Source organism: Salmo salar, chromosome 24 (assembly GCF_965601325.2).
Source record: "Salmo salar chromosome 24, fSalSal1, whole genome shotgun sequence".
NCBI lineage: Eukaryota > Metazoa > Chordata > Actinopteri > Salmoniformes > Salmonidae > Salmo > Salmo salar.
The window spans coordinates 42,736,634-42,950,000 of NC_138314.1; the positions used below are offsets into that span (position 1 = coordinate 42,736,634).

Here is a 213,367-nt window from a genome sequence, read left to right on the forward strand (position 1 = left end):
AGACATGGCTTGTGTATGTGTACCGTTCAGAGGGTGAATGGGTTAGACAAAACATGTAAGTGCCTTTAAAGAGAGTATGGTAGTAGGTGCCAGGTGCACTGGTTTGAGTGTGTCAAGGACTGCAACGCTGCTGGGTTTTTCACGCTCAACAGTTTCCTGTGTGCATCAAGAATCGTCCACCACCCAAAGGACATCCAGCCAACTTGACACTGTAGGAAACATTGGAGTCAACATGGGCCAGCATCCCTGTGGAACGCTTTGGACACCTTGTAGAGTCCATGCCCCGATGAAATGAGCCTGTTCTGGAGGGGAAAAGGGGGTGCAACTCAATATTAGGAAGGTGTTCTTAATGTTTTGTACACTGTTTGTTTCATGTAGCCAGAAAACAACGGCCTCTATAATTCTCTCTCCACGACAGTACAAAAATGTGTTTACGTAACAGATGCTTCCATAAGAGTGTCTCTCTGACACCAGTAGGTTTCAGAACAATGTGGTCTTCACTCTTCTTAACTCTTCCAAACCTGTAATTGCTGTTGAAACCACTACTCTTATTTCTCATGGTCATTTTTCTCTTCTCAATGCCTGGCATTAAAACATGTTGTTTTCTCAACGTGGATCCTCTCTGCATCTGCTGCACGTCCACGTTCAAGAGTAGACAACAGCCTTATATAAGACAGTCCACCTCCTTATGTGATCTGACTAGCTCTACTTGTGTTACTTTGAATGGTATCTCATACAGTAACTACCAGCAACTTTACCATTTCACAACCTTTTTTTTTTTTTCTCAGAAAGTGCATTTCAAAGCAACTCATTAAATATAAATGTATTCATACATCGGCAAAATCCCAATGAAACAACCCTTTTTGAGTTATTTTTTTTCTTCTTCTCCCATTTAGTAATAGTATAGAGTTAAATGATGTTATGTAGGCCACTGTACCAAATGCATCATTGGCATTATATACAGTAGCCTACAAAACATCAGGGGGCTATTTGTTTTGCTCCACAGGACTAGGAAACTTCTCCTGCTCTTTTAATCGGACAATAATGCCCTTTTGATGGTCCATTGGCCAGAAGCCTGCACGTGGTGGGAGCCACGTAAGCTACAAACAAGCAGCTGTGTGCTTCTGGAGCTAGAGGTAATGACTCAATGAATAGGGTAGCCATGTGTTCCTCTGGAGCTAGAGGTAATGACTGAATGAATACGGTAGCCATGTGTGCTTCTGGAGCAAGAGGTAATGACTCAATGAATAGGGTAGCCATGTGTTCCTCTGGAGCAAGAGGTAATGACTCAATGAATAGGGTAGCCATGTGTTCCTCTGGAGCAAGAGGTAATGACTCAATGAATAGGGTAGCCATGTGTTCCTCTGGAGCTAGAGGTAATGACTCAATGAAGAGGGTAGCCATGTGTTCCTCTGGAGCTAGAGGTAATGACTCAATGAAGAGGGTAGCCATGTGTTCCTCTGGAGCAAGAGGTAATGACTCAATAAATAGGGTAGCCATGTGTTCCCCTGGAGCTAGAGGTAATGACTCAATGAAGAGGGTAGCCATGTGTTCCTCTGGAGCTAGAGGTAATGACTCAATGAATAGGGTAGCCATGTGTTCCTCTGGAGCTAGAGGTAATGACTCAATAAAGAGGGTAGCCATGTGTTCCTCTGGAGCAAGAGGTAATGACTCAATGAATAGGGTAGCCATGTGTTCCTCTGGAGCTAGAGGTAATGACTCAATGAATAGGGTAGCCATGTGTTCCTCTGGAGCTAGAGGTAATGACTCAATGAAGAGGGTAGCCATGTGTTCCTCTGGAGCTAGAGGTAATGACTCAATGAAGAGGGTAGCCATGTGTTCCTCTGGAGCTAGAGGTAATGACTCAATGAATAGGGTAGCCATGTGTTCCTCTGGAGCAAGAGGTAATGACTCAATGAAGAGGGTAGCCATGTGTTCCTCTGGAGCAAGAGGTAATGACTCAATGAAGAGGGTAGCCATGTGTTCCTCTGGAGCTAGAGGTAATGACTCAATGAAGAGGGTAGCCATGTGTTCCTCTGGAGCTAGAGGTAATGACTCAATGAATAGGGTAGCCATGTGTTCCTCTGGAGCAAGAGGTAATGACTCAATGAATAGGGTAGCCATGTGTTCCTCTGGAGCAAGAGGTAATGACTCAATGAAGAGGGTAGCCATGTGTTCCTCTGGAGCTAGAGGTAATGACTCAATGAAGAGGGTAGCCATGTGTTCCTCTGGAGCAAGAGGTAATGACTCAATGAAGAGGGTAGCCATGTGTTCCTCTGGAGCTAGAGGTAATGACTCAATGAAGAGGGTAGCCATGTGTTCCTCTGGAGCAAGAGGTAATGACTCAATGAAGAGGGTAGCTATGTGTTCCTCTGGAGCTAGAGGTAATGACTCAATGAAGAGGGTAGCCATGTGTTCCTCTGGAGCTAGAGGTAATGACTCAATGAAGAGGGTAGCCATGTGTTCCTCTGGAGCTAGAGGTAATGACTCAATGAATACAGTTGCCATGTGTTCCTCTGGAGCTAGAGGTAATGAATAGGGTAGCCATGTGTTCCTCTGGAGCAAGAGGTAATGAATAGGGTCGTCAATACACACTTATTGTATCCGGGTTTCACCTCAATACCTATATCCCAATCTGATACATTCATCTAAACTGTATGGCTCCCCATGTTAATGAGGATTGGTCTGACTCTGAACCAGCACAGCGCAATGAAAGACCAGAATGTTCTCTTGGTTGTCGTTGTATGGTGTGTGTTCTGTTGTGTTTGTGCTCTGGTGTGTGTTCTCCCATCTTGGATATTTTCCTTGTCCTTAGTTCCCCCATTCTCTATTTTTTTTTTTTTTTTTACAAAAAGACTTAGGGCAAGAAAGCCAACGGCGTCCATGACCAGGGAATAGTGAACTACAGTATATTCTGATACCACAGTGTGTCCACAGTACACCTCTTACCTTAAAACGCGTGTTTGATCTACATTATGGATGCTGGTGGGTTCTGTTTCTCAACGTCTATAATCATAAGGCACCGAAGTGGATGGGGTTTCACTGGGTTAGCCTGGAAATACCTCCCACTGGGCACACACTGGTTGAATCATTGTTGTTTCCACCAGGGGCGCATCATTCACTGGGTACAGGGGGGGACATGTTCCCCCTCCACATTCTGAAATTGCATTTTTGTCCCCCCCAGTTGTATCATTAGAATGTGATACAAAAAAGTAGTTAGACACACCCACTAGCCTAAAAATGGACCAACCCATCTGGCATTTTAGCAAATCTGCCCCTGGCTGATGTAGTCACATCAGCCAGTATAAAAATATAAAAACTACATTAATGTCAGAAAAATAGCCCTTTGTTTTTACAGTTATGACTTTGGCAGTAGCCTTGAGACAGGACAGGGAAGACAGGTACTATCAACACTCCTCCAGACAGAGATGCTGATCATAATAAACATCAATACTTCTCCAGACGGTATTATAGTAGTATAGTATTATAGTATTATAGTAGTATAGTATTACAGTATTAAATGCATTATGTGGGTTGAATGCTGTAACAACAGAGAATGAAACAATTAATAAAAGCCCCAATATGGTAGTGACTGCCTATTACTGCTGATCACTTATTAACCATCATTAATTCACATTACTTTAATAAAATATTTGTTATTATTACATTCATTTTATTTGAGGACATTATTTAATTCCAAGTCATCATCTCATCTCTAGAGCTGCTGTCTGACAAAATCACTATTTTAGTAGTTCTTCAAAGTAAATAAGTTATACTTTTGTGGCTGCTGAATACCAACTATCAATCACTTAGAACATGTATTTTCAGGTAGAGATACGCTGAGAAGCAACTGCTCTCTGTCCCACTACCGTCATTCTTCTGTCTCTCACTGTATCCCTCTCTACCGTCATCCTTCTGTCTCTCACTGTATCCCTCTCTACCGTCATCCTTCTGTCTTCTACTGTATCCCTCTCTACCGTCATCCTTCTGTCTTCCACTGTATCCCTCTCTACCGTCATCCTTCTGTCTTCCACTGTATCCCTCTCTACCGTCATCCTTCTGTCTTCCACTGTATCCCTCTCTACCGTCATCCTTCTGTCTCTCACTGTATCCCTCTCTACCGTCATCCTTCTGTCTCTTACTGTATCCCTCTCTACCGTCATCCTTCTGTCTTCCACTGTATCCCTCTCTACCGTCATCCTTCTGTCTCTCACTGTATCCCTCTCTACCGTCATCCTTCTGTCTTCCACTGTACCCCTCTCTACCGTCATCCTTCTGTCTTCCACTGTATCCCTCTCTACCGTCATCCTTCTGTCTTCCACTGTATCCCTCTCTACCGTCATCCTTCTGTCTTCCACTGTATCCCTCTCTACCGTCATCCTTCTGTCTTCCACTGTATCCCTCTCTACCGTCATCCTTCTGTCTTCCACTGTATCCCTCTCTACCGTCATCCTTCTGTCTCTTACTGTATCCCTCTCTACCGTCATCCTTCTGTCTTCCACTGTATCCCTCTCTACCGTCATCCTTCTGTCTCTCACTGTATCCCTCTCTACCGTCATCCTTCTGTCTTCCACTCTATCCCTCTCTACCGTCATCCTTCTGTCTCTTACTGTATCCCTCTCTACCGTCATCCTTCTGTCTTTTACTGTATCCCTCTCTACCGTCATCCTTCTGTCTCTCACTGTATCCCTCTCTACCGTCATCCTTCTGTCTCTTACTGTATCCCTCTCTACCGTCATCCTTCTGTCTTCCACTGTATCCCTCTCTACCGTCATCCTTCTGTCTTCCACTGTATCCCTCTCTACCGTCATCCTTCTGTCTTCCACTGTATCCCTCTCTACCGTCATCCTTCTGTCTTCCACTGTATCCCTCTCTACCGTCATCCTTCTGTCTTCCACTGTATCCCTCTCTACCGTCATCCTTCTGTCTTCCACTGTATCCCTCTCTACCGTCATCCTTCTGTCTTCCACTGTATCCCTCTCTACCGTCATCCTTCTGTCTTCCACTGTATCCCTCTCTACCGTCATCCTTCTGTCTTCCACTGTATCCCTCTCTACCGTCATCCTTCTGTCTCTTACTGTATCCCTCTCTACCGTCATCCTTCTGTCTTCCACTGTATCCCTCTCTACCGTCATCCTTCTGTCTCTCACTGTATCCCTCTCTACCGTCATCCTTCTGTCTCTTACTGTATCCCTCTCTACCGTCATCCTTCTGTCTCTCACTGTATCCCTCTCTACCGTCATCCTTCTGTCTCTTACTGTATCCCTCTCTACCGTCATCCTTCTGTCTTCCACTGTATCCCTCTCTCCCGTCATCCTTCTGTCTTCCACTGTATCCCTCTCTACCGTCATCCTTCTGTCTCTTACTGTATCCCTCTCTACCGTCATCCTTCTGTCTCTTACTGTATCCCTCTCTACCGTCATCCTTCTGTCTTCCACTGTATCCCTCTCTACCGTCATCCTTCTGTCTTCCACTGTATCCCTCTCTACCGTCATCCTTCTGTCTCTCACTGTATCCCTCTCTACCGTCATCCTTCTGTCTTCCACTGTATCCCTCTCTACCGTCATCCTTCTGTCTTCCACTGTATCCCTCTCTACCGTCATCCTTCTGTCTTCCACTGTATCCCTCTCTACCGTCATCCTTCTGTCTTCCACTGTATCCCTCTCTACCGTCATCCTTCTGTCTTCCACTGTATCCCTCTCTACCGTCATCCTTCTGTCTCTTACTGTATCCCTCTCTACCGTCATCCTTCTGTCTCTTACTGTATCCCTCTCTACCGTCATCCTTCTGTCTTTTACTGTATCCCTCTCTACCGTCATCCTTCTGTCTCTCACTGTATCCCTCTCTACCGTCATCCTTCTGTCTCTTACTGTATCCCTCTCTACCGTCATCCTTCTGTCTTCCACTGTATCCCTCTCTACCGTCATCCTTCTGTCTTCCACTGTATCCCTCTCTACCGTCATCCTTCTGTCTTCCACTGTATCCCTCTCTACCGTCATCCTTCTGTCTTCCACTGTATCCCTCTCTACCGTCATCCTTCTGTCTTCCACTGTATCCCTCTCTACCGTCATCCTTCTGTCTTCCACTGTATCCCTCTCTACCGTCATCCTTCTGTCTCTTACTGTATCCCTCTCTACCGTCATCCTTCTGTCTTCCACTGTATCCCTCTCTACCGTCATCCTTCTGTCTCTCACTGTATCCCTCTCTACCGTCATCCTTCTGTCTCTTACTGTATCCCTCTCTACCGTCATCCTTCTGTCTCTCACTGTATCCCTCTCTACCGTCATCCTTCTGTCTCTTACTGTATCCCTCTCTACCGTCATCCTTCTGTCTTCCACTGTATCCCTCTCTCCCGTCATCCTTCTGTCTTCCACTGTATCCCTCTCTACCGTCATCCTTCTGTCTCTTACTGTATCCCTCTCTACCGTCATCCTTCTGTCTCTTACTGTATCCCTCTCTACCGTCATCCTTCTGTCTTCCACTGTATCCCTCTCTACCGTCATCCTTCTGTCTTCCACTGTATCCCTCTCTACCGTCATCCTTCTGTCTCTCACTGTATCCCTCTCTACCGTCATCCTTCTGTCTTCCACTGTATCCCTCTCTACCGTCATCCTTCTGTCTTCCACTGTATCCCTCTCTACCGTCATCCTTCTGTCTTCCACTGTATCCCTCTCTACCGTCATCCTTCTGTCTTCCACTGTATCCCTCTCTACCGTCATCCTTCTGTCTCTCACTGTATCCCTCTCTACCGTCATCCTTCTGTCTTCCACTGTATCCCTCTCTCCCGTCATCCTTCTGTCTTCCACTGTATCCCTCTCTACCGTCATCCTTCTGTCTCTCACTGTATCCCTCTCTACCGTCATCCTTCTGTCTTCCACTGTATCCCTCTCTACCGTCATCCTTCTGTCTTCCACTGTATCCCTCTCTACCGTCATCCTTCTGTCTTCCACTGTATCCCTCTCTACCGTCATCCTTCTGTCTTCCACTGTATCCCTCTCTACCGTCATCCTTCTGTCTCTTACTGTATCCCTCTCTACCGTCATCCTTCTGTCTTCCACTGTATCCCTCTCTACCGTCATCCTTCTGTCTCTCACTGTATCCCTCTCTACCGTCATCCTTCTGTCTTCCACTGTATCCCTCTCTACCGTCATCCTTCTGTCTTCCACTGTATCCCTCTCTACCGTCATCCTTCTGTCTTCCACTGTATCCCTCTCTACCGTCATCCTTCTGTCTTCCACTGTATCCCTCTCTACCGTCATCCTTCTGTCTTCCACTGTATCCCTCTCTACCGTCATCCTTCTGTCTCTTACTGTATCCCTCTCTACCGTCATCCTTCTGTCTTCCACTGTATCCCTCTCTACCGTCATCCTTCTGTCTCTCACTGTATCCCTCTCTACCGTCATCCTTCTGTCTTCCACTCTATCCCTCTCTACCGTCATCCTTCTGTCTCTTACTGTATCCCTCTCTACCGTCATCCTTCTGTCTTTTACTGTATCCCTCTCTACCGTCATCCTTCTGTCTCTCACTGTATCCCTCTCTACCGTCATCCTTCTGTCTCTTACTGTATCCCTCTCTACCGTCATCCTTCTGTCTTCCACTGTATCCCTCTCTACCGTCATCCTTCTGTCTTCCACTGTATCCCTCTCTACCGTCATCCTTCTGTCTTCCACTGTATCCCTCTCTACCGTCATCCTTCTGTCTTCCACTGTATCCCTCTCTACCGTCATCCTTCTGTCTTCCACTGTATCCCTCTCTACCGTCATCCTTCTGTCTTCCACTGTATCCCTCTCTACCGTCATCCTTCTGTCTTCCACTGTATCCCTCTCTACCGTCATCCTTCTGTCTTCCACTGTATCCCTCTCTACCGTCATCCTTCTGTCTTCCACTGTATCCCTCTCTACCGTCATCCTTCTGTCTCTTACTGTATCCCTCTCTACCGTCATCCTTCTGTCTTCCACTGTATCCCTCTCTACCGTCATCCTTCTGTCTCTCACTGTATCCCTCTCTACCGTCATCCTTCTGTCTCTTACTGTATCCCTCTCTACCGTCATCCTTCTGTCTCTCACTGTATCCCTCTCTACCGTCATCCTTCTGTCTCTTACTGTATCCCTCTCTACCGTCATCCTTCTGTCTTCCACTGTATCCCTCTCTCCCGTCATCCTTCTGTCTTCCACTGTATCCCTCTCTACCGTCATCCTTCTGTCTCTTACTGTATCCCTCTCTACCGTCATCCTTCTGTCTCTTACTGTATCCCTCTCTACCGTCATCCTTCTGTCTTCCACTGTATCCCTCTCTACCGTCATCCTTCTGTCTTCCACTGTATCCCTCTCTACCGTCATCCTTCTGTCTCTCACTGTATCCCTCTCTACCGTCATCCTTCTGTCTTCCACTGTATCCCTCTCTACCGTCATCCTTCTGTCTTCCACTGTATCCCTCTCTACCGTCATCCTTCTGTCTTCCACTGTATCCCTCTCTACCGTCATCCTTCTGTCTTCCACTGTATCCCTCTCTACCGTCATCCTTCTGTCTTCCACTGTATCCCTCTCTACCGTCATCCTTCTGTCTCTTACTGTATCCCTCTCTACCGTCATCCTTCTGTCTCTTACTGTATCCCTCTCTACCGTCATCCTTCTGTCTTTTACTGTATCCCTCTCTACCGTCATCCTTCTGTCTCTCACTGTATCCCTCTCTACCGTCATCCTTCTGTCTCTTACTGTATCCCTCTCTACCGTCATCCTTCTGTCTTCCACTGTATCCCTCTCTACCGTCATCCTTCTGTCTTCCACTGTATCCCTCTCTACCGTCATCCTTCTGTCTTCCACTGTATCCCTCTCTACCGTCATCCTTCTGTCTTCCACTGTATCCCTCTCTACCGTCATCCTTCTGTCTTCCACTGTATCCCTCTCTACCGTCATCCTTCTGTCTTCCACTGTATCCCTCTCTACCGTCATCCTTCTGTCTCTTACTGTATCCCTCTCTACCGTCATCCTTCTGTCTTCCACTGTATCCCTCTCTACCGTCATCCTTCTGTCTCTCACTGTATCCCTCTCTACCGTCATCCTTCTGTCTCTTACTGTATCCCTCTCTACCGTCATCCTTCTGTCTCTCACTGTATCCCTCTCTACCGTCATCCTTCTGTCTCTTACTGTATCCCTCTCTACCGTCATCCTTCTGTCTTCCACTGTATCCCTCTCTCCCGTCATCCTTCTGTCTTCCACTGTATCCCTCTCTACCGTCATCCTTCTGTCTCTTACTGTATCCCTCTCTACCGTCATCCTTCTGTCTCTTACTGTATCCCTCTCTACCGTCATCCTTCTGTCTTCCACTGTATCCCTCTCTACCGTCATCCTTCTGTCTTCCACTGTATCCCTCTCTACCGTCATCCTTCTGTCTCTCACTGTATCCCTCTCTACCGTCATCCTTCTGTCTTCCACTGTATCCCTCTCTACCGTCATCCTTCTGTCTTCCACTGTATCCCTCTCTACCGTCATCCTTCTGTCTTCCACTGTATCCCTCTCTACCGTCATCCTTCTGTCTTCCACTGTATCCCTCTCTACCGTCATCCTTCTGTCTCTCACTGTATCCCTCTCTACCGTCATCCTTCTGTCTTCCACTGTATCCCTCTCTCCCGTCATCCTTCTGTCTTCCACTGTATCCCTCTCTACCGTCATCCTTCTGTCTCTCACTGTATCCCTCTCTACCGTCATCCTTCTGTCTTCCACTGTATCCCTCTCTACCGTCATCCTTCTGTCTTCCACTGTATCCCTCTCTACCGTCATCCTTCTGTCTTCCACTGTATCCCTCTCTACCGTCATCCTTCTGTCTTCCACTGTATCCCTCTCTACCGTCATCCTTCTGTCTCTTACTGTATCCCTCTCTACCGTCATCCTTCTGTCTTCCACTGTATCCCTCTCTACCGTCATCCTTCTGTCTCTCACTGTATCCCTCTCTACCGTCATCCTTCTGTCTTCCACTGTATCCCTCTCTACCGTCATCCTTCTGTCTTCCACTGTATCCCTCTCTACCGTCATCCTTCTGTCTTCCACTGTATCCCTCTCTACCGTCATCCTTCTGTCTTCCACTGTATCCCTCTCTACCGTCATCCTTCTGTCTCTTACTGTATCCCTCTCTACCGTCATCCTTCTGTCTTCCACTGTATCCCTCTCTACCGTCATCCTTCTGTCTTCCACTCTATCCCTCTCTACCGTCATCCTTCTGTCTCTTACTGTATCCCTCTCTACCGTCATCCTTCTGTCTTCCACTGTATCCCTCTCTACCGTCATCCTTCTGTCTCTCACTGTATCCCTCTCTACCGTCATCCTTCTGTCTTCCACTGTATCCCTCTCTACCGTCATCCTTCTGTCTCTTACTGTATCCCTCTCTACCGTCATCCTTCTGTCTTCCACTGTATCCCTCTCTACCGTCATCCTTCTGTCTTCCACTGTATCCCTCTCTACCGTCATCCTTCTGTCTTCCACTGTATCCCTCTCTACCGTCATCCTTCTGTCTCTTACTGTATCCCTCTCTACCGTCATCCTTCTGTCTTCCACTGTATCCCTCTCTACCGTCATCCTTCTGTCTTCCACTGTATCCCTCTCTACCGTCATCCTTCTGTCTCTTACTGTATCCCTCTCTACCGTCATCCTTCTGTCTTCCACTGTATCCCTCTCTACCGTCATCCTTCTGTCTTCCACTCTATCCCTCTCTACCGTCATCCTTCTGTCTCTTACTGTATCCCTCTCTACCGTCATCCTTCTGTCTCTCACTGTATCCCTCTCTACCGTCATCCTTCTGTCTTCCACTGTATCCCTCTCTACCGTCATCCTTCTGTCTTCCACTGTATCCCTCTCTACCGTCATCCTTCTGTCTTCCACTGTATCCCTCTCTACCGTCATCCTTCTGTCTTCCACTGTATCCCTCTCTACCGTCATCCTTCTGTCTCTTACTGTATCCCTCTCTACCGTCATCCTTCTGTCTTCCACTGTATCCCTCTCTACCGTCATCCTTCTGTCTTCCACTGTATCCCTCTCTACCGTCATCCTTCTGTCTCTTACTGTATCCCTCTCTACCGTCATCCTTCTGTCTTCCACTGTATCCCTCTCTACCGTCATCCTTCTGTCTTCCACTCTATCCCTCTCTACCGTCATCCTTCTGTCTCTTACTGTATCCCTCTCTACCGTCATCCTTCTGTCTTCCACTGTATCCCTCTCTACCGTCATCCTTCTGTCTTCCACTGTATCCCTCTCTACCGTCATCCTTCTGTCTTCCACTGTATCCCTCTCTCCCGTCATCCTTCTGTCTTCCACTGTATCCCTCTCTACCGTCATCCTTCTGTCTCTCACTGTATCCCTCTCTACCGTCATCCTTCTGTCTCTTACTGTATCCCTCTCTACCGTCATCCTTCTGTCTTCCACTGTATCCCTCTCTACCGTCATCCTTCTGTCTTCCACTGTATCCCTCTCTACCGTCATCCTTCTGTCTCTTACTGTATCCCTCTCTACCGTCATCCTTCTGTCTCTCACTGTATCCCTCTCTACCGTCATCCTTCTGTCTCTCACTGTATCCCTCTCTCCCGTCATCCTTCTGTCTTCCACTGTATCCCTCTCTACCGTCATCCTTCTGTCTTCCACTGTATCCCTCTCTACCGTCATCCTTCTGTCTTCCACTGTATCCCTCTCTACCGTCATCCTTCTGTCTCTTTTATGTAGCAGGCGTAAAAAAAACACAGACAGACAAGTATACGCGCAATGGATTATGGCCATTGTAGTTAATTACCACATTTTCTGAACTATGTAGAATATCGGCCTGTTTGAAACTACAACTCCCTACTACATCGCACAGTTCAGGCTTGGTCTGACTTATCTCTACAGAAACTGTACATTGAGCTCACAGAAAGAAAAAAATTTATGAAATGGAATTCAAATAATTTAACCTACATTGGATCAATTTAGTAGTTTTAAAATAGAAACATAATTGTTTAATCGCTCAGCACTACCAGCCAGAGGTGTTGCTGATCATCATACACATGATTTAGCCGTTTCCTTAAAGCACCACTGACACATCATAACTATCATCATTATGTCCAGCGTTTACCTTTTCTTTTGAAAGGTTTTCAGTTTCATAAGTGGACGAGGGAAGTATATGCCGATTCTTTACTGTACCAAGTCCTCACACATTTTGTTTTACAGGCACTGATAATGGTAAGAGCGTTCCCATTGTGTCAGTTTTCCATTTAGTTTATGTGTCCTGTAAGATACAGGCCGCCTGTGGGCCCAGGGAGAGCTGCCTCATTATAGAAGGTGATTAAAGTGTGGCGCTGAATGTGGGACACCTGCAACTCATTGAAATGAGACCTGGCTACCTTGTATATTTAGAAGGAAATGCCTAACATACGATGAAGTGGGTTCACTTTGATCTTTACACAGATGCTATAAAACGAGTCTGGTTCAGTCGTCTCACCTTTTTTTTGTTAAGTGCAGAGGCATGGTAAAACTCTTACAACGAGCTGCTGCAGGTTCTGATTTGGGGAAGATTTATTCCATGTAGTGGTATTTCAGAGCGGTCAGTAGGTCCACTTGAACAGGAACGTGGACACTGTCGTTTAAACTGCATCCTGTCTTATATCAGCAATATACACTGAGTACAGAAAACATGAAGAATCCAGGTGACAGCTACATATGGTCTTTTATTAAGGTCACTTGTTAAATCCACTTCAATCAGTGTAGCTGAAGAGGTGGAGACAGGTTAAAGAAGGATTTTTAAGCCTACAGACATGGATTGTGTATGTGTGCCACTCAGAGGTTGAGTGGGCAAGACATAAGATTGAAGTACCTTTGAACGGGGTATGGTCGTACAGTGCATTCGGAAAGTATTCAGACCCCTTCACCTTTTCGACATTTTGTTATAATTGCAGCCGTTTTCTAAAATGGATTAAATAATTTGTTTCCCTCACCAATCTACACACAATAACCCATAATGACAAAGCGAAAAACAGGATTTTAGAAATGTTTTCAATTGTATTACAGATAAAAACAGATACCTTATTTACATAAGTATTCAGACCCTTTGCTATGAGACTCAAAATTGAGCTCAGGTGCATCCTGTTGATCATTGATCATCATTGAGATGTTTCTACAACTTGATTGGAGTCCATTTGTGGTAAATTCAATTCATTGGACATGATTTGGAAATGCACAAACCTGTCTATATAAGGTCCCACAGTTGACAGTGCATGTCAGAGCAAAAACCAAGCCATGAGGTCGACGGAATTGTCCATAAAGCTCAGAGACAGGATTGTGTCGAGGCACAGATCTGGGGAAAGGTACCAAAACATTTCTGCAGCATTGAAGGTCCCCAAGAACACAGTGGCCTCCATCATTCTTAAATGGAAGAAGTTTGGAACCACCAAGACTCTTCCTAGAGCTGGCCGCCCGGCCAAACTAAGAAATCGGGGGAAAAGGGCCTTGGTCAGGGAGGTGACCAAGAACCCGATAGTCACTCTGACAGAGCTCCAGAGTTTCTCTGTGGAGATGGGAGAACCTCCCAGAAGGACAATCATCTCTGCAGCACTCCACCAATCAGGTCTTTATGGCAGTGGCCAGACAGAGCCACTCCTCAGTAAAAGGCACGTGACAGCCCGCTTGGAGTTACCCAAAAGGCACCTAATGGATTCTCCAACCACGAGAAACAAGATTCTCTGGTCTGATGAAACCAAGATTGAACACTTTTGCCTAGAGGAAACTAGGCACCGCTCTTCATCTTGCCAATACCATCTCTACGTTGAAGCACAGTGGTGGCAGCATCATGCTGTGGGGATGTTTTTCAGCGGCAGTGAATGAGAGACTAGTCAGGATCAAGGGAAAGATGAACGGAGCAAAGTACAGAGAGATCTTTGATGAAAACGTGCTGCAGAGTGCTCAGGACCTCAGACTGGGGCGAAGGTTCACCTTCCAACGGGACAATGACCCTAAGCACACAGCCAAGACAACACAGAAGTGGCTTCGGGACAAGTCTCTGAATGTCCTTGAGTGGCCCAGCCAGAGCCCGGACTTGAACCTGATCGAACATCTCTGGGGAGACCTGGATATAGCTGCGCAGCAACGCTCCCCATCCAACCTGACAGAGCTTGAGAAGATCTGCAGAGAAGAATGGGAGAAACTCCCCAAATACAGGTGTGCCAAGCTTGTAGCGTCATACCCAAGAAGACTCGAGGCTGTAATCGCTGTCAAAGGTGCTTCAACAAAGTACTGAGTAAAGGGTCTGAATACTTATGTAAATGTGGTATTTCAGTTTTTTTTTATATATATACATTTGCAATCATTTCTACAAACCTGTTTTTGCTTTGTCATTATGGGGTATTGTGATGTCATTATGGGGTATTGCTTTGTCATTATGGGGTATTGTGATGTCATTATGGGGAATTGTGATGTCATTATGGGGTATTGCTTTGTCATTATGGGGTATTGTGATGTCATTATGGGGTATTGTGTGTAGATTGATGAAGGGAAAAAAAAATATTTAATCCATTTAGAATAAGGCTGTAACTTAACAAAATGTGGAAAAAGGGAAGTGGTCTGAATACTTTCCGAATGCTCTGTAGGTGCCAGGCTGACCGGTTTGTGTCAAGAACTGCAACACTTCTGGGTTTTTCACACTCAACCATTACCTGTGTGTATCAGTGTATGTAGATTTGTTGTGTTACCCATTTGAATGAATCAACAAGTAGCACAAATAGAGAGAACACTTCCATTCAGACCGGGTATGCAGATGCAATAATTCAAGCATTTCGCTACACTCGCAATAACATCTGCTAACCATGTGTATGTGACCAGGAAAATTTGAGCATGCAATGGTTGAGCATGCAAATAATATGGATCGATTAGTAGCTAATAGTCAAAAAATATCCACCATGTACTGAACCTGGTGGTTGTTACTGTCAGGTAACCTCTGTGACATCCAGGTTCACTTGTTACTGTCAGGTGACCTCTGTGACAGCCAGGTTCACTTGTTACTGTCAGGTGACCTCTGTGACAGCCAGGTTCACTTGTTACTGTCAGGTAACCTCTGTGACAGCCAGGTTCACTTGTTACTGTCAGGTAACCTCTGTGACAGCCAGGTTCACTTGTTACTGTCAGGTAACCTCTGTGACAGCCAGGTTCACTTGTTACTGTCAGGTTACCTCTGTGACAGCCAGGTTCACTTGTTATGGGGGGGTAACCTCTGTGACAGCCAGGTTCACTTGTTATTGGGGGGTAACCTCTGTGACAGCCAGGTTCACTTGTTACTGTCAGGTAACCTCTGTGACAGCCAGGTTCACTTGTTACTGTCAGGTAACCTCTGTGACAGCCAGGTTCACTTGTTATGGGGGGGTAACCTCTGTGACAGCCAGGTTCACTTGTTATTGGGGGGTAACCTCTGTGACAGCCAGGTTCACTTGTTACTGTCAGGTGACCTCTGTGACAGCCAGGTTCACTTGTTACTGTCAGGTTACCTCTGTGACAGCCAGGTTCACTTGTTATGGGGGGGTAACCTCTGTGACAGCCAGGTTCACTTGTTATTGGGGGGTAACCTCTGTGACAGCCAGGTTCACTTGTTACTGTCAGGTGACCTCTGTGACAGCCAGGTTCACTTGTTACTGTCAGGTGACCTCTGTGACAGCCAGGTTCACTTGTTACTGTCAGGTGACCTCTGTGACAGCCAGGTTCACTTGTTATGGGGGGGTAACCTCTGTGACAGCCAGGTTCACTTGTTATTGGGGGGTAACCTCTGTGACAGCCAGGTTCACTTGTTACTGTCAGGTGACCTCTGTGACAGCCAGGTTCACTTGTTACTGTCAGGTGACCTCTGTGACAGCCAGGTTCACTTGTTACTGTCAGGTGACCTCTGTGACAGCCAGGTTCACTTGTTACTGTCAGGTGACCTCTGTGACCGCCAGGTTCACTTGTTACTGTCAGGTAACCTCTGTGACAGCCAGGTTCACTTGTTATGGGGAGATAATCAAATCAAAGTTTATTTGTCAGGTGCGCTGAATACAACAGGTGTAGTAGACCTTACAGTGAAATGCTTACTTACAGGCTCTAACCAATAGTGCAAAAAAGGTATTAGGTGAACAATAGGTAAGTAAAGAAATAAAACAACAGTAAAAAGACAGGCTATATACAGTAGCGAGGCTATAAAAGTAGCGAGGCTACATACAGACACCGGTTAGTCAGGCTGATTGAGGTAGTATGTACATGTAGATATGGTTAAAGTGACTATGCATATATGATGAACAGAGAGTAGCAGTAGCGTAAAAGAGAGGTTGGCGGGTGGTGGGAAACAATGCAGATAGCCCGGTTAGCCAATGTGCGGGAGCACTGGTTGGTCGGGCCAATTGAGGTAGTATGTACATGAATGTATAGTTAAAGTGACTATGCATATATGATAAACAGAGAGTAGCAGCAGAGTAAAAAGAGGGGTTGGGGGGAGGGGCACACAATGCAAATAGTCCGGGTAGCCATTAGATTACCTGTTCAGGAGTCTTATGGCCTTTTTGTCCTAGACTTGGCACTCTGGTACCGCTTGCCATGCAGTAGTAGAGAGAACAGTCTACGACTGGGGTGGCTGGGGTCTTTGACAATTTTTAGGGCCTTCCTCTGACACCGCCTGGTGTAGAGGTCCTGGATGGCAGGCAGCTTAGCCCCAGTGATGTACTGGGCCGTACGCACTACCCTCTGTAGTGCCTTGTGGTCAGAGGCCAAGCAATTGCCGTACCAGGCAGTGATGCAACCAGTCAGGATGCTCTCAATGTTGCAGCTGTAGAACCTTTTGAGGATCTCAGGACCCATGCCAAATCGTTTTAGTTTTCTGAGGGAGAATAGGATTTGTCGTGCCCTCTTCACGACTGTGTTGGTGTGTTTGGACCATTCTAGTTTGTTGTTGATGTGGACACCAAGGAACTTGAAGCTCTCAACCTGCTCCACTACAGCCCCGTCGATGAGAATGGGGGCGTGCTCGTTCCTCAATTTCCTGTAGTCCACAATAATCTCCTTAGTCTTGGGGGGGGGGGAGACCTCTGTGGCAGACAAGTTCACTTGTTATGGGGGGGTAACCTCTGTGGCAGCCAGGTTCACTTGTTATGGGGGGGGGGGGGGGTAACCTCTGTGGCAGCCAGGTTCACTTGTTATGGGGGGACCTCTGTGGCAGACAAGTTCACTTGTTATGGGGGGGGGGGGGGGGGTAACCTCTGTGGCAGCCAGGTTCACTTGTTATGGGGGGGGGGGGCTCTGTGGCAGCCAGGTTCACTTGTTATGGGGGGTAACCTCTGTGGCAGCCAGGTTCACTTGTTATGGGGGGTAACCTCTGTGACAGCCAGGTTCACTGTTATGGGGGGGGGGGGGGGTAACCTCTGTGGCAGCCAGGTTCACTTGTTATGGGGGGGGCTCTGTGGCAGCCAGGTTCACTTGTTATGGGGGGTGATACTTAGCCTACTGAATCGTTTATTTAAAGGTAACCAAAATACCAAAAATGGTATCAAGGACTAAGAGAAGGTCATTTGTTGCTATAACAGCAAAAGTGTCACAGGCCTACAAAATCCGTAAAGCAAACAAAGACAATGCATAACCATCAAGGTTTGGAAACCAACTCACCGTTCCAGGGCAGCCAAGTACTACTTGGTGTGTGAGGGAACACCACAAATTACATCTCACTAAAAAGAGTGAAAGGCATTGAGAGAGAGAGAGAGAACAAAGAGACAAATCTTACACAAGTCAACAACGATTCTCAGAACTCAATTTGATTTTGATCAAACCTCTTTCACCTAAAACAGACTGTTTTTGTCTTTCAAAATGTAGCTACTACAACATCTTCTGAAATATTTGAAAAGCAAAACTACTCATTTTTCTTATAATGTAGAGAATTTTTGTTCCCTGTGAATACCAACACTAAGTATTATAAAACCGCATGTATCTTGCACCGCTGCCACCACTATTGTTATATGAATTCATGGGACGTGACGTGCCCGTGCTAGTGCCAACCACTTCCACTTCCTCGGCAGCGCGCATGCGGATGTCACTTGTGTAACTGGTCCAGAAACTTTAAAACTCACACCCCTCCTTCACACTCCACAAACTGTCTTGCGCGTTCAAGATGCGAGATTGCCTGAGCAATAGTTCCTCTCGCGACAGGCCTAAATTTGATTCTGCTCGGTTAGTGAGAGAACAATTCTCCAAATTCTGCTTCCTAACAAATTATATTTAATTTTGTAATTTTCCATGTGGATATATCATTCAGTCATTTGATAAGTATAATGAGGGGTCTTGGCTTTGAAGCCTGTTTATTGTCGTTGACACAGCTATGCATCCTCAGTTGCATATTACAAACAGTTCTTACGCAGGATGCTTCGCCATCAGCAGCTTTAAGGCAGAGAATGCCATGGCAACACAACGGGCAGGTGTTTAGTATACTTAGCCAAGGTTCTGAATATCAGCCATCGGGACGAAGAGACCGACAAACAGGTTCAGCTCAACGGAATCACATAGTTGTCGTTATCAACAAAAATGAGACGGCTGAAGAGACGAATGTGCACAGAAACCCTGCGCCAAGAGGCTCTCCAAGGCGGCCAGCGCCGGGTGTGCAATTACGCACCGCGCGTCGACGTCCTAATGGAGCGATTAGACATGAAAGACCTCAAGACAGCCGGGAGACTGCTTCAAGACCTGGCCATGATGCAGGCGATGGATCAAATCCCACCGACGACAAACCCACATCTACTAACTCTCCACCATTGACCGATTTGAGAAGAGAGGATATGATGGTTGGAGATGACCCGAACAACCCCTATAAATCCATTGGTTATAATCCCTATAACCCCTATTATAATTATTATGATGCTTACTACAGACCTAGAGCCAGAAGCAGAGAGCCGCATGGTTATGGCACAAGTTATCATCAACACGGAGGTAAGTGCAATATTTCCCTTCCAGTAATTCACTTATTAAATGCATTTGTTTTCTCTCACATTTGTAAGGCATTTTATCCCAATACATTTTTTTAACAGCTTGCTTTAGGCTACTTAATATTACATTTGTTACATGATTGACAGGTCTCCCTGACTTGGTGCCAGACCCATACTATATTCAAGTTTCCTCCTATATCCAGAGGTCACCCATGTACAATCTGAGATGTGCAGCCGAGGAAGGTTGCCTCGCAAGGTATTCTCATACTGCCGTGACCATTCCAATCTATACTGAGTGTACAAAACATTAAGAACACCTGCTCTTTCCAAGTCAGACTGACTAGGTGAATCCAGGTGAAAGCTATGATCCATTATTGATGTCACTTGTTAAATCCACTTTAATCAGTGTAGATGAAGGGGAGGAGACAAGTTAAAGAAGGATTTTTAAGCCTTCAGACCATTAAGACATGCATTGTGTATGTGTGCCATTCAGAGGGTGAATTTAAGTGCCTTTGAATGGGGTATGGTAGTAGGTGACAGGTGCACCGGTTTGAGTGTCAAGAACTGCAACGCTGTTGGGTTTTTCATGCTCAACAGTTTCTCGTGTGTATTAACAATGGTCCACCACCCAAAGGACTTGCAGCCAGCTTGACACCTTGTAGAGTCCATGCACCGATTTAATTGAGGCTGTTCTGAGGGCAAAGGGTTCTTAAATGTTGTTATTTGTATTTTTTTATTATCCAATTCTGATCTTGTCTCAATGCTGCAACTTCCCAACGGGCTCGGGAGAGGCGAAGGTGGAGTCATGCGTCTCCTGAAACATGACCCGCCAAACCGCACATCTTAACACTCGCTTAACCCGGAAGCCAGCCGCACCAATGTGTCGGAGGAAACACCGTTCAACTGACGACCAAAATCAGCCTGCAGGCGCCCGGCCGGCCACAAGGAGTCGCTAGAGCACGATGAGCCAAATAAAGCCCCTCCCCCGGCCAAACCCTCCCCTAACCTGGACAATGGTGGGCCGTCCTATGGGACTCCCGGTCACAGCCGGTTGTGACACAGCCTGGGATCAAACCCAGGTCTGTAGTGAAGCCTCAAGCACTGCGATGCAATGCCTTAGACCACTGCACCACTCGGGAGGCTTGGGTAAAGGCTTCTTAATGTTTTGTACACCCAGTGTATATAGCTAGGGGTTTTTACAAAGTCCAGACATGAAATGACTCAGCTTTAGATGTGTATGTATGCTTAACTCCAACGTAAAGAAGCCTCTGATTAGTGGTTTAAAAATGTTTTCAATTCTTTATTTAGAAATTACAAGAGAGATATAGCTATGGAGAGGAAAGTTGTTAGGGTCTACCAGGGATTGAACCCTGGTCTCTGCTGTGTACATTTGTTGAGAGAGTGGAGAGTGTTACCACTCAGTCATGATTCTGCCCGTATTCCAGTAGTTAAGCCTATAGTAGCATGTACTGTATATTCATTAACAGTAGTAACCGAGAGTGCCAGACTCCAGTTTCCTTTCAGCAGTTCAAAAGGACATTTAGCAATCAATTTAATTAATTCAATTATTTAGTTAATCATTGAGACTATGGGTCAAGAATGATTGGACTAGAGTCCCTGGAATGTCAAAAGTTGTAAAATAAATGAATTGATACATGAATAAAGTGCATTGCCATATTAACTATTTGAATGTCTAAGACCAGATGTTTTCCCCTGTGACGGGACAGTTCTGCTCGGGGCGTGGCCGACTACGACACCCGGGTGCTGCTGCGGTTCCCCCAGCGCGTGAAGAACCAGGGCACTGCTGACTTCCTGCCCAGCAAACCTCGCTATGCCTGGGAATGGCACAGCTGCCATCAGTGAGTATTGGATATTGATACATAAACATGTATAAATAGATTCAGATTCACTATCCACCAGGGGGGGAATTCATTTGGACATGTGGTTAAAAAGACAGTATATAAAACAAAACGACAGAAAATAATTCATTCAAATTTCTATAGCTACACATTTAAAGTGCAATATTGTGTATACTGGAGGGACCAACAGACTATCTATTATACAGCCTAGTGGCTGTTGGAATAAAAGAGTCCCCATATCTATCCGTTTACATTTTCTTTTGAAGAAGTCTCTTTCCCCTTGTCCGGCTGCTGCTGTGACTGACTTTTGAGTGAAGGCGATGAGTACTTTCCTGTAAAATGCTTTCAAGTTTTAGGAGGATGAGTTTTGAGTGAAGGCGATGAGTACTTTCCTGTAAAATGCTTTCAAGTTTTAGGAGGATGAGTTTTGAGTGAAGGCGATGAGTACTGTCCTGTAAAATGCTTTCAAGTTTTAGGAGGATGAGTTTTGAGTGAAGGGGATGAGTACTTTCCTGTAAAATGCTTTCAAGTTTTAGGAGGATGAGTTTTGAGTGAAGGGGATGAGTACTGTCCTGTAAAATGCTTTCAAGTTTTAGGAGGATGAGTTTTGAGTGAAGGGGATGAGTACTTTCCTGTAAAATGCTTTCAAGTTTTAGGAGGATGAGTTTTGAGTGAAGGGGATGAGTACTGTCCTGTAAAATGCTTTCAAGTTTTAGGAGGATGAGTTTTGAGTGAAGGGGATGAGTACTGTCCTGTAAAATGCTTTCAAGTTTTAGGAGGATGAGCTTCGTGTACAGGTTGGAGACTGATTCTTGATCTATAACCAATTATCCTTCCTGCCGTCTTGATCAAGCACTGAAGCTTGACTTGGCCTTGCACACGCATATCAGACCAAAGGACAGCACACTCTGCAGGACGGATTTATAGAACATTTGTAAAATATGGCGGTCGACATTATGGTTCAGTTTGCGTAAAAATGTATGTCTGTTGTCATTGCATCAGTAGACTACAGATAGTTCCACCTTTTTCAATATCTTTTGAGCAAACATCCAACTCAGATTTAAGTTCTTAAAAAGGGATATGATACAAAACGCATCCATCAGTTTTTGCTCTTTCTTGAAAACTTGGCCGCTGACATATTGGGGAATTGTATTAACAGTGGACTAATGAACAAAATACTAAAATCTATATTTTGATGTAACTACCCCTTTAAGACAGGCTTCTATAAGCCTGTACAGTTTCAGAGGCATGGAGAGGGCTCTCAACAGATCCACACAGACCAGTGTGTATAGGTTTACCATGCTTGCAATACCAACATTGAAAGCAGTGCATTAAGAGTCTGTGTGGTCTGGTCATTGATGAGAATACGTTCCATGTATTCCAGTCACTTCCATAGCATGGACGAGTTCAGTCTGTACGAGCTGCTGGAGACCGGCTCCGAGAGAAGCGTGGCCGAGGGACACAAGGCTAGCTTCTGTTTGGAGGACACGTCATGTGACCCGGGATACTACAGACGCTTCGCCTGCACGTCTCACACTCAGGTCTGTTATTACTGTATCTACATCCCACATGGCACCCTATTTCCCCATATAGTGCACTACTTTGTATCAGGGTCCATAGGGCTCTGGTCAGGAGTAGTGCACTATGTAGGGAATAGGGTGCCATGTGGGACACATCCTGTGATCATTACCTTATGCTCCACTATAATAGTAGCCCATTAAACAACATGCAACATACACAACCCACTGGGGGGAAAAATGGTGGAATCAATGGTTGTTTCCACATCATTTAAAGAAAATAAAAATCTATGTGATGACGTTGAATCAACGTGGGAAAACTGATTTGGATTTGCAAAAAAGTAATCAATTTAAGGGAATAAGTACCCAACTTTTAACCTAAATCCAATGACATTGTTAAATTTACATTAGATGACAACTCAACCAAAACTAGGTGTTGAAATGACGTACTGTATGTGCCCAGTGGGAAGAGAGGCCTGGCTATGAATATTAGTTTGCATCTGAGAGCTTTCACCATTCAATAGTAGAGACAGAACCGGAGCGGGCTCTATTCAGTATAAAGTATTGTATCTTTTTATTCACTGTGTTGTTGTGATTCCCAGATCTGCTTGTGTTGTTGTGCTAGCCTGGTCCCTGATCTGCTTGTGCTATCCTTCTAGCCTGGTCCCAGATCTGCTTGTGTTGTGCTAGCCTGGTCCCAGATCTGCTTGTGTTGTGCTAGCCTGGTCCCTGATCTGCTTGTGCTATCCTTCTAGCCTGGTCCCTGATCTGCTTGTGCTATCCTTCTAGCCTGGTCCCTGATCTGCTTGTGCTATCCTTCTAGCCTGGTCCCTGATCTGCTTGTGCTATCCTTCTAGCCTGGTCCCTGATCTGCTTGTGCTATCCTTCTAGCCTGGTCCCTGATCTGCTTGTGCTATCCTTCTAGCCTGGTCCCTGATCTGCTTGTGCTATCCTTCTAGCCTGGTCCCTGATCTGCTTGTGCTATCCTTCTAGCCTGGTCCCTGATCTGCTTGTGCTATCCTTCTAGCCTGGTCCCAGATCTGCTTGTGTTGTGCTAGCCTGGTCCCTGATCTGCTTGTGCTATCCTTCTAGCCTGGTCCCAGATCTGCTTGTGTTGTTGTGCTAGCCTGGTCCCTGATCTGCTTGTACTATCCTTCTAGCCTGGTCCCTGATCTGCTTGTGCTATCCTTCTAGCCTGGTCCCTGATCTGCTTGTGCTATCCTTCTAGCCTGGTCCCTGATCTGCTTGTGTTGTGCTAGCCTGGTCCCAGATCTGCTTGTGTTGTGCTAGCCTGGTCCCTGATCTGCTTGTGCTATCCTTCTAGCCTGGTCCCTGATCTGCTTGTGCTATCCTTCTAGCCTGGTCCCTGATCTGCTTGTGCTATCCTTCTAGCCTGGTCCCTGATCTGCTTGTGCTATCCTTCTAGCCTGGTCCCTGATCTGCTTGTGCTATCCTTCTAGCCTGGTCCCTGATCTGCTTGTGCTATCCTTCTAGCCTGGTCCCTGATCTGCTTGTGCTATCCTTCTAGCCTGGTCCCAGATCTGCTTGTGTTGTTGTGCTAGCCTGGTCCCTGATCTGCTTGTACTATCCTTCTAGCCTGGTCCCTGATCTGCTTGTGCTATCCTTCTAGCCTGGTCCCTGATCTGCTTGTGCTATCCTTCTAGCCTGGTCCCTGATCTGCTTGTGCTATCCTTCTAGCCTGGTCCCTGATCTGCTTGTGCTATCCTTCTAGCCTGGTCCCTGATCTGCTTGTACTATCCTTCTAGCCTGGTCCCTGATCTGCTTGTGCTATCCTTCTAGCCTGGTCCCTGATCTGCTTGTGCTATCCTTCTAGCCTGGTCCCAGATCTGCTTGTGTTGTTGTGCTAGCCTGGTCCCTGATCTGCTTGTACTATCCTTCTAGCCTGGTCCCTGATCTGCTTGTGCTATCCTTCTAGCCTGGTCCCTGATCTGCTTGTGCTATCCTTCTAGCCTGGTCCCTGATCTGCTTGTGCTATCCTTCTAGCCTGGTCCCTGATCTGCTTGTGCTATCCTTCTAGCCTGGTCCCTGATCTGCTTGTACTATCCTTCTAGCCTGGTCCCTGATCTGCTTGTGCTATCCTTCTAGCCTGGTCCCTGATCTGCTTGTTCTATCATGTCAAGCCATGCCAAGTGACAAGGAGTTGACATGATAGCGCAACGAGATCTGGGACCATGCTATTTTGAACCAGTTAAATCTCTTTGTCTTGGGTTGATTGTTTTAGGGATTGAGTCCTGGATGCTATGACACCTATAATGCCGATATTGACTGTCAGTGGATTGACATTACTGATGTGACACCTGGGAAGTATATTCTTAAGGTTTGTTGCCATATTTTGTTCTATATTATTAGCTAAGGAGGTTTCTATCCTGTTTTTATATTGTATGCCATTGATAAACATTTTTGATACACTGTCCAAATTCAACCTATTGTAGCATCATGATGTGAATGATTCCTAACCTAACATTATACTTTATGCCTTTAAAAAAAAATAATTACAGATCACTGTAAACCCAGGTCACCAGGTTCCAGAGTCCAACTTTGGCAATAATGTCGTTCGTTGTAGTGTTCAATACAGCGGCACCTCTGTCCAGGTTTCAGGGTGTACTGTTACATCGTGAGTGTCATCTTTTGTCCATTATGGGGGGGAAAAAAATACCACACCAAGGGATGAATCTATGTCCTTTTTTTCCCTTGTGTCCCGACTCATCCTATCCTTCTCAAAGCACATTGTAGCAGAAGATCTGGGGTTCCGCCCCTCAGGAGGAACCTCAGTGCCAAGGAGAGCGAGGACACAAGGAATCAAGATTTGCCTCTGTAAAATAAAATACTGCAAGTGATTGCTGGCATGATGCGTTTTCTTTCTGTCTATCCAGGTACTAAGAACAAAGGAAACACCACAGAAGAAGCTTTACAATGATTTGCAAAACAAGACAACAATCATCATGGACGGACAATCAAATATGAAGACATTATTGTTTACAATATGTATTGGTCTGAGTTTCCCGCAAAGCGTAACATTTATTTCTTTATTTAATTTTTTTTAAACTTTATAAATATTCTAGGTTTAAACAATATCATATTACAGTATTCACCCTTTTTTTAAGCATAATGTGCAAAGTTGATAGAGAAAGGTAATGGATGAGAAAGACATACTGTAGGAAGTATTTCACTGTTGACGAAGCATGTGACATAACATTTTATTTGATTTTAAATTTGATCTTCACAAGCATGATTTTGTTTGGAATGCTAAAAGGTTTGAATGATTTGTTGTGATACACATTATATTGTTGTTTAGGTGCTAATTTAAGATTTTTACTGTATGGAAGTTCTAGTATAATGGATATATTTAATCAAATGTTGCCATTTTAAACAATGTTTACATATACGTGAAATATTGGTGCTACATTACTTGGGTTATGTAATAAATATTGGTGCTACATTTTGAGACTGGAGGAAAGTTAAAATAGTTGTTTAATTGGGAATAGAGAGAATTATTTACTTGTTTGTGTATATACACATTTGCATTTGAGTCATTTAGCAGATGTTCTCATCAACAGTGACTTACAGTAGTGAGCGCATTTTGGATTTTTTCCATGCAGGTAACAAAACACACTTTTATTAAGCTAGTTCTACTGAAATTCTAACCATACTGTACATATTGCTGGGCTCATGTGTAAGTTTTCCATTCATGATACAACACAAAGATCTGCAAATGTATTGTGAATGCAATTTAAATAAAGTTTGGATTTGTTTTGAAATTTCATTTTTTATTGTCTCAATATTTGTAGAGAGAAATAGGCAGTGTAAACAAAATGCTTAAAGCCCTCCTAAATCATGTCACATTTTTATCATTAAGCGACGTGGGCTATACTTTGAAAAACTATGGCAGTAGCATAATTTAACATATTTTACCAAACCTGTTAATAATGAACAAAATCAGTTATTAAAATCTCACAGGAATGTCAATTACAGTTGCTTGACTATTTTCCATGTTCAAGATCACCACAGCAAAATAGCAAGAGTTCAAGACATGACAAGATTGTATAAATAGACCCCCAATAACTTTACAGTATATTATTTTTATTGAGAGGGTTTTGAAATATAGGAACTAATTTAAAAGCATATATAGGCATACACAGGAAATGCACATGTAGATTGACTGACTGCTGAGCTGACCTGGCATTTAACTCAAAGTCAATGAAATGTCCTTATTACTTAATGTATACATGGTTTAGGTAGTCTCCTCACACTGTTCCTAACCTGGCAGTCATCATGAATGCAGGTTACGGGTAAATACACATTCCACATGTTGGATATCCTATCTCAGCATAATGTGAATTGCAGGTAGGGTTAAAAAATAATTTGACATTTGCCAGGTTTTCCAGAGATCTCGTTTGGAAGATTCTTGGATACATTTTTTTCCTGTATATTTTGCAACCCTACTTGCAGGCCTGATGTGACCTGTAAACCATGAGTTTCAGGCCACTGTATTAGGGTAAAGCTAGGCCTCAAAATATGGCCTGGTGAGATATGTAATGTATTGTCATAATGAGTTGAATTATAACGATAATGTGTCACTTGGTGAAGGCATCAGGACTGAAAATGAACGAATTCAACAACCATGTATGTCTCTGTCACTAACAAATACAGTCACTGGTGGCAACTCTACCATTCACTCAAAAAGGCAAGGCATAGTTTATGATAGCTGATAGAACTCAAATCTGGAACCCCTACATGGTCACAGTGACTATCGGTTTGGATAATGACTACAAAAATCACTAAGTAACTGTACTCAGATATTTTAAGTGCAAAGGGTTTTACAGTGTGTGTGTGAAGATCAATGTCTTCCAGGGATGAATCATTGAGACTGGTCAAGTCAGAGAACAACATTGAATTTACCAATTGAGCTTTGACTTCTAGCACGACATGGCTTTTACTCCTTATGATTAAAGACTTTTGGACACAGTAATACACACTCGGAAACAATCCATTGTACGCAGTGTGTGTGTGTGTGTGTGTGTGTGTGTGTGTGTGTTCAGGGGAGAATGATCTACGCAAACCAAGGGAAACCCAGTGACCCCAGTACCTCCTACTCAACCACACCCTGGAACTGACAGGGAACATCGCCATCAACAGATATGGAGGAAAGAGATGAACAAAGAGCTCAACATTGGCTGAACAACCAATCTTATTTTTATGATGACATTTGGTTGGTCAGAGTCCCATGCTTATATTTCAACTCTTATTTTATGTGCAGACTGTACACGCACACTGTCTCTCTCTATTTAAGGACAATCGTGTAACCTACACCGGCCTGGATTGTTGTGTAGCCTAACTACACAACAAGGTGGGTTTCACGGAAGAATACTGTACCAAGTTATCTAGCTGAATAAACTAAGTTTGAGCCTATTCCTGGAAACATTGAACCACTGTAGTTTACATCAATTATAATTTCTAAGTGGTAGCTAGAAAAGTTATATTTTAGTGTTTCAGTGAATTGTTAGTGAGGGAGGCCCTGCTCTCTCGCTTCCCCAGTTGTTTAGTTAATTTTCATGCCAATCTCCTTTGCATTAGCGTAGCCTCTCCTGTAGCCTATCAACTATGTGTCGGTCTATCCCTGTTCTCTCCTCTCGGCACAGGCCATACAAACGCTTCACATCGTGTGGCCGCTGCCACTCTAACCTGGTGGTCCCAGCGCGCACGACCCACGTGGAGTTCCAGGTCTCCGGCAGCCTCTGGAACTGCCGGTCTGCGGCCAACAAGGCAGAGTTCATCTCAGCCTATGCTACCCTCCAGTTCCTCGACTTCTTGGTGCTGACGGAAACATGAATTACCACAGAAAACACTGCTACTCCTACTGCTCTCTCCTCGTCTGACCACGTGTTCTCGCACACCCCGAGAGCATCTGGTCAGCGGGGTGGTGGCACTGGAATCCTCATCTCTCCCAAGTGGACATTCTCTCTTTCTCCCCTGACCCATCTGTCCATCTCCTCCTTTGAATTCCATGCTGTCACAATCACTAGCCCATTCAAGCTTAACATCCTTACCATTTATCGCCCTCCAGGTTCCCTTGGAGAGTTCATCAATGAGCTTGACGCCTTGATAAGTTCCTTTCCTGAGGATGGCTCACCCCTCACAGTTCTGGGTGACTAACCTCCCTACGTCTACCTTTGACTCATTTCTCTCTGCCTCCTTCTTTCCACTCCTCTCCTCTTTTGACATCACCCTCTCACCATCCCCCCCTACTCACAAGGCAGGCAATACGCTTGACCTCATCTTTACTAGATGCTGTTCTTCTACTAATCTCACTGCAACTCCCCTCCAAGTCTCCGATCACTACCTTGTATCCTTTTCCCTCTCGCGCTCCTCCAACACTACTCACTCTGCCCCTACTCAGATGGTATTGCGCCGTCGCAACCTTTGCTCTCTCTCTCTCCTGCTACTCTCTCCACTTCCATCCTATCATCTCTTCCCTCTGCTCAACCCTTCTCCAACCAATCTCCTGATTCTGCCTCCTCAACACTCCTCTCCTCCCTTTCTGCATCCTTTGACTCTCTATGTCCCCTATCCTCCTGGCCGGCTCGGTCCTCCCCTCCTGCTCCGTGACTTGACGACTCATTGCGAGCTCACAGAACAGGGCTCCGGGCAGCCGAGCGGAAATGGAGGAAAACTAGCCTCCCTGCGGACCTGGCATCTTTTCACTCCCTCCTCTCTACATTTTCCTCCTCTGTTTTTGCTGCTAAAGCCACTTTCTACCACTCTAACTTCCAAGCATCTGCCTCTAACCCTAGGAAGCTCTTTGCCACCTTCTCCTCCCTCCTGAATCCTCCTCTCCCTCCCCCCCTCCTCCCTCTCTGCGGATGACTTCGTCAACCATTTTGAAAAGAAGGTCGACGACATCCGATCCTCGTTTGTTAAGTCAAACGACACCGCTGGTCCTGCTCACATTGCCCTACACTATGCTTTGACCTCTTTCTCCCCTCTCTCTCCAGATGAAATCTTGCGTCTTGTGACGGCCGGCCGCCCAACAACCTGCCTGCTTGACCCTATCCCCTCATCTCTTCTCCAGACCATTTCCGGAGACCTTCTCCCTTACCTCGCTCATCAACTCATCCTTGACCGCTGGCTACGTCCCTTCCGTCTTCAAGAGAGCGAGAGTTGCACCCCTTCTCCAAAAACCTACACTCGATCCCTCCGATGTCAACAACTACAGACCAGTATCCCTTCTTTCTTTTCTCTCCAAAACTCTTGAGCGTGCCGTCCTTGGCCAGCTCTCTTGCCATCTCTCTCAGAATGACCTTCTTGATCCAAATCAGTCAGGTTTCAAGACTGGTCATTCAACTGAGACTGCTATTCTCTGTGTCACGGAGGCTCTCCGCACTGCTAAAGCTAACTCTCTCTCCTCTGCTCTCATCCTTCTAGACCTATCTGCTGCCTTTGATACTGTGAACCATCAGATCCTCCTCTCCACCCTCTCCGAGTTGGGCATCTCCGGCACGGCTCACTCTTGGTTGCGTCCTACCTGACAGGTCGCTCCTACCAGGTGGCGTGGCGAGAATCCGTCTCCGCACCACGTGCTCTCACCGCTGGTGTCCCCCAGGGCTCAGTTCTAGGCCCTCTCCTATTCTCGCTATACACTAAGTCACTTGGCTCTGTCATATCCTCACATATCATTGCTACGCAGACGACACACAATTAATCTTCTCCTTTCCCCCTTCTGATAACCAGGTGGCGAATCGCATCTCTGCATGTCTGGCAGACATATCAGTGTGGATGACGGATCACCACCTCAAGCTGAACCTCGGCAAGACGGAGCTGCTCTTCCTCCCGGGGAAGGACTGCCCTTTCCATGATCTCGCCATCACGGTGGACAACTCCATTGTGCCCTCCTCCCAGAGTGCTAAGAGCCTTGGCGTGACCCTGGACAACACCCTGTCGTTCTCCGCTAACATCAAGGCGGTGACCCGATCCTGTAGGTTCATGCTCTACAACATTCGCAGAGTACGACCCTGCCTTACACAGGAAGCGGCGCAGGTCCTAATCCAGGCACTTGTCATCTCCCGTCTGGATTACTGCAACTCGCTGTTGGCGGGGCTCCCTGCCTGTGCCATTAAACCCCTACAACTCATCCAGAACGCCGCAGCCCGTCTGGTGTTCAACCTTCCCAAGTTCTCTCACGTCACCCCACTCCTCCGCACACTCCACTGGCTTCCAGTTGAAGCTTGTATCTGCTACAAGACCATGGTGCTTGCCTACGGAGCTGTGAGGGGAACGGCACCTCCGTACCTTCAGGCTCCGATCAGGCCCTACACCCAAACAAGGGCACTGCGTTCATCCACCTCTGGCCTGCTGGCCCCCCTACCTCTGCGGAAGCACAGTTCCCGCTCAGCCCAGTCAAAACTGTTCGCTGCTCTGGCACCCCAATGGTGGAACAAGCTCCCTCACGACGCCAGGACAGTGGAGTCAATCACCACCTTCCGGAGACACCTGAAACCCCACCTCTTTAAGGAATACCTGGGATAGGATAAAGTAATCCTTCTAACCCCCCCCCCCCAAAAAAAGATATAGATGTACTATTGTAAAGTGGTTGTTCCACTGGATATCATAAGGTGAATGCACCAATTTGTAAGTCGCTCTGGATAAGAGCGTCTGCTAAATGACGTAAATGTAAAATGTAAATGTCTAACAGCTATGCAATAGTGAAGATATAAAAACAGTCAGACTCATGCTATGAATGCACCACCATTAAACAGTGAACATTTTATCAGAAACCTTTAAATAAGTCAGGTTATGATCAGATCTATAATAAAGGATTATTTTTGTAAAAGGGCTCATGTCAATACAGGAAGTCAGTAAACCATAAAGTTTCCGTTTTGACCAGTAATGTGTACATCGGACCACTAGGGGGCTCCAGAAGCCATGCTTATAGTAAAACAAGTCAAATGTCTTACAGATGCCATGCAGTTTATATAGCAGTAGACACAGTCTGGTCTGTTCACAATATTTCCACATCCACAGTTATTCCCCTTGATAATGAATGTCCATGACTTACTGGCTCTATAGCCATGGTCTGCAATGACATGGAACTGAACTGACCCCAGCTCTGATGGGGTGAGAAATGTGTCTGTCTGTCTGTCTGTCTGTCTGTCTGTCTGTCTGTCTGTCTGTCTGTCAAAATCCATCCCATCTGCAAAACATTAAACAGTAAACTTTCTAGTGGGAATTAGGGAGGGCTTTTAAGGGCACAACGGTGGATCACAGATCAGTCCAGACATCTCATTTACACACAAGACTATGGTCTCTCACACAGAGTGCTGATGCAGGAGTCAGAACCCTATCAGAAGAACAGGAGGTTTAACTGACAGCTGATCCACAAGGTGAAGAACCTTTCATTGACCATTTGGGACCTTTTTGTCAGTGAGAGAGAAGATTCAAGTCACCAACCAAAGCAATTGAGGTTTGGTTCCTGGGGATCTCATCAAAAAGTTCTCTCTGGAGGTGGACAACATGGAGACACAGGAGAACCTCAGAGTGCATGTCTCTCATTATTGTCCCCTCCCCTGTATGTCAGGGGGGGGGGGGGGACAATAATGTGTATGCGTGTGTCCAGTCCTGGATACTCTGAGACAAAAAAACCGCCCTCCTCCCCCACAAAACTAGAAGAGAGCACAGTATCGGCCCACCACCCACCACGCAAAACCAAGCCTGTAATTGAGGGGGTATGCTATAGGCCAAACTTGTGATAAAGAAAATGGCAAAAAAAAAAAAAACACAGGCTCTTTCTTACCTTAACATTTAGAAGAAAAAAAAAACAGATCCAATTATGTAAAGTGATCTATAACAGCGCTTTGATCCATGCTAGAAACAAGATGGAAAAGACCCAGGAAATACGTGACTCCAATGCATTATGGGGAAATCATTGTTTCATTTCTTTGATATTCAGAGGCTGAGCTACAACCTTCTATAGCAGAGGAGGTCAGGAATAGACTTTGCTTGGGAAGTAATCTAAATCTGTCACTATCAATTGACGCAACTATTCACTTTCTGTACAGTAGAAGATGTGTAAACCCAGACAGCTTTTGGGGAAACACTTGTGACCTCCTCTCGTTGGGTTAAGCTACGAGAAGAAGAGTAGCCAGCAGTAAGTTAATAAAAGCTTACATTTTTCTACATCAGGCAGGGCTACTCTGTATGGGGTGGAAAGGTATGGCTAACTGTTGAAAGTGTGTGTCAAGGTGTCATAAAACAAAATACACCCGCCTCTTAAAATATATTTTCACATGACCCTCCCCTTGTATTGTCAATGAAACTGAACACCTTCCCCCCTCATACAATTAACTCTAAATAATGTTTACCACCACAAATAACAATAACTGTAGTGACCCGGTGTTTATAAACGTGAATAAGTGAAATTAGTCTGCTCTAGTTCAAGTTGACTCACACTCACAGATCCTCTCTCCTTCTTCCAGATATACTGTCTGCAGGTGATGAGGACTTGGATGAACAGGATGAAGTTCTGACCAGAGCAGCAGAGCAGCTGTATAGACCACTACACCACCAGCCCTGGACCACCACCACACCTGGACCACCACCACACCACCAGACCCAGACCACCACAACACCCCCAGCCCTGGACCACCACCACACCTGGACCACCACCACACCTGGACCACTACTACACCACCAGCCCTGGTTCACCACCACACCTGGACAACTACTACACCACCAGCCCCAGACCACCACAACACCACCAGCCCTGGACCGCCACCAGCCCTGGACCACCACCACACCTGGACCACCACCACAACACCCCCAGCCCTGGACCACCAACACACCTGGACCACCACCACAACACCCCCAGCCCTGTACCACCAACACACCTGGACCACCACAACACCCCCAGCCCTGGACCACCACCACACCTGGACCACTACTACACCACCAGCCCTGAACCACCACCACACCTGGACAACTACTACACCACCAGCCCTGGACCACCACAACAACCCCAGCCCTGGACCACCTCACCACACCACCAGCCCTGGACCACAACCTACACCACCAGCCCTGGACCACCTCACCACAACCTACACCACCAGCCCTGGACCACCTCACCACAACCTACACCACTAGCCCTGGACCACCTCACCACTACACCACCAGCCCTGGACCACCTTAACACTACATCTGAACCTAAACAGGCAAAAACAGACTAGCAACCCATCTATAGGGTTAAACACTAACCCAAGATGTCCAAGACACAGACAGACAGACAGAGAGAGAGAGAGACAGAGAATAGGAAAGACTTTGTCAGTGTTTAAGGTGGGAGGAACGTGGTTTGCTGTTTTAAAAAATAAATAAAGGAACATTTTTCTCAAGAATGTTAACTTTCACTTGAACACCATGTCAACATCACACTCATCATCAGTGTTTGACTTGGACTGATATACACTGTACACAAATATAAAACGCAACATGTAAAGTGTTCCCATGTTTCATGAGCTGAAATAAAAAGAACCCTATAATTTTCCATATTCACAAAAGCTTATTTCTCTTAAATTTGTTGCACCAATTTGTTTACATCCCTGTTAGTGAGCATTTCTCCTTTGCCAAGATAATCCATCCACCTGACAGGTGTGACATATCAAGAAGCTGATTAAACAGTGATCATTACACCTTGTGATGGAGACAATCAAAGGCCACTTTAAAATGTGCAGTTTTGTTATACAATACAATGCCACAGAGATCTCAAGTAGAGGGACTGTCAATTGGCATGCTGCCTGCAGGAATGTCCACCAGAGCTGTTGCCAGAGAATTTCTCTACCATAAGCCACCAACGTTGTTTTAGATAATTTGGCAGTACATCAAACTGGCCTCACAACCGCAGATCACGTGTAACCACGCCAGCCCAGGACCTCCACATCCGGCTTCTTAACCTGCAGAATCGTCTGAGTCCAGCTACACGGTCAACTGATGAAACTGAGTTTGCACTACCAAAGAATTTCTGCACCAACTGTCAGAAGCCGTCTCAGGGAAGCTCATCTGCGTGCTCGTCATCCTCACCAGGGTCTTGTGCTGACTGCCGTTCGGCATCGTGACCGACTTCAGTGGGATAATGCTCATCTTCGATGGCCACTGTCACGCTGGAGTGTGGTCTGCATGAATGAATCCCGGTTTCATCAGTGCAGGGAAGATGGCGTCGTGTGGGCAAGCAGTTTGCTGACATCAACATTGTGAACAGAGAGCCCCATGGTGACAGTGGGGTTGTGGTACGGGCAGGCATAAGCCACGGACAACGAAAACATTTGCATTTTAACGCTGGAAATTTGAATGCACAGAGATACCGTGACAAGATCCTGAGGCCCATTGTCATGCCATTCATCCACCGCCATCACCTCATGTTTCAGCAAGATAATGCACAGCCCCATATTTCAAAGTTCTGAACACAATTCCTGGAAGCTGAAAATGTCCCAGTTCTTCCATGGCCTGCATACTCACCAGACATGTCACCCATTGTGCATATTTGGGATGCTCTGGATCGACGTGTTAGACAGCATGTTCCAGTTCCCGCCAGTATCCAACAATAGCCATTGAAGAGGAGTAGGACAACATTCCACAGGCCACAAACAACAGCCTGATCAACTCTATGCGAAGGAGATGTCACGCTGCGTGAGGTGGTCACACAGATACTGACTGGTTTTCTGATCAACGCCCCTCCCTTTTTTATTTAAAAGGTATCAGTGACCAACAGATGCATATCTGTATTCCAAGTCATGTGAAATCCATAGATTAGATTTATTTATTTCAATTGACCGATTTCCTCATATGAACTGTAACTCAGTAAAATCTTTGAAATTGTTGCATGTTGAGTTTATATTTTTGTTCAGTGTAGGTGCCGGTACTCATTTTGGGTAATGTTACTGCTCATCACACATGTACACATTGCTTAACATTTTAATTATTCTGGTCGCTGCGTGTCTGTTTTGGAGTGAACAAATAAAGTAGGATCTCTCTGTTTCCCTGTGTCATGAAGCAGGATCTCCCTGTGTCATGAGGCAGGATCTCCCTGTGTTTCCCTGTGTCATGAGGCAGGATCTCCCTGTGTCATGAGGCAGGATCTCCCTGTGTCATGAGGCAGGATCTCCCTGTGTTTCCCTGTGTCATGAGGCAGGATCTCCCTGTGTCATGAGGCAGGATCTCCCTGTGTCATGAGGCAGGATCTCTCTGTGTTTCCCTGTGTCATGAGGCAGGATCTCCCTGTGTCATGAGGCAGGATCTCCCTGTGTCATGAGGCAGGATCTCTCTGTGTTTCCCTGTGTCATTAGGCAGGTAAAACTGAAACTTTTTTTTTTACAGCATATTATTCAAACCACTGGGCCATTCTAGTTAAGAACACATTCACTTGAACTTAGCAGACTCACATTATCCAAGTCTCTTATTGACCAGATGAAATGTCCTCTCTTTTCAAGTCTGCTAAATATTGAGATATTTGAAGCAGTGATCTGATTGATATACAGTATGATGTGTCTATTAGAATGGGGAAGAAGGCTGCTCTGGCTGTTTCTCAATACAGCCGGACAGTCCTGTAGGAACACAGCCGGACAGTCCTGTAGGAACACAGCCGGACACGCCTGTAGGAACACAGCCGGACACGCCTGTAGGAACACAGCCGGACACGCCTGAAGGAACAACTACCATATCTGGCAGTGCTCTGGTCGCTTTCAATACACAGTAAACGTAATACCTTCATCCTGTAGTCCACCACTCCAACGTCGCACAGACACAATCCGTCTCAATTGTCTTAAGCCTTAAAAGTCCTTCTTTAACCAGTCTCCTCTCCTTCATCTACACTGATTGAAGTGGATTTAACAAGTGACATCAATAAGGGATCATAGCTTTCACCTGGATTCGCCTGGTCAGTCGATATCATGGAAAGAGCAGGTGTTCTTAATGTCTTGTCCACTCAGTGTGTGTGTGTGTGACTCTGGATGTACACTACACGTACTGAACCCATGAGTCTCAGATTTACTTGACAATTCTACGTTGTGAAACTGTTGTCAGGGTGAAAAGTTGGTTGGACAGAGATAAGGTATTAACACAGTCAATACATGTTAATAACACAATAATATCAAAATCAAGACCCAGGTTTTACTCGCCAGTCGCTGAGTTTAATTTAAATACACATATACTTTTTTCATCCCACCTCTATTTTTACCCTCCATCTCAGTTCTCCTCTCCTCCACCAGAGAAAGATGGTGTCTCAAATGGCACCCTATTCCCTATATAGTGCACTACATTTGACCAGGGCCAATAGGGCTCTATAGAGCACTACATTTGACCAGGGCCTATAGGGCTCTATGTAGGGAATATGGTGACATTTTGAATGCAGCAAAAGCATATCCGGCTAAAAATAATAATAAAAAAAAAAGAACAGTCTAATTGTGCAGCTTTTTAAGACATTTGCGAACATAAATTAAATCCTACAGCTTTTTTGTTGCTCATTTTCCTTCTGCTCTCATTTCAGACTGTTTAGAACAGAAAGAGAACTAAAAACACAGTGAACCCTCCATCTGTCTATATGAAAGGAGGCATCCACCCCTTCCACCCACTACATGGTATATTCCCCGCTTACATCCTACACAGTGATCCATACCATGACGCTTGAAATGGGGAAGGTTCCCTGGAACGTCTATAGGCTTCAATCAAAATACAGTACAGTTAAGTCCTGAGTGTAGCCAATTGTTTCGGCGTTTGCAGGGTGTGTCAAACATCTGAAGTCTAATCTTTATTCTTCAATTGATTGAGATAAAGCAGTCTTTGTTTCACTACTGCTCCTCTATCGTCTTCTCTCATCTCTTCTCCAGTTAAATACAATTTGTGTTTCGTCCCGCCCCCCTTTACTTGGATGTGCTTGTTTAATGCTCTACAGTCCTCTTCTCCCAATGTGTGCTCCATTAGCGGCTTGCCGGCTTCCTATTGGCTGGCTGATTGAGGTGGCAGGGTTGTCATTGGTCCACCGCGGGGGTGAGAGGGCAGGTGCAGGCAGGCAGAGTGAAGGACAGTGTGTGTGAAACTAATGGCACTAGAGGAAAACTAGTTTTAGGTTAGTCACAAGGCATGCATGTTAACACTCAACTCTAGACAGAAGAGTGGTCATGTGTACTGTGAGTTGTGTATACACATGAGTCTGCTTAGCTTGGGTGCAAGTATTGCTTGTTGTCTGTGCATGTTTGCATGTACACTACATGACCAAAAGTATGTGGACACCTGCTCGTCAAACATCTCATTCCAAAATGATGGGCATTAATATAGAGTTGATCCCCCCTTTGCAGCTATAACAGCCTCCACTCTCCTGGGAAGGCTTTCCCCTAGATGCTGGAACATTGGAAGCAAGTCCTCGCAACATTCAGCCACAAGAGCATTAGTGAGGTCGGGCACTGGTGTTGGGCGATTAGGTCAGACTTGCAGTCGGCGTTCCAATTCATCCCAAAGGTGTTTGATGGGGTTGAGGTCAGGGCTCTGTCCAGGCAGTCAAGTTCTTCCACACCGATCTCGACAAACCATTTCTGTATGGACCTCACTTAGTGCACAGGGACATTGTCATGATGAAACAGGAAAGGGCCTTCCCCAAACTGTTGCCACAAAGTTGGAAGCACAGAATCGTCTAGAATGTCATTGTATGCTGTAGCGTGAAGATTTACCTTCACTGAAAAACAGCCCCAGACCATTATTCCTCCTCCACCAAACTTTACAGTTGGCACTATGCATTGGGAAAGATAGCGTTCTCCTAGCATCCGCCATACCCAGATTTGTCCGTCAGACTGCCAGATTGTGAAGCGTGATTCATCACACCACAGAACGCGTTTCCACTACTCCAGAAGTACAATATAGGCGAGCTTTACACCACTCCAGCCGACGCTTGGCATTGCGCGCATGTTGATCTTAGGCTTGTGTGCGGCTGCTTGGCCATGGAAACCCATTTCATGAAGCTCCCGATGAACAGTTATTGTGCTGACGTTGATTCCAGAGGCAGATTGGAACTGAGTGTTGCAACCGAGGACAGGCCAGTTTTACACACTACGCGCTTCAGCACTCGGCGGTCCCATTCTGTGAGCTTGTGAGGCCTACCACTTTGCGGCTGAGCCGTTGCTGACCGGGGAAGCTCTACCAGGGCAGAAATTTGACAAACTGACTTGTTGGAAAGGTGGCATCCTATGAAGGTGCCACGTTGAAAGTCTCTGAGCTCTTCAGTAAAACATTGGCAGTAGAATGGCCTGTCTATGGAGAATGCATGGCTGTGTGCTCGATTTTATACACCTATCAGCAACGGGTATTGCTGAAATAGCCGAATCCACAAATTTGAAGGGGTGTCCACATACATTTTTATATATAGTGTATGTATGTATGTATGCATGTATGGTCTATTCAAGTTTTCTCGTCGATGTACTGAGCAGTGTCTATGCACCATTCCGGGGCTGCGTTAGGGGTCAGGGATTAGGAGCCGTAAGGTCACAAACGGGGGGAGTATTTGGGGTTTCTTGGCACCTCGGTGAAAGATTTGAGCTCGTAAGGGATCCCTGTGTCCACCTCGATGGACTTGCGGGAGAAAAGCAGCCGGATATCGTTGTGCAGGTAAATCTTCCCAGATTTGGAGCTCTGGAATCTACAGAGTCAAATGAAAACAAAGAAGAAGCATCACTGTCAGTAGCCTGTGTAAAGCTACTCTGCTGAAACAAGGCACTGATCAGTAGCCTGTGTAAAGCTACTCTGCTGAAACAAGGCACTGATCAGTAGCCTGTGTAAAGCTACTCTACTGAAACAAGGCACTGATCAGTAGCCTGTGTAAAGCTACTCTACTGAAACAAGGCACTGATCAGTAGCCTGTGTAAAGCTACTCTGCTGAAACAAGGCACTGATCAGTAGCCTGTGTAAAGCTACTCTACTGAAACAAGGCACTGATCAGTAGCCTGTGTAAAGCTACTCTACTGAAACAAGGCACTGATCAGTAGCCTGTGTAAAGCTACTCTACTGAAACAAGGCACTGATCAGCAAACAATCCTAAAGACATTAAGTAAATTATTACATTACAAAACATTTTTAAAAGCCTGCATTTGAAATGCTATAAAATGAATCTTGGTTTCGTACCAACAAAGCAAACAACAGATGAATGGGTTGGACTGGATGGATGGATGGGACTGGACTGGATGGATGGAGATGGATGGGGTTGGACTGGATGGATGGAGATGGATGGGGTTGGACTGGATGGATGGGGTTGGACTGGATGGATGGATGGAGATGGATGGATGGGGTTGGACTGGATGGAGAGAGATGGACTGGATGGAGAGAGATGGGGTTGGATGGATGGAGAGAGATGGGGTTGGATGGATGGAGAGAGATGGGGTTGGATGGATGGAGAGAGATGGGGTTGGATGGATGGAGAGAGATGGGGTTGGACTGGATGGAGAGAGATGGGGTTGGACTGGATGGAGAGAGATGGGGTTGGACTGGATGGATGGAGAGAGATGGGGTTGGACTGGATGGATGGAGAGAGATGGGGTTGGACTGGATGGATGGAGAGAGATGAGGTTGGACTGGATGGATGGAGAGAGATGGGTTGGACTGGATGGATGGAGAGAGATGGGGTTGGACTGGATGGATGGAGAGAGATGGGGTTGGACTGGATGGATGGAGAGAGATGGGGTTGGACTGGATGGATGGAGAGAGATGGGGTTGGACTGGATGGATGGAGAGAGATGGGGTTGGACTGGATGGATGGAGATGGATGGGGTTGGACTGGATGGATGGGGTTGGACTGGATGGATGGGGTTGGACTGGATGGATGGGGTTGGACTGGATGGATGGAGATGGATGGATGGAGATGGATGGGGTTGGACTGGATGTGAAAATTGGTGTGGAAATCTATTGCAGCTCAAGTCGACTACAAAACACACAATGCAAAGCTCTCTCTCTGGGCTGGATGGCTAGTGAGCAAACGTAGCTACGCACAATAATACCAAAGTCAATATTAGCATGTGAAGTAACTAGCTAGCTGTAAAAATCGTCCAAACAAACTGCATTATTTATCTCACAGAGCTCAACTTGCAGTTCCTCTCAGCACAGAGCGAGTGCAGGGTACGTTGCTATGGCAACAACGGTCCTTTACCATGTTTCCCACAAACACACAGGGTACATTGGGAGATGGTATTTGAAGGAGAAACTAAATTGAATAATTTTGTACACTGTTTAGATTGAGTACATCTAAGGGAAATACTGTATATACACACATTGTCAAGGCGATATAAATGGATAGATGTGCTCTAGACAAGTATGCCCATACCATATACTGGCTGATTTGGCAATCTGGAGTCCAGGTAATTGTTTTAAAAGCGTTATGACAAGAACCATGCACAGTGCCTTCAGAAAGTATTCACACCCCTTGACTTGTTCCACATTTTGTTGTGTTATAAACTGAACTCCAAATGGATTAAATGGAGATTTGTCACTGGCCTATACAAATTAGCCCATAATGTCAAAATGGAATGATGTTTTTCTAAATTTGTACAAATTACTAAAACATGAAAAGCTGGAATGTATTGGGTCAATAAGTATTCAACCCCTTTGTTATGGCAAGCCTAAATGTCTTCAGGAGTAAAAATGTGCTTAACAAGTCACATAAGTTGCAAGGACTCTCTGTGTGAAATAATAGTGTTTAACATTATATTTTTATGACTACCTTATCTCTATACCCCACACATACAATTATCTATAAGGTCACTCAGTCGAGCAGGGAATTTCAAACACAGATTCAACCACAAAGACCATCAATGTTTTCCAATGCCTCGCAAAGGGCACCTATTGGTAGATGGGTAAAAATAAAAAAAGCAGACATTGAATATACCTTTGGACATGGTGAAGCTATTAACTACACTTTGGATGATGTATCAATACACCTTGTCACTAAAAAGATACAGGCATCCTTCTTAACTCAGAAACAGCTCAAGGATTTCTACCTGAGGACAATGGTGACTTTAAAAAAGTTAGAGTTTAATGGCTGTGATAGGAGAAAACTGAGGATGTAGCAACAACATTGTAGTTACTCCACAATACTTAAGTAATTGGCAGAGTGAAAATAAGGAAGCCTGTACAGAATAAAAATATTCCAAAACATGCATTATTTTTGCAACAAAAAATTGGCAAGGCAATTCATTTTTTGGGGCAAATCCCACATTACTGAGTACCACTCTCCATATTTTCAAGCATAGTGGTGGCTGCATCATGTTATGGGTATGCTTGTAACCGTTAAGGACTGGGGAGTTTTTCAGGATGAAAAATAAATGGAATGGAGCAGGATCTTAGAGGAAAACCTTGTTCAGTCTGGGAGATGAATTCACCTTTCAGCAGGAATGACCTAAAACACAAGGTCAAATCTACACTGGAGTTGCTTACCAAGAAGACATTGAATGTTCCCGAGTGGCCGACTTACAGTTTTGACTGAAATCTCCTTAAAAATCTATGGCAAGACCTGAAAATGGCTGTCTAGCCATGATCAACAACCAATTTGACAGAGCTTGAAGAATTGTCTAAAGAATACATGGGCAAATATTGTACAATCCAGGTGTGGAAGGCTCTTAGAGAGCCAGAAATACTCACAGCTGTAATCGATGCTAAAAGGTGATTCTAACATGTATTGATTTAGTGGTGTGAATATTTATGTAAAATTAGGTATTTCTGCATTACATTTTCAATACATTTGCAAAAATGTCCAAAAACATGTTTTCATTATAAATATTTCATCCATTTTGAATTCAGGCTGTAAAACAACAAAATGTGCAATAAGTCAAGGGGTATGAATACTTTCTGAAGTATGACACGTTCCTACACAATTTTCTGATTTCACAGACGGACAACTTAGAAATTAAGTCATGGGGTAAATGTTTTTCTATAACCACTGATAGAACATAGGTGTTCACCAAATTGACAGGAATTTCATGATTTGTATTTCTGGGGGTGGATTATCCCTTTAAAAACAAACAGCAAATCACCAGATAGACATACCTGAGGTGTATCAGGTAGCAGAGAATCTTCTTCCTCTCTGTGGGCATTACCCTGGGCTCTGTAGGCCCCTCCCCCTTCCCATCTGGCCCCGCCTCCTCCACGGGAACCAGGAAGATGCGGTGACGCAGGAAGGTCATGTGATTGACGGGCATGTCCCCAAAGTTATAGGTCACGAGGAACATCTTCACCACAGTTTTATTTGGGTTGAATAAGGTCTGGAGGAAGAGAGAACAGTTTCATTGGGGTTGAATAAGATCTGAGAGAGAGAGAGAGAGAGAGGGGGAGAAAGAGGACCATAAGACTCACCACTTGGATGGTCCCTGCTTTGGGTACGCTGTATCCTTTCTTTCCAAGAGGCTCCAAGGAGATCACGCCCTACAACAGAGAGATGAAATGATTTTACATCATGTCACACACGCCACACACACACACACACACACACACACACACACTAACCAAGAAGGGTGAGGGTGCGCTGTGCTCTGAGATGTCATAGTAAGTGACGTGTACAGGCAGAGTGGCGTGTTGAGGGCAGTAGGATCCGCTGGCACCGATCTCTGCTGTGAAGCCCTCGATACGACCCGACGGAGAGAAACGACCCTTCAGGATCGACTCCTGGAGAAGAAACCACAAGAGGGAAAAGTGAGGAGGATCAACACACAGATACTTCCAAAACAACAAGAGGGCACAAGGTAAGATCCACTCCAGGATTGAGATCCGGGCTCTTCGCTGGCCATGGCAGAACACTGACATTCCTGTCTTGCAGGAAATCACGCACAGAACGAGCAGTATGGCTGGTGGCATTGTCATGCTGGAGGGTCATGTCAGGATGAGCCTGCAGGAAGGGTACCGCATGAGGGAGGAGGATGTCTTCCCAGTAACGCACAGCGTTGAGATTGCCTGCAATGACAACAAGCTCAGTCCGATGATGCTGTGACACACCGCCTCAGACCATGACAGACCCTCTACCTCCAAATCGATCCCGCTCCAGAGTACAGGCCTCGGTGTAACGCTCATTCCTTCGACGATAAACGCGAATCCGACCATCACCACTGGAGAGACAAAACCGCGACTCGTCAGTGAAGAGCACTTTTTGCCAGTCCTGTCTGGTCCAGCGACGGTGGGTTTGTGCCCATAGGCGACGTTGTTGCCGGTGATGTCTGGTGAGGACCTGCCTTACAACAGGTCTACAAGCCCTCAGTCCAGCCTATCGCGGACAGTGATGGAGGGATTGTGGTTCCTGGTGTAACTCAGGCAGTTGTTGTTCCCATCCTGTACCTGTCCACATCCTGTGCAGGTGTTGTTACACGTGGTCTGCCACTGCGAGGACGATCAGCTGTCCGTCCTGTCTCCCTGTAGCGCCGTCTTAGGCGTCTCGCAGTACAGACATTGAAATGTATTGCTCTGGCCACAACTGCAGTCCTCATGCCTCCTTGCAGCATGTCTAAGGCACGTTCACGCAAATGAGCAGGGACCCTGGGCATCTTTCTTTTGGTGTTTTTCAGAGTCAGTAGAAAGGCCTCTTTAGTGTCCCAAGTTTTCATAACTGTGACCTTAATTGCCTACCGTCTGTAAGCTGTTAGTGTCTTAACGACCGTTCCACAGGTGCATGTTCATTAATTGTTTATGGTTCATTGAACAAGCATGGGAAACAGTGTTTAAACCCTTTACAATGAATATCTGTGAAGTTATTCTGATTTTTACGAATTATCTTTGAAAGACAGGGTCCTGAAAAAGGGACGTTTCTTTTTTTGCTGAGTTTATGTTGGAGCGTATTCAAAGTATGGATAAGAAACCACAAGAGGAAAGAGTGAAGAAGATCAATTACAAAGCACTGCTACTTCTATGGCCATGAGGATTTTTGAAAATATCTCTAAATATTTGGTAGAATCTCAAGTTCTGACAAAATACCTTTATACTTTAGGAAACATTTTCACATGGATGGTATGTCACACTTAATTGGCAATCGTCTCTTCAGGTGAGAATCTACTGTAATATATAATCTATGTTTGCTGGAAATACATTCCAGGCGTCCACAAGCATAGTAAAACAAACAAGTGTGTTATACCTCAAAGTTGCCCAGTAGTGACCGGCTGATTGAGGACGAGGGCCAGCCTGACCGAGCAGAACGACACAAGGTGTCTGTACGCCGCCCACTACGCAGCTGTCGACTGCACACACACGTAAACACACACAAAACAACAGTGGATGGTTTAGCTATGGTTACAGTCACATAATCAAATATGTTTTTAAATGATAAGTAGTAAGTAAATGAATCAACTAAAAGGTAGAAAGTAAACATGCCTTTTCAGTCTCCTGCTGGTTCTGCTGACTTCTGATACACTCTGAACGAGAGAGAGATACGGACAGAACCAGAGAGAGGAACAGAATGAGAGAGAGACGGACAGAAGCGGAGAGACGGACAGAACCGGAGAGAGGAACAGAATGAGAGAGAGAGAGAGAGACGGACAGAACCGGAGAGAGACGGACAGAACCGGAGAGACGGACAAAACCGGAGGGAGACGGACAGAATGAGAGAGAGAAAGAAAAAGAGAGAATGAAAACAGGAAAGAGAATACATGGTTTAGTAAAGCACAATCCATCTCCGATCGTTCCAGTGCTATAAAACATTCATACTATTGTCATGCTCAAACTGTACTGATAATCATCTTCTATGTATCCAACACTGTGTGGTAATAGAATCTACACAAATAGACATGTGATCATTTCTTTACAAATGCAACATCCTACGTAGAGCATCACTCACCAAAACAACAAAGGAATGTAATGAAGGTATACCTGCCTGTGTGTGTGTCTGTGTATCAGTGTGTGTGTGTGTGTACCAGTGTGTCTGTGTGTGCATGCATGTGTGTGTACCAGTGTGTGTGTGTCTAGCTACTGTTGACCAAAGCCCTATTCTAAAGTAAAGAACAGGCACCATCTGAGATGCAGAAAGACCAACAGGACTCTGGGAGGGGGCTGTGGGGGGGGGGGGGGGGGGCAGAAAGACCAACAGGACTCTGGGAGGGGGCTGTGTGGGGGGGGGGGGGGGCAGAAAGACCAACAGGACTCTGGGAGGGGGCGTGGGGGGGGGGGGGGCAGAAAGACCAACAGGACTCTGGGAGGGGGCTGTGTGGGGGGGGGGGGGGGCAGAAAGACCAACAGGACTCTGGGAGGGGGCGTGGGGGGGGGGGGGGCAGAAAGACCAACAGGACTCTGGGAGGGGGCTGTGGGGGGGGGGGGCAGAAAGACCAACAGGACTCTGGGGGGCAGAAAGACCTGTGTGGTTTGGTAGGGGGGTTCTATCGGGGCGATAGCAGCACAGGCAGGCAGAACACAGGTCTCTGGGGGGGGAGGGGGGGGGGGCAGAAAGACCAACATGTCTCTGAGAGGGAGGGCAGAAAGACCAACAGGTCTCTTGGGGGGGGGGGCGTGCAGAAAGACCAACAGGTCTCGGGAGGGGGGGGGGGGGGGCAGAAAGACCAACAGGTCTCTGGGGGGCAGAAAGACCTGTGTGGTTTGGTAGGGGGGGTTCTATCGGGGCGATAGCAGCACAGGCAGGCAGAACACGTAGCATAGGGAGAACAATACAGGCTCTCTCAATAGACATTCTGGAGCCACTCGGCTGTCAAATGAGTGTTACATTAAAAAGGGGGGGGGGGGGGGGCAGAAAGACCAACAGGTCTCTGGGAGGGGGGGCGTGCAGAAAGACCAACAGGTCTCTGAGAGGGAGGGCAGAAAGACCAACAGGTCTCTGGGGGGCAGAAAGACCTGTGTGGTTTGGTAGGGGGGTTCTATCGGGGCGATAGCAGCACAGGCAGGCAGAACACGTAGCATAGGGAGAACAATACAGGCTCTCTCAATAGACATTCTGGAGCCACTCGGCTGTCAAATGAGTGTTACATTAAAAAGGGAAGCTGCCTGCCACAATGACACGCCTGACAGCACAAACTACGACCAGTGTACAGTTTTCTGTGTGTGCTCGTCTGTACTCCTCACCTTGACATGGTCCCGGCCCTGTGCATTAGGCAGCAGGTGGTTCCAGAAGGGGGCAGCCTTGGCATCGGTGCCCCTGCAGGAGGCCAGCCCTAAGCCAGGGGCCAGCAGTGCAAGACGGCTCCTCTTAGAGGTAGAGGGGCCCTCATCCTCCGAACACGACTCTGCTGTGTCGCTAGAGGATAGAAGTTTCTTCTTAGCAGGGCCGGGGACCGAGGGGACCCCACGGAACCCGCTGGTGCTGGGGGTCTTCTCCAGGGAGGCCAGCTCGTTGATGGATGCTGTGGTACTGGGATGGGGCGGGGAGGATTCCAGTTCGGCCCCACACTCTTTGCCCTCCCCGGGCCCCTGGGGGTCTGTGGTGAGAAGGTAGTGGGGGGAGAGGGAGCCTGTAGGTCCGAGGGGAGGTCCAGGGGGGTTGGGGGTTTCGAAGGCTCCGAGGGCCCAATAGGAACCCTCGTCATAGCAGGAGTTGGGCTGACGCTGTCCCGATGAGGAGCCACTACTGCAGCCCTCCCCGGACCCTCCAGGATCAGAAGGAGGCTCTGTGCTGGGTAACGGGCTGCGGGGGCCAGGGGGGCTGTGGGGCTCCACCATGGGAGGTGACTTGGGAGACAGTGGAGCCCACGGGTCCGGGACGGGCCTGTCGTGGTTGTGCTGGGCGGGGCGTCGGGCGGGGGTGTGGCCGGGGGAGAGGGGTTCAGGTGGGGGGGATCTAGGTGACAGGTCCCCACCTGAGTCTCTGTGATCCACCATGATGCAGGAGAATACCTGCCCTACCCCCATCCCAACCCCTACCCCAGGTCCTGGCCCACACAGAACCCCTTCTTCCAGGGCGTCACCATCTCTGTATGTGTCCCCAGCCAGGTGGGGCCATTTGTGGCTAAGCTTGGGCTCCTCCAGGCCCCTCTTGACCCCTGGCCTGGCCATCCGAGGGTCCTGTCCCGGCTGGGCCTCACATGTCCTGGGGGGGTCGGAGGTTGAGAACCCCCCCAGCTGGGAGAAGATAGAGAGCTGGTAGACCTTCTGGAGACGCAGCTGCTCCTGACCAAAGTGCCTGGAAACCCCGACCATCACCCCAGGATCTGGGCCCTGTGAGGGGGCCACAGGAGGAGACAGGTCCCCCTCGTGGGATGGAAGCTCCACAGGAGCCAGCTCCTCCTTGCTGCCGCGCGTCAGTTCTACGTGAATGTGCCTCATGGCTGCTTGGGTTCAGAGGTTAGAGGTCAGAGCCTTAGAGCGTCTGAGAGACGTTGTGCAATTAACAGGAAGTCAAGTAGCAGCAGGAAGTTCTAGAAAGTGCAAGGAGGCTGATGTTCTACAGGAAGAGGTCCTATACTTCCTTCTGTGACATCATCAGCACACAGTAAACCAGGAAGTAGAGACGCATAGCACCTGAGAAGAGGAAAAGGTGTGATACACTCAGCAACAAGTTATCAATGATAAAACAGGACACGCCATCATAACTATCCCACTAATACAATGTAAATGTAAGCCAAGACGCTTCCTGTCTCACCTCTGTGCCCGTTGATACCCTCCTGACCCGTCAACACCTGGCACAACATCAGAAAGCTGTGCCCACAGACTCCTACCACGGTTACCTATCCATCACCATGGTTACGACATGTGGCAGCTAGCACCAGTATCCCCACACAGCCACACGGGAAGGGGCGGGGCTTCAGGAGGAAGAGGAAGTGATGGAAGAGATGGATACAGGAACTACCTACCACCTGGAGCACTGAGGTTTAATAAAGAACTGGAAACTGTGTCCAATATGTCCGCTCGTTATTTGAGAGGTAATCTACTCAAGTGCGCATACGCCGATTCGTGGACTGTCTATATCCGGGTTGCATCCGGTTTACACAGACTAACATCACATGCACACTAGCACTCAGTGCGCACAGGGAGCCGTGCGAGCAGCGACAACGTCATCACGTCATCCAAGAACATGACAATTATTTTAATAATTCAATATTGCTTTGTGCACAAAGGGGATGACTAAAGTATCTAATTGGAAATGGGTCTTTCTGGACCTGGTGTCAGTTAAACTGTAGTACCTAAGCAAAACTGTAGGAGCAGTCGAAACCGTGCTTCCAGACCGGAATCCTGGCACTTTGGCCTGGAGAGAGAAAATAGAGAGAGACAGGCAGAGCGAGAGACAGAGACATAGCGACAGAGATGGAGACAGAACAAAAGAGAGATTGAGAGAGAGACAGAGCGAAAGAGAGAGAGAAAATAAAAGATAGATTCTCTACTAACACCATCCTAAGAAGTGTTGGCTGAAAGTAGCCTACTTTGAGTGGCCTACTCACCAAGGGGGCGGGACGTCAGTGAGGCTGGAGGGTTCCGAGAGGAAGTATTGATGAACACAAACAGGAAGTGACTATCCTAAAGCACCTTCTGTGATTGGCCGACGGCCGGAGACACCCTCCCTCGTCACCTGGGTGCGGGGTGAGACTCAGCGACTGCATCATGACACGGTCATTCCACAGAGAATCCCTAGAGACACGAGAGAGAATTAGCTTAATCAATTAATAAATTAACGGATTGATCAGAGCCAACCTATGGACCATTCTATCAGGACCTTGCAGTGAGGGAACCTCTCAGTAGATAATTCAGGCCATCAGGGAATTCCTGAGAATTAGATTTTTTTATTGCAGAGATTAATCAGTCAAATAAGCTGAACCTTTGGACCAGAACATGCTCCCATGAACTCAAGTGAACAAGCTGCTTCCATGACAACCTGCAGCCTTGACAACAGGCCTTTGTGCTCCCCCACAGAGAGAGAGAGAAAGATACTGTTCCAAGAAAACATCCTAGAACGAAACAAGATGGCCGCTGCAGAAGGTCAATGTGACATGGGCACCATAAATGTGAACACTTATATTACAGTGATTCAAAAATACTACCTCTAACATCTCCTTTTGGCAGAGATGAAATTACCAGCAGACCAGATTCAACTTCAGTAATGTTGCAACAAGCAACCGATGAACCCTCCAAGTACTATCTAAAATGGAATATGGAATACGAGCAAGTTACCATGTGACCTGATGGGAGAAGAGCTGACGAGGACAAGATATTTATGAACAGCTGACATATCATATATAAATAGAGAGAGGGAGAAATGTAAAGAGAGAGGTAAAGAGAGAGAGAGAGGTAAGTAGAGAGAGAGAGGTAAGTAGAGAGAGGTAGAGAGAGAGGTAGAGAGAGAGGTAGAGAGAGAGGTAGAGAGAGAGGTAGAGAGAGAGAGAGAGAGCATGTCGTCTATAGTGTTCCTGTAGTGTACACGACAGCAGAGAGAATCAGTGGACTGAAAAGACTTGGCCCTCAGATCCTCAGTGTGTTCTACAGCTCCACCATTGAGGGCATCTTGACTGGCTGCATCACCACTTGGTATGGCAACTGCTTGGCATCTGACAATGGCACAGTACATCACTGTGCCAAGATCCCTGCCTTCCAGGACCTCTACACCAGCAGGGGTCAGAGGAAGGGCCCAAAAAATTGTCACACACACACACTATTATCTATCCTGTTGCCTAGTCACTTTACCCCTACCTATATGTACTGTATATAGCCTTGTTGTTACCTCGTACCCCTGCACATCGACTCAGTACTGGGCCTTATAGCCATGTTATTACCTCATTACCTCGTTGTACATCGACTCAGTACTGGTACTGTATATAGCCTTGTTATTACCTCGTACCCCTGCACAGCGACTCAGTACTGGTACTGTATATAGCCTCATTACCTCGTACCCCTGCACATCGACTCAGTACTGGTACATAGCCTTGTTATTACCTCGTACCCCTGTACATCGACTCAGTACTGGTACTGTATATAGCCTTGTTATTACCTCGTACCCCTGTACAACGCCTCAGTACTGGTACTGTATATAGCCTTGTTATTACCTCGTACCCCTGCACATCGACTCAGTACTGGTACTGTATATAGCCTTGTTATTACCTCGTACCCCTGTACAACGCCTTAGTACTGGTACTGTATATAGCCTTGTTATTACCTCGTACCCCTGCACAGCGACTCAGTACTGGTACTGTATATAGCCTCATTACCTCGTACCCCTGCACATCGACTCAGTACTGGTACATAGCCTTGTTATTACCTCGTACCCCTGTACATCGACTCAGTACTGGTACTGTATATAGCCTTGTTATTACCTCGTACCCCTGCACAGCGACTCAGTACTGGTACTGTATATAGCCTTGTTATTACCTCGTACCCCTGCACATCGACTCAGTACTGGTACTGTATATAGCCTCATTACCTCGTACCCCTGCACATCGACTCAGTACTGGTACTGTATATAGCCTTGTTATTACCTTGTACCCCTGCACATCGACTCAGTACTGGTACTGTATATAGCCTTGTTATTACCTCGTACCCCTGTACAACGCCTCAGTACTGGTACTGTATATAGCCTTGTTATTACCTTGTACCCCTGCACATCGACTCAGTACTGGTACTGTATATAGCCTTGTTATTACCTCATACCCCTGTACATCGACTCAGTACTGGTACTGTATATAGCCTTGTTATTACCTCGTACCCCTGCACAGCGACTCAGTACTGGTACTGTATATAGCCTCATTACCTCGTACCCCTGCACATCGACTCAGTACTGGTACATAGCCTTGTTATTACCTCGTACCCCTGTACATCGACTCAGTACTGGTACTGTATATAGCCTTGTTATTACCTCGTACCCCTGCACATCGACTCAGTACTGGTACTGTATATAGCCTCATTACCTCGTACCCCTGCACATCGACTCAGTACTGGTACTGTATATAGCCTTGTTATTACCTCGTACCCCTGTACATCGACTCAGTACTGGTACTGTATATAGCCTCATTACCTCGTACCCCTGTACATCGACTCAGTACTGGTACTGTATATAGCCTCATTACCTCGTACCCCTGTACATCGACTCAGTACTGGTACTGTATATAGCCTCATTACCTCGTACCCCTGCACATCGACTCAGTACTGGTACTGTATATAGCCTTGTTATTACCTCGTACCCCTGCACATCGACTCAGTACTGGTACTGTATATAGCCTTGTTATTACCTCGTACCCCTGCACATCGACTCAGTACTGGTACTCTATATGCCCATATTATTTACTCATCGTGTCACTATTTTTTTAATAACTTTTTTCATCTTAACTGCATTTTTGGAAAACGGCTCATTAAGTATTTCACTGTCAGTCTACACCGGTTGTTTACGAAGCGTGTGACAAATAACATTTAGTTTGACACTATCAAAGTTTGATGGGATTTACAGTGCATTCGGAAAGAATTCAGATCCCTTAACTTTTTCCACTGTTACCTTACAGCCTTATTATATAATGGACTAAAATCAATCTACACAGAAAACCCAATAATGACAAAGCAAAAACAGGTTGATAGATATTTTTTTGCAAATGTATAAATAAATAAAAAAACTGAAATATAACATTCACATAAGAATTCAGACCCTTTACTCAGTACTTTGTTGAAGCACCTTTAGCAGCAATTACAGCCTCGAGTCTTCTTGGGTATGACGCTACAAGCTTGGCACACCTGTATTTGGAGAGTTTCTCACATTCTTCTCTGCAAATCCTCTCAAGATCTGTTAGGTTGGATGGGGAGCGTCTCTCCATTTTCATTCTCACCCTCACAGAGACACAGCTAAGGCTTCTCTCTCCATTTTCATTCTCACCCACAGAGACCCAGCTAAGGCTTCTCTCTCCATTTTCATTCTCACCCTCACAGAGACACAGCTAAGGCTTCTCTCTCCATTTTCATTCTCACCCTCACAGAGACCCAGCTAAGGCTTCTCTCTCCATTTTCATCCTCACAGAGACACAGCTAAGTACCTCTGGTGAATGGTGTGTCTCTCGCTCTTTCAGCTGAGAGTTATGTATAGCAGGTCAGCTTGCCTTCACTCCATCTCTCCTCCTCTTTCTCCACTATTTATTCCTTGCTTGGCCTCCTCTGCCTGAATAGGGTGTTTAAGAGAGAAACAGTCCTGTGTGAGAAAGTTGTTCCCAAGGCCAGTGCTGATCAGGTTGCTGTAGTGTAGAGGCCGTTTCTGCTCCCCTCCCCTCCTGTGATGTCCTGGTATGCCCAACAACATTAACTCTATCCCCCTTGCTCCCTCAGTCACTCTTTAACACGTACATGCACACAAACCCCCTCCCACCTCTCTTGCTTGCTCACTCTGCTTCCCCCTCCCCCTACTCTCTTGTGCTCTCTTTCTTTCAGTCCTCCCAAATAACTTGACAACAATGAAGGCTGTTCACTGGCTCCTTCTCTTCCCCTGTAGCCTCTCTCTCTCTCTCTCTCTCGCTCTCTCTCTCTAACTTGCTCTTCCCCTGTAGCCTCTTCTCCCCTCCACACAAATTCAATTTAAGGGGCTTTATTGGTATGGGAAACATATGTTCACATTTCCAAAGCAAGTGAAGATATAAACAAAAGTGAAATAAACAATAAAAATTAACAGTCAACATTACACTCACAGAAGTTCCAAAAGAATAAAGACATTTCAAATGTCATATTATGTGTATATACACGGTGTTGTGATGTGCAGAAGGCAGATATTTTTTTTGTAACTTATTTTGTATATAATGTTGCCGTAACCGTTTCTTATGACTGAAAATAACTTCTAGACATCAGGACTGTGGTTACTCACCAAGGACTGCCAGAATCCTTTTTTTCCCCCCATTAACCCTCCTGCTGTGTTCCAGTCGAATTGGACCGATTTACAAGTTCTCTCTCTGAAAAATGTAGTTCATTTAATCTGATTGTCATAAGGTACCATGACTTTGTCCACACAGGGCAACTGAACACACAAAATACATTTTGATGAGTTTCATTACATTTTGGGTGTTTTCTTTAACTTTTGTACACTTGTGGTGTCAAAAATGACCGGTCATTAGAAATGAATGGGTGAGACTACAATTAGTGTATACAATTGAGTTCAGGCAAATGCCCATTCATCAGATGGAAAACACTTCCTTTCTCAGACCCGCACATGCATGTGTGTTTGAACACACACACACACACCTCACTCCCCTTCTTGGCTTCCATGGCAACCCCCACGGGAACCTTTCCCCAATAGAATCTTTCCCCACAGGAACCACACCTGTTGACATGCTCACAAACAATCACAACATTGTTTCAATAATATATAGAACATTTCTCGCAGCTCTGGTATATAAAGCTTTTTTGAGGTCTTGCTCACAATTCATTCTGTGGCAGCACAATGACCAAACGATATACTCTATGTGAGGCTCTTGATCATATCTTTGATCATGACACTGGTGAGGAGGAAAGAGTCCTTGTTAAACTTTGACAAAAAGTATGTAGTGAGGGCCAGCCGACTAGAGCATACAGGTCGCAGTGGTGGGTAGTATATGGGGCTTTGGTGATAAAACGGATGGCACTGTGATAGACTACATCCAGTTTGCTGAGTTGAGTGTTGGGGGCTATTTTGTAAATGACATTGCCAAGGATCGGTAGGATAGTCAGGATCGGTAGCATAATCAGTTTTACGAGGGTATGTTTGGCGGCATGAGTGAAGGAGGCTTTGTTGCGAAATAGGAAACAAATTCTAGATTGGAGATGCTTAATGTGAGTCTGGAAGGAGAGTTTACAGTCTAACCAGACACCTAGGTATCTGTCCACATATTCTAGGTCAGAACCGTCCAGAGTAGTGATGCTAGTCGGGCAGGAGGGTGCAGGTAGCAATCGGTTGAATAACATGCCCTTAGTTTTACTAGCATTTAAAAGCAGTTGGAGGCCACGGAAGAAGTGTTGTATGGCGTTGAAGCTTGTTTGGAGGTTTGTTAGCACAGTGTCCAAAGAAGGGCCAGATGTTTACAGAATGGTGTCGTCTGCATAGAGGTGGATAAGAAAATCACCAGCAGCAAGAGCGACATCATTGACGTATACAGAGAAAAGAGTCGGCCCGAGAATTGAACCATGTGGCACCCCCATAGAGACTGCCAGAGGTCCGGACAACAGGCCCTCCAATTTGACACACTGAACTCTATCGGAGAAGTAGTTGGTGAACCAGGCGAGGCAGTCATTTGAGAAGCCAAGGCTATTGAGTCTGCCGATAAGAATGCTGTGATTGACAGAGTCGAAAGCCTTGGCCAGGTCGATGAAGACGGCTGCACAGTACTGTCTTTTATCGATGGCGGTTATGATATCGTTTAAGACCTTGAGAGTGGCTGAGGTGCACCCATGACCAGTTCGGAAACCAGACTGCATAGTGGAGAAGGTACGATGGGATTCAAAATGGTCGGTGATCTGTTTATTAACTTGGCTTTCGAAGATTTTAGAAAGGTAGGGCAGGATGGATATTGGTCTGTAGCAGTTTGGGTCTAGAGTGTCTCTGGGGATCTCAGACTATACAAAATAGAGGTTGAATAGGATAGTAAAATAGGGGTTGCAACAATTTCGGTGGATAATTTTAGGAAGAGAGGGTCCAGATTGTCTAGCCCAGCTGATTTGTAGGGATCCAGATTTTGCATCAGCTCATGCTTCACAGAGATGTGGCTGAACGACGACACTATCAACATACAGCTGGCTGGTTATACGCTGAACCGGCAGGATAGAACAGCGACGTCTGGTAAGACAAGGGGCAGAGGACTACGTATTTTTGTAAATAACAGCTGGTGCACAATATCTAAGGAAGTTTCGAGCTATTGCTCACCTGAGGTAGAGTATCTTATGATAGACTGCAGACCACACTACCTACCTAGAGAGTTTTCATCTGTATTTTTCGTAGCTGTTTATATACCTCCACAGACGGAGGCTGGCACTAAGACAGCATTGAATGAGCTGTATTCTGCCATAATCAAACAAGAAAACGCTCACCCAGAGGCGGGGCTCTTAGTAGCCGGGGACTTTAATGATAAATAAAATCAGTTTTACCACATTTATATCAGCACTTTAAATGTGTAACCAGAGGGGAAAAAAACAACAACTCTGGACCACCTTTACTCCACACACAGAGACACGTACAAAGCTGTCCCTCGCCCTTCATTTGGCAAATATGACCATAATTCTATCCTCCCGATTCCTGCTTACAAGCTAAAATTAAAGCAGGAAGCACCAGTGACTAGATCAATAAAAAAGGAGTTAGATGAAGCAGATGCTAAGCTACAGTACTGTTTTGCTAGCACAGACTGGAATATGTTCCAGGATTCCTCTGATGGCATTGTGGAGTACACCACATCCGTCACTGGCTTCATCAATAAGTGCATCGATGACGTCGTCACCATAGTGACCGTACGTATATACCCCAACCAGAAGCCATGGATTACAGGCAACATCCGCACTGAGCTAAAGACTAGAGCTGCCGCTTTCAAGGAGCGGGACTCTAATCCAGAAGCTTATAAGAAATCCCGCTATGCCCTCTGACGAACCATCAAACAGTCAAAGTGTCAATACAGGACTAAGATCAAATCATACTACACCGGCTCTGACGCTTGTCGGATGTGGCAGGGCTTGCAAACCATTAAAGACTACAAAAGGGAAGCACAGCCGGTAGCTGCCCAGTGACACGAGCTATCAGACGAGCTAAACTATTTCTATGCTCGCTTCGAGGCAAATAACACAAACATGCATGAGAGCACCAGCTGTTCTAGAAGACTGTGTGATCACACTCTCCGCAGCCGATGTGAGTAAGCCAATTTAAACAGGTCAATATTCACAAGGCCGCAGGGCCAGACAAATTACCAGGATGTGTACTGTGAGCATGCGCTGACCAACTAGCAAGTATCTTCACTGACATGTTCAACCTCTCCCTGTCCGAGTCTGTAATACCAACATGTTTTAAGCAGACCACCATTGTGCCTGTGCCCAAGAACACTAAGGTAACCTGCCTAAATGACTACCAACCCATAGCACTCACATCTGTAGCCATGAAGTGCTTCGAAAGGCTGGTCATGACTGACATCAACACCATTATCCCAGAAACCCTAGACCCACTCCAATTTGCATACCGCCCCAACAGATCCACAGATGATGCAATCTCTATTGCACTCCACATTGGCCTTTCCCACCTGGACAAAAGAAACACCTATGTGAGAATACTATTCATTGACTACAGCTCAGCATTCAATGCCATAGTGCCCTCAAAGCTCATCACTAAGCTAAGGACCCTGTGAATAAACACCTCCCTCTGCAACTGGATCTTGGACTTCCTGACGGGCCACCCCCAGGTGGTAAGGGTAGGTAACAACCCATCCGCCACGCTGATCCTCAACACAGGGGCTCCTCAGGGGTGTGTGCTCAGTCCCCTCCTGTTCACCCATGACTGCACGGCCAGGCATGACTCCAACACCATCATTAAGTTTGCCGATGACACAACAGCGGTAGGCCTGATCACCGACAATGATGAGACAGCCTATAGGGAGGTGGTCAGAGACCTGGCTGTGTGGTGCAAGGACAACAATGTCTCCCTCATCGTGATCAAGACAAAGGAGATGATTGTGGACTACAGGAAAAAGAGGACAGAGCACGCCCCCATTCTCATCGATGGGGCTGCAGTGGAGCATGTTGAGAGCTTCAAGTTCCTTGGTGTCCACATCACCAACAAACTAACATGGTCCAAGCACACCAAGACAGTCATGAAGACGGTACGAAAAAACCTATTCCCCCTCAGGAGACTGAAAAGATTTGGTATGGGTCCTCAGATCCTCAAAAAGTTCTACAGCTGCACCATCGAGAGCATCCTGACTGGTTGCATCACTGCCTGGTACGGCAACTGCTCTGCCTCTGACCGCAAGGCACTACAGAGGGTAGTGCGAACGGCCCAGTACGTCACTGGGGCCAAGCTTCCTGCCATCCAGGACCTCTACACCAGGCGGTGTCAGAGGAAGGCCCTAAAAATTGTCAAAGACGCCAGCCACTCTTGTCATAGACTGTTCTCCGCACGGCAAGCGGTACCAAAGCACCAAGTCTAGGTCCAAGAGGCTTCTAAACAGCTTCTACCCCCAAGCCATAAGACTCCTGAACACCTAATCAAATGCCCCCGCCCCCCCTCTTTTACACCAGTGCTATTCTCTTGTTATCTATGCATAGTCACTTTAATAACTCTACCTACATGTACATATTACCTCAACTAACCGGTGCCCCCGCACATTGACTCTGTACCGGTACCCCCCGGTATATAGTCTCGCTATTGTTATTGTACTGCTGCTCTTTAATTACTTGTTACTTTTATTTCTTATTCTTAACCATATTTTTTTAACTGTATAGTTGGTTAGGGGCTCGTAAGTATGCATTTCACTGTAAGGTCTACACCTGTTGTATTCGGCGCATATGACTAATAACATTTGATTTGAACTAAGTGCTGCTGTTGGCCCTCCTTGGTTGGTGACAGAAGCACCATATCAATCAGCAAACATTTGACTTCAGATTCTAGTAGGGTGTCTCTCGCTCTCATTCCCTTCCCCCGTAGCCTCTCCCTCCCTCTCTCCTCATCCCCTGTAGCCTCTCTTTCTCTCCTTCTCTTCCCCCGTAGCCTCTCTTTCTCTGTCGTCAGGCCTCCTCTATCTCAGCCCCTCTGCCCTTTTCTCTGTCTCTGCTTTTCGTCTCTTCCTCCCAGCTGGTAGTTCCAGTCAGCACTAAACACATATAGAAAAGAAGGGGGGAGAGGAGCTGGCTTCTGATTCGCTGAGAGAAGGGGGGGGGGGTCAGCTGGAGTAACCGAGGCTCTGATTGGCTAGGGGAAGCCGAAGCTCCTCCCACCTGCTCGGCCTGTTTTGCAGAAACAGAGAGAGAGCAGAGAACGCTCCTAAAACAGCCTTTCTCTGTGTGTGTGTGTGTGTGTAAGGGGGATGTATATTTGAATCTTCATTCTCTTAGGCACCAGACAGCATCTATTTAGGAATGGTTATTTTTAACACACAGTTAGCTTTCCCACAACGGTGTCAATCATCTGTTACACTAAACCAGAAGCTCTAACCTGCCTCCTAGCTCATGTTTAGGGAGGTTTACAGAAGGGGGGTGTGTGAGAGAGAGTGAGTGTGTAGGAGCAGAATTAATAGAAGCTTGCAAAACAGAAGCTGTTATTTCCTGAAACAGTGTGTTAGGTCTAGGTTGTTATTTGTACATAGAAAGGATGTGATAGTGTGTGTGTGTGTGTGTGTGATAGTGTGTGTGTGTGTGATAGTGTGTGTGTGTGTGTGTGTGTGTGTGTGAGATAGTGTGTGTGTGTCTCTTGCAAAACAACAGAAGCTTCTTCAGCTATGCACCTCCAAATATAGAGAGAAGAGAGGAGAGTAGAGAGGGGGAAGAAAGAAAGAAAGACAGAAACAAAGGTATTTGTTTCCAGTAGAGGTTCAAGTGTGTCGAAAACTCATGTTGTTGTCTGCTCTGGTCTTCTGCTTGTATTTTTGCACTCAGGTCTCACTTGAGAAAGAGACCTTATATTCAATAAAACATATTTCACCTCAGCTGAGAAAACAATAAAATAGGAACTTTTGAATCTCACTAGACAACGCTGTTATTTAGGATCCAACACACACACACCTGCCCCTTTAAGAACCCTTGTTAACTTCCATATAATGAAAATGGGGTGTGGCCTCTTCTCTCAAGTCCCTCCCCTGTTCAAGGGTGTCTGAGTACAGCTGAAAAAAGCTAAGAATAGATGTCTGTTCACACACACACACACACACACACACTAGGGTTCCCCAACTGGCAATGGTTTTATTTGCCCCCCCCCCCCCCCAGGTTCTCTGAGCAAAAAACTATTCCCATGCATAATAGAGACTTACAAATGTAAGCAAGGTTCAAAATGATTGTTTTAGTCAAATATATCCGTTTGGGCTTCTTGCGGTTAATTTGCAGTCTACAAATGATTTGTAATTATGTTCTGGCCCACCCGACCATCCGCTCAAGAAAAGATCGGCCCGCGGCTGAATCTAGTTGATGATCCCTGCATTAGGACATCCGCCCACGGTGTTTAGAATGACACACTGTCTCGATGGCAACAACTAGGGCCTGTCTAGCTGTGTGTATGACAGAGAAAAAGAGAAGTGTGTGTGTGTGTGGTTAGGATTAACCGTACTGTTCCTTTGCTAGAACTTCCACAGACCATAACCTCTCCTGACTGTCCCCCAAGCTAACATGGATAAGCCCCAACGATGTGTGTGTGGTGCCTGTGTGTGGATTGATCTTTATGTTCACCTTAGTTCCTCTTTACCAGTTAATGGCTGAGTACAGTATGTATTCTAGGGGATCTGGTTCCTCAGAGTGATATAAGCACAGACCTTACTGCCACGTCATTTAACCCCTGAAAAACGTTATGTCATGTAGTTTTATCAGCGTAGAAAACTGATTGGATTTTCAAAAAGTCATCGTCTTTTCTTTATCCAACTTTTAACCTAAATCCAATGACATGGTGACATAAAAACCTAACGTGAATCAAAACCAGATGTTGAACTGACGTCTGTGCCCAGCGAGGAATAAATCAACAAGGTTTGAGATTACACTGAAAACCATACACACCGATGTTACCATGTCTCTCTCTCTCTCTCTCTCACACACACACAACGATACCAGTGTCACAATATTTTTCCAATGACAAAAATAAAAACACGAAGCAGACTAAACACTTTGGTTATTTAAAACCTGCTGTATGTAACATATTGTGTGCAATAACTTAAATAAATACATTTATTTAAATAAATAAATACATGCGATTCTAGATATCAACATAAGGATGTTTATTTCCAACATCAGGGCTGTTTTCCTGAAGAAGTTAAGTCTGCTTCATGTTTTATTCCTTGCCACGATACTAATAAGTATAGCGATACTGGTACCGTCCCGGCCCAACACACTCGTCCTGGTGTTGTCCCAGCGTTTTTTAAGTGCACTTTAAAAAAAAAAATATATGCTATCTAGAACCTAAAAGGGTTCTCCACCGGTTCCCATATGAGAACTTTTTCAAGAACCCTTCTTGATTTTAGGTAGAACCCTTTTGGTTCCAAGTAGAACTGTTTTGGTTTACATGTAGAACCCTTTTGGTTCCAAGTAGAACTGTTTTGGTTTACATGTAGAACCCTTTTGGTTCCAAGTAGAACTGTTTTGGTTTACATGTAGAACCCTTTCAACAGAGGGTACGACCTGGAACCAAAAAGCGTACTCCTATGGAGACAGCTGAATAAGTGAATAAGAGTGTTTTGTGTGTCCCCTCAAGGTGCAAGCCTTCTGCCATTCCTATTTCCTGGCTGCATCCCCTCTAACTACAAGATGGATAGAGTCGCTCCACTCCTCAAGAAACCAACACAGCTCCTCCGACGTCAAACTACAGACCTGCATCTCTTCTTTCCAAAACACTTGAGGGTGAGATAGATATCTATCTCCACTGCCTTCAACACGCTTAACCATCACATCCTCCTCTCCACCCTCTTTGTTAGGACCCCCATTAGCCGTTTTACAAAAGCTGCAGGTAATTCTCATGGGGTCCACACAAAACATGACATAATACAGAACATTAATAGACAAGAATAAAAAATAAAAAGCGGGACACAAAGCCTACATATCAATACACACACAAATAGGAGGGGCTTTATGATTTCTTTGGAAAATAATGCAACACCTTGTAGAAAGCACCTTCCAAGTCATTCAGTATTTTCCATAGAACACATAGCCCCTCATTGACTATCCCTTACCTGCACTCAAAAAGGTTTCAAAACAGATAGACATTTCAAGTGTTGTAGTACGAATAGTAGGGGATAGTGTGTGTGAGTGTATGTGTGTGGGTCTCTCTCCCCCCTTGTTTTCTTCTCTGCGTTCTCTCTCAGTCTGTCTCACAGTGGAAGGGGTTTGGTTTGGCACAGGCCTTGGTACTGTATGTTAATGAACAAGAACCACAGACAGAGAGGACTGTGTGTGTCTCCTAACATATGTTTTGTTGAGTCAAAGCAAAGGGGCATGTCAGAACCAGCCAGTGGAGAGTTAACTTTGGTAGTGTGTGATTTAAAAAAAAATGTATACTAGTCACGAGCCTGGTTCCATAATGTGTGTGTGTGTGTGGCGTTGAAGAGCTATTTAAAGAGTGAAGGAGGAAGTGGTTATTCAAGCAAGATCTCCAACCCCTCTTTTGCGCTGCTGCTACTCTCTGTTTATCATATATGCAGTCACTTTAACTATACATTCATGTACATACTACCTCAATTAGCGTGACTAACTGGTGCTCCCGCACATTGGCTAACCGGGCTATCTGCATTGTGTCCCACCACCCGCCAACCCCTCTTTTACGCTACTGCTACTCTCTGTTCATCATATATGCATAGTCACTCTAACCATATCTACATACTACTTCAAATCAGCTTGACTAACCGGTGTCTGTATATAGCCTCGCTACAGTTATTTGTCACTCTTTTTTACCGTTTTTATTTCTTTACTCATCTATTGTTCACCTAATACTTTTTTTTTTTTACTTAAATATTGCACTATTGGTTAGAGCCTGTAAGTGAGCATTTCACTGTAAGAGATCTCTATTTCTTCATGTTTGTAGTGACTTCACCTTTAAGGAACATTTCATCTGTTAGATAGATTTAATGCACTGTGGGTTAATTGTGATAAGTGGTTGGAATTCCTCTGGCTGTATTAACGTACTTGGTTAATACAACTACCTGTTGTATTCAGCATTTCACTGTAAGGTCTACACCGGTTGTATTCGGCGCACGTTACAAATAAACTTTGATTTGATCTCATTGTATTCCTTCGAAATGTAACGTATTATAGATGAACTATTTTTTATGCATTAATTCCATGTGGTGACAGAACAAATTCTGCTTGGTTACAGGGTGCAAACAGAAACAACTCAAAGGGTATTCATTCTGAGTGGTTAAGATTAGGGCTATGGTTTGGGATTAGATTTTTATTAGGATCCCCATTAGCGGACGCCAATGGAGACAGCTAGTCTTACTGGGGTCTGACATAACGAAAAGACATTAGACAAAATACTTTACAATTGACATACAGTACCAGTCAAAGGTTTGGACACATCTACTCATTCAAGTCAGTTTTTTTTTTTTTTTTTACATTGTAGAATAATAGTGAAGACATCAAAACTATAAAATAACACATGGAATCATGTAGTAACCAAAAAAAAAAAAAAAAAGTCTTAACTCTAAATATATTTTATATTTGAGATTTTTCAAATAGCCACCCTTTGCCTTGATGACAGCTTTGCACACTCTTGGCATTCTCTCAACCAGCTTCATGAGGTAGTCACCTGGAATGCCTTTCCAACAGTCTTGAAGGAGTTCACACATATGCTGACCACTTGAATTGGGTTGAGATCGGGTGATTGTGGAGGCCAGGTCATCTAACGAAGCATTCCATCACTCTCCTTCTTGGTCAAATAGCCCTTACACAGCCTGGAGATGTGTTTTGGGTCATTGTCCTGTTGAAAAACAAAACGATAGTCCCACTATGTGCAAACCAGATGGGATGGCGTATCACTGCAGAATTCTGCGGTAGCCATGCTGATTAAGTGTGCCTTGAATTCTAAATAAATCACTGAGATTGTCACCAGCAAACCACCCCCACACCATCACACCGCCTCCTCCATGCTTCACGGTGGGAACCACACACGCAGAGATCCGTTCCCATACTCTGCATTTCACAAAACCACGGCAGTTGGAACCAAAAATCGAAAATTTGGACTCTTCAGACCAAAGGACAGATTTCCACCGCTCTAATGTCCATTGCTCGTGCTTCTTGGCCCAAGCAAGTCTTTTCTTCTTATTGGTGTCCTTTAGTAGTGGTTTCTTTGCTGCATTTCAACTATGAAGGCCTGATTCACCCAGTCTCCTCTGAACAGTTGATGTTGAGTTGTGTCTGTTACTTGAACTCTGAAGCATTTATTTGGGCTGCAATCTGAGGTGCAGTAAATTGCCGATTTCTGAGTCTGGTAACTAATGAACTTATCCTCTGCAGCAGAAGTAACACTGGGTCTTCCTTTCCTGTGGCGTCCTCATAAGAGACAATTTCATCACAGCGCTTTATGGTTTTTTCAACCGCACTTGAAGAAACTTTCAAAGTTCTTAAAATGTCTTGGATTGACTGACCTTCATCTCTTAAAGTAATGATCAATTGTTTGTTACTTTTATTTCTTTACGTAACACTTATTTCTTCTAAAAAGGGCATTGTTGATTAAGGGCTTGTATTCAGTATTTCACTGTAAAGGTCTACACCTGTTGTATTCGGCTCATGTGACAAATAAAATGTGATATGACTGTCATCTCTCTTGCTTATTTGAGCTGTTCTTGCCATAATATGGACTTGGTCTTTTACCAAATAGGGCCATCTTCTGTATACCACCTCTACCTTGTCACAACACAACTGATTGGCTCAAATGAATTAAGAAGGAATGAAATTCCACATATTAAAAACTTTTAACAAGGCACACCTGATAATTGAAATGCATTCCAGGTGACACATTTTTGGTTACTACATGATTCCATATGTGCTATTTCCGAGTTTTGATGTCTTTACTATTTTCTACATTGTAGAATAATATTGAAAACAAAAGACGAACCATTGAATGTGTAGGTGTGTCCAAACTTTTGACTGGTACTGTACATTTAAAAACATGAACATGTGTGTGTGTGTGTGTGTGTATCAGTTACACATACATGTCATCTGGGGGAGAGGAGTTGTGCCGTGAGGTGTTGCTTTATCTGTTTTTTAAACCAGGTTTGCTTTTCACTTGAGCAATATGAGATGGAATGGAGTTCCATGCAGTAATGGCTCTATATAATACTGTACGCTTTCTTGAATTTGTTCTGGATTTGGGGACTGTGAAAAGACCGCTGGTGGGATAAGTGTGTGTGTGTGTGTGTGTGTGTGTAAGTTGACTATGCAACCAATTTGGAATTTCCAACATGACTGTTTCTTACAAAACAAGAAGTGAAGCAGTCAGTCTTTCCTCAACTCTTAGCCAAGAGAGACTGGCATGCAAAGTGTTGATTTCAGCCATATGATTACAATGAAGAGCAAAATGTGTTGCTCTGTTCTGGGCATTGTAGATAAGATAACACCAGAGCCTGCAGGACTTGCTTTGTGGAGTGTGATGTCAAGAAAAACTGAGAATCTGTATCACAGACAGACCGGCAGGTAGCCTAGTGGTTAGAGAGGCAGGTAGCCTAGTGGTTAGAGTGTTGGACTAGTAACCGAAAGGTTGCAAGATTGAATCCCCGAGCTGACAAGGTAAAAATCTGTCGTTCTGCCCCTGAACAAGGCAGTTAAGCTACTGTTCCTAGGCAGTCACTGTAAATAAGAATTTGTTCTTAACTGACTTGCCTAGTCAAATAAAAAAAACAGACAGACCTTTGGGAAAAGGCTTAAGGGAAAGGTTGCACAATTAATATTCCACAAGTCTAATATAACAAATCTAAAAATCATCTTTATGGAAAAATGTATACACAAATAATTACACTTCTATTTTCGCAATTTCAATCACATTAATAAAAAAACGAATTCACCAACAATACATTGCGGCTTTGGACGTCAAGAAAAGGAACGGCCTGCTGGTGACTGAGGCCAATCGGGTAAGTAAGTAGGTACTAAAGTGACCAAAAGAGTTTGTCATGTTATGTTGCTAGTAACTGATTTAAAGATTTTAAAAAACGATGAGAGCCGAACTGGCCCACTCTGATCTAGCATGATGTTTTGGGATGAAATAACCTAGCTAGCTAGCTACCTACCTACCTACCTAGCTACCTACCTAGCTACCTACCTACCTAGCTACCTACAACAACACTGCACGTTTTGCAGAACTGAATGGTCAAATACCAATCGGATTAATTATTGTGCATTTCAAGGTAGGTCTTTATTTGTGCAGAACTGCCTGATCTTTACTAGCTGACATAACTTGCAGGATATCATGGTAGCCAATGTTTGTGTTAACCATTATACCTGGATTTACTGTTACTGTTGCTAGTAATGTTAGTACTCAGGTTAGCATGTGCCTAGCATTAGCTACCATCGGCCAACAACAGAATTGTAGCCAGTTTGGTTATAGACATTCAATATCTACTATTGTGATAAAATAAACATTTCTCACAAAATACAAAATGGCATGTCGTATTGGGACTTTTAGTTTGAAGGATGAAACCAAATCAGAACATTTAAGAGCAACCTAATTCTGCAATCTTCCCTTTAAAATAAAATAATTAAAAACAAAGTGCTGTTCGCATCAACTATCATCAAGTATTTTCACGGCTCACTAGAGCATTGCGAACTGCGGTGATGCAGCAGTCTAAGCTGTGCGCTCCCGCTCCGAGCATCATGAGTTTGCGGCCAGTGCTGGTCAGACCTTTTTATTTTTTTGTGAGCACAGAGGAAGGAATACACGACATGACCAAAAGTATGTGGACACCTGCTCGTCCAACATCTCATTCCAAAATCATAGGCATTAATATGGAGTTGGTCCCCCCTTTGCTGCTGTAACAGCCTTCGCTCTTCTGGGAAGAATTTCCACTAGACGTTGGAACATTGCTGCGGGGACTTTCTTACATTAAGCCACGAGAGCATTAGTGAGGTCGGACACTGATGTTGGGCGATTAGGCCTGGCTTACAGTTGGTTGTTCCAATTCATCCCAAAGGTGTTCGATGGGGTTGAGGTCAGGGCTCTGTGGAGGCCAGTTAAGTTCTTCCACACCAATCTCAACAAACCATTTCTGTGTGGACCTCACTTTGTGCACGGGGGCATTGTCATGCTGAAACGGGAAAGGGCCTTCCCGAAACAGTTGCCACAAAGTTAGAAGCACAGAATCATCTACAATGTCATTGTATGCTGTAGCGTTAAGATTTCCCTTCACTGGAACTAAGGGGCCTAGCACGAACCATGAAAAACAGCCCCAGACCATTATTCCTCCTCCACCAAACTTTATAGTTGGCACTATACATTGAGGCAGGTAGCATTCTCCTGGCATTTGCCAAACCCAGATTAGTCCTTCAGACCGCCAGATATTAAAGCGTAATTCATCACTCCAGAGAACGCACTTCCACTGCTCCAGAGTCCAATGGCGGCAAGGTTTACACATTTGACAAACTGTTGGAAAGCTGGAATCCTATGAAGGTGCCATGTTGAAAGTCACTGAGCTTTCAGTAATGCCATTCTACTGCCAATGTTTGTCTATGGAGATTGCATGGTGGTGTACTCAATTTGATACACCTGTCAGCAACGGGTGTAGCTGAAATAGCCGAATCCTCTAATTTGAGATATATATATATATATATATATATGAGACATACAGTTGAAGTTGGAAGTTTACATACACTTAGGTTGGAGTCATTAAAACTCGTTTTTCAACCACTCCACAAATTTCTTGTTAACAAACTATAGTTTTGGCAAGTCGATTAGGACATCTACTTTGTGCATGACACAAGTCATTTTTCTAACAATTATTTACAGACAGATTATTTCACTGTATCACAATTCCAGTGGGTCAGAGGTTTACATACACTAAGTTGACTGTGCCTTTAAACAGCTTGGAAAATTCCAGAAAATAATGTCATGGCTTTAGAAGCTTCTGATAGGCTAATTGACATCATTTGAGTCAATTGAAGGTGTACCTGTGGATGCATTTCAAGGCCTATTCATACTCAGTGCCTCTTTGCTTGACATCATGGGAAAATCAAAAGAAATCAGCCAAGACCTCAGAAAAAAAATTGTAAACCTCCACAAGTCTGGTTCAACCTTGGGAGCAATTTCCAAACGCCTGAAGGTACCACGTTCATCTGTACAAACAATAGTACGCAAGTATAAACACCATGGGACCACGCAGCCGTCATACCGCTCAGGAAGGAGACGCGTTCTGTCGCCTAGAAATGAACGTACTTTGGTGCGAAAAGTGCATTTCAATTCCAGAACAACAGCAAAGGACCTTGTGAAGATGCTGGAGGAAACAGGTACAAAAAAATAGAACTGTTTGGCGATAATGACCATCATTATGTTTGGAGGGAAAAGGAGGCTTGCAAGCCGAAGAACACCATCCCAACTGAAGCACGGGGGTGGCAGCATCATGTTGTGGGGGTGCTTTGCTCCAGCATCATGTTGTGGGGGTGCTTTGCTCCTCATGATGCCATCTATTTTGCACTTCACAAAATAGATGGCATCATGAGGTAGGAAAATTATGTGGATATATTGAAGCAACATCTCAAGACATCAGTCAGGAAGTTAAAGCTTGGTCGCAAATGGGTCTTCCAAATGGACAATGACCCCAAGCATACTTCCAAAGTTGTGGCAAAATGGCTTAAGGACAACAAAGTCAAGGTATTGGAGTGGCCATCACAAAGCCCTGACCTCAATCCTCTAGAAAATTTGTGAGCAGAACTGAAAAAGCATGTGCGAGCAAGGAGGCCTACAAACCTGACTCAGTTACACCAGCTCTGTCAGGAGGAATGGGACAAAATTCACCCAACTTATTGTGGGAAGCTTGTGGAAGGCTACCCGAAAAGTTTGACCCAAGTTAAACAATTTAAAGGCAATGCTATCAAATACTAATTGAGTGTTTGTGAACTTCTGACCCACTGGGAATGTGATAAAAGAAATAAAAGCTGCAATAAATCAGTCGCTCTACTATTATTCTGACATTTCACATTCTTAAAATAAAGTGGTGATCCTAACTGACCTAAGTCAGGGAATTTTTACTAGGATTAAATGTCAGGAATTGTGAAAAACTGAGTTTAAATGTATTTGGCTAAGGTGTATGTTAACTTCAGACTTCAACTGTAGACATAGCTCCTATGTGTGTATATCGAAGTTCTTAGGACCTTTTCAAATGTTCGAAGTCGCTGTTTATTTCTTGTGATCAGGCTGGTCATTCATCGCTGAGGACAATGCCCACTGGTTTTAACATGATAAAAGAAAGAGAAGGAGAGACGGAAATTGAGAGTGGGAGAGCGAACAAGAGAGAGGGAGAGAGAGCGAGAAAGCATGCGAGAGAGGAGACAATGCAAGAAGGGCCTTCTATGCCATCAAAAGGAACATACAATTCAACATACCAATTAGGATCTGGCTAAAAATACTTGAATCAGTTAAAGAACCCATTGCCCTTTATGGTTGTGAGGTCTGGGGTCCACTCACCAACCAAGAATTCACAAAAGAGGACCAACACCAAATTGAGACTCTGCATGCAGAATTCTGTAAAAATATCCTCTGTGTACAACGTAAAACAACAAATAATATATTCAGAGCAGAATTAGGCTAACACCCACTAATTATCAAAATCCAGATAGGAGCCGTTAAAATTCTACAACCACCTAAAAGGAAGCGATTCCCAAACCTTTCATAACAAAGCCATCACCTACAGAAGAGTCCCCTAAGCAAGCTGGTCCTGAGGCTCTGTTCACAAACAGACCCCACAGAGCCCCAGGACAGCAACACAATTAGACCCAACCAAATCATGAGAAAACAGAAAGATAATTACTTGACACATTGGAAAGAATAAACAAAAAAACAGAGCAAACTAGAATGCTATTTGGCCCTAAACAGAGTACAGTGGCAGAATACCTGACCACTGTGACTGACCCAAAATTAAGGAAAGCTTTGACTATGTACAGACTCGGTGAGCATAGCCTTGCTATTGAGAAAGCCTATCTTCTCTTGAGAGCCAGGTCTGCCTATGTGCACACTGCCCACAAAATGAGGTGGAAACTGAGCTGCACTTCCTAACCTGCTGCCAAATGTATGACCATAGAGACACATACTTCCCTCAGATTACACAGAAACACAAAGAATTCAAAACAACCCAATTTTGATAAACTCCCATATCTACTGGGTGAAATACCACAGTGTGACATCACAGCAGCCAGATTTGTGACCTGTTAACACAAGAAAATGGAAACCAGTGAAGATCAAAAACCATTTTTAAATACAACCCATATTTATGTTTATTTATTTTCCCTTTTGTACTTTAACTATTTGGATATAATATGACATTTGAAATGTCTTTATTATTTTGGATCTTTTGTAAGTGTAATGTTTACTGCAAACACATTTTTGATGATCTATTTCACTTGCTTTGGCAATGTAAACATCTGTTTCCCATGCCAATAAAGCCCCTTAAATTGAATTGAAAAGGAAGAGGGAGGGAGGCGGTACTTGTCCCTGGGCTGCATGTGCAGGTCAGATAAGGAAGTGCAAGGAGGTGTTTGTGTAAAAAAAAAAGTACATTCTTTTTGCAGGGCCACCCACCAACAAATTGTTGGCTAAGCCACTGTTGTATTTGAGCATAGTTGAGTGTGTATTGTATTTGAGCATCGTTGAGTGTGCATTGTATTTGAGTATAGTTTTTACTGTGTGTGTGCCTGCATGCTGTGTCTTTGTATGTTGGTACTGTAAAGACTGTGCGTGTATATAAAATGTGTGTGTGTATACGTGTAATGTGTTTGCCAATGCTATCTTGCCCTGTTGGTGAATACAAAGAGGAGGGCCCTGCAGCTCTGCTCAAATCACACACCTCTACGTCACTGCACTTCTTATCACAGTAGCAAAGGCTGCTAGCCTACTGCAACAATGCCGTTACGCAACATAGCAGCAGTAATAACTGTGGCATTGTAGCTCGAGTCAGTACATTGGACCACAGGTGTGGTGTCCCAGTGGACAGCCTCCCTCCAATGCATTTCCATCTATCTTGCAGCATCTCCTCTTACGGAACAATGAAACCAGCGGGGGGATTCCCTTCCCTCACCTATGCTGTTAGTTAGAGCAACATTATTAAGGTTATTCCACCGCCATGATACAGTCATCAACTCAAAAAAATGTATGGCTGTATGTGTATGGTAGTGTAGTTCCACGCCCCTCCGTCGCGCACATACGCTACGACCTACAGACAGTACTACGCAAAATGCATTGCATCTGTATGTAGTTAAGGCATGCATGGATTGCAGACTGTGTGCTTCTCTCTCTCACACACACACACACACACACACACACACACACACACACACACACACACCACACACTTCATCTCCTTGTTCTTATTCTGCACACGGACGCACAAGTCTTTTTTTTGTTAAGGAAGAGGATGGCAAACAAAGCAGAGGAACGCCCCCTTGGCAGACATACAGTGTGTGTGTCATGACATTGTATTCTGGGCTTGTCTGGTATTTCAGATGGCAAGGAAAATAATGCAATACTAAAAAGTTAGAGACTACCATGTAGCCAGCTGCCTTGATGTATTGCATCATTTGTCTGTTTTTCCACAAAAGACCACTGTTCACATTTATAACCATGAAATACATAAGTGGTTATTATAAAGTCATTACAATAGTACAATATCGACAGTGTTTTTACACGATAAATCCTAAATGTATGCCGTTAAACAAGCGTTAGCCACCTAGTTTCCAGCATAGGGAAGGAATAAGAACAGAATTGACTGAACATGAAAACGCTTTGTTACTCACCAGCGCAGTAACTAGCACCTACACGAAGGGAATGACAGGCTTGACACGTACAGGGATGTTAATTAGACATTCCCTTCGTCTCAGAAACGCAGTTTTGGCCTTTTATTTTTCGCTGCAGGACAACCCTGGCCGACTTCACATCAAACGTCTCTGTTTAAATTCAAAGATCGGATTGCTATATAAACGTTAGCTAGCTTTGAAGAAAGGTTGATTGCAGCGTCGGTCATCGGAGAAGAAAAAAAAAAAAATCAGTCTTGTCGTCTCTCCTCTTCTCTCTGAACACAACTAGCTAGCTCTTTTGCTTGCTGTCTTCCTACGTCGCTCGTATTTGCTTTCCTGCGCTTCAGCTGTGCTCGTTGAAGACCTCCGCCATGAAATAGATCAGCGTCCCTTTAAAGAACGATGTTTCCGGGGTTTGCTGAAAAATCAATAGGAGAGGCGGGGTTTACGGCCAGCTGGGCACCTGTCATTTAAGCGATTGGTCAGTTGGACTTCCACGAACCAACCAGAGCTCAGTATTCAGACGGATTTTGTATTAAACAAATATATTCAAATATCTCATAATATCATTGGCTTAGGGGTTGGCAAAGTTTGGATAAGACACGCCCAGTACACGTGCTAGTACACGTCCCTTGCCTCTCCTGGTTGCAGAAAGCAAACTTGAGAGAAATAGAGTTTAAGGTCTTCTCGGGTCAAAAAAGTTGGACCTAGACGGACCCAGGACAATCAGACCCGGATCCGATTAGAGCCAATATATTTTTTTAAAGGGGTACCTGGACCCGAACGGACCCGAGAACAGGATCTAATGACAATCAAACAGGACCCGACCAGGACCCAAGGGAAAAGTTAGAATTTTGGACCCAGTCCAGCTCCAGTATTCAGGTTCAGGTGGACCTGTTGAAGACCTCTAGCTTGAGGCCTCAACCACAGAGGCCTATATCAATCCTTTCACAAAAGCCACTTTAAATCTTTAAATCCTTGAAAGTACTAACCATTATACAATTAATGTTTCAGATAGCCTTCGAACGTTTGCTGTCTCAAGCGCTCAACGACTTGACAGTTAATCGATGAAGACAGACGCCTACTGTCACTGCACAATTTAATCCTGGCTGTTTTCAACAGTGATTTTTAAAGGAGCTACTGTAGGAGGGTTCAGGAACCATTGCCATGTTCTCATACAGCTAAGAATAGATAATCAGCAGCAGCCAGTAAGCAGCCCAATACGGACTGGGCTCAGTCGGCTTAGTCATTTCCACCACGCCCTTGACTGGGCCCTGGCATAAGGGTTAGTGCTATCCGGGATTCTTAGGACGTCCTTACTCTGAACCCTAACCTTATCCCTTACCTAACCCTAACCATTTTAAATTACAACTTCAATGGGGTAGGGACGTCCCAAGGATTCCAAATAGCAGGGACCCTGGCATAAGGCCCTGGTTACCAGGCCCAAGGCGAGCAAGCCCAGCTGACCTATCTGCCTCAGGCCCCATCACGACAGACCTGCCTGGCCTGGAGCATAGGCCTAGCCTACAACATATTTCACATATTCTGGAATTGTATAGCCTGGTCCCAGATCTGCCAAGTCCATTGTTGTCATTGTCATGACAACCACGTTTCTGGCATCAACTCCAGTGGGCCTTCTGGGCCAACTCAGTTCTACTTGTCTAATAGCACAACAATAACAAATGCTGCTGACCTTGCCTGGCCTAGCCTACTTGAAAAATTGGCCTACTTGACATACTTTGTTGTGCTGTACTTGAATTTGTGTTGTACTTTTGGGACTATCCCATTGGTTCCATTGCACATAGCGTACCCTTGTTTTGATAGGGGATAGATCATTGCCTGTGTCTTTAAATTGTTTTATGGTTTATGGTGAAGGAATGGCTTTTGATTATTGTAAATTGCATGAACAACAACAAAAAAACCCTGTCCCACATTCAGTTTGGTAACTTGCCAGCAGTGTTTTTGAATTTGGGAAGGATGTGTTTGTAGCACCCTCTCCTGGATAGTAAATGTACTGTTGAGATCTCCGTTAATACTGCTACTACTGTGCACATACAGTATCTGGCTGTCATGCATCTGTGTTGGACTTCTAAGCTGTCAGAGCTTTCATGTGAATGCATTAGACATTGTTTCGACCACTAAATCTCTGTCTAATACGTTCACATGGGAGCATAATCAGTGTGCAGACTGGAGTATTGTATTCTATTGTAGCTCTGCGATCAGATTCTGTTTCCCCTTAGCTTAGAGAAGCTATTTCAATCTGATATTTCTCCTGTGGTCTAAAATAGATGTGTATAGATGACTCCGCTCTAATATAACATATCACTAAAGACCAGCAAACTGGTGTAATGTTAAGTGACTCATTGTAAAAGTCTTACATCTTTCTCTATTATTAACCATGTTTCAATACATAGAAATTATAAAACAGTTGACATAATATTACAACTGGTGTTTTTTTTTTTAATGAATGATGAACTATTGAAATAAGTGTAAAAAATACTGGCTAGCTTTGTCCGGGGGTTGAAACAGCAATGTGTCTACTGCCTCGCTGGTGATCTGCTCCCAGGTACCATTTACTGGCGTTGTGCTTTAGAGCAAGGCACTTAATGCCTAAATGTCTCTTCATCCGAGGGCCTGTCACCCCCTGACCTTAGAGAGCCGTTTTATTTATCTTTCAGTTAGGTCAGAGTGTGATGTGGGGTGGGCATTCTATGTTATCTATTTCTTTGTGTTGGCCGAGTAGGGTTCCCAATCAGAGGCAGCTGTCTATCGTTGTCTCTGATTGGGAATCATACTTAGGCAGCCTTTTCCCACCTATGTTTTGTGGGTAGTTGTTTTCTGTTTAACATTCTGTGCCTGACAGAACTGTGCGGTTTCCCCTTTGTTATTTTGTTTGAGTGTTTCGGCGACTAATAAATAATATCATGAATACTTTCCACGCTGCGCTTTGGTCCACTCCTTCCAACGAAACCCGTTACAGGGCCGCTGTGCCATGGCTGTCCCTGTGCCTCTCAACTTGTGTCATGATGTTGTATTGGGACCTACTGGTAACTACCGAAATAAAAGAAACACCAACATAAAGTGTCATAATAGGGCGTTGGGCCACCACGAGCCAGAACAGCTTCAATGAACCTTGGCATAGATTCTACAAGTGTCTAGAACTCAATTGGAGGGATGCGACAATATTCTTCCACAAGAAATTCCATAATTTGGTGTTTTGTTGATGTTTGTGGAAAACGCTGTCTCAGGCACCTCCCCAGAATCTCCCGTAAGTGTTCAATTGGGTTGAGATCTGGTGACTGAAACGGCCATGGCCTATGGTTTGCGTAGTTTTCATGCTCATCAAACCATTCAGTAACCACTCGTGCCCTGTGCATCCTATGGGGACATAGCCATGATAGCCAAAATAGCATGATGGGATGTTAATTGATTAATTTACTCAGGATCCACACCTGTGTGGAAGCACCAGCTTTCAATTAACTTTGAATCCCTCATTTACTCAAGTGTTTCCATTATTTTGGCAGTTACCTGTCGCTGGTCCAGAGGCTAATGGCTAGCATGCTAACATTGTCACAATCCCATTCAGGATCAACACTGATTTAGCTGTTGGATGAGGGCTAAATTAGTGAACAGAAGATCTATTCTATCTCCTCCATAAAAACAAATGTCTTATATCATCAAATCAAGCCCACAGGTAGGTTTTAATTGAAATGTGTATAAAAGGAATGAAAAACAGTGCTTGGTTTAAAGGACAAGAACACTCCATCATACAATCGGGATTCTACTGGAGAAGCCCTCCATCTCGACTCCCACAATCCATCTTGGCCAGACAGGATGTAGACCCATAAACATGGTTCGTGTTGGAGTGTACAGTACATCTCTTCACCTGTATGATTGCATAAGGGCATCATCACAGTGGAGGAGTAGAGGGCTGGTTGAGCATGGAAGAAACTAGCCTTGTACTAGCATCCTGATTTCGCAAGTTTACATTCCGTTTCACTACACAGATTGAATCCATGATCAGGATGGTCTTACGAGGCTAGGAATTAGGCCTGAAACCTACAACTGTGAGATGTTTGGTGTGGCCTTTGGTTTTCTCCTTCCCTATGGTGTCACAGCACTGAGTGAGTATGGTATATTCTCCTTAGACAGCCTGAGAGAATCTCACAGTCAATCTGTCCTCACACAGGGCTTCAACAGTACACAGTTGATATGTAGAGGCACATTTCCCCATGAGAAGAGACTTGATGGGACACAAGGCCAAGGAGTGGAACAGGAGACGGAGTGAGGCAGGAAAAAGGAATAACAGAGTGTTTCATATTTCTGATGGTGTGACCAACCAGACACAAGTGTCTGTCTTTGGAATGCTCAAACAATTCTGTTCCTGTAGATATTTGTACAGTTACAGTACTTGATGTGATTTATTAGGATCCCCATTAGTTGTCGCCATTAGCGACAGTCTTACTGTGGTCCGACACATAACAAAAAAGACATTAGAGACAAGACTTTACAATTGGCATACATTTAGAAACATTAACATGGAGTGTGCGTGCATCTATCAGTAACACATACGTGTCAGTACATACACACAACAAGTAGGTCACATGGGGGAGAGGCGTTGTGCCATGAGGTGTTGCTTTATTTGTTTTCTGAAACCAGGTTTGCTCCTCACTTGCGCCATATAAGATGGGAGTTCCATGCACTCATGACTCTGTATAACACTGTATGTTTACTTGAATTTGTTCTGGACCTGAGGACTGTGAAAATAGCCCTGGTGGGATGTCTGGTGAGGTAAGTCTGTGTGTCAGTGCAATGTGTCAGTGCTGTGTGGAAGTTGACTATGCAAAATATTTGGAATTTCCTAAACGTTAATAATTTGTACCAAGTACAATTCTTAGCTTTAGAGATGGTCAGGACCAGTTTATTACTGGCCACCGATTCCAAAACAGACTGCAACTCTTTGTTAAGGGTTTCAGTGACTGATGCGTATATGGTTGAATAATCAGCATACAGTGGCAAGAAAAATATGTAAACCCTTTGGAACTACTTGGATTTCTGCATAAATTGGATCTGATCTTCATCTAAGTCACAACGATAGAAAAACACAGTGTGCTTAGACTAACACACTAATTATTGCATTTTTGTCTATATTGATACATCATTTAAACATTCACAGTGTAGGTTGGAAAAAGTATGTGAACCCCTAGGCTAATGACTTCTCCCAAAGCTAATTGGAGTCAGGAGTCAGCTAACCTGGAGTCCAATCAATGAGATGAGATAGATGTTGGTTAGAGCTGCCTTGCCCTATAAAAAAAACTCACAAAATTTGAGTTTGCTATTCACAAGAAGCATTGCCTGATGTGAACCATGCCTCGAACAAAAGAGATCTCAGAAGACCTAAAATTAAGAATTGTTGACTTGCATAAAGCTGGAAAGGGTTACAAAAGTATCTCTAAAAGCCTTGATGTTCATCGGTCCACAGTAAGACAAATTGTCTATAAATGGAGAAAGTTCAGCACTGTCGCTACTCCCTAGTGGCCGTCCTGCAAAGATGACTGCAAGAGCACAGCGCAGAATGCTCAATGAGGTTAAGAAGAATCCTAGAGTGTCAGCTAAAGACTTACAGAAATCTCTGGAACATGCTAATATCTGTTGTCACGGTTGTTGTAAGAGACAGACCAAGGCGCAGCGTTTGTTGAGTTCCACATATTTATTTAAGATGAAACTTCTTCAACCAAAACAATAAACAAGCAACATAACGTGACTACGTGGTGAAACAAGCACCAACACAAACAATATCCCACAAACACAGGTGGGAAAAATGGCCACCTAAGTATGATCCCCAATTAGAGGCAACGATTACCAGCTGCCTCTAATTGGGAACCATACAAAACACCAACAAGAAATATTGAACTAGAACACCCCCTAGTCACGCCCTGACCTACTACACCATAGAGAACCAAGGACTCTTTATGGTCAGGGCGTGACATCTGTCGACGAGTCTATGATACGTAAAACACTAAACAAGAATAGTGTTCATGGGAGGACACTACGGAAGAAGCCACTGCTGTCCAAAAAAACAAAAGTCTGAAGTCTGCAAACGTGCTCCTGGACATTCCACAGTGCTACTGGCAAAATATTCTGTGGACAGATGAAACTACAGTTGAGTTGTTTGGAAGGAACACGCAACACTATGTGTGGAGAAAAAAAAGGCACAGCACACCAACATCAAAACCTCATCCCAACTGTAATGTATGGTGGAGGGAGGAGCATCATGGTTTGGGGCTGCCTCAGGGCCTGGACAGCTTGCTATCATCAACGGAAAAACTAATTTACAAGTTTATCAAGACATTTGCAGGAGAATGTTAGGCTATCTGTCCTCCAATTGAAGCTCAACAGAAATTGGGTGATGCAACAGGACAACGACCAAAACACAGAGGTAAATCAACAACAAAATGGCTTCAACAGAAGAAAATATGCCTTCTGGAGTGGCCCAGTCAAAATCCTAACCTCAACCCCATTGTGATGCTGTAGCATGACCTCAAGAGAGCAGTTCACACCAGACATCCCAAGAATATTGCTGAACTGAAACAATTTTGTAAAGAATGGTCCAAAATTCCTCCTGACCGTTGTCCAGGTCTGATCTGCAATTATAGAAAACGTTTGGTTGAGGTTATTGCTGCCAAAGGATGGTCAACCAGTTACTAAATCCAAGGTTTCACATACTTTTCCCACCCTGCCTTGTGAATGTTTGCAAGGTGTGTTCAATAAAGACATTGAAACGTATAATTGTTTGTGTGTTATTAGTTTAAGCAGACTGTATTTGTCTATTGTTGTGACTTAGGTGAAGATCTGATAACATTTTATGACCAATTTATGCAGAAACCCAGGCATTTCCAAAGGGTTCACATACTTTTTTTGCCACTGTACATGGACACATATGCTTTGTTTAATGCCAGTGGCAGGTCTTTGGTAACAATTTAAAAGAGTAGAGGCCCTAGAGAGCTGCCCTGCGGTACCACACTTTGTTTGACATGAGAAGCTTCCATTAAAGAAAATCCTCTGAGATATATTACATTGCCATATCGTGGATTCAGAGCTGAGGTTGAAAAACCATAACACATACGTTTTCCCAACAACAGGTTATGGTCAATATAACATGCTGCACTGAAATCTAACAGTACAGCTCCTACAGTCTTTTTATTATCAATTTCTTTCAACCAATCATCAGTCATTTGTTTCAGTGCATTACATGTTGACTGCCATTGTCTATTAGCATGATGAACGTCCTGTTAATTTGTTTACAAAGAAATGGCACTGTATTTGGTCAAACAATTTTTTCCCAACAGTTTGCTAAGAGCTGGCAGCAAGCTGATCGGTATGCAGTTAGAACCATCAAAGGCCACTTTACCACTCGTGGGTAGCTGTCACGCTCTGACCTAGGAGAGCTGTGTTTTTCTGTTTAGTTAGGTCAGGGTGTGATAGATGGGTGGGCATTCTATGTTTTTGTTTTCTATGTTTTGGCCAGGTATGGTTTCCAATCAGAGGCAGCTGTCTATCGTTGTCTCTGATTGGAAGCCATACTTAGGCAGCCTGTTTTTCCTGTGTTGGTGTGGGTAGTTGTTTTCCGTTTTGTAAGTAGTACCTGACGGAACTGTTGGCTGTCGTTTTGTTGTTTTCTGTTTAAGTGTCATCATTAAAGTAATTATGAGCACTCTACACGCTGCGCCTTGGTCCCCTTTATACGACCCGCGTTACAGTAGCGGAATGCCTTTGGCTTCCCTCCAGGCCTGAGGACAAAGACTTTCCTGTAGGCTCAGATTACATATTTGACCGATAGGAGTGGCTATAGAGTCAGCTACCATCCGCAGTAGTTTTCCATATACAGTGCATTCGGAACGTATTCAGACCCCTTGACTTTTTCCACATGTTGTTACATTACAGCCTTATTCTAAAATGGATAAAAAAAATGTTTTTTTTCCCTCATCAATTTACACACGATACCCCATAATGAGAAAGCAAAAACAGGTTTTTAGAATTTTTGGCAAACGTATAACAAAACAAATGAAATATCACATTCACGTAAGTATTCAGACCCTCTACTCAGTACTTTGTTGAAACACCTTTGGCAGCGATTATAGCCTCAAGTCTTATTGGGTATGACGCTACAAGTTTGACACACCTGTATTTGGGGAGTTTCTTCTCTGCAGATCATCTCAAGCTCTGTCAGGTCAGATGGGGAGCGTTGCTGCACAGCTATTTTCTGGTCTTTCCAGAGATGTTTGGGTTCAAGTCCGGGCTCTGGCTGGGCCACTCAAGGACATTCAGAGACTTGCCCTGAAGCCACTCCTGCGTTGTCTTGGCTGTGGGCTTAGGGTCCTTGTCCTGTTGGAAGGTGAACCTTCGCCCCAGTCTGAGGTCCTGAGCATTCTGGAGCAGGTTTTCATTAATTAAGGATCTCTCTGTACTTTGCTTCATTCATCTTCATATTTTGCCCATCTTAATCTTTTCTTTTTATTGGCCAGTCTAAGATATGGCTTTTTCATTGCAACTCTGCCTAGAAGGCCAGCATCCCGGAGTCGTCTCTTCACTGTTGACATTGAGACTGGTGTTTTGCGGGTACTATTTAAAGAAGCTGCCAGTTGAGGACTTGTGAGGCGTCTGTTTTTCAAACTAGACACTCTACTGTACTTGTCCTCTTGCTCAGTTGTGCACCGGGGCCTCCCACTCCTCTTTCTATTCTGGTTTGAGCCAGTTTGCGCTGTTCTGTGACGGGAGTTGTACACAGCGTTGTACAAGATCTTCAGTTTCTTGGCAATTTCTCGCATGGAATAGCCTTCATTTCTCAGAACAAGAATAGACTGACGAGTTTCAGAAGAAAGTTATTTGTTTCTAGCCATTTTGAGCCTGTAACCGAACCCACAAATGCTGATGCTCCAGACACTCAACTGGTCTAAAGAAAGCCAGTTTTATTGCTTCTTTAATCAGGACAACAGTTTTCAGCTGCACCAACATAATTGCAAAAGGCTTTTTTAATGATCAGTTAGCCTTTTAAAATGATAAACTTGGATTAGCTAACACAACGTGCCATTGGAACACAGGAGTGATTGTTGCTGATAATGGGCCTCTGTACGCCTATGTAGATATTTCATAAAAAATCTGCCGTTTCCAGCTACAATAGTCATTTACAACATTAACAATGTCTACACTGTATTTCTGATCAATTTGATGTTATTTTAATGGACAAAAAAATGTGCTTTTCTTTCAAAAACAAGAACATTTCCAAGTGACCCCAAACTTTTGAGCTGTAGTGTATGTGGATGATCTTGTTCCTGTAGTATTTGCAAACACCCTGGTAGGTTGATTAATAACCTGAACCAGATTACAGGCACTGGTTACAGTGAAAAACTTCCTCTTGAGCAGACAGCTTGATGGAAACCAGTCAATATTCAGGTCCCCAAGAAAGCAGACCTCTCTGTTTACATCACATACACTATCAAGCATTTCACACATATTATTTAGATACTGATTGTTAGCACTTGGTGGCCTATAGCAACACCCCTAAAGAAAAGGCTTTAGATGTGCCAGGTGAACCTGCAACCACAACACTTCAATAACACTTGACATAAGATCTTCTCTAAGCATTACAGGGATATGACTCTGAATATATATTGCAACACCTCCCCATAAACATTCCTGTCTCTTCTATCAATGTTATATCCTTGTATTGCTACTGCTGTATCATCAAATGAATTATCTAAGTGAGTCTCAGAAGTGGCTAGTATATGAATCTTATCTGACGTAAGGCGGGCATAGCGCGGTACATCAGAAAGCGGGGTCTCACATCCTGTGGTACATTTGCAGTGATGTCACCTCCACATCCTGTGGTCTGGAGTTCAGAGCGTTCCCAGTGGGGCTGTATCCGGCTGAGCGCCCCGTGGGGCTGAACCCTGTGGTGCGTCCCAGAGGGGTGAAAGCGGTGGTGAGTGTGACGGCGGGACGGCGCAGAAAACGGTTGGACGTCACCAGGTCCCCGTAGCCCGCCGCATGCGAGAAGGCATAGCCGGAACGGCGGGTGCTGGTGTGGCGAATCCGGACACGGCGGGCTAATGGAGGGGGCGCGGCCTTGGCCTGTCTCACCTTGAACATCACCTGGTGGAAATGGGAGGGATAGGCTTAATCTTAGATTCAGTAGATGTGCCACAAATGGCACCCTATACCCATAATGGGCCCTGGTCAAAAGTAGTGCACTATATAGGGAATAGGGTGGTATTTTGGGACTGGGATTGTAGGTCAGATTTCCACTTGTTGTTCATCATTTTGAAATAAGACCTTTTGGTCAGTGTTTCTAGAAGACAGTGTGTGATTGGTCAGTGTTCCAATAAGACAGCGTGTGATTGGTCAGTGTTCCTAGAAGACAACATGTGATTGGTCAATGGTCCCACCTTGTCGTTGATAGTGGGGCGGAGCTGTATTAACAGGAAGCGGTAGGCAACCACAGGAAGTACACAGAGGATGGAGGTAAGCAGGATGGTCAGCCACACGTTGGGCTGGTTCAGGGAGTTCCTGGCTGTGCCTGAGACACACACACACACACACACACACACACACACACACACACACACACACACACACACACAGACACAGACACACACACACACACAAACCTGTCTAGAGTTTGTCCTGGCTCAAGATAGTTTTGCAGTGATGTGTTGTGTTGTGTAGTGCGGTGGTGTGTTGTGCTGTGTTGTGTAATGGTGTGGTGTGTTGTGGTGTGTAGTGGTGTGTTGTGGTGTGTTGTGGTGTGTTGTGCTGTGTTGTGGTGTGTTGTGGTGTGTTGTGTAGTGGTGTGTAGTGCGGTGTGTTGTGGTGTGTAGTGTTGTGGTGTGTTGTGTGGTGTGTTGTGTAGTGGTGTGTTGTGTTGTGGTGTGTAGTGGTGTGTTGTATAGTGTAGTGGTGTGTTGTGTAGTGGTGTGTTGTGTTGTGAGGGCGCTGTTCACCGATGAAGGGGAAGGATGCAGGGAAGATGAGGTACGTGCCGTTGCTGTACATGGTGAAGGTGACAGTAAAGTACATGGCCAGACTCCCCCACACAAAGAAGTGGTTCACCGCTGTCCAGTAGGACATGTCCAGACACAGCTACAGTGCAGACGGGGGTGGGGGGGGGGGGTGAAATATTCATCTGATGAATAAAGACGGACACAGACTGACAAGCAATGACAGACAGGCACACGGACATGTCAATGGACTAACAGTTTTCAATCAGGGCAGGTAGTTCACCATAGAAATTAGAGTCTAGCTTTCTCAAGTCAAAGTTTAGAAATAAGAAATATTTTTTTATCTGGGTCCATTTTACATTGATTACATTTTTTCCAGTACTTGACTGTGGTCCCAATGTATTGTACCATCTGTACTGTAATGGATTGTACTCTACTGTAATGTATTATACTGTACTGTAATATATTGTACTGTAATATATTGTATTGTACTGTAATACATTGTACTGTACTGTAATACATTGTACTGTACTGTAATACATTGTACTGTAATGCATTGCACTGTGCTATAATATATTGTACTGTAATACTTTGTACTGTACAGTAATGTATTGCACTGTACTGTAATATATTGTACTCTGATGCATTGTACTGTACTGCATTGTACTGTAATGTACTGCAATGTATTTTACTGTAATGTATTTTACTGTAATGTATTTTACTGTACTGTAATGTAATTTATTGTACTGTAGTGTCATTTATTGTACCGTACTGTAATGTAATTTATTGTACTCTAATGTAATGTATTTTACTGTAATGTAATTTATTGTACTCTAATGTAATGTATTTTACTCTAACGTATTGTACTGTAATGTATTTTACTCTAATGTAATTTATTGTACTCTAATGTATTGTACTGTAATGTATTTTACTGTAATGTATTGTACTGTACTCTAATGTAATTTATTGTACTGTACTCTAATGTAATTTATTGTACTGTACTCTAATGTAATTTATTGTACTGTACTCTAATGTATTGTATTGTACTGTAATATAATGTACTGTAATGTATTTTACTGTAGTGTAATTTATTGTACTGTAATGTATTTTACTCTACTCTAATGTATTGTATTGTATTGTACTGTAATTTATTGTATTCTAATGTATTGTATTGTACTGTAATGTATTTTACTGTAATGTAATTTATTGTACTGTACTCTAATGTAATGTATTGTACTGTAATATAATGTAATGTATTGTACTGTACTCTAATGTAATTTATTGTACTGTACCTGTATACAGACAGTGATGACCAGACAGGTCTGTGCCAGCAGGGCGAAGGACTGGTAGTCAGCAATGTCTTGCCCGTCGTCTCGGACCGTGTTGTACATGGCAGCGTAGGGGATGTAGAATAGCACTACTGAGCTGTAGATACTGTGGAGGGCACACTTAAAGAAGGCTGTCTTACTGAAGTACTGATTCATCTGGCCTGGAACGTACAGCTGGGGGTGCTGGAAACTCCACATGTCATTCACATCCTAGACACCGGGGGGAGACAGTGAGGTAAGAAAAACATTCTCAATTACACAAATCTAAATGTGTGGGAGAAACACCAGAAATGCACAAGCATATTGCATAAACACATTAATTCCTGCACACACACATGAACACATTAATTCCTGCACACACACATGAACACATTAATTCCTGCACACACACAAACACATTGACATCACACACGTTTTACCTGGTCAAACAGACTCATACCCAGTACAGGAAGTGCTGTGTAGACTAGGTTATACAACGTGATGAACCACTCGTCATACACCGTCTGGCAGAAACACAATCAGATCATCACAGACAAATAACTTTATATATCTGAAAATACTGAACAGTTGTTAAAGGGAGAGTGCAGTCAAAAACGGGATTTTCTTGTAATTTTTAAAAATAGATTTCCACACTACAAGGTCGAAATAACACTCTGAAATAGTGTAAATGATGATAATGCCCTTTTAGTGTAAGAGTTTATTTATTTGAATTTTTTACACACTTTTTCTCCACAATTTCGTGATTTCGATCTTGTCTCATCGCTGCATCTTCCCAATGGGCTCGGGAGAGGCAAAGGTCGATTCATGCGTCCTCCGAAACATGACCCACCAAAATGCGCTTCTTAGCACCCGCTCCCTTAACCCGGAAGCTAGCCACACCAATGTGTTGGAGGAAACACCGTTCAACTGACGACCGAGTCATCTCGTAGGCGTCTGGCCCACCACAGGGAGTCGCTAGAGCGCGATGAGCCAAGTAAAGCCCCACCCCCCGGTCAAACCCTCCACTAACCCGGACGACGCTGGACCAATTGTGCGCCGCCCTATGGGACTCCCGGTCACGGCCGGTAATGACTCAGCCTGGGATCAAACCCCAGGCTTTAGTGACGCCGCAACACTGCGATACAGTGCCTTAGACCACTGTGCCACTTTTTTTAGAGCTTTTTGTTGTTGTTGTTGTCTGACAGCATGCCATCACAATCTGATGGGATTATTCTGACCAATGACCAGTCATCTTTTTTACATTTTTTTTTTATTTGCATGTGTTTCCTCCTACTTTGAAGGGGTAAGCGGGGTAGGCTCTCTAGAGTCTAGATGATTCTATCTGCCAATCAGGGCTGTGTATGTAAATAAATAAGCATTTGTATCAACACGCCCACACGACCAGACTGAGCAGTTCAATGGCAAAAGGAGGCTCAGGGAATTTATTTTTTAATTGTTTTATTTCACCTTTATTTAACCAGGTAGGCAAGTTGAGAACAAGTTCTCATTTACAACTGCGACCTGGCCAAGATAAAGCAAAGCAGTTCGACACATACAACAACACAGAGTTATACATGGAGTAAAACAAACATACAGTCAATAATACAGTAGAAAAATAAGTCTATATACAATGTGAGCAAATGAGGTGAGATAAGGGAGGTAAAGGCAATAAATAGGCCATGGTGGTAAAGTAAATACAATATATATTATATGAAATAAATATTAAATAAATGACTAAACATATATTTGGAGTTATTTTCATGAAACTAACACACACACAGTGATTTATTAGAAATACAGCGATGATTTAAAAATCTAATGGCTGCACGGGGCTTTAAAGAAATAGAAGTAGAGGAGTAAACGAGTTGCTTTGGAATTCAACGTTGGGTTGACTGAAGTTGAAGAAATGAAAACATGCAGGGTCTCTCTCCCCCCTCTCTCCTCTCTCTCCCCTCTTCTCCCTCCTCTCTCCCCTCTTCTCCCCCCCTCTCTCCTCCCTCTACCCTCTTCTTTCTGTCTTACCTGTGCTGAGAATCCGCAGAAGAAGGCGTACCAGAAGTGGACGAAGGTAAAGGTGAAGTTCTTGTAGAAGAAGTAACGCAGGAACTTACACATCCTCAGGTAGGACCAGCGACCGTGGACCAGGAGGAGGCGCTGTCAATTAAATGAAAAAAAACCAACTTAATTTTAAATCGTACAAACAACAGACTAATAGAACATTAAATCACTGATAAAATTCCAAGATAAAAATGTGGGTTTTGCATTGTGATTTAAAAACGTCACTGATGTGTCAGTGGCCCTCTTACCTCCAGGAAGCGGAACTGAGCAAAGGAGTAGTCTGAAGAGAGGACTGCCTGCATCCCTTCCTGACCGCTTATACCTACACCTATATGAGCAGCTGGAGAGAGCGAGGGGAGGGAGAGAAAGGGGAAGAAAGAGGGGGAAAGGAGAGAGAAGGTAAACATTGTTCAGGACCATTGGGTTCAGAGGGTTAAGCTCAAGTTCATAACTTTTCTCTCCGCCGCATAATCATACAGAGTCTGTTTTTCCCTAACACTCCACATGGTTAAGTATTTGACTGGTGTAGTTATCTGATCCTAGATCTGTAGTCAAAGGGTGCTCCTATATGGACCCTGGTCAAAAGCAGTGCACTATCTAGGTGATAGGGTGCCATTTTGGACAGTATATTGTAAGTTACCTTTAATCATGCTGACGTCGTTGGCCCCGTCTCCTATGGCCAGAGTGACGGCCTGTTTGTATTTCTTGACCAGCTCCACCACCTGGGCCTTCTGTAGTGGAGTCACTCTGCAGCAGATCACTGTCTTACACAGACAGGCTGTACGCAGGAACAGCAGCTCCATGCTACGCTCTAGGGCATAGGCCTGGTGGGGGAGGGGGAGAGAGGGTAGGTTAGAGTAGAGTCTAATCTAATGGTAACAGATCAAATATGGATGTCCAGATCCTATTAAACTGATCAGAATCAGATCAAATGTCTAAAATGTATCTAATCCTTTTAACATGTCTTATCTGTCACAAATGTGTCTTATCTGTCAAAAAAGGTGTCTCATCTGTCAAAAAATGTATCTTATCTGTCAAAAAATGTGTCTTATCTGTCGAAAATATGAGCACAATCAGATATTTCCCACAATAAGGAATCAGGGCTCATGTTAGTGCAAGATTTACAGTAAATAGGACTGTAATGTCTCACCAGACTACAGTAAATAGGACTGTAGTGTCTCACCAGACTACAGTAAATAGGACTGTAATGTCTCACCAGACTACAGTAAATAGGACTGTAGTGTCTCACCAGACTACAGTAAATAGGACTGTAGTGTCTCACCAGACTGATATACAGTAAATAGGACTGTAGTATCTCACCAGACTACAGTAAATAGGACTGTACTGTCTCACCAGACTGATATACAGTAAATAGGACTGTAGTATCTCACCAGACTGATATACAGTAAATAGGACTGTAGTGTCTCACCAGACTGATATACAGTAAATAGGACTGTAGTATCTCACCAGACTACAGTAAATAGGACTGTAGTATCTCACCAGACTACAGTAAATAGGACTGTAATGTCTCACCAGACTACAGTAAATAGGACTGTAGTGTCTCACCAGACTACAGTAAATAGGACTGTAATGTCTCACCAGACTACAGTAAATAGGACTGTAGTGTCTCACCAGACTACAGTAAATAGAACTGTAGTGTCTCACCAGACTACAGTAAATAGGACTGTAGTGTCTCACCAGACTGATATACAGTAAATAGGACTGTAGTGTCTCACCAGACTACAGTAAATAGAACTGTAGTGTCTCACCAGACTACAGTAAATAGGACTGTAATGTCTCACCAGACTACAGTAAATAGGATTGTAGTGTCTCACCAGACTACAGTAAATAGGACTGTAATGTCTCACCAGACTACAGTAAATAGGACTGTAGTGTCTCACCAGACTACAGTAAATAGAACTGTAGTGTCTCACCAGACTACAGTAAATAGGACTGTAGTGTCTCACCAGACTGATATACAGTAAATAGGACTGTAGTGTCTCACCAGACTACAGTAAATAGAACTGTAGTGTCTCACCAGACTACAGTAAATAGGACTGTAATGTCTCACCAGACTACAGTAAATAGGACTGTAGTGTCTCACCAGACTACAGTAAATAGAACTGTAGTGTCTCACCAGACTACAGTAAATAGAACTGTAGTGTCTCACCAGACTACAGTAAATAGGACTGTAATGTCTCACCAGACTACAGTAAATAGGACTGTAGTGTCTCACCAGACTACAGTAAATAGGACTGTAGTGTCTCACCAGACTGATATACAGTAAATAGGACTGTAGTGTCTCACCAGACTGATATACAGTAAATAGAACTGTAGTGTCTCACCAGACTGATATACAGTAAATAGGACTGTAGTGTCTCACCAGACTACAGTAAATAGGACTGTAGTGTCTCACCAGACTACAGTAAATAGGACTGTAGTGTCTCACCAGACTACAGTAAATAGGACTGTAGTGTCTCACCAGACTACAGTAAATAGGACTGTAGTGTCTCACCAGACTACAGTAAATAGGACTGTAGTGTCTCACCAGACTGATATACAGTAAATAGAACTGTAGTGTCTCACCAGACTGATATACAGTAAATAGGACTGTAATGTCTCACCAGACTACAGTAAATAGGACTGTAGTGTCTCACCAGACTACAGTAAATAGGACTGTAGTGTCTCACCAGACTGTGTCCGTTGATGACCAGGCCATAATCCCCGTTCACCTCCTCGTCCCTGACCACCTTCGGCTTGTTACCCAGCGTCCTCTCTGGCGTGAAGTTGGCCGCCTCCTCTGCACCTGGTTTCATGGTGCTCCATGCATTCCTGGTTCAATACAAAACAAATCCTTTCATCTCATTCTATTCCACCATGTCGATGTTATCAACCTGGGATGGGATGTTATCAATCTGGGATGGGATGTTATCAACCTGGGAAGGGATGGGATCTTATCAACCTGGGATGGGATGGGATGTTATCAACCTGGGATGGGATGTTATCAACCTGGGATAGGATGTTATCAACCTGGGATGGGATGTTATCAACCTGGGATAGGATGTTATCAACCTGGGATGGGATGTTGTCAACCTGGGATGGGATGGGATCAACCTGGGATGGGATGTTATCAACCTGGGATAGGATGGGATGTGATGGGATGTTATCAACCTGGGATGGGATGTTATCAACCTGGGATGGGATGTTATCAACCTGGGATGGGATGTTATCAACCTGGGATGGGATGTGATGGGATGTTATCAACCTGGGATGGGATGTTATCAACCTGGGATGGGATCTTATCAACCTGGGATGGGATGTTATCAACCTGGGATAGGATGTTATCATTCTGGGATGGGATGTTATCAACCTGGGATGGGATGTTATCAACCTGGGATGGGATGTTATCAACCTGGGATGGGATGTTATCAACCTGGGATTGGATGTTATCAACCTGGGATGGGATGTTATCAACCTGGGATGGGATGTTATCAACCTGGGATGGGATGTTATCAACCTGGGAAGGGATGTTATCAACCTGGGATGGGATGTTATCAACCTGGGATGGGATCTTATTAACCTGGGATGGATGTGATGGGATGTTATCAACCTGGGATGGGATGTTATCAACCTGGGATGGGATCTTATCAACCTGGGATGGGATGTTATCAACCTGGGATGGGATGTTATCAATCTGGGATGGGATGTTATCAACCTGGGATAGGATGTTATCAACCTGGGATTGGATGGGATGTTATCAACCTGGGATGTGATGTTATCAACCTGGGATGGGATGGGATGTTATCAACCTGGGATGGGATGTTATCAACCTGGGATGGGATGATATCAACCTGGGATGGGATGTTATCAACCTGGGATGGGATGTTATCAATCTGGGATGTGATGTTATCAACCTGGGATGGGATGGGATCTTATCAACCTGGGATGGGATGTGATGGGATGTTATCAACCTGGGATGGGATGTTATCAACCTGGGATGGGATGTTATCAACCTGGGATGGGATGGGATCAACCTGGGATGGGATGTTATCAACCTGGGATGGGATGTTATCAACCTGGGATGTGATGGGATCTTATCAACCTGGGATGGGATGGGATGTGATGGGATGTTATCAACCTGGGATGGGATGTTATCAACCTGGGATGGGATGTTATCAACCTGGGATATGATGTTATCAACCTGGGATGGGATGTTATCAACCTGGGATGGTATGTTATCAACCTGGGATGGGATGTTATCAACCTGGGATGGGATGTTATCAACCTGGGATGGGATGTTATCAACCTGGGATGGGATCTTATCAACCTGGGATGGGATGTGATGGGATGTTATCAACCTGGGATGGGATGTTATCAACCTGGGATGGGATCTTATCAACCTGGGATGGGATGATATCAACCTGGGATGTGATGTTATCAACCTGGGATGGGATGTTATCAATCTGGGATGTGATGTTATCAACCTGGGATGGGATGGGATCTTATCAACCTGGGATGGGATGTGATGGGATGTTATCAACCTGGGATGAGATGTTATCAACCTGGGATGGGATGTTATCAACCTGGGATGGGATGTTATCAACCTGGGATGTGATGGGATCTTATCAACCTGGGATGGGATGGGATGTGATGGGATGTTATCAACCTGGGATGGGATGTTATCAACCTGGGATGGGATGGGATGTTATCAACCTGGGATATGATGTTATCAACCTGGGATGGGATGGGATGTTATCAACCTGGGATGGGATGTTATCAACCTGGGATGGTATGTTATCAACCTGGGATGGGATGTTATCAACCTGGGATGGGATGTTATCAACCTGGGATGGGATGTTATCAACCTGGGATGGGATGTTATCAACCTGGGATGGGATGTTATCAACCTGGGATGGGATCTTATTAACCTGGGATGGATGTGATGGGATGTTATCAACCTGGGATGGGATGTTATCAACCTGGGATGGGATCTTATCAACCTGGGATGGGATGTTATCAACCTGGGATGGGATGTTATCAATCTGGGATGGGATGTTATCAACCTGGGATAGGATGTTATCAACCTGGGATTGGATGGGATGTTATCAACCTGGGATGTGATGTTATCAACCTGGGATGGGATGGGATGTTATCAACCTGGGATGGGATGTTATCAACCTGGGATGGGATGATATCAACCTGGGATGGGATGTTATCAACCTGGGATGGGATGTTATCAATCTGGGATGTGATGTTATCAACCTGGGATGGGATGGGATCTTATCAACCTGGGATGGGATGTGATGGGATGTTATCAACCTGGGATGGGATGTTATCAACCTGGGATGGGATGTTATCAACCTGGGATGGGATGGGATCAACCTGGGATGGGATGTTATCAACCTGGGATGGGATGTTATCAACCTGGGATGTGATGGGATCTTATCAACCTGGGATGGGATGGGATGTGATGGGATGTTATCAACCTGGGATGGGATGTTATCAACCTGGGATGGGATGTTATCAACCTGGGATATGATGTTATCAACCTGGGATGGGATGTTATCAACCTGGGATGGTATGTTATCAACCTGGGATGGGATGTTATCAACCTGGGATGGGATGTTATCAACCTGGGATGGGATGTTATCAACCTGGGATGGGATCTTATCAACCTGGGATGGGATGTGATGGGATGTTATCAACCTGGGATGGGATGTTATCAACCTGGGATGGGATCTTATCAACCTGGGATGGGATGATATCAACCTGGGATGTGATGTTATCAACCTGGGATGGGATGTTATCAATCTGGGATGTGATGTTATCAACCTGGGATGGGATGGGATCTTATCAACCTGGGATGGGATGTGATGGGATGTTATCAACCTGGGATGAGATGTTATCAACCTGGGATGGGATGTTATCAACCTGGGATGGGATGTTATCAACCTGGGATGTGATGGGATCTTATCAACCTGGGATGGGATGGGATGTGATGGGATGTTATCAACCTGGGATGGGATGTTATCAACCTGGGATGGGATGGGATGTTATCAACCTGGGATATGATGTTATCAACCTGGGATGGGATGGGATGTTATCAACCTGGGATGGGATGTTATCAACCTGGGATGGTATGTTATCAACCTGGGATGGGATGTTATCAACCTGGGATGGGATGTTATCAACCTGGGATGGGATGTTATCAACCTGGGATGGGATGTTATCAACCTGGGATGGGATGTTATCAACCTGGGATGGGATCTTATCAACCTGGGATGGGATGTGATGGGATGTTATCAACCTGGGATGGGATGTTATCAACCTGGGATGGGATCTTATCAACCTGGGATGGGATCTTATCAACCTGGGATGGGATGTTTTCAACCTGGGATGGGATGTTATCAACCCGGGATGGGATGTTATCAACCTGGGATGGGATGTGATGGTTCATTCTGGTTCTGAAGAACTGCAGCAATGACAGGCATTGTTCCAATCCCACTTTACAACCAGTCATCTAATCAGTCTCTATGAAATGCCATTATTAGTTGAATAAGGTGTATTGGTGCTGGGTAGGAACTAAACCCTGGACAAATGGTGTTAGTATTGAGGCGGGCAGGGTTATGTGGTTCTGATGTCACACCCTCTGACCTCAGTTCCTGTCTGACATCGTCTGAGTTGTTGGCCGACATGATGAAGATGTCGTTCATCTCCTCTCGCAGCATGTTGCAGGAGTAGCCAATGTTCTCCGCCGTCTCTGTCACATGACAAAAACACACAATATGATAGGTGGAGACAGACACAGTGATGTGGACATATGGTCCTACACATCAAAGGAGGTTGGTGGCACCTTAATTGGGGAGGACGGGCTCGTTGTAATGGCTGGAGCGGAATGAGTAAAATGGTATCAAATACATGCCACCAGAGGTCTCTTCACAGTCCCCAAGTCCAGAACAGACTATGGGAGGAGCACAGTACTACATAGAGCCATGACTACATGGAACTCTATTCCACATCAGGTGACTGATGCAAGCAGTACAATCAGATTTAAAAAAACAAGTACAAATACACCTTATGGAACATCGGGGACTGGAATAGAGTGAATGGAACGATATCAAACATGAAAACAGTGCGTATGATACCGTTACATTCACTCCATTTTGACCAATATTATGAGCCCGTCCTCCTGTAGCCCCATCCCACCAGCCTCCTCTGGGTTAGACATAGAGATCGACGTGGCTTAAATACCTTGATGGTTTGGATGAAACAACAACATCGTTGTCCAAAATAAGATACAAATTATTCATTTTTACCAACACTTTAAAGGTCCAATGCAGCCATTTGATCTTAACATCAAATCTGGGTAACAATTAAGTACCTTACAGTTATTATCTTCAATTAAAATTGGAAAAATAAATAAATAAAATTGCTTCTTTGCAAAGAGCAATTTCTCACGCAAGAATTTTGCTAGGACTCTCTGGGAAAACCTATTATTATTCCGTTATATGTGAGGCAGATAGCTGAGAGTATGTTGCTTGGTGACTAACCCTGTTTGTCGCCAGTGAGCACCCAGATCTTGATGTCAGCTTTGGCAAGCTGCTCGATGGTCTGTGGCACACCATCCTGGAGCTTATCCTCTATGGCGGTAGCTCCCAGCAACTACACACACACATACACACACACACACACACACACACACACACACACACACACACACACACACACACACACACACACACTTAATTACAATCCTTTCTCTATCAGTAAGAGCTAAAACTGCCCCTGGTTCAGTGTTCAGGAAATACCATCAGGTCTTTTTATATCTTTAATCTGTCAAAGCTAAACTGACCCTGGTTCAGAGTTAATTTGCTGTTAAAATATGAAATTAAGTAGGAACTTTTAATTGGGGAGTTTATTTACACATTTCACTGGATTGTGTGTGTTAAATGGTAGCCCAATCGGGTGTGTTTAACTCCTTCCTACCATCAGGTCTTTCTCTATCTCCTCATAGAGCACGTCTAGTTTGTCCTCTCTGTCCTCCAGGGCTGTGCTGGCCTCATGGTGGCGCTGTTTCCAGCTGCTGAAGTATTCCTCATCCAGGTCCTTATAGGCTAGAGCCAGGGTCCGTAGACCCTCACCAGCAAACTCCTGTAGGGACAGAACACACACACATCATTTTTATGGAACGTGATTTGGATGGTTTATATTTTGAGCCACTCTTTCACAGAAGTACAGGAAGGAAGAGAGAGGCAATACACACTCAGACTCTCTCTCTCTCCCTCTTCCTCTCTCTCGCTCTTCCTCTCTGTCTCCCCCTCTCTCCTACACAGACACACACGCACACTCACACGCAGATGCACACGCACACACACACACCAGAGGAGGCTGGTGGGAGGTGCTATAAGAGGACGGGCTCAATGTAATGGTTGGAACAGAATCAATGTTTCCATGTGTTTGATACCATTCTGTTTATTACAACTTCCTCTTATAGCTCCTCCAACCAGCCTCCTCTGACACACACACACTTACATTGAGGTGTTCAGTGGTGACGTCCATCAGCTTGGTACAGGACTGGTGCAGCCTCTCATAGACCATGGTGTCTGCTCCTTTACAGTATAAACACAGCTTCCCCTCTGGACTCCGCACTGTAACACACACACACACACACACACACACACACACACACACACACACACACACACACACACACACACACACACACACACACACACACACACACACACACACACACACACACACACACACACACACACACTATAGTAAGAATTATGTTTGCATAGACATCTTACAATGAGCAGATAGGAACTTAAATCTACCATGATACGTGTTTCCAGAGGTGTGTTTACCAATGACGGACATCCTCTTGCGGACGTTGTTGAAGTCAAGGATGGCGAGGAGTTCGTAACTGTGTTGTTCTCCCATCTCTACGATGGTGACGCTCTCTGGCGTGCGAGAGCGGAACACAAAGCCAAAATTGCGTGCAGCGGTTACCAAGGCACCTTCATCAGGGGACTGGGCCTGGTACAGCAGCTCACCTGTACAGAGGGAGTGAAGTCATTTCCTGTTGTTAGAGTCAGTGGGTGTCGTTTTCTCTCTATCTCTACATCCTCTCTGCTCTGTGATCCAGAAACCGATGAGTGGTCAAGTGCTCGAGGAGATGTCGATTTGTTAGTGGGCGAATGGAACAGTGTTCTTCCCTCCTTGATAGCAACTTTTCATTGAGGATCATGTGTATCATACCTGGGTCCTTAGTGGAAGAATTTTGAAATCAGCTTTTGTTTTGTCAGAGGAGAAAAGCATGCAAACATTTAAAAACAAAAATGTTACTTATCTTCTTATCTATAAAATGTCTTGAACAACTAACTTCATCATGTAACACATTTAATTTGGGATCCACCCCTGTAAAGGTGCCTGATGATGCGTGAGTAGAGAAGGATTGTATCGTTTCATACAAGCACATTTTCGTCCACGATCTCCCTCTCCTCACCGCCGCTCCTCGATTACCTTTGACCTTTTTCCAAAGGAGGCGAGAGAGGATGCAGGAGTTGGAGAAAATCCAAATCAAATACATTTTTATTGGTTACATACACATATTTAGCAAATGTTATTGCAGGAGTAACGAAATGCTTGTGTTCCTAGCTCCAACATTGCAGTAGTATCTAACAATACACAACAATACACACAAATCACAAATCTAAAAGTAAAAGAATGGAATTAAGAAATATATAAATATTAGGACGAACAATGTCAGAGTGGCATTGACTAAAATACAGTAGAATAGAATATAGTACATACATATTAAATTATTAAAGCAGTATGTAAACATTATAAAAGTGGCTAGTGTTCCATTATTAAAGTGACCAGTGATTCCATGTCTTTGTATACAGGACAGCAGCCTCTAAAGTGCGGTGTTGAGTAACCAGGTGGTAGATGGCTAGTGATGGCTATTTAACAGTCGGATGGCCTTGAGATAGAAGCTGTTTTTCAGTCTCTCGGTCCCCGCTTTGATGCAACTATACTGACCTGGCCTTCTGGATGATAGCGGGGTGAACAGGTAGTGGCTCGGGTGGTTGATGTCCTTGATTATCTTTTTGGCCTTCCTGTGTCATCGTGTGCTGTAGATGCCCAAGATGGCAGGCAGTGTGCCCTCTGGGATGCGTTGGGCAGACCGCAGCACCCTCTGGAGAGCCTTGCGGTTGAGGGCGGTGCGGTTGCAGTACCAGGCAGTGATACAGCTGACAGGATGCTCTCAATTGTGCATCTGTAAAAGTTTGTGAGGGTCTTACGGGCCAAGCCAAATTTCTTAAGCCTCGTAAGGTTGAAGAGGCGCTGTCTGTGTGGGTGGACCATTTCAGATTGTCAGTGATGTCTAAGCCGAGGAACTTAACTTTTCACCTTCTCCACTGCGGCCCTGATGCAATGGCGATTGCATCATCTGTGGATCTATTGGGCGGTATGCAAATTAAAGTGGGTCTAGGGTGTCAGCTAAGGTGGAGGTGATATGATCCTTAACTAGCCTCTCAAATCACTTCATGATGACAGTTGAGTGCAATAGGGCGATAGTCATTTTGTTCAGTTACCTTTGCTTTCTTGGGTACAGGAACAATGGTGGACAACTTGAAGCAAGTGGGGACAGCAGACTGAGATAGGGAGAGATTGAATATGTCTGTAAACACTCCAGCCAGCTGGTCCGCGCATGCGGCTAGGGATAGCGTCTGGGCCAGCAGCCTTGCTAGGGTTAACACGCTTAAATGTCTTACTCATGTCGGCCACGGTGAAGGAGAGCCCACAGTCCTTGGAAGCGGACTGCGTCGATGGCACTGTGTTATGCTCAAAGCGGGCGAAGAAGGTGTTTAGCTTGTTCGGGAGCAAGACGTTGGTGTCCGCGACGTGGCTGGTTTTTCCTTTGTAGTCTGTGATTGTCTGTAGACCCTGCCACATACGTCTCGTGTCTGAGCCGTTGAATTGCGACTCCACTTTGTCTCTGTATGGATGGGGACAGTATATCCGGAGAGGGCCATGATTCCGTGAAACAGCGTATGTTACAGTCCCTGATGTCTCTCTGGAAGGAGATCCTCGCCCTGAGCTCAATCAACTTTATTGTCCAAGGACTGAACATTAGCAAGTAAAATACTTGGAAGCCGTGGATGGTGTGCACGCTTCCTGATTCGGACTAGAAGTCCACTCCGAATACCTCTTATCTGCCGGCGGAGTCTTGTAGCAGCCTCTGTAATAAGTTAAATTGCACTGGGGAGTACGAACAAAGGATCCAATTTGGGAAAATCGTATTTCTGGTCGTAATGTTGGTGAGTTACTGTCACTGATATCCAAAAGTTATTTCAGGCTGTAATAAAACAAAACTTTCTGGCTAATAATGTAAGAAATAACACACAAAAAAATGAAATACTGCCAAATTGCTTAGAAGCTAGAAGCAGAGCTGCCATGTGTCATCGACGTGTGTGTAGGTGGCAAGGAAGTCAGGCGCAGGAGAAACCAACTTGGTATAACTGGAGTTATTTAATAAAGAATAAACAAACAAACTCCAAAACCAACGTATATAAAAAATAACATGGGTAAAAAATACCCGTAGCTCACCAATACAAAATACACGAAACCGATAACAAACAAAACAATCTCGGACAAGAACATGACGGAAAACAGAGGGTTAAATACACAACATGTAATGAATGGGATTGAAATCAGGTGTGTAGTAAAACCAGACAAAACCAATGGAAAATGAAAAATGGATCAATGATGACTAGAAGACCGGTGACGTCGACCGCCGAGCACCACCCGAACAAGGAGGGGCATCGACTTCGGCAGAAGTCGTGACACCATGTCTGTCAGCGCCATCTTAGATCCAATTAAGAAAAGGCCTATCTCTCTCTCTTTCTCTCGCTCCCTCTCCTGCTTTTTTTGTTGCATACATACATGAATATGGATAAACACACAGTCTTCCCTTTCAGACACACACAATCTCAACATCTCAAAATTGTTTCATTAACAAACACATGCATCCCGCTATCACAAACTCTCTCTCTCTGTCTCTCTCTTTCTCCCCTCTCCTCTCGCTCCTCACCTTCTATTTTCTCCTCAGCCATAACAGTGTGACAGAGGGCCAATAGTCTGAAGAAGGACTGGACTTCAGGACTCTCCAGCTTCAAAGCCTCCACCAGGGAGTGGTCATGGAAGGAGAAGTGATGATCAGCCAAAGGGTTGAATGACCAGTCCACTGTCTCTGTGTTCTGGGGGACAATGGGTGTAGAGAGAGAGAGTAGAGAGAGAGAGAAAGCCTTGTGCTACTCATGTTCTTGACCAGCAGTAAGTACTAGCAGTAAGTACTAGAAGTAAGTACTAGCAGTAAGTACTAGCAGTAAGTACTAGCAGTAAATACTAGCAGTAAATACTAGCAGTAAGTACTAGCAGTAAGTACTAGCAGTAAGTACTAGCAGTAAGTACTAGCAGTAAGTACTAGCAGTAAGTACTAGCAGTAAATACTAGCAGTAAATACTAGCAGTAAGTACTAGCAGTAAGTACTAGCAGTAAGTACTAGCAGTAAGTACTAGCAGTAAGTACTAGCAGTAAGTACTAGCAGTAAGTACTAGCAGTAAACACTAGCAGTAAGTACTAGCAGTAAGTACTAGCAGTAAGTACTAGCAGTAAGTACTAGCAGTAAGTACTAGCAGTAAGTACTAGCAGTAAACACTAGCAGTAAGTACTAGCAGTAAGTACTAGCAGTAAATACTAGCAGTAAGTACTAGCAGTAAATACTAGCAGTAAGTACTAGCAGTAAATACTAGCAGTAAATACTAGCAGTAAATACTAGCAGTAAGTACTAGCAGTAAATACTAGCAGTAAATACTAGCAGTAAGTACTAGCAGTAAGTACTAGCAGTAAGTACTAGCAGTAAATACTAGCAGTAAGTACTAGCAGTAAGTACTAGCAGTAAGTACTCATAAATCTAATACTAACCTCGTTGATCTCCTGTCTCTGGCCAGTGTAGCCAAATACTTCCCCTGGAAAAAAAGATGGATATTGGATGAGTTAATGTATTTGTATTTGTATTTATTACAGATCCTCATTAGTTCTTGCCAAAGCAACAGCTATGCTTCCTGGGGTTTATTACAGATCCTCATTAGTTCCTGCCAAGGCAACAGTTATGCTTCCTGGAGTTCGGCAACATTTGAAAAACATTACAATACATTCATTACAGAATTCACAACACAAAATCCATGTGTACGTGTGTGTATAGTGCGTATGTTATCATGTGTGTGTATGCATGTCTGTGTCTATGTTTGTGTTGCTTCACAGTCCCCGCTGTTCCATAAGTTAGTATTTTAACCTGCTTTTTGAATCTGATTCTACTACTTGAATCAGTTACTTGATGTGGAATAGAGTTCCATGTAGTCATGGCTCTATGTAGTACTGTGCGCCTCCCATAGTCTGTTCTGGACTTAGGGACTGTGAAGAGAGCTCTGGTGGCATGTATTTGATACCATTTTACTCATTCTGTTTAGTCACCTCAACTTTCTCAATTTCCCCATTATTCATTACGAGATGTAGTTGAGGTTTAGGGGTGTAGTGAATGATTTTTCCCAAATACAAAGCTTAAAGTCCCGTGGAAGGGACACCGATCCCGGAGAAGTTATTAATGGGTGCGTGCTTATTAGTAACTGGAATAAGCAATTTAATAAATGTGTCAAGTGCAACATCTGGTTGCTCCTCATTACACACCACAGACCAGCAAATATTCTTTACATCATCAACAGGAATTACTACAAAACTTCTTGCATGACCTCCTATACACTATATTAGGCCCAGCCTTTGGAACTTTGGTTTTCCTAGATATGGCTATTATATTGTGATCATTACATCCTATGGATTTGGATACTGCTTTAAAGCAAATTTCTGCAGCATTAGTAAAGATGTGATCAATACATCTTGATGATTTCATTCCTGTGCTGTTGCAGGCATTGGTTACAGTTTGAAGTTTTTTTCCTGAGTGGGCAGCTTGATGAGAGCCAGTCAATATTTAAGTCACCCAGAAAATATACTTCTCTGTTGATATCATATACATTATCAAGCTTTTAACACATATTATCCAGATACTGACTGTTAGCACTTGGTGGTCTATAGCAGCTTCCCACCAGAATGGGCTTTAGGTGAGGCAGATGAACAATATTTAACATTAGATCATCTCTAAGCTTTACAGGAATGTGGTTCTGAATATAGACCGCAACACTTCCCCCATTAGCATTTCTGTCTTTTCGGTAGATGTTATAACCATGTACTGCGACCACTGTATCATCAAAGGTATTATCTAAGTGAGTTTCAGAGATAGTCAGAATGTGAACGTCATCTGTTGCAAGCGAGTTATTGACTTCATGGACCTTGTTTCTCAGGCTGCAGATGTTAATATGGGCTATTTTTAGCAATTTTCTGGGTTGCTTGCTTGTTTTTAATGCTTTACTGGGAAACTTATCAGATGTAGACTTGCTCATGTTATTTATATTGGAGCTGATAGTGCAGGGTGAGCTGCACAAAGTGGTCTTCCTACGAGTACACACTGCCTCAGTGCTAAAAGTGTAACTCTGGTTCATAGGCTCATGATTACCGCATACAATAGCTGAAGGATCAACAAAGGTATTCAGGGCATTTAAGGGGAAATCAATTAAGTTACTTACATTGTGTCTGCCAACGCCCCTAGGATAATGTACATTTGATGCAGCATTATGACGACTCACTGTCACAATGGTAGGGATTAACAGAGCTGGTCTTGGGTTATTGATGGTTCTTCTGTGTGTGTGTGTGTGACATGAATGTGCGTGTGTTTCTGCGTCTGTCCATACACACTTTCTTGCCTGCCTATGCACTATCTGAACATCACCGTAGCTCTCCCTATGTACCATCTGAACCTCACCGTAGCTCTCCCTATGTACCATCTGAACCTCACCGTAGCTCTCCCTATGTACCATCTGAACCTCACCGTAGCTCTCCCTATGTATCATCTGTACCTCACCGTAGCTCTTCCTATGTACCATCTGAACCTCACCGTAGCTCTCCCTATGTAGCATCTGAACCTCACCGTAGCTCTCCTTATGTACCATCTGAACCTCACCGTAGCTCTCCCTATGTACCATATGAACCTCACCGTAGCTCTCCCTATGTACCATCTGAACCTCACCGTAGCTCTCCCTATGTACCATATGAACCTCACTGTAGCTCTCCTTATGTACCATCTGAACCTCACCGTAGCTCTCCCTATGTACCATCTGAACCTCACCGTAGCTCTCCCTATGTAACATCTGAACCTCACCGTAGTTCTTCCTATGTACCATATGAACCTCACCGTAGCTCTCCCTATGTACCATCTGAACCTCACCGTAGCTCTCCCTATGTAGCATCTGAACCTCACTGTAGTTCTTCCTATGTACCATCTGAACCTCACCGTAGCTCTTCCTATGTACCATCTGAACCTCACCGTAACTCTTCCTATGTACCATCTGAACCTCACCGTAGCTCTTCCTATGTACCATCTGAACCTCACCGTAGCTCTCCCTATGTACCATCTGAACCTCACCGTAGCTCTTCCTATGTACCATCTGAACCTCACCGTAGCTCTCCCTATGTACCATCTGAACCTCACCGTAGCTCTCCCTATGTACCATCTGAACCTCACCGTAGCTCTTCCTATGTACCATCTGAACCTCACCGTAGCTCTCCCTATGTACCATCTGAACCTCACCGTAGCTCTTCCTATGTACCATCTGAACCTCACCATAGCTCTCCCTATGTACCATCTGAACCTCACCATAGCTCTCCCTATGTACCATCTGAACCTCACCGTAGCTCTTCATATGTACCATCTGAACCTCACCGTAGCTCTTCATATGTACCATCTGAACCTCATCGTAGCTCTTCCTATGTACCATCTGAACCTCACCGTAGCTCTCCCTATGTACCATCTGAATCTCACCGTAGCTCTCCCTATGTACCATCTGAACCTCACTGTAGCTCTTCCAAAGTACCATCTGAACCTCACCGTAGCTCTCCCTATGTACCATCTGAACCTCACCGTAGCTCTCCCTATGTACCATCTGAACCTCACCGTAGCTCTCCCTATGTACCATCTGAACCTCACCGTAGCTCTCCCTATGTACCATCTGAACCTCACCGTAGCTCTCCCTATGTACCATCTGAACCTCACCGTAGCTCTCCCTATGTACCATCTGAACCTCACCGTAGCTCTCCCTATGTACCATCTGAACCTCACCGTAGCTCTTCCCGTTGATGGAACACTTGTTGAATGTCATGATGTTCTGAGTGAGTGTTCCGGTCTTGTCCGAGAAAATGTATTTGATCTGACCCAGCTCCTCGTTCAGCGTAGTGGTCCGGGCCTTGGCCGGGGTGTCACTATGGGCATGGTACATCTTCCTGTCCCAGTCGATGTAGAAACTGTTGCCCAGACGGATGACCTCCACACTACAACACACACACAGGGATAGTGGCATTACACATAACCTTAACAGAAATGTATCTGCAAGGTATATCGATTAGGCATAAATCCAATAAGCAATTACACAGCAAAACAGATGCACTCTCTCTCTCTCCACACACACACACACACACACACACACACACACACACACACACACACACACGATGTAGAGTGAGACAGACAGACCTGATGAACAGTGAGACAGACAGACCTGATGAACAGTGAGACAGACAGACCTGACATAGAGGGAGATGGGTACGACGGTGTTGAGGATTATGACGTAGGACCAGAAGGTGAGGAAGCCGGAGAAGGGGGCATCAACTCCCCCCTGTCTGGGCAGGAAGGCCGTGAACTCTGACCCCCAGAGCTGCTCCCAGATCCTGTTGCCAATGGCCAGGATGGTGCACATGAATGCCAGGAAGCCAAATATCTACTGGCAGACAGGGTACATAGGTCAACAGATGGGTACAGAGACATAAACATGTGACATGTTTGATATAAACATGGAAAACTGGTACTGTATAAGCTAAATCATATGAGTCCGTGTTTAAGTGAGTGCAGGGAGCTGTAAGTACAGGACATGTTACTGCTGGACTCACACAGAGGACGAGCACGTTCATCAGGCGGTCGATGCTGGTCCTCTTGAACGTGGTCTTCCCACAGTTCTGCATCAGCTTAGTCTCTGGACCTGGACCACAAAAGGATCACAGGGTTAGTATTTAAGGGGCTACATGTGACAATTTAGAGATAATTTCCTTTCCTTTTGAAGAGTTTCTAATCATGAAGATTATAACAGAATAAATATTTATATTTGGTCAGTCAGGGTTAGGTATTCGTAGTTGAGGTTTATTATCTATACTGGCCAGCAGAGGGCGTGCTGAGTCTAACTGACCTGTGAACCAGCACCAGTCCTGACCTCTATTCTTTGACCTCTTACCTCCGAACAGCACCAGTCCTGACCTCTCATCTCTAACTTCTCAAATCTCACCTCCGAACAGCATCAGTCCTGACCTTTACCCTCTCACCTCCGAACAGCATCAGTCCTGACCTTTACCCTTTCACCTCCGAACAGCACCAGTCCTAACCTTTACCCTCTCACCTCCGAACAGCACCAGTCCCTCTCATCTCTGAAGGGCACCAGTCCTGGACCACTACCCCTCTCACCTCTGAAGGGCACCAGTCCTGAACTTTACCCTCTCACCTCTGAAGGGCACCAGTCCTGACCTTTACCCTCTCACCTCCGAACAGCACCAGTCCAAAACACCACTCTGTGTTCCTGAGGGTGCAGCCCCTCAGCAGGATCTTGTCATTGTCCAGAGAGTATTTCTGACCGGCGTTAGTCAGAGTTCCTGTGAAACGGTCCAGGCGGTTGTTGGGTGGCTCACAGCTCACCTCGCCTTCAGAGAGTAGGGAGGAGACGCAGGTTTGTCAGGTAGGAGAGGAGAGTGGGCCATCATAAGGATTAAACATCCTAATCTACAAGCTAGTTCAAAACAAACTTTATTTCTCACATGCGCCGAATACAACAAGTGTATTCGCTTACTTACAAGCCCTTAACCAACAGTGCAGTTCAAGAAGAGTAAAGAAAATATTTACCAAGTAGACTAAAATAAAAAGTGATAATAAAAAGTAACACAATAAGAATAACAACAACAAGGCTATATACAGGGGGTACCGGTACCGAGTCAATGTGCGGGTTAGTTGTTCATAACTATATATGTTTTCAACTGGCAATTAGCTGTATACCTTTATTAGAACTATGTAGTGGATAACCACCTCCCTGTGGGAGACTCACCATTGAAGGAGGCCAGGTTATGGATGTTGTCCCCCATATCTCCTGTGACCGTCACAGCTTGCTTCACTTTCAAATTAGTCTCACTGAGAGGAGGAGAGGAGAGGGAGATTTGATTTGATTAGGATTTATTTTAGTCCTCATTTGGACTAATCTTGCAAGAGTTCTTTAAACATTAAAATACAATTTATAATTTTGATCACATTTTCCCATATAACACACTGTTACAAACAAACATAATACACTGACATATTGACCAGATAAATACTCTAACAGTCTGAAATTATAGATTGATTCCTTTATCTACAATTAGTCCAGCACAACCTTCCCATTTATTATTTTTAAACAGTTCTAAAGTACTGTTTGAATTTATATATTGAAAGGTTTCTGGTTTGCTCAGATAAATTATTCATTTTTTTTATTTGTCACGACTTCCGCCGAAGTCGGTCCCTTGTTTCGGGCGGTGTTCAGCGGTCGACGTCACCGACCTTCTAGCCATCATTGATCCATTTTTCATTTTCCATTGGTTTTGTCTCGTCTTCCTACACACCTGGTTCCAATCCCATCAATTACATGTTGTGTATTTAACCCTCTGTTTCCCTTCATGTCCTTGTCGGTGATTGTTTATTGTAAGTGTTTGTGTACGTCTGTACTGGTGTGCGTCGGGTTATGTTTACCCATTGATTTTTATTATTATGTTTTCCGGTGGGTTTTTTGTAATAAACTGCGCCGTTGGAAACACAGTTATTTCTCTCCTGCGTCTGACTTCTCTGCCGCCAGTTAAACACCCCTTACATTATTGCTCTGAATCAAAATGTTCTTTAGCCTATTTCTCTTTTCTGTCTGGATAACACATAGATGGTGGACAATCTATTCCTAGTATTTACTGAATGTCTGTCCCTTACCAACTGAATACTGTTGTGAATAGAGTTTGGCCGTTTTAAATGGTGTATATTTTGAAATAAAATAAGCATGTTTTTTTCAATTATCTTGTTGATTAATGACCAACCAAGAGCATTGTGCATGACTACAATAGAATAACCATATCTCCACCTTAAAACAATCCTTGCTGCTTTGTTCTGTGCAATCTGTAGCCTCCTAATTTCACTTGCTGGAGAGGAGGAGGAGAGGAGGAGACGAGGAAGATAGGGAGAAGAGGACGATAGGAGGAGGAGGAGAGGAAATGGGGAGAAGAGGACGATAGGAGGAGGAGGAGAGGACGATAGGAGCAGGAGAGACATGGGTATGAAATAGACACAGGCTTTGTACAGTAGATGAACAAACAAACCGACACACAGACACGCACACACACTTACCCATCCAGTTCAGCAGTCTCGATGTAGACCAAGTTGAGAGGTTCACTACTAGAGAGCAGCAGCAGGTCTGCCTGAAATCACAGAGGGAGAGATTCACATAGTCAGATTCACTGACTATTAAAGACATCTAATATATGCACCTGTTTCACACCCAGTCTATCACGATGGTCTCTTATGCCAGAATCATAGCAGCTGAAAAAGACTAACAATGAGGTACTGGATGTTTTAGACGTGAAACGGTATGTTGTAATGAACACACAGTAAGGCTGGTTCAGTGTTCTGTTCTCACCGTAACAAACTGGTTGTTTCCAAGTTTGATGATGTCACCCACATGAACATCCATCCATTTTTCACTCCGTAGTCTAGAGAGCGAGAGAGAGAGAGAGAGATAGTGGGTGGGGTGGGGGAGGGGAGGGAGAGAAAGAGGGGTAGAAAAGAAGAGTATTTCAAGTTTCACATTTTTCAAGACAGTAGACATCCTCCCTCTATTTTTTAGGATCAGGAAGAAAATGTATGGAGGGGTCAAATCTGTGTTCAGCCTATTTTCCTTTCCTGTCTGTGACTGTCTGTAAGTTAGGAGAAAGATCAACAGGAAGAAAACAAGCACTTCCTGTTGCCTGGAGCTGCTTCCTGTTGCCCTCCTGAAAAGAGGCCATGTTGCCCAACTGTCCCTGCCTGAGGCACTCACACATTTGCTGTGGAAATGGATTTTGGTGGAGGACAGTGGAGGGAGCAGGTTGGGGACAGGGAGCAGGAAGGGGCAAACAATCTGTGACCACACACACAACCAGTGTGCCATTATGAGTTGTGTTCATTATGTACTGTTAGAAACCAATAGTAGATCTCATGGACTTACTCTCCATCGATGAGCACTGTGACCTTCCGGTTGTTCACCTGGTTGTCACTCCTGTGGCGGTTCTAGTAGGACAGACATGATTATAATAACATTAGACTAGTCTTGTGAATGGAGGGTATTCCATTCCACTTAAATCATTACAAAGGCTTCTGTCCATCAGAAACATCTTTCTCTGGCTTAAAGGTCAGTGGGTCTGGAGTCTCACAAGACCACCCAGCAAAATGACTGCCCACCGCCACCGTGTCACTAAAGATGGTCAACATCTCCTCAACAAGAGCCAATTATGACAAGCCAAACAATATGACCTCACCAAAGCAACCAATGGGATGGTGGCCCATGAGCATGAAGACAGAAAGGTCACTGACTACATCCCAAATGGCACCGTATTGCACTACCTTTTGACCAGAGTCTATGGGCCAAGGTCAAAAGTAGTCCGCTACATAGGGAACAGGGTGCAGTTTGGGATGCAGGCAGTGTCGCCACCCGACCTAACAAACAGACCCTTGCTTTGTTACTGAGGTTAACGTGTAACAGAATTACATAACGTTTCCCAGAATGCTACAGAATCAGGTTGCCAATCCACTCAATAACAGACAATAATAGTAGTACATGTTTGTTTACGCTGGAATTGTGAAATCATTTTCCTTATATAGTTTTAGTTTTGAATCTAGATTCCTGCTTGAACAACATAACAACAGCACATCTGAAAACACGTCAGAATGATTTGTCAATGTTAGGGTAGATCATCTAACATGTTGACCAATCTGCTCGTGTTACGTGCGCCAGCATTCAAAAATACATTTACAATTACATGTCACTCAATCATTTCATTCATAATGCTCGCGCACGTCAACAAGCATCTGCGTAACCTGACGCTAAAATAGAACTGGTTCTATTTTTGTCGCGTCACGCGCTGCAAGTCCCGCCTCTCCCATCTCCTCATTGGTTTTTAGGAGCATATACCCACGTGGATGATTAAAAGATGAACTGAGGTCCACACTCCAGTCCAGTTGGTGGTGATAATGCACCTTAAAGTTGGTTGCCAAGCGCCATATAAAGTCCACAGAAGAAGAAGACTGAAAGAGGAGAGCTTTTTAATTTTTTACTAGAAACTAACTAGGTTTCCCATTTTATCTTTGGATTAATTATCAGAGTAGAGAACACACAATTTTGTGTGACTCAAAATACGTCAAAATTCTACAAATATCCAGAAAAAAGGACTTTGTGCATTTCAGGTAAAATAACAACCCAATGTTTATATCCCAGGACAAATTAGCTAGAAACTGCAAGCTAAATGGCCATGAATGTTTCATGTGTTTCGACCTGTCCCCAAATGAATATAGTTGGTTCAGAGTTCGTTTTGATATTTCAACCTGCGTGTCCGGATTGCGTCTGGTGTGGATATACAAAATCAACACGCGTGCAATGGTGTACACACTGACGCGCCCAGTCTAGTTAGCATGTACAGTAATGCCTGAGGGGAAGTGAGAGCAGAGAGGGAATCTGAGTTGTTACTCAATTATGTTTCTGATATTCTCCTCGTCAGCTAAAATAATGACTAAATCTGTGTACAGTCCATGAAGGTTATTAAAGTAAACAAAAACTGAAACTAAAATAAAAACTAAAATTTGAAACTGAAATAAAAATGACAATGAAAAATATTTGAAAAACTAAAACGATACTGAAACTATTATCTTTGACTGCAAAACAAACACAAATAAAATAAAAAACATAACTTTATGTTTAATTGTATTTTTTTTCTTCTAAACTTTGAGCTAAAATCAAATTATTATTTTTTTTCTTCTGATGGGGTTTTTGAGCTTCTGAATTGATAGATTTATTTTAGTAACCCTTATTTTACCAAGTAAGTTGACTGAAGACACATCCTCATTTACAGCAACAACCTAGGGAATAGTTACAGGGGAGAGGAGGGGGATGAATGAGCCAATTGGAAGCTGGGGATGATTAGGTGGTCATGATGGTATGAGGACCAGATTGGGAATTTAGCCAGGACACTGGAGTTAACACCCATACTCGTCAGGACACTGTTTAACTTCCCATTTGAAAGATGGCACCTTTCACAGGGCAACGTCCCCAATCACTGCTCTGGGACATTATAATATTTTTCTAGACAAGAGGAAAGAGCGCCTCCTACTGGCCCTCAACCACCACTTCCAGCAGCATCTAGTCTCCCATTCAGGGTCTACCAGGGACAACCTTGCTTAGCTTCAGAGGCAAGCCAGCAGTGGGTGGTATGCCACTGGCACATGAATCTTGCAGGTAAATGCTGCCAGTAGATTGCGATGTTTCAAATAGGCCTATCTTCTTGCCCTTCACTATCACTAGCTAACAGGGATGAAATCAGAGGGCAAGCTTGGAGTGTGACCGGGCCGAGCTAGAGCAGCTTGTGAAAATGCTGGAGCCGTTCGTAATCCAAACTGACCAACTTCAAACTGACAGCCAGTCGCTGAGACACACTTGGAGTCAAATACTGTTGCAAAACAGTTTGCACAGGTCCTCCTGAAGTCACTGCATGAGGGCTTCACATGCATACGGACTCCTCTGGAAGCCAACTTCGTTCCAACCACTGCAGCACCTTGACTGATGGACCCAAGTGTGTCCATGGCACTTTGCTCAACAGAGATGGAGCCACTGATGAGGGAAGCAGAATATTTTGCACTTCAGCAAATCTGACAATGTGGCCGTGGAGCAGCAGGACCCTAGGAAGTTGACAGCACGATGAATCCAGAAAGCATCTCAACCACAGAATTGAATGTTAATTTCTCTACCATAAGCCACCTCAGACGTAATTTGAGAGAATTTGGCAGAACGTCCAACCGGCCTCACAACGTGTAACCTCACCAGGCCAGGACATCCACATCCGACTTCTTTACCTCCAGGATTGTCTGCGACCAAACACCCGGACAGCTGATGAAACTGTGGGTTTGCACAACCAAAGAATTTCTGCACAAACTGTCACTGTCAATGACTGCCTCGCCTGGTTCACCAATTACTTCTCAGATAGAGTTCAGTGTGTCAAATCGGAGGGCCTGTTGTCCGGACCTCTGACAGTCTCTATGGCGGTGCCACATGGTTCAATTCTCTGGCCGACTCTTTTCTCTGTATATATCAATGATGTCGCTCTTGCTGCTGGTGATTCTCTGATCCACCTCTACGCAGATGACACCATTCTGTATACATCTGGCCCTCATATGGACACTGTGTTAACAAACCACCAAACAAGTTTCAATGCCATAAAACACTCCTTCTGTGGCCTCCAACTGTTTTTTAAATGCTAGTGAAACTAAATTAATGTTCTTCAACCGATTGCTGCCCGCACCCGCCCTGACTAGCATCACTACTCTGGACGGTTCTGACTTAGAATATGTGGACAACTACAAATACCTAGGTGTCTGGTTAGACTGTAAACTCTCCTTCCAAACTCACATTAAGCATCTCCAATCCAAAATGAAATCTAGAATCGGCTTCCTATTTCGCAACAAAGCCTCCTTCACGCATGCTGCCAAACATACCCTCGTAAAACTGACTATCCTACCGATCCTTGACTTCGGCGGTGTCATTTACAAAATAGCCTCTAACACTCTACTCAACAAACTGGATGTAGTCTATCACAGTGCCATCCGTTTTGTCACCAGATTCCCATATACTACCCACCACTGCGACCTGTATGCTCTCGTTGGCTGGCCCTCGCTACATATTCGTCGCCAAACCCACTGGCTCCAGGTCATCTATAAGTCTTTGCTAGGTAAAGCTCCACCTTATTTCAGCTCACTGGTCACCATAGCAACACCCACCCGTAGCACGCGCTCCAGCAGGTATATTTCACTGGTCATCCCCAAAGCCAATTCCTCCTTTGGCTGCCTTTCCTTCCAGTTCTCTGCTGCCAATGACTGGAATGAATTGCAAAAATCACCGAAGCTGGAGACTTATATCTCCCTCTCTAATATTAAGCACCAGCTGTCAGAGCAGTTTACCGATCACTGTACCTGTACACAGCCAATCTGTAAATAGCACACCCAACTACATTTTTACATTTTACATTTTAGTCATTTAGCAGACGCTCTTATCCAGAGCGACTTACAGTAGTGAATGCATTTAATTTTCATTTCATGCATTTTTTGTTTTGTTTTGTACTGGCCCCCCGTGGGAATACGAACCCACAACCCTGGCGTTGCACACACCAACTGAGCCACAGGGAAGGCCTAGGGAGCCATAGGGCTCATCCCTAGGGCCCATAGAGCTCATCCCCATAGTTATCTTTTTGTTATTTTGCACCCCAGTATCTCTACTTGCACATCATCATCTGCACATCTATTACTCCAGTGTTAATGCTAAATTTGTATTATTTAGCCTCTATGGCCTATTTATTGCCTTACCTCCCTACTCTTCTACATTTGCACACACTGTACATAGATTTTTCTATTGTGTTATTGACTGTATGTTTGTTTATGTGTAACTCTGTGTTGTCATTTTTGTCGCACTGCTTTGCTTTATCTTGGCCAGGTTGCAGTTGTAAATGAGAACTTATTCTCAACTGGCCTTCCTGGTTAAATAAAGGTGAAATAAAATAAAAATAAAAGAAACCGTCTCACGGAAGCTCATCTGTGTTCATCCGTGAAGAGCACACTTCTCCAGCTTGCCAGCGGCCATCAAGGTGAGCATTTGCCCACTGAAGTCGGTAACGACGCGGGACTGCAGTCAGGTCAAAATCCTGGTGTGGACGATGAGCACGGATCTAATCTCATCGTCCTCACCAGGATTTTAACCTGACTGCAGTTCGGCGTCTTACCGACATCAGTGGGCAAATGCTCACCTTCGATGGCCGCTGGCAAGCTGGAGAAGTGTGCTCTTCACGGATGAATCCCAGTTTCAACTGTACCGGGCAGATGGCAGACAGTGGGTATGGCGTCGTGTGGGCGAGCAGTTTGCTGATTTGTCAACGTTGTGAACAGAGTGCCTCACGATGTTGGTGGGGTTGTGTTATAGGCAGGCATACACTACTGACAACAAACACAATTGCATTTTATCGATGGCAGTTTGACTGCACAGAGATACCGTGATGAGATCCTTAGACCCATTGTCGTGTAATTCATCCACCGCCATCACCTCATGTTGCAGCATGGTAATGCATGGCCCCATGTCACAGGGATCGGTACACAATTCCTGGAAGCTGAAAATGTCCCAGTTCTTCCATGGCCTGCTTACTCGACAGACATGTCACCTTTTGACCATGTTTGGGATGTTCTGGAATGACGTGTACGAAAGCGTGTTCCAGTTCCCACATAGAGCAGTAATACCCACATCGGGCAGTAATACCCACATAGTGCAGTAATACCCACATAGTGCAGTAATACCCACATAGAGCAGTAATACCCACATCGGGCAGTAATACCCACATAGAGCAGTAATACCCACATAGTGCAGTAATACCCACATAGTGCAGTAATACCCACATAGTGCAGTAATACCCACATAGTGCTGTAATACCCACATAGTGCTGTAATACCCACATCGGGCAGTAATACCCACATAGTGCAGTAATACCCACATCGGGCAGTAATACCCACATCGGGCAGTAATACCCACATAGTGCAGTAATACCCACATAGTGCAGTAATACCCACATAGTGCAGTAATACCCACATCGGGCAGTAATACCCACATCGGGCAGTAATACCCACATCGGGCTGTAATACCCACATACTGTAGTGCAGTAATATCCACATACTGTAGTGCAGCAATACCACATAGTAAAGTAATATCCATATACTGTAGTGCAGTAATGCCCACATAATGCAGTAATACCCACACAGAGGAGTAAAATCCACATAAAACAGTAATATCCACATAGTGCAGTAATATCCACATACTGTAGTGCAGTAATACCCACATATAGCAGTAATACCCACATAGTGCAGTAATATCCACATAGTGCAGTAATATCCACATAGTGCAGTAATATCCACATCATGCAGTAATACCCACATAGTGCAGTAATACCCACATAGTGCAGTAATACCCACATAGTGCAGTAATACCCACATAGTGCAGTAATACCCACATAGTGCAGTAATACCCACATAGTGCAGTAATATCCACATAGTGCAGTAATATCCACATAGTGCAGTAATACCCACATAGTGCAGTAATACCCACATAGTGCAGTAATTTCCACATAGTGCAGTAATACCCACATAGAGCATTAATATCCACATAGTGCAGTAATACCCACATAGAGCATTAATATCCACATAGTGCAGTAATACCCACATAGAGCAGTAATACCCACATAGTGCAGTAATACCCACATAGAGCATTAATATCCACATAGTGCAGTAATACCCACATAGAGCATTAATATCCACATAGTGCAGTAATATCAACACAATACTCTCCTCGACTACCACAACAGAATACTCTCCTCTACTACCACAATACTCTCCTCTACTACCACAATACTCTCCTCTACTACCACAACACAATACTCTCCTCTACTACCACAACACAATACTCTCCTCTACTACCACAACACAATATTCTCCTCTACTACCACAATACTCTCCTCTACTACCACAACACATTACACTCCTCTACTACCATCAACACAGTACTCTCCTCTACTACCAAAACACAATACACTCCTCTACTACCACAACACAATACTCTCCTCTACTACCACAACACAATACTCTCCTCTACTACCACAACACAATATTCTCCTCTACTACCACAACACAATACACATCTCTACTACGTCAACACCAACACAATACACTCCTCTGCTATTACTGCCTGACCACCACTCCATTTACTAACCCTGGAAAAACAGTCAGGTGAACACAGACAATGTCTGGGATTAATTTCATAATTCAGGGAAAACACTAGTTATCGTAGAATAATTGTAAGGTGATGTTCTAGAAATGTTAGGTGATGTTTTAGAAGGGTTAGGTGATGTTCTAGAAGTGCTAGGTGATGTTTTAGAAGAGTTGGGTGATGTTCTAGAAGTGCTAGGTGATGTTCTAGAAGTGCTAGGTGATGTTTTAGAAGGGTTAGGTGATATTCTAGAAGTGCTAGGTGATGTTCTAGAAGGGTTAGGTGATATTCTAGAAGTGCTAGGTGATGTTCTAGAAGTGTTAGATGATGTTCTAGAAGTGGTAGGTGATGTTTTAGAAGTGCTAGGTGATGTTTTAGAAGTGCTAGGTGATGTTCTAGAAGTGCTAGGTGATGTTTTAGAAGGATTAGGTGATGTTCTAGAAGTGCTAGGTGATGTTCTAGAAGTGCTAGGTGATGTTCTATAAATGCTAGGTGATGTTCTAGAAGTGCTAGGTGATGTTCTAGAAGTGTAGGTGATGTTCTAGAAGTGTTAGGTGATGTTCTAGAAGTGCTAGGTGATGTTCTAGAAGTGCTAGGTGATATTCTAGAAGTGCTAGGTGATGTTTTAGAAGGGTTAGGTGATGTTCTAGAAGTGCTAGGTGATGTTTTAGAAGTGCTAGGTGATGTTTTAGAAGGGTTAGGTGATGTTCTAGAAGTGCTAGGTGATGTTCTAGAAGTGTTAGGTGATGTTTTAGAAGGGTTAGGTGATGTGAGTGTGTGTACCTAGCAAGGTTATTATAGTGTTGTGTTTTAATATTAGGTTTTACTTCTGGGACTTTTTAAAAATTCTGTTTAGTTCCAGTTATGTTTTAGATCTGATTTACTAATGACAAATCAACCAAAGGTTGCGTGCCATGTCATCGAGTGTGCAGTCTGACTGCTATACTATATGAAGTGGTTAGCTGATATGTAAAATACCTTGTAAGGTTTTTCAAACGGGTTTGATAATCATTTTATTTCAGTTTACAAAATATTTTTCCCTGATTAGTTTAACTTTCCGTTTTAGTTTACTATAATAACCTTGGTACCTAGAGGTGTCGCAAATAAAACGGGATAATGTCAGCATGGATCTGTCTGCACCACTAACACCTGTTGAGAGGTCAAAACCTCCCTAACCAGGGATCAACTCAGACAATAAGGTTAAAGGTCAGATGGGTCAGATGGTCAAAGGTGAACAAATCATTACAGAGAAGGGGAAATGTATACAGTGCATTCGGAGTATTCAGACCCCTTCCTTTTTCCCACATTTCTGGGAAGATATGGGAAGGCTAAGAAAAATAATATGCAGCATTGAAGGTCCCTAAAAACACAGTGGCCTCCATCATTCTTAAATGGAAGAAGTTTGTAACCACCAAGACTCTTCCTAGAACTGGCCACCCGACCAAACTGAGCAATCGGGGGAGTAGGGCCTTGGTCAGGGAGGGGACCAAGAACCCGATGGTCACTCTGACAGAGCTCCAGAGTTCCTCTGAGATGGGAGAACCTTCCAGAAGGACAACCACCTCCGCAGCACTCCACCAATCAGGCCTTTATGGTAGAGTGGCCAGATGAAAGCCACTAATCAGTAAAAGGCACATGACAGCCCGCGTGGAGTTTGCCAAAAGGCACCTAAAGGACTCTCAGACCATGAAAAACAAGATTCTCTGGTCTGATGAAACAAAGATTGAACTATGGTGGTGGCAACATCATGCTGTGGGGATGTTTTTCAGCAGCAGGGACTGGGAGACTAGTTAGGATCGAGGTAAAGATGAACGGAGCAAAGTACAGAGAGATCCTTGATGAAAACCTGCTCCATAGCGCTCAGGACCTCAGACTGGGGCGAAGGTTCACCTTCCAATGGGACAATGACCCTAAGCACACAGCCAGGACAATGCAGGAGTGGCTTCGGGACAAGTCTCTGAATGTCTTTGAGTGGCCCAGCCAGAGCCCAGACATAAACCCGATCGAACATCTCTGGAGAGACCAGAAAATAGCTGTGCAGCAATGCTCCCCATCCAACCTGACAGAGCTTGAGATGATCTGCAGAGAAGAATGGGAGAAACTCCCCAAATACAGGTGTGCCAAGCTTGTAGTGTCATACCCAAGAAGACTTGAGGCTGTAATCTCTGCCAAAGGTGCTTCAACAAAGTACTGAGTAAAGGGTCTGAAAACGTATGTAAATGTGATATTACATTTTTTTTTCTTCCTATTTTTGCTTTGTCATTATGGGGTATTGTATGTAGATTGATGAAGGGAAACAAACAATTGAATCAATGTTAGAATAAGGCTGTAACGTAACAAAATGTGTAAAAAGTCAAGGGGTTTGAATACTTTCCAAATGAACTGTAGACGAAAAGGAAAAGCGAATAAAATGTCTTCTTGGAATGGCTGAACAGCAGTAAGATGTGAAAGGTAAGGAGGGTGGGAAAGGCCCAAATACAGAGGTAAGGAGGGTGGGAAAGGCCCAAATACAGAGGTAAGGAGGGTGGGTAAGGCCCAAATACAGAGGTAAGGAGGGTGGGTAAGGCCCAAATACAGAGGTAAGGAGGGTGGGTAAGGCCCAAATACAGAGGTAAGGAGGGTGGGTAAGGCCCAAATACAGAGGTAAGGAGGGTGGGTAAGGCCCAAATACAGAGGTAAGGAGGGTGGGTAAGGCCCAAATACAGAGGTAAGGAGGGTGGGTAAGGCCCAAATACAGAGGTAAGGAGGGTGGGTAAGGCCCAAATACAGAGGTAAGGAGGGTGGGTAAGGCCCAAATACAGAGGTAAGGAGGGTGGGTAAGGCCCAAATACAGAGGTAAGGAGGGTGAGTAAGGCCCAAATACAGAGGTAAGGAGGGTGGGTAAGGCCCAAATACAGAGGTAAGGAGGGTGGGTAATGCCCAAATACAGAGGTAAGGAGGGTGGGTAAGGCCCAAATACAGAGGTAAGGAGGGTGGGTAAGGCCCAAATACAGAGGTAAGGAGGGTGGGTAAAGCCCAAATACAGAGGTAAGGAGGGTGGGTAAGGCCCAAATACAGAGGTAAGGAGGGTGGGTAAGGCCCAAATACAGAGGTAAGGAGGGTGGGTAAGGCCCAAATACAGAGGTAAGGAGGGTGAGAAAGGCCCAAATACAGAGGTAAGGAGGGTGGATAAGGCCCAAATACAGAGGTAAGGAGGGTGGATAAGGCCCAAATACAGAGGTAAGGAGGGTGATTAAGGCCCAAAGGCAGTGTTCTCATACTCACGATGTCATCTGTAGCGTCTTTAGCAGCCGTCACAGACAGCACCAGGACCAGAGGGACCATGGTTGTGAACCAGGACAGAGAGGAGATTGCAGGAATCACCTACCGTAACACATCCACAACATTCAACAAATGCTTAGGTAACATTTCTAAATCTACACAAAATCTCACATTCATTATACCCCCCCCCCCCCCCAAAAAAAAAGATAGGGAGGGGAGATTGTTATTGGTTGTAAATGGTGCTGATATGAGCTCAACATATACAGTTAGTATGCAGATAAAAACACACACGGGAACAACACAAGCCTACACATAGACATTCAGAACAGGACAGAATAGATGACAGGAAGCCCTCTACTAGACCCATAAGACAGATCTACCTACACGTACAGTATATGGCTCTGCTCTCTACTAGTCTCCATAGTTGTTTCTACATACTGTAAGCTGTGATGAGTTCTCTCTAGGTCAGGTATGTGTTGTGTTGTGTGTAACCCTCTATATGACAATGAGACTTTGCTAAAATGCTGAGTCAACTTCCTGTTCTGAGTATGTCACTTCCGTAATTGTCACGATCGTCATATAGATAATCGGACCAAGGCGCAGCGTGAGTAGAGTTCCACATATTTATTACAGTGAAACTTCAAAACAACAAAGAATTAATGAATGTGCAATGAATGTGCAATACGTAGCGCACATAGGCACTCATACAAACAATATCCCACCTCGCAGGTGGGAAATAGAACACACTAAGTATGATCCCCAATTAGAAGTAACGATATTCAGCTGCCTCTAATTGGGAACCATACACATACACCAACATAGAAATAAACTAACTAGAAATCCCCCTAGTCACGCCCTGACCTAAAACACCATAGAGAACCCAGAGGGCTCTCTATGGTCAGGGCGTGACAGTAATCTTAATGCACTTCACTCAGTCATATGTTGTTTTCTTACTGATTATAACTTTACTCTGTGAATCACATCAATCATATCAATTATAGCCATCTGCTCAGCACTAACATGGGCCTGATAAGTATTTATACGCTAGCTAAAAGTGTGTGTGTGTGTGTGTGTGTGTGTGTGTGTGTGTGTGTGTGTGTGTGTGTGTGTGTGTGTGTTCCACTCACTTGGAGTAACAGCAGAATGAGGAAGTAAGCGTTGGCGATCCTCTGGAACTGTTCGAAGAGGTTGAGGGGCAGGAAGTTAAACGTGTTGTACTTAGATGTCTTAATGGCATTAGTCTGGAGGAGGGAGGGAGGGAGGAGGGAGGGAGAGGGAAGAAGGGAGAAGAGATCATATTATGCCTATGAAGTTTAAAGTGACGGGACATCATCCAAATTTCGTGGCTTCCTCCTTCAGTGCTCCCTCTATTTCGCACATCAGATGGGAGCTCCCACCACCGAGGGGTCTAAGGTTGCCATGGTTATTTCTGTGCTGACTGGGCGGGCATTGGAATGGGCTACAGCCGTCTGGGAGAGGAGAGGAGGAGCTCGAGGCTGATGAGGGGTTCATGGCTCTGTTTAAATGTATTTTCAATCATCCCACGGAGGGCAGAGAGGGAGGTGAGCGTCAGCGTCAGCTCCAGCAGGGGAGTCAGACGGCTGCTGAGTATGTGCTTACTTTCCGGACAATAGCAGCTTCCGGTGGATGGAATGAGCCGGCGCTCAGCACTTTACTTAGAAGAGATCTGTACGAGGATGTCCAGACAGAACTGGCCTGCCGAGATGACAACCTCACCCTGGACGCACTCATTACGATGGTCATCCGTCTGGATAACCTCCTCTGGGAGCGTCGGCATCTCCATCGCTTCTCTCCCTCCTTCGGCGAGTGTTCGGGATCAGAGCCTGAACCCATGGAGGTAGGGGTCACACGTCTTCCTGCGGCGGAACGACTCAGACGGATACAACTGGACCTCAGTACTGTGGCCAGGGAGGGCACAAGCACCAGTGGTGTCCGTTACTTTAGAATCCGGGATCCACTAGAGCAGAGGGACGGTCACGTGATGTTACATCCCCTGGACCAGGAGTGAGTATTCCATCTACTGCTCTTCCTGTTAGACTCTTTTTAGTACCCATCACTCTGGCTGACTGTCCCTCATGTCCTGTGTCTACAGCTTTAGTGGATTCCGCCGCCGCAGGGAACTTTATGGATCAGACCCTTGCCTCCTCTCTCAATACTACTACCTACCCGCTCTCCTCTCCTTTTCTGGTTCAAGACCATAATGTGTGACCATAATACCCCCCATTGTGCCCTTGGGCTGAATATAAAATGTTTCATTCCCTTCTCCTTGTGTGCCATGTGCTCCAAAGCACCTCTCACTCACATGGCTCTCCTTCCTCTGATCAGGTCTTTCTCAGGCTACAAGTGAAGACTGACACATCGGGGACGCAACTGCGCGCGTCCTTATCCAATTCCGAGGCACATATTGAAGATATTGGAAGAACTGTGCATATTTTCAACAACCAACAAGATTAGTTGGCCTAATGAACAGCAAAAGCACTAGCCTTTGTCAATCTAATATCCAAAATAGTACAAAAGTTTACCTAATCTGTGAGAGAAATAAATACTCCAAACATAAGCTGTGTTCTAATACCCATACTAACATACTGTGTACTACATACTTAATAAGTATATACTACATACTATTAGTTCATTTTAGCATATGTAAAGGAATGGTATCCTTTCAGTGGAGCGTACTAGCGCTTTGCCTGTTTACCGGACGTTGATGCTGTTGCTATACAACTTCTTGCTAGCTTGTTAGCGTAACAAATGACTAGCTAGACATCTTACGACTTCATTAACAATGTCCATTGACAACACACAATGACTATACCACTTAGCTAAGCTAAGAATGACGAGAATAATCAAGTCAATAGGTTGCGTTTGAAAAGTCACTCTGGCTATCTACTCCGATTTCAAAGCACTCTCGTCTGAGTGTGCCAGAGCACAGAATAACTGACACATTTACGAACACCCATTGAATATGGACGGTGTCAGTAAACATTGACAAAAAAAGCACAATTAAATTGTTGCCAGCAGACAGTTACAGTCACCAACACTCTGGACAACATGAAAACAGCCTAACCAGCTCTGCTAGGGCGAGTAAAATGGTCAGAGTGAGGTGTTCTCTCATTTGTGTCTGGAAGTAGATAGCAAGCTAGCCAACGTTAGCCAGTTAGCTTGGGTGCTTGACTGCCATTGTGAGGTCAAAATGCTCGGATCAACCCTACTCCTTGACCAGAGCATCTAGTTTCCGCTCTGAAATTTCAGAGAGTGAAACGCAATTCATGAACACACAGTTGGGTAGTTAGTTAGCTAGCATATACGTACTTAATATCCTGTCAAGTTTGAAGTATTAGTAGCCAACTAACGTTAGGTAGCTAGCTAACATACCGGTACATAGTTCTGTAATGATATGCTATGTGGTTCGTAAGGATAGCGTAGCTAACAAATTGTCAGCCGACATAACGTGTGGTTAGTATGAGTACTAAATTCGAACACAGCTCTACTCTGGGACAGTTGTGGAATGCGATAGATCCCAAATTAATACAACCACTAGCATCAAAAAACTTTTCCAAATGTTTAGCAGATCAGAACGGTTAGCTTAAAATGTTGATAAACTATTAGGCTATTTCTTCACATTATAAGCACAGCAATGCGCACATTGTAGTAGGCTATAAGCGCAAATGTTCCATTAGCGGGAAAACACCATTATCAAAAGTGACAGCAAATGTGATTATGTATGTAATGCTTTTATTATAAAGGAGCATTTTTATGGTGAAAATTATCTTCCTCAAACTTGAAACTCACACGCTGCTTATGTATGCCAGTTGGGCTCTACACCCATTGTAAAGTGGATTCATGTGCTTCATTTTAACCTGTTGGGGATAGGGGGCAGTATTTGCACGGCCGGATAAAAAACGTACCCGATTTAATCTGGTTACTACTCCTGCCCAGTAACTAGAATATGCATATAATTATTGGCTTTGGATAGAAAATACCCTAAAGTTTCTAAAACTGTTTGAATGGTGTCTGTGAGTATAACAGAACTCATATGGCAGGCAAAAACCTGAGAAGATTCCTTACAGGAAGTGGCCTGTCTGACCATTCCTTGAGCTTCTTGACTCTGTTTATTGAAGACTGAGGATCTTTGCTGTAACGTGACATTTCCTACGGCTCCCATAGGCTCTCAGAAGGCGGGAAAAAGCTGAATGATGTAATTCCAGCCCCAGGCTGAAACACATTAGCGCTTTTGGCAAGTGCTCTATCAGATGACAATGGGCTGAGGCGCATGCACGAGTCGACCCCATGTTTTTATTTTCGTTCATCTCTGAACCTAAACACAGATTCCCGGTCGGAATATTATCGCTTTTTTACGAGAAAAATGGCATAAAAATTGATTTTAAACAGCGGTTGACATGCTTCGAAGTACGATAATGGAATATTTAGAATTTTTTTGTCACGAAATGCGTCGTGCGCATAACCCTTATTTACCCTTTCGGATAGTGTCTTGAACGCACGAACAAAACGCCGCTATTTGGATATAACTATGGATTATTTGGGACCAAACCAACATTTGTTATTGAAGTAGAAGTCCTGGGAGTGCATTCTGACAAAGAACACCAAAGGTAATAACATTTTTCTTATAGTAAATCTGACTTTGGTGAGTGCTAAACTTGCTGGGTGTCTAAATAGCTAGCCCTGTGATGCCGGGCTATCTACTCAGAATATTGCAAAATGTGCTTTCACCGAAAAGCTATTTTAAAATCGGACATATCGAGTGCATAGAGGAGTTCTGTATCTATAATTCTTAAAATAATTGTTATGCTTTTTGTGAACGTTTATCGTGAGTAATTTAGTAAATGTTTAGTAAATTCACCGGAAGTTTGCGGGGGGTATGCTAGTTCTGAACGTCACATGCTAATGTAAAAAGCTGGTTTTTGATATAAATATGAACTTGATTGAACAAAACATGCATGTATTGTATAACATAATGTCCTAGGTGTGTCATCTGATGAAGATCATCAAAGGTTAGTGCTGCATTTAGCTGTGGTTTGGGTTTATGTGACATTATATGCTAGCTTGAAAAATGGGTGTCTAATTATTTCTGGCTGGGTACTCTGCTGACATAATGTAATGTTTTGCTTTCGTTGTAAAGCCTTTTTGAAATCGGACAGTGTGGTTAGATTAACGAGAGTCTTGTCTTTAAAATGGTGTAAAATAGTCATATGTTTGAGAAATTGAAGTAATAGCATTTCTAAAGTATTTGAATAACGCGCCACAGGATTCCACTGGCTGTTACGTAGGTGGGACGATTTCGTCCCGCCGACCCTAGAGAGGTTAAGAAGTTATTTGGCCACTTTACTTGTGATACCAACCTTATCAAAACATATAGGTCTATGGGCTAGGCTACATGAGGAATGGGACTATGATTTGAAAAAGTCACAAAAATTATCATGCACCTTTCTCGAAACAGGCAGGTGGCAAAAGATATGTCATCTATGCAGTTAAATAGCAACTGGAGGACGCTTTACTCCTGGTTCATTTTCATGCCAGCCAGGTAGGCTATACTCCTGTTGTAAAGACAAGCAATGTGCTTACTATTAGGAAAGTTCAGAAATAAATATAGTAGGTCTAGCCTATAGAAAGCTGATGGGATACTCCTCTTTTTAATAGAGGCCATCAATCTGTTTTCTCACGCAATTGCATAGCCTATAGAAATGTTGTGCAACATGAGCTCATGGGCTCTCATGAAGTGTTTGATTAGACTTTTGAGAACTTTTGCATTGATGTCAGAGTGATTCGGGAAACAATAGAGTGCTGAGTACCAGGCAGTTAGCAAGTTTGGTAGGCAACCAGAGCAGACCAGAACAGAGCAGACCAGTGCAAATCAGACCGGACCAGAGCAGACCAGAGCAGACCAGAACAGAGCAGACCAGTGCAAATCAGACCGGACCAGAGCAGACCAGACTCAGACCCCTGGCAGCCTGCCAGCAGCATGACAATAACCAGACAGTGACATGTATAGTCTGGTCACAGGGACTAACTCAATACACAAGAGCACGCATGCACAAAGTACCACACACACACACACACACACACACACCAGAGGATTTACCGCTGAGGATAACAATGCATAGGTTTGCACTTACACACACATTCAACTAAACTCACTTCATACTTGAAGGAGAGGTTATACTCTCTGTCGTTTGCCCTCAGTTTCCTCTCCAACTCTGAGAGAGAGAGAGAGAGAGAGAGAGAGATTAAACTTTTGTTTATCCATTTCATTTTCTTTGGCAATGTAAACATGTTTCCCATGCCAATAAAGTCCCTTGAATTGAATTGAGAGTGAGAACAGGACAGCAACAGGTGTAATTTCAAGGGGTGTCCACATACTTTTGCATATACAGTGGATCTCTAAACCAACGGCTAATTTCTAAATATGAAATGTAATGAGATCAGTCATGTACGGAGACTCCCAGCGGCTCCTTACCACTCTCTTTCTTCTTGGCATAGTCTAGACCAAAGAACGACATGTTTTCTGCCTCTTCCTCACGCTCTTCACCTACACATGGTATTTATCTGGGGATGGGAGAGAACAGGGTTAGGTGTGGACTAAAATACCCATTCGCTTAATTTAACAACCCCTGAATACAAGTAACAGACTATCATCCCAGGGTGGAACATCCTAAATGAGATACTTCTGCTTCTCATGGGGGAGTGTTTTGGAGTTAAAGTACCCTATGAGGTGTCCAGTGCCAATTACAAGCCCAGCTTGGGAACATTTGGGAGAGATTTTACATGTAGTTGATGGCTTTGTAATGGAAGGTTTGAGAATCGCTTCCTCTTAGGTGGTTGTATAATTTAACGTCTCTTTTCTGGATGTTGATAATTACCTTGTATCTGCCTAATTCTGTTTTGCATTCTCTCTCTTCATTATATTCCCCCCTCTCTCTCTCTCTCTCTCTCTCTCGTTCTCAATATAATCAACATATCCTTTCCATCCGTCTGTGTATGGCCTGGCAGTTTCATCAGCCTCCTCAACCTTTGACCTCTTCCCTTCATACATGGAGGGAGAGGTGGTGGTGAGTCAATGGGAGGTGCCCCTTCAAAATATCCATAAAAATAATGTGTAGTGTGTGTGTGTGTGTGTGTGTGTGTGTGTGTGTGTGTGTGTGTGTGTGTGTGTGTGTGTCAGCTACTACCAAACACTGCATGCTGCCTCACTTTTTATGCCTTAAGAATTTTTATCGGGAAGGTCACATTTTTTGAGAATATTTTCGGGATGATTTGGGCAGTTGTGCCTTACAGACTTCAAACAAACATTCTGCCAAAAAATCTGCCAGCCAGTATCAGGGATGACACAACACTCAGCCAGCCAGTATCAGGGATGACACAACACTCAGCCAGCCAGTATCAGGAATGACACAACACTCTGCCAGCCACTATCAGGAATGAAACAACACTCAGCCAGCCACTATCAGGAATGAAACAACACTCTGGCAGACAGAATCAGGAATGAAACAACACTCTGGCAGCCAGAATCAGGAATGAAACAACACTCTGCCAGCCAGTATCAGGAATGAAACAACACTCTGGCAGCCAGAATCAGGAATGACACAACACTCTGGCAGCCAGTATCAGGAAGGAAACAACACTCTGGCAGCCAGAATCAGGAATGACACAACACTCTGCCAGCCAGAATCAGGAATGACACAACACTCTGGCAGCCAGAATCAGGAATGAAACAACACTCTGGCAGCCAGAATCAGGGATGACACAACACTCAGCCAGCCAGTATCAGGGATGACACAACACTCAGCCAGCCAGTATCAGGAATGACACAACACTCTGCCAGCCACTATCAGGAATGACACAACACTCTGGCAGCCAGTATCAGGAATGACACAACACTCAGCCAGCCACTATCAGGAATGACACAACACTCAGCCAGCCAGTATCAGGAATGAAACAACACTCTGGCAGCCAGTATCAGGAATGACAACACTCTGCCAGCCAGTATCAGGAATGAAACAACACTCTGCCAGCCAGTATCAGGAATGACACAACACTCAGCCAGCCAGAATCAGGAATGAAACAACACTCAGCCAGCCAGTATCAGGAATGACAACACTCAGCCAGCCAGTATCAGGGATGACACAACACTCAGCCAGCCAGTATCAGGGATGAAACAACACTCAGCCAGCCAGTATCAGGAATGACAACACTCAGCCAGCCAGTGTGTGTAGCCGGTTAACATTTACATTTTAGTCATTTAGTAGACTCTCTTATCCAGAGCAACTTAGATTAGTGAGTGCGTACATTTTCATTTCATTTGATTTTACACTTTTTTCATACTGGTCCCCCGTGGGAACCACTTCTCAGGATTGGCTGTCATGGCGAACTCAGTTCTGGACATATTTATAGCACACACGTGTGTATTTAAGAATGTGTGTTTTAAAACAGAGTCACAAGTCTGCTAAAATACACGCGCACGCACTCACACACGCACGCACGCACGCACGCACACACACACACACACACGCGCGCTCTTTCCAGTGTCAACTTCAAGCCTACCTTCCATCCATCATCTATTCATTGTGTAAAGCCCTCCAAATACACCAAAGTCAAATATTCCCCTTTTTAAACAGCCTCCTGAAGACAACTATACAGCCCCTTAAAACCACTACACAGTACATTTTCCATCCCAGTCTGTGGTCCGTTGCCAAACAGGGCACATTGTTAAAGCAACGAGGAGGAGCTGATTTTAACCAACCACACCCACTCTAGTGCTTTAAATGTCATCAGGATAATGTCATCGGGATGATGTCAGCAGGATAATGTCATCAGGATAATGTCATCGGGATAATGTCATCAGGATAATGCCATCAGGATAATGCCATCAGGATAATGTCATCAGGATAATGCCATCAGGATAATATCATCAGGATAATGCCATCAGGATAATGCCATCAGGATAATGTCATCAGGATAATGTCATCGGGATGATATCATCAGGATAATGTCATCAGGATAATGTCATCGGGATAATGTCATCAGGATAATGCCATCAGGATAATGTCATCAGGATAATGTCATCAGGATAATGCCATCAGGATAATATCATCAGGATAATGCCATCAGGATAATGCCATCAGGATAATGTCATCAGGATAATGTCATCAGGATAATGCCATCAGGATAATATCATCAGGATAATGCCATCAGGATAATGTCAGCAGGATAATGTCATCGGGATAATGTCATCGGGATAATGTCAGCAGGGTAATGACATCAGGATTATGTCATCAGGATAATGTCAGCAGAATAATGTCAGCAGAATAATGTCAGATATTCCTCCAGAGTGATCATATAATCACATCCTTCATAAGGTCTGATCATGCTTTATTCTAAAGGTCAAAATGTTAATTTATGAAATGGGAAGTTTATTAAAGATTCCAGCCTTGGCAGCTTCCACACATACTCACAGCAAGAGCACAGAGAGGCAAGGCTGCTGAGGAATGAGGAATGAGAAAGATGGTAGCCTATGTGTGTGTGTGACAGAGAGAGAGATTTGGAAGTAGAGCATGTCTGTGTATTTGGTTAGTCCACCTCAGCCCACCTTCACCACAGGAAAACAAAGAAACCTGACCAAGAAGGAATCTTTTGTATGCATCTTTTTTTCTTTCAAGGACAGCTTTAATAAGGGCTCTATTGCTGAAGTGTTACAAAAAGTTCTACAGGTGCACCATCGAGAGCATCCTGACTGGTTGCATCACCACTTGCTATGGCAGCTGCTCGGCATCTGACTGCAAGGTGCTACAGATGGTAGTGCGTATGGCCCAGTACATAACTGGGGCCAAGCGTCCTGCCATCCAGGACCTCTATACCAGGCGGTGTCAGAGGAAGGCCCAAAAAATTGTCAAAGACTGCAACCACCCAAGTCATAGACAGTTCTCTCTGCTACAATACGACAAGCGGTACTGGAGCGCCAAGTCTAGGTCCAAAAGGCTCCTTAACAGCTTCTATCCCCAAGCCATAAGACTGCTAAGTTATTCAAATGGCTATTTGTATTGACCCCCTTTTTTACGCTGCTGCAACTCGCTGTTTATTATCTATGCATAGTCACTTTACCTCTACCTACATGTACATATTACCTCAATTACCTAGACTAACCTGTACCCCTGCACATTGACTCGTTACCAGTACCCCCTGTATATGGCCTCGTTATTGTTATTTTACTGTGTTACAGACACAAATACTCAGTTTCATCAGCTGTCCAGGTGGCTGGTCTCAGACGATCCCACAGGTGAAGAAACCGAATGTGGAGGTCCTGGGCTGGCGTGGTAACACATGGTCTGCAGTTGTGAGGTCAGTTGGACGTACTGCCAAATTCTCTAAAACTAAGTTGGAGGTGGCTTATGGTAGAGAAATTAACATTAAACTCTCTGGCAACAGCTCTGGTGGACATTCCTGCAGTCCCTCAAAACTTGAGACATCTGTGGCATTGTGCTGTGTGATAAAACTACACATTTTAGAGTGGCCTTTTATTGTCCCCAGCACAAGTCCACCTGTGTAATGATCATGCTGTTTAATCAGCTTATTGATATGCCACACCTGTCAGGTGACTGGATAATCTTGACAATGTAAACAAATTTCTGCACAACATTTGAGAGAAATTTTGCGTATGGAAAAGCTCATGAAACATGGGACCAACACTTTACATGTTGCGTGTATATTTCTGTTCAGTATATAAATGAGATGTGGTTATCTCACCTTTATATATATCAAAATGTGGGTTGGACTTCGCTGTCCATGAGACGAGAACAACATGCTCTCGTGTTTGTCTATAAAGCACTTCTGAATGAACTACCTTCTTATTTATCATTACTTATCAACATTATAATTATAATTCCTAAAACCAGGTCTCAAGCATGGATTACATTTGAGGCCCCTGCGACCTCCACAGAGTTGGGTATGGCTGCCTTTTCATGTTACGCTCCTTGCCTATGGAATAGCCTGCAGACTAAACTTAAACTTCAGACTCTTGTCCCCCTTGCCCATTTAAACATTTATAGCAGGATTTCACTCTGGATACGAGTCCTATGAGATCTGTAGCCCATCTACTGGTCCTGTCATTCTGATACGTCAGTTCAGTTGATCTTATGTTTGTCAACAGGAAGTACATAGGAATAACAGCTTTCTGCTGTTATCAGCTACCTGGTTATAATTAGCTTCAATCTTATGTACTAAGCAAGATGCAAGGCAGTGTATTAAAAAAGCAAGAGCATGCCAAATAATCTCAAGATGCATTGTTAAAAGCAGGTATTTTCTTGATCGCAAATACAATTTGACTGAAAGCTGTTGGAAGAGGAGTGGAGGAAGTGGAGGGGAGATTGCTGGAAATTCGTGGGAGTGGCCTCCCAAATGTCTGGCTGCTATGTAAAGGTCCTCACATTGAGTGTGTGTCTTACAGGAGACCAAGGTGTCCAGCAATCCAGGATGTGACCTCTTCACATGGCTGTAAGGTCACACAAAACTCACAATGGCTGCATAAGATGTTGTCATTACTGTTACATATCTGTTACACATACATACACACAATATCTACATTACTAACCCAGTTACCCACTAACACATAAAGTGAGGCACTGTGTTCACGCCTCCAACTCAATCATCAAGTTTGTAGATGACACAACAATAGTAGGCTTGATTACCAACAATGACGAGACAGCCTACAGGGAGGAGGTGAGGGTCCTGGGAGTGTGGTGCCAGGAAAATAACCTATCACTCAACATCAACAAAACAAAGGAGCTGATTGTGGAATTCAGGAAACTGCAGAGAGAGCACCCCCCCTATCCACATCGACGGGACCGCAGTGGGGAAGGTGGAAAGTTTCAAGTTCCTCGGCGTACACAATACTGACAATGGTCCACCCACACAGACTGTGTGGTGAAGAAGGCGTAACAGCGCCTAGTCAACCTCAGGAGGCTGAAGAAATTTGGCTTGGCACCTAAAACCATCACAAACTTTTACAGATGCACAATTGAGAGCATCCTGTGGGTTGTATCACCGCCTGGTACAGCAACTGCACCGCCTACAACCGCAGGGCTCTACAGAGGGTGGTGCGGTCTGCTCTACGTGTCACCGGGGGCAAACTACCTGCCCTCCAGGACACCTACAGCACCCGATGTCACAGGAAGGCCAAAAAGATCATCAAGGACAACAACCACCTGAGCCACTGCCTGTTCACCCCGCTATCATCCAGAAGGTGAGGTCAGTACAGGTACATCAAAGCTGGGACTGAGAGACTGAAAAACAGCTTCTATCTCAAGGCCATCAGACTGTTAAACAGCCATCACTAGCACATTAGAGTCTGCTGCCCTATATACATAGACTTGAAATCACTGGCCACTTTAATAATTGGAACACTAGTCACTTTAATAATGTTTACATATTTTTGCATTACTCATCTCATATGTATGTACTGTGTTCTATCCTTTTCTACTGTATCTTAGTCTATGTATTACTCATCTCATATATATATATACACTGTATTCTATTCTACTGTATCTTAGTCAATGCCACTCTGACATTGCTCTTCCAAATATTTATATATTCTTAATTCCATTCCTTTACTTTAGATTCTGTGTATTGTTAGATATTACTTGTTAGATACTACTGCACTGTTGGAGCTAGAAACACAAGCATATCGCTACACCCACAATAACATCCGCTAAACATGTGTACGTGACCAATAACATTTGATTTGGATTTCATTTGACTCTCTCTAAGGCACTTTTATGACCAAGTATGGTAACACAAACAGTAGCCAAAACCTGTAGTGACAGAAAGCCTTGACCAACTGCTGATAACGCACCACAATAGCAGGAAGTCTTAATGGCAGACCGGACCGAACCAGAACAGGACAGCTACCACTGAACAGCTAAAAGGACAACACTGTTGTAGCCTTACTTCCCAGGACTGAGCTGGGAGTACTGACCAAGGAATTCTCCAACCACACACTATCACAATACTACAGTGAAGTAAGGCATGGGCCATGGCAAAACTTTCTGACAATGCTTCAGTACAGTTCATGGACTATAGGCAAACATACAAACCTTTTCTGTTGCAACATAAATGATACAGCAAGGGTTCATTTAGCATAAGTAACTGGTGAGCAGTGACTATAGGGGAGAGTGGGATATGTTGAGCCATTTTTTTACATGCTGCATCACTACGTCAAGGGAAATATAGTATTTGTTCAAAAAATATATCTACATATATTTCAGGATGTTGTGTATCCCTGGAAATAATCTGAAAAGTGTCACCAACCACATCATCACCATGCATTTTGATGATGTGGCTGGTGACACTTTGTTTCTTGAGAGTCCAACATCTTGAAAACTTGACTACTGACAATGCAAAACATTTTGGGACTGTATCAACTGTGGACTAATGAAATAAATACCAAAATATTGTTTTTAAGTGGATTTTCCCTTTAAAGTTATGATAATCTAGGTTGGACCTGGGCTAAAGAAGACTTATCAGAAATCAGGGGTTAGGGGAGATACAGAGATTATGGTGATGAGCCATGGGAGGACATGAAAAACTATAACATCTTATGTTTCACCGAGACGTGGCTGAATGAAGAAACAGACAATATAGAGCTGGCGGCAGAACAGAGACGCTACCTCTGGTAAGACGTGGGGTGGGGGTGTGTGTCTTTTTGTCAACAACAGCTGGTGCGCGATGTCTAATATTAAAGAAGTCTTGAGGTATTGCTCGCCTGAGGTAGAGTACCTTATGATAAGCTGTCGACCACACTATCTACCGAGAGAGTTCTCATCTGTATTATTCGTAGCCGTCTATTTACCACCACAAAGCGAAGCTGGCATTAAGACTGCTCTGAACCAACTCTATAAGACCATATGCAAAGATGAAAATGCCAGCATGTCACATGTGCAACCAGGGGAAAGAAATCCTACAAAGCTCTCCCCCACCCTCCATTTGGCAAATCTCACCACAATTCTATCCTCCTGATTCATGCTTACAAGCAAAAACTAAAGCAGGAAGTACCAGTGACTCGCTCAATACGGAAGTGGTCAGATAACGCGGATGCTATGCTACAGGACTGTTTTGCTAGCACAGACTGGAATACGTTCCGAGATTCATGCAATGATTGAGGAATACACCACCTCAGTCATCGGCTTCATCAATAAGTGCATCGATGACGTCGTCCCCACAGTGACTGTACGTACATATCCCAACCAGAAGCCATGGATTACAGTCAACATCCGCATCAAGCTAAAGGCTAGAGCTGCCGCTTTCAAGGAGCGGGAGACTAATCCGGACGCTTCTAAGAAATCCCGCTATGCCCTCAGACAAACAATCAAACAAGCAAAGTGTCAATACAGGATTAAGATTGAATCCTACTACACTGGCTCTGACGCTCGTCGGATGTGGCAGGGCTTGAAAACTATTACGGACTACAAAGGGAAACCCAGACATGAGCTGCCCAGTGACGCGAGCCTACCAGATGAGCTAAATGCCTTTTATGCTCGCTTCGAGGCAAGCAACACTGAAGCATGCACGAGAGCACCAGCTGTTCTGGATGACTGTGTGATAACGCTATCGGTAGCCGATGTGAAGAAAACCTTTAAACAGGTCAACATTCACAAAGCCACTGGGCCAGACGGATTACCAGGACATGTACTGAAAGCATGCGCTGACCAACCGTCAAGTGCCTTCACTGACATTTTCAAACTCTCCCTAATCGAGTCTGTAATACCTACATGTTTCAAGGAGACTACCGTAGTCCCTGTGCCCAAGGAAGTGAAGGTAACCTGCCTAAATGATTACCGCCCTGTGGCACTCACGTCGGTAGCCATGAAGTGCTTTGAAAGGCTGGTCATGACTCACATCAACAGCATCCTCCCGGACACCATAGATCCACTTCAATTCGCATACCGCCACAACAGATCCACAGATGACGCAATCTCAATCATACTATACACCACCCTTTCTCACCTGGACAAAAGGAACACCTATGTGAGAATGCTGTTCATCGACTACAGCTCAGCGTTCAACACCATAGTGCCCACGAAGCTCATCACTAAGCTAAGGACTCAGGGACTAAACACCTCCCTCTGCAACTGGATCCTGGACTTCCTGATGGGCCGCCCCCAGGTGGTAAGAGTAGGCAACAACACGTCTGCTACGCTGATCCTTAACACTGGGGTCCCTCAGGGGTGTGTACTTAGTCCCCTCCTGTATTCCCTGTTCACCAACGACTGTGTGGCCAAACACAACTCCAACACCATCATTAAGTTTGCTGACGACAACAGTGGTAGGCCTGATCACCAACAACGATCAGATGGCCTATAGGGAGGAGGTCAGAGAACTGGCAGTGTGGTGCCAGGACAACAACCTCTCCGTCAATGTGAGCAAGACAAAGGAGCTGATTGTGGACTGGGGCTGTAGTGGAGCGGGTTGAGAGTATCAAGTTCCTTGGTGTCCACATCACCAATTAACTATCATGATCCAAACGTACGAAGACAGTTGTGAAGAGGGCACGACAAAACCTTTTCCCCATCAGGAGACTGAAAAGATTTGGGCCCCCAGATCCTCAAAAGGATCTACAGCTGCACCATCGAGAGCATCCTGACCGGTTGCATCACCGCCTGGTATGGGAACTGCTCGGCATCTGACCGCAAGGCGCTACAGAGGGTAGTGCGTACGGCCCAGTACATCACTTGGGCCAAGTTTCCTGTCATCCAGGACCTACATAATAGGCGGTGTCAGAGGAAAGCCCATAAAATTGTCAGAGACTCCAGTCACCCAAGTTATAAACTGTTTTCTCTGCTACCACACGGCAAGCGGTACCAGAGCGCCAAGTCGAGGACCAAAAGGCTCCTCAACAGCTTCTACCTCCAAGCCATTAGACTGCTGAACAATTCATAAAAATCGCTACCGGACAATTTACATTGACCCCCCTCCACTGTTGCTACTCGCTGTTTGCTTGTTACCTATGCATAGTCACTTCGTCCCCACCTACATGTACAGATTACCTCAACTAGCCTGTACCCCTGCACATTGACTCGGTACCGGTGCCTCCTGTATATAACCTCGTTATTGTTATTCTTATTGTGTTACTTTTTATTTTATTCTACTTGGTAAATATTTTCTTCTTCTTGAACTGCACTGTTGGTTAAGGGCTTGTAAAGTAAACATTTCACGGCAAAGTCTACACTTGTATTCGGCGCATGTGGCAAATAAAGTTTGATTTGATAGTGTGTGTAGATTAATGAGTAACACCTGTTAAGCAGTGGAAATCACCTGACTACGTCATCTACTGTCTGATGTCAGTATAAAGTTGGGGTGTTGGAGGGGAGAGAGCGGTGGCAGTTGTTGGGCTGTGAATCTGAAATAGGGGGAGGAGAGGGGAGAAGAAGAGAGGAGTAGGAGAGGAGAAGAGAGGAAAGAGAGAAGAGAGTAGGGGAGGAGGGGAGAGGAAAGGGAGAGGAGAGGAGAGCAGGGGAGGAGAGGAGAGGAAAGGAAGAGGAGAGCAGGGGAGGAGGGGAGTAGAGGAGAGGAGAGAAGGGGAGGAGGGGAGGAGATGGGGAGGGAAAGGAGAAGAGCTGGACAACATAACTCCTTTTGACCGGAGCACAGAAAACACAGAAGTCCCGAACAATCAACTGCTGAATTATTCACCTGACCTCTCAGGCCACAAAGCCGAATGTGAGTGGCCCCTCTCAGTTTACCTGATAACAACACAACACTTAGACTGACCTTTTAAGACTAATTATACGGTTTATCCTCCATTATAAAACAGTCTCGTTCCTTTGACAGCAGCACAATCGTATTACTGATCACTTCAACACACACACACACACACACACACACACACACACACACACACACACACACACACACACACACACACACACACACACACACACACACACACACACACACACACGTACACACGTAGAGTGAGACAGACAGACCTGATGAACAGCCAGACAGAGAGACCTGATGAACAGTGAGACAGACAGACAGACAGACAGACAGACAGACAGACAGACAGACAGACAGACAGACAGACAGACAGACCTGATGAACAGTGAGACAGACAGACCTGATGAACAGTGAGACAGACAGACCTGATGAACAGTGAGACAGACAGACAGACAGACAGACAGACAGACAGACAGACAGACCTGATGAACAGTGAGACAGACAGACAGACAGACAGACAGACAGACAGACAGACAGACAGACAGACAGACAGACAGACAGACAGACAGACAGACAGACAGACCTGATGAACAGTGAGACAGACAGACCTGATGAACAGACAGACAGACAGACCTGATGAACAGACAGACAGACAGACCTGATGAACAGACAGACAGACCTGATGAACAGTGAGACAGACAGACCTGATGAACAGTGAGACAGACAGACAGACAGACAGACAGACAGACAGACAGACAGACAGACAGACAGACAGACAGACAGACAGACAGACAGACCTGATGAACAGTGAGACAGACAGACCTGATGAACAGACAGACAGACAGACCTGATGAACAGACAGACAGACAGACCTGATGAACAGTGAGACTGACAGACCTGATGAACAGTGAGACAGACAGACAGACAGACAGACAGACAGACAGACAGACAGACAGACAGACAGACAGACAGACAGACAGACAGACCTGATGAACAGTGAGACAGACAGACCTGATGAACAGTGAGACAGACAGACCTGATGAACAGTGAGACAGACAGACAGACAGACAGACCTGATGAACAGTGAGACAGACAGACAGACAGACAGACAGACAGACCTGATGAACAGTGAGACAGACAGACCTGATGAACAGACAGACAGACAGACCTGATGAACAGACAGACAGACCTGATGAACAGTGAGACACACAGACCTGATGAACAGTGAGACAGACAGACAGACAGACAGACAGACAGACAGACAGACAGACAGACAGACAGACAGACAGACAGACAGACAGACAGACAGACAGACCTGATGAACAGTGAGACAGACAGACCTGATGAACAGACAGACAGACAGGCCTGATGAACAGACAGACAGACAGACCTGATGAACAGTGAGACTGACAGACCTGATGAACAGTGAGACAGACAGACAGACAGACAGACAGACAGACAGACAGACAGACAGACAGACAGACAGACAGACAGACAGACAGACAGACAGACAGACCTGATGAACAGTGAGACAGAGAGACAGACCTGATGAACAGTGAGACAGACAGACCTGATGAACAGTGAGACAGACAGACCTGATGAACAGTGAGACAGACAGACAGACAGACAGACCTGATGAACAGTGAGACAGACAGCCAGACAGACAGACAGACAGACAGACAGACAGACAGACAGACAGACAGACAGACAGACAGACAGACCTGATGAACAGTGAGACAGAGAGACAGACCTGATGAACAGTGAGACAGACAGACAGACAGAGACAGACAGACAGACAGACAGACCTGATGAACAGACAGACAGACAGACAGACAGACAGACAGACCTGATGAACAGTGAGACAGACAGACCTGATGAACAGTGAGACAGACAGACCTGATGAACAGTGAGACAGACAGACAGACAGACAGACAGACAGACAGACAGACAGACAGACAGACAGACAGACAGACAGACAGACAGACAGACAGACAGACAGACAGACCGGATGAACAGCCAGACAGACAGACCTGATGAACAGTGAGACAGACAGACAGACAGACAGACAGACAGACAGACAGACAGACAGACAGACAGACAGACAGACAGACAGACAGACAGACAGACAGACAGACAGACCTGATGAACAGCGAGACAGACAGACCTGATGAACAGCTAGACAGACAGACCTGATGAACAGTGAGACAGACAGACCTGATGAACAGCGAGACAGACAGACCTGATGAACAGTGAGACAGACAGACCTGATGAACAGTGAGACAGACAGACAGACCTGATGAACAGCGAGACAGACAGACCTGACGTAGAGGGAGACAGACAGACCTGATGAACAGCGAGACTGACAGACCTGATGAACAGTGAGACAGACAGACCTGATGAACAGTGAGACAGACAGACCTGATGAACAGTGAGACAGACAGACCTGATGAACAGTGAGACAGACAGACCTGACGTAGAGGGAGACAGACAGACCTGATGAACAGTGAGACAGACAGACCTGATGAACAGCGAGACTGACAGACCTGATGAACAGCGAGACTGACAGACCTGATGAACAGTGAGACAGACAGACCTGATGAACAGTGAGACAGACAGACCTGATGAACAGTGAGACAGACAGACCTGATGAACAGTGAGACAGACAGACCTGAAGAACAGTGAGACAGACAGACCTGACGTAGATTGAGACAGACAAACCTGATGAGCAGTGAGACAGACAGAACTGATGAACAGCGAGACAGACAGACCTGACGTAGAGGGAGACAGACAGATCTGATGAACAGTGAGACAGACAGACCTGATGAACAGTGAGACAGACAGACCTGATGAACAGCGAGACAGACAGACCTGACGTAGAGGGAGACAGACAGACCTGATGAACAGTGAGACAGACAAACCTGATGAGCAGTGAGACAGACAGAACTGATGAACAGCGAGACAGACAGACCTGACGTAGAGGGAGACAGACAGACCTGATGAACAGTGAGACAGACAGACCTGATGAACAGCGAGACAGACAGACCTGATGAACAGCGAGACAGACAGACCTGATGAACAGCGAGACAGACAGACCTGATGAACAGCGAGACAGACAGACCTGGACTTGGAGGTCACCAGCTGAAAGGTTCAATGGTCTGTGCAGGATACTGAGGCTGACAACAAAGCACACTATCGGGGCAGCACAAACACTGAACAATAGTGTGTGTGTGTTTGGGTATTGTCACTCACACAACACACCAAAACACTGTCTGTCACTGGCCAGAGCAAGCCACAACACTGTCTGTCATACAGTGACTGTTTAGAGCAAGCCACAACACTGTCAGTCATACAGTGACTGGCAGAGCAAGCCACAACACTGTCTGTCATACAGTGACTGGTTAGAGCAAGTCACAACACTGTCTGTCATACAGTGACTGGTTAGAGCAAGCCACAACACTGTCAGTCATACAGTGACTGGTTAGAGCAAGTCACAACACTGTCTGTCGTACAGTGACTGGCTAGAGCAAGTCACAACACTGTCTGTCATACAGTGACTGGTTAGAGCAAGCCACAACACTGTCAGTCATACAGTGACTGGCTAGAGCAAGTCACAACACTGTCTGTCATACAGTGACTGGCTAGAGCAAGCCACAACACTGTCTGTCATACAGTGACTGGCAGAGCAAGCCACAACACTGTCAGTCATACAGTGACTGGTTAGAGCAAGCCACAACACTGTCTGTCATACAGTGACTGGTTAGAGCAAGTCACAACACTGTCTGTCATACAGTGACTGGCTAGAGCAAGCCACAACACTGTCTGTGACTGGCTAGAGCAAGCCACAACACTGTCAGTCATACAATGACTGGTTAGAGCAAGTCACAACACTGTCTGTCATACAGTGACTGGTTAGAGCAAGCCACAACACTGTCTGTCATACAGTGACTGGCTAGAGCAAGTCACCACACTGGAGGACAGTAAGTACGCACATGACATCAATGATGTTATAGACCCTCCTCTTCCTCATAATCATCATTATCAATCCCAAAATCACTCCACGGAAATCAAGAGTATTTTCCTGTCAGACACCCTTTCCAGACAAACAAGGACATATTTTTCGACTGAAACATGCCAAATCCTCCTACTAGACAAATAGAGACAGAGCTGAAGTACAGAAACTAGCAGTAATAAACATTCATTTGTACAATGTCACAGGACACTACCTTCTTCAGAGAAAGATAATATTTATCTTGTTATTTAAAGTTTACAAATCACTAGAGTGATGTTTCAAATGTGGGAAAAAGTCAGAAAAAGTATTCCAAAGTGATTTTCTCTCTCTCTCTCTCTCTCTCTCTCTTCTCTCTCTCTCTCTCTCTCTCTCTCTCTCTCTCTCTCTCTCTCTCTCTCTCTCTCTCTCTCTCTCTCTCTCTCTCTCTCTCTCTCTCTCTCTCTCTCTCTCTCTCTCTCTCTCTCTCTCTCTCTCTCTCTCTCTCTCTCTCTCTCTCTCCCCTCTCTCTCTCTCCCCTCTCTCTCTCTCTCTCTCCCCTCTCTCTCTCCCTCTCTCTCTCTCTCTCTCTCTCTCTCTCTCTCTCTCCTGGAGTATTTCCTTTTAGGAGTACTCTGGGAAGAAAGATGGAGAGAGGGAACACTCGCTTTTGTTCACCACTACTTCCTGTGAGCCTGACCCTCTCCCCCACCCTGACTCCTAATCCTGAGGTCAAGAGGCTAGCTGTTGTTCTTACCGTTAGTCCCAGCTCCAGCCGTGTGTGAGTCCGACGGAGTGTGAGTCCGACGGAGTGTGTGTGTAAGTCAAATGGCCTGGCAGTCTTGGGAAAGTCAGACTAGGAAACAAGCTGCTAATATTTCCTCAAAGCTATCCCCTCCTCCTTCACTATCTGTCCTGCACACACTAACCCCCCCTCTCCTCTTTTTGTCATTCTACCCCTCTCTCATTCTCTGTCTCTGATCCCTCCTTTAGAGTTCTGTCACTCCTCCTTACTCTCTCTCTAACTCCTCCCTCCCTCAGTCATTCACTGTCTCAAATAGTCCTTCCTGTCTATGTTTTATCTTCTCCTTTCTTGTCTGTCTCCATCTCACATTCCCTCTCTGTCTCACCTTCCCCCTCCCACTTCTCTCTTGTCCTCTCTGTCTCACCTTCCCCCTCCCACTTCTCTCTGTCTCACGTTGCCCCTCCCACTTCTCTCCTCTCTGTCTCACGTTCCCCCTCTCACTTCTCTCTGTCTCACGTTGCCCCTCCCACTTCTCTCCTCTCTGTCTCACGTTGCCCCTCCCTCTCTTCTCTCTTGTCCGCTCTGTCTCACGTTGCCCCTCTCACTTCTCTCTGTCTCACGTTGCCCCTCCCACTTCTCTCCTCTCTGTCTCACGTTCTCCCTCTCACTTCTCTCCTCTCTGTCTCACGTTGCCCCTCTCACTTCTCTCCTCTCTGTCTCACGTTGCCCCTCTCTCTTCTCTCTTGTCCGCTCTGTCTCACGTTGCCCCTCTCACTTCTCTCCTCTCTGTCTCACGTTGCCCCTCTCTCTTCTCTCTTGTCCGCTCTGTCTCACGTTGCCCCTCTCACTTCTCTCTGTCTCACGTTCCCCCTCTCACTTCTCTCCTCTCTGTCTCACGTTGCCCCTCTCTCTCTCTCTCTTGTCCGCTCTGTCTCACGTTCCCCCTCTCACTTCTCTCCTCTCTGTCTCACGTTCCCCCTCTCACTTCTCTCCTCTCTGTCTCACGTTGCCCCTCTCACTTCTCTCCTCTCTGTCTCACATTGCCCCTCTCACTTCTCTCCTCTCTGTCTCACGTTGCCCCTCTCTCTTCTCTCTTGTCCGCTCTGTCTCACGTTGCCCCTCTCACTTCTCTCTGTCTCACGTTCCCCCTCTCACTTCTCTCCTCTCTGTCTCACGTTCCCCCTCTCACTTCTCTCCTCTCTGTCTCACGTTGCCCCTCTCACTTCTCTCCTCTCTGTCTCACGTTGCCCCTCTCACTTCTCTCTGTCTCACGTTCCCCCTCTCACTTCTCTCCTCTCTGTCTCATGTTCCCCCTCTCTCTTCTCTCTTGTCCGCTCTGTCTCACGTTGCCCCTCTCTCTTCTCTCTTGTCCTCTCTGTCTCACGTTCCCCCTCTCTCTTCTGCTCTCACGTCTGGCTGGTGAGAGGTAGGTGGGCTTGGAATCTAGAGGGGACAGACACTTACACACAGAAGATAAACAGGAACACAGGTCCGGACTAGACACACTCTCTCCTTTTCTCTCCGCTCCCCTAACCTCTTTATTTTACCTATACTTTCTCCTCTTATTACATGCCTCACTAAGTCTTTCCCCTGTGCCATTTTCTGCTCTCTTAACTTTCGCTCTTGCCCTTCAGTTTGTTCAAGGACTGCACGTCTCTTTCGCTCTTGCCCTTCAGTTTGTTCGAGGACTGCACGTCTCGGTCTCTCTTGCCCTTCAGTTTGTTCGAGGACTGCACGTCTCTTTCGCTCTGCTAAAGTATAATTTCCTGCATGCCAAAAAAGGAAACAGCTTTCTTTTCATTTTTTCTCTGTGTCTTAGTGTGAGAACAACACCAGTCAAAGCTAGACTGGCCACACAAACACTTTGAATGATTACTGATACGCTGACTAAAGCACCCCTATTCAAAATCCCGCAGCACACCCTGAGTATTCTTCCTCTGTAGGGGCCATATGGTCTCCTGTGTGAGGGTGAAAACATCACGTGTAGCCATGCGTCTTGTAGCCACGGATCTTGTAGCCACGCGTCTTGTAGCAATGCGTCTTGTAGCCACGCGTCTTGTAGCCACGGATCTTGTAGCCACGCGTCTTGTAGCCACACGTCTTGTAGCCACGCGTCTTGTAGCCACGCGTCTTGTAGCCACACGTCTTGTAGCCACGCGTCTTGTAGCCACGCGTCTTGTAGCCACACGTCTTGTAGCAATGCGTCTTGTAGCCATGTGTCTTGTAGCCACGCGTCTTGTAGCCATTGCGTCTTGTAGCCACGCGTCTTGTAGCCACGCGTCTTGTAGCCACGCGTCTTGTAGCCGCGCGTCTTGTAGCCAATGCGTCTTGTAGCCACGCGTCTTGTAGCCACGCGTCTTGTAGCCACGCGTCTTGTAGCCACGCGTCTTGTAGCAATGCGTCTTGTAGCCATTGCGTCTTGTAGCCACGCGTCTTGTAGCCACGCGTCTTGTAGCCACGCGTCTTGTAGCAATGCGTCTTGTAGCCATTGCGTCTTGTAGCCACGCATCTTGTAGCCACGCGTCTTGTAGCCATGTCTTGTAGCCACGTATCTTGTAGCCACGCGTCTTGTAGCCAATGCGTCTTGTAGCCATTGCGTCTTGTAGCTACGCGTCTTGTAGCCATTGCGTCTTGTAGCCACGCGTCTTGTAGCCACGCGTCTTGTAGCCACGCGTATTGTAGCCATTGCGTCTTGTAGCTATGCGTCTTGTAGCCATTGCGTCTTGTAGCCACGCGTCTTGTAGCCGCGCGTCTTGTAGCCACGCGTCTTGTAGCCACGCGTCTTGTAGCCACGCGTATTGTAGCCATTGCGTCTTGTAGCTACGCGTCTTGTAGCCATTGCGTCTTGTAGCCACGCGTATTGTAGCAATGCGTCTTGTAGCCATTGCGTCTTGTAGCCACGCGTCTTGTAGCCAATGTGTCTTGAAGCCAATGTGTCTTGTGGCCAATGTGTCTTGAAGCCACGCGTATTGTAGCAATGCGTCTTGTAGCCAATGTGTCTTGTAGCCAATGTGTCTTGTAGCCAATGTGTCTTGTAGCCATGCGTCTTGTAACCAATGTGTCTTGAAGCCACGCATCTTGTAGCCAATGTGTCTTGTAGCCATGCGTCTTGTAGCCATACGTCTTGTAGCCAATGTGTCTTGTAGCCAATGTGTCTTGTAGCCATGCGTCTTGTAACCAATGTGTCTTGAAGCCACGCATCTTGTAGCCAATGTGTCTTGTAGCCATGTGTCTGGTAGCCATACGTCTTGTAGTCATGTGTCTGGTAGCCAATGTGTATGTGTTTAAAAGGTGTGTACAGCATGGTTAAAACATTAAGACCACCTTCCTAATATTGAGTTTCACCCCTTTTGCCCTCAATTTATCAGGGCATGGACTCTACAAGGTGTTGAAAGCGTTCCACAGGGATGCTGGCCCATGTTGACTCCAATGCTTCCCACAGTTGTGTCAAGTTGGCTGGATGTCTGTTGGGTGGTGGACCATTCTTGATACACATGAGAAACTGTTGAGCAGGGAAAAACCCAGAATCGTTACAGTTCTTGACACTCAAACCGGTGCGCCTGGCACCTACTACCATACCCCATTCAAAGGCACTTAAATTCACCCTCTGAATGGCACACATACACAATGCATGTCTTAATTGTTTGAAGGCTTAAAAATCCTTCTTTAACTTGTCTCCTCCCCTTCATTTACAATGATTAAAGTGGATTTAACAAGTGACATCAATAAGGGATCATAGCTTTCACCTGGTCAGTCTATGTCATGGGAAGAGCAGATGTTCCTAATGTTTTGTCCACTCAGTGAATGTCTAGACAAGTATGTGTGTGCAGTGTCTTAACTAAGTCTGTGTGCAGTGTCTTAACTAAGTCTGTGTGCAGTGTCTTAACTGAGTCTGTGTGCAGTGTCTTAACAAAGTCTGTGTGTAGTGTCTTAACTAAGTCTGTGTGTAGTGTCTTAACTAAGTCTGTGTGCAGTGTCTTAACAAAGTCTGTGTGTAGTGTCTTAACTAAGTCTGTGTACAGTATCTTAACTGAGTCTGTGTGCAGTGTCTTAACTAAGTCTGTGTGCAGTGTCTTAACTAAGTCTGTGTGCAGTGTCTTAACCTGTTGGGGCTAGTGGGCAGTATTTGCACGGCTGGATAAAAAAATGTACCCGATTTAATCTGGTTACTAATCCTACCCAGTAACTAGAATATGCATATACTTATTATATATGGATAGAAAACACCCTACATTTTCTAAAACTGTTTGAATGGTGTCTGTGAGTATAACATAACTCATTTGGCAGGCAAAACCCTGAGACATTTTCTGACAGGAAGTGGATACCTGATGTGTTGTATTACCTTTAAACCTATGCCATTGAAAAACACAGGGGCTGAGGAATATTTTGGCACTTCCTATTGCTTCCACTAGATGTCACCAGCCTTTACAAAGTGTTTTGAGTCTTCTGGAGGGAGATCTGACCGAACAAGAGCCATGGAACGATGATGGCCCATTAGACACCTGGCGCGCGAGTTCATGTTGGGTACCCTCGTTCCAATACGTTATAAAAGAGAATGCATTCGTCCACCTTGAATATTATTCATGTTCTGGTTAAAAAAGGCCCTAATGATTTATGCTATACAACGTTTGACATGTTTGAACGAACGTAAATATATTTTTTCCCCTCGTTCATGAAGTGAAGTCCGGCGGGCTTAGATCATGTGCTAACAAGACGGAGATTTTTGGACATAAATGATGAGCTTTTTTGAACAAAACTACATTCGTTATGGACCTGTGATACCTGGAAGTGACATCTGATGAAGAGAATCAAAGGTAATGGATTATTTACATAGTATTTTCGATTTTAGATCTCCCCAACATGACGGCTTGTCTGTATCGCAACGCGTATTTTTCTGGGCGCAGTGCTCAGATTATTGCAAAGTGTGATTTCCAAGTAAGGTTATTTTTAAATCTGGCAAGTTGATTGCGTTCAAGAGATGTAAATCTATAATTCTTTAAATGACAATATAATATTTTACCAATGTTTTCTAATTTTAATTATTTAATTTGTGGTGCTGACTTGACTGCCGGTTATTGGAGGGAAACGATTTCCTCAACATCAATGCCATAGTAAAACGCTGTTTTTGGATATAAATATGAACTTGATAGAACTAAAAATGCATGCATTGTCTAACATAATGTCCTAGGAGTGTCATCTGATGGAGATTGTAAAAGGTTAGTGCATCATTTTAGCTGGTTTTATGGTTTTGGTGACCCTGTCTTTGAATTGACAAAACATTACACACAACTCTTGTAAATGTACTGTCCTAACATACTCTAAATTTATGCTTTCGCCGAAAAATTTGAATTTTGACATTTATTTGGATTCAAATTTGCCGCTCTTGAAATGCACCTGCTGTTGATGGAGTGCACCACGGGTGGGACGCTTGCGTCCCACCTAGCCCATAGAGGTTAACTAAGTCTGTGTGCAGTGTCTTAACTAAGTCTGTGTGTAGTGTCTTAACTAAGTCTGTGTGTAGTGTCTTAACTAAGTCTGTGTGTAGTGTCTTAACTAAGTCTGTGTGTAGTGTCTTAACCTCTCTAGGGTAGGGGGCAGTATTTTCACGGCCGGATCAAAAACATACCCAATTTAAACTGGTTACTACTCTTTTCCAGAAACGAGAATATGCATATAATTGGTAGATTTGGATAGAAAACACTCTAAAGTTTATAAAACTGTTTGAATGGTGTCTGTGAGTATAACAGAACTCATATGGCAGGCCAAAACCTGAGAATATTCCATACAGGAAGTGCCCTCTCTGACCATTTCTTGTGCTTCTGTGGCATCTCTGTCGAAAATACAGGATCTCTGCTGTAACGTGACAATTTCTAAGGCTTCCATTGGCTCTCTGAAGGCGCCAGAAAGTGGAATGAGATCTCTGCTGTCTCTGGGCAGCAGAGTGGTCAGGCTGGTGGCTCAGAGACAGGAGATGCGCGGCCCCGAGAAGTGGCCATGTTTTTCTTTCAGCCTTTGAACGAAAACAACGTCGCCCGGTTGGAATATTATCGCTATTTTACGAGAAAAATAGCATAAAAATGTATTTTAAAGTAGAAGTCCTGGGAGTGCATTCTGACGAAGAACAGGAAAGGTAATCAAATTTTTCTTATAGTAATTCTGAGTTTAGTGAACGCCAAACTTGGTGGGTGTCAAATTAGCTAGCCCGTGATGGCGAGCTATCTACTCAGAATATTGCAAAATGTGCTTTTGCCGAAAAGCTATTTTAAAATCTGACACCGCGATTGCATAAAGGAGTTCTGTATCTATAATTCTTTAAATAATTGTTATGTATTTTGTAAACGATTATCAAGAGTAATTTAGTAAATTCACCGGAAGTTTTCGGTGTGTTTGCTAGTTCTGAACGTCACATGCTAATGTAAAAAGCTGTTTTTTGATATAAATATGAACTTGATTGAACAAAACATGCATGTATTGTATAACATAATGTCCTAGGAGTGTCATCTGATGAAGATCATCAAAGGTTAGTGCTGCATTTAGCTGTGGTTTTGGTTTTTGTGACATATATGCTTGCTTTGAAAATGGCTGTGTGATTATTTTTGGCAGGGTACTCTCCTGACATAATCTAATGTTTTGCTTTCGCTGTAAAGCCTTTTTGAAATCGGACAGTGTGGTTAGATTAACGAGAGACTTGTCTTTAAAATGGTGTAAAATAGTCATATGTTTGAGAAATTGAAGTTTTTGCATTTGAGGTATTTGTATTTCGCGCCACGCGATTCCACTGGCTGTTGACTAGGCGTCCCACCTCGCCCAGACAGGTTAATCACTGTATGTATTGTACTGCATGAATATGTTTTGTAACTGCACAACTACTTTCTGTAGAATTGCAAGGCTGCCACATGCAGGTGGAAGGACAGCTATATTCACTCGGGAGGAAGAGGCCGTTATAGTTGGCATGGTCCTTCAAGATAATACAATACGACTCAGAGAAATCCAGGAACGACTGATACAAGACAACACACACTTCCAGGGAATCGACAGTGTGAGCATTTCCACAATTGACCGTGTCCTCCATCGTAACAGGATGCGAATGAAACAAGTATACAGAGTACCTTTTGAGCGCAACTCACCAAGGGTGAAAGAACTGCGAGCTCAGTATGTGCAAATAAGTGTACATTCAGAAACATTTACTGTAATCCAGATTGTCTACAGTACTAACACATACTATGTGAATGACATCACTCTTCAGTACATACAATGTATGTGAATCAGAAGTGCATACATTAGGCCTAATTGTACTCTACAGTATAGCACTGTCTCTGTACGACTTACAAAATCCTACATACAGTATATTGTATTTCTACACAGACAATATTTGACTTGGAATCCTTGGACAGACCCCATGAGTTCATCTTTGTCGATGAAGCAGGCTTCAATTTAACAAAGAGGAGAAGGAGAGGCCGAAACATGATTGGACAGCGGGCCATTGTTGAAGTCCCTGGTCAACGAGGTGGCAATGTCACAATCTGTGCTGCTATCAGCAACCATGGTGTTCTACATCACCATGTTACACTCGGGCCATATAACACCCAGCACCTTCTAACATTTATTGCCAATCTAAGATATATTTTATTTGAGCAGCAGGTTCAAGAGCAGCAGGGTCAAGAGCTAAATGAGAATCCCATTCCCACCTATGTGATAGTGTGGGACAATGTCAGTTTCCACCGAGCTGCTCAGGTAAGGGAATGGTTTAACATCAATGGGCAGTTTATGAACTTGTACCTCCCTCCATACTCGCCTTTCCTGAATCCGATTGAGGAGTTTTTCTCCTCTTGCAGATGGAAAGTGTATGGTAGAAAACCCTACACCAGAGTAAATCTGCTGCAAGCCATGGATTTAGCCTGTGGTGATATAGGTGAGGAATCATGTCAGGGCTGGATACGGCACACAAGAGGCTTCTTCCCCCGTTGCCTCAGGAGGGACAATATTGCTTGTGATGTCGACGAAGTGCTCTGGCCTGACCCAGCCCAAAGACAAGAAGAAGCACATTGATCACATGTTTACTCCTTTGATTTTTGTCCCTTTTAGCACTGTAGTACAGTGCATTGTAGGCTGTATACTGTACAATGGACAAATTGTATGGCCCTGAACATTGTGCTTTCCATTTATTAACAGTACTGACTGCTCAATAGATTTTGACTGGTTGCAGGTTCATATCAACAAAGAACAAGAATTACAGTATCACAGAGAAAAGGACAAGTTTGTGAGATGCAGGGTACAGTATTGTAAAAATAGGTGTACAAGGAGGAGGAAGAACAAAAAATAAAATTGCAAAGAGCAAAGCAGAGTAGTAATTTCTGATCAATTTTGAGCTACTATGATAGAACATGTTTTCGTTCATCAAAAGACAATGATGGAAAAATATGAATATTTTTTTAGATAAAAAATGTACTTCTCCCTGAGAATTGTATGTTTTGAACAATGTGTTTTCTATTTTTCGGTGTATTGTTTACTGACTGCTTGAGAGTGTATATCATTTTGATCACTTTGTTTATGATTTGAGAGCAGTGTTTGATTTTGAACACAGGTAAAACTGTTTTGAGGCGAATGTTTCATTTTGCGAGAGGAGTCAGAGGTTATGTAAATAGTGCTTGAAGATGAGGTTTTGTGTTTAATGTTTTCAGGAAATGGAGCAAGGTTTCAGAAATTGTGTTTTAGCAATTGAGAAAAACTGTAATTATAAGCCTTCTGGACAGAAAGAAGTTAATCATGATGTACAGTATAGAGAGAGAGAGAGAGAGAGAGAGAGAGAGAGAGAGAGAGAGAATACAAGAAGGACATGAAGAATGAAATGAATGAGAGTGAGAAAAGAGAGGGGGAGAAAAGAGAAGAAGACAAAGATATGGAGAGGATGGAGATCAGGATTACATTAAACACATTCAGCAGTTCATCAGACAGAACTGTGCATATACTATCTGGCCCAAGAGAGAGCCAGAGAGAAAAAATAGCGAGAGAGGGACTCACCCCAGAGACAAAGTCGGCATCAGCCTGAGAGAGAGGGACTCACTCCAGAGACAAAGTCAGCATCAGCCTGAGAGAGAGGGACTCACCCCAGAGACAAAGTCAGCATCAGCCTGAGAGAGAGGGACTCACCCCAGAGACAAAGTCAGCATCAGCCTGAGAGAGAGGGACTCACCCCAGAGACAAAGTCAGCATCAGCCTGAGAGAGAGGGACTCACCCCAGAGACAAAGTCGGCATCAGCCTGAGAGAGAGGGACTCACTCCAGAGACAAAGTCAGCATCAGCCTGAGAGAGAGGGACTCACCCCAGAGACAAAGTCAGCATCAGCCTGAGAGAGAGGGACTCACCCCAGAGACAAAGTCGGCATCAGCCTGAGAGAGAGGGACTCACTCCAGAGACAAAGTCAGCATCAGCCTGAGAGAGAGGGACTCACCCCAGAGACAAAGTCAGCATCAGCCTGAGAGAGAGGGACTCACCCCAGAGACAAAGTCAGCATCAGCCTGAGAGAGAGGGACTCACCCCAGAGACAAAGTCAGCATCAGCCTGAGAGAGTACAGAGATGTTACTAGCCTACCTGTATTCAGGGTTGGAGGGGAGGTAGAGGGGGGGTTCACCGCCTGGTAAAATAAACACAGTTGTGGGTGGCGCTTGACAACCAATGGAATACAACTGACAAACACATGTAACACTCTTTCAAATCTCCTTCCAAGTCCATAACACTCCCCAAGTCAGAAAGTTGTATTGTCAAACATTCGTACAAGTATATTAAACATTGCACAGCTTTATATAATTTTATAAATACTTTACATACAGTATATCCATCTTTTCATATTTGACAGTACATACATACAAATTCACAGCTCAAGATCTAGTTTACTTTGCTTCTATACAATAAATACATGCTCTGGTGTTAGGCTGTTCTTTACAAACATATAGTAAGACTGAAACAGTGTGAGTGCATGACATATGAACCAAATCAACAGAGCTAGAAAGTGAACACTTGCCGTTAGTTGTTAATAATGCTGCATTCGTAACCAAGTGGGAGGTGGGAATTTACCAGTTGTGAAGTTGTTAAATACTAGTTGGATGCATTCACGTGTCTTTGAACTCATTGAGAAACGCCATTTGGCTAATGGCCAACAAGCTGCATAAACCATAAACTTAAAGTCCAGCTATCATGCTTGTAAATAAATTATAGCGTTCAAAAAAACATATTAATAGATTATTTTTTTTTTTTTAAACAATGTTTTGTTGTTGCATTTTAACTGCTGAAAGTGCTGTTATCGAGGTCATTTCCTTAGTATTTTGATGTCAGAGGTCAGCATGTGGGAGAAGTGGGAGCTGGATGCTATACTACTTATCTGCTAGTAATCACCAGTTGGGGGTTGTTGAAGTGGATTTTTCCCCAGTCGTATGTGGTAAATTCCCACTTGGTTAGGAACTTTGCATAACACACAGAGTTCATACTATATCCATCCGATTCCACGTCTGTATGATATAATTGGATGGCCAAGCTGTCCGTCTTCTCTTTCGGCCAATGACAGGCAGATAATATCTGTTACGATTACAGGACACCCAATGACTGAGACCAACGGTGGAACCTTGGGGAGAAGCTTACACGAGAGACCAGCCAGGTCTCAGTAAGTAGATGATTGATGGGTGACATCATCACTATAACACCAGTGCATATGCAGTAACAGTTGAAAAGAGAAACTGAAGTTGCCAAAATAAATAAATACATTTAAATCTAGAAAGTTAGTGGGATGAAGGTCTTGTAATAGAAAATAATAGTTTTTTACCTACAGAAGCAGACGTAAAACAGGCCTGGTGTACGGGAACACTCCTAAGTGCTGTGGTGTATGGGAACACTCCTAAATGCTGTGGTGTATGGGAACACTCCTAAATGCTGTGGTGTATGGGAACACTCTCCTAAATGCTGTGGTGTATGGGAACAATCCTAAACTCTGTGGTCTATGGGAACACTCTCCTAAATGCTGTGGTGTATGGGAACACACTCCTAAGTGCTGTGGTGTATGGGAACACGCTCCTAAATGCTGTGGTGTATGGGAACACTCTCCCAAATGCTGTGGTGTATGGGAACACTCTCCTAAACTCTGTGGTGTATGGGAACACTCTCATATTCTCTGTGGTGTATGGAAACACTCTCATATTATCTGTGGTGTATGGGAACACTCCTAAACTCTGTGGTGTATGGGAACACTCTCATATTCTCTGTGGTGTATGGAAACACTCTCATATTATCTGTGGTGTATGGGAACACTCCTAAACTCTGTGGTGTATGGGAACCCTCTCCTAAACTCTGTGGTGTATGGGAACACTCTCCTAAATGCTGTGGTGTATGGGAACACTCTCCTAAATGCTGTGGTGTATGGGAACACTCTCCTAAACTCTGTGGTGTATGGAAACACTTTCCTAAACTCTGTGGTGTATGGAAACACTCTCATATTCTCTGTGGTGTATGGAAACACTCTCATATTCTCTGTGGTGTATGGAAACACTCTCATATTCTCTGTGGTGTATGGGAACACTCATATTCTCTGTGGTGTATGGGAACACTCTCATATTCTCTGTGGTGTATGGGAACACTCTCATATTCTCTGTGGTGTATGGAAACACTCTCCTAAACTCTGTGGTGTTTGGGAACACTCTCCTAAACTCTGTGGTGTATGGGAACACTCTCCTAAACTCTGTGGTGTTTGGGAACACTCTCCTAAACTCTGTGGTGTATGGGAACACTCTCATAAACTCTGTGGTGTATGGGAACACTCTCATAAACTCTGTGGTGTATGGGAACACTCTCCTAAACTCTGTGGTGTATGGGAACACTCTCATAAACTCTGTGGTGTATGGGAACACTCTCATAAACTCTGTGGTGTATGGGAACACTCTCATAAACTCTGTGGTGTATAGGAACACTCTCCTAAACTCTGTGGGAACACTCTCCTAAACTCTGTGGTGTATGGGAACACTCTCATAAACTCTGTGGTGTATGGGAACACTCTCCTAAACTCTGTGGTTTATGGGAACACTCTCCTAAACTCTGTGGTGTATGGGAACACTCTCATATTATCTGTGGTGTATGGGAACACTCCTTAACTCTGTGGTGTATGGGAACACTCTCCTAAACTCTGTGGTGTATGGGAACACTCTCCTAAATGCTGTGGTGTATGGGAACACTCTCATAAACTCTGTGGTGTACGGGAACACTCTCATAAACTCTTTGGTGTATGGGAACACTCTCCTAAATGCTGTGGTGTACGGGAACACTCTCATAAACTCTGTGGTGTACGGGAACACTCTCATAAACTCTGTGGTGTATGGGAACACTCCTAAACTCTGTGGTGTATGGAAACACTCTCATATTCTCTGTGGTGTATGGAAACACTCTCATATTCTCTGTGGTGTATGGAAACACTCTCATATTCTCTGTGGTGTATGGAAACACTCTCATATTCTCTGTGGTGTATGGGAACACTCTCATATTCTCTGTGGTGTATGGGAACACTCTCATATTCTCTGTGGTGTATGGGAACACTCTCCTAAACTCTGTGGTGTTTGGGAACACTCTCCTAAACTCTGTGGTGTATGGGAACACTCTCCTAAACTCTGTGGTGTTTGGGAACACTCTCCTAAACTCTGTAGTGTATGGGAACACTCTCATAAACTCTGTGGTGTATGGGAACACTCTCATAAACTCTGTGGTGTATGGGAACACTCTCATAAACTCTGTGGTGTATGGGAACACTCTCCTAAACTCTGTGGTGTATGGGAACACTCTCCTAAACTCTGTGGTGTGTGGGAACACTCTCCTAAACTCTGTGGTGTATGGGAACACTCTCCTAAACTCTGTGGTGTATGGGAACACTCTCCTAAACTCTGTGGTGTATGGGAACACTCTCATATTCTCTGTGGTGTATGGAAACACTCTCCTAAACTCTGTGGTGTTTGGGAACATATATTCCTGACAGTACACCTCACACTACTCTCTACTACACACTGACCCACTGTCACCTAGCAGGCTCTGTCACTCTAGTATGTCACCCTACTCTCTACCACACCCTGTCACCTAGCAGGCTCTGTCACTCTAGTATGTCACCCTACTCTCTACCACACCCTGTCACCTAGCAGGCTCTGTCACTCTAGTACGTCACCCTACTCTCTACCACACCCTGTCACCTAGCAGGCTCTGTCACTCTAGTACGTCACCCTACTCTCTACAGCATAGGGATGGCACTTGTAGACAGGTCATGTCAAATCCATGTGTTTTCATCACAGGTTAGGTCAGGGTGGTGGGCTCTGGGAGTCAGTCTCATCCTTGTAGCCAGTAGTATATAAAAGTAGAGAACATACCTGTAGGGCCTAGACTGTTCTGATACTGGCACAGTAAACAGACAATAATTTACGTGTGTGTGTGTGTGTGTGTGTGTGTGTGTGTGTGTGTGTGTGTGTGTGTGTGTGTGTGTGTGTGTGTGTGTGTGTGTGTGTGTTATAAATTCAACAGTGGTGGTGTTGTCACACTCCACTACATTGATGCTTACAGTGAAAGTCTCTGATTGTTCCCTCATCAGTCATGTGCCTGCTACAGGCCATCTCATTGGCACAGAGGACCAGGAAGCAGGAAATTAAACATTTGCCTAAGGGCAACTTATATGTTGATGCTCATCTCCCTCTCTTCCACCCGGGCGAGTCTCCTCTTCAAACTCCATCTCGAGAAGTTCTCCTCTACCTATCCTCTCTCCCCCTCTCCCCCTCTCCTCTACCCATCCTCTCCTCTCCACTACCTATCCTCTCCCCCTCTCCTCTACCTATCCTCTCCCCCTCTCCTCTACCTATCCTCTTCCCCTCTCCTCTACCCATCCTCTCTCCTCCTCTCCTCTACCTATCCTCTCCTCTACCTATCCTCTTCCCCTCTCCTCTACCTATCCTCTTCCCCTCTCCTCTACCCATCCTCTCTCCTCCTCTCCTCTACCTATCCTCTCCTCTACCCATCCTCTCTCCTCCTCTCCTCTACCTATCCTCTCCTCTACCCATCCTCTCTCCTCCTCTCCTCTACCTATCCTCTCCCCCTCTCCTCTACCTATCCTCTTCCCCTCTCCTCTACCCATCCTCTCTCCTCCTCTCCTCTACCTATCCTCTCCCCCTCTCCTCTACCTATCCTCTCTCCCCCTCTCCTCTACCCATCCTCTCTCCTCCTCTCCTCTACATATCCTCTCCCCCTCTCCTCTACCCATCCTCTCTCCTCCTCTCCTCTACCTATCCTCTCCCCCTCTCCTCTACCTATCCTCTCCCCCTCTCCTCTACCTATCCTCTCCCCTCTCCTCTACCCATCCTCTCTCCTCCTCTCCTCTACCTATCCTCTCCCCCTCTCCTCTACCTATCCTCTCCCCCTCTCCTCTGCCCATCCTCTCTCCCCCTCTCCTCTGCCCATCCTCTCTCCCCATCTTCTCTCCCCCTCTCCTCTATCAATCCTCTCCCCATCTTCTCTCCCCCTCTCCTCTATCAATCCTCTCCCCATCTTCTCTCCCCCTCTCCTCTATCAATCCTCTCTCCCCCTCTCCTCTGCCCATCCTCTCTCCCCCTCTCCTCTGCCCATCCTCTCTCCCCCTCTCCTCTATCAATCCTCTCTCCCCTCTCCTTTACCCATCCTCTCTCCCCCTCTCCTATACCCATCCTCTCTCCCCCTCTCCTATACCCATCCTCTCTCCCCCTCTCTCTCTACCCATCCTCTCTCTCCCTCTCCTTTACCCATCCTCTCTCCCCCTCTCCTCTACCTATCCTCTCTCCCCCTCTCCTATACCCATCCTCTCTCCCCCTCTCCTATACCCATCCTCTCTCCCCCTCTCTCTCTACCCATCCTCTCTCCCCCTCTCTCCTATACCCATCCTCTCTCCTCCTTTCCTCTACCCATCCTCTCTCCCCCTTCCCTCTACCTATCCTCTCTCCTCCTTCTCTCCTCTCCTTCTCTCCTCATCTCCTCTACCTATCCTCTCTCCCCTCTCATTCTCTCCTCCTTCCTCATCCCATCATCATCTCCCCTCCTCTACAGGGCGTGTCTCATCCTTCAGTTTGACAAAGTCCTTGGCCACCTCGTCGGCCGCCCGCTGAGACAGGATACGCATCACCGTCACGCCCGTCTCGTCCTTCTGGATGGTTCTACCCAGTGGGCACCAGCACACGCATGACTTCCTGTCAGCTACATCCCTCAGCTGGACCACGGCCACGCCCACAACACGGTTGGCCCGGCCAAAACAGTAGTCCTTCACCGTCACCTGCAGCTCATAGCAGTCTGGAGACTCCTTACCCAGGATACTGTTGGAGAGGTGAGGGGGAGAAAGGGAGGGAGTAGAGAGAAGGAGGGTGGGGGAGGGAGGGAGGGATGGAGGGAGAGAGAGAAGGAGGGTGGGGGAGGGAGGGAGAGAGAGAGAAGGAGGGTGGGAGAGAGAGGGAGCGATGGAGGGAGAGAGAGAAGGAGGGTGGGGGAGGGAGGGATGGAGGGAGAGAGAGAGAGAAGGAGGGTGGGGGAGGGAGGGAGGGATGGTGGGAGAGAGAAGGAGGGTGGGGGAGGGAGGGAGAGAGAGAGAGGAGGGTGGGAGAGAGAGGGAGAGGGAGGGAGGGTGGGAGAGAGAGGGAGAGGGACAGAGGGAGAGAGAAGGAGGGTGGGAGAGAGAAGGAGAGGGACAGAGGGAGAGAAGGAGGGTGGGAGAGAGAGGGAGAGGGACAGAGGGAGAGAGAGTAGAGGTAGAATGGGTTCAACATTAGTTTATCCAAAAATTGAGAATGTTTTGGGGGAGGGAGGGAGAGAGAGAGAGGAGGGTGGGAGAGAGAGGGAGAGGGAGGGTGGGAGAGAGAGGGAGAGGGAGGGTGGGAGAGAGAGGGAGAGGGACAGAGGGAGAGAGAAGGAGGGTGGGAGAGAGGGAGAGGGACAGAGGGAGAGAAAGAGGGTGGGAGAGAGAAGGAGAGGGACAGAGGGAGAGAAGGAGGGTGGGAGAGAGGGAGAGGGACAGAGGGAGAGAAGGAGGGTGGGAGAGAGAAGGAGAGGGACAGAGGGAGAGAAGGAGGGTGGGAGAGAGAGGGAAGAGGGACAGAGGGAGAGAGAGTAGAGGTAGAATGGGTTCAACATTAGTTTATCCAAAAATTGAGAATGTTTTGGTTGCTGTTCAGTAGGAAATCTGAGGGAAGCTCTACAAAACTTTGAAATGAATGTGAAGTGTGACCTAAAGATTTTGAGTGGGAACTCGGTGGTGTTAAGAACTCACAATTGGAAGGCCTCGTTGTACTTGGCTGTCCAGCTGTTGTTCTTTGACTTGGTGGTGAACTTCCTCTTCTGGGCAGCGAGGTGTGGACCAATCATATTGACCTCCACAAAGGGACGGAACATCCCTGATGTCTGCCACTTCATATCATTCACTGCTATCACTGGAGCAGAGAGAGAGAGAAAAAGAGAAGGGGGAGGGGAATAGAATGAGAGAGAGAGACAGAGAGAGAGAGAGAGAGAAGGGGGAGGGGAATAGAATGAGAGAGAGAGAGACAGAGAGAGAGAAGGGGGAGGGGGAATAGAATGAGAGCGAGAGAATGCAGAGCAGAATTAGGCAGATACAAGCTAATTATCAAAATCCAGAAAAGAGCCGTTAAATTCTACAACCACCTAAAAGGAAGCAATTCCCAAACCTTCCATTACAAAGCCATTACCTACAGAGAAATGAACCTGGAGAAGAGTCCCCTAAGCAAGCTGGTCCTGGGGCTCTGTTCACAAACACAAACCTAATGCACAGAACCCCAGGACTGCAACACAATTAGACCCAACCAAATAATGAGAAAAAGATCATTACTGGGAAAGAATTTACAAAAAAAACTGAGCAAACTAGAATGTTATTTGGCCCTAAACAGAGAGTACACAGAGGTAAAATACCTGACCACTGTGACCGACCCAAACTTAAGGAAAGATTTGACTATGTACAGACTCAGTGAGCATAGCTACAGTACTATTGAGAAAGGCCGCCGTAGGCAGACCTGGCTCTCAAGAGAAGACAGGCTATGTGCACACTGCCCACAAAATGAGGTGGAAACTGAACTGCACTTCCTAACCTCCTGCCAAATGTATGACCATATTATAGACACATATTTCTCTCAGATTACACAGACCCACAAAGTATTCGAGAACAATTCACAATTTTAAAAAACTCCCATATCTATTGGGTAAAATACCACAGTGTGCCATCATAGCAGCAAGATTTGTGACCTGTTAACACAAGAAAAGGGTAACCATTGCTTTGGCAATGTAAACATATGTTTCCCATGCCAATAACGGCCTTTAAATTGAGAGAGAGAGAAAGAGAGAGAGAGAGAGAGAGAGAGAATAACATATGAGAAACAAAGGGAATGGGTTTAAGAGAGCGGTAGACTGAAGGTGATGGATGAAAGTTCAGAGATTGATTGAAATTGACTGAGTTATGAGGTGTTTTCACGTGTTGTCCAGGACAGGACAGGATTGGACAGATTTGGACAGGATAGGACAGGATAGGACAGGGCAGATTTGGACAGGGCAGGTTTGGACAGGATTGGACAGGACAGGACAGATTTGGACAGGACAGATTTGGACAGGATAGGACAGGGCAGGTTTGGACAGGATTGGACAGGACAGATTTGGACAGAATAGGTGTAGTGGTATGTCTGGCTCACCTCTGATGTTGACCTTGTGGATCTTGTCTTTGCCTGGAGGCACCATGTCTATCTGGATCTGGGCCTCACCAATAGACTTCTCCGCTCCTGAACCTGAGGGTTAACCGACATCACATTATTACGAACTCTTATCTCCATTGATAACAAAACATATTGTGGTACATCATACAGAACGAACAGAGACACCAATCTTTACTACAGTAACTTACCTCTTTCAGGCAAAACCTTCTCACTTGGAGTAATCCTGATGCCCATCTCATTATGAACTGGGACAGAGACAGAGACAGAGAGACAGACAGAGAGACAGAGAGAGAGACAGAGAGACAGAGAGAGAGAGAGAGAGAGAGAGAGAGAGAGAGAGAGAGAGAGAGAGAAAGATATTAGTAGAGAGAGAGGGAAAGATATTAGGACAGAGAGAGAGGGAAAGGGAGAGGGAAAGATATTAGGAGAGAGAGAGAGATAATCAGAGAGAGCGAAAAACAGGAAAACAAGAAAAGTGAAAACTCTGCTGACCTCTATTGGCACGTTAGTGGAAGTGCATCAATACAGAAGGTTGTCATCAGTCAAACTGTGTGTTTGTGTGGGTGAGTGAGAGTGTCTCACCCTGTGTGTGCTGTGTGGTGACGAAGGTCTTAATCAGTGCATCAGTGCTCTGAGAATAGAGGGACAGAGTGTATTTCAGCTTAGACAGCTCAGGACTCTTCTCCACATAGGTCTTCTTCAGACCATTACCGCCCGCATGGAAGTATTGCTGAGAGAGAGAGACAGAGACAGAGAGAGAGAGACAGAGAGAGAGAGAGACAGAGAGACAGAGAGACAGAGACACAGAGAGAGACAGAGGGACAGAGACACAGAGAGAGAGAGACAGAGAGACAGAGAGAGAGAGACAGAGAGACAGAGAGAGAGAGACAGAGAGACAGAGAGAGAGAGAGACAGACAGAGAGAGAGAGAGACAGAGAGAGAGAGAGACAGAGAGAGAGACAGACAGAGAGAGAGACAGAGAGCGAGACAGAGAGAGACAGAGAGAGAGACAGAGAGACAGAGAGCGCAAGAGAGACAGAGAGAGACAGACAGAGAGAGAGAGACCATGTTAGTGCATTTTCACAAATGTATGTTTGTGTAAGCTTGTTTGAGGATATGTGTGATGTGCGTATGTGTGATGTGGGTGTATGTGTGATGTGTGTGTATGTGTGTATGTGTGATGTGCGTACGTGTGTGTGTTTTTACCTTAATAGTTTCCAGCGCAGCCTCCATTATGACACACTGTTTGGGAGTAAGGCTTTTGGCCTCGCCCCCTCCCTATGGCAACCAGAGTAACAGACAGGCATTAGCCACGCCCACTGTGTGCAATAACTCAATAAAAAAACAGCTAAGGATATCCTGGCACAGGAGAGCAGCTCAACTTGTAGAACCATTTGTGTGTGTGTGTAGTTTCGCACCTGAAAGGATCTTGTTTACATCAGCTTGAATATGACCTCATACAACTTCAGATCGAGCTCCACGCGAGTTAACAAACACTTAGTCAGATTGGTTATCGTCGACAACATCGACGATGTCATCAGAGGGTTGATTACCAAGCTAGCAAGCCAACGAGACAAGGTCAAACATCCCAAAATAGATCTAGACGAAGTCAGAAGAATAATGTCCCTGTTGATCATAACTATAGCTACCTGTCTGCTATGTTTTCATGGTCATCACTCACTGGAAGTGTGTTAAGGTCCGTGAACAGAGATATCCAACCGTGACGCTTGGTTGTAAACAGAAGGTGTATCTACAGTATAGCCATAGAGGAAGGAGATAAAGTGGTCTGTACCTTCAGGTTGGACAGCCCCTTGGCAGCAGTCAGAATCTGAGTTCCCTGGAGACATAAGAAACATCATCAGGCATTGTGCTCAATGGTCAGAGGAGGGTGAGGGACTGGGGTAGGGAGAACACTGGAAACTTAGTGACATCTGGTTATTTTATATGTCCAATAAAACATATTGAGGGTCTACAGGGTGGTGATAGACTGTCTGGTGGAAGACAGGAGGTCTGGATGGTGGTGGTAGACTGTCTGATGGAAGACAGGAGGTCTAGAGGATGGTGCTGATAGACTGTCTGATGGAAGACAGGAGGTCTAGAGGGTGGTGCTGGTAGACAGTCTGATGGAAGACAGGAGGTCTACAGGGTGGTGCTGGTAGACTGTCTGATGGAAGACAGGAGGTCTAGAGGGTGGTGCTGGTAGACTGTCTGATGGAAGACAGGAGGTCTAGAGGGTGGTGCTGGTAGACTGTCTGATGGAAGACAGGAGGTCTACAAGGTGGTGCTGGTAGACTGTCTGATGGAAGACAGGAGGTCTACAGGGTGGTGCTGGTACACTGTCTGATGGAAGACAGGAGGTCTAGAGGGTGGTGCTGGTAGACAGTCTGATGGAAGACAGGAGGTCTAGAGGGTGGTGCTGGTAGACTGTCTGATGGAAGACAGGAGGTCTACAGGGTGGTGGTAGACTGTCTGATGGAAGACAGGAGGTCTACAGGGTGGTGCTGGTAGACTGTCTGATTGAAGACAGGAGGTCTAGAGGGTGGTGCTGGTAGACTGTCTGATGGAAGACAGGAGGTCTACAGGGTGGTGGTGGTAGACTGTCTGATGGAAGACAGGAGGTCTAGAGGGTGGTGCTGGTAGACTGTCTGATGGAAGACAGGAGGTCTACAGGGTGGTGCTGGTAGACTGTCTGATGGAAGACAGGAGGTCTGGATGGTGGTGGTAGACTGTCTGATGGAAGACAGGAGGTCTAGAGGATGGTGGTAGACTGTCTGATGGAAGATAGGAGGTCTACAAGGTGGTGCTGGTAGACTGTCTGATGGGAGACAGGAGGTCTACAGGGTGGTGCTGGTAGACTGTCTGATGGAAGACAGGAGGTCTACAGGGTGGTGGTAGACTGTCTGATGGAAGACAGGAGGTCTACAGGGTGGTGCTGGTAGACTGTCTGATGGAAGACAGGAGGTCTGGATGGTAGTGGTAGACTGTCTGATGGAAGACAGGCGGTCTACAAGGTGGTGCTGGTAGACTGTCTGATGGAAGACAGGAGGTCTAGAGGGTGCTGGTAGACTGTCTGATGGAAGACAGGAGGTCTAGAGGGTGGTGGTAGACTGTCTGGTGGAAGACAGGAGGTCTACAGGGTGGTGGTAGACTGTCTGATGGAAGACAGGAGGTCTAGAGGGTGGTGCTGGTAGACTGTCTGATGGAAGACAGGAGGTCTACAGGGTGGTGGTAGACTGTCTGATGGAAGACAGGAGGTCTACAGGGTGCTGATAGACTGTCTGATGGAAGACAGGAGGTCTAGAGGGTGGTGGTAGACTGTCTGATGGAAGACAGGCGGTCTACAAGGTGGTGCTGGTAGACTGTCTGATGGAAGACAGGAGGTCTAGAGGGTGGTGCTGGTAGACAGTCTGATGGAAGACAGGAGGTCTACAGGGTGCTGCTGGTAGACTGTCTGATGGAAGACAGGAGGTCTAGAGGATGGTGGTAGACTGTCTGATGGAAGACAGGAGGTCTAGAGGGTGGTGGTAGACTGTCTGATGGAAGACAGGAGGTCTACAGGTTGATGGTGCTGGTAGACTGTCTGATGGAAGACAGGAGGTCTACAGGGTGGTGCTGGTAGACTGTCTGATGGAAGACAGGAGGTCTACAGGGTGGTGCTGGTAGACTGTCTGATGGAAGACAGGAGGTCTAGAGGATGGTGCTGATAGACTGTCTGATGAAGACAGGAGGTCTAGAGGGTGGTGGTGGTAGACTGTCTGATGGAAGACAGGAGGTCTAGAGGATGGTGCTGATAGACTGTCTGATGGAAGACAGGAGGTCTAGAGGGTGGTGGTGGTAGACTGTCTGATGGAAGACAGGAGTTCTAGAGGGTGGTGCTGGTAGACTGTCTGATGGAAGACAGGAGGTCTAGAGGATGGTGCTGATAGACTGTCTGATGATGGAGACAGGAGGTCTAGAGGGTGGTGCTGGTAGACTGTCTGATGGAAGACAGGAGGTCTAGAGGGTGGTGCTGGTAGACTGTCTGATGATGGAGACAGGAGGTCTAGAGGGTGGTGCTGGTAGACTGTCTGATGGAAGACAGGAGGTCTAGAGGATGGTGCTGATAGACTGTCTGATGGAAGACAGGAGGTCTAGAGGCTGGTGCTGGTAGACTGTCTGATGGAGACAGGAGGTCTAGAGGCTGGTGCTGGTAGACTGTCTGATGGAGACAGGAGGTCTAGAGGATGGTGCTGGTAGACTGTCTGATGGAAGACAGGTCTAGAGGGTGGTGATGCTGGTAAACTGTCTGATGGAAGACAGGAGCTCTACAGGGTGGTGGTGGTAGACTGTCTGATGGAAGACAGGAGGTCTACAGGGTGGTGGTAGACTGTCTGATGGAAGACAGGAGGTCTACAGGGTGGTGGTAGACTGTCTGATGGAAGACAGGAGGTCTACAGGGTGGTGGTAGACTGTCTGATTGAAGACAGGAGGTCTACAGGGTGGTGGTAGACTGTCTGATGGAAGACAGGAGGTCTACAGGGTGGTGCTGGTAGACTGTCTGATGGAAGACAGGAGGTCTACAGGGTGCTGGTAGACTGTCTGATGGAAGACAGGAGGTCTAGAGGGTCATGCAGGTAGACTGTTGGTATACACAGATTTGTGAGGAGGGCAGATAGACTTACGAAACCATTGTTGCTCTGAGGTAAGATGATGGTCTTCTCCAAGCTGCTGAGGACGATCTTCCACAGATCCTTCAGTACTCTCTTCAGAACCGTCTTCTCACAGGTGTCAGCAAACAGACTCAGACTGGGGTTATAGGGAAAAGAGAGACACAGAAACACTGAGCCCCACTCTAACCTCTTTCCCCAGTTACAGACAGTAGCATGTTTTACACAATATCAGAGACCAGAACCAACTCCCTTGTGTGCAAGCTTGCTCTGTCACAAGATACTACTTGATCCAACATGGTCTCAGTGTGAAACTCTCACACACAAGTCTACCATCCAAAATAGCATTGCCTAGGAAACTGCATCTTTTTTTGCTGCCCATATGGCAACTGTATGAATGTACAGTACAAGCCCATCTCTGCACCAAAATGGCGTCCGACCATGTGTTAGCCTCACTCACTTTCCATCCAGGAAGTCCATGAGAGGCCGCAGCATGTTGTCAGCGTCGGCCTCGGCCGTCTGGCGGTTAGGATGACCTGTGATCTGGTACAGGATCTCAGCCATCTGATGCATGCAGACAGTCAGACGTGCCTGGAAGCTATAGAGAAGGACGCAGTCAGATACAGAACTACAATACCACAACGCTACTACAGATACACTGCTACAGCCATCTATACGCATGCAGCCAGTAAGACGGACCTGGAAGCTACAACAGAAGGTTACAGGTGACAGTCTGTCAGACACAGAACTACTGACTCAGGGGATTTGAAAGGTACACTATAAGCAACATGGTGAAACTTCCACCTAACTTATCAGAGGGCAATGTGGATCTATTACCAAAGAGATCTGTCAGATTCTCTCAGATCTCCACAAGGGCCTGTGGAGTAGGTTCTAGAGGTCCATTTAGAATAGGATCTACTACTGACCCTGAGGTACCTGTGTGGATGGGACACGATTGATTGGACAGGGTGGATGAGAGCGCAGAGGGGGGTTGTGGGTGTTTCTGATTTGCTCACCTCTTGCCAAACATGGAGCTCAGGTTGTCCAGGACAGTGGTCAGTTTGACCTGCAGGTCATTCAAGATGTCCGCTGCCTCGGAGTCCAGCTTGAGAGAGAGCGACATAGAGAGGAGAGAAAGAGAAAAAGAGATGGTAGAAAGAGAGAGGAGAGACAGAGGGAGAGAGAGACACACAGAGAGAGAGAGAGAGACAAACAGAGAGCAAGAGACACAGAGAACGAGAGAGAGAGACAGAGAGAGACAGAGAGAGACACAGAGAGCGAGAGAGACAAACAGAGACAGACACAGAGACACAGAGAGAGAGACAGACACAGAGAGAGAGAGACACAGAGAGAGAGAGACACAGAGAGAGAGAGACACAGAGAGAGAGAGACACAGAGAGAGAGAGACACAGACAGACAGACAGACAGACGGACAGACAGACAGACAGACAGACAGACAGACAGACAGACAGACAGACAGACAGACAGACAGACAGACAGACAGACAGACAGACAGACAGACAGACAGACAGACAGACAGAGGGGGGAGAGATAAAGAGGGAGAGAGTATGAGAGAGAGAGAGAAGTCATGCAGAAGAACAGCTCCTGACTTGTTATAACTTTTTGGTTGTTAAGAGCGAGATTGACACGACTAAATTAGCAAAAAATGTATAGGTAATCAAATTGTACAACTGAAGATCAACACAGGAGGAAAAGATTGGTCTTTTAACTCACTCTCTGTCAATCTTCATCGTGGTAGCTAGCCAAATTCAAATCTGTCAGCTAGCTTACCGTCTAGCTCTAACCGTTTACTGGTGGTAACCATAGCAACATGGCCACTGAGGCAGCGCTAGCAGCGACAGCAACGGCAGAGACAGAGATTTTCGCCGTTGTTTTTTGAATACCCAGCAGAAATCAAATCAGAGAAGGGAAGAATCAACTTTAAACACAGAATTCTGAGGGAGAACCCAGAGACTTTGTTTGCCGACTGCTCACAAAATGGGACTGTTACAAACCTGTTATTTTACACAGACCACACTACTGCCTGGCATACAGCTGTAACCAGGCATTTCAGCTATATCACAAAGAAAGGCATCTGCAAGTGAAGGCAAATCCACATTTTTGAGGACAGCGATAAGGACCAGGAAAACAGGTTTCTGACGGTAAACATGTATCAGAACGGCACTATCATGGTCCAGGGCAGTGAGGCTGCACTCAGCTCTGTTGTGCAGGACTTCCCCCACCCTAACGAAGATAGCGGAAAGCAAAAAAGACAAGGACAGCACCCCGACCTCTCCCCTCACCTCAGGCACCCCAACAGCAGGGCTATCCTCCCCCCTGCCTGCCTACAACCACCAGAGCCAAGACCACACTACCATCAGCCTGCTGAGAGACAGGCTGGCTCTGTTAGAAGTATGGGTTACTGAGCTGAAGGAGCAGCCCCCCAGCTACACCACCACCAGCCCAGACACAGAGCTTCTACAGGACCAGATCAACCAGTGCAGGACCCAGCTGAAGAACTGTGTCCAGGAGCTGAGAGAGAGCCTTACCACAGCGCTTGAGGAGGTAAAGGCCACCATGAGGAAAGAGCTAGTGCAGGTAAAGGAGGAGATGGCAAAGGAGTTGTCTGTCATCAAGAGGGTGCTACAGCACAGAGAACAGACTGTAGAGACACCCACCTGACCCACCTTTACCCACAATCCCCCCCCATACCGACAACACTTTACCCACACCCCCAGTCAACAAAGAGGCCCACATAGAGACACCTACTACAGAGAGAAGCTCTCTGCCCCCCCCCCCTGACACACCCCCACACACCCCTCCATGTACACAGGCCCTGTGTACTCCAGCCCCAGACTGTAAACGCACTAATCTGGTAAAACCCACTGAGGTGGCCATCCTCATTGACTCAAATGGGAAATTCATCCAAGAATATAAACTCTTCCCCCAACACAAGGTGTGCAAAATATGGTGCCCAAAAACACAGGATGCACTCCATATCCTGTCCCAGCCTGACTTTGGCACACCAGGCCACATCATTATTCACACCGGCACCAACAACCTGCGAGAGGAGCAGGAGAGAGTAGGCAGCCTGGTCAACAGAGTAGCAGAGAGGGCCTCTGAGTGGTTCCCCAACTCCCACATCACCATCTCCACTCTGCTGCCCCGCAAAGACTTTCATCCCCGTACCATTCAGAAAGTCAACGCTGACATCACCAGAGGGTGTGGCCTACTCCCGAACGTACACGTTGCTCACCACCCAACAATCACCCCAGAGCATCTGCACGACCACTCCCACCTGAGGAAGCAGACAGTAGGGATGTTTGCCAAGTCTCTAAAGGACGTGGCACTTGGTAGACAAACACCCCATGCCGCACTGGACAGAGGAGCACCCAGAGACCCCTACCATACCACTAAGGAGCCCCAGGCCCCTTCAACGCCACACCAGACCCAGTGCACCCCACAGGCCCCACCCACCCCCAGAGCATCACCACTTCCATCGGCTTAGCCAGACTGGACCGGGCCCAGCCTACTATCCCGCACCAGACCACCATCTCTACCAGACCAGAGAGGAAGCCCCAAGGCCCAGAACTGGCCCCCCTCCACTCCACAGGGCCCAACAGCAGGACCAGCGCAGCTATGCAGAGGTCATCAGAGGACAGGAGAACCCTGTAGGATTAAGTGAGATTAAACAGCTCCTCCAATACATCTGCACTAAACTGCACTAAACACACACGGACGCATACACACACACACACCACACACACACACACACCTATTGTACTAGAATTTACTTGTTCAATGAATAGGAATATTTATATATATATAAATATAACAGAATAAATGTTAGCTGATATCCTGTTTATCTCACTCTTAACAACTTATTAGTTAGTAGTTACTGTATTTCTGACTGCTATTCTTTCTTTTTGCAACATGAAATCCCTATCAGTTAGCATGTGGAACATTCAGGGCCTAAACTCGTCAACCTATCAGTTAGCATGTGGAACATTCAGGGTCTAAACTCATCAACCTATCAGTTAGCATGTGGAACATTCAGGGCCTAAACTCATCAACCTATCAGTTAGCATGTGGAACATTCAGGGCCTAAACTCATCAACCTTTGGTCTGAAGAGTTTAACACTGGAGTCCAACAAAAATCTTAAAGATGTTGACATCATCATTCTGCAGGAGACATGGTGTAAGGCTGACGTTGTCACTCACTGTCCCACAGGCTACAGAGAGGTCATTGTGCCATCACAGAAACACAGCTCTGTCAATAGAGGCAGAGACTCTGGAGGATTGATCATTTGGTACAAATCCGAACTACAAAATCTAATTGATCCCCTCAAAATTGGCAAATATCACATTTGGTTAAAACTAAAAAAAGAACTTGTACTGACAGAAAAATATGTGTTCCTTTGCGCAATATATATCCCCCCCTCAGAATCCCCATATTACTCAGAGGAGATCTTCCCCAGCCTTGAGGAAGAGACGTGCCATTTCCAGGCTCAGGGAAATGTGCTCCTCTGTGGGGACACAAATGCGCGCACAGAAACACTACCTGATCTAACGAGCACACGAGGGGACAGCTTTATTACAGGCCATACTGTTTCTAACAGTCTTAATCTCCCCCATAGAGACAACAGTGACAGCACCGTCAACAAAAACGGAAGGGATCTTTTGCAGCTCTGTAGAAGCCTGGGTCTGTACTTTGTCAATGGTAGGTTACGGGGGGACTCTTTGGGGAGATTCACCTACTTCTCACCTCTTGGCCACAGTACAGTAGACTATATGATCACAGACATGGACCCTTTCTCTCTCAGCTCATTCACTGTCAAGCCACTAACACCTCTGTCTGATCACAGCCAAATTACATTGTTTCTCAAAAGAACAGACATGGAAACAACCACACATTCACAGCCCAGTAAGCTGTACAACATCAGAAATTCATACAGATGGGCCCAAAACAGCACAGAAGATTACCAGAAAGCAACCTGGAACCAAAATATCCAAACACTCTTAGATAACTTTCTGGATACCACATTCACTCACAGTAAAGAAGGCATCAATCTAGCAGTACGAAACATCAACTATATATTCAGGCAAACGGCAAAAGAAGCACAATTGAAATTGATTAAAAAATAAATAAAAAAAATCACAGATGACAACTGGTTTGATGCAGATTGTAAAATTATAAGGAAAAAACTTAGAACACGATCCAACCAAAAGCACAGAGACCCAAATAATGGTGAATTACGCCTTCATTACTTTGAGACTTTAAACGTACACTCAGAACCAAAAAAGCACAGTACAACAGCAAGCAGCTGACACTAATTGAGGAGTCCATAAACACAAACAACTTTTGGCAAAATTGGAAAAAACTCAAAAAATCTAAACAAGAGGAATTAGCGATACAAAATGGTGACATATGGACAACCCATTTCAAAACACTCTACAACACCGTTCAAATTGACACAAACGCAGAACAACGCCAAATTCATGAGAAGTTGAATGGATTAGAAAAAGCTATAAAGGACAATCAAAATCCATTGGACTCCACAATTACTGACCAGGAGCTCTATAAGAAACTTCAGGCTCTCAAATTTAAAAAAGCATGCGGACCTGATGGCATCCTAAATGAGATGCTCAAAATCACTAGTGCAAAATTTCAGTTTAATTTGATCCTGAGTGTAGGTTATTTCCCTGACATCTGGAATCAAGGACTCATAACCCCAATCTTTAAGAACGGAGACAAATTTGACCCTAACAATTACAGAGGCATTTGTGTGAACAGTAACCTGGGGAAGGTTTTCTGTAGTATCATCAATGTAAGAGTTCTAAACTTCCTTAATAAGCACAATGTCTTGAGTAAAAGCCAAATTGGATTTATACCAAAACATCGCACAACTGATCATATTTACACCTTACACACCCTGATAGATAAACATGTCCACCAAAATAATACCAAAATATACGCTTGCTTTATCGACTTCCAAAAAGCATTTGATTCTATTTGGCATACAGGACTGTTCTACAAAGTTATTTAAAGTGGTGTAGGGGGTAAAACATATGACATAATTAAATCAATGTATACTGGCAATACGTGCAGCATTAAAATTGTTAGAAAATAACAGAATTCTTTAACCAGGGGCGGGGCCTTCGTCAGGGTTGCAATCTGAGCCCTGCACTCTTCAATATTTACATTAACGAATTGGCCACTATTCTGGAAAAATCCTCAGCCCCTGGTGTTAGTCTCCACAATTCAGAAGTTAAATGCCTACTCTTCGCAGATGACCTATGCCTGCTGCCACCCACAGCACATGGCCTACAGCAGAGCCTGGACCTGCTAGAGCAGTACTGCCAGACCTGGGCCCTGGCAGTAAACCCCAAAAAGACTAAAATAATGATTTTCTAGAGAAGATCCAGATCTCAGGGAATTAGACCAAAGTTCTCAATTGGTACAAAATATATAGAGTACTGTACACACTACAATTACTTAGGTTTAAAAATAAGCTCAACAGGACACCTTAATGAGGCAGTGAATGAACTGAGAGAGAAAGCACGCAGGGCATTCTACGCCATTAAAAAGCAAATTCAAATTGAAATATCTATTAAAATTTGGCTAAAACGAATTGAATATGTCATTGAACCAATTGCACTTTATGGCAGCGAGGTGTGGGGTCCACTTGCAAAACAAGATTTCATCAAATGGGACAAACACCCCATTGAAACCCTACATGCAGAGTTCTGTAAGATTCTCCTACATGTCCAGAGGAAAACTACAAACAATGCATGCAGGGCAGAATTAGGCCAATATCCACTAATAATAAAAACTAAAAAAAGAGCAATTAAGTTTTGGAAACATCTAAAATACAGTGACCCCCTCTCATATCATTACCAAGCCCTGCAATGCCAAGAGCTGAGCAAAGAAAAGAGTCCCCTATTCCAGCTGGTCCTGGGGCTGAGTTCACAAACCTGTTCTACTAACACACTGAAGCCTCAGGACCAGAACATCCAATCAATCAGAATAAACCAAATTACAACACAGTCAAAACAAAACTACATTGCTTATTGGGAAACACAAGCACAAACACTATGGCTAAATATTTGACCATGGTTACTGATCAAAACCTTAGAAAAACCTTGACAAAGTACAGGCTCAGTGAGCACAGCCTTGCCATTGAGAAGGGTAGACACAGGAAAACCTGGCTCCCTGTAGAGGAAAGGCTGTGCAACCACTGCACAACAGCAGAACCTGAGACATTTAGAGAGTGTCATTTTCCCAAATTTGAAACCCTTATTCAAGGTTTTAAAGACCTCTCTGTTGAGGATAGGCTACCCGTCCTGTTGGGGGAGGACGCAGAGAGCTGTGGGTTGGCAGCGCACTACATTGCTGCCTGCCATAAGTTGAGGGACAGTGTCTGACAGACCAATCAACCTGCACATGTACTCTACTGTATGGCTATTGTTATTGTTGAATGTATGGTTATTTTGACCCTTGGTTATTGTTGTTACTGTTGTCCCGTTGACCATTTTGATTCTCATTTGTATCTATTTTTATATTGTAAATATACAAAATAAGCTTTGGCAATATGTACATTGTTACGTCATGCCAATAAAGCGAATTGAATTGAATTGAAAGACAGACAGACAGAGATACAGAGAGACAGAGAGAGAGAGACAGAGAGAGAGAGAGAGAGAGAGACAGAGAGAGACAGACAGAGAGAGAGAGAGACAGAGATACAGAGAGACAGAGAGAGAGACCGAGAGAGAGAGAGAGAGAGAGAGAGAGAGAGACAGAGAGGGGGAGAGATAAAGAGGGAGAGAGTATGAGAGAGAGAGAAAGAGACAGACAGAGATACAGAGAGACAGAGAGAGAGACCGCGAGAGAGAGACAGAGATACAGAGAGAGAGAGAGAGAGAGAGAGAGAGAGAGAGAGAAACAGAGAGGGGGGAGAGATAAAGAGGGAGAGAGTATGAGAGAAAGAGAGAGACCGACAGAGAGACAGAGAGAGAGAGAGAGAGAGACAGACATAATGGCAGGTTAGTCATGCATTCCCTGTGTAGTTAGGGCTCGACTCACATCTTATACCTGTGCAGTGACTCAATATGTAAACGTTCCACTTACCTGCCATTGTAAATGACTTTCATTAGTAGTGACCTATTCTATCAGTGACACAATTCAACAAAAATATCCTTCCCACTTAGATGACTCAACACAGCTCTAAATGATACCCCTCTACACAATGCACACTTCAGCTGTTTATTTCCTTCTTACAGAAGGATGCCCCATATGTTCTGTATTAGTCTTGGTCCTGAGTGTAGTCGTTCATCAAGGGACCACAGCTCTCCACTTTACTCTAATGTTACATGGTAAAGCACACTGATTGAGCTCCGCAGGCTGGAAAACATCCACCAGCCTACTGATAACAACAACTCCTGACTTCTCATTCATTCTAGGGTTGGGCTCAATTCCAATTGAAGGCAGTCACTTTTTAAATAAATAGCTTCTCCGTTTTCAGTTTATCAAGAAGTCATTGAAAATAAATGCCTTTTTTTTCTATTATTGAATTGTATTTTCAGTGTACTTCCAGAATCGACTGCCTTAAATTTGAATTGACCTCAAACCTCATCCATTCACTGGTCCAGCCCTCCAATTGACCCGGTTTGGAATGGACCCTGCCCCCCCCCCCCCCGGGGAAAGGGAAAGGGCTGCTCTCGAGACATTATGTGACTCACCGCTGGAGACCAGGGTTCAATCCCAGAGTCGACCCTTCAGACATTCTCCCCTCTTTACCTCTTGTCATTTCTGATCTGTCTTAATAGAGGGTGGAAAGACCCTGCTCCTAACAGAATGTAGAGTAGTACACAGCACATACCAGTGGGCGACCTGTTATTATAGAGTACTGTAAGACAAGGGTTCTTAACTAGCCACGTCTACTCTAGACATTCAAGGTTTTCTCTCTGTGGTAGTCATAGCAGCAGTTAGAATCACTGTAATAGGAAAGGCACACAAAACATTCTAATCCAAAAGGTTTAATAGAATCGGCTTGTGGTTCACACCCAAGGTGCTAAGAAAACTATAGGTACAGTACTTTATTGTTAAAGATATCACTGCAAAAAGAGATTATTTTAACGTGAATTGCTAAAATCCACAAGTCTGGGTAGAGGTTTAAGCACGCACGCACACACACACAGGTTTAATAGAATCGGCTTGTGGTTCACACCCAAGGTGCTAAGAAAACTATAGGTACAGTACTTTATTGTTAAAGATATCACAGCAAAAAGAGATTATTTTAACGTGAATTGCTAAAATCCACAAGTCTGGGTAGAGGTTTAAGCACGCACGCACACACACACACACACACACACACACACACACACACACACACACACACACACACACACACACACACACACACCCCTTTGGGAAAACACTGAAGGAGAGCACTTTTCAACTGCAACACAAAACTCTAATACACACACTCATGTGTGTTTCTGCACTACTAAAGCTGTTAGACAGAGACTGGACCGTCTCAACCTGTCTGCCCTGGTCTCTACCAGTGGTGGAAAAAATACCCAATTGTCATACTTGAGTAAAAGTAAAGATACCTTAATAGAATATGACTCAAGTAAAAGTGAGAGTCACCCACTAAAATACTACTTGAGTAAAAGTCTAAAAGTATTTGGTTTTAAGATTGTGTTAATTTATTACAAAAGTAAAATGTAATTGCTAAAATATACTTAAGCATCAAAAGTAAAAGTGAAGTTATAAATCATTTTAAATTCTTTATGTTAAGCAAACCAGACGGCACCATTTTCTTTCTTTTTTAAGTCACGGATAGCCAGGGGCACACTCCAACACTCAGACATCATTTACAAACGAAGCACGTCTTTAGTGAGTAAACCAGATCAGAGGCAGTAGGGATGACCAGGGATGTTCTCTTGATAAGTGTGTGAATTGGACAATTTTCCTGACAAAATGTAACGAGTGCTTTTGGATGTCAGGGAAATGTATGGAGTAAAAAGTACATTATTTTCTTTAGGAATGTAGTGAAGTAAAAGTAAAAGTTGTTCAAATATGAATAGTAAATTAAAGTACAGATACCCAAAAAAACGACTTAAGTAAAAATACTTGAAAGTACTACTTATGTACTTTACACCACTGGTCTCTACCATAGCTTACCTTCTTCATGCCCACTGTGGGGTCAATCTATCCAGAGGGACAGAAAATGAAATAGAAAACAGAAAAGACGAGGGGGATAAGACAGTTGAGTGGGCTGAGGTTAGCAGAAACCACATGTTCACAATCATATTTTATGTGATTTACATTACACTATAAAGCACAATGTGTTCTCGTTTCTAATGGTTTGAGTTGCTAGGCAGAATATGGTATTGTATTGCGGGGTAGAATACTGTATTGTATTTTTTGGGGGAGGATACAGTATTGTATTGGGGGAGAATACTGTATTGTATTGGGGGGTAGAACACTGTATTGTATTGGGGGGTAGAATACTGTATTGTATTGGGGGGGGGGGGGGGGGGGTAGAATACTGTATTGGGTGGGAATGGAAAACTGTATTGTATTGGGCGGGAATGAAATACTGTATTTTATGAGGGGGGATGTAGAATATTGTATTGGGGGGTATGGAATACTGTATTTTATGAGGGGGGGTGTAGAATATTGTATTGGGGAGTGTAGAATACCGTATTGTATTGGGGAGTGTAGAATACCGTATTGTATGGGGCGGATATATTACTGTATTGTATTGGGGGGGAAGAATACTGTATTGTTTTGGAGGGAGGGGTGTAGAATACTGTATTGTATTGGGGGGGTGTAGAACACTGTATTGTATTGGGGAGGTGTAGAATACTGTATTGTATTGGGGAGTGTAGAATACTGTATTGTATTGGGGGGTGTAGAATATTGTATTGTACTGGGGGGGGGGAAATTATTATTGAATTGGGGGGTGTAGAATACTGTATTGTATTGGGGGAGGGGTGTAGAATATTGTATTGGGGGAGGGGTGTAGAATAATTCATCATATTGGGGGGGGGGTGTAGAAAACTGTATTGTATTGGGGGGTGGAGAATAATGTATTGTTTTGGGTGGATTGGTGTAGAATTGTGTATTGTAGTAGGGGGTGCAGAATACTGTATTGCATTGGGGGGAATAGATTATTGTATTGAGGGGGTGGAGAATAATGTATTGTTTTGTGGGGAGGGGTATGTAGAAAACGGTATTGTATTGGGAGGTAGAGACTAATGTATTGTATTGGGATGGGAATAGATTATTGTATGGGGGTAGAATACTGTATTGTATTGGGGGTGTAGAATATTGTATTGTAGGGTAGAATACTGTATAGTATTGGGCGGGAAATAGATGACTGTATGGTATGGGGGGGTGTAGAATTCTGTATTGTATTGGGGGGTGTAGAATATTGTATTGTAGGTTGAATACTGTATTATATTGGGCGGGAAATAGATGATTGTATGGTATGGGGGGGTGTAGAATACTGTATTGTATTGGGGGGCAAATATATTATTTTATTGGGCGGTAGACTACTGTATTGTATGGGGGGTGTAGAATGCTGTATTGTATTGGGTGGGGTAGAATACTGTATTGTATTGGGGGGTTGTCAGGGATTTCGTCGTCGTCAGACGATATGGCGAAATCATCATCGGAAAAGGAGGACCAATATGCAGCAGAGTTGTGTTGGCTCATCTTGAACATTTATTAGACTCAAAATGAACATACAAAATAACAAAACGAACTCACGATATAGACAGTCTTCTCAGGCTCACATACGCTAGACAAGAAACAATCTCCACAAATGACAAACACACCCAAATATATGGGACTCTCAATCAAAGGCAAAGAGAAAACACCTGCCTTCAATTGAGAGTCCCAACCCCAATTAATCAACCATAGAAACACACTCACTAGACTCCACATAGAAATACATAAACATAGACCATAAACCAAAAACCCGGAAATACTAAATCAAACGCCCTTTTACCAAAACACCACCCCGAACCACATAAAACAAATACCTTCTGCCATGTCCTGACCAAACTAACTATACCAATTAACCCTTATACTGGCCAGGACGTGACAGGGGTGTAGAATACTGTATTGTATTGGGGGGTGTAGAATACTGTATTGTATGGGGGGGTGGAATGCTGTATTGTATTGGGCGGTGCAGAATACTGTATTGTATTGGGGGTGAAGTAGAATACTGTATTGTATTCGGGGGTGTAGAATACTGCATTGTATTGAGGGCATGTAGAAAACTGTATTGTATTGGGGGTGTAGAATACTGCATTGTATTGGGGGGGTGTAGAATGCTGTATTGTACTGGGGGGGGTGTAGAATACTGCATTGTACTGGGTGGTAGATTGCTGTATTGTACTGGGGGGGGGGTCGATTACTGTATTGTACTGGGGGGTAGATTACTGTATTGTACTGGGGGGTAGATTACTGCATTGTATTGGGGGGGGTGTAGAATGCTGTATTGTACTGGGGGGTAGGTTACTGTATTGTATTGGGGGGGTGTAGAATGCTGTATTGTACTGGGGGGGGGTCATTTACTGTATTGTATTGGGGGGGGGTGTAGAATGGAAAGGAAACAAAGGAAAGGACATAAATAAGACAAATTACATTAAACTATGATGATCAATATCTAACAGACTCATATACCAGGTAAGGATCAATATGTAACAGACTCATATACCAGGTAAGGATCAATATGTAACACTCATATACCAGGTAAGGATCAATATGTAACAGACTCATATACCAGGTAAGGATCAATATGTAACAGACTCAGATACCAGGTAAGGATCAATATGTAACACTCATATACCAGGTAAGGATCAATATGTAACAGACTCATATACCAGGTAAGGATCAATATGTAACAGACTCAGATACCAGGTAAGGATCAATATGTAACACTCATATACCAGGTAAGGATCAATATGTAACACTCATATACCAGGTAAGGATCAATATGTAACACTCATATACCAGGTAAGGATCAATATGTAACACTCATATACCAGGTAAGGATCAATATGTAACAGACTCATATACCAGGTAAGGATCAATATGTAACACTCATATACCAGGTAAGGATCAATATGTAACAGACTCATATACCAGGTAAGGATCAATATCTAACAGACTCAGATACCAGGTAAGGATCAATATGTAACACTCATATACCAGGTAAGGATCAATATGTAACAGACTCAGATACCAGGTAAGGATCAATATCTAACAGACTCAGATACCAGGTAAGGATCAATATGTAACATAGGTGAGGTTAGGGCTGTGGCGGTAATAGCCCTGTCACCGTAACAGCCCTAGGTAGGTTTTAATAAACCCACCAATCGGAGGGATTCTCAATCTTATTAACAGATCCCTGTGACTCAGGCTGATTTAGGGATTAAATAACGTCTCTCTCTCTGTCACGGCTCAAATGAGAACAATTCAGCGAGCCAGAACTGAACCGTTTCCTGAATGGGAAATTGCTGAGTCACTGGGCAATCACTCAGCAGTTATTGAACAGCAGTAGCCTATGGCACTCGCGCTAATGATAATCTTCCTGGAAACCTCCTAAATGGGACCCTATTCCCTAGGTAGTGCATAGGCTCATAGGGCCCTGGTCAAAAGTAGTGCACTATTTAGAGAATAGGGTGCGATTTGGGACGCATTTCTGTATTTAGTCGAGCACACTCATTCACTTCCTCGCTCCCTAGGGTAAGATGTATGTAAGGGCTGTGCATATGGAACTGAAAATACGTTTCCCTCTCATTTGTCATGTGCTGTATACACTGATGTGTGCCGTATAGGCCTGAGTCTTTACCGTGCGTCTACGGTTGCTCTAGTTCTCAGTATTGTCTGTATGAAGAGGGAGGGAGGGCTGTATTGTCCTAGAGGATGAAGAGGGAGGGCTGTATTGTCCTAGAGGATGAAGAGGGAGGGCTGTATTGACCTAGAGGATGAAGAGGGAGGGCTGTATTGACCTAGAGGATGAAGAGGGAGGGCTGTATTGACCTAGAGGATGAAGAGGGAGGGCTGTATTGACCTAGAGGATGAAGAGGGAGGGCTGTATTGACCTAGATGATGAAGAGGGAGGGCTGTATTGACCTAGAGGATGAAGAGGGAGGGCTGTATTGTCCTAGAGGATGAAGAGGGAGGGCTGTATTGACCTAGATGATGAAGAGGGAGGGCTGTATTGACCTAGATGATGAAGAGGGAGGGCTGTATTGTCCTAGAGGATGAAGAGGGAGGGCTGTATTGACCTAGAGGATGAAGAGGGAGGGCTGTATTGACCTAGAGGATGAAGAGGGAGGGCTGTATTGACCTAGAGGATGAAGAGGGAGGGCTGTATTGACCTAGAGGATGAAGAGGGAGGGCTGTATTGTCCTAGAGGATGAAGAGGGAGGGCTGTATTGACCTAGAGGATGAAGAGGGAGGGCTGTATTGTCCTAGAGGATGAAGAGGGAGGGCTGTATTGACCTAGAGGATGAAGAGGGAGGGCTGTATTGACCTAGAGGATGAAGAGGGAGGGCTGTATTGGCCTAGAGGATGAAGAGGGAGGGCTGTATTGTCCTAGAGGATGAAGGGAGGGCTGTATTGACCTAGATAATGAAGAGGGAGGGCTGTATTGACCTAGAGGATGAAGAGGGAGGGAGGGCTGTATTGTCCTAGAGGATGAAGAGGGAGGGAGGGCTGTATTGTCCTAGAGGATGAAGAGGGAGGGAGGGCTGTATTGTCCTAGAGGATGAAGAGGGAGGGCTGTATTGACCTAGATGATGAAGAGGGAGGGCTGTATTGACCTAGAGGATGAAGAGGGAGGGCTGTATTGACCTAGAGGATGAAGAGGGAGGGCTGTATTGTCCTAGATGATGAAGAGGGAGGGCTGTATTGACCTAGAGGATGAAGAGGGAGGGCTGTATTGACCTAGAGGATGAAGAGGGAGGGCTGTATTGACCTAGAGGATGAAGAGGGAGGGCTGTATTGTCCTAGAGGATGAAGAGGGAGGGCTGTATTGTCCTAGAGGATGAAGAGGGAGGGCTGTATTGACCTAGAGGATGAAGAGGGAGGGCTGTATTGTCCTAGAGGATGAAGAGGGAGGGCTGTATTGACCTAGAGGATGAAGAGGGAGGGCTGTATTGACCTAGAGGATGAAGAGGGAGGGCTGTATTGACCTAGAGGATGAAGAGGGAGGGCTGTATTGACCTAGAGGATGAAGAGGGAGGGCTGTATTGACCTAGATGATGAAGAGGGAGGGCTGTATTGACCTAGAGGATGAAGAGGGAGGGCTGTATTGTCCTAGAGGATGAAGAGGGAGGGCTGTATTGACCTAGATGATGAAGAGGGAGGGCTGTATTGACCTAGATGATGAAGAGGGAGGGCTGTATTGTCCTAGAGGATGAAGAGGGAGGGCTGTATTGACCTAGAGGATGAAGAGGGAGGGCTGTATTGACCTAGAGGATGAAGAGGGAGGGCTGTATTGACCTAGAGGATGAAGAGGGAGGGCTGTATTGACCTAGAGGATGAAGAGGGAGGGCTGTATTGTCCTAGAGGATGAAGAGGGAGGGCTGTATTGACCTAGAGGATGAAGAGGGAGGGCTGTATTGTCCTAGAGGATGAAGAGGGAGGGCTGTATTGACCTAGAGGATGAAGAGGGAGGGCTGTATTGACCTAGAGGATGAAGAGGGAGGGCTGTATTGGCCTAGAGGATGAAGAGGGAGGGCTGTATTGTCCTAGAGGATGAAGGGAGGGCTGTATTGACCTAGATAATGAAGAGGGAGGGCTGTATTGACCTAGAGGATGAAGAGGGAGGGCTGTATTGACCTAGAGGATGAAGAGGGAGGGAGGGCTGTATTGTCCTAGAGGATGAAGAGGGAGGGAGGGCTGTATTGTCCTAGAGGATGAAGAGGGAGGGAGGGCTGTATTGTCCTAGAGGATGAAGAGGGAGGGCTGTATTGACCTAGATGATGAAGAGGGAGGGCTGTATTGACCTAGAGGATGAAGAGGGAGGGCTGTATTGACCTAGAGGATGAAGAGGGAGGGCTGTATTGTCCTAGAGGATGAAGAGGGAGGGCTGTATTGACCTAGAGGATGAAGAGGGAGGGCTGTATTGACCTAGAGGATGAAGAGGGAGGGCTGTATTGACCTAGAGGATGAAGAGGGAGGGCTGTATTGTCCTAGAGGATGAAGAGGGAGGGCTGTATTGTCCTAGAGGATGAAGAGGGAGGGCTGTATTGACCTAGAGGATGAAGAGGGAGGGCTGTATTGTCCTAGAGGATGAAGAGGGAGGGCTGTATTGACCTAGAGGATGAAGAGGGAGGGCTGTATTGACCTAGAGGATGAAGAGGGAGGGCTGTATTGACCTAGATGATGAAATGGGAGGGCTGTATTGTCCTAGAGGATGAAGAGGGAGGGCTGTATTGTCCTAGAGGATGAAGAGGGAGGGCTGTATTGACCTAGATGATGAAGAGGGAGGGCTGTATTGACCTAGAGGATGAAGAGGGAGGGCTGTATTGACCTAGAGGATGAAGAGGGAGGGCTGTATCGACCTAGAGGATGAAGAGGGAGGGCTGTATTGACCTAGAGGATGAAGAGGGAGGGAGGGCTGTATTGTCCTAGAGGATGAAGAGGGAGGGCTGTATTGACCTAGATGATGAAGAGGGAGGGCTGTATTGACCTAGAGGATGAAGAGGGAGGGCTGTATTGACCTAGAGGATGAAGAGGGAGGGCTGTATTGTCCTAGATGATGAAGAGGGAGGGCTGTATTGACCTAGAGGATGAAGAGGGAGGGCTGTATTGACCTAGAGGATGAAGAGGGAGGGCTGTATTGACCTAGAGGATGAAGAGGGAGGGCTGTATTGTCCTAGAGGATGAAGAGGGAGGGCTGTATTGACCTAGAGGATGAAGAGGGAGGGCTGTATTGACCTAGAGGATGAAGAGGGAGGGCTGTATTGACCTAGATGATGAAATGGGAGGGCTGTATTGTCCTAGAGGATGAAGAGGGAGGGCTGTATTGTCCTAGAGGATGAAGAGGGAGGGCTGTATTGACCTAGATGATGAAGAGGGAGGGCTGTATTGACCTAGAGGATGAAGAGGGAGGGCTGTATTGACCTAGAGGATGAAGAGGGAGGGCTGTATCGACCTAGAGGATGAAGAGGGAGGGCTGTATTGACCTAGAGGATGAAGAGGGAGGGAGGGCTGTATTGTCCTAGAGGATGAAGAGGGAGGGCTGTATTGACCTAGATGATGAAGAGGGAGGGCTGTATTGACCTAGAGGATGAAGAGGGAGGGCTGTATTGACCTAGAGGATGAAGAGGGAGGGCTGTATTGTCCTAGATGATGAAGAGGGAGGGCTGTATTGACCTAGAGGATGAAGAGGGAGGGCTGTATTGACCTAGAGGATGAAGAGGGAGGGCTGTATTGACCTAGAGGATGAAGAGGGAGGGCTGTATTGACCTAGATGATGAAGAGGGAGGGCTGTATTGACCTAGAGGATGAAGAGGGAGGGCTGTATTGTCCTAGAGGATGAAGAGGGAGGGCTGTATTGACCTAGATGATGAAGAGGGAGGGCTGTATTGACCTAGATGATGAAGAGGGAGGGCTGTATTGACCTAGAGGATGAAGAGGGAGGGCTGTATTGACCTAGAGGATGAAGAGGGAGGGCTGTATTGACCTAGAGGATGAAGAGGGAGGGCTGTATTGACCTAGAGGATGAAGAGGGAGGGCTGTATTGACCTAGAGGATGAAGAGGGAGGGCTGTATTGTCCTAGAGGATGAAGAGGGAGGGCTGTATTGACCTAGAGGATGAAGAGGGAGGGCTGTATTGTCCTAGAGGATGAAGAGGGAGGGCTGTATTGACCTAGAGGATGAAGAGGGAGGGCTGTATTGACCTAGAGGATGAAGAGGGAGGGCTGTATTGACCTAGAGGATGAAGAGGGAGGGCTGTATTGTCCTAGAGGATGAAGGGAGGGCTGTATTGACCTAGATGATGAAGAGGGAGGGCTGTATTGACCTAGAGGATGAAGAGGGAGGGCTGTATTGACCTAGAGGATGAAGAGGGAGGGCTGTATTGACCTAGAGGATGAAGAGGGAGGGCTGTATTGACCTAGAGGATGAAGAGGGAGGGAGGGCTGTATTGTCCTAGAGGATGAAGAGGGAGGTCTGTATTGACCTAGATGATGAAGAGGGAGGGCTGTATTGACCTAGATGATGAAGAGGGAGGGCTGTATTGACCTAGAGGATGAAGAGGGATGGCTGTATTGACCTAGAGGATGAAGAGGGAGGGCTGTATTGACCTAGAGGATTAAGAGGGAGGGCTGTATTGTCCTAGATGATGAAGAGGGAGGGCTGTATTGTCCTAGATGATGAAGAGGGAGGGCTGTATTGACCTAGAGGATGAAGAGGGAGGGCTGTATTGACCTAGAGGATGAAGAGGGAGGGCTGTATTGACCTAGAGGATGAAGAGGGAGGGCTGTATTGTCCTAGAGGATGAAGAGGGAGGGCTGTATTGTCCTAGAGGATGAAGAGGGAGGGCTGTATTGACCTAGAGGATGAAGAGGGAGGGCTGTATTGTCCTAGAGGATGAAGAGGGAGGGCTGTATTGACCTAGAGGATGAAGAGGGAGGGCTGTATTGACCTAGAGGATGAAGAGGGAGGGCTGTATTGACCTAGATGATGAAGAGGGAGGGCTGTATTGTCCTAGAGGATGAAGAGGGAGGGCTGTATTGTCCTAGAGGATGAAGAGGGAGGGCTGTATTGACCTAGATGATGAAGAGGGAGGGCTGTATTGACCTAGAGGATGAAGAGGGAGGGCTGTATTGACCTAGAGGATGAAGAGGGAGGGCTGTATTGACCTAGAGGATGAAGAGGGAGGGCTGTATTGACCTAGAGGATGAAGAGGGAGGGAGGGCTGTATTGTCCTAGAGGATGAAGAGGGAGGGCTGTATTGACCTAGATGATGAAGAGGGAGGGCTGTATTGACCTAGAGGATGAAGAGGGAGGGCTGTATTGACCTAGAGGATGAAGAGGGAGGCTGTATTGTCCTAGAGGATGAAGAGGGAGGGCTGTATTGACCTAGAGGATGAAGAGGGAGGGCTGTATTGTCCTAGAGGATGAAGAGGGAGGGCTGTATTGACCTAGAGGATGAAGAGGGAGGGCTGTATTGACCTAGAGGATGAAGAGGGAGGGCTGTATTGACCTAGATGATGAAGAGGGAGGGCTGTATTGTCCTAGAGGATGAAGAGGGAGGGCTGTATTGTCCTAGAGGATGAAGAGGGAGGGCTGTATTGACCTAGAGGATGAAGAGGGAGGGCTGTATTGTCCTAGAGGATGAAGAGGGAGGGCTGTATTGACCTAGAGGATGAAGAGGGAGGGCTGTATTGACCTAGATGATGAAGAGGGAGGGCTGTATTGTCCTAGATGATGAAGAGGGAGGGCTGTATTGACCTAGAGGATGAAGAGGGAGGGCTGTATTGACCTAGATGATGAAGAGGGAGGGCTGTATTGACCTAGAGGATGAAGAGGGAGGGCTGTATTGACCTAGAGGATGAAGAGGGAGGGCTGTATTGACCTAGAGGATGAAGAGGGAGGGCTGTATTGACCTAGAGGATGAAGAGGGAGGGACAACTCTATTAATATATTACTGTCACTCTAAATACAAATCCACAACACCATCTCTAAACACTGGTTTAAATCCACAACACCATCTCTAAATCCACAACACCATCTCTAAATCCACAACACCTTCTCTAAACACTGGTTTAAATCCACAACACCATCTCTAAACACTGGTTTAAATCCACAACACCATCTCTAAACACTGGTTTAAATCCACAACACCATCTCTAAACACTGGTTTAAATCCACAACACCATCTCTAAACACTGGTTTAAATCCACAACACCATCTCTAAATCCACAACACCATCTCTAAACACTGGTTTAAATCCACAACACCATCTCTAAACACTGGTTTAAATCCACAACACCATCTCTAAACACTGGTTTAAATCCACAACACCATCTCTAAACACTGGTTTAAATCCACAACACCATCTCTAAACACTGGTGTAAATCCACAACACCATCTCTAAACACTGGTTTAAATCCACAACACCATCTCTAAACACTGGTTTAAATCCACAACACCATCTCTAAACACTGGTGTAAATCCACAACACCATCTCTAAACACTGGTTTAAATCCACAACACCATCTCTAAATCCACAACACCTTCTCTAAACACTGGTGTAAATCCATAACACCATCTCTAAACACTGGTTTAAATCCACAACACCATCTCTAAACACTGGTTTAAATCCATAACACCATCTCTAAATCCACAACACCTTCTCTAAACACTGGTGTAAATCCACAACACCATCTCTAAATCCACAACACCATCTCTAAACACTGGTTTAAATCCACAACACCATCTCTAAACACTGGTTTAAATCCACAACACCATCTCTAAATCCACAACACCATCTCTAAACACTGGTTTAAATCCACAACACCATCTCTAAACACTGGTGTAAATCCATAACACCATCTCTAAACACTGGTTTAAATCCACAACACCATCTCTAAATCCACAACACCATCTCTAAACACTGGTTTAAATCCACAACACCATCTCTAAACACTGGTTTAAATCCACAACACCATCTCTAAACACTGGTTTAAATCCACAACACCATCTCTAAACACTGGTTTAAATCCACAACACCATCTCTAAACACTGGTTTAAATCCACAACACCATCTCTAAATCCACAACACCATCTCTAAACACTGGTGTAAATCCACAACACCATCTCTAAACACTGGTTTAAATCCACAACACCATCTCTAAACACTGGTTTAAATCCACAACACCATCTCTAAATCCACAACACCTTCTCTAAACACTGGTGTAAATCCACAACACCATCTCTAAACACTGGTTTAAATCCACAACACCTTCTCTAAACACTGGTGTAAATCCACAACACCATCTCTAAACACTGGTTTAAATCCACAACACCATCTCTAAACACTGGTTTAAATCCACAACACCATCTCTAAACACTGGTTTAAATCCACAACACCATCTCTAAACACTGGTTTAAATCCACAACACCATCTCTAAACACTGGTTTAAATCCACAACACCATCTCTAAATCCACAACACCATCTCTAAACACTGGTGTAAATCCACAACACCATCTCTAAACACTGGTTTAAATCCACAACACCATCTCTAAACACTGGTTTAAATCCACAACACCATCTCTAAACACTGGTTTAAATCCACAACACCATCTCTAAACACTGGTTTAAATCCACAACACCATCTCTAAACACTGGTTTAAATCCACAACACCATCTCTAAATCCACAACACCTTCTCTAAATCCACAACACCATCTCTAAACACTGGTTTAAATCCACAACACCATCTCCAGTGAGGGGGTTGGTTTAAATGCACATCAATCAAGAGATTGGATATAGCGAAGACTGCATACGGATATACTATCAACACCACAACATACCACACAACACACCACACACACACCGCACAACACAACACACCACATACAGTACGTCCTCACTTAAAAGTAGCACCATACCGCAGCACAGCTTGCAGGATGCTGTGGTACGGTACAGCATGTCACAGTGCATGACGTCAGAGTATTTTAATGTCAACCATTGTTCCCATTAATGTCGAACCACCATCTTTGGCATCTTTGAGGGCGTCTTTATGAAGCTTACTTTTCCCAGTAGTAAGAGAGAGAGAGAGTCCAGCTGTAGTCCAGTGTGCCACTCGTACACAGACCGTAAACTCTTGCACCTGTACAGTGTAATATGGTCGGACACTTCTTCCAGTATACAACTGAATAAATAAGACACCATGTAAAACAAATCATATGCTGAAGACTGCTGTACTGTGTATAAACATTATATCAGAAAAGGTGATGCTCCATGGAGAGTACACTCACTCACCCACTACACAGTAGTGCCAGAATGTGTTGTCTGTTGTCTGTGTACCACATCTGAACTACTGTGAATAAACTCACTAACATCAAGCAGTTTTTTTTATTATTACTTCCAATGAATCCTGTGCTTAGATACTCAAAGAGTCAGCCTACTCCAAGACCCATAAAGCAACCGCACACACACACTCGTTCTCTCTTTCACACATTGTCATGGTTTAGGGCAGAGACACAGACACACCGATTAGGTTAGGTTAGGTTGGGAGTAACCATTTGTAAAACAGACCTATCTGGTATTAACCAAACAGTAATTGACAAAATATGAATATGTTTGATCCTCAAGTGCAGTCTGGCTATACGGCCGTTACATTTTCACCCTCGCCATTAATCTAAGGTTAATATCTCCCAATATCAAATTGGTGAGGCCGAGACGATGCTGATATATTCCATTATCCCACTAGTATTCACCAGAGTCATATATACAGTTGGGGATTCAAACCAGCAACCTTTTGGTTACTGGCCCAACGCTCTCAACCTCTAGGCAACCTGCCGACCCTGCAATGATTATACAGGGCTCTCATGGGTGGTAGTTCGCCTAGTAGTTGGGAGCGTTGGGCCAGAAACCAAAAGCTCGCTGGTTTGAATCCCCGAGCCGACTAGGTGAAAAAAATGTTGATGTGCCCTTGAGCAATGCATTTAACCCTAATTGCTCCTCCTGTAAGTTCTTGGAGAGCTTCCTTCCTGTAGGTTTTCACACTAAACCCCAGTTGTAACTTACTTCATTCAGATTATCAACCAGCTAATTTTTAGAATCAGGTGAGCTAGATTAGGGTTGGAGTGAAAACCTACAGGATGGTAGCTCTCCAGGAACAGGCTGTATATCTACGATGATATATACTATTATCCCACTAGCATCCAGCTATCTGAAGGCATTCAGTTGTACGACTGTCTACGTATCCCCCTTTCCCTCACTGTTATCTCGATTGCTAATATCGACTATTATCCCACTTGCATCCAGCTATCCCTCACTGTTATCTTCAATGCTAACATCTACTATTATCCCACTAGCATCCAACTATCCCTCACTGTTATCTCCAATGCTAACATCTACTATTATCCAACAAGCATCCAGCTATCCCTCACTGTTATCTCGATTGCTAATATCTACTATTATCACACTAGCATCCAGCTATCCCGCACTGTTATCTCGATTGCTAATATCGACTATTATCCCACTTGCGTCCAGCTATCCCTCACTGTTATCTCCAATGTTAACATCTACTATCATCCATCTAGCATCCAACTATCCCTCACTGTTATCTCCAATGTTAACATCTACTATTATCCAACTAGCATCCAACTATCCCTCACTGTTATCTCCAATGCTAACATCTACTATTATCCAACTAGCATCCAGCAATCCCTCACTGTTATCTCGATTGCTAATATCTACTATTATCACATTAGCATCCAGCTATCCCTCACTGTTATCTCCAATGCTAATATCTACTATTATCCAACAAGCATCCAGCTATCCCTCAATGTTATCTCCAATGCTAACATCTACTATTATCCAACTAGCATCCAGCTATCCCTTACTGTTATCTCCAATGCTAACATCTACCATTATCCCACTAGCATCCAGCTATCCCTCACTGTTATCTCAATTGCTGATATCTACTATTATCACACTAGCATCCAGCTATCCCTCACTGTTATCTCGATTGCTAATATCGACTATTATCCCACTTGCATCCAGCTATCCCTCACTGTTATCTCCAATGCTAACATCTACTATTATCCAACTAGCATCCAGCTATCCCTCACTGTTATCTCGATTGCTGATATCTACTATTATCCAACAAGCATCCAGCTATCCCTCACTGTTATCTCGAATGCTAATATCGACTATTATCCCACTTGCATCCAGCTATCCCTCACTGTTATCTCCAATGCTAACATCTACTATTATCCAACTAGCATCCAGCTATCCCTCACTGTTATCTCCAATGCTAACATCTACTATTATCCCACTTGCATCCAGCTATCCCTCACTGTTATCTCCAATGCCAATATCTACTATTATCCCACTAGCATCCTGCTATCCCTCACTGTTATCTCCAATGATAACATCTACTATTATTCTAGTTGCATCCAACTATCCCTCACTGTTGTCTCCAAAGCTAACATCTACTATTATCCAACTAGCATCCAACTATCCCTCACTGTTATCTCCACTGTTATCTCCAATGATAACATATACTATTATCCAACTAGCATCCAGCTTTCCCTCACTGTTATCTCCAAAGCTAATATCTACTATTATCCAACTAGCATCCAGCTATCCCTCACTGTTATCTCCAAAGCTAACATCTACTATTATCCAACTAGCATCCAACTATCCCTCACTGTTATCTCCAATGCTACTGTCTACTATTATCCAACTAGCATCCAGCTATCCCTCACTGTTATCTCCAAAGCTAACATCTACTATTATCCAACTAGCATCCAACTATCCCTCACTGTTATCTCCAATGCTACTGTCTACTATTTATCGACACTCTTCCTTTTCCTTTTCTCTGATCTGAATGAAGTCTAATATCTTCAGATGTTAGTCATCGCCCAGCGTGGAGATAAGATTAACCCATTCCACCAGCCCTCCCCCTGTGGAGAGGCAGATACAACATTTTGGCACGCGCTCACATTCAATTATCTGCAGGCTCCCTGCTAGTCACTAGTCTATTATCATCTCACTTTAGAGGAAGGAGGGAAGACATTACGCTGAGGAGCTGTTGTAAATCTCTTAAGTGGCTTTTTGGAACTCTGTGAGCTCTGTGAGAGTAGTTTGATAAGGACATTTGATTGCTGCCACTAACGGCACTAACTGTAGGGGAGACAGGTGTGTGTGTGTGTGTGTGTGTGTGTGTGTGTGTGTGTGTGTGTGTGTGTGTGTGTGTGTGTGTGTGTGTAGGGAGAGGGGCTGAAGTTTGGGTGGTTACATGGATGCAGAGGAATTTTAAAGGAACCGGTATACACATAGCCATCTTTACCCAGAACCCCCCTCACTTCTGAACCAGCAGATTGATGACGGGATGGAGAGAATAAAAGAGAGGGCAAAATGAAGAGATTAAAACCATCCCCATGACACGTATGGTTAGGTTGCAGGTTGCTCACATTATATACATATATACTCAGTGGACAGTTTATTAGGTACACCCATTTAGTACCGGGTCTGACCCAAGAACAGACTGAATTCTTCGGGGCATGGATTCCACAATGTGTCAGAAACATTCCAATACACACAGTCAGTTAGGAAAGCAAAGGCTAGCTTTTTCCAAAAAGTTTTGGGACACGGTGAAGTCCATGGAGAATAAGAGTACCTCCTCCCAGCTGCCCACCGCACTGAGACTAGGAAACACTGTCACCACCGATAAATCCACAATAATTGAGAATTTCAATAAGCATTTTTCTACGGCTGCTCATGCTTTCCACCTGGCTACCCCAACCCCGGCCAACAGCTCTGCAACTTCCGCAGCAACTTGCCCAAGCCCCCACGCTTCTCCTTCACCCAAATCCAGAAAGCTGATGTTCTGAAAGAGCTGCATAATCTGGATCCCTAGAAATCAGCTGGGCTAGACAATCTGGACCCTCTCTTCCTAAAATTATCTGCCGCCATTGCTGCAACCCCTATTACTAGTCTGTTCAACCTCTCTATCGTATCGTCTGAGATTCTTAAAGATTGGAAAGTGGCCGCGGTCATCCACCTCTTCAAAGGGGGAGACACTCTAGACCCAAAGTGTTACAGACCTATATCAGTCCTGCCCTGACTTTCTAAAGTCTTCGAAAACCAAGTGAACAAACAGATCACCGACCATTTCGAATCCCACCGTACCTTCTCCGCTATGCAATCTGGTTTCCGAGCTGGTCACGGGTGCACCTCAGCCACGCTCAATGTCCTAAACGAGATCATAATCGATATCATAATCGATAAAAGACAGTACTGTGCAGCCGTCTTCATCGACCTGACCAAGGCTTTCGACTCTGTCAATCACAGTATTCTTATCGGCAGACTCGACAGCCTTGGTTTCTCTAATGACTGCCTCACCTGGTTCACTAACTACTTCTCAGATAGAGTTCAGTGTGTCAAATCAGAGGGCCTGTTGTCCGGACCTCTGGCAGTCTCTATGGGGGTGCCACAGGGTTCAATTCTCGGGCCGACGCTTTTCTCTGTATATATCAATGATGTCACTCTTGCTATGGGTGATTCTTTGATCCACCTCTACGCAGACGACACCATTCTGTATACATCTGACCCTTCTTTGGACACTGTTCAGTGTTAACTTAGCCTGTTTGTACTGAGAATATTGTTTTGTTAATTTAAGCCTGTTTGTATTCAGCAATAATATTTAGTGTTAGCTTTAACATGAAGTTAGTGCTTTAGTACAATGTTCTATATACAAACTACAGACTAAAGCTAACACTACACACTATGTTCTATATACAAACTACAGGCTAACGCTGTGTTCTATATACAAACTACAGGCTAACACTATGTTCTATATACAAACTACAGGCTAACGTTATGTTCTATATACAAACTACAGGCTAACGCTATGTTCTATATACAAACTACAGGCTAACGCTGTGTTCTATATACAAACTACAGGCTAACGCTGTGTTCTATATACAAACTACAGGCTAAGACTATGTTCTATATACAAACTACAGGCTAACGCTATGTTCTATATACAAACTACAGGCTAACGCTGTGTTCTATATACAAACTACAGGCTAACACTATGTTCTATATACAAACTACAGGCTAACGTTATGTTCTATATACAAACTACAGGCTAACGCTATGTTCTATATACAAACTACAGGCTAACACTATGTTCTATATACAAACTACAGGCTAACGCTGTGTTCTATATACGAACTACAGGCTAACACTATGTTCTATATACAAACTACAGGCTAACACTATGTTCTATATACAAACTACAGGCTAACACTATGTTCTATATACAAACTACAGGCTAACACTATGTTCTATATACAAACTACAGGCTAAAACTATGTTCTATATACAAACTACAGGCTAACACTATGTTCTATATACAAGCTACAGGCTAAAGCTAACGCTACACACTATGTTCTCAGAGTATTGATTCTCACCTGTTTAGCCCCCATGCACTCAAACATCTTCTCCAACAAGACCCGCATCTGTTGTATGTTATTCATCAACACACAAAGCTGAGAGAGAGAGAGAGAAAATAGGGAGAGATCAAAAATAAAGTGTGTGAGAGGATAGAGATTCAGAGAGAAACAGGGAGAAAGAGAGAGAAGGAGAGAGAGCGGGAGAAGAGAAAAAAGAGGTAGATAAGAGGAAAACAGAACAGTAAGTTAGAGAAAGAGATGTTTTATGAAATACAGTACATGAACTGTAAAGAGCATAGAGACCTTCAGAAATAAGCTTATTGAGTGGGCTTTATACAGCATCAGGTCCCTTTGAACACTACTCACTATCTTCTCCTTCTGGCAGTAGGAGGGGAACTCCTTGGACAGGATAGCACAGTACTGCATCAGCACCTTGGTGATGGTCTGGAGACAGAGAGAGATGTCAACACTGTTAGAAAACCTCCTCAGTTCATTGTGTTCTACAGTACCTGACCATCACTGGCCAACACTGGCTACATCAAACCCATTCTATTCCCATTTGTTGAGTATTTTCTGTACTAAACCCTTATCTCAACTCAGGAAGATTTCTCTGACAGACCAAGAGAACAAGTTGTGAATACAATGAATCTACATGTTACAGGGTTTTTGTGTAACTGGAATGGCTAGGTATATATCAAAACCCCACCATATTCACTGAGTGTACAAAACATTAAGAACACCTTCCTAATATTGAGTTGCACCCTTTTTACCTCCAGAACAGGCTCAATTCATCGTGGCATGGACTCTACAAGGTGTCGAAATCATTCCACAGGGATGCTGGCCCATGTTTCCTACAGTGTCAAGTTGGGTGGATGTCCTTTGGGTGGTGGACCATTCTAGATACACATGGGAAACTGTTGAGCGTGAAAAACCCAGAAGCGTTGCAGTTCTTGACACAAACCAGTGTGCCTGGCACTTACTATCATACCCTGTTCAAAGACACTTAAATATTTTGTCTTGCCCATTCACCCTCTGAACGGTACACATACACAATCCATGTCTCAATTCTCTCAAAGCTTAAAAATCCTTCTTTAACCTGTCTCCTCCCCTTCATCTACACTGATTGAAGTGGATTTAACAAGTGACATCAATAAGGGATCATAGCTTTCACCAGGATTCACCTGGTCAGTCTATTTCATGGAAATATGTTTTGTACACTCAGTGTAGTTTTCCTGAAATAACTAAAACTGGCCAAGAAAAACCCAACAAAGAATGTCCCTTCTCTCTGTGAAATAGTTTCCCTTTGCTGAGTCAACCCTGAAGATGTAGCCCTCGCACTCCAACCCCCCCTCTCCAACCCCCTGTCTCCAACCCCCTCCCTCTCCTCCATCCTTATACATAAAACATCAGCAGCTCCTTCCTGTATTAACTTTGTTTGTTTTCCATCTCTTGCCTCAGAAGTCTAATTTCTCAGAGTCATTAACTACAGCCCTCTGGGCTAGAGAGAGAGAGAGAGAGAGAGGAGATACAAAGAAAGAGGGAGAGAGAGAGAGAGAGAGAGAGAGAGAGAGAGAGCGATAGGGGAGCGAGAGAGAAGGATACATAGAGGGGGAGAGAAAGGGAGATGGAGAGAGTGAGAGGGAGAGAGAGAAAGAGGGAGACCGCAGCTCAGAGCGATGGCTTGCATTACCCATTCTTACTTAATGAGTTTGTATCGACCTCCTATCACACACTGTTGTCAGCCACCACTGGCTTTCCATCCTGCGGCTTATTAGGACCAGCTCAATCCCAAATTCATGGCATTAACGTAAATAATACTAAGCATTCATAGAAACAGTGACCATGCATAAGGCTTCTGTCATGTGTTTTCAGATTGCTGAAAGTGCTGGGAAGTGTCTATGATAATAGTATCTCGTCACTTCCGGGCTCCCGAGTGGCGCAGCGGTCTAATGCACTGCATCTCAGTGCAAGAGGCGTCACTACAGTCCCTGGTTTGAATCAGGCTTTATCACATCCGGCCATGATTGCGAGTCCCATAGGGTGGCGCACAATTGGCCCAGCATCGTCTGGGGTAGACCATCAATTGTAAATAAGAATTTGTTCTTAACTGACTTGCCTAGTTAAATAAAATTAAAAACTTCCTCTTCCCTGCATCGAAGTGTTTATCTTGGTGTTAACGACGTCGATACGTGCTTCATTATGTAGTTTCTCTGTTGGGAAATAAAGTAAATAAATAAAGTTGGTTGGAAACCTTGGCGAAGCGTCTGTTGTAGTGGGCCTGGACCTTGAGGTCTGGACAGTCTAGTTTCCTGATGATCTCAAAGCTCTGGTTGAGCTGGGTGAAGATATCCACTACTGAACTGGAGAACAGAGCATGCTCCGACGTCTGCTGGAACTACAGCAGGAGGAGAAAAAGAGAGAGGTCAGAGGTCATGGTTTAAAAGGTCAGTCGATAATCCGCACTTTTCTACAATTTCTGCAATTGCAAACTCATAGGTGTGGCGGATGAATCAGAATTAGTTGGGTAATATAGATAATTAAGATGTTTTATTTTTATAACATGCTTATGTGAGATTGTCTTCATATGTGAATGTATCTGTTAAACCATGTGAAGGGATGGCGTGATTAATGGGGAACCAATTACTTGTCTCCACAATGTCTGTGCGCAAGTCACTCCCTCCTTTGGCATTGGGGGAAGGTGTATGGCAGTGTCTGGACCATTGTATGTCCCCTCTGATGTTGCACTTATCTTGGGATAGTGTATGACCTAGAGGCTCACTCCCCTCAGTGAGCTTGTCCAGGAGTGGAGTCAAGAGGGGGTTTACTTGAGATGGGAGTATCTATAGTTGTCAATTGATTTATGCTATTGGATGGGCTAATGGTTCTGCTCTATACTGTACCAGGGAGACGGTTCCAGTTTGGGGTAGGAGGACCAGACACTGGTCTATGCAATGAACACTGTTGACACAGCAGTTGCTGTCTGCTATTTTTATAGATATCTTTCATACAAAACTTAACCTTGTGACCCATTCTATGTATCTGTGGTTCGTCATGTACGTTGAGAGGGGTGTATCTTGGCTATAAAAGATCTTTGTACTTTTGTGTTGTCACTTTTCAATGGTTCATTAGAGATAGCGCATCATTGAAAGTCAAAGTGCTTTTGCAAAAGCATCTTAATTATTAAAGATGTAGTTTTAAGTATAACTCTGACTGGTGTGTGAAGTTTGTAACTCTCCTCATTTGGTAATGCAGAAATTAGCCACCACATAGGATATTTGTAAGTATTGGCTGGAGGGTGTGGAGGTCCCTCACCGCTTCCCTCTTGTCCCTCTCTAGAGCTCCATGCATGAACTCCATGGACACATCCTCGTTCTCACCCAGCCACTGAAGGACAAATGGCAAAAACCACCTGGAGAGAGAGAAGAAGGAGAAGGGCGGGACAGAGTAAAACAGAAAGAGAGGGAGAGAAAGAAAGAGCGAGAAACAGAGACAAATGAAAAGTTAAATCTATGCACAATACAATTAAGATATTCTGTGAGAATGTGAGACAGAAGCAAGTAGCTATACAGACAGCCCCCCCAACACACTATATCTCCTGAAACATCGCCACACTTTTTATCATTTCATAGACCTCAAATTCCACCCTAAGGAGCGCAGAGACCATCCCATTAAATAATAGTAAAGGGTATATTATCCCTCCACCTTTGACCCTGTTCCTCCTTTGCCTGAGCAAACAGAAAATTCAACAACGCACATTTGGCCTATTTGGCTTTTTCCTTATTCGAATACCTGTACCCCATTATAAACATCCCAACAGTAAACTCCACCCCCAACCTCTCACACAGACATTCCAACAGAGACTTTAATGGCATTAAGGATCCAACCCTTTTTTTCAATTTTCGCCTAAAATGACATACCCAAATCGAACTGCCTGTAGCTCAGTACCTGAAGCAAGGATATGCATATTCTTGATACCATTTGAAAGGAAACATTTTTAAGTTTGTGGAAATGTGAAATTAATGTAGGAGAATATTTACATTTTAGTCATTTAGCAGACACTCTTATACAGAGTGACTTACAGTAGTGAATGCATACATTTTTCATACATTTCATACATTTGTTTTTGTACTGGCCCCCCGTGGGAATCAAACCCACAACCCTGGTGTTGCACAAACCATGCTGGCATTGCAAACACCATGCTCTACCAACTGAGCCACAGGGAGCCTAACACATTAGATCTGGTAAAAGATAATACAAAGAAAAAAACATTAGTTTTTTTGGGGGGGGGGGACCATCATCTTTGAAATGCAAGAGAAAGGCCATAATGTATTGTTCCAGCCCAGGCATAATTACAATTTTGGCCATTAGATGGCAGCAGTGTATGTGCAAAGCATTAGACTGATGCAATGAACCATTGCATATCTGTTCAAAACGTTGTGTCAAGACTGCCCAAATGTGCCTAATTAGTTTATTAATACATTTTCAAGTTCATAATTGTGCACTCTCCTCAAACAATAGCATGGTATTATTTTGCTGTAATAGCTACTGTAAATTGGACAGCGCAGTTAGATTAACAAGAATTTAAGCTTTCTGCCCGTATCAGATATGTCTATGTCCTGGGATTTTTTCTGTTACTTACAACGCTATGCTAATCACATTAGCCTATGTTATCGGGGGACACCAATCCCGCAGAGGTTTGGCGCACACAGAAAACACATGAATCACAGTTTCACTCATGACACAGACCCATGCCAACCAGCTGTTAGTGGCCAGGGCTCCATGTAGAACCCTACACTGGAGGTCCTCTGACGTTTTTAGCATTGAGAGTTTGTAGAGCCCCCTCCATCTAAAACCCACCATACCCTCCGCACCACATACCCCCTGCCACTGATGTGCCTTCACTCCTGTTAGACTCCTAATCTTCCTTACCTTAATGCAAAGGTTGTAGATGGCTTTACCTCCCACCCCCTCAAACTCCCCCAGGCTCAGAGTGTTAAAATCTAACAAGTCCCCCAGACCTCCTTGCCAGTCCCCAGTCTCTGCCATCACCTGCAGTGGCAGAAACATTGGTAGCCCCTCCCCCTTTGGCCGCTCAAACACCCCCCCTTACTGGCTCAGACATAGCCCCCTGGACCTCCCCCAGGAATCTTTCCAGCTGCATAGAGATGTTAGTCCTGTTTGTTGTGCCAGGAATTCTGGGGTTTTCCACCCCTCCTCCCCCAGCAGCCGCAGGTCACCCAGCCTTAGGAAACCCACTGCCGTCAATTGCCTCTGCAGGGTGGCCGACTGAACCGATCTCAAAAGGATGGCTTGATTGTGGATATAGGCTCCTCCCACACCCACACCCACAGCTCAGGCTCCACACCCCCTTCTCGTGCGGGCCTTAGCAGCTGCCAGGCCCTCAGCACTGCAGAGTAAAAATCAGCGAGACCTGCTGTACTCAGCCTCTCCAGCCTCATGAGGAATAGCTGCCGGTGCAACCCTAATCCGCATGCTCTCCTCAGCAGTGCGCATGCTGGTTTCCTCCAGCCGACATCAGTATGGTACTGCAGTCTCTGCGCCGCCTTTAGTCAGAATGCAGCCACCCTGCTCTCCAGTTCCACCAGGCCCCGTCCTCCTTCACATACGGACATATACAAAAGTGCCGCCCTCAGCCAATAATTTTCTCAACCAGAAAAAATCCACCAGCTTGCGTTGTAGGTCTGCGAGCAGATCGGCGGGGAGGTTGAGGACAGCCAGTTATGCCACAGGGAAGATGCCGCCAGGATGTTGATTATCAGCACCCTCCCTCTATGTGACACTTGGGACAGGAGCCACCTCCACCTAGGCCAGTCTTGACACCACTGCCTGTGACAGCCCCTCCCAGTTCTTCCTGACCCACCTCTCCGAGCCCAGGTACACCCCAAAAATGTTAAGCCCTTCACAACCCCACTGCAAACCCCTGGAAGCAGAGGGGGGACCCTTTCCCTCCATGCCCCAGATAACAGAGCTTTGCTCTTGCCCCAGTTTACCTTAGCTGATGAAGCTCCCTCGTACACCTTCAGACTGGTCTCTAGTGCCTGCATATCTTGACCATCCCTGACCATCACAGAAACATCATCTGCATATGCTGACACTGCTATTCCTGTCATCACATCCATGCCTGTCCAGCACACTCCCTGCAGTCTCCTGCATAGCAGTCCTAAAAAAGGCTCAATGGCTAGTGTGTATAACTGCCCAGATAGAGGGCATCCTTGTCTAATGCCCCGTCTCACCCAGACTGGCCTACTGAGCCCCCCTCCCACCTTAACCATACATGACGCCCCAGCATACAACAGCTTCACACATGTCAAAAAACTCTTCCCAAACCCAAACATCACTTTAAACAGATACTCATGGTCCACTCTATCAAAAGCCTTCTCTTGGTCTAAAGAGACCAGTCCAAAGTTCACATTAGAAACTCTCGACAAGTCCAACATGTCCCTGATTAGGAACAAGTTGTCCGTGATTGAGCATCCCGGTACACAATGTGTCTGGTTATTGTGTACTATAGAGTCCAGATGGGACTTCAGTCTGTTAGAGAGGACCTTGGAAAATATATTGTAGTCTGCACAGAGCAATACCACAGGCCTCCAGTTCTTAAGTCCCCTTTCTTGGGTAAGAGAGTCGGAGCCGCCCGATGACAGCTCATCGGCAACTCTCCTACCCCGACGCACTCATGCAACACGCAAAAGAAGTCCAGTCCAATTATTCCCAATAATTTTTTATAAAACTCCACTGGGAGTCCATCGACCCCCGGTGCACGACCGGGGGACATCTGGGTTACGGCCTCTGCCAGTTCATGGGACAACAGAGGAATGTCCATTTCATCCCTCTGTGCCAGAGAGAGCTTAGGGAGTCCTGCAAACAAAACCTGAGCACACATAGGATCACACAGTTCTGCCCTATACAATTCAGTATGAAACTCCATAGTCCGCTCCCGTTTCTCCCCCACCACAGAGGTCACCCGCCCATCAGACAGCCGTAGACAATGCATACACTTGGCTTCACTGCTCGGTCTTTCCAAACCAAAGAAGAAGGAGCTGGGAGCATCCATCTCTTTGAGCATGGAGAACCTAGCTCTTACAAGTTCTCCTTTTGCTTTAACCTGGAAAGAACTGCTAAATTAGCCTGGAGGCCTACATTGCCTCGACCCACCAGCTCTACCTCCACCTCACTGATACTTGTATGTTTTATTTATTTATTATTTAACCTTTATTTAACTAGGCAAGTAGGTTAAGAACAAATTCTTTTTTCAATGATGGCCTTCCCCGACCAAACCCGGGCGACGCTTGGCCAATTGTGCGCCGCCATATGGGACTCCCAATCACGGCCGGTTTTAATACAGCCTGAAATTGAACCAGGGTCTGTAGTGACGCCTCTAGCATTGAGATGTGCCTTAGACCGATGTGCCACTCGGGAAGCCCCGATACTACGCTCTAGTTCCCCCAATATTCTCCTAGCCTCTGAGGATGAGAGAGCTGTATACTGTTGACTGAAAAGCCAAACTTTTCCCACATCCCACCATTCACTCAGAGCCTCATACTCCGCTCTTCACTGCCCCCACATTTCCCAAAATGTCTGGAAACCTGAGAAAAAAGTCGGGCTGCACTCACCCTAGCGCCAAAAACCTTCACCCATGTATACTGTCTTGTGTTGGGATGTCTAGTTCTCCAAACATCCACTAGGTCAAAACGGACTAATGATGTCCCTTATCACCCCCCACTGAGCCTGAATGAGGCTCTTCCCCATTTCTGTCTTTCATAAAATCCATTGTACAGTTCCAGTCCCCGCCGACCATCAGCATCTCCTCAGACGCTTCCTGTGAGAGTTCCTGTCTAAGACACCCAAACAGAGGCCCCGCCTCTCTCCCTTTGTTAGGCGCATACACATTTATAAGGACAAAAAACCCTGTTCTTAATTTCTGCTTTTACAACAAGCAGTCTACCCCTACACACCTCCATTGAGGAGCACATTTTTACGGCCAGACCCGGTACAAAAATGACTGCCACCCCTGCACTAACATTTGTTCCATGGCTCAGCACACTTGCCCCTTTCCACCAGAGCTCCCAATCAGCTTCATTCACCACATCACTAGGCGTCTCCTGCAGAAACAACACCGCTACTTTTTTTTTGTTTTACATATTCACCCAACACACTTTCCCGCATCCCTGGCACCATTTGTATTAAGCGAGCCTACGCAAAGAGTCTCCATAAGAAGTGAAAGAAAAGCCAGCAAAGAAAGAGACCAATTGCAAAGCTAAAAAAAAACCAGTGCCAGAAAATGAGAGAGAGAGAGAGAGAGAGAGAGAGAGAGAGAGAGAGAGAGAGAGAGAGAGAGAGAGAGAGAGAGAGAGAGAGAGAGAGAGAGAGAGAGATGTGTGTGTGGTCACTCACGCAGAGTACTCTGGTACAGTGTCTTGGAAGGAAGGCAGGTCGGTCACATACTCGTTGTAAAGCCACTTGACCTTGAAGTGAAGATTCATGTAGTCAGCACTCTTACACAGACGATGCTTCTCATGCTCTGAGGACAGAACACACACACACACACACACACACACACACACACACACACACACACACACACACACACACACACACACACACACACACACACAGTTAGCCTCTGTCTGTCTTACACTCCTTGGGCATGCCTGGGGAACACACAACTGTCCCTGAGGGGATGGACTGCTCTGTCCCAAACTCTAATAATGAATTGCCAATAAATGTATTGATCCCATCTCCTCAGTGAAGACGGCAGGGAAAGACAAGCTTGTGGTGGATTCAGTGTGTTTCTGTTATGTGCTGTAGTCAAATCAAATCACATTTTATTAGTCACACGCGCCGAATACAACAGGTGTAGACCTTACAGTGAAATGCTTACTTACGAGCCCCTAACCAACAATGCAGTTTCAAAAAATACAGATAAGAATAAGAGATACAAGTAACAAGTAATTAAAGAGCAGCAGTGAAATAACAACAGCGAGACTATATACAGGGGGGTACCGATACAGAGTCAATGTGGAGGCTATATACAGGGGGGTACCGATACAGAGTCAATGTGGAGGCTATATACAGGGGGTACCGATGCAGAGTCAATGTGCGGGGGCACCAGTTAGTTGAGGTAATATATACATGTAGGTAGAGTTATTAAAGTGACTATGCATATAAGACAACAGAGAGTAGCAGTGGTGTAAAGAGGGGATGAGGGGGGGCACTGCAAATAGTCTGGGTAGCCATTTGACTAGATGTTCAGGAGTCTATGGCTTGGGGGTAGAAGCTGTTTAGAAGCCTCTTGGACTAGTCAGTGTGGTTCTGTTATGTGCTGTAGTCAGTGTGGTTCTGTTATGTGCTGATGTCAGTGTGGTTCTGTAGTCAGTGTTTCTGTTATGTGCTGTAGTCAGTGTGGTTCTGTAGTCAGTGTGGTTCTGTTATGTGCTGATGTCAGTGTGGTTCTGTAGTCAGTGTGTTTCTGTTATGTGCTGTAGTCAGTGTGGTTCTGTAGTCAGTGTGGTTCTGTTATGTGCTGTAGTCAGTGTGGTTCTGTTATGTGCTGTAGTCAGTGTGGTTCTGTAGTCAGTGTGGTTCTGTTATGTGCTGTAGTCAGTGTGGTTCTGTAGTCAGTGTGGTTCTGTTATGTGCTGTAGTCAGTGTGGTTCTGTAGTCAGTGTGGTTCTGTAGTCAGTGTGGTTCTGTTATGTGCTGTAGTCAGTGTGGTTCTGTTATGTGCTGTAGTCAGTGTGGTTCTGTAGTCAGTGTGGTTCTGTTATGTGCTGATGTCAGTGTGGTTCTGTAGTCAGTGTGGTTCTGTTATGTGCTGTAGTCAGTGTGGTTCTGTTATGTGCTGATGTCAGTGTGGTTCTGTAGTCAGTGTGGTTCTGTTATGTGCTGTAGTCAGTGAAGTCCGGAGACACCTGAAACCCCACCTCTTTAAGGAATACCTGGGATAGGATAAAGTAATCCTTCTAACCCCCCCCTTAAAAGATTTAGATGCACTATTGTAAAGTGGTTGTTCCACTGGATATTATAAGGTGAATGCACCAATTTGTAAGTCGCTCTGGATAAGAGCGTCTGCTAAATGACTTAAATGTAAATGTAAATGTAAGTTCTGTAGTCAGTGTGTAGTCAGTGTGTTTCTGTTATGTGCTGTAGTCAGTGAAGTTCTATAGTCAGTGTGTAGTCAGTGTGGTTCTGTTATGTGCTGTAGTCAGTGTGGTTCTGTAGTCAGTGTGTAGTCAGTGTGGTTCTGTTATGTGCTGTAGTCAGTGAAGTTCTATAGTCAGTGTGTAGTCAGTGTGTTTCTGTTATGTGCTGTAGTCAGTGAAGTTCTGTAGACAGTGTGTAGTCAGTGTGGTTCTGTTATGTGCTGTAGTCAGTGTGGTTCTGTAGTCAGTGTGTAGTCAGTGTGGTTCTGTTATGTGCTGTAGTCAGTGAAGTTCTATAGTCAGTGTGTAGTCAGTGTGGTTCTGTTATGTGCTGTAGTCAGTGAAGTTCTGTAGACAGTGTGTAGTCAGTGTGGTTCTGTTATGTGCTGTAGTCAGTGTGGTTCTGTAGTCAGTGTGTAGTCAGTGTATATTCAGTCGTAGTCAGTCTATAGTCAGTGTGTAGACAAGGTAGACTTTGCTGTCTTCTTCTTCCCATGTTTACTGGTACTGAGCTCAAAGAGTTGGTCCCTGTTACTAATCTCCCTCTAAAGGCCACTGAATGTGGATCTAGCTTTTGTCTGCCTGTTTTAGGGACCACCCACTGTTGACATCTGGCTGCTTACATTTTTCATGCCATGTAACATTGGTGCCCACTCGACGTTCGGAGGTGCTAAGTACTCTCGGCCAGCAAACGCTAGTCTAGACTTGGTCACCCCCCATGGTTAACACAGCTCAAATCATTACAGGCATTCACTGGGAAATGGCTTAGTGGTCAACAAGACAATAAGAGCACAGCAAAAGTGATCAACCCAAAGACACACAAACACACACACACACACACACACACACACACACACACACACACACACACACACACACACACACACACACACACCTCTTACCAGCATAAAGTCTAGTCTACGGATCCAGATTTTTTTCGGGAGCTGAGATAGCAACACAAATAAGACACAAACAAAACATGAGAGAGAAGAGAAGGAGAGTACAAGATGGAGAGAAAGAAAGAAAATAATAATAAAGAGAGAGGAGTGAAAGGAGAGAGCGAAAGAGCGAAAAGACAGAATGGCAGAAGGAAACATGACTAAAGACAGAAAGAAAGGCAGGACACATGACTAAGGATGGCTGGCAGGAAACAATGAGTGAAAGATAATGATGGGAAGAGAGAGATGATGTGGAGAAAGAGTGACAGAACAAGAAACAAAGATGATAACAGAGATGATAAGATTATAATGAGACTCCTAAACAACAGAAGCCCTCTCGAGACAACATCAGCCATATCTAACATGTCAGTCCCTCTGGAGTCAACATCAGCCATATCTAACATGTCAGTCGCTCTGGAGTCAACATCAGCCATATCTAACATGTCAGTCCCTCTGGAGTCAACATCAGCCATATCTAACATGTCAGTCCCTCTGGAGTCAACATCAGCCATATCTAACATGTCAGTCGCTCTGGAGTCAACATCAGCCATATCTAACATGTCAGTCCCTCTGGAGTCAACATCAGCCATATCTAACATGTCAGTCGCTCTGGAGTCAACATCAGCCATATCTAACATGTCAGTCGCTCTGGAGTCAACATCAGCCATATCTAACATGTCAGTCGCTCTGGAGTCAACATCAGCCATATCTAACATGTCAGTCGCTCTGGAGTCAACATCAGCCATATCTAACATGTCAGCAAATGTTAGCATGGGACATGGCTCTATGTATGATAAACAACAGTACTACCATGCTACATAGTGGTACTAGTGTGTAAAGGGGCTATAGATAAGCTACTACTGTCACACAGACATACACACACGGCCAGTCAGTACAAATGCACACACACTCACAAACTTGTCTTACCTTCTAGGGCATACTTCATGTCCTGAGCGAACAGCGTCCACATGACCTCACCACTGACCTTCCCCACGTTGAGCTCCTGAGGAAATCTGGGAACACAGAGGTCAGGGGTCAGGGGTTAGGGTCACAGACCAGTTAAACATGCTGAATTAACCAACAGGATTTATATTTACAGTGGCAAGAAAAAGTATGTGAACCCTTTGGAATGACCTGAATTTCTGCATAAATTGGTCATCAAGTTTGATCTGATCTTCATCTAAGTCACAACAATAGACAAACAGTCCGCTTAAACTAATAACACACAAATTATTGTATTTTTCTTGTCTATACTGTATGCATCATTTAAACATTCACAGTGTAGGTTGGAAAAAGTATGTGAAGCCCTAGACTAATGACTGAACCCCTAGACTAATGACTGAACCCCTAGACTAATGACTGAACCCCTAGGCTAATGACTGAACCCCTAAGCTAATGACTGAACCCCTAGACTAATGACTGAACCCCTAGGCTAATGACTGAACCCCTAGACTAATGACTGAACCCCTAGACTAATGACTGAACCCCTAGACTAATGACTGAACCCCTAGGATAATGACTGAACCCCTAGGCTAATGACTGAACCCCTAGACTAATGACTGAACCCCTAGGCTAAAGACTGAACCCCTAGGCTAATGACTGAACCCCTAGACTAATGACTGAACCCCTAGACTAATGACTGAACCCCTAGGCTAATGACTGAACCCCTAGGCTAATGACTGAACCCCTAGACTAATGACTGAACCCCTAGACTAATGACTGAACCCCTAAGCTAATGACTGAACCCCTAGGCTAATGACTGAACCCCTAGGCTAATGACTGAACCCCTAGGCTAATGACTGAACCCCTAGACTAATGACTGAACCCCTAGACTAATGACTGAACCCCTAGGCTAATGACTGAACCCCTAGGCTAATGACTGAACCCCTAGACTAATGACTGAACCCCTAGACTAATGACTGAACCCCTAGACTAATGACTGAACCCCTAGGCTAATGACTGAACCCCTAGGCTAATGACTGAACCCCTAGACTAATGACTGAACCCCTAGGCTAATGACTGAACCCCTAGGCTAATGACTGAACCCCTAGGCTAATGACTGAACCCCTAGGATAATGACTGAACCCCTAGGCTAATGACTGAACCCCTAGACTAATGACTGAACCCCTAGGCTAATGACTGAACCCCTAGACTAATGACTGAACCCCTAGACTAATGACTGAACCCCTAGACTAATGACTGAACCCCTAGGCTAATGACTGAACCCCTAGGCTAATGACTGAACCCCTAGACTAATGACTGAACCCCTAGGCTAATGACTGAACCCCTAGACTAATGACTGAACCCCTAGACTAATGACTGAACCCCTAGGCTAATGACTGAACCCCTAGGCTAAAGACCAAAAGCTAATTGGAGTCAGGAGTCAGCTAACCTGGAGTCCAATCAATGAGATGAGATTGGAGATGTTGGTTAGAGCTGCCTTGCCCTATAAAAAACACTCACAAAATGTTTGTTTGCTGATGTGAACCAGAGATCTCAGAAGACCAAAGATTAGGAATTGTTGACTTGCATAAAGCTGGAAAGGGTTACCAAAGTATCTCTAAAAGCATTGATGTTCATCAGTCCACAGTAAGACAAATTGTCTATAAATGGAGAAAGTTGAGCACTGTTGCTACTCTCCCTAGGAGTGGCTGTCCTGTAAAGATGACCGCAAGAGCACAGCACAGAATGCTCAATGAGGTTAAGAAGAATCCTAGAGTGTCAGCTAAAGACTTACAGAAATCTCTGGAACATGCTAACATCACTGTTGACGAGTCTACGATACGTAAAACACTAAACAAGAATGGTGTTCATGGGAGGACACCATGGAAGAAGCGCTACTGGAAAAATATTCTGAGGACAGATGAAACTAAAGTGGAGTTGTTTAGAAGGAACACACAACACTATGTGAGGAGAAAAAAATGTACAGCACACCAACATCAAAACCTTATCCCAACTGTAACGTATGGTGGAGGGAGCATCATGGTTGGGGCTGCTTTGCTGCCTTAGGGCCTGGACAGCTTGCTATCATCGACGGAAAAATGAATTCCCAAGGTTATCAAGACATTTTGCCAGAGAATGTAAGGCCATCTGTCTGCCAATTGAAGCTCAACAGAAGTTGGGTGATGCAACAGGAAAACGACCCAAAACACAGAAGTAAATCAACAACAAAATGGCTTCAACAGAAGAAAATACGCCTTCTGGAGTGGCCCAGACAGAGTCCTGACCTCAACCCGATTTGAGATGATGTGGCATGACCTCAAGAGAGTGGTTCACACGAGACTTCCCAAGAATATTGCTGAACTGAAACAGTTTTGTAAAGAGGAATGGTCCAAAATTCCTCCTGACCGTTGTGCAGGTCTGATCAGAAAACGTTTGGTTGAGGTTATTGCTGCCAAAGGATGGTCAACCAGTGTGTGTGTGTGTGTGTGTGTGTGTGTGTGTGTGTGTGTGTGTGTGTGTACTGACTGGTTAATGATGGGTGTGTAGGAGTTATTATCTTCTTCTATGATGGAGACGATGAGGGTGATAAGTTTCGGCCAGAAGTCCAGGTTGTGGATAGAAGGCCCTGTCTCTTCTGGCTCCTTCTTCACTTCCTCCTCCTTCTCCTCTTCGTCTTCCTCCACCTCATCTTCTTCCTCAGCCTCCTCCTCTCCCTGTTTCTTCTCATTTTCATTCTTCTTCATCTGCTTTTCCTTCTCTGGCTTGGGCTGTGGGAAAGAGAAGGGAATTAGCCATTAGATTATCAACATTTGTATTACATTTTTTACACCAGTGGTTCTCAACTGGCTTTGCCTCAGGACCCAAATGGAATCAGATTGTCTCAGTCGCAACCCAATATCCACATCACAAAAAAATAATCAGTAAAATACAATCTGAAAAAACTATTTTTAATAAGGTTAGCTAGTGTTGCAGGCCTGCACTCAGAAATCGTTATTATTTATAAGGTTAGTATTCTTCCTGATTGTACTCACAGGTTCTAGGGCGGGCTGGAACTGTCTCATGTAGAGGTCTATACAGTTGTTAAAGATGTACTCGTAGGTGGAGTTACCACAGGCCTTCACACAGTCTCTCACCACATGGGCTGCCCTGGGGGGGTTCTGAAGTTCCAACACCTGGCCACACCGGGGAGACAGAGATAAAGAAAGAGAGAAAGTAAGAAAGAGAGACAGTCAGACAGAGTGACAGACAGAAAGACAGTCAGACAGAAAGACAGTCAGACAGACAGGCAGACAGAGAGACAGACAGTCAAACACAGAGACAGTCCCAGAGTGACAGACAGAGAGACAGACAGAGAGACAGAGAGACACAGACCCAGAGGGGAGACAGACAGACAGACAGACAGACAGACAGACAGACAGACAGACAGACAGACAGACAGACAGACAGACAGACAGACAGACAGACAGACAGACAGACAGACAGACAGACAGACAGACAGACAGACAGACGAGACAGACGAGACAGAGAGAAAGTGAGATCAAGAGACAGTCAGAAAGAGAGACATACCCACAGGGGAGACAGAGAGACAGACAGTCAGACCCACAGGGAAGACAGAGAGACAGTCAGAAAGAGAGTTATACCCACAGGGGAGACAGATACAATGAGACAGACCCACAAGGGAGACAGAGAGACAGTCAAACCGAGAGACAGATGACAGACAGACAGACAGACAGACAGACAGACAGACAGACAGACAGACAGACAGACAGACAGACAGACAGACAGACAGACAGACAGACAGACAGACAGACAGACAGAGCATTTAAACACCTGAACACAGTAAAACAGATTACTTAGGCTACTATATGTGAACTTTCATACTAATGAACGAACTACACACACACACACACACACACACACACACACACACACACACACACACACACACACACACACACACACCACAAGTTCCCATCCTGCTGGACCAATATAGCGAGTAATCTTGGTGTTAGTGTTAACTGTTATTGTCCAGCCTGCAGTGCTGAGGTCAATTCAATTATTGGAATTCCATTTCATTCATTTTTTTTTCCTGTGAGCTCAATGCACACATTGCATAGTTTCTGTAGAGATCAATCAGATCAAGCGCGAACTTTGCGATGTAGCAGGGAAGCCGATATTCAAATACTAGCGCAGAAAAATGGGGTAATTAACCACACTAACCTTTCCACTTAAACCCCCCTTCCCGCATAGGGGGAACATGCCGCGCGCTAAGGTCTGCAATGACTGACATGAGGAACTGATGACGACCTACCCAATTTACAAATTGCACCTTGTGCATTCTACATGACAAATGTCAAGAGTACGTTTAAAACTGGATTGAGTTCCTTAAAAGAATAAAAATAAAAGGCAGATCCCTCACGCCCCACAGTTTAGGAACCACTGGTCAACATAAGATTATTACGGATAAAAGCGAGAATATTTTTATTTGTCAAACGGCAGTCAAGCATCGATCATCATGTCACCAGAATCAGACCCTAGATATTTATTGGAAAGGAGCGTCAAGATCACCATGTGCTTCCACCACCCTGTAAAGTTCATAAATGATTTCATCATCTGTAGCCTAATAAACTGCATGGTATCCCGAGTCGTAGTGGGAGGACCACACAGCATGTCATCGCATGACTCCCAAGTTTACTTTATTATGATGGCTATTATATCATTATTTTCGCATAAAAGCGTTTCCACTGACATTTCTCGCGTAATACAGTTTACCGACACAAAAAGATCCCACCATGCCGAACGAAGGAATTATTTATAAAATTGTACCGAAACATCCTGTTTCCATCACAGCTATGGTGATTTATTTTTCATACGGTATGACTTTAATAACTCATAATAACTGTGGATGGAAACGTGCTTAATGACCAGAATCCATTGCCTGCCTACTTCTCCGGTCTGTTTCTTTTACGCAGGCTATCTAAAAGAGACAGAAGAATGAGCGATTGAGAGTGAAGAGAGCGGTTGCTTCACAAGGTATATCTCTACCTGAAGATACATAAACTAAGTGATTGTTAGTTGGTATTCAGCAGCCACAAAAGTAAAGCCTTATTTACATTGAAGAACTACTAAAATAGTGATTTTGTCAGGCAGCAGCTCTAGAGATGAGATGATGACTTGGAATGAAATTATAAAGTCATCAAATATTTTATTAAAGTAAAGTAATGTGAATTAATGATGGTTAATAAGTGATCAGCAGTAATAGGCAGTCACTACCATATTGGGACTTTAATTAATTGTTTCATTCTGTGTTATTACAGCATTCAACCCACATAATGCATAGTGCATTTAATGTAAAAAACTTTAAAAAAAAAATTGAAACAACCTCAAAAAGTTCTAATCGCTCAGCACTACCAGCCTGACACCACAGGAACAGGATTGGTCAACTATGTGTGTGTGTGTGTGTGTGTGTGTGTGTGTGTGTGTGTGTGTGTGTGTGTGTGTGTGTGTGTGTGACACTAAGACTTATTTCCGTACCTTCATTCTGAAGAAGGTGATGCTAGTCAGCAGATCCACAGTAGACGTCAGGTCCTGCAGACGAGGCTTACTACTGACTGGGAAGTTATTCTGATGGGGGGAAAGGGGGAAGAGTTGGGAGACAGGGGAGAGAAGGGAGAGAGGGGAGTGAGGGAGAGAGGAGGTAAGAGTTGGGTAGACAGGGGAGAGAGGGGAGTGAGGGAGAGAGGAGGGAAGAGTTGGGTAGACAGGGGAGAGAAGGGAGAGAAGGGAGAGAGGGGAGTGAGGGAGAGAGGGGAGTGAGGGAGAGAGGAGGGAAGAGTTGGGTAGACAGGGGAGAGAAGGGAGAGAGGGGAGTGAGGGAGAGAGGAGGGAAGAGTTGGGTAGACGGGAGAGAAGGGAGAGAAGGGAGAGAGGGGAGTGAGGGAGAGAGGAGGGAAGAGTTGGGGAGACAGGGGAGAGAAGGGAGAGAAGGGAGAGAGGGGAGTGAGGGAAGTTAGGTAGACAGGGGAGATAAGGGAGAGAGGGGAGTGAGGGAGAGAGGAGGGAAGAGTAGTGAGAGGAAGGAAGGGTTGGGGAGACGGGAGAGAAAGGAGAGAGGGGAGTAAAGGAGAGGGGGGGCAGAGAACGGGAGAGAGGTTCCATGGGTAAGTCAAGGAGTAGGTTTAGTCTATGTACAAGCCCCCATAGACATAACACATCTACTGTTCTATGGACTGGCCTAGGCTGTCAGTGTGAAGGACCTTTAGACTGGTCTCGACTGGTGGGGTGAAGGACATTTAGACTGGTCTAGACTGTCAGTGTGAAGGACCTTTAGACTGGTCTAGGCTGTCAGTGTGAAGGACCTTTAGACTGGTCTAGACTGTCAGGGTGAAGGACCTTTAGACTGGTCTAGACTGGTGGGGTGAAGGACCTTTAGACTAGTCTAGACTGTCAGTGTGAAGGACCTTTAGACTGGTCTAGACTGGTGGGGTGAAGGACCTTTAGACTAGTCTAGACTGTCAGGGTGAAGGACCTTTAGACTAGTCTAGACTGTCAGGGTGAAGGACCTTTAGACTGGTCTAGACTGTCAGTGTGAAGGACCTTTAGACTGGCCTAGACTGTCAGGGTGAAGGACCTTTAGACTGGCCTAGACTGTCAGGGTGAAGGACATTTAGACTGGTCTAGACTGTCAGTGTGAAGGACCTTTAGACTGGTCTAGACTGTCAGGGTGAAGGACCTTTAGACTAGCCTAGACTGTCAGGGTGAAGGACCTTTAGACTAGTCTAGACTGTCAGGGTGAAGGACCTTTAGACTGGCCTAGACTGTCAGGGTGAAGGACCTTTAGACTAGTCTAGACTGTCAGGGTGAAGGACCTTTAGACTAGTCTAGACTGGTGGGGTGAAGGACCTTTAGACTGGTCTAGACTGTCAGGGTGAAGGACCTTTAGACTGGCCTAGACTGTCAGGGTGAAGGACCTTTAGACTGGCCTAGACTGTCAGGGTGAAGGACATTTAGACTGGTCTAGACTGTCAGTGTGAAGGACCTTTAGACTGGTCTAGACTGTCAGGGTGAAAGACCTTTAGACTGGCCTAGACTGTCAGGGTGAAGGACCTTTAGACTAGTCTAGACTGTCAGGGTGAAGGACCTTTAGACTGGTCTAGACTGTCAGGGTGTGTTTAGAGCTGAAGGGACAACTCTTGATATACAGTGACTGGGACAGGGATAGATGTATACTTGTTTGGTTTCTCCTATGGTTTTACTGTACATGTTGAATAGGGCGGCAGGTAGCCTAGTGGTTAGAGCGTTGGACTAGTAACCGAAAGGTTACAAGATCGAATCCCTGAGCTGACAGGGTAAAACTCTGCCGTTCTGCACCTGAACATGGCAGTTAACCCACTGTTCCTCGGCCGTCATGGAAAATAATAATTTGTTCTTATCTGACATGCCTAGTTAAATAAAGGTAAAATAAATAAATACATCCAGATGGCATCAAGATATACACTACCGTTCAAAAGTTTGGGGTCACTTAGAAATGTCCTTGTATTGGAAAGAAAAGCAATTTTTTTGTCCATTGCAATAACATCAAATTGATCAGAAATACAGTGTAGACATTGTTAATGTAGTAAATGACTATTGTAGCTGGAAACGGCAGATTTTTTTATGGAATATCTACATAGTCGTACAGAGGCCCATTATCAGCAACCATCACTCCTGTGTTCCAATGGCACGTTGTGTTAGCAAATCCAAGTTTATCATTTCAAAAGGCTAATTGATCATTAGAAAACCCTTTTGCAATTATGTTAGCAAATCTGAAAACTGTAGTACTGATTAAAGAAGTAATAAAACCGGCCTTCTTCAGACTAGTTGAGTATTTTGAGCTTCAGCGTTTGTGGGTTGGATTACCGGGTCAAAATGGCCAGGAACAAAGTACTTCCTTCTGAAACTTGTCAGTCTATTCTTGTTCTGAGAAATGAAGGCTATTCCATGCGAGAAATTGCTAAGAAACTGAAGATCTCGTACAGTGCCTTGCAAAAGTATTCACCCCCTTGGCATTTTTTTATTTTGTTGCCTTAAAACATGGAATTAAAATAGTTTTTGGGGGGGTTGTGTCATTTGATTTACACAGCAATATTTTTTATTGTGAAACAAACAAGAAATAAGACAAAAAAACAGAAAACTTGAGCGTGCATAACTTTTCACCCCCCCAAAGTCAATACTCTGTAGAGACGCCTTTTGCAGCAATCACAGCTGCAAGTCTCTTGGGATATATAAGCTTGGCACATCTAGCCACTGGGATTTTTGCCCATTCTTCAAGGCAAAACTGCTCCAGCTCCTTGAAGTTGGATGGGTTACGCTGGTGTACAGCAATCTTTAAGTCATAACACATATTCTCAATTGGATTGAGGTCTGGGCTTTGACTAGGCCATTCCAAGACATTTAAATGTTTCTCCGTCAACCATTCAAGTGTTGCTTTAGCAGTATGCTTAGGGTCATTGTCCTGCTGGAAGGTGAACTTCCGTCCCAGTCTCAAATCTCTGGAAGACTGAAACAGGTTTCCCTGAATAATTTCCCTGTATTTAGCGCCATCCATCATTCCTTAAATTCTGACCGGTTTACCAGTCTCTGCCGATGAAAAACATCCCCACATGCTACCACCACCATGCTTCACTGTGGGGATGGTGCTCTCGGGGTGATGAGAGGTGTTGGGTTTGTGCCAGACATAGCTGGCCAAAAAGCTCAATTTTAGTCTCATCTGACCAGAGTCCCTTCTTCCATATGTTTGGGGAGTCTCCCACATGCTTTTGGCAAACACCAAACATGTTCGCTTATTTTCTTTCTTTAAGCAATGGCTTTTTTCTGGGCGCTCTTCCGTAAAGCCCAGCTCTGTGGAGTGTCAGGCGTAAAGTGGTCCTATGGGCAGATACTCCAATCTCCGCTGTGGAGCTATGCAGTTCCTTCAGGGTTATCTTTGGTCTTTTTGTTGCCTCTCTGATTAATGCCCTCCTTGCCTGGTCCGTGAGTTTTGGTGGGCGGCCCTCTCTTGGCAGGTTTGTTGTGGTGCCATATCTTTTCCATTTAATAATGCTCTTTGGGATGTTCAAAGTTTCTGATATTTTTTTTATAACCCATCCCTGATCTGTACCTCTCCACAACTTTGTCCCTGACCTGTTTGGAGATCTCCTTAGTCTTCATGGTGCCGCTTGCTTGGTGGTGCCCCTTGCTAAGTGGTGTTGCAGTCTCTGGGGCCTTTTAGAACAGGTGTATATATACACTGAGATCATGTGACAGATCATGTGACACTTAGATTGCACACAGGTGGACTTTATTTAACTAATTATGTTACGTCTGAGGGGAATTGGTTGCACCAGATCTTATTTAGGGGCTTCATAGCAAAGGGGTGAATACATACAGTAGGCACGCACCACTTTTTGAAATAAGTAATATTTTTTCACTTCACCAGCAATTTGAACTATTTTGTGTATGTCCATTGCATGAAATCCAAATAAAAATGCATTTAAATTACAGGTTGTAATGTAACAAAATAGGAAAAACGCCAAGGGGGTGAATACTTTTGCGAGGCACTATACAATACTGTGTACTACTCCCTTCACAGAACAGCGCAAACTGGCTCTAACGAGATTAGAAAGAGGAGTGGGAGGCCCCGGTGCACAACTGAGCAAGAGGACAAGTACATTAGAGTGTCTAGTTTGAGAAACAGACGCCTCACAAGTTCTCAACTGGCAGCTTTATTAAATAGTACTCGCAAAACACCAGTCTCAACATCAACAGTGAAGACGCGACTCCGGGATGCTGGCCTTCAAGGCAGAATTTCAAAGAAAAATCCATATCTCAGACTGGCCAATGAAAAGAAAAGATTAAGATGGGCAAAAAAACACAGACGCTGGAAATCTATATATGTTGTATAGACATATACAATCTAATATGATTGACGGAATATTTCCACGACAAACACAGGAGTGATGGTTGCTGATAATGTGCCTCTGTACGCCTATGTAGATATTCCATAAAAAAATCTGCCATTTCCAGCTACAATAGTCATTTTCAACATTAATAATGTCTACACTGTATTTCTGATCAATTTGATGTCATTTTAATAGACTTAAAAAAAAAAACATGTTTCATAAACAAGGATATTTCTAAGAGACCCCAGACTTTTGAACAGTAGTGTAGGTAGACATGGTGGGCATTTGGTAGGTAGATAAGCCAGTTAGGAGAGATGTAGACTTACTCTGTATGTGGAGAGGTCAATACGAAGAGAGTTGTGTAGCTGATCAAGAAGCTTAACAAAACGATCTTTCTATTGTGGAGGAGAGAGAGACAGAGACAGAGCGAGAGAGACAGACATAGAGACAGAGAGAGACAGATACAGAGTGAGAGAGACAGAGAGAGAGACAGAGACAGAGTGAGAGAGACAGAGAGAGTGAGACAGAGAGAGTGAGAGAGAGAGAGCGAGAGAGCGAGAGAGCGAGAGAGTTCGAGAGCAAGCGAGAGACAGAAAGAGAGAGACCGAGAGAGAGAGACAGAGAGACAGAGACAGAAAGAGAGACAGAGAGAGACAGAGAGAGAGAGTGAGAGAGACAGAGAGAGCAAGAGCAAGACAGAGAGAGCGAGAGAAAGAGATCCAGAGAGAGAGAGAGAGAGACAGAGCGAGAGAGACAGAGAGAGAGTAAGAGCAAGACAGAGAGAGAGCAAGAGATCCAGAGAGAGAGAGATAGAGACAGAGACAGAGCGAGAGAGACAGAGACAGAGACAGAGAGAGTGAGAGAGCGAGAGAGCGACAGAAAGAGAGACAGAGAGAGAGAGACAGAGAGAGAGAGAGACAAAGAGAGACAGAGAGAGAGAGACAGAGAGAGAGACAGAAAGAGAGACAGAGAGAGAGACAGAGAGAGCAAGAGCGAGACAGAGAGAGAGACAGAGAGAGAGCAAGAGCGAGACAGAGAGAGAGAGAGCAAGAGAGCAAGAGATCCAGAGAGAGAGAGACAGAGACAGAGCGAGAGAGACAGAGAGAGAGAGACAGAGAGAGAGAGAGAGAGAGATAGAGCGAGAGAGAGACAGAGTGAGAGAGAAACAGAGCGAGAGAGAAACAGAGAGAGAGACTTAGCACTAGCTGAATTCAACCATTCGACCATCAATAACAACATTCAGATGAATACAAATCTCTATCCAAAATGAGTACACTAATTATTGGCAAAGCTAAACTCATTTTAATCGCAAACTTCAATGTTACCAAATTCTAAATAGAGATATAAAGTTATCACAACACCTCAAAACAAAAGATTTCAACATTAACTATGTACAGGCTCAGTGGCCTGGCCATAGAGACAGGACACCATAAAACAACATGGACGGCCAGAGAAGAGAGACTTTGTAAGCACTGTGGGTCAGGTGAAGTACAGAACGAGCAGCTCTTCCTACTCCACTGCTACAAATATAACTCAGAGGTATTTATCTCCTGGAATTTGAAGAAAGAATAGCAGGATTTCCTAAACTGCCTGTTGAGGAGCAAATCTGTGTTTTGTTAGGAGAAGACAGGAGATCTTGCTGCAGATCATGTCCTGGACTGTCATAAAATGAGACAATCACTCCCACCATGTTCTTACACATGAGTCCTTCTAGATTTGATTTCTCAATTGTTGCTTGATTGTTTATTTGATTTTTGGTGCATTACTTTCCATATATGATTGTTTTTCGCTGATATTTATTAATATTGTTGCTCAAACATTGTTCATTTTTGCAATACTTCATATATTGCTTTGGCAACAGTGGCAACTACCGTAATTTCCGGACTATAAGCCGCAACTTTTTTCCCTCGCTTTGAACCTCGCGGCTTAAACAATGACGCGGCTAATATATGGATTTTTCCCGCTTTCAATTTTTTTTCAAGTTGAAGGCGATTGATCTGGCTGTTGGAAAAGGAAATAGAGCTGCTGCACGGGAGCTTGGTCTTAATGAGTCGATGATAAGACGTTGGAAACAGCAGCGTGAGGAATTGACTCAGTGCAAAAAGACAACTAAAGCTTACTGCTAATTATAATTTTTTTGTTACAAGCCGTGTTTCGTTAAAGCCTATTTATTTTTTGTTACAAGCCGTGTTTCGTTAAAGCCTATTTATTTTTGTTACAAGCCGTGTTTCGTTAAAGCCTGTATAAAGTTCATTTGTTTCAATGTACCGGTAGGCACCAGCGGCTTATAGACATGTGCAGCTTATTTATGTACAAATATTATTATTTTTTTTTATTCAGTAGGTGCGGCTTATATTCAGGTGCGCTCAATAGTCCGGAAATTACGGTACTCATTCATGCCAATAAAGCATTTATTGAACAGAGAGAGAGTGAGAGAGTGAGAGTGAGAGTGAGAGTGAGAGGGAGAGGGAGAGAGATGTAGTGCATGACTTTGTTCACAGGGAAAACTCATGTCCAGAAGGAGAGAAAGAGTCTGATGTGTATGTACTGTATATTAGCCTGGGTTATTAAAGTCAGAAAGTGGAAAGTGTGTGTTTGAGTTTCTGTGTATATGTGTGAATGTGTTTGAGTTGCTGTGTATGTGTGAGTGTATTTGTGCGCACGGCAGTGTGTGTCTGAGTTAGTGTGTACCACGACAAGGACCAGACAGACACAAATAGAGAGGAGAAGAAAGGATGAGAGGAGAGGAGAGGAATGAGGAGAGGGATGAGGAGAGGGATGAGGAGAGGGATGAGGAGAGGGATGAGGAGAGGATGAGGAGAGGGATGAGAGGGGAGAGGAGAGGAGAGGAGAGGAGAGGAGAGGAGAGGAGAGGAGAGGAGAGGAGAGGAGAGGAGAGGAGAGGAGAGGAGAGGAGAGGAGAGGAGAGGAGAGGAGAGGAGAGGAGAGGAGAGGAGAGGAGAGGAGAGGAGAGGAGAGGAGAGAGGGATGAGGAGAAGATGAGAGGAGGAGAAGATGAGAGGAGGAGGGGACACATGTATCTAGATTTACAGGCTGTATTGAGTTATAGTGCTGTCACTGGAGACACTATAATATCTTTATAGAGACTCACATAGACATGTTTCTATGCTGATAATGTAGGTCAGAGCCCTTAGCTATACCGCACTGGACAGGAAGTCCATGCTGGACCTTCTAGCTGCTGGGGTTGGGGCGTACTACAGATGGTATAGGGTGAAACACACACACACACACACACACACACACACACACACACACACACACACACACACACACACACACACACACACACACACACACACACACACACACACACACACACACACACACACACACACACACACACACACACACACACACACACACACACACATCCTCTGTACAAAACGAGTTACAAACCATGTGAAAAAACAAACAAAATAGCACAGTTGGTTAGGAGCCCGTAAAACGCTTAGCATTCAGGCCAAAGAGTTCAATCTTGGTTTCGTCAGACCAGAGACTCTTTAGATGCCTTTTTAGCAAACTCCAAGCGGGCTGTCATGTGTATTCTACTGATGAGTGGCTTCCGTCTGGCCACTCTACCATAAAGACCTGATTGGTGGAGTGCTGCAGAGATGGATGTCCTTATGGAAGGAACTCCACAGAGGAACTCTGGAGCTCTGTCAGAGTGACCATTGGGTTCTTGGTCACCTCCCTGACCAAGGGCTTTCTCCCCTGATTACTCAGTTTGGTCAGACAGCCAGCTCTAGGAAGAGTCTTGGTGGTTACAAACTTCTTCCATTTAAGAATGATGGAGGCCACTGTGTTCTTGGGGACCTTCAATGCTGCATACATGTTTTGGTACCCTTCCCCAGATCTGTGCCTAGATACAATCCTGTCTCGGACCTCTACGGACAATTCTTCGACCTCATGGCTTGATTTCTGCTCTGACATCCACTGTCTACTGTGGGATCTTATATAGACAGGTGTTTGCCTTTCCAAATCATGTCCAATCAATTGAATTTACCACAGGTGGACTACAATCAAGTTGTAGAAACATCTCTAGGATGATCAATGGAAACAGGATGCACCTGAGCTCAATTTAGAGTCTCATAGCAAAGGGTCTGAATACTTATGTAAATAAGGTATTTATGTTTTTCATTTGTAATACATTTGCAAAAAATTCTAAAAACCTGTTTTTAATTTGTCATTTTGGGATATTGACTGTATATTGCTGAGGATTAAAAAAAAAATCAATTTAGAATAAGACTGTAACGTAACAAAATGTGGAAAAAGTCAAAGGGTCTGAATACTTTCCGAAGGCACTGTATTTGGTGGGGTCAATGGAAGGTGGATAAGAACTAGGGGTATGGAAAGTGACTGAGTGAGGAAAAAGGCAATCACCTGGTTGTGGTCACTGATAAGGTTGGATAGCCATGGATTAGGGAGGAGTGAGGAATTCAGGCCGAGGTCAGGTCAGATGAATTGAGAACACACCACTTAAGTTCCTGTTTAGCTACAGAGATTTATTGGCTGTCTAGAGTTGACTCCGCCTAGTAGGAGGGTATAAATACTTGTGATGGTGTAAACATGTGTTTGTCTTTT

The 213,367-nt window shown here is 44.9% G+C and overlaps 4 protein-coding genes across 9 annotated transcripts; 1 reads left to right on the top strand and 3 right to left on the bottom strand.

Moving 5' to 3' along the window:
• Nucleotides 1-18,092: 18,092 nt before the first annotated feature.
• LOC106585899 (protein-lysine 6-oxidase) lies at nucleotides 18,093-26,094 on the top strand. The gene is made up of 7 exons (XM_014172629.3): nucleotides 18,093-18,938; nucleotides 19,082-19,190; nucleotides 20,662-20,793; nucleotides 22,178-22,334; nucleotides 24,553-24,648; nucleotides 24,830-24,945; nucleotides 25,205-26,094. The coding sequence occupies exons 1-7, from the start codon at nucleotides 18,287-18,289 to the stop codon at nucleotides 25,209-25,211; spliced, it is 1,269 nt and encodes a 422-aa protein (XP_014028104.1). The 5' UTR covers nucleotides 18,093-18,286; the 3' UTR covers nucleotides 25,212-26,094.
• Nucleotides 26,095-36,477: 10,383 nt separating this feature from the next.
• On the bottom strand, nucleotides 36,478-71,232 carry atosb (atos homolog b). Of its 5 annotated transcripts, XM_082968712.1 has the most exons (11): nucleotides 70,827-71,232; nucleotides 48,695-48,881; nucleotides 48,440-48,501; nucleotides 47,899-48,058; nucleotides 46,386-47,777; nucleotides 44,691-44,731; nucleotides 44,455-44,557; nucleotides 42,843-43,001; nucleotides 42,693-42,761; nucleotides 42,387-42,601; nucleotides 36,478-38,994 (listed from the first exon to the last, which is right to left on the bottom strand). In XM_082968712.1, the coding sequence occupies exons 5-11, from the start codon at nucleotides 47,580-47,582 to the stop codon at nucleotides 38,841-38,843; spliced, it is 1,938 nt and encodes a 645-aa protein (XP_082824838.1). In that variant the 5' UTR covers nucleotides 47,583-47,777; nucleotides 47,899-48,058; nucleotides 48,440-48,501; nucleotides 48,695-48,881; nucleotides 70,827-71,232; the 3' UTR covers nucleotides 36,478-38,840. The 5 variants fall into 5 exon arrangements, with proteins under 5 accessions (XP_082824838.1, XP_082824839.1, XP_082824840.1 ...); XM_082968713.1 differs by lacking the exon at nucleotides 47,899-48,058; XM_082968714.1 differs by lacking the exon at nucleotides 70,827-71,232 and adding an exon at nucleotides 52,259-52,546 and having other exon boundaries at nucleotides 47,899-48,501.
• Nucleotides 71,233-75,329: 4,097 nt separating this feature from the next.
• On the bottom strand, nucleotides 75,330-137,621 carry LOC106585897 (putative phospholipid-transporting ATPase IM). 2 transcript variants are annotated; one of them, XM_014172622.3, is made up of 29 exons: nucleotides 137,255-137,621; nucleotides 122,263-122,351; nucleotides 121,944-122,002; nucleotides 116,897-117,010; nucleotides 115,773-115,871; nucleotides 105,675-105,736; nucleotides 105,108-105,180; nucleotides 104,819-104,889; nucleotides 103,506-103,588; nucleotides 102,949-103,107; nucleotides 102,310-102,398; nucleotides 101,947-102,140; nucleotides 101,486-101,694; nucleotides 98,185-98,228; nucleotides 97,292-97,457; nucleotides 94,059-94,247; nucleotides 93,721-93,836; nucleotides 93,175-93,339; nucleotides 92,739-92,850; nucleotides 91,843-91,948; nucleotides 87,879-88,020; nucleotides 85,829-86,012; nucleotides 85,437-85,528; nucleotides 85,153-85,284; nucleotides 83,571-83,654; nucleotides 83,116-83,361; nucleotides 81,827-81,965; nucleotides 81,272-81,402; nucleotides 75,330-80,978 (listed from the first exon to the last, which is right to left on the bottom strand). In XM_014172622.3, exons 2-29 carry the CDS (start codon nucleotides 122,303-122,305, stop codon nucleotides 80,667-80,669), a joined length of 3,615 nt encoding a protein of 1,204 aa, XP_014028097.1. In that variant the 5' UTR covers nucleotides 122,306-122,351; nucleotides 137,255-137,621; the 3' UTR covers nucleotides 75,330-80,666. The 2 variants fall into 2 exon arrangements, with proteins under 2 accessions (XP_014028097.1, XP_082824843.1); XM_082968717.1 differs by lacking the exons at nucleotides 121,944-122,002; nucleotides 122,263-122,351.
• A 14,555-nt stretch (nucleotides 137,622-152,176) lies between these two features.
• LOC106585885 (protein unc-13 homolog B) lies at nucleotides 152,177-201,607 on the bottom strand. The gene is made up of 17 exons (XM_045706824.2): nucleotides 201,372-201,607; nucleotides 198,831-198,916; nucleotides 195,218-195,344; nucleotides 190,115-190,211; nucleotides 189,054-189,197; nucleotides 187,169-187,246; nucleotides 186,821-186,898; nucleotides 160,644-160,732; nucleotides 160,088-160,225; nucleotides 159,643-159,766; nucleotides 156,774-156,818; nucleotides 156,188-156,259; nucleotides 155,564-155,711; nucleotides 155,170-155,226; nucleotides 154,961-155,053; nucleotides 153,538-153,697; nucleotides 152,177-152,590 (listed from the first exon to the last, which is right to left on the bottom strand). The coding sequence occupies exons 1-17, from the start codon at nucleotides 201,587-201,589 to the stop codon at nucleotides 152,308-152,310; spliced, it is 2,037 nt and encodes a 678-aa protein (XP_045562780.2). The 5' UTR covers nucleotides 201,590-201,607; the 3' UTR covers nucleotides 152,177-152,307.
• Nucleotides 201,608-213,367: the final 11,760 nt, after the last annotated feature.

What these genes read in the sequence shown, in the direction of transcription:
- LOC106585899 (XM_014172629.3), top strand. Translation starts at nt 18,287, where the DNA reads ATGAGGGGTCTTGGCTTTGAAGCCTGTTTATTGTCGTTGACACAGCTA. An exon ending in AAGTTATCATCAACACGGAG is followed by an intron (nt 18,939 to 19,081) that starts GTAAGTGCAATA and finishes CATGATTGACAG; the next exon opens with GTCTCCCTGACTTGGTGCCA. An exon ending in GAGGAAGGTTGCCTCGCAAG is followed by an intron (nt 19,191 to 20,661) that starts GTATTCTCATAC and finishes GTGACGGGACAG; the next exon opens with TTCTGCTCGGGGCGTGGCCG.
- atosb (XM_082968716.1), bottom strand. Translation starts at nt 47,582, where the DNA reads ATGAGGCACATTCACGTAGAACTGACGCGCGGCAGCAAGGAGGAGCTG. An exon ending in AAGCAGGGACCATCCAAGTG is followed by an intron (nt 42,602 to 42,692) that starts GTGAGTCTTATG and finishes CTCTTCCTCCAG; the next exon opens with ACCTTATTCAACCCAAATAA. An exon ending in TGCTACCTGATACACCTCAG is followed by an intron (nt 38,995 to 42,386) that starts GTATGTCTATCT and finishes TTGACTCTGTAG; the next exon opens with ATTCCAGAGCTCCAAATCTG.
- LOC106585897 (XM_014172622.3), bottom strand. Translation starts at nt 122,305, where the DNA reads ATGTCGTTCTTTGGTCTAGACTATGCCAAGAAGAAAGAGAGTG. An exon ending in TGAACGTGCTCGTCCTCTGT is followed by an intron (nt 102,141 to 102,309) that starts GTGAGTCCAGCA and finishes GTCTGCCAGTAG; the next exon opens with ATATTTGGCTTCCTGGCATT. An exon ending in CGACGTCAGCATGATTAAAG is followed by an intron (nt 85,529 to 85,828) that starts GTAACTTACAAT and finishes CGCTCTCTCCAG; the next exon opens with CTGCTCATATAGGTGTAGGT.
- LOC106585885 (XM_045706824.2), bottom strand. Translation starts at nt 201,589, where the DNA reads ATGAAGAAGAATGAAAATGAGAAGAAACAGGGAGAGGAGGAGGCTGAG. An exon ending in TACACACCCATCATTAACCA is followed by an intron (nt 198,917 to 201,371) that starts GTCAGTACACAC and finishes CTGTGTTCCCAG; the next exon opens with ATTTCCTCAGGAGCTCAACG. An exon ending in CCACAAGGTCAACATCAGAG is followed by an intron (nt 153,698 to 154,960) that starts GTGAGCCAGACA and finishes TCTCTGCTCCAG; the next exon opens with TGATAGCAGTGAATGATATG.